Here is a 269,599-nt window from a genome sequence, read left to right as displayed (position 1 = left end):
TGTTGCTATGTGGTTGCTAGGGTACCCGGGGTGGTTGCTAGGCAGTTGCTATGGTAACCTGGTGGTTGTTATGATGTTACTAGGTGGTTGGTAGTTGTCACAGATGGTCACTATGTAGTTATTATAGAGTTCTTAGCCCATTTGAGCACTTAGCTAATCACTATTAGCATGTAGCTAATCACTGCTAGCATGACTAGCATGTTGGAAGTCCAGTGTGCTAGCATGAGTCAAAAAATCCAACCGCCATGTCTGTACGATGTTCTGATGCAGAGATATAGGTCGTAAAACGGTTGCTAGGGTACTCCATTTGGTTGCCTATGGAGTGGCTTGGCAGCTGCCAATGGTGATATTCCAAAAGGCTGCTTGCCAATTAAACCAACCCCCATGTCTGTACAATGTTCTGATGCAGAGATATTGGTATTGAAAAATGGTTGCTAGGGTACTCTGGTTGGTTGCTAGGGAGTTGCCTTGCAGCTGCCAATGATGATACTTCAAAGTCTGCTTGACAATATAAACCAACCCCCATGCTTCTATGTCTTTCAGATGTTAAGATTATCTATCTTTTGGATTTTGGTTGCTAGGTAAATCTTATGGTTGCTAGGGCGTGGGCTATGACGTCTGAAAGCGATACATGATTGGCCGTTTTGCTGCCCGAGTCAAACGAGCCCACCCTCATGTTTCTATGACATTTCTATCCAAAGTTATTCATTTTATCTTTTTCAATGGAAGTCTATGGAGCTTGTTGCTATGGAGCTCTCTATGGTTGGTAGGGCGTGGCGTGATAGATTCACAGTGATCCTGAGAGACTGGTTGGTTGCCTGATTCAAATGAGCCCACCCCCTTGTCTCTATGACACTGTGTATGCAGAGTTATGTTCAATACAATATCCCCCTATGTAATTTCCCCACAGTAGGAAAAACACCAGTGTTTCATGGGCGATCCCTTACCATTGTATGCTATGGGGCAAATTTGGGGGTCTCTAGCCCCCCAGGGGGTACAACTTTTACCCCACTTGGGGTATGTTCTCGCACAGCCTCATAGCCTCTCAAATTGGTTTATTCACATGTTTCTGCAAAATTCTCTCTCGAAGCTACGATCCGTCAAAGTTGGCCGGCAATGCATTTGTCTATGCGATTTTTCGCCCGTTTTTATCGCCCGGTGTACGGAACATCGTACGCCCGATCGCTTATAAAAGTCATAGCACACCATTCCCGACTAGGGCGCACGATTTGACGCCTGTTTCGTTGGTCTGTGACGAAAACTGCGGGACTAGTTACGCGCCGAAATTTGTACGGAAGAATAATAAGAAGAGAATAATAAGTATGTGAATAATAATAGTAGTGCCTTGCCTCCGCAAGCACACTAACTAGAAGGTACATTTCCTGAAGAAAATGTGAGTGGTGCTTGCAGTGGCAAAACTCGCCCCTCTGTTGCTAGGAGGGTTGTGGGGTTGCTAGGGGACCCGGGGGGGGTGTTGCTAGGGTTCCCTAGGCTGATGGTTGCTAGGGCAGTTGCTAGGGTACCCAGGGTGGTTGCTAGGGTAATCGGGGCGGTTGCTAGGGTGTTGCTATGTGGTTGCTAGGGTACCCGGGGTGGTTGCTAGGGCGGTTGCTAGGTCCCCATGATGGTTGCTAGGGCCGTTGCTAGGGTACTCAGGGTGGTTGCTAGGTAATCGAGGCGGTTGCTAGGGTGTTGCTATGTGGTTGCTAGGGTACCCGGGGTGTTGCTAGGGCGGTTGCTAGGGTCCCCATGATGGTTGCTAGGGCCGTTGCTAGGGTACTCAGGTGGTTGCTAGGGTAATCGGGTGGTTGCTAGGGTGTTGCTATGTGGTTGCTAGGGTACACGGGGTGGTTGCTAGGGCGGTTGCTAGGTCCCCATGATGGTTGCTAGGGGCCGTTGCTAGGTACCCAGGGTGGTTGCTAGGGTAATTGGGCGGTTGCTAGGGTGTTGCTATGTGGTTGCTAGGGTACCCGGGGTGGTTGCTAGGCAGTTGCTATGGTAACCAGGTGGTTGTTATAGAGTACTAGGTGGTTGGTAGTTGTCACAGATGGTCACTATGTAGTTATTATAGAGTCTTAGCCCATTTGAGCACTTAGCTTATAACTATTAGCATGTAAGCTAATCCACTGCTAGCATGACTAGCATGTTGGAAGTCCAGTGTGCTAGCATGAGTCAAAAAATCCAACCACCATGTCTGTACGATGTTCTGATGCAGAGATATAGGTCGTGCAAAAACGGTTGCTAGGGTACTCCATTTGGTTGCTAGGGAGTGGCCTGGCAGCTGCCAATGATGATACTCCAATGGTTGCTTGCTAATATAAACCAACCCCCATGCCTTTATGATATTCAGATTTGAAGATATCTCTCTATGCTTTTGGTTGCTAGGGAGCTCCAAATGGTTGCTAGGGCGTTGGCTATGAAGTGTTGAGGGAGTTTCGTGATTGGCCGTTTGCTGCCGAGTCAAACGAGCCCACCCTCATGTTTTCTATGACACTTCTATCCAAAGTTATTCATTTTATATTTTTCAATGGAAGTCTATGGGGTTTGTTGCTATGGTGCTCTTTATGGTTGCTAGGGCGTGGCTTGATAGCTTCATAATGATCCTGAGAGTCTGATTGGTTGCCTGATTCAAATGAGCCCACCCCCTTGTCTCTATGACACTGTGATGCAGAGTTATGTTCAATACAATATCCCTATGTAATTTCCCATTGTAGGAAAAACACAGTGTTTCATGGGCGATCCCGCACCATACTATGTCTATGGGGCAACTTTGGGGTCTCTAGCACCCCAGGGGTACAACTTATACCCCATGTCGGGGTATGATCGCGCACAGCCTGATAGCCTCTCCAAATGTGGTGATTCACATGTTTCTGCGAAATTCTCTCTCGGAGCTACGATCCGTCAAAGTTGGCCGCAATGCATTGTCCTATGGGATTTTTCGCCCGATTTTCGCCCGGTGTACGAACATCGTACGCCCGATCGCTTATAAAGTCATAGCACACCATTCCCGACTAGGCCGCACGATTTGACGCCTCTTTGCGGGTCTGTGACGAAAACTGCCGGGACTAGTTACGCGCCGAAGTTTTGGCGGAGAATAAGAATAAGATATAATAATAAAGTATGTGAGATAATAGTAGTAGTGCTTTGCCTCCGGCAAGCACCACTAACTAGAAGGTACATTTCCTGAAGAAAAATGTGAGTGGTGCTTGCAGTGGCAAAACTCGCCCCTCTGTTGCTAAGGTGTGGTTGCTAGGGTACCCGGGGTGGTTACTAGGGTCCCTATGATGGTTGCTAGGGCCGTTGCTAGGGTACCCAGCATGGTTGCTAGGGTAATCGGGGTGGTTGCTAGGGTGTTGCTATGTGGTTGCTAGGTACCCAGGGTGGTTGCTAGGGGTCCCCATGATGGTTGCTAGGGCCGTTGCTAGGTTACCCAGGGTGGTTGCTAGGGTAATCGGGGTGGTTGCTAGGGTGTTGCTATGCGGTTGCTAGGGTACCCGGGGTGGTTGCTAGGGCGGTTGCTAGGGTCCCCATGATGGTTGCTAGGGCCGTTGCTAAGGTACCCAGGGTGGTTGCTAGGGTAATCGGGGTGGTTGCTAGGGGTGTTGCTATGCGGTTGCTAGGGTACCCGGGGTGGTTGCTAGGGCGGTTGCTAGGGTCCCATGATGGTTGCTAGGGGCCGTTGCTAAGGTACCCAGGGTGGTTGCTAGGGTAATCGGGGCGGTTGCTAGGGTGTTGCTATGTGGTTGCTAGGGTACCCGGGGTGGTTGCTAGGGCGGTTGCTATGGTAACCTGGGTGGTTGCTAGGCAGTTGCTACGGTACTTGGGGGGGTTGCTAAGGTGTTGCTAGGTGGTTGCTAGGGTGTTTTGGCTGGTTGCTAGGCAGTTGCTATGGTCTCCTGGGTGGTTGCTATGATGTTTACTAGGTGGTTGGTAGTTGTCACAGATGGTCACTATGTAGTTATTATAGAGTTCTTAGCCCATTTGAGCACTTAGCTAATCACTATTAGCATGTAGCTAATCACTGCTAGCATGACTAGCATGTTGGAAGTCCAGTGTGCTAGCATGAGCCAAAAAATCCAACCGCCATGTCTGTACGATGTTCTGATGCAGAGATATAGGTCGTGCAAAACGGTTGCTAGGGTACTCCGTTTGGTTGCTATGGAGTGGCTTGGCAGCTGCCAATGGTGATACTCCAAAGGCTGCTCGACAATATAAACCAACCCCCATGCCTCTACGATGTTCTGATGCAGAGATATAGATCTTGCAAAACGGTTGCTAGGGTACTCCATTTGGTTGCTATGGAGTGGCTTGTCACCTGCCAATGATGATACTCCAAAGTCTACTTGTCAATATAAACCAACCCCCATGTCTGTACAATGTTCTGATGCAGAGATATTGGTTTTGAAAAATGGTTGCTAGGGTACTCTGGTTGGTTGCTAGGGTGTGGCCTTTCAGCTGCCAATGATGATACTTCAAAGTCTGCTTGACAATATAAACCAACCCCCATGCTTCTATGTCTTTCAGATGTTAAGATATCTATCTTTGGATTTTGGTTGCTAGGTAGCTCTTAATGGTTGCTAGGGCGTGGCTAGGTTGTCTTGAAGGAGATACATGATTGGCCGTTTGCTGCCCGAGTCAAACGAGCCCACCCTCATGTTTCTATGACACTTCTATCCAAAGTTATTCATTTGATCTTTTTCAATGGAAGTCTATGGGGCTTGTTGCTATGGCGCTCTATATGGTTGCTAGGGCGTGGCTTGATAGATTCACAGTGATCCTGAGAGACTGATTGGTTGCCTGATTCAAATGAGCCCACCCCCTTGTCTCTATGACTATGTGATCCATAGTTATGTTCAATGTAAAATCCCTATGTAATTTCCCACAGTAGGAAAAACACATTGTTTCATGGGCGATCCCTCACCATTGACTTAGTATGGGGCAAATTTGGGGGGCTCTAGCCCCCCAGGGGTACAACTTATACCCCAATGCGGGGTATGTTCTTGCAAAGCCTCATAGCCTCTCCAAATGTGGTGATTCACATGTTTCTGCGAAATTCTCTCTCGGAGCTACGATCCGTCAAAGTTGGACGTAATGCGTTGTCTATGCGATTTTTCGCCCGTTTTTTCGCCCGGTGTACGAACATCGTACGCCCGATCGCTTATAAAAGTCATAGCACACCATTCCCGACTAGGCCGCACGATTTGACGCCTGTTTCGTTGGTCTGTGACGAAAACTGCGGGACTAGTTACGCGCCGAAATTTGTACGGAAGAATAATAAGAAGAAGAATAATAAGTATGTGAGATAATAATAGTAGTGCCTTGCCTCCGGCAAGCACCACTAACTAGAAGGTACATTTCCTGAAGAAAATGTGAGTGGTGCTTGCAGTGGCAAAACTCGCCCTCTGTTGCTATAGGTGTTGTAATGAGGTTGCTAGGGTGGTTGCTAGGGAACCCGGGTTGGTTGCTATGGTACATGGGATGGTTGCTAGGGCGGTTGCTAGGGTCCCCATGATGGTTGCTAGGGCGGTTGCTAGGGTACCCAGGGTGGTTGCTAGGGTAATCGGGGCGGTTGCTAGGGTGTTGCTATGTGGTTGCTAGGGTACCCGGGGTGGTTGCTAGGGCGGTTGCTAGGGTCCCCATGATGGTTGCTAGGGCCGTTGCTAGGGTACTCAGGGTGGTTGCTAGGGTAATCGAGGCGGTTGCTAGGGTGTTGCTATGTGGTTGCTAGGGTACCCGGGGTGGTTGCTAGGGCGGTTGCTAGGGTCCCATGATGGTTGCTAGGGCCGTTGCTAGGGTACTCAGGGTGGTTGCTAGGGTAATCGGGGTGGTTGCTAGGGTGTTGCTATGTGGTTGCTAGGGTACACGGGGTGGTTGCTAGGGCGGTTGCTAGGGTCCCCATGATGGTTGCTAGGGCCGTTGCTAGGGTACCCAGGGTGGTTGCTAGGGTAATTGGGGCGGTTGCTAGGGTGTTGCTATGTGGTTGCTAGGGTACCCGGGGTGGTTGCTAGGCAGTTGCTATGGTAACCAGGGTGGTTGTTATGATGTTACTAGGTGGTTGGTAGTTGTCACAGATGGTCACTATGTAGTTATTATAGAGTTCTTAGCCCATTTGAGCACTTAGCTTATAACTATTAGCATGTAGCTAATCACTGCTAGCATGACTAGCATGTTGGAAGTCCAGTGTGCTAGCATGAGTCAAAAAATCCAACCACCATGTCTGTACGATGTTCTGATGCAGAGATATAGGTCGTGCAAAACGGTTGCTAGGGTACTCCATTTGGTTGCTAGGGAGTGGCCTGGCAGCTGCCAATGATGATACTCCAATGGTTGCTTGCTAATATAAACCAACCCCCATGCCTTTATGATATTCAGATTTGAAGATATCTCTCTATGCTTTTGGTTGCTAGGGAGCTCCAAATGGTTGCTAGGGCGTGGCTATGAAGTGTTGAGGGAGTTTCGTGATTGGCCGTTTGCTGCCCGAGTCAAACGAGCCCACCCTCATGTTTCTATGACACTTCTATCCAAAGTTATTCATTTTATATTTTTCAATGGAAGTCTATGGGGTTTGTTGCTATGGTGCTCTTTATGGTTGCTAGGGCGTGGCTTGATAGCTTCATAATGATCCTGAGAGTCTGATTGGTTGCCTGATTCAAATGAGCCCACCCCCTTGTCTCTATGACACTGTGATGCAGAGTTATGTTCAATACAATATCCCTATGTAATTTCCCATTGTAGGAAAAACACAGTGTTTCATGGGCGATCCCGCACCATACTATGTCTATGGGGCAACTTTGGGGGTCTCTAGCACCCCAGGGGTACAACTTATACCCCATGTCGGGGTATGATCGCGCACAGCCTGATAGCCTCTCCAAATGTGGTGATTCACATGTTTCTGCGAAATTCTCTCTCGGAGCTACGATCCGTCAAAGTTGGCCGCAATGCATTGTCTATGGGATTTTTCGCCCGATTTTTCGCCCGGTGTACGAACATCGTACGCCCGATCGCTTATAAAAGTCATAGCACACCATTCCCGACTAGGCCGCACGATTTGACGCCTCTTTTGCGGGTCTGTGACGAAAACTGCGGGACTAGTTACGCGCCGAAGTTTTGGCGGAAGAATAAGAATAAGATATAATAATAATAAGTATGTGAGATAATAGTAGTAGTGCTTTGCCTCCGGCAAGCACCACTAACTAGAAGGTACATTTCCTGAAGAAAATGTGAGTGGTGCTTGCAGTGGCAAAACTCGCCCCTCTGTTGCTAAGGTGTGGTTGCTAGGGTACCCGGGGTGGTTACTAGGGTCCCTATGATGGTTGCTAGGGCCGTTGCTAGGGTACCCAGCATGGTTGCTAGGGTAATCGGGGTGGTTGCTAGGGTGTTGCTATGTGGTTGCTAGGGTACCCAGGGTGGTTGCTAGGGTCCCCATGATGGTTGCTAGGGCCGTTGCTAGGTTACCCAGGGTGGTTGCTAGGGTAATCGGGGTGGTTGCTAGGGTGTTGCTATGCGGTTGCTAGGGTACCCGGGGTGGTTGCTAGGGCGGTTGCTAGGGTCCCCATGATGGTTGCTAGGGCCGTTGCTAAGGTACCCAGGGTGGTTGCTAGGGTAATCGGGGTGGTTGCTAGGGTGTTGCTATGCGGTTGCTAGGGTACCCGGGGTGGTTGCTAGGGCGGTTGCTAGGGTCCCCATGATGGTTGCTAGGGCCGTTGCTAAGGTACCCAGGGTGGTTGCTAGGGTAATCGGGGCGGTTGCTAGGGTGTTGCTATGTGGTTGCTAGGGTACCCGGGGTGGTTGCTAGGGCGGTTGCTATGGTAACCTGGGTGGTTGCTAGGCAGTTGCTACGGTACTTGGGGGGGTTGCTAAGGTGTTGCTAGGTGGTTGCTAGGGTGTTTTGGCTGGTTGCTAGGCAGTTGCTATGGTCTCCTGGGTGGTTGCTATGATGTTACTAGGTGGTTGGTAGTTGTCACAGATGGTCACTATGTAGTTATTATAGAGTTCTTAGCCCATTTGAGCACTTAGCTAATCACTATTAGCATGTAGCTAATCACTGCTAGCATGACTAGCATGTTGGAAGTCCAGTGTGCTAGCATGAGCCAAAAAATCCAACCGCCATGTCTGTACGATGTTCTGATGCAGAGATATAGGTCGTGCAAAACGGTTGCTAGGGTACTCCGTTTGGTTGCTATGGAGTGGCTTGGCAGCTGCCAATGGTGATACTCCAAAGGCTGCTCGACAATATAAACCAACCCCCATGCCTCTACGATGTTCTGATGCAGAGATATAGATCTTGCAAAACGGTTGCTAGGGTACTCCATTTGGTTGCTATGGAGTGGCTTGTCACCTGCCAATGATGATACTCCAAAGTCTACTTGTCAATATAAACCAACCCCCATGTCTGTACAATGTTCTGATGCAGAGATATTGGTTTTGAAAAATGGTTGCTAGGGTACTCTGGTTGGTTGCTAGGGTGTGGCCTTTCAGCTGCCAATGATGATACTTCAAAGTCTGCTTGACAATATAAACCAACCCCCATGCTTCTATGTCTTTCAGATGTTAAGATATCTATCTTTGGATTTTGGTTGCTAGGTAGCTCTTAATGGTTGCTAGGGCGTGGCTAGGTTGTCTTGAAGGAGATACATGATTGGCCGTTTGCTGCCCGAGTCAAACGAGCCCACCCTCATGTTTCTATGACACTTCTATCCAAAGTTATTCATTTGATCTTTTTCAATGGAAGTCTATGGGGCTTGTTGCTATGGCGCTCTATATGGTTGCTAGGGCGTGGCTTGATAGATTCACAGTGATCCTGAGAGACTGATTGGTTGCCTGATTCAAATGAGCCCACCCCCTTGTCTCTATGACTATGTGATCCATAGTTATGTTCAATGTAAAATCCCTATGTAATTTCCCACAGTAGGAAAAACACATTGTTTCATGGGCGATCCCTCACCATTGACTTAGTATGGGGCAAATTTGGGGGGCTCTAGCCCCCCAGGGGTACAACTTATACCCCAATGCGGGGTATGTTCTTGCAAAGCCTCATAGCCTCTCCAAATGTGGTGATTCACATGTTTCTGCGAAATTCTCTCTCGGAGCTACGATCCGTCAAAGTTGGACGTAATGCGTTGTCTATGCGATTTTTCGGCCGATATTTCGCCCGGTGTACGAACATCGTACGCCCGATCGCTTATAAAAGTCATAGCACACCATTCCCGATTAGGCCGCACGATTTGACGCCTGTTTCGTTGGTCTGTGACGAAAACTGCGGGACTAGTTACGCGCCGAAATTTGTACGGAATCTATAAGAAGAAAAAGAATAATAATAAGTATGTGAGATAGTAATAGTGTTGCCTTGCCTCCGGCAAGCACCACTAATAAGTATGTGAGATAGTAATAGTGATGCCTTGCCTCCGGCAAGCACCACTAACTAGAAGGTACATTTCCTGAAGAAAATGTGAGTGGTGCTTGCAGTGGCAAAACTCGCCCCTCTGTTGCTAAGGTGTGGTTGCTAGGGTACCCGGGGTGGTTGCTAGGGTCCCTATGATGGTTGCTAGGGCCGTTGCTAGGGTACCCAGGGTGGTTGCTAAGGTAATCGGGGTGGTTGCTAGGGTGTTGCTATGTGGTTGCTAGGGTACCCGGGGTGGTTGCTAGGGCGGTTGCTAGGGTCCCCATGATGGTTGCTAGGGCCGTTGCTAGGGTACCCAGGGTGGTTGCTAGGGTAATCGGGGCGGTTGCTAGGGTGTTGCTATGCGGTTGCTAGGGTACCCGGGGTGGTTGCTAGGCAGTTGCTATGGTAACCAGGGTGGTTGTTATGATGTTACTTGGTGGTGGGTAGTTGTCACAGATGGTCACTATGTAGTTATTATAGAGTTCTTAGCCCATTTGAGCACTTAGCTAATCACTATTAGCATGTAGCTAATCACTGCTAGGATGACTAGCATGTTGGAAGTCCAGTGTGCTAGCATGAGTCAAAAAATCCAACCGCCATGTCTATGCGATGTTCTGATGCAGAGATATAGGTCGTGCAAAACGGTTGCTAGGGTACTCCGTTTGGTTGCTATGGAGTGGCTTGGCAGCTGCCAATCGTGATACTCCAAAGGCTGTTCGCCAATATAAACCAACCCCCATGCCTCTACGATGTTCTGATGCAGAGATATAGATCTTGCAAAACGGTTGCTAGGGTACTGTGTTTGGTTGCTAGGGAGTGGCCTTGCAGCTGCCAATGATGATACTCCAATGGTTGCTTGCTAATATAAACCAACCCCCATGCTTCTATGTCTTTCAGATGTTAAGATATCTCTCTATACTTTGGGTTGCTAGGTAGCTCTTAATGGTTGCTAGGGCGTGGCTAGGTTGTCTTGAAGGAGATACATGATTGGCCGATTGCTGTCCGAGTCAAACGAGCCCACCCTCATGTTTCTATGACACTTCTATCCAAAGTTATTCATTTGATCTTTTTCAATGGAAGTCTATGGGGCTTGTTGCTATGGCGCTCTATATGGTTGCTAGGGCGTGGCTTGATAGATTCACAGTGATCCTGAGATGCTGATTGGTTGCCTGATTCAAATGAGCCCACCCCCTTGTCTCTATGACACTGTGATCCAGAGTTATGTTCAATACAAAATCCCTATGTAATTTCCCACAGTAGGAAAAACACATTGTTTCATGGGCGATCCCTCACCATTGGCTTAGTATGGGGCAACTTTGGGGGGCTCTTGCGCCCCAGGGGTACAACTTATACCCCATTGCGGGGTATGATCGCGCACAGCCTGATAGCCTCTCCAAATGTGGTGATTCACATGTTTCTGCGAAATTCTCTCTCGGAGCTACGATCCGTCAAAGTTGGCCGCAATGCATTGTCTATGCGATTTTTCGCCCGTTTTTTCGCCCGGTGTACGAACATCGTACGCCCGATCGCTTATAAAAGTCATAGCACACCATTCCCGACTAGGCCGCACGATTTGACGCCTGTTTCGTTGGTCTGTGACGAAAACTGCGGGACTAGTTACGCGCCGAAATTTGTACGGAAGAATAATAAGAAGAAGAATAATAAGTATGTGAGATAATAGTAGTAGTGCTTTGCCTCCGGCAAGCACCACTAATAATAAGTATGTGAGATAATAATAGTGATGCTTTGCCTACGGCAAGCACCACTAATAAGTATGTGAGATAGTAATAGTGTTGCCTTGCCTCCGGCAAGCACCACTAACTAGAATTAAAAGTTAGTGAACTAACTTTGATGTTGGCTTGGCCATCTTGGCCATGGGGCAAAAGAGCCACAGTACTTCTGTGCCCAACATTCTTGAGTTGTCCCGCTGCAAAAAAAAAAACAACAAAAAAAAAAAAAACCTTAAAAAAATACACCTGCAACAGTGTTTTTCCATGGTCCCTTGCTGTTTTCTTTTTTAATAAAAAGCCTAGGCTATGATAACAGTTACGACAGGGTTGTCTAGCTGAATGCGAAATAAGTCATGCAAAAACCATAATCTCCTAAATACCATTCAATTTAATCTTATTTTAATAGTACTGACAACATATTTTAAGTTATCACACATTACTGAAAAATTAAAGAAGGGACACTATATATGGTATACTTCGGCGAGTCAAGAGCTAAACAAAAAGTCCTGTTTCATTACAAAATACTGTAACTTTTATAAACTTTATACTATCACCACACAATTTTTATTAATATTTATTATAAAATAAATATTTCATAAAACTGAAACTTAAATATATTATTTATATAGGCTATACAAAACAGAAAAGAAAAAAAGACTAAATAATAAGGCTGAATAAGCTGATCTATAGCATGTTAAATGGTGGTTGCTTGTCTATGAATGGTACACCCCTCTAAGCTCACAGAAGTGGTTTGACCCAAGTCCTCAGCAGCCAATGACATTGACCTCTTCAAACTGATTTTTAACGTGTGTATTTCACGTGTATTTAACACATGATTTTTCACGTGTAAAAAACAGGTATTTAACCGTTAAATAATATTGGATATAATATCTGAGTAATATAGTATTTTAAGAAGCTCTTAAAAAAATATATAAATGATTTTACCATGTTGTGCAGCGCCGATAAATAAATAATGTTAAATACGTGTTCTCTACGCATGAAATACACGTATTTAACGTGTATTTGACCCTCTTGGCCTTCCATACACATTAGATATAATGAAGGGAGACTTGAAAAAAGGACATTGCGTTGTTTTGATATGGATTACTTTATCATAGAATATTTGTTCGGGAGCACTTGTTTAGTTTAAAAGTAGACATGCCAAGCTTTCTATAGATATATCTCTCATGTCTCTTCGTTGAGTATTCATGGAGTTACAGTTCATTTTAATGACGTGTTAGTAAATGAAGATCAGCGCAGACAAAGGCTGCAGACAGCGCATCTTGTTTGTTATCTTTTATTTTATAAGTGCCCAAAGTTTTGTTGTTAATATGTTTGTATCCAAAAAAAAAGTAGACCCTTTACAGATTCGATTGATGTATTGCTCTTATCTGTGCGATTAAAACTGAAAGTGTAATTTAAGTAATTTTCGGGGTTATCAGGAGAAAATGACTCAAAACGCGTTAATCGACTCCAGAAGTTAAAAGGCTGTCCTGACTTTTTTTCCTTCCAGTATTGATAAGCTGTATCACGCTGTCAAATTATTTTTCATTTTGCACACATAAACAGCTCAAAAACACATGAATTCTGCTCTTGTTGTGTTCTAATGGGTGGATTAGTGCAATTCGCTGTGATATTATTTTTGGAAGCTCTTAAAAAATGCTGATGAAGCGCTCATTTCTCTCTAGTCTTTCTCTCTGTTCTTTGGCCAGAGACATAATTTATAAATGAGATCTGACCCGGTAATAATAACATATGTTGGTTTAGCTTGTCAGTGTGAATGAAATGTGTAGCCTATTTATTTGTCCGATCTCGCCCGAAACGCGGCTGTCATGTGTACTTCAAGTGTTCAGAGAAATACATCGCGAGCTCGCGGACATTTGGCTCCCGCGAATATATCATGTTATTACTTTAAACAGTTCAGAAACATCTGAATTTAGCTCTTGGTGTGTTCTAACTGGTAGATTGCGTGCAATCGCCGTTTTAAAAGGTCTTAAATAAGAGTGAATTCGCTCGTTGTGAGCTCTGTGCCTGCATGACCAGCAGCTGATTGTTCTCTCGTCTTTCTGACTGCTCTCTGCCCAGAAATCAATTATTAATGAGCCCTGACCCCTGTAATAATCAGATATGTTGGTTTAGCTTGTCAGTTTGAAGGAAATTGTATTATTTACTTGTATTTTTAACCAATGTAAAAGTGAAAGTAAACAAAACGTATTGCAAAAAGTATTGCAACCAGTAGGGGCGCGATTTTTCTCAGACAAAAGAAGTCTATTGGAATTGATTTTTAAAAATTAATAAAAAAAAAAACTTTAAGTCTGATCAGTCTGAAAAGATATAGCACACAGCACCGCTCTATCCCGCAGGTGTCTGCCGAGTTTGGGGCTTGTGGCTTTAAAGCCCTAGGAGGAGTAGCGTTTAGTCTCAGAAAAATAATAAGGAGAAGTTTAAATAGCATAACAGTAATAAGTTTAAATAGGATTTCAGTAAGTTGGCTTTCTCAAGCCAACTTAAATATGTCATACTGTAGGTTCTTCAAAGTAGACACATTTTGCTTTGATTACTGTTTTGCACACTCTTGGCATTCTCTTGATGAGCTTCAAGAGGTAGTCACCTGAAATGGTTTTCACTTCACAGGTGTGCCCTGTCAGGTTTAATAAGTATGATTTCTAGCCTTATAAATAATTCTAGCCTTATTATTTATAACAACGTTTTCAGGATTTCTCAGAGGGCAGGCTTCAAGTATAACTCGTTTGAAGTAATGGTGCTTCATATAACATTATCCAGAGAAACCAATGTTAATGATAAATCCCGTTATGTTTGTACTAAATACTGTATACAGGCCACCAGGGCACCATACAGACTTTATTAAAGAGTTTGGTGATTTTACATCCGAGTTAGTTCTGGCTGCAGATAAAGTTTTAATAGTTGGTGATTTTAATATCCATGTCGATAATGAAAAAGATGCATTGAGATCAGCATTTATAGACATTCTGAACTCTGTTGGTGTTAGACAACATGTTTCAGGACCTACTCATTGTCGAAATCATACTCTAGATTTAATACTGTCACATGGAATTGATGTTGATAGTGTTGAAATTATTCAGCCATTATTTAGTTCTGTGTAAACTTCATATAGCCAAAATTGTAAATTCTACTTCTTGTTACAAGTATCGAAGAACCATCACTTCTACCACAAAAGACTGCTTTTTAAGTTATCTTCCTGATGTATCCAAATTCCTTAGCATATCCAAAACCTCAGAACAACTTGATGATGTAACAGAAACTATGGACTCTCTCTTTTCTAGCACTTTAAATACAGTTGCTCCTTTACACTTAAGGAAGGTTAAGTAAAACAGTTTGACACCATGGTATAATGAGCATACTTGCACCCTAAAGAGAGCAGCCCGAAAAATGGAGCGCAGCTGGAGGAAAGCAAAACTAGAGGTATTTTGTATTGCTTGGCAGGAAAGTAGCATATCCTACAGAAAAGCATTAAAAACTGCTAGATCTAATTACTTTTCTTCTCTTTTAGAAGACAACAAACATAACCCCAGGTATTTATTCAATACAGTGGCTAAATTAATGAAAAATAAAGCCTCAACAAGTGTTGACATTTCCCAACACCACAACAGTAATGACTTTATGAACTACTTTACTTCTAAAATCGATACTATTAGAGATAAAATTGCAACCATTCAGCCGTCAGCTACAGTATCAAATCAGACAGTGCACTATAGACCCCCTGAGGAACAGTTCCACTCATTCTCTACTATAGGAGAGGAAGAATTGTATAAACTTGTTAAATCATCTAAACCAACAACATGTATGTTAGACCCTATACCATCTAAGCTCCTAAAAGAGGTGCTTCCAATAAGTCATTAGGATATGTCCCCAAAACCTTCAAACTGGCTGTTATTAAGCCTCTCATAAAAAAAACACAACTTGACCCCAAAGAACTTGTTAATTATAGACCAATCTCGAATCTCCCTTTTCTGTCCAAGATACTAGAAAAGGTGGTATCCTCACAATTATATTCCTTCTTAGAGAAAAATGGTATATGTGAGGATTTCCAGTCAGGATTTAGACCGTATCATAGTACTGAGACTGCTCTCCTTAGGGTCACAAATGATCTGCTCTTATCATCTGATTGTGGGTGTATCTCTCTATTAGTTTTATTGGATCTTAGTGCTGCGTTTGACACAATTGACCACAGCATTCTTTTGCATAGACTTGAACACTTTGTTGGCATCAGTGGAAGTGCATTAGCATGGTTTAAATCGTACTTATATGACCGCCATCAGTTCGTAGCAGTGAATGAAGATTGTATCATATGGATCACAAGTGCAGTATGGAGTACCTCAAGGCTCAGTACTAGGGCCGCTACTCTTCACGCTTTATATGCTACCCTTGGGAGATATCATCAGGAAACATGGTGTTAGCTTTCACTGTTATGCTGATGATACTCAGCTCTATATTTCCTCGCAGCCCAGTGAAACACACCAATTTAAAAAACTAATGGAATGCATAGTCGATATAAAAAATTGGATGACGAGTAATTTCTTACTTAATTCAGAAAAAACAGAGGTGTTAATTATAGGGCCTAAAAACTCTGCTTGTAATAGTCTAGAACACTGTCTAAGACTTGATGGTTGCTCTGTAAATTCTTCGTCATCAGTTAGGAACCTAGGTGTGCTACTTGATCGCAATCTTTCCTTAGAAAGCCAAGTTTCTAGCATTTGTAAAACTGCATTTTTCCATCTCAAAAATATATCTAAATTACGGCATATGCTCTCAATGTCAAATGCAGAAATGTTAATCCATGCATTTATGACTTCAAGGTTAGACTATTGTAATGACTATTGTGGTTGTTCTGCACGCTTAGTAAACAAACTACAGCTAGTCCAAAATGCAGCAGCAAGAGTTGTTACTAGAACCAGGAAGTATGACCATATTAGCCCGGTCCTGTCCACACTGCACTGGCTCCCTATCAAACATCGTATAGATTTTAAAATATTGCTTATTACTTATAAAGCCCTGAATGGTTTAGCACCTCAGTATTTGAATGAGCTCCTTTTACATTATACTCCTCTATGTCCGCTACGTTCTCAAAACTCAGGCAATTTGATAATACCTAGAATATCAAAATCAACTGCGGGTGGCAGATCCTTTTCCTATTTGGCGCCTAAACTCTGGAATAACCTACCTAACATTGTTCGGGAGGCAGACACACTCTTGCAGTTTAAATCTAGATTAAAGACCCATCTCTTTAACCTGGCATACACATAACATACTAATATGCTTTTAATATCCAAATCCGTTAAAGGATTTTTAAGCTGCATTAATTAGTTGGGGTCACTTCATCTACAGCGATATCATTGACTTGATTGCAAATAAATGCACAGACACTATTTAACTGAACAGAGATGACATCACTGAATTCAATGATGAACTGCCTTAACTATCATTTTGCATTATTGAGACACTGTTTTCCAAATGAATGTTGTTCAGTGCTTTGACGCAATTTATTTTGTTTAAAGCACTATATAAATAAAGGTGATTGATTGATTGCTTGAATCAGCATAGAGATGGTAGAGCAGTACAGATATCTGGGCACTGTGATAGACAATAAACTTAAATTTAACATAAATGCAGAGATGATCTGTAAAAAGGGACAACAACGATTGTACTTCCTAAGGAAGCTTAACTCTTTTAATGTTGATAAGGTTATCCTGTCTTTATTTTATAAATCTTTTATTGAATCTGTCCTTACTTTTGCTTTTATTGCCTGGTATGGGGCATCAGCCTGAGGGAGAAAACTAACCTCAGCTATATTGTAAAGGTGGCTGGTAAGTCAATAGGCTGCCCACAGGTTTCCTTGACAAATATTTATGAGAGGCAGATTATGAGGAAAGCAGATGCCATATTGGACTGTGCAAATCACCCCCTTTATTGTTCTTTTGAGGTCCTCCCCTTTTCAGAGTCCCTCGTTTTAAATCCAATAGGACAAAGAACTCTTTTATACCAAGCGCAATTTGGTTGCTAAACTTGCATAATTCTTGATCTAGATGAGTAGTAGTGTAACAGTGTTTTTAATTAGTAGTTTGCATTGTTATTTGTATGTGTATGTGGTGTTTACCTGTTGTGCAACCTGTGTGTTTACCTGGCTGTAAGACAAGTTTCCCTTAGGGGACAATAAACTGAAACTGAACTGAATCAGTGGACTGAACGGGACAGGCTAGCTTTCCAGAATGTTAGGAATGCTTTAGTGACTAATCCTGTTCTATGTAGTCCTGATTTTTAGAAAATGTTTGTGCTTCAGACAGATGCTTCTGAAGTAGGATTGGGAACGGTTTTGAAACAAGAGCAGGGAGGGGAATTACATCCTGTGGCTTATTTTAGTCGGAAACTGTATCCTCGGGAAACAAGGTACTCCGTTATTGAGAAGGAGTGTTTGGCACTGAAATGGGCCCTTGATTCTATCAAATATTATCTTTTGGGATGAGACTTTTTAGTTGAAACGGATCATCGAGCACTGCAATGGACTGATAAAATGAAAGATACCAATGCTCATGTAACTCGTTGGAGTTTGTCAATGCAACCTTTCCATTTCACTGTTAAACATCGGCCAGGGTCAGAAAATGTGACCGCTGATTTTTCTCTCTCGCTTACCTTGCGAGAGTTTGGGGGAGTGGGAAGATGTGACGATGTCATAAGTCATCTTTAATCTGTTGGCTATGCCCTGTGTTTTTGTTTGGTTTATATTAGTTTGGTTTATATTATTGATATGAATTGTTTGTTTTTGGCTTTATTTTTATTATTTATTATTATTATACTTATTATTTTTCTGGTCTAAGGTGCACATTAGGTCAAGAAAGAGACGCCAAAAAGGGTTAATTTTTTGTAGATATTTATTCAGTTTGTTTGTTTCCTTACCTTTTTTCCTCTTACTGCAGCATGGTTTGGGGATGAGGGTTTAAGAGGAAGTGTGGCCTTCCTGTTTCCTATTTCATACCAAATGGAATTCGGGGTAATGTAGGCATAGTCTACTGGTTAGTCAGAGCAGGGGGGTCATCGTTATTGTGAATGTATGTATATGTAAATGTATTGTTTAGTTTTTGAATGTATTTTTGTAATGTTGATCTTATGTTGTTTTGAACTTTATCTTCAATTGAGTTTATGTGGCTGTTTATGCGTGTGTATATGATTTCCCTTTTTGTGGGTTTCCCTATAATTTGGGATGGTTTGACCCTTGAGTTTAAAAAGGGCATACTTGGCCTCTCAGGGTTTAGTATTGGTTGGGGCCTCCATGAGGAGGGTCAACTTTAATGTCGCCAGTGTCTGATGTGATTCAATAAACCTTTTTTTTTTGACTGCAAGCAAGCATTTCCCCGCCTTTTGTCACAGTGTCTGGGTTGTGTTCCCTGGGTTTCCACTAGGTGTCCTCCTTTCCCACGGTGTCTGTCACTTTATGAACTGTCTGTTCCCTTATTTGGTCACCTTCCTCCTTGTTTGAGTTAATTGATTATTCCCCACTTGTCTCCAGTTCCCTCATTATCTTCTGTGTATTTATACCCGGTCTGTCTGAGTATGTGTCACGGAGTCCTTGTCTAATGTTTTGTCATTCTGTAGTCTTGATCCTGCCTTGTGTTTTGTCTGTTCTTGTTTATTTTTATTCTCTGGTTTTGACCCTGCCTGGACTGTTTACCCTTTTGGATTGCCCCTTAATAAATATCTTACCTGCACTTGGATCTCTCCTTGTTTCCTGTATCACCGAACGTGACAGAAGGACTCCGTCAACACAAGATCCAGCGGTATGTCGAGTGATGTTTCTTCCCCAGCCACCGAGCGGGAGAGAAGCAATCGGTTTGAGGGAACCCGCCTGGTCGTGTTTCGCGGGACCAGGGGAGGTCGCCGAGGAGGGAGTGGGCAAGAGGAGACTCAGCATCGCTCTCCACCATGGTCCACCTTCAACTTGGGGCTCATGTGGGAGGGACCAGAGCCGCCGTCTCACCATGGCGGATGGAAAGACCAGCGCCACGACCCGTGATGGCTGCAGGGCCAGTGCCACTGCACAAGATGGCCGCCAGTGCAGCGCCCACGAGGCAAAATGGAAGCCAGCCCCGCGCCACAGCACAAGATGGCCGCCAACCCAGCGCCGCTGCTGTGGATGGTCACCAACCCCGCACCACGAGGCAAGATGGAAGCCAGCCTCACACCACAGCACAAGATGGCCGCCAACCCAGCGCCACGGGGCAATATGGACGCCAGCACAGGTCCAGAGTCATGGCCCAAGATGGCTGCTTGCCCAACGCCGCTGCACAGGATGACAGTCACAGCTGACCCTCTGGAGTCAGGTCAGGTTCCAGTTGACCCTCCAGAGTCGAGTCAGGTTCCAGTGAACTCTCCAGAGTCGAGTCAGGTTCCAGTGAACCCTCCAGAGTCGAGTCAGGTTCCAGTGGACTCTCCAGAGTCGAGTCAGGATCCTGTTGACCCCCCAGAGTCGAGTCAGGTTCCCGTGAACTCTCCAGAGTCGAGTCAGGTGTTCGTGGACCCTCCAGAGTCAAGGCTAGTCACCGCTGACCCTCCAGAGTCAGGGCTAGTCACCGCTGACCTTCCAGAGTCAGGGCTAGTCACCGCTGACCTTCCAGAGTCAGGGCTTGTCACCGCTGACCTTCCAGAGCCAGGGCTAGTCACCGATGACCTTCCTGAGCCAGGGCTAGTCACCGCTGACCTTCCAGAGTCAGGGCTAGTCACCGATGACCTTCCTGAGCCAGGGCTAGATACTGATGACCTTCCAGAGCCAGGGCTAGGTACCATGGACTTTCCAGAGACAAGGCTGGTCACCGTTGACCTTTCAGAGTCAAGTCAAGTCACCGGTGATCTTCAAGGACTGTGTCAAGTCACTGGTGATTTTCAAGGACAGAGTCAAGTCACGGGTGATTTTCAAGGACAGAGTCAAGTCACGGGTGATCTTCTAGGACTGAGTCAAGTCACTGGTGATCTTCATGAACAAAAGCAAGTCACCATTGATCTCCATGAGCAAATACAAGTCACCAAGTGATCTTCAGGTACAAGTGCAAGTCACCGATGGTCTTCATGAACAAATGCCAGTCACCAATGATGTTCGCGAGCAGAGTCAGGCCAGCACCGATCTTCTAGAGTCCAGTAAAGACACCAAGGGATTACCAGAGTTTCGTCGTCCCATTGGTCCGGCCACACGGAGGTCTGCTCCACCTTGGGGGGCTCTCGTCCTGACCACATAGCTGTGGTGGTCTTCTGCTCCGCCCTGGGGGGCTTCCGCCCTGACCACACGGTTGTGGTGGTCTTCCGCTCACCCTGGAGGACTCTGGCTTTAACCACAAGGACCTGGTGGTCTTCTGCTCCACCCTGGGGGGCTTTCGCCCTGACTACACGGTTGTGGTGGTCTTCCGCTCCGCCCTGGAGGACTCTGGCTTTAACCACAAGGATGTGGTGGTCTTCTGCTCCGCCCTGGGGGGCTTTCGCCCTGACTACATGGTTGTGGTGGTTTTCCGCTCCGCCCTGGAGGACTCTGGCCTTGACCACAAGGATGTGGTGGTCTTCTGCTCTGCCCTGGGGGCTTTATGTTGTTTTTTGCCTTTTGTTTTTGTGTTCACTCCTGTCCCCATTCCTCTCTGTTAGTCTGGCCCTCCGGTCCTCCTCCCTCCTGGTCTCCCTGTTTTGTGTTCACACTTCTGGTGTCTGTTCCCCATGTTTTTCTTTTCTGGCCCTCCGTCCCTCCCCCTGAGTCTCCACCTGTCCGCCTCCCTCCTGGTCTGTTTTGTGTCTGTTGTGGAGCGTCTGGGAGCCGCTCCGTAGAAGGGGGGCTACTGTCACAGTGTCTGGGTTGTGTTCCCTGGGTTTCCACTAGGTGTCCTCCTTTACCACGGTGTCTGTCACTTTATGAACTGTCTGTTCCCTTATTTGGTCACCTTCCTCCCTGTTTGAGTTAATTGATTATTCCCCACTTGTCTCCAGTTCCCTCATTACCTTCTGTGTATTTATACCCGGTCTGTCTGAGTATGTCACGGGGTCCTTGTCTAATGTCTTGTCATTCTGTAGTCTTGATCCTGCCTTGTGTTTTGTCTGTTCTTGTTTATTTGGATTCTCTGGTTTTGACCCTGCCTGGACTGTTTACCCTTTTGGATTGCCCCTTAATAAATATCTTACCTGCACTTGGATCTCTCCTTGTTGCCTGTATCACCAAATGTGACACCTTTGTTCTGGTCCCCACAGCTATAGTTTTACGCTAAACAACTGATACGGTTTAGAATTTTCTTTTCTTAAGGAGTATAGTTTCAGTAAATGTTAACATTTATCACACCAAAATTTTTTATGTCCAGCTGGGGCAACCGGAGTTCAGTCGACTCTAACCTTCGGAAATGATTCTTCTCAAGAGTCCCAGCACTGCTCCATCTTTCCATGCAGAAACACACAATATTTGCTCCCCAGTGATAGATGGAGCTGTTTTCTCTGACATACAGTATGCAGCTTGTGTACATGATAGCTGGGTTTGAGGGACTGAACTATAGCAGTAGATACAGGAAATCAGCAGCCTAATAGTGATGGGAAGTTCGATTATTTTCCGTGAACCGGTTCTTCCGGACGGTTCGATTGAAAAAACCGGTTCATCGGTTCTTTCACACTCGACGTAATGACGTCATTGGTGATGACGTAATGGCGTCACGTCTATCAAACATTCAAATATATAAAGTCAGTAATCATAACTTTAGTCAGTTAAAACCTCATAATCATGAAAAGTTCACATTTGAGTTTTGCAACAACACCTAAATACAGTAACAGCAATAATGTGCATATGAGGATTTAAGTCTTGAAGATATAAAGTAAATAAATTAGGTGTCATCAGCAGAAACCATGATCCACTTACTAAACAATCCATTGCGATGTATTTGTTATTAAATGAACTTACGTTTCGCCAGATTGCCCTTCATCCAAGCCCTTGAAAATACCCGCGCTCATAACATTACTAGTACAGAATCAGAATCAATCACCAAAAGAATCCCTTCGGTTCAGACATGCTGTGAGTCAGTTGGCTTCACACCGAATCACGCATGCGCAGTATCATCAGTTCATCGGTTCTCAATTCGGACGCGTCCGACAGAAACGATTCTCGGTTGAGTGTACTGACGATCCGAAAACCGATGCAACCAGTTCTTGACTCGAGAACGAGAATCGCTCTAACCCGCACGTGCTGCAGTTCGGTGTCATCAGCTGCTCTACTCGTGTTCATGTTCTGTTTACTACAAACTCAATTTGTGAATGTGTCATCATTAACTATAAATACAGTACAGATATCTCATAAATCATCCCTTATTCCTATTAAACATAAGAGTCTTTAGAGTCTTAATTATTGTCCAACTTCCCTGAAAACCCATTTGGCCTATACATTATACAGATTGGAAACATCAATCTAAAAAAAAAATAATAATAAAAAAAATTAAAATAAAATATAGTTATTTTATCACACTTTCAGATGTTTAACAAAATACTTAGAAAATTACACGCATGCGCAATATCATCAGTTCATCAGTTCTCAATTCGGACGCGTCCGACAGAAACGATTCTCGGTTGAGTGTACTGGTGATCCGAAAACTGAAGCAACCGGTTCTTGACTCGAGAACGAGAATCAGCTCATCGGTTCTCAAATCGGACGCGTCCGACAGAAACGATTCTCGGTTAAGTGTACTGGTGATCCGAAAACCGAAGCAACCGGTTCTTGACTCGAGAACGAGAACTGCTCCAGCAGTGGGCGTGTTCGTTCATTATCTGGCTCAGCTCGGTGTTCATCTTCAGTTCGGTCTTCACAGCATTTCATTCAGTGTACTGTTTGAGTAAATGGATTACCCCAGGATATTGGTTTATTCGGACTCAGAGGGAGTGTCAGGCACGTTAAAAAAGTTAACAGCTTAAGTAATTTGTGGATTTATGCTTATTGGAGACGTGAACCGTTTCAAACGATTCAGTTCGATTTGGTGAACTGGTTCAACCGGTTCACTAAGAAGAACCGGTTAAATTGAACGATTCGTTCACGAATCGGCCATCACTACAGCCTAATAAACATGGATCGACAAAGAATGGCACAAAGTATTTTGTATTTGAAATTTTGAATATACAAAAATAATAAACTTAAAAGTAATTAAATACAAATTACTTTAGATTAAAAAAGGGAAATAGTATTTTGTATTTCAAATACATATTTTAAATAAATGTATCTGAAATACTGCCCATACCTGCCTGTGAGATACAGTATTGTTCAAAATAATAGCAGTACAATGTGACTAACCAGAATAATCAAGGTTTTTAGTATATTTTTTATTGCTATGTGGCAAACAAGTTACCAGTAGGTTCAGTAGATTGTCAGAAAACAAACAAGACCCAGCATTCATGATATGCACGCTCTTAAGGCTGTGCAATTGGGCAATTAGTTGAAAGGGGTGTGTTCAAAAAAATAGCAGTGTCTACCTTTGATTGTACAAACTCAAATCTATTTTGTACAAACATTTTTTTTTTTTTTCTGGGATTTAGCAATCCTGTGAATCACTAAACTAATATTTAGTTGTATGACCACAGTTTTTTAAAACTGCTTGACATCTGTGTGGCATGGAGTCAACCAACTTGTGGCACCTCTCAGCTGTTATTCCACTCCATGATTCTTTAACAACATTCCACAATTCATTCACATTTCTTGGTTTTGCTTCAGAAACAGCATTTTTGATATCACCCCACAAGTTCTCAATTGGATTAAGGTCTGGAGATTGGGCTGGCCACTCCATAACATTAATTTTGTTGGTTTGGAACCAAGACTTTGCCCGTTTACTAGTGTGTTTTGGGTCATTGTCTTGTTGAAACAACCATTTCAAGGGCATGTCCTCTTCAGCATAGGGCAACATGACCTCTTCAAGTATTTTAACATATGCAAACTGATCCATGATCCCTGGTATGCGATAAATAGGCCCAACACCATAGTAGGAGAAACATGCCCATATCATGATGCTTGCACCTCCATGCTTCACTGTGTACTGTGGCTTGAATTCAGAGTTTGGGGGTCGTCTCACAAACTGCCTGTGGCCCTTGGACCCAAAAAGAACAATTTTACTCTCATCAGTCCACAAAATGTTCCTCCATTTCTCTTTAGGCCAGTTGATGTGTTCTTTGGCAAATTGTAACCTCTTGTGCACATGCCTTTTTTTTAACAGAGGGACTTTGCGGGGGATTCTTGAAAATAGATTAGCTTCACACAGACGTCTTCTAACTGTCACAGTACTTACAGGTAACTCCAGACTGTCTTTGATCATCCTGGAGGTGATCATTGGCTGAGCCTTTGCCATTCTGGTTATTCTTCTATCCATTTTGATGGTTGTCTTCCGTTTTCTTCCACGTCTCTCTGGTTTTGCTCTCCATTTTAAGGCATTGGAGATCATTTTAGCTGAACAGCCTATCATTTTTTGCACCTCTTTATAGGTTTTCCCCTCTCTAATCAACTTTTTAATCAAAGTACGCTGTTCTTCTGAACAATGTCTTGAACGACCCATTTTCCTCAGCTTTCAAATGCATGTTCAACAAGTGTTGGCTTCATCCTTAAATAGGGGCCACCTGATTCACACCTGTTTCTTCACAAAATTGATGACCTCAGTGATTGAATGCCACACTGCTATTTTTTTGAACACACCCCTTTCAACTAATTCAACTAATTGCCCAATTGCACAGCCTTAAGAGCGTGCATATCATGAATGCTGGGTCTCATTTGTTTTCTGAGAATCTACTGAACCTACTGGTAACTTGTTTGCCACGTAGCAATAAAAAAATATACGAAAAACCTTGATTATTCTGGTTAGTCACATTGTACTGCTATTATTTTAAACAATACTGTAAGATTCAAACCAGTGGAGGTCCTGTGATGCCCAGTGATGAGAGGGCGGACAGAAAGATCTGATAATTTATGTTGACAAAGGCAGCAGATAGATCCAGCAGAATGAGACCCTAATGATTTGGGGTCAGCTTTTGCAATCTACAGGGCTTCAGTGACCAACAGTAATGCAGGGTTTGAGACCCCTGGTCTACAGACATTCACACTAAATTATTGCTGGACAAATGCTGGAGTGATGTCTAAAATACATTCTGTTATCAATTATAAATTGATAACATTTCTCACACACAACAATCTCCTTGACAGCAACCAATCTGGCTTCAGAAGTGGACATTCAACTGAGACGGCCTTGCTCTCAGTTGTTGAAGCTCTAAGACTGGCAAGAGCAGAATCCAAATCTTCAGTATTTATCCTGCTTGATCTGTCCGCTGCTTTTGACACGGTTAATCACCAGATCCTCCTATCAACCCTACTGGCAAATGGCATCTCAGGAACCACACTTCAATGGTTTAAGTCTTACCTATCAGATAGGTCCTTCAAAGTATCTTGGAGAGGTGAGGTGTCCAAGTCTCAACATCTAACTACTGGGGTGCCTCAGGCCTCAGTTCTTGGACCACTTCTCTTCTCTGTCTACATGGCATCATTAGGTTCTGTCATTCAGAAACGTGGATTTTCATACCACTGCTATGCTGATGACACTCAACTCTACCTCTCATTCCATCCTGATGATCCGACGGTAGCTATTCGCATCTCAGCTTGTCTAGCAGACATTTCTTCCTTCACCTTCAACTCAACCTTGCCAAGACAGAACTGCTTGTGATTCCAGCAAACCCATCGTTCCATCACAATTTCACCAAGTTAGGTACATCAACCATAACTCCTTCAAAAACAGCTAGAAGCCTTGAAGTTATGATTGATGATCAGCTGACTTTCTCAGACTACATTGCTAAAACTGTCCGATCCTGCAGATTTGCTTTATTGAACATCAAGAAGATCAAGCCCTTTCTTTCGGAACATGTTGCACAACTCCTTGTTCAAGCTCTTGTTCTGTCCAGGCTGGACTATTGCAATGCCCTCTTGGCAGGTCTTCCAGCAAATTCTATCAAACCTTCACAATTAATTCAGAACGTTGCAGCAAGATTAATTTTTAATGAGCCAAAAAGAATACACTTCATACCTTTGTTTATCAATTTGCACTGGCTTCCAATAGCTGCTCGCATTAAATTCAAGGCATTGATGTTTGCCTACAAAACTACCACTGGCTCTGCACCCATTTACCTAAATTTGTTACTTCAGACTTATGTGCCCTCTAGAAGCTTGCGTTCTGCAAGTGAACGTCGCTTGATTGTGCCATCCCAAAGAAGCACAAAGTCACTTTTATGAACTTTTAAATTAAATGTTCCCTTATGGTGGAATGAACTCCCCAACTCTATCCGAGCAGCTGAGTTAGCCATCTTCAAGAATCAGCTTAAAACCCATCTCTTCCATCTTTATTTGACCCTCTAACTTTAACACTCACTATTCTAATTCTATTCTTTAAAAAATCTAACTACCTTTCTAATCTTTTTGTATTCTATTTTCTTTTCATTTATTATGCAATTGTATATGTATGTGTGTGTGTGTGTGTGTAAAGACCTCTAACTAGCTTGCTCTATTCTTTTATTTTTTATTCTGTTTTCTTTTATTTATTATATTATTTAAAATCCCATGCTACGTGTACTGTGTTAACCTAAATGAGACTTGTTATAGCACTTATATATCATTGCTCTTTTTGTTGTTTTTGATTGCTTCCACTGTCTTCATCTGTAAGTCGCTTTGGATAAAATCGTCTGCTAAATTAATAAATGTAAATAAATATTTCCATTTTGGCCTAATATTTTCCCTTACATTAGAGACTGATTGTTTATATGTAAATTAATTTTGGGCTACACTTTATTTTAAGGTGTCCTTGTTACAGTAAAACTTTGCATTTAAGTACTGAGTAATTTTAATCAACTACATATACTTATTAAAAGGTTAGGGTTAGGATTAGGGTTTGGCTTATAGTTACTTTCATGTTATTATGCATAATTAATTATTATAATAGTAAGTAAATGTAACACATAACAAGGACACCTTAAAACAAAGTGTTACCGAATTGTGTTTATAACAACACCTAATTCATAAAATTAGAGATTCAATATATAGTCATGGCATTAAGTGTTATGACATTGAAAAATGTTTAGTTTGATGTGAAAACCAAAATACATGATTTGACATGACATCATGATTTGTTTGTATTGACACTAGTTAACTTTATAAGCATATTCAAGGTAAGAAACAATTAAAGGCTTCTTAGAAATAAGGTCAAGGAAAATGGAAGTCTCATTAAAAAGTTCTTCAAAGGGAAAAGTGATTGCACATGCTGTCCTATAGAACAAACTTACAGTCCAACAACCTTCCAACATAAACTGGTTAAACCTGATACATCATCAACTTCTGAGAAACAGTATTAAATATGAATATTGATACAAATATTTAATATAAAATGACATTAAATACGATAAAAACAATATTACAGTAATGTAGAGCTATGCAAGTACATCTCAAGCGGTTCACAAATTACATTTCATCTACTTAATTTCAAGGTAATCTACCTAAAGAATAACGTATGCAAGACATAGGAGATCAACATCAATCACAGCTTAATTGGCTAGTGATTACTGCTGACAGCTGGTGGTGTACTGGAAAGATGCCATTTGTACACGCTTCTGTAAGCGTTCCACATCCAAGTCTCTGAAATAATTATTTTCCTCATTGTGAATGATGACATTCTGCAGCTCACCAATCTCTTTCTCCATCTTATTTCTTAACTCTCTTTTCATTTTCTGCAGAGCCTGTTAGAAATGCACACTTTTAAAACTCTTTATTTTGGAGGGGAAAAAATGACAGATTTAAGTAAACATCCAGAAACCAAATATATCAATTATACATATGCTATATTATATTTAGGATCATACAGACAGACACACACTATTATATATAATAGTGCTGGGCAATGATAATTGATTTTTTTATTTATTTTTTGGTCTGGGCACATGCTCCGAACATGGCACATTTTTCCGCATCTTGTGTTTGAATGCTTTAAAATCTTTTGAATGTTTAAATGGGCAAGGCTTAAAAACACGGGCAAATGATAAGATTTCATGATGATGCGCAGCCCGTTAACTGTACTGTGGGGTCCCCCCTCAGCAATATACAAATTGACAATTGTATGGCAGTATATAACAAAAAGCAGTTATGTATGTACAGGTATATTATGTGCAAAATTTAAGTGAACACTTAGTATGCGTGCTACATAAATAAGTGTGTGTATATAAATATAAATAGTGTAGTGTGTTCCACAGTTATTATCAAGGGAAGAAACTGTTCCTGTGTCTGGTCGTTCTGGTGCTCAGTGCTCTGTAGCGTCGATCAGATGGCAACAGTTCAAAGAGGGAGTGTGCTGGATGTGAGGGGTCCAGAGTGATTTTGCCAGCCATTTTGCTCATTCTGGATAAGTACAGTTCTTGAATAGAATCGATGGTTGAACCGATGATTCACTCAGAATTCCAGACTACCCTCTGTAGTCTTCTGAGGTCAGATTTAGAAGCTGAGCTGAACCAGACAGTAACTGAAGTGCAGAGGATGGATTCAATTATGGTGGAGTAGAACTGTTTCAGCAGCTCCTGTGGCAGGTTAAACATCCATAGCTGGCGAATGAAGTACAACCTCTGCTGGGCCTTTTTCACGATGGAGTCAATGTGAATGTCCCACTTCAGGTCCTGAGAGATAGTGGTGCCCAGGAACCTGAATGACTCCACTGCAGTCACGGTGCTGTTCATTATGGTGAGTGGGGGAGAGCATGGGGGTTTCTCCTTAAGTCCATAGTCATCTCCACTGTTTTGAGCGTGTTAAGCTCCAGGTTGTTGAGTGTGTATCAGACAGCCAGCTCTTTAACCTGTACCAGAACGCCCGCGTCCTCAACACCTCTAAACTCGCACGTGTCAGTGTTTACGGTTACGGATTCTTTAGTGAAAGAACTGTTTGTGTCCGTTATGGAATGACTCAGGCTACGAAACTGCGTCTTGGTAGTAAAAAAAAAAATTGCATGGTTTTATTTCACAAACAGAATGAGACGATCCACAAAGAAAAAAGTGGAAGAAAAGCGAAAGATAGTATATTTGAATTCTGACACTCTCTCGTGACAGCTCGTGATGCACTCTTTGACGCACCCGTCAACTGATGGAGGCGGAACTTATAGCGAGCGCCTTTTTCTTTGCTTTATATTTCATCAGTTTTTATATATGTGAGAGTGTGTTTTATGTTGAATGTGAATATATATGCATGATTACCATCTGTTCGAGTGCAAATCAGCTCGCTATTACTGTATAATCACGGCTATCAAAGTGAACGTGTCTAAATGAATAGAGAAGTTGATTATTTACTTTATGGCGCATTTGTGTTATTACCATCTGTATAAGTGGCCATCAGCAAATCAGCACTTATTTGCATTGTAAATGCTGCATTTCTAGCAATCTCAGGATTTTCTGTAATTGGCATACAAAGTAAAACAAAAGTTTTATTTTTATTATTCTTACTCAAATTATTCTTATTGTATTTTTCTAGTGCTCAAATAAATCACTTATAGTCTCATTTCTCATATCTTATTCAGATTTGAAATGGAAACTCATGAGACATGTGACTTTCAACCCATTACTTTTCTAGATTGCTCCAGGACTGATTTCATGTATTTTTATATCAAATAAAAAATATTTAATTGTATTAAAAAAAAAATGTTTAGGGCACTTCAGTGTAAAGTGAAATAACCTTAATATTTTTGAACATTATCAAATCTGTTTGATAAAAAGCCCAAAAGGATCTTCTTTCCAAAGATACCAAAATTATGTTTGTAACACACTGAAGTAAGAAACGTTACAATTTTAAGTTATAGGTAACAGGTTAACCTCCTGTCTGTAAGGTGACTCGTTACCATCCTGAATGAGGCTGATGAGTGTGGTGTTGTCTGCAAACTTCGGGAGCTTGACAAAGGGGTACTAAGACGTGCAATCGTTAGTGTACAGGGAGAAGAGCAGTGGGGAGAGAATGCAGCTCTGGGGAGCTACGGTTCTGACTGTATGGGTGCTGGATGTGTTGAGCTCCCAGCCTCACTAGCTGCTGCCTGTCTGTCAGAGAGCTCGATCCACTGATAGATGGAGGTGGGCACAGAGAGCTGAGATAGTTTGGCCAGGAGGAGGTTTTGTATGATAGTGTTAAAGGCCGAGCTGAAGTCCACAAACAGGATTCTCACATAAGTCCCCAGTCTGTCTAGGTGTTGCAGAACATAACGCAGTCCAATGTTTACTGCATCGTCCACAGACCTGTTTGCTCTGTTGGCAAACTGAAGAGGATCCAGCAAGGGTCCAGTGATGTCTTTCAGGTGGGCCAGCACCAGTTTTTCCATGACTTCATGACCACAGACTTTAAAGCCACAGGCCTGTAGTCATTTAGTCCTGTATTTTTGGATTTCTTTGGGATGTGGATGATGGTGGAGTGTTTGAAGCATGAAGGGACTTCACACAGCTCCAGTGATCTTTTGAAGATTTGTGTGAAGATGGGGGCCAGCTGGTCAGCACAGGATTTCAGACAGGCTGGTGTAACAATCTGGGCCTGGTGCTTTTTTCCTTTTCTGCTTCTGGAAGACCTGGCGCACCGCATCCTCGCTTATCTGTATTGCAGGTGTGGGGGAGAGGGGGGATGCAGGAGGTATGAATAGTGAGAGCGATTGTTTGGAGAGGTGTTTAGGACAGGGCTCTGAACCAGTTCAAGGAAAGAAAACGAAAACCGGAAACTAACAAAATTTTGTCGGGAACAAAACCGTAAACTAAATCAAATTTTATAGTTCCGAACAGAGTCGAAAACTTTAAATGTCCATTAACCGGTTAAAACCGTTATTTTATCGTTCCATTTAATATATAAAATTTGCTGTCAACCAATCAAAAATTCCTGTAGTATGGCATATGCAAATGTGCCGCTGAAGCCAATGAGTGAAATGTCCGCTCACCAGTGAACTCATAATTCGCAATGCACTGCCCTTAGAGTTTATCTGAGGATAGTGTGAGATTAATTCAACAGATCACTTGCACCTGCAGCACTTCTGTAAATGGAGAAAACAGAAAAACTAACCCCTATAGGCTTACATAAAGAGGAATATAGGCATATAAACTAAATATATTTCACTTAAATCATACTGACAGATCAACTAAATGAAAGAAAAAATGTGCAAAATTATGGTTCATTGAGACACATTCCAAAATTTTCGGAAAGGAAAACGAAACAGCAGAGAGTAATTTTCTTTATTTTGCAAAAGCTTTACAGTTTAAATTATTTTTGCAAAAGCTTGACAGCTTTGGATAATGTCTTGCTTCTTTATAACCAACCAGCTTTGGTATGACCATCACGCCGACACAACATAATTTTTCTATATTGAAGCCTGTTCATTATAAAAACAAAATAATAATAGAAACAATTAAATAGTTACACTGCTCCGTTCAGTGTGACCACGCCTCACTGTGCTGATAAAGCAGATGTGAAGGATGATGTTTTATGTCGATGAAAGTACATACACTATATAATAAATCATATTTTAGCATCCAGATACATCAGGAACATGGAAACATTTGGATTTGTGCCGAATGAGAGTTAGGCATCAGCTTCACCATAAATTAATTTGTTTTTGGATTGATGTTTTTATAGCTTTTAGAGGATTTGTTTTGTAGAGAAACTAATAACCGTTTTTATTATGTTTGTAAACATTTTGCTTTGGACTACATGCATTTTAGTGTTCATTATTTTAGAAAGTAGTGGGGCTAATAAAATTTTTTAGTAGACTACATCTGGCCAAAATCGAAAAAACAGGATGCTTTGGCTTTGGACTAACTGCAGCGGGTTATTGACTAGCGTTAGATCTCTATTTTTTCCTTTTCTTTTTGAGTAAAGAAAACGCTGTACTTTATTATTATATTACTATTATTGTAGGGATTGAAATTTAAGGTTAAAATTTATGTTCTATAACTTTAAATAAGATCTTAAGATAATATCGTGAGAACAGAGACCCACAATTAGAATTGCAGACAAGAATATTCTGAGCGCAGTAGTGAGAGGTAGAGAGTGAAATCAGATGTGGTTAATTCCTGATGTTCACCTCTTCATGTTTAATAAATCAAGTGTTAAGTGTCCTCCTTCCAACAAAGCCAAGAACCCACGAGCTAGCGCGCGGTAAGAACTGTAAAGCCTGCATAAAGGAATGATGTGCGTTACATTATTATTAGGCACATTATATGCAAAGAATATATATATATATATATTTTTTAAACGTTATTAACCGGTATTTCTTCCACCCGAACTGGTTTCAGAACAGTAATGATGTAAGAGGAACCTGAAACAGAAACGTTAAAATATAGATTCTGCTCGGAGTGAACCGATTTATTATTATTTTTTTTCGTTTTCAAGCCCTGGTTTAGAATTGGTTGCAAGAGTTATGAATGGTGTGAACGGTTGTGTGTAGACGCATTCAGGGCGGGTTGCAGGAGGTTTTTTGTCTTTAGACTAGATTAGATTCAACTTTATTGTCACTGCATATGTAAGGTACAAGGCAACGAAATGCAGTTAGCACCTACCCAGAAGTGCAATAAGCACTAAGTACAGAATATACAAGGTCTACATTATGTACAATATCTACAATAACTATACAGATAAGTATTATGGACATAATTTACAGATTTTAAATACTATTAGCATGATATACAGATAGGTGTACTATGAATATACTATACAGATGGATTATGTAAAAGTGTATGTACACTATAGGCAGGACTATGAACATATGAACATAATTTACAGTATTGCAATGGACAGTAAAGTGCATAGAAAATATTTCAGTGTGCAAAAGGATAATTCAGTGTTCCTGGATGAACAGACAGTAGTGCAAGTAATAACAAGTTACTGTTTTTTTGCTTGTTGTAAATAAATAAATCAGTCAGATGTAGTGTTGAAGAGGGGGAGGAGTCTGTGTGTGTGGTGTTGTGGTGTGTCAGATGGCAAAATTCAGTAAGGAGACAGCTTTAGGGAAAAGCTGTTCCTGATTCTTATGGTCCTTGTCCGGAGGCTCCTGAAGGGCCTCCTGGAGGACAGGAGGTTAAACAGTCTGTGGTCAAGGTGAGAGGAGTCCTTGAGAATGCTGCGAGCTCGTCGTAGACAGCGTTTCCTATGGATGTCTTCAAGAGCAGGAAGTGGTGTCCCTGTGATGCGTAGGGTAGTTTTCACCACCCTCTGCAATGCTTTGCGGTCAGCCACTGTGCAGTTCCCATACCAGACTGTGATGCAACTGGTCAGGATGCTCTTGATCGCACACCAGTAAAAGTTCACCAGGATGGTTGAAGACAGCTGGTTCTTCTTCAGTGTCCTGGGGAAGAAAAGGCACTGATGAGCCTTCTTGCCCAGGATGGAGGTGTTTGTGGCCCAGGACAGGTCCTCCGCGATGGTGGTTCCCAGGAAATTGAAGCTAGAGACATGTTCAACAACCATCCCATTAACGTGGATGGGGTCATGCGTGCTTCCTTTCTTCTTCCTGAAGTCCACAATGAGCTCCTTAGTCTTATTGGTGTTAAGGAGCAGGTTATTGTCAGCACACCATATGGCCAGGTGCTGTACCTCTTCCCTGTAGGCAGTCTCATTGTTGTCTGTGATGAGGCCAATCACTGTGTCTGCAAACTTAATGGAGTTGGATCGTGAGTGTAAAGGGAGTAAAGGAATGGGCTCAGCACACAGCCCTGTGATACGCCAGGTTAGTGGAGCGGGTGTGGCCTGAGCGAACATGCTGAGGCCTGTTGGTCAGAAAGTCCATAATCATGTTGCAGAGGGAGGTGTTAATGTCAAGGTCTCCAAGTTTCGTGGTCAGCTTGGAGGAAATTACGGTGTTAAATGCTGAACTGAAGTCAACAAACAACATCCTAACATACGTGTTGTTATGGTCCAGGTGTGTGAGTGCAGAGTGCAGCACTGTGCATCCAGCATCCTCTGTGCTACTATTTCTGCAGTAGGCAAATTGGTGTGGGTCTAGGGTGGGTGGGATTTAGTCTTTGAGGTGTGCTAGGACCAGTCGCTCGAAGCACTTCATAATGATGGGAGTGAATGCTACGGGTTGATAGTCATTCAGGCACATTGGGGAGGAGTGTTTTGGTACTGGCACAATGGATGTGGCCTTAAAACATGTAGGCACAGTTGCTTGGGTGAGGGACAGGTTGAAAATGTCTGTGAAGACCCCTGCAAACTGCTCTGCACATGCTCTAAAGCACACGTCACGTTTGATAATACCTAGAATATCAAAATCAACTGCAGGCGGCAGAACCTTTTCCTATTTGGTGCCTAAACTCTGGAATAACCTACCTTACATTGTTTGGGAGGCAGACACACTCTTGCAGTTTAAATCTAGATTAAAGACCCATCTCTTTAACCTGGTTTACACATACTAATATGCTTTTAATATCCAAATCCATTAAAGGATTTTTAGGCTGCATTAATTAGGTAAACCGGAACCGGGAACATTTCACATAACACCCTATGTACTTGCTACATCATTAGAAGAATGGCATCTACGCTAATATTTGTCAGTTTCTCTCTTTTTCCGAGGTCACCGTAGCCACCAGATCCAGTCTGTATCCAGATCAGAGGGTCAACGCAGTCACCCGGATCCAGTACGTATCCAGACCAGATGGTGGATCAGCACCTAGAAAGGACCTCTACTGTCCAGAAAGACAGCGTAGACCAGGACAACTAGAGCCCCTAAAGAAACTAAAGATCCCCTATAAAGACCTTGTCTCAGAGGACCACCAGGACAAGACCACAGGAAACAGATGATTCTTCTGCACAATCTGACTTTGCTGCAGCCTGGAATTGAACTATTGGTTTTGTCTGGTCAGAGGAGAACTGAACCCCCCAACTGAGCCTGGTTTCTCCCAAGGTTTTTTTCTCCATTCTGTCACCGATGGAGTTTCGGTTCCTTGCCACTGTCGCCTCTGGCTTGCTTAGTTGGGGTCACTTCATCTACAGCGATATCGTTTACTTGATTGGAAATAAATGCACAGACACTATTTAACTGAACAGAGACAACATCACTGAATTCAATGATTCAATGATAACTATCATTTTGCATTATTGACACTGTTTTCCTGATGAATGTTGTTCAGTTGCTTTGACGCAATGTATTTTATTTAAAGCGCTATATAAATAAAGGTGACTTGACGTGAAGGAATGCCATTCGGGCCGTGCGTTGATCCGGCTCAATGCAGTGTGGACATCTGTTTAGGTGAGTTTGAGAGGTTGGTGGTCTGTTGAGTAGGTAATTTTGGTGGCCGTCTCCTTGCTGTCGCTGTTGAAGTGACCATTAAAGTCACTTAGCTCGTTAAGGAAGGAGATGTCCGTGACCGTTGGAGTGGAGTTGCTTGACTTGTAGTCACTGACGATCTGGATGGCCTGCCACATGTGTCGGTGGTCAGAGTTGGAAAAGTGTTCCTCTACCTTGTGTTGAGTTGTGAATGGTGTGAACGGTTGTGTGGAGAGGCATTCAGGGCAGGTTGCAGGAGTTGTGAATGGTGTGAACGTTTGTGTGGAGAGGCGTTCAGGATGGTTGCAGGAGTTGTTAATGGTTGTGTGGAGGGGCGTTCAGTGCAGGTGATGGGTGTTCTTTTTTCAAACCTGCAGTAAATCTCGTTAAGATCATCTGACAGTCGTTGATTCTCCACAGTTCTGGGGGATGGTGTCTTGTAGTTGGTGATCTCTTTCAGACTTTTCCACACTGATGCGGAGTAGTCGGAAGTGAATTTAGTCCTTATTTTTCAAGAATAATTCCTCTTTGTCACTCTGATTTCCTTTTCCAGTGTGTATTTAGCCTGTTTATACAAGACATTGCCCCCCTTCCTGTTAGCATCTTCTTTGGCCTGACAAAGCAGTCTGAGTTTTGCAGTGAACCACGGTTTGTCATTGTTGTAAGTTAGATGAGTCCTGGTAGGAATACACAAATCCTCACAGAAACTGATATACGATTTTACAGTCTCTGTGAGTCTGTCCAGATCAGTGGCAGCAGCTTCAAAAACACTCCAATCAGTGAGGTCAAAACAAGATTGTAAATCCTGCTCTGCTTCATTAGTCCATCTTTTTACAGTCCTTAAATACAGGTTAAGCTGATTTTAGCTTCTGCCTGTAGGTTGGTATAAGACGAACCAAACAGTGATCAGAACATCCCAAAGTTACTCGTGGAACAGAGTGATATACGTCCTATATTGTGGTGTAACAGTGATCCATATATTACTGTCTCTGGTGGGACATCAGATCAGTGCAGCTGCTCCATCGACAAGAATGTCCAGCAAATCAGAATAGTTGAAAACCGGTAATATATCGGGAGATGTAGCAATTCGTCCCTGGTGAAACTGATTGCAGGAATATAACTAAAGACAGGACAAACTAACAAAAGCACAAAAACAACTTCAGAGCACGTCACGGAGGCAGCCATCTTACATGCGTTAACTTGCCCAGCCCTAATATATATAATTATTACACAAAGGGGTATTCATGGTACATGAAGTCCACACAAACTCACCTTTTCCTGTGCTTTCTTACAAATGTGTATGTCCTGTCTTTCATGGGCTAAGGTTTCAGCCAATAAAGAAAACTGCAATAGAACAAAAAGTATTTGTTGCATTGTATAAACTACAATAAAGTACCAACATAATTTTAATCAAAGCAAATGATAATATACACCAGTAATCATTGGGGTCCAAGGATCAATGACCCATGTGGATAATTAGTGATCCAATTGAATGTTGAATCCAGTTGTATCTCATGATGTGGTTTTTACGACAAATTTTATCTCGAATCTTCACTGATAGGGTTTGATGAAACAGCAACACACAAGTGTCAAAAAGATAAATTAACTCATAAAAGTCATCACTCCTTTTAGGTTAAGAGAAGCCAAAATGTGATTTAAACTTTAACCTTTTGGAGTCGATTAACGCTTATACGCATTATGAGGCACTTTCTCCTGATAACCCCGTGTAGCAGAAATGAGTCGAATCAGACAAATCAAAGAGTCTATCAGAGCTGTGTGCATTGAAACGAGAGCCGAATTCCTCAGGAAGTCATAAATCAGTTCTAGTGCCACAAGAACCAAGCAAGATAACCAACCAACCAACTTGTTCACACAACAGCTTTCAACATTAACACCAATATAACAATTATTGACAATTTTAATTCGAAGAAGAGATTGTCAAATTTATTGTTCGTGATTGGAATGCAACGCTGGACATCACATGTAAACCCAGGAGATCAAGTTAAATACTTGCATTGACCTCCCCCCCCCCCCCCCAGCCAGTGAAACCAGACTGAAATTCCTAAGGGGGAAGGGCTTTAAACCTTTGTCTTCACAGAAATGTCCCTTTGCCAGAGAATGGCAAAGAAACTGCTTTTTATACATTATATATGGACCAGAATGAACTCAAAAAAGACTTATGAATGAATCATTCCATTGCTTAACTCCATATTCATTTACGTGTAACCCACACATTTGACTGTCATGTATAATCACTTATTGTGTATGTCTTTTGATAACTATAGGATACCTAGTCATGTCTAGTATTCAAATAATCGCATTTTCTTGCTTGATATTGTCCTGACAATCATTTATTTGTAAAATATATCATAATCATGTTATAGGAATCATGTCCAAAATTAGACCCTGTGAGGCAAGAACCACATGCTTGGTAAGATAAACAATGATTTATGATACCCCAGACCCCAGGACCATATCTGATTGGTCAAGGCAACATTTGAGGGGTGGCCAACAAGGAAGTTTAAAAACTTTGGACACGATTAAATCTTGCTTTTAGTTCTAGTCTAGCTGCTGCTATTAGCCATGTCGGCTTTTAGTCTAGCATTGCTTGTGCTATCAGTCATGCCTGCTCTTAGCTTTTAGCTTTGCTACCTAGCTTTAGCTTGTAGCATCTAGCCATGCGGTTAGTCATCATGGTTCTTTGAGCGCGGTTCCAGCGTGCCTGCCTGCTGCTACTTATGCCACAATGAGAAGGAACACAACCTAGTCTCGTCAAACTTTATTTCTTTTCTTTTCCGTTTGAGAGTTTCGTGTTCTGAGTTAAGTTTTGTAACGTCGACCTCGTCTGCGCGTTTGAACTCCAACCAGCCACACAGCTTCAGCCAACGCCCAAGCACGGGCTTCCCAAGACGTCACTTCAGCCAACTGAACTTCCAGCCAATCAGCGACACCGGGAAACCCCTTTCAACTGGAGTCCCTTTCACAGCAAACGAAGGCAACGTATTCCCAGATATTTGTTGTGCTGGTGTATTTAATATAATTTTAACCCCATTGAGGAACTCAATGCGAGCGCTAATTACGTGATTGATGGTTGTTCATGTCTATGCAATTTAACGTATTGCTGTAAACTTGGGATTCCATATTTCCATTCTCTTAAACTCATCTTTCCCTAACTTTCGATCTTCCTGCAACTTGTGTGAATGTGTGTGTGTGCGTGTGTTTATGTGTTAGATTAGTTTATATGTCTTAGATTTATCTAATAAAGCCTTATTCATATTGAAAAGAGAAGTATCTTGTGTTTTGTGCTTACAAGTTAATGTCTTAAACTGCCGATCTTGTTACTGTGCTAATTGATAGTGTTTTCACTATAGTTTGGATATTAGTATCCAGCGCAGATTTTATGTTAAACGGCTCGTTCACTGAACCGCAGGCGCGTCTCCGTGAACAGCCGTGAAACAGTGATTCTGTTCAAATTCCCTTTAAAATCTTAAATGATTCCCTTTGAGCTAAATTGACCTGTTTCCCTTACACCCGAAAATAACTTAAATTACACTTTCAGTTTTGATCGTACAGATAAAAACAATACATCAATCAAATCTGTAAAGGGTCTACTTTTTTTGTATACAGACATAATAACAAAACTTTGTGCATTCATAAAAAAAAGATAAACAAGGTGTGCTGTCTGCAGCCTTTGTCTGTAGTGACCATTTAGACACAGGTCATTAAAAGGAACTGTAACTCAGTGAATAATCAACGAAGAGACATGAGGGAAATATCTATGGAAAGCTTGACATGTTTCCTTTTAAACTAAACAACTGCTACCAAAAACAAATATTCTGTGATAAAGTAATCCATATGAAAACAACGCTATGTCCAGTCTTTCATGTCTCCCTTCATTATATCTAATGCGATCACGTCCACGCGCTGAACGCTCTATTTAAGATTATGATTCACTTGAGCACGCGGCTTGAATACGCCCATACAACAGAAAACAATGCAGCAAGACTCCAAGTTTCGACTTCAAGTTTTTTATTTTACTGTTTCCTTTGCGAAGATTTTTTGCAGATGCAGAGAAAACAGAAGCTGCATCTCAAATGCCATTTAGATGTTTTTACACACCGTTTAATGCAGCTCTGTGGGACATGGAATACTTTAACCTGCAGTTACAAATGAATAAATAATGTCTTGATATTAACCTCTTGTTTATTGAAATGTTGTATAAAATCAATATCACATTTGTATGCTGACTTGAGAAAAACGCCACTCTTCGTGTGATAGCATCTATATGAAATTACATATAAATTATATAGATCTATACATTTTCTGCCCCATATCTTGACAAATATGATAATTCTACATTTCCAGAAAAATAATGCACTATAAATGCTTATGCGAACTAGTCTAGACCCTCACGTGAAGTATGCGTGCACTCTGTGTTTTGTTTTTACTGGGAGGGCGAGGGGCAAGGGCAGCTACTCTGGTGGCGCCAATCTACAATCTTTTTTGTTGGCTGCAGCCACTGCTGCAATTTTCACTGTTTTTTGATCCTGACACAAAATAATTGTTACCAATGGTTACCTAGAAAAAAAAACAAACACATGCAGCCATCATTGCTTTTTATCAAAATGGCCTCAAATGCAAGGAAATTGCTACAAAGAATATTGCACCTGAAAGAACCATTTAACAGATCATTAAGAACTTCAAGGAGAGAGGTTCGACTACAGTGAAAAAGTCTTCAGGACGTCTCAGAATGTCAGGCAAACTCAAGGACCGTCCCCTCCTGAGGAGTCATCTACAGAATCGTGTCACCACCAGTGCAGAGCTTACTCAGGAATGGCAGCAGGTTGGTGTGAGAGCATCTACAAGCACATTGAGGCCAAGAAATTTGGAAAATGGCCAGGTGTCAAGAAGGGCAGCAAAGAAGCCACTTCTCTCCAAGAAAACATCGAAGACAGACTGAAATTATGCAGGAAGTACAAGGATTGGACAGCAGAAGACTGGTGCAAAGTTATTTTCTCTAATGAAGCTCCCTTCCTACTGTTTGGGACATCTGGAAAATTGTTCGGAGAACAAAATGTGAACCCCAACTTGAGTCCTGTGTTGTGCCAACAGTGAAGCATCCATGTGTGGGGTTGCTTTTCAACCAAGGGAGTGGGCTCTCTTCTAATTCTGCTCAAAAACACTAACAGGAATAAAGTATCAAAACGCCCTGCAAAACAGACTTCTTCCAATAATCCATTAGCAATTTGGTGATGATTGACTGTGCATTTTCAAGTATGATGGAGCACCATGTCACGAAGCAAGACTGATGAAGAAGTGGCTCAAAGATCATTACATTTAAATTTTGGATCTGTGGCCAGGCAACTCCCCGGACCTCAATCCCATAGAGAACCTATGATCAGTCCTTAAGCAGAATCCCACAAGTTGTGATCAACTCCGAGAACTAATAATGCAAGAATGGACCACCATCAGTCAGGATTTGGCCCAGAAGCTAATATCCAGCATGCTTGAGCAAATTGCCAGGCCATGAAGAACAAGGCTCAACACTGTAAATATAGACTCAATATATATTTTTGCCAATAAAAGCCTTTAAAACTTCCGATATGCTTATTGTTGTTTTTTAGTATACCACAGAAATGTGGGAAAATAAACTACAAATGTTTTTAGCAGCAAACTCTGCAAAACACAAAATTTATGTCACTGTCAAAACTTTTTGACTGTATATTTGTTTGAAATATTTTAAGATTTGAATACGTTGTGTGGGAGTTCAAAGTAGTTTGAATTCTTAAGCCCTATTCGGACGGGACTAGTTTTACAGGGGGTCGTTAGAGAAATATGTGTTTCACAGACGTACTTGGTGTAATCTGCCACGTCTGTTTTTCTCACACAACCTCTGTGATAATTCCAGAGCAAATTACCTACTGTTTTTCAGCAAACTCAGTGATCCTCTGAGAAAACTAATCCCGTCCGAATGCAAATGTCTGTGATTGCCGGAGATATTTTATTTCACAACGCGTTTCCTTGTGTGTTTTGGCAAACATGAATTACCATAGATGCTCTTACCCCGTGCATGTTTGATATATTTGCTTACTGGCAAAGATATAATAATTAAAAAACTGTCGATACACAGTCGAAAGCTGTGTATTTATTGCATGGACAGAGCAGAAATGTGTCTAAATCATACGCACAGTTCCACTGAATGATAAATGTGTTTAACAATGCTGATGAACTGAATGTACGAAGGAAACTTAAAATAACCACAAGCATTAACAACAACCTTGAAATAAGAGCGCAAGGTTTATCTGGTAATCAGATACATGAAAGTAGCGTTGGTTGCTTGAGAAAACAGACATCTGGCACATTTTCTCAGAATCATCATTCGCTATTGGAGAGGTAAAGTTAAATAGCTACTATAGAAAATGAGATAAAGAAGTTTTCACACTGAAAGATGTGCCAGTCTTTATCTGAAGCTAAACTGAATAAAAAATAAAAAAAAAAATTATGAATGATGCAGTGCTAATTGACAATTACAGTACATAATCTATAAAGTATATTTTCTACCTTATTCTGTGCAGAAAATTGGAGTATATAAAACAATCATAAAATTGCCATTAGGAAAAAAAAAAAAATTGATTACAAATGATTGATTATTGTCAGTGTATTTGATTTCTTACAGCTAATTAAAAGTAATAAAAAAGAAGAGAATTACTTGTAAAAAATAAAAATATAATAATTATGATAATACATATGCGACATACATAAAATGATTGTATTTGACATTTCTGTCACTTCTGAAATGATGGCTATGCCCCTGGTGTGACAAAATGTTAGTTTATACATAATACTTTTAAAGCTCTTTTTTAAAATCTTGGCTTACATTCATTTTTACGTATGCCATGTCATGCCATATCATCATTAAACTAGCATCTAACAATGGACAAAAAGTTTTTTTTTTTTTTCTAACCTATGGCTATAATGGCTGGTGTAATTTGCCCCCTGACTAAGCATTTAAAGAATTTAGGGGAAACATTTAAATAATCCTGTAAATGCACTCAAAGAGTTCAGAATCGAATTGTTATAATCAAATCAAATCAAATTTAATTTTGAATCGAATCATTCTAAAATTTGAAAAATCGTTCTTGAATCGAATCGAAAACCTATGAATCGTGAATCGAATCGAATCACTGCCTACCCAAAGATTCACAGCCCTAATCTCTGTAAATCCTTTTTTTTTTTTTTTTACATAACATAACAAAGCAGTACAATGAAAATGCATTAACTAATTCCATTAATCTACTGTAACAACATAAAAAAAAAAAAAAAAAAAAAAAAAAAAAACAGGTGGATGTTAGAAAAAATATGGAAACATGTAATGCATAGGTGTGGATACTGTATGCCTGTGTGTATGTATGAAGTGATAGTTGCGAGGGCAAAAGGAAAAGTGAAAATAAAGAATACATGAACTTACATAACTAAAGTAGTGAGGTATATATCTGGTAATGTACATTTGGCTTGTAATTATGTTTGTCTGGTATTAAGAAATGTATTAAGAAATGTCAAAAATGGGGACCAGGTGTCTTCAAAGGCTGATGATTGCTTCCTTCTGTGTGCATTGTGTTTTTCTATTGAAATGTATTCTGAGATTAAATTTGTCCAGTGTTTGATGTGACAAGATTTTTTTGATTTCCAGTTTTGGAGAACTACTTTCTTAGCGACAGCTAGAGAGATGAGCAATGGATTCCTGTATTTTTGCGGGATATGGATTTCGGAAGAGTTGCCTATGAGACAAAGTGTTGGTGATGATGGGATTCTGTGGCTCAGGATAGCGGACAGTGTCTCAGTGACTGTAATCTAAAAAGAGTGAACTGGTTGGCAATGCCACATGGTGTGCAATTAGTCGTCTGTGCTACCTAAAGTGCATTGTGAACAGATATCGGTGTTGTGTAGGCCCATTTTGAACATTTTACTTTGGGTGATGTGAGTTCTATGAATGACTTTATATTGCATAAGCTGCAGGTTTGTGTTATCGGTCATGGAAAATGTATTCTTACAAATTTGTTCCCAGTACTCAGGGTTGGAAGAGACGGCCAGATCGGTTTCCCACTTGGTTGTTGGGAGTGTTACTGTCGTGTTTTGGTTGGAAATCAATGTACATAGTTGGGAGGTTCATTTATTAATAAATAAATAAATAAATAAATAAAATAAGTTATTAATATTCAAAATTTCTTCTATAAGCTGGGAAGGTTGTAACATATTGTTGGTAATAGGGGTGTAACGGTTCACAAAATTCACGGTTCGGTTCGATATGATACACTGATGTCACGGTTCGGTTCGGTATGTTTTAGATACAGCAAAATGTAAAAACATCTCAACTTTTCAGAATGCCACAAGCGCACCGCGGGTCATCAATCAACCAATCAAACTTTATTTCTATAGCCCTTTACAGCAGCCACAAGGTGTCCAAAGTGCTTCACATGAGATACAAATAACACACCATTTGAACACAATATTCGAATAGAGTAGAGAAAATACAATGTTACACCGCTACTGCGTATCAAACGCCAATTTAAACAAATAAGTTTTAAGTTTGGTTTTAAAAAGTACAATGTCTGTTTCAGTGCGCATGTCAGGGGGGAGCTTGTTCCAAAGCTTAGGGCCAGCAACAGCAAAGGCCCTATCACCCCACTGTTAATGCTTCGACTTAGGGACCTGTAAAGTGCATTGATCATAAGATCGCAAGCGCCGATTTTGTCCACCCAGGGTTAAAAGCTCAGACAAGTACTCAGGGGCTACCCCATTTAGAGCTTTAAAAACAAACAATAAAATCTTAAAATCAATCCTAAAACGCACTGGAAGCCAGTGGAGAGTAGCTAAAACCGAAGTAATGTGTGCTCTTCTAGGAGTACTGGTTAAAAAGCGAGCAGCAGCATTTTGTACAAGTTGCAAACAGGAAAGAGATGTTTGACTCAGACCGACATAAAGAGCATTGCAATAATCAAGCCTTGAACTAATAAAGGCATGTAAAGCTCTTTTCAAATCGTGCCTTGTAAGAAAAGGCTTTACTTTACTAAGCAGACGAAGTTGGAAGAAGCTCATTTTTACTACATTGCTAATCTGTGTATCAAATTTCATGCTGCAATCAAAAGTCACGCCCAAATTCCTGACAGTTTGTTTGCCACATGGAGTCAAAGCTCCCAAACTTACATTTGAATTTACTGACATGCATCTTGTATTGAAAACAATGCATTCAGTTTTATCTTCGTTTTAAGTAAGGAAATTGCGAGAAAGCCACAGCTTATTTTGATTAATGCAATTTTGCAAGCAGTTTAATGAGACACTGTCATTTGATTTTAAAGGCAGGTAAATCTGCAGATCATCTGCATAACAATGAAATGACAGATTATGCTTGTTTATTATAGCCCCTAGTGGCAACATATATAAAGAAAACAGGGTGGGGCCCAGAATTGAACCTTGGGGCACACCGCAATAGAGGGGGCGGACGATGATGAGCAATCTCCCATTGTAACAGCGAAACTCCTATTTGTTAAATATGACCTGAACCATTTAAGTGCGGAGCCTTGAATGCCTACACAATGCTCAAGATGTGCAAGAAGAATTGAATGGTCCACTGTATCAAATGCTGCCGTTAAATCCAGGAGCACTAATACAGTAGGGTCCCCTGAATCTATGGATAGTGCTATATCGTTTTGAACCTTTAACAGTGCAGATTCAGTGCTATGACGTGATCTATGACGTAACTGATTAAAAACAAGCTTTTCTAACACCTTCGAAATGAAAGACAGATGTGAGACTGGTCTAAAATTCGACAAAACATTAGGATCAAGATTTGGTTTTTTAAGCAGGGGGCTAACCACGGCATGTTTAAGTGCATCCGGGACTGAGCCAGAACTGAGACAAAAATGTAAAAACGTGAGTAAACTCGGCCCAACAGTGCTAAAAACTTCCTTGAGCAACCAGGCAGGAAGGTTTCATATGGTGTACAACCTGAGAGAGCAACGACAAAGAGATAGGTGTAAATTCCCCAAAAACAGCTGAGTGCAAAGGATCATCAGGCACAAATTCACTAAGATCAACACTGGCATTTTGCCTAACTGAAGCTACTTTATCAATGAAGTAACATAAAAACTTTTCACACATACTGGTTGAAGACTCTGTCAAAGCTAACGTACGTGGATTTAAAACAGAGCTTATAGTGTTAAATAAGACCTTAGGTACATGACAGCTGTTAGATATGACAGATGAGAGATAATCCATCTTTGCCACCTTTACTGCCCTCTGATACTCTACAAAACTATCCCTTAACATTCCCAGAGAAACTTGCAATTTGTCCTTCTTCCACTTCCTTTCAGCTTGTCTGCAATGTTGCCTACTGGCTCTTGTGTTGTCATTTAACCAGGGATCCGGTTTAGGTTTAATAGACTTAAGCCGGTAAGGGGCAACTGTGTCTAGAATTTCTACAGTTGTTGAATAGAAAGCAGAGAGAAGGTTATCTGAGGATGATGGAAGAACCATACCATTTTTGGCATAAAACTGAGAGCCCAAGAACATCGAAGCAAACTATCCTGCTGAAGAGGGTGTGAAACAGCGACGCTTAGAAACTGAAAGTACAAGTTTAGGAGGTTGTGGAACAGTGATCTCAAATTTAATGGAAAAGTGATCTGAAAAACCTGATTCTAATATTTCTGTGACTGAAACTGAAAGACCAAGGGAAATAATAAGATCCAAGGTATGGCCTAGATTATGTGTTGACCTGTTTACACATTGGTTAAGCCCAAAAGAGTTTATCACATTTTTAAAATCATTAGCAAAGGCATTTAAGTGGCAACAAACATGAATGTTGAAGTCCCCACAAATCAGGAGCTTATCAAATTTAGGAATGACATCAGCCAAAAACTCAGAAAATTCACAGATAAAATCTTTGTTGGGTTTAGGTGGACGATAAATGACAGCAAATAAAACAGGTAAATTCAGGTCAACCACTAACAATTGGAGCTCAAAACTAGCATAACAGGAAGCAGGTAATAATCTGCATCTATAATCGTCCTTAAAAAGAGAAGCCAAACCGCCACCTCGACCTGAAGCTCGCGGAGTATTAAAAAAAGAGCAACCGGGTGGGAGGAGCTCCGTAAAAGCACCATTTTCCCCTGGTTTCAGCCAGGTCTCAGTCAGCATAAAGAAATCAAGATTATTTATCGTAAAAAAAATCATTAAGGATAAACGTCTTATTTGTGACTGATCTGGTATTGACCAGTGCCATACGAAACAAACACGGTCCAGTTTTTTGTGACGCCCGGCTAAGGGGGCGGAGATTCCCGAGCACGCAGCCACGTTCGGAAAGTCTCACCGTCCGGCAGCGAGAAAGCAGGCGTCCAGAGTCACAAGGATCCACAACAGGCCGCAGCCACCGATAACAACATGCCAACGATCGCCGCCACCCGCAGCCGGCAAACTCCGCTGGAAGCCATCCCCAGGAACGGTCCGGATTGCACATGGAGACTGAATCCAGGTAAGCTCGTAGCCTTACACGAACTCCGCCTCTCTTTCCACGTCTCCTGCGGCGATTTTTATTTTTGCGAGGTAGAAAGCAGGGTTGACGCTGTAAGAAAGCTGGTATAGACTCAAGGAAGGGCGGTGGGATCTTTGACTGTTCGTCAGTACCGTAGATCGAAGAAATATAACCCGATTTGCCTATAGTTAAAAGGGTCAGGCGATCATACACCAGCAGCGGTGACACATTTTGAGTGATTAGTAATAGAAACAGAAAAATCAGCAAAAATCTCAACAGAGACAAGCGGCAAGCCTCACAGAACGGCGCCATCTATAAACTCACTGTTGTATTTATGTGACAAGAACTAACCAATCAGCTTCATCCTTTCCCATAACAACGTTGAAAGCTCAGCCAAGATGAAGGAACAGCTGATCATAGTTGTATATGGATTGCAATTTTGAAATAAATTTAGTAGCAGAGCTACTGCGAGCGATTTTTAGAGCTGCAAATCCATTTATCCTTTGCTGTAATTTCCGCGTCTTCATGGAGAGAGCACGTCATTGTTGCTTAGCAAAGGCAGACGCCTCAGGGGCACTTCTGCCCGAGTGCTTTGGAAAGAAGGAGAAAGACGCGCCTAGCGTTTTCCACGCGTTTTTAGGCGCGATATGTGAACGGCCCCCTAAGGCGCTCGCTCACTCAGCACGCGCTGAAGGCTCGTTGCAAAATGTCTAATGCATTTAACAGACCAGAAATAGAAGATCCTCCAATAACCAACATGTCTGGTGTTTGGGTGCACTTTGGATTCCCTGTAAGCTAATGGTGATGATAGAATGAATGGTAAATAGTAAGGTCTCATATCCGCGGCTATAATGTAAATGTAACGTAAATGTAGCCTACCAATCGCCGCGGTGATGTCTTTTGCCCTGTTTGAGTCAGTTGGAAATGTCTGCATAAATGCTGCGGGGATAGTTTGTTGCGTGTATGTTTCTCCTCTTTTTCGTCTTTTCCCAGATACTGACACACTAAGGTGATGTCGGCGTAAATGAGTTGACATGTTTCAAGTATTCCCGCTGGTGTACCCTAATGTCATGTAGCAGATGCGACATACCATTGTTTTTTTTAATCCACCACTCTCTTTCCATCACCATTATAGCTTACAGGGAATCCAAAGTGCACCCAAACACGAGACCTGTTGGTTATTGGAGGATCTTCTATTTCTGGTCTGTTAAACGCATTGGCTATTTTGCAACGAGCCTTCAGCGCGTACTGAGTGAGCGAGCGCCTGACTGAGTAGCCTAACATAAACATATAAGTTGGTGTTTTTTTTCTTCTTCGGGGGTGTCAGGGGCGTTGCCTGTTACGTTGTTTGGGTTATTGGGCTACCTTGTTGAACGCATATCATTATATTTCACTTTTTTTTTCACATATAATTAGTCCAACGAACCGTTCGGTACATAATGTGTACCGCGTACCGAACCGAAATCCTCGTACCGAACGATTCAATACGAATACACATATCGTTACACCCCTAGTTGGTAAGTGTGGTTATCTCTTTAATTTGAAGTCTAAGTTGTTGAAATTGAAGGAATTGTTCTCTCCCAACCCCATATTTCTGTGTGAGTGTGTTAAATGGCATGAAATGTTGGTTCTCAAATAAGTGGTGAAGATGTGTGATTCCTTTTTGTGCCCATGTGGGGAAATAAAGAGGTTTATTCTGTATCATGAATTCTGGGTTGTGCCAGAGTGGGGTAAACCGGTTTAATTCTATTGATGATATTGTGATTTGGTTCGTTTTCCACCTGGCTGTTAGAGTTGAATGGATGGTAATATGTTGGCAGAGCTTGGATTTCTTGATTGATTGTGAGAGGAAGGGGAGGTCTGCAACTGAGATATTTGTGCATTGGTTTTGTGCCAGTTCTAGCCAAGGGTAATTATGCTTGTGTATATTGATCCATTTAACTATGTACTTTAATTGATTTGCCAGAAAGTAGTGATGGAAGTTTGGTGCCTCAAGCCCCCCATGTGATTTTTTATTTTGTAGTGTTGAGAGTGATATCCTGGGTTTTTTGTTTTTCCAATAAAATTGTGTTCTCTGTAAATCCTAAAGATGCTTTAAAAACAGCACAGTGACTGTGACAGTAATCCATCTGACCCCAGTGGTTGAATCATTGTCTTTGTCACAGTGTCTGGTCTGTGTTTCCCTGGGTGTCCACTAGTAGTCTCACTTCCCCATAGTCACCCCACTGCAGGCACTACATTTCCCACAAGCCTTTGTCCCATTCATCGTTGTTAATTGCCCACTTTTAATTGCAATCAGCTGTCTCCACCTTCATCATCCATCTGTCCATATATACCAGCCTGTCTCTATCTGTTTCATGGAGTCCTTGTTTTCCGTCACCCGGTTTTCTCGTGTTGCCTTGTTTTTTCATGTTTCTTGTTTTTGGACTGCTTTCCCTGTTACTGACCTCTAGTTTTTGGATTTTGATTTTGGATTACCCCATTAAAACACTGCAATTGGATCTCTTGTTTCCTGTGTGCATTCGTTACAGAAGGACTCCATCATGCCCAGATCCAGCAGTGTGGGATTTCGTATCCGTTCCCCAGCCAGCATGGAGGAGCTGAGGGGGAGGTTCTGAAACCTAATCACCCGCCGTCAAGAGGGGAGGTGGGTGGTTTGGCACAATTATTTTGGGCCATGGCGGTAGGAATGGGGTACAAGATGAGGCACTTAAAGACCTTTTTAACGCCTGCCTTGATAACCCTGTGACTGAGTGGGAGATGAAGGAGCTGGAGATCCTGGATTTTTTGGGGTTCACAACTGCACAAGATGGCCGCCTGCCCAGCGCCACTGCACAAGATGGCTGCCGGTCCTGTGCAACTGCACAAGATGGCAGCCACAGGTGAAAGTCAAGAGTTAAGTCAGGTCCCCGCTGACCAGGTCCCCGTGGTCCCTCCAGAGTCGAGTCAGGTCGGGGTGGGCGATATTTTAGGTAGGGGTGGGCGATATCTTGATATTTAAAATATATAGATATATTTTTTAAACACAATATGGATTTTGACATATCGTACATATCGATATATTGTTTATATTTAATTTTGATTCCGCCACTTTGTTTGTTTGTCTTCTCTGTGCTGTGCTCGCCCCCGCTCGCTCTCCTCCCGCCTCATTGCTTTTGTCCCCCCTCCCCTCGCGTGTACAGAATTAGTCTTAAAAAAAAAAAACGGAATGTCATGGAATTTGTCAAATTTTAAATTAATTAATCAAAAGTAGGTCATGCACAGTCTATTTAAATATGAATCCTACATGTTCTGCGTGTCCGTGTTAATGAATGGCGCAGAAGCGCGTCTTCATTCATTAAACACACGGAAGCACGCATGGCGCTCGTGCTGATTTCAGCGTCTTTCCTCTCACTTAATAAAGACTTGAACACATGAACAACATCTCCAGAACTGCACTGAGAGTCACTTCATGAGCATCTGACCGTTTGATTTGAGTAAAACTAACGTAAAAATAAAAGTATTTGCCAGAAATCTATTACTATTGTTCAGCAGAATGTACATAGCCCACTACTACTACTATTAAAATGAAACAAACTATTTTCTAAGGGATAATCACACAACACTTCTTCCATGTTTTATATTTAATTGTAAATCCCCTGTTTACCAAAAAATAAAGTTTGCTTAATTTTAAACAGTTTAAAGATAAATTAAATGAATGTTTTATGCCTTCATTTAATAACCAGAAAATTGTAAATACACAGAATTTCTGAAGGGAAAAAAACATTTCACATAAGGCTATTTTAAGATTTTTTAACTACGTAATTAAGTTGTTTTTATGCATTTAAATAATTACACATGCTAAAACACAGAATTAGGGAACAATAAAACATATGGTGAAGAAAAAAATAAAACGTTTTCATAGGGCCCTAAACGTAATATTTGGCATATTTGTTTTTGCAGTAGCTTTTGGGGGGTTATTTTTCGTGTAAAGATATCAGAATATATATCTATATCGAGATATAGCAAAATATATAGAGATATATTTTTTGTTCCATATTGCCCAGCCCTAATTTTAGGCACACACAGATAACAGGAATTAGCATATGAATCTAAATCTACAACAACGGTGACAAGCAGCATATTCAGATAAACAGATCTACTCTGAACATCACAAAGCTAGATACTAAAAATTCATATAAAACCACAAAAAATAAATGTATTTAAGAATAAAATGTTACAAAGACAATTCAGCTCATAAATTATTCATGCCGCAATGCATGATGGGAGCCATGGATGAGTTTTTATTGGCTACAACATGCTTTTTTGATGGTCACCGTTGTGATGCTCATGCTGATTCTTGATGTTTGTGTGTCTAGACTAATTAATTCTTTCTTTATGTAGAACTAACTTTTAAAAACATGTCATATTATGCCAAAAATGCTTGATCTCTTTTTTTTTTATTTATTTATGTACGCAATAAAGAAACCCCAACTCAGGCATTCAGGTCACTCCATGACAATTAGTTGAAACCACAATCAATACCACATGATTGCCTTTACTATGGTCTGTATGTATGTTATAACCCAGTTACTACAGCCACACAAAATAAAGTTAATAACTGGAGGGTCAAGATCCCAACTAAAGCAAACACTGAACACTATTAATGGTGACACACAAATTGTGATTTTCTTGTTTGTTGATTCTGCTTGTTAACATCAGGTGTCTTCAATAATGGTCAGTCATATCTCAATTAACTTCTTAATTATCTCATTAACTTTTAACACTGCTTCCGAGTTTATACGAGTCCACACTCAGAGTTTTAAATTAACACTGGAGATTTTGCTGTGTAGGCATGAACAATAATTCTTTATACGTGTAAAAACCCTGCCCCCCAAAAATTTACAGAAACTGTAGCGTAGTTACAATTGTAGTTACAATATGCAATTATGGTGTGTACTTACAAAAGTGCACTTACAAATTTAACTACACTACAGTAACTACAGATAAATCAAGCAGGTACTTAAAATGTAAGTACAACGTAAATACATGTAAGTACAGCATAAGTACATTGTATCAAATGCTTAATTTGCCATGTAAGTACACACCGTATTTTTCGGACCTGAGTATAAGTCGCATCAGTCCAAAAATACATCATGACAAGGAAAAAACGTATATAAGTCGCATTTATTTAGATCCAAGAACCAAGAGAAAACATTACCGTATACAGCCGCGAGAGGGCGCTGTATGCTGCTTAGTGTAGACTACAGGACCACTGAGCAGCATAGAGCACCCTCTGGCGGCTGTAGATGGTAATGTTTTCTCTTGGTTAATTTCTCTCGGTTCATGTCAAATTAATTTTTATAAATAAGTCGCACCTGACTAGAAGTCGCAGGACCAGCCAAACTATGAAAAAAAGTGTGACTTATAGTCCGGAAAATACGGTAGTTGTTAAGGCCACTTAATATAAAGTGGGACCGGTCTTTCTACATGGTTATGCCAGATTAAGATTTCTGCAAAAATTACTACTTTGCAACATATACACATCTGTATAATATGTTAACAGACATGAATAAATACTGTTTTTACCTGGTCTCTGTAGTAGTTCTCCATGGCCTCAATCTCATCTTTGAATTTGTGGTAATTCTCCTGACGCAGTTCTTTAGAATATGCCCGCTGCTCTCTCAGACGAGCTTTCTGTAATTCCAATCCTTCTTCAAAGATCTGCTTGAGCTTCTGAATAAACACAAACAACTTTTTTTGTTTCCAATGATTAAATTATTTGCAGGACAAGCTCTTTTCCAAAGCAAAATAATTTGCATATATTGCAAAACCAGACTATAACAAATAAAAACATTGATAAACTGTTCGCTCTCTTTACTTTTCTTCCTAAGCAATACATCTTCTACCAGACCTGTACAGCATACAAACAAAAAGTAATTACACCATGCAAATTGCAGCTTGGAACTTTGAGGTGATATTCTACTTTATTTGACTCTTGATGTAATTTTGTAAGTCTGTCTGTATCAAGGGCTTTCATAATTTCTAATGCCAAGAATTAGCTTTTTAGACTAATTCTTTATAAGACTTAAAATATACTAAATTATGAACGCAAATTGAAGCATTTCAACAGATATCTACTAAATACTTTTAAGAAATGTTTTATAGTCATTTAAGCCTCCCTGAAACACAAACACACACAGATGTAGCAAGTTTTTAGGTAACGTGCAATTGACATGCTGACTGCAGGAATGTGCACCAGAGCTGCTGCCCATGATTTGAATGTTAATTTCTCTACCATAAGCCGTTTCTAAAGGCGTTTCAGAGAATTTGGCAGTACATCAAACCGGCCTCATAACCACAGGCCAAATCAGCAGAGGACCTCCAAATCCAGCATCTTCACCTCCAAGATCGTCGGAGACCAGCCACCCAGACAACTGCTGCAACAATCGGTTTGCATAACCAAAGATTTCTGCACAAACTGTCAGAAACTGTCTCAGGGAAGCTCATTTGCATGGACGTTGTCCTCATCGGGGTCTCGACCTGACTGCAGTTCATAGTCGTAACCAACTTGAGTGGGAAAATGCTCACATTTGATGGCATATTACACTTCGGAGAGGTGTTCTCTTCACAGATGAATTGTATCCAGCCCAGATGGTGGATCAGCAGCTAGACATGACCTCTACAGCCCTGAATGTCAGCGGAGACCAGGACAACTAGATGAGCCCCAGAGACAGATCCACAGTGAAGACCTTGGTTTTTTTTATTTTTTTTTATATATATATAAAGACAAGAAAGGAAGGAAAAGTGGTAGTATTAGTTGGTTAAGTGCTGGCGAAAAAGATGAGTCTTAAGATGTTTCTTGAAAATGAGTAAAGACTCAGCTGTACAAATTGAGATTGGGAGGTCATTCCACCAGCTGGGCACAGTCCAGGAAAAGGTCCATGAGAGTGATTTTGAACTTCTTTGGGATGCAGAGTGCAAACTTCTGGAGGGCACATAAGATTTAACCAGTAAGTTTAGGTATGTTGGTGCCGTGCCAGTGGTCGTCTTGTAGGCAAGCATCAGTACCTTGAATTTGATGTAAGTGGCTACTGGTAGCCAGTGTGGGGATCGGATCAAGTGGACAAGTAGTACGATGATTGGACAGGAGAAGTTTGGAAACATCCATCTCTTAGAGTGGGGAGGAGGAGGAGAAAGAGTGTGTGTCGATCATTGTGAAGTTGTCCTCAGTCTGCGGTGTGGAGAATTGGTTACGGATGGTCTTATTTGTGAAGAAAACTGAAAAGTCGTCCGCTGTAAGAGTCGATGGAATAGGTGGATTAAGAAGAGAAGAGAAAGTTTTGAAGAGTGTCCGAGCGTCACAACAGCTGTTAATTTTGTTGTGGTAGCAGGATGTTTTAGCCGTGAAGACATTTGCAGAGAAGGAAGGAGAGGCTGATACACACTGAGGTCGGTAGAGTTTCTTGATTTCTGCCATTTTCTCTCTGCAGCCCTGAGTTTAGAGCAATGTTCACTGAGAACCTTGGACAGCCACGGGGCAGATGGGGCGGTGCGTGCTGGTCTAGACAACAGTGGGCAAAAGTTGTCCAAGCAAGATGTTAAAGTGGAGCAAAGAGTGTCCGTAGCGCTGTTCGTGTCCAGAGCTGAAAATTGAGAGAGTGCAGGAAGCGAGGATGAAACCACAGAAGATAGGTGAGATGGAGAGAGTCAGCGTAGGTTCTGTCGAAAGGTGACTTGCGTTGGAGTGTGTGCCGCTTCAGGAGTAAGTGCTAGGTTAGCAGTAATGAGGAAGTGGTCTGAGGTGTGCAGTGGAGCAACTGAAGAGTTGTCCACAGAGCAACAACGTGTGTAGATGAGGTCCAGTTGGTTGCCTGATTTGTGAGTCGCTGTAGTAGGCAGAGTTTTGAAGTCAGCAGCCTGGGGTATATCTAGGTGGATGTTGAAGTCACCAAGCAGTACCAGAGGAGTACCATCTTCAGGAAATTTTGATAGCAGCATATCCAACTCCTCCAAGAAGTTTTCCAATTTACCTGGGGGACGATAAATGACCACAAAGTGGATTTTACAGGGTGGGTTACAGTAATGGCATGTGATTCAATTAACCAATACCTGTAGGTGATGGCTGAAGATCAAATTTCCATTCTTTTGATATAAGGAGACCAGTACCTCCACCCCTCCCAGTGGAACGAGCAGTGTGGGAACAAGTGAAATTAGTGGAGAGGGCTGCGGGAGTGGCAGTGTCTTCAGGTTTGATCCAAGTCTGAGTCAGTGCCATAAGGTTGAGACCAGAATGAGTAGCAACAGAAGAAATGAAGTCTGCTTTGTTAACTGCAGACTGGCAGTTCCAGAGACCAAATGGAATAGAGAGCCTAGTAGTAGAGGTCAGAAGGACAGGCTGTAGGTTTGTCAGACAGGCCTCACTATTTAGTAGATCGAAACTTGGAAGTCCCGCTGAGTGGCGCTTTAACTACAAGTTATCAGACAAATGCATCAGAGCACATTTTCGCAAATAGCCATCAGCTTTGCCTCGCCTATGTGTTAACTAAAGCTGCAGTCGGACAAAATTAAAGAAAAACACTGTAGTTAAAATATTTAATATTAACATATGAACATGTTTAATTTTAAGTTATGTGCGTTTCCTATAACGAATTCAAGAAGAAAAATATCAAGCCTATGGGACTGTGCTTATATTTTCTCTAAGCTACATAGTATTACACCATATTTTAGATTTGAAACATTTAACAGATCTTCAGTATTATTTCTATAATATGAATTATGAATTATATTATCCTAAAGAAATGGTGGTTTACTTTTAATCGGAGCATTAAAAGTGGTAGCCTATTTAAGTGAGATTGGCTAGATACATAGATGTATATGCAAAATGTCAATATTCTCAAATATAAGGCCTATTTGTCACAAGTACACTTTTAATTGATATTTTAAGATTCCTTTAATAAAAAAAAGCATGCATTTTTGACACGCACATACATTGTTACCTGTCCTTTATTTTGACAGAAAACTAATTAGGGAAAAGATATCTGTTTGTACATTGATTAATTATTTCCTTTATTTTAGTAAAACTTATTCATTTTGCTTACTGTATAATTTCGCTACCATTATTTAGACCTAGCTAAAACATGAAACAAATAAATTAAACCTGGCCACAATTTAGCTAGATCACTCAAACTGAAGAGAATGGACGGATTAATAAAACATCCTCACATTTAAACTCAAGTTTTCTCATAATCAACAAAGTGCACACGATGTAAGAGTTTAAGTAATTGAAAACTTCAGTGATTTTAAAGGGAGCTGCCTTTACTTGCTTTTATACAGTTTAAGTAAAACCAAAAAAGAAAAGAGTGCATAATTTTCCTTAAAATATCAGTGCAATATTTAATTAACCTGCTTTGTATCTTTAGTAGCCATGCATCAGTTTAATCTGGATCAAGAACAACAAAGATCAACGAATTGGAGCAGCATCTGCGTTAGATAATTTTTAGATCATTGTCAAATTGTCTTGAAATTTACAGGTAATAACTGCATCTGTCTGAGTTTAGACTTTTTAAGATGTATTTTTTTATGCGGATCCCATACAGTAAACTAAAATAAATGTGCTCTATTACAATTCATATTCAAGTGTTTGTGCAGAAAATTATTAATGCACATGCAATGCATAGGTAGTCAGCCTCGATCACGTAACTTTTTTTTCCTGGTAAGGAAATAAATTAAAATTGGGGTACCTCACATACATGAGAAATATATCCACAGAAAGCTTGAAATGTCTTTTAAACTAACCAATTCAAAACAAAAGCAAATACTCACTGATTATGTAGTCTGTGGTTGCATTTCTCTCTAAAGGTGTGGACAGAGTCAGCACCAAATTGCAGCCGACAAAAACATTATTTTATTAATAAATAATTAAAATGTTTTATTTTTCATAATTATTATGCTACTTCTGTCTCTGCTTTGTGGTAAACTTAATGCGTGTGCTTGAGCGTGGAATATATTAACCCTCTGGGGTTCTTAGGTCATTTATGACCCGAAAAAAAAAAAAAAAAAAGAAAATGTTAAAAATCGTAGCTTCATCGGAATGGTCCGAAACTTGGTGACTTTATTGGTACTTGGTATATGAACACCCCCCCCCCCCCCAAAATGGGGACAGGATTTTAAAGGTCTAAGTGGTCGTAAAAAAAATAGTCACACTCAGGGTCTTCGGGTCAAAAATGACCCGCCATAGGAAATGATTGGGAAATTGACAAAAAGATGAAAATACTGAGTTTTTTGTGTGTGTACAAATCAGCCACGATGCAGAAAAAAAGCAAAAGGGGTGAATCTCTAAAATATATATTATATAATATATAGTTTTTATATATATATATATATAGTTTAAGCCTACATTAAAAAAAATTGTGTCAGAAAATGTATTGTTTTTAAGCCTTTTCGCATGTACGATCACGCAGGTGATCACATGATCAACTGCTAAATTCAAATGTTGAATTTAGCCAGAGACAGGCGCGCTCAGAGCTGTCATATATCACAACTTTTCAGTGTTTTCAAACACATACTGTTTATTTTAGGTTTCAAAAATATAAATTCACATAAGTACTAAAAAAACAATACATTTAGAGTTTGTAAAATACACACTGATGTCTATGGAAGAGGTAATAATAATCCTTTACATTATAATTCGACACGTTTTATTCATATCAGATACACATTTTGTAAGTAACTTCAATGTTTACTCTATTCTATTCCCAGTTCACCAGCCACTTACTTTTAAGTATTTCGGGAGAAGTGTATGAATTCACGTGTTGTAAATCCAACAGATCCGATTCTCTGAACTGCGTCTGCGGCACAAACTAACACGGCGGCACCCATCGTGCATACAGCTCAACTAATGCGATTGTTATAAAGGTGTTTAAACAACAATATACTTCCACTTGCATGTATTTGACAATCGGAATATCAGATACACATTTGTGAATATTCTGAATAAAAAAGGAAAAATGACAAAAGCAGATCATCATTCATTCAGCGCTGTTGCTGCTGCGGTGTGTCATGTGACAAGCAATGACGCGTCACCATGGAAACGCTGCCCCCCTCTCACAATATAGTTCCCACGACCCTGGTAGTGTGTGCGCGCTGGCTTTAGCGGTGCATTCAAGGGCACTCTTAAAACTGATGTTGTGACTGCCCGAGTTGTATGCAGGGCAAGTGTGGAGAGGGGAAATCTATATCATCTATATCGTTGCTTTTTTCGATAGTAATATCTTGAAAGTTCATATCTAGATATAGATACGATAACGATATATCGTTCAGCCCTACCCCCCACTCAAAGACATCCTTTCATCCCATCATCCTTTCTTCCAGCCTTCCTTCAGCCACTGTCAGGGCTGCCTCTCGTCTACAGATGCCTTCACAACAGCGCATTATGTGACGGAGCCATGCGAGAAACTCCTGCTCTCATAACCCTACGACACCAGCAGACTGACTTGCAAAGCACCTCCGCACTCCTATCAAGAACCTGACATAGTCGACAGGCCACTAGCAGAAGAGGCTGAATTAAATCAAACTTATCTTCTCTCCACGACACTCTCATTCTTAAGCTCAGACTTAAGCTGTTAACTTTTTTAATGGAGCTGACACTCCCTCTGAGTTCAAACAAACCAATATCCCAGAGTAATTAATGTACTCAAACAGTACACTGACTGTACTGCTGTCAAGAGAGAACTGAAGATGAACACCGAGCCGAGCCAGATAATGAACAACAGAGTGACTCGTTCTCGAGTGAATTTGGTGAATCCGGTGAATTTTCCTGCACTCAAACCTGCCAATCTGAATGAAACGCTGTGTATGGCATTTGAGGTAATTTGTAAATTACCATAGACTTATAGTCTAAATAAAATAATTTGCAACTATTATCGTTATTACACTTGTATACAAAACTTTGTATTATGCTTGTTATAGAGTGCATCATGGGCACGCCCAGTGGCAGTAGACAACCACGGTGGCAACCAACCACCACGGTGACGCGGCTGTCACAGCCCTATCTGGAGGTTTTCATTATGGCTGTCTCTATACTTTACTGCATTAAGCTTTCATTTCACTCGGACGAGTCCCTCAGTCTCAGTTGTTCCAAACTTTTTCCATTAAGGATAATAGAGGCTTCATGCTTCTGTGAACCTTTAATGCAGCAGAAATCTTTCTAAACTCTTTCCCAGATCTGTCTCTTGAAACCATCCTGTCTTGGAGCTCAACAGGCAGTTATTTTGACCTCTGAACTTTTATTTTTTTTCTGATATGCATTTCTATGTTGTTAATCCTTTTATTGAGAGCTGTGTGCCTTTTCAAATCATATCCATTCAATTGAATTTGCCACAGGTTTACTCCAGTTGAAGTGTAGTAACATCTATAAGAGATCTGAATGCTCCTGAGCTCTTTTTTTTTTAATCAATTTCAGTTGTTGTTACAAAGGTTTTTTTTTTTTGTTTTTTTTTCGTGTGTGTGCTTTCATTATGGTGAAAAAGTGTAGATTTGATGTGGAAAAAAAATTGTTTCATTTAATATATGGTGACCTAGAAATGTATATATTCAAGGGTATAGGCTACAATGCTTTATGAAATTATCCATACTCCTTAATGTCTTCATATTTTGTGTTGCTGCATTATATTAAACTAGTTTTTTACCACATCAATCTACACTTTTTCACCACAATGACAGCACACAAAAAATAAAAAAAATAAAACACTTTGTAACAGCAACAACTGAAATGTATAAAAAAAATTGCTCAGGAGCATACTTTTGATACTTTTAGTGAGATGCTGTTGTAGTAAGCAATATATACTGTATAGTCTCATTTAATTATATGCAATGAATCTAGCCATGTTAACAAATTGTAGTTATTAAATATGTTTATTGTGTTTAAGCACTGAATGAGTTCACTTGTTTTGTATTTGTAGCTAGAAGAAGCTCAGAAAAGACATGACATGTTTTCATTATCTACGTGGATGTTAACAATTGACGTTATCTGCAAACAGCATTAATTTGGATATAAAATCAGCAAATTCTTTGATAATGTTTCTGTGATGCTATGGTGACCTATATACAGTCTGCAGGTTAATACTGTCTGCAGGTAACGTAAATTGTTAACATCCACATAGATAATAAAGAGATAAATTAGGACCGGAATTTTTACACACCGTAAACTGCTGGGGTTAGACAACATGCTTAAGGACCCATTCATTGTACTGATAATATTCTAGATTTAATTTTATTGGAATGAAAATTGGTGTTGAATTTCTGCCACTGAGAGACAACATATCAAATAATTACCTAGTCTTTTGTATACTCCAAATATAGAAAACAATGACAATTTTGAAAATATGACATGGCACGATGAATGTCCTCTAGTGTGCAACCCCTTTAATGATATCAACAAGAGGACCTCAAGTGGATTAGTAAATGCATCAGTGTGAGGACAATTCTGCAATTGTATTAGACTTCAGTTACTTGGCCAGCAGGCCATGGGTGTTTAATGCTAAGGGTTATGGTTTTTAAACAATTTAGCAAGCACCTATGATAGTGGTTGTGGATTTGGCACTTACTCGCTCTTCTTGTGTTTTTGCTTGCATCAGTCTGGCACGCAGCTGAACATGATAGACGCTGTAATATTTTTTAGCACGAGCAACCTGTTGCCTCTGTTCTCTAAGCTTATTCTGAGCTGACTTCTGCTGTTGGATCCTCTCCTTGAACTCTCTCTGAAACATATACAGACATACGATTATGAATTGCTAAGCTCAAAGGCTTTTCATTTTGTGTGATTTAGTCTTTGCGTTTTTATTCTGAGTATACTCTTACCAGGCGACGGTTGTGTTCTTTTTCTTTGTGGATTATCTGCACCAGCATGCCATGTCTTTTCTGAGCTTCTTCTAGCTACAAATACAAAACAAGTGAACCCATTCAGTGCTTAAAAACAATAAACTTGTGCACACTGATCAGTAGTGATCAGCAGAGACATAACAGTTAATAACTACAATTTGTTAACACAGCTAGATTTATTGCATATTAAATGAGACTATACAGTATATATTGCTTACAACAAGAGCATGTCACTAAAATTATCAACATACAGGTGCATCTCAATAAATTAGAATGTCATGGAAAAGTTAATTTCAGTAATTCAACTCAAATTGTGAAACTAGTGTATTAAATAAATTCAATGCACACAGACTGAAGTAATTTAAGTCTTCGGTTCTTTTAATTGTGATGATTTTGGCTCACATTTAAAAAACCCACCATTTCACTAAGGAACATAAAAAAATAAATAAAAAAAAAGACTACTTCTGTCTGTATGCATTGATTTTATTTAATACACAAGTTTCATGATTTGAGTTGAATTACTGAAATAAATGAACTTGGCAGGGGCTGAGAGCCGTGGAAATGGAATGAGACCGGTAAAGTAAATGATTATCACTTACTCCACCGGCCTCGCTCCGTTCTCACGGCTCTTGGCCCCTGCCCAACTCATCACAAAACCTTTTTTGCTACCACATTATGCCAATGTTAGGCCCGTAATATATTATCTAGATTTTTTTTTTTCTTAAATTTAGCCATTTTAAATTTTTATTTAATTAATTGTCATGCTGACAGTATGCTGATAATACTACTGTGGATGTAAATGGTTGAATTAAAACAAATGTAAATTTAGCAGCTTATGGGCCATAAAATCGTGTGTGTTTCTGTGTCTGTGTTATATCGCTCACTTGTTTTAAAAGTTTGGATTCTTTCTGTCTGTTCTGGTTTTGGGAGGAGCTGAGTTGGTCAATCTGTTGGAGCTGCTGTTTCCACATACAGGACAAAGTATGAGGAGAGAGCTGCACCCGTTGAAACTCCTCCAGCAGAATGGGAAGAAGATTGTTGTCCTTCAATTTCACTATGTACAATGTGATAAACATATGAAGAAAATTGTTAATATGTATTTATATAATAAAGAACATGAAATCTGATGAGAACAAGGAAGGATTAGTGGATGCTGCTCTGCTGCGTATAAATAATAAATAATATATTTTATTTGCAGGTGACTTTCATGACACTCAAGGTTGCCATACAAGGAAAATAATATAAAAGCAATTAACAATAAACAAGACATCACCACAGAGTACAACATCACACATATGTTACAAGTTCATAAAAAATACAGGCTCAATACAAATCGGGTCACAAAAAGGTATGTTTAAAAAGCTGAGTCTTGAGGCAAGATTTAAAAGTATGAAGACTATTGTATGGAGAGGATGGATCACTATTGCAAATATTAAGGAGGAGGGAGTTACATAAATAAGGGGCAGCATAACTATAAGTTCTAGTTCCCATGGTGGTGAAGAAAATACACGTTAAGCAATGCATCAATCTCTATCGATTTAAAACGCTAAGAATCGAATGAATTACGATTTCTATAGCACTTCATTGCTTTCAAAATATATAAACATTAAATTATTACAAGCATGAATTAATGGAGACTAGGTATGGGCCGGTATGAGATTTTGATGGTATAATAACCTAAAGCAAAAATATCACGGTATTGTTGTTTAGGCTCTGAAATATAATATTTTTAAATAACTAAAAAAAAAAAAATTAAAAAAATGTTTTATATATATATATATATATATATATATATATATATACACACACACACACACACACACACACACACACATACATATATATATGTGTGTGTGTGTGTGTATGTGTATGTGTATATATATATATATATATATATATTATCATTATTATTTATTTTTATTTATTTATTTTTGACTACTAACAATTTATACATGTTGATTTACATATCTGAATGAAAAAAAAAACATGAATTCCTTAACATTGCAATATATGTTTATTGCTCTTAAAATTACAAAATAAAAGACTGACTAAGAATGCATTACTTTGCACTTGTATAGAGATAGCATTCAATAAAACCTTGAAGCCTTGAAAACACATAGCTTACTGAAACAAGCTTACTGAACACATAGGGCCTAGCTTACTGAAAAAAGTTTCTTCATTCAGATGAAAATAACAACAACTTGATGTCTAGCATTCAATAAAAAAGGTCACCCAAAATACTTGTTTAGAGCAATTGAAAGAATACAGTAACCAATGTAAACTTGAGGGCTTTAAGCTAATACAGAGAGTGCTTTTCCAAAAAATAAAAAAAAATATTAACAGTGGGAGCCAGCAGACTGTCATGGAGAAAAAAATAATCTCTGAATGCTCTACGTGAAACTTTGGCATTCCGACCTTTTTCTATTGTGTCTAATTTTGGTTAATATGCACGAAGGAGAGAGAGAGAGAGAGAGAGAGAGAGAGAGAGAGAGAGCAAGACAGCGCTTGTGTAGTTTGAAGACTGTGAGTGCGCGAGCGCGCGTGAAACTTTGGTGTTTCGCCCTTTTTCTATCGTGTTTAATGATTTTGAGTAATATGCACAAGGGAGAGAGAGAGCAAGAAGCGCTCGTGTTGTTTGAAGACTGCGAGTGCAGCCGGATCTCTCTCTCGTACGCGCCCTGTCAGGCGTCACTCACCGATCAAATAAGGCTTTGACAGCCGCCAAAAAAATTTGTCCCGTTTCATTTAATCTATTCATAAACACGGACACGTGCAAGTTGAGGGGCTTTCAGGACGAGGGTGTCGGGGTGTTGGCTAAGAGGTTAAATTATGTATCAAATACAAATTATTATTACTTCCCTATAAGGCCCTAAATGGTTTAGCTAAAGAATAATAATGTGCATTTGATCAGATACAGCTGCAGTCACAAGAATGAAATAAAAATTGGGGAAGTCATGGCCTAATGGTTAGAGAGTCGGACTCCCAATCGAAAGGTTGTGAGTTCGAGTCCCGGGCTGGCAGGAATTGTGGGTGGGGGGAGTGCATGTACAGTTCTCTCTCCACCTTCAATACCATTACTTAGGTACCCTTGAGCAAGGCATCGAACCCCCAACTGCTCAACGGTGCCGCAGCATAAATGGCTGCCCACTGCTCCGGGTGTGTGTGCACTTCAGATAGGTTAAATGCAGAGCACAAATTCTGAGTATGGGTCACCATACTTGGCTGAATGTCACGTCACTTTCACTTTCACTCCTGCGTACCTACCTAGCCTTGTTCCAAACTACAACCCATCCCACTCCCAAAGGTCACAAAATGCTGGACTTTTGGTAATTCCTAGGAAAGCAAGTCCACTAAAGGAGGTAGAGCTTTTTTGCATTTGGCTCCCAAACTCTGGAATACCCTTCCTGTTAATGTTCGGGGTTCAGACACACTCTCTCTATTTAAATCTAGATTAAAAACACATCTCTTTTGCCAAGCATTCGAATAATGCATCTCATAATTTGTCACTGCAGCTGTATCTGATCAAATTAACATTATTATTCTTTAGCTTGGGTTAAACTAATTTTACTTTGTTGGAACAGCAGCCACACTAATGATGTCTCTATTTGTTTTTATAAACACTGCAATTTGGACCTGCAGCCCTTTGACTCCCATTAAAGTCCATTACATGGAGAAAAAATCTGGAACGTTTTCCTCAAAAACCCTGAAGTGAAGTGAACTAATACTTTAAGGTAAGAGGAGTGAGATTATTAAAAGCCTTGAATGTAAGAAACAAATGTATAATCAACACAATGCGTTGTAGCATCTGGACTACTTAGACAACACCACGACACCTCAGCCAGACCATATAACTCTTACGGCCTAAAAGTATGTGGAGAGGATCTTCCTCCTAAGTTCTCTCTGAAACATACTGCTATAAAAATGGACTATTCTCTACTTAATTCATAGAAAACCTTTCTTTGAATGAACACACACATACTTCAGGTCATTGTGTATGTTGTTACTGTTGTATATTGTCTTTTTGTCATGTATGCTGTTTTATGCATGTTTGTGATAGAACTACTCATTCATGTAAATTTACCTATATGTAATCTTACCATCTATGAATTTGTCTTCTTATGATCCAAACAAGAGTGCATATTTTGATACCTATGTAATATATTAGTGTTCTAAGAAGCCTTACTAGTTTGTATATCAACTTCTGATCCAGTTAAATATGCAAATGACCAGGCTTTCATACAAAGGTTTGTAAAACTTTGAAAAAAAAAACTAGTATTTTCAAACTCCCTCTTGGAAATTCATGGCATGAACCATCTTAGACTTTAAAAAGTCAGGACATCATTGGAATTCATCACTCTTCAAAACCGGAAGAACGTGTTCGCGACTCTTACACTACCGAACCTCCAAACCATCAAGACTTTGAATCCAGACGCTCATTCCAGGCCAAGGAAATGCAAGTATCGCACATTTACCTAAACAAAACCGAGGTTTAGTATAAGTTATAGAGCCTGTTATAAAAGGCGCTGATGGTTTTACTCAGGTGGTTAACTGACACTTTTCATAGCTTCATTCTCTGGTTTTCCTGATGGTATCCAGTGTTAATTTCATTGACGAAGACTATGACGAAAAAAATGTTCGTCAACTAACCTTTTTCACGGACGAAAACTAAATAAAAAGTCAGATATGATGACGAAAAACGTGACGAAATATAACTGACACTTTAGTCAACGCTAGCACTCGTTAGCTTGTCATTAGCGTTTTCTTTTCTCCTCTCCTCTCCTACGCTGCAGTTTTTCACAAGTTCATCAAACAACCGCAGTAAGAATATTTCATCAAGCACGGTGAGTAATGGCTTCGCCTACTATCGTTATTTGCACCTCTTGCCACATGTACAGTTTATCTGTCTCTGTCGCTGATGAGGGATTCACATGTGATAAATGCAGGGAAATAGTTAGGCTGACAGAGAAGATTTCAGAATTAGAGACACACATCCAAACTTTAATTGAGGACAGTAAGAATGTTAGGGCTCTAGATGCGGCTTTGGATGCGTCTAGCTCAGGGACTCCTGTACATTGTTCGGTTCCGGAAACAGAACCCCTGCAGCAGGGCAACTGGGTGACGGTGAGGCAGCGTAGTCGTGGGTCAAAACACCGCTCTTCTGTTCCGATCAAAACATTAAACAGGTTCTCCCCACTCAGTGATACACCTACTGAGAAACCTGATGAAAGTGCTCTAGTTATTGGTGATTCTATTGTACGGAATGTGAATATAGAGACACCAGCCACCATAGTCAACTGTTTACCAGGAGCCAGAGCGCCTGACATCTTGGCAAATTTAAAAGTGCTGGCTAATGCTAAACGTAAATACAGTAAGATTGTTATTCATGCCGGCGCTAATGATGTTCGACTTCGCCAGTCACAGATCACTAAAAATAACTTTAAAGAGGTGTGTGAACTTGCAAGCACGATGTCAGACACTGTAATATGCTCTGGTCCCCTCCCTGCTTACCGTGGTGACGAGATGCATAGCAGATTGTCATCACTCAATGGCTGGATGTCTAAGTGGTGCCCACAGAATAACATAGGTTTCATAGACAATTGGACGAGCTTTTGGGACAGACCTGACCTGTTTAAAAGAGATGGTCTTCATCCCTCCTGGGGTGGCGCCACTCTTCTGTCTAGAAATATGGCACATAGTCTTAGTGTTTATACTTGACTAACTGGGGCCCAGGTCAGGAAGCAGAGAGACTGGCTAAACCGACCGCCTGCTAGCTGCCTCCCGTCACAGAGGTCAGTTAATTCTCAGCACATAGAAACTCTTTCACCTAGATATCACACTATAGAGACTGTGTCTGTTCCCCGAACTAGAAAATACAAAAAACGTCCAAACCAAGTTAAGGTTAACAATTTAATTGAGGTAAAACAAATAAAAAACAAATGCAATATGGATAAACAAATGATAAAGATTGGCTTATTGAATATCAGATCCATTTCTACGAAAACACTTTTTGTAAATAATATGATAACTGATCATAATATAGATGTGCTCTGTTTGACAGAAACTTGGCTAAAACCTGATGATTACATTATTTTAAATGAGTCCACCCCCCAAGATTACTGTTATAAACATGAGCCACGTCTAAAAGGCAAAGGGGGAGGAGTTGCTTCAATTTATAACAACGTTTTCAGGATTTCTCAGAGGGCAGGCTTCAAGTATAACTCGTTTGAAGTAATGGTGCTTCATATAACATTATCCAGAGAAACCAATGTTAATGATAAATCCCCTGTTATGTTTGTACTGGCTACTGTATACAGGCCACCAGGGCACCATACAGACTTTATTAAAGAGTTTGGTGATTTTACATCCGAGTTAGTTCTGGCTGCAGATAAAGTTTTAATAGTTGGTGATTTTAATATCCATGTCGATAATGAAAAAGATGCATTGGGATCGGCATTTATAGACATTCTGAACTCTATTGGTGTTAGACAACATGTTTCAGGATCTACTCATTGTCGAAATCATACTCTAGATTTAATACTGTCACATGGAATTGATGTTGATAGTGTTGAAATTATTCAGCCAAGTGATGATATCTCAGATCATTATTTAGTTCTGTGTAAACTTCATATAGCCAAAATTGTAAATTCTACTTCTTGTTAAAAGTATCGAAGAACCATCACTTCTACCACAAAAGACTGCTTTTTAAGTTATCTTCCTGATGTATCCAAATTCCTTAGCATATACAAAACCTCAGAACAACTTGATGATGTAACAGAAACTATGGACTCTCTCTTTTCTAGCACTTTAAATACAGTTGCTCCTTTACGCTTAAGGAAGGTTAAGGAAAACAGTTTGACACCATGGTATAATGAGCATACTCGCACCCTAAAGAGAGCAGCCCGAAAAATGGAGCGCAGCTGGAGGAAAACAAAACTAGAGGTATTTCGTATTAGAGATAAAATTGCAACCATTCAGCCTTCAGCTACAGTATCACATCAGACTATACTATAGCACTATAGACCCCCTGAGGAACAGTTCCACTCATTCTCTACTATAGGAGATGAAGAATTGTATAAACTTGTTAAATCATCTAAACCAACAACATGTATGTTAGACCCTATACCATCTAAGCTCCTAAAAGAGGTGCTTCCAGAAGTCATAGGTCCTCTTCTGACTATTATTAATTCCTCATTGTCATTAGGATATGTCCCCAAAACCTTCAAACTGGCTGTTATTAAGCCTCTCATAAAAAAAAAAAAACACAACTTGACCCCAGAGAACTTGTTAATTATAGACCAATCTCGAATCTCCCTTTTCTGTCCAAGATATTAGAAAAGGTGGTATCCTCACAATTATATTCCTTCTTAGAGAAAAATGGTATATGTGAGGATTTCAAGTCAGGATTTAGACCGTATCATAGTACTGAGACTGCTCTCCTTAGAGTTACAAATGATCTGCTCTTATCATCTGATCGTGGGTGTATCTCTCTATTAGTTTTATTGGATCTTCGTGCTGCGTTTGACACAATTGACCACAACATTCTTTTGCATAGACTTGAACACTTTGTTGGCATCAGTGGAAGTGCATTAGCATGGTTTAAATCATACTTATATGACCGCCATCAGTTCGTAGCAGTGAATGAAGATGTATCATATCGATCACAAGTGCAGTATGGAGTACCTCAAGGCTCAGTACTAGGGCTGCTACTCTTCACGCTTTATATGTTACCCTTGGGAGATATCATCAGGAAACATGGTGTTAGCTTTCACTGTTATGCTGATGATACTCAGCTCTATATTTCCTCGCAGCCCGGTGAAACACACCAATTTAAAAAACTAATGGAATGCATAGTCGATATAAAAAATTGGATGACGAGTAATTTCTTACTGCTAAATTCAGAAAAAACAGAGGTGTTAATAATAGGGCCTAAAAACTCTGCTTGTAATAACCTAGAACACTGTCTAAGACTTGATGGTTGCTCTGTCAATTCTTCGTCATCAGTTAGGAACCTAGGTGTGCTACTTGATCGCAATCTTTCCTTAGAAAGCCACGTTTCTAGCATTTGTAAAACTGCATTTTTCCATCTCAAAAATATATCTAAATTACGGCCTATGCTCACAATGTCAAATGCAGAAATGTTAATCCATGCATTTATGACTTCAAGGTTAGACTATTGTAATGCTTTATTGGGTGGTTGTTCTGCACGCTTGGTAAACAAACTACAGCTAGTCCAAAATGCAGCAGCAAGAGTTCTTACTAGAACCAGGAAGTATGACCATATTAGCCCGGTCCTGTCCACACTGCACTGGCTCCCTATCAAACATCGTATAGATTTTAAAATATTGCTTATTACTTATAAAGCCCTGAATGGTTTAGCACCTCAGTATTTGAATGAGCTCCTTTTACATTATACTCCTCTACGTCCGCTACGTTCTCAAAACTCAGGCAATTTGATAATACCTAGAATATAAAAATCAACTGCGGGCGGCAGATCCTTTTCCTATTTGGCGCCTAAACTCTGGAATAACCTACCTAACATTGTCCGGGAGGCAGACACACTCTTGCAGTTTAAATCTAGATTAAAGACCCATCTCTTTAACCTGGCATACACATAACATACTAATATGCTTTTAATATCCAAATCCGTTAAAGGATTTTTAGGCTGCATTAATTAGGTAAACCGGAACCGAAACACTTCACATAACACCGTACTTTCTACATCATTAGAAGAATGGCATCTACGCTAATATTTGTCTGTTTCTCTCTTGTTCAGAGGTCACCGTGGCCACCAGATCCAGTCTGTATCCAGATCAGAGGGTCACTACAGTCACCCGGATCCAGTACGTATCCAGACCAGATGGTGGATCAGCACCTAGAAAGGACCTCTACAGCCCTGAAAGACAGCGGAGACCAGGACAACTAGAGCCCCAGATACAGATCCCCTGTAAAGACCTTGTCTTAGAGGACCACCAGGACAAGACCACAGGAAACAGATGATTCTTCTGCACAATCTGACTTTTGCTGCAGCCTGGAATTGAACTACTGGTTTCGTCTGTTCAGAGGAGAACTGGCCACCCAACTGAGCCTGGTTTCTCCCAAGGTTTTTTTCTCCATTCTGTCATCGATGGAGTTTCGGTTCCTTGCCGCTGTCGCCTCTGGCTTGCTTAGTTGGGGTCACTTCATCTACAGCGATATCATTGACTTGATTGCAAATAAATGCACAGACACTATTTAAACTGAACAGAGATGACATAACTGAATTCAATGATGAACTGCCTTTAACTATCATTTTGCATTAATGACACACTGTGTTCCAAATGAATGTTGATTAAAAATGAGACGAAAATATATGGGAGGGACGAATGGAGAAGAGATCCAATCAGAGCGAATCTTTGAGGGTAGGTTGATCTATGCAGAAGCAGCCGAGCCATTTTAAAAAGCAGCGGCAAATGCAAGCGCAACAGCTAAACAAACGCAGCAGCAGGTACACAGAAAAGAGAACAAAGATGAGTTTGCAGAAATTCGCACAGTTTCGAGGACGTTTTCACTACACTGCGACCATTTGAAATGCCATTGCGACCCAAATTTTTATGGGGTCGTAAATGTATCACTGATTATTTTTGTACCTACTTATGTGTAATGCTATGTTTTAATATGAGCATTTATTTAAAACAGAAATGTGTATTTTAAGAATACGTTTTATAACGTGCTCCGAGCATTCAAAACATCAAGTTGGCTTCAGCCCCGCGATGCGGGAGAGTTGAACTGAGCAGCTGGTTACTCGCGCAACACTGAACCGAGCTCTCCTTCAGGACGTTTGCGTCCTCCTGCACCTGAACGAACAAATACAAATCGCATTTTAAATAAACATAAGAAAAGAGCGAAAAGTGAAAGAGCTCAATTCAGCAGCGCGGTCTTCTGGTGTTCAGGGAGCAAGCAGAGACGTCTCTCAAAGTCTTCTTGCTTTTGTACCGACAACAAATACGTACTAAATATGTCGAAATACCTGTCTTGGAAAGTGTGTTCGAAAAAGTCTGTAGTTATGTCTTCAGTGAAAGTAAAGAGTTGGAAAGAAATCGGATGTGTATCTTTATGCATTTGCATTTGTCTCTTAAAGTGACCGCGCCTAATTTACTAGCTCTGCTGTCAGTGTCTTTAATGTATGAAAATGAAAGTAAATCACTCACTGCTCTTGATTGAATTACTTTGTAGTTTTAACAAGAATTTATCCAAAGTCAATCCAAAAATCAGATAGAATAGATTATATTGTTTTACTAGTGACTAAAAAATAAAAAATAAATATTAGGGACCTGAGCATGTTTTGCTTAAGTGTTTCTTTCTTTAATTGCTAATGCAACCTTTTCACACCACAGACTGAACCAAATTAAGCATTGCATCAGACATTATCAAGATGAATTTGTTGTTCTGACACAGTTTAACCCTGAGTTATTGTCATATTTTATTACCAATTTCTAAACTACAGCAAATAAACTGTGATATTGTAAGAAACATTGAAGGTGTCTGAATACATTTTGGTTTGTGTATTTTATTTTACAGTGAAGACTATGCAGCCTCTGGATATGACTATGCTATTTTTAATGAACAAAAACAAACTTAAAATTTAAACTTTGTGTAAATATCACAAATAAAGAAATAGAATGAACATACAATACAAATATAATATAGGTGGTTGTCTATTTTTTAATAATACTGTACTTCATCTTGAAAGAATGTCATATGCATTGCATATCATTCAGGACGAATGCATTTCTTTTTCAGAGAGCATGTATATTTTTCATTGAGAGCAGGCCTTATGTTTATTTTATAAATACCATTCCATAACAGACTGATGGAAACATTTAGTCAAGTCAACTAAGTTGGACTTTGTTCTACTAAAAAAAAAACTAGACTAAGACTAAAAGACTTAAGACTAGACTAAGACTAACACTCTTATGATATTTAGTCGACTAAAACTAGACTAAGACTAAAACATTTCAGATGACTAAAATGTGACTAAAACTAATAATATGAAATTGCACAAAAAGATTAGTTGGTGGCAATTTAATTCTGCTACAGTTACTACTGGCAGCTCAAATAAATAATTGTAATTAATCATAATTCTAATTATTTATATACAGTTCCCCATGAGCTTAATTTACTATACGTATACAATAGGGGTGGAACAATAAATGTATTCGTATCGAACTGGCATGGTGTAGACATCTCGGTTTGGTTTAGGACTCTAGAGTGCGACCTAATTTCTCAATGGTGCGAAAAAAAAAAAAAAAAAATTCTGTGGCTCTGAAAGTCCCCCTATGGTTCAACAACCGACACTTGAGCTCTGCATGTTAGCCTGAGCCCTATGGGCCCCAACCTTTTTTTTTTTTTTTTTTTTTACTGCTACTCGAGCTGGGCTTCGAGCCAATTTAAAAAAAAATTCCACGCTTGTGAAAACAACACGACACCGTGATACCGTGACTGTCCAAAGTGACCTGACAATGTTTAGTGGCCCGCAGCAGCAGCACAGCTGAACATTTCTGGGTTCAAATACAAACAATAGGCTTAAGGCTTGCCTCAAAGCACCAGCAAAAGTAAATGACACACCGTAATTCCTCAAATAAAAACCGGTAGTCAAATAAACACTAGGCCTCTTATATTGGCCAGGGGGCTTGGTGAACACGGACAAATAAAGGCTGGTCTTAAATAAAGGCCGGGGGAAAATTTGTGCAGCAGAACCAGAAAACTAACGTACACGCCCACTGCCGGAGCGTTTATCATTCTCGAGTCAAGAACGGTTGCCCTCGGTTTTTGGATCACCAGTACACTGAACCGAGAACCGTTTCTGTCAGACACGTACAATTCGAGAACCGAGGAGCTGATGATACTGCGCATGCGTGATTCCGTGTGACCAGGGGCGTAGCAACCGGGGGGGACACGTCCCCCGCACTTTTAGAAACAGGTGATTCTGACCCCTGCTAATTTTTTTTTTTTTTTTTTAGGATCCAGCGTGAATATTTCCTGTAGTGTTCTCTGATTTGTTACTTAGATTTGAGTGAAGTAACATTCAGCCAATCACAGAGCGAATCATCTCCTGGGCGCGTCTGCTATGAGCTTCAAATCTCTTGTTGCTCTTCTGAATTTTCGTTCGTTCGTTCACTTTGCTATTAGGCCGTCTGGGATAAAATGCACCCCAGAAAAAAGCAAAGGACGATTACATCCTTTTTTCAAACACACACTGTAAGTATGTTACAGTATGTCGCGATGACACGAATCGCGCGATAAAGTTTTCATGTTATGATTTAACCTATTGAACCCGTATGGACCTCGTCACGTCGCGCCGGATTCAGTATGTTAAATGCTCTCCTAATTGTCACTTTGGATAAAAGCGTCTGCTAAATAAGACGTAACAATGTTATTGGTTTCTGCTGTCTTTTGTTTGTCTACGTGCTGCTCGCGGAGTAAAATTATCATTTCACAATAAATCATATTTGTTTTGCAACGAATATCTTAAAATACTTTATCAAATTGTATTCTTTTAATTCATAACTGTTACTTTATGTCCTAACTAGTCTGTAGGAAAGGCAGGCTGTGACGTCACTGGCAGAGAGAGGGGTCAGTTGCTCAACCTCTCCAGAATGTGTACAGGTGAGATTTGTATAAAAAAAAAAGCAGATTGACTATCTTAAATCTGCGGTAGGGAACTTTTGACGCTCTAGCGGTTAATAAACAGAACTGCTTGCGTCTTGCGGAAGAACATCATAGCCGGAACTACTTCTCTCTGTTTATGTCTATGAAGAATCACAAAGGTACTGGGTTACTCCGCCGCGTTACCCCGAAGCAATCTAAAATAGTCCGAATATAAACACTTATTATAGGTGCACCCTAGTGATTCAGGACAAGCCAAAAACACGGTTTGGAAAATGGATTCATGGTGTACTCGCTTATTATATACATTTTTCTTTATTTTGAAAACACACAAAGTTACGGACCGCAGCTCTGATTGGTTGTTTTTTTACCGGGAGTGATGTATTTCTGCAAATGGCAATAGGAGCACTGGGAGGAGCCAGAGGAGCTTGATTTTTTCACAGATCATCGGTCTCATATTTTTCATAAAATGTATGTTTGTATAAAATTACTGTAGATCTAATCTGTATACTCATTTAACACCTGTTTTTGTCCAACTGTTAAAAAAGTTATTGTTCAAATGTAGTGCAACTGAAATATTGTAAATATCATAAAATATCTTTATTTCATAAAAAATAAAAATAAATTATAGATGGTCTCCCATTGGTCTCAAAGTCCTTGCAGTATTTTTAAATTTTGAGTATGAAAATAGGTTCCTGTAAGCTATCATGTCATGTTCCCAAATTTGAAAAAGTAAAATGCCAATTGGTATTCTATTTAGAATTTATTATGAACATCAGCTTTGGGTCAAATCACCATACAGCTGTCCCCCCCACTTTTAAAATGGCTGCTACGCCCCTGCGTGTGACGCAGACTGACAGAGAGCGTCTGAACCGAACTGATTCTTTTGGTGATTGATTCTAAACTGATTCTGTGCTAATGTTATGATCTCTGTCCTTTGGAACACTATCGCTTTTAATTTAAAATGGGTTATTTAAAACAGATGGAATTACAAATAAAGGCCTGCCTCTAATAAAAGCCTGCTTTAAATAAAAGCCTGTTACCTTCTGCAGTTCAGGTAAATAAAGGCCCTGGCTTTTATTTGAGGAATTATGGTAAATGTGACAGGGGGAAATAGTAAGGAGATCTTTGAATTATTTATTAATAAACTAGTTTTTTTCTGAGTCTGTGTCGCAAGGATGAAGTTGCTGATCCTGGCTCGCCATCTCATTAGGCGCGCCTTTGGAAAGAAGTGCATCCTTACAGATTAGAATTACAATGAAAGAGTTTTTGTTTTAGATTTGTGTTTTGTTAAGTAGTCATTTAAAGCTTTCTATAGATAAATTTATGTCTGTGAGGCATGTTTTCACTGAATTTCGGTTCATTTTTGTACTCCTGTTAAAGACAACATGGCAGAAAGCGCAATGTTTTGTTGATATTGTGAATGCACACAAATAAAAGTTGACCCTTTGCAGTTATGAATGATGTATTATTCTTACCTTTATAAACAAAAATGACGGCGTATCCACTGAAAAAAATCCAAGTGATCATGCTGATGTCTTCATGTCCTGGAGCGTCTCCACACAAACTACTGGATATTGCGCATCTTTATCTGGGTCTAAAGTTTAAACATTGTTATATGCTTGAACTGTTTTACATCTATAGATTTTATTTTAGGCAAGTTGTGATGATTTGAGAAGGCTTAATTGATCAAAAATAGGCTCACTCCAAACGGTTTTCTAAATTAATTTAAAACATAATATAATAACTTTGCTATTACATACAAAACTGAACTGAATTTTAATAGCTGTTTAGGGACTGTTTAGCTTTTCAAATTAGACACTAGAGCATCCCTTCATTCAGACACAGTGGAAGATCTGATAAGAATCAGTGTAGATGGGTCAAGTCTAAGGGATTTGGCTGTTAGAGAGAGTGTGGCCAGCTGGTTTAGCCAAGGCCAAATATCAAGAAGGCCAAAGTACAGGAGGTGGCTATCTGAGGGGCATGTGACTGCAATGGAGGATAGACCATAAGACATTGAGCCATTAGATGTTTCTTTTTATTTAATTTATCTTATTTCAGCTCAATGAAACACTTTAAGCACCAACACTTTTTCAGTAAGTTTCTTGTAGAATTCTTGTAGAACCTTTCTTGTAGAATTGGGCTTCAAAAAAAAAAAAAAATAAATAAATAAACATTGTGGACCAGATTGTTAGTTAATCATTTAGGCTACAGGTCAATATTGCCCATATGGACAGCGATGCACTTAATGATGAAAAGGACAATTCTTCCTCACTGTCCAAAATCAGCTGAAGAGCTTCCTCGTCTGAATAGCTTGCCATCTTACAAATACGTAGAAAAGTCAAAGAAACGGTGTAAACTTATTTTTTATGGCATTGCACAGGGGAGGGCGAGGGGAGGGGGGTGTAACAAGGGAGTCGTGACAACAGAGTTGAGGATTCAAATGCAGCTTTAATTTAACAAGAACGTGGTCAAAACAAGGACAAGGTCAAGGTCAAACACCAGTAAACAGGTACAATCCAGGGTGAGACAAAAGGGTAATCCGATAAACAGTCCAAGGTCAAATAGCAAGGCGGCAAGGCAAGGAAACACAGAGACAAGGAACAGGAGACAGGCTAAACAATAATATGTGTATGGATGAGTGCAACCTTTATAGTGTTACTGATGGAAACCTGGTGTAGTGTGATAATGAGTTCCTAGGCAGGGGTTATGGGAAATGGAGTCCAGAGAAAACAAAGAAGAGCACACTATCAAGAAAGGGGGTAGAGTGCATCGTAGGTGAATCACCAACATAGACAGTAAAAGAAATGGACACAGCGACCCCATTGGAACTCAATTGAGACAAATGAAGCCCAGTTTTAGCGTTTTTTAGCACTTCTGTTTCTGACGCGCAGACTCAAACGAAGCTTGACGACGTCAGCAACCTGTCTGACAGATGTAAATCTTCTAGTAGCTGTGCGTGCAAACTGCCATCGTTAATCTTGCAGAGACGGCGAGCTTGAGCGGGGAGTTCTTTGTCGTGAGTGAGCAGGATTAAGTATTCTGATTAATTATTTTGTATAGTATTTTCAAATGTAACGCCAGTACGCCATATTAAGTTAATTGCCTGCGAGCTTCTCCTCCTGTCTGTACGGTAATGCGACAGAGAGTGGAGTGGTTATGACGCAATCGTTAGCCTATTTTTTACAAAAACTGTTTATACGGGGCCATAATGTAACATAGAAGGTAATGGAGCCCTTTATACATTGTCGTGTATCTTTAGAAATAAATAATGGACAAACAGAGTCTTTAAACGCCTCAGATGTAAAGTTATTCGCTGTCGAAGTGACGCCAAAATGAATGGGAGTCAATGGGAATGCTAACGCAAGTGAAGTTCTGCTAAAAGATGGCAGCCCCCACCCGACTTCAACTTCCGGTCGAGTTCCTTGCCCCTTGATCACCAAACTATTTATCCTGTGAATAGCTTGTGGGTGTGTCCCGCACCAACAAATAATGAAATAATGAAGTGACAAAAGTGAAAGTGACGTGACATACAGCCAAGTATGGTGACCCATATTTAGAATTTGCACTCTGCATTTAAAGGGGGGGTGAAATGCTCGTTTTCACTCAATATCCTGTTAATCTTGAGTACCTATAGAGTAGTACTGCATCCTTCTTAACTCCAAAAAGTCTTTAGTTTTATTATATTTATAAGAGAAAGATAGTCTGTATAATTTTTCCCGGAAAAAAACGAGTGGCTGGAGGCGTGACGTGTGGGCGGAGATAAAGAATCACGAGCGCAAGTAGGCTTTTGCGTTGAGAGCATCTGGAAACTGTGACATTACCGTGAGGAAAAAAACATCATCCAAAACACACCATGGCTAACAGTCAGTTTCAGCCATATATTTATGATCCAGAATCAGATCCAGAGGCTGAAATTTAACAAGAGCAGCAGCAGCAACGACTACAGCAGGACGTCTCTATGTGGTATGTATTGAAACTGTATATATTTGCTTAGCGGTTTTGGAAAATGACTAAGTTCCACTATGTCGTCTTTTTTTTCTTCTTCTTTTTTTTTTTTAAGGTGTACATGTGGAAAGTGCAGTTTGATGACAACATCGCATGTTGTTTACTTGATGTGCTTACGCGTCGATAGCCAAGTTAACAACACAGAGATATTTGAAGCAGTTTTACTCACCGCCTGCGGTTCCAACACACGGTCATGACCCTTTTTCGTTGGGACTTTATTATCCTTAAGAAATAAATGATATGCAAATCCGGCATCAAACTGGGCCTTGTTTGTAAAACAAGCATCTTCGAAATGCAGGGAACAAACAAAAACACTTTCACAACTCGTTGATGCTCTGTAAAAATAAACTCCATCCACTGTTCCCTTAATGGTGTTTTTTTTTTTTTTTTTGGTAATCTGTGCAGGGTTGTCTTTCCCTGGCAACCAAAAACACACTTTTTTTGTGACATTTCGGTCTCGCGCTCTGATCAGTGAATGTCTCTGCTCTGCTCTATGGGAGCGAGCGCTCTTCCGGGAGAAGTGCCCTTAGGACCCATATAAGTAAATTCCGCTCCATCTAACGTCACACAGACCCATACTGGAAAAAAACACAAACAAAAAAAGGAGTATCCTTCAAACGTACAACTTAATTTTTGAAACTTTGTCCATGTTTAGCATGGGAATCCAACTCTTTAACAGTGTAAAAAACTCAGTATGCATGAAGTAGCATTTCACCCCCCCCCCCCCCTTTAACCCATCCAAAATGCACGAACACAGCAGTGGACACAAACACACACACTGTGAACACACACACCCGGAGCAGTGGGCAGCCATTTATGCTGCGGCACCCGGGAACAGTTGGGGGTTCAGTGCTTTGCTCAAGGGCACCTCAGTCGTGGTATCGCCGGCCCAAGACTTGAACCCACAACCTTAGGAATAGGAATCAAACTAGGCCATTAGGCCACACCTTTGGGGACAAAGTGTAGAAAAACATGCGCTCTCCCACTGAGCTACATCCCCCTTATCATGATAATCAAATAATGAAGTGGGAAGGAAAAACTTTACCTGTCCTTAGTTATATATTGTTTACATAAACTAAGAATAGGTTTTTTTATTGTTTTGACTTAATTTAAAAGTCGACGTCAAGCTTTCCATAGATATATTTCTCACGTCTGCATGTCAGGTGTTCACAGAGTCTTGGTTGATTTTACTGACATGTTTCAGTGGGATATACGTCGAGACTGGGAATGCTGAAAGCACACCCTGTCTATTTTCTTTATTTAACAAAAACACAATGTTTTGTGGTTATTGTGAGTGTACATAAATAAAAGTAGAGCTTTTACAGATTTGAATGGTGCATTACTCTTATGTGTACAAACAAAAATGCTTATCAGAAAAAAAAATATATGCTAGGGGTGGTGTCATTGGCGTCCCCAGGAGGAAAATCCTGTAAGGAGGACTTCAGTTTTACAACTATTATGTTTAAGTAATTAGTTGAAAGCCAGTCTTTAATTTCAGCTTAACAGACCAACAAAGGTGGAGGGAAGGAACTCAAGGCCATGAGAGTAAGCTGGTTGTCATTAGTGTAGCAATGAAAATGGATACCAGATTTCCTAAAAATATGACAGAGGAAGTAAATATATAATAAATAAAATATAGCCCACAACAGAACCCCGAGGTTAACACCAGTGTTAACTTTAGATAGTTTTGGTAGGAATTGTAAAATTTGGATTAACTGAGTACAACTAAACACCCCATTCCAAAAAAGTTGGGACACTGTACAAATTGTGAATAAAAACAGAATGCAATGATGTGGAAAATTTTATTCAGAATACAACACAGATGACATATCAAATGTTTAAGCTGAGAAAATGTATAATTTTAAGGGAAAAATAAGTTGATTTTAAATTTCAATGATGAACTGCCTTTAATTGTCATTTTGCATTATTGACGCACTGTTCCTAATGAATGTTGTTAAGTTGTTTTGACGCAATGTATTTTGTTTAAAGTGCTATATAAATAAAGGTGACTTGACAGATCTGGAATGCATGCTGGCTATTTCTGTACCTGGATCATCCTTCTCTTACGCAGCCATGATGTTGTAATTAATTCAGTATGTGGTCTGGCATTGTCATGTTGGAAAATACAAGGTTTTCTCTCTAAAGCGACGATGTATGGATGGGAGCATATGTTGTTCTAGAGCTTGGATATAACTTACATCATTGATGGTGCCATTCCAGATGTGTATGCTGCCCGTGCCACACGCACTCATGCAACCCTATACCATCAGAGATGCAAGCTTCTGAACTGAGTGCTGATAACAACTTGGGTCATCTTTAGTTCGAATGACACGGTGTGTCCCAGTTTTCCAAAAAGAACTTCATATTTTGATCCGTCTGATCACAGAACATTTTTCCACTTTGCCACAGTCCATTTTAAATGAGCCTTGGCCCAGAGAAAATGCCTGGGCTTTTGGATCATGTTTAAATATGGCTTCTTTTTTTACCTATAGATTTTAAGCCGGCAAAGGTGAATGGCACGGTGGATTGTGTTCAACGACAATGTTTTCTGGAAGTATTCCTGAGTCCATGTTGTGATTTCCATTACAGTAGCATTCCTGTATGTGATGCAGTGCCGTCTAAGGGTCTGAAGATCACAGGCATCCAGTATGGTTTTCTAGCTTTGACCCTTACGCACAGAGGGTTTCAGATTCTGAATTGTTCCAGATTCTCTGAATCTTTGGATGATATTATGCACTGTAGATGATGATAACTTCAAAATCTTTGCAATTTTTCTCTGAGAAACTCCTTTCTGATATTATTCCACTATTTTTCGCTGCAGCATTGGGGGATTTATGATCCTCTGCCCATCTTGACTTCTGAGAGACACTGCCACTCTGAGAGTATAATTTTATACCCAATCATGTTGCCAATTGACCTAATAAGTTGCAAATTGGTCCTCCAGCTGTTCCTTATATTTACATCAACTTTTCCGACCTCTTACTGCTACCTGTCCCAACTGTTTTGGTTTGCGTAGCTCTCATGAAATCCAAAATGAGCCAATATTTGGCAAAACATTTCAAAATGTCTCACTTTCAACATTTGATATGTTATCTATATTCTATTGTGAATAAAATATAAGTTTGAGATTTGTAAATTATTCCATTCCTTTTTTACTCACAATTTGTACAGTGTCAAGTTTGTAAGTAAAACTATAAAGAGTACAAATTTAAACCAAGACAGTAATGCCAACAAAAGCTAACCTGTCAAGAAATAAAGTCAAGGGGACAAAGTAGTATATTACGTGTAAAATTTTGGTCATTAAAGAGGACAAAGATGGTAAACAGTTTTGACTAAGTGAATTGAAAGAGGGTTGAGCTGACAAGTGATAGATTTGTATTTCCAGATAAGACAAAATATATCTTCAGCAGTCGGTAGACAAAGTAGAAATGAGTGTAAAGGCACAAGAAAAACTGGATAAAGGGAACCGCAGCTTGAGTTATTTAAAGGTAACTGCTCTTTGGATCTTTTCAATATTAGACTCAAAACAGATAATAAAAGTCTGAATGGTGGAATAGGCCTAAATATTTGTTGGCAGAAAGTAAGATGGTCATCAAGGATTTATTACCACTAGCCCCAAATAATTTTGAATAAATGTTAAATTAAACTTTAGACAAGGCATGCTTGTAGCATTGGATGTGGTCAACAAGCATTTATTTGTGAATAGTAAGACTGGATTTGGTATGCAGGCACTCCAGTCGATGGCCTTTAGTTTTAAGTTGCTGCAGTTCAGGAGTAAACTAAGGAGCAGAGTGAGTAAAAGAGAGCCTGTGTTTTAACAGGATAAGACATCCAAAATCTCAAGTCCATTATGACAGTAGGAAACCAGCATATCAACCGTATAAAATTTAGTCAGCAAAAGTAGACGTATCAATGTTCTAAATATTACAAAATTAGATAGAGTGACAGATTTACCTTGAATCCTGCTAGTTTAACATAAGACAGATGACAGGATATGAGCTAATATGGACAAATCAGAGAAACAGTGCAGTTATGCCAAAACAAATGAGTACAAGAATGTGCCATTTAGAAAAATTAGGCACAAACTGCTGCATACCAAAACTTTCAAGACAAGACATACATTCACATGTGCTTGTATCATTTAAATTATCGATGTTAAAGTTAAAATCACACAGGAAAATTACACTGGTAGACACAGAACATGGGAAAATCAGAAACTAAAAATAATTTTCCAAACTTCCTAAAATAACTAAAATAATTTGACAAAATATGCTTTTAACATCTGACCTTTGACATTTTTAGGGTGCCTTCATTTATTACTAACTTTTACCTATTAGGGTAAATATTTTTGTGGCGAGTGGGGCGGGGCCGAGAGCCGTGGGAATGGAGCGAGACCGGTGGAGTGATTGGAAATGAGCGACAACTGCTCGACCCACCGGTCTCGAGTCCCACGGATGAGATGGAAGGTGTTAATGGAGATGATGATTTTGCAATTGTACTGTCTTGATTAATGCTTAATTTGCTATAAAGTTATATTGTGCTATACAGATGTACTGTAACCTAAGTAGTAATAATGCTTTTGCTTAAGTACAAAGATGTAACCCTGTGATTAATGCTATATGGAAAATGTATTGTGTAACTTCACTAACATTAAGAAAACTGCTTACTTGCATGAAATGTATGTAGTGACTGATTTAGAGTAGAAACACTTATGTATTAGAAATAGTTTTTATGATAAATGGACAATATAGTATTTAAGGTGTATTTCACCGACTGTTAAGAGGAAAAAAAAGAGGAAAAGGGCTAAAGCAATGTGAAGTAAACAACTGAAAGCCTCGGCAGAGGAGTTGGCAGCACTCCCGGTGATGACATCAGAAGAACCAGCGTTCGACGTCTGGGTATAAAAGACAGAGAGAGAGACTCGACGGACGGATACTGAACAAGCACAGTATCCCTCGACGCCTGATACCAGCTGATTATACCTTGATTTTGTAACTTTACTATTGTACTTTGATATAACTTTTGTTAATTTTAATAAAACTTGTATTTTATTATTGACAAGTTATGGTCTGCAAGAGTAGTAATTTAAGAGCCGTAAGCAAGAACTGACCACAGGGAAGTCTACTGAGCAAGATGTAAGTATTTTTGAAATGCTTATAGTTTTGTCCAGGGTCGACTTTCCTTACCTACCTGAGAATAATAAAGAAATAGGTAAAAGGTGTATAGATAAAGGAGACACCAAAAAACATGGCGCCCAACGTGCTTTAATTGTCTAATTACTGGCCAGAATTAGACAATTGAGCGCTTGGCTAATAGAGTAAGCATAGTTTACTATTATAAATTACTACATAAAAAGACGACTAAGCGGTGAAAAAGCCCCGAAAGGGTGGAAATAGACGAAACACCCAGAAAGGGTGGACCAGTATTTGCGAATACAGCCCAGAAAGGGTAGAAGCTTACTGCTATGAATACAGCCCAGAAAGGGTAGAAGCTTACTGTTATGAATACAGCCCAGAAAGGGTAAAAGCTTACTGTTATGAATACAGCCCAGAAAGGGTAGAAGCTTACTGTTATGAATACAGCCCAGAAAGGGTAAAAGCTTACTGTTATGAATACAGCCCAGAAAGGGTAAAAGCTTACTGTTATGAATACAGCCCAGAAAGGGTAGAAGCTTACTGTTATGGATACAGCCCAGAAAGGGTAGAAGCTTACTGTTATGAATACAGCCCAGAAAGGGTAAAAGCATACTGTTATGAATACAGCCCAGAAAGGGTAGAAGCTTACTGTTAAATAGCCCAGAAAGGGTAGAAGCTTAATGTTAAATAGCCCAGAGAGGGCAGCCCAGAAAGGGTTAAATGTGCACATAAGAAATAAAGAGTGAAGATAACAGTAACAGGCCTATAACAAGGCGAAAGAAACTGCTAAGTAGAGTCATATTAAAGAGGCTAAGCTATGGCAGCAAAAGCTAAAGAAAAATCCAGCAATATTTTTATTCAAGAATATACATGAGGCGATTCTCATGTATTAGGATGGCAGAAACTAGCCTTACAGGCGGAGACATCCATCCAGGTAACGGACCCAGGAGAATTACTACTTTGGCTTCCCACCAATAGTGTTATTATCATTGCTCATAGAAACACCCTAATACCAGAATGATACGAGCTACAAATAGGCAGAATAAGACTACTTATTAGAGACAGTTTAATCGAAAGAATTGAAGAGGGCGTTGTAATACTAAATGGAAATAAACAAATATTAACTTGCTCTGGAATAGCTGGGTCAATTTTCAATAAATTAGGTAAACAGGCATTCCAGGAGATTGAAAGTATGAGAGCCCAGCTCGGACCGCAACACACAGCGACAGTGAGAATAACCTCTGGGCGTCCGCAGCGGAATTATGTAGCGCATACAGTAATGACTGATTACAGAGACTAATTCTGTAGTGCAGAACGGTCCTGGTTAGAGGCCAGGATATTAACAACAACAGCAGTAATAAAAGAAACACTACACAGACAAGAAATTAAATACATATGACTTTAATGGAAACAGGACAATTTAAACACCCGGTTAATTCAGTATTAGAAGGCATACTATTGGGAATTACAGATATGTCACAGGAAGGTCAATTGACCATAAATTTATTATTGACTAACATAAATCAGGATGAACTTGAAAAAATTATTGAGAAAAGGGAGGACAACAACCAGCCAGGATTCTCTCAGCCGTCGGGAATGGTCCTGCAGGGGACAGAAAAAAACAACAACAACAGCGTCAGGCAGAGTCTGAAAGATGAATCCGAGGTGTCGGAGTTGTATATGACTCAGACAGGTCAGATTCTTCACTATATTTTGAAGATAATTTTGAAGAGAAGTGAAAGTAGAGAAACAGAATATATTTACAAAGAATCTAGACTGCGGAATAAAAGAAGAGGCCAGATGGAATAACAAAGTGACAAACCAATTAATAGAAAAATAGTTAAAGAACTGGAAAAAGCCTAGTTCAATCAGAAATAAAAATCTGGAAAAAGTAATAGAAATATTAAAATGGGCGGCAGTAATAGGACTGAAGGACAGAATTAATTAGGGTAGTGATGGTCAGGTTGCAAAGCAAGGACAAACAGTCAGGATCGGCGAGCAACTCCTGGATTTACAACTTCTTACAGACAATTGAAGTTGTACAGTAACTCCACAAGAAACTGAAGAAAACCAGAATAGTGTACATGCGAAATTGCTGGAATTACAATTAACAGAAGCAGTTAGAAAACAGGTAGGAAATAAGAAGTCGCACGAAGACCAGAGTGCATATAGGCTACAGAACAGATAGCCTAATGAAAGCGGCTGAGAATATGCAGCTGCGCCGAGATGCCGCTACGAGGTTAGTACAGATCAACTCATATCCTCAGAGGGTTTGGATAAGTTGAGGAATTTGACAGGTATAGATGACAAAATTAAAGAATGGACAAAAACCCTCATTAATGCCCAGAAAAGAGCATATAACTTTATTAGAAATTTGGCTTTCTATAGAACAGGAGATCCCTAATGCTGACAAAGTTCCGTTGCTGAGGCATGTAGGCGTAATTTAGTTACCCTGATGAATAATGCGACTAGAGAAAAACAGAAGAAAAACTAGCTGAGTATGATCTTGGTACAAAACATGTTAAAACCATGAGGAAATTTACATCGCAAAATAAACAAGCTTAAGGGTTACAGTTTAAAAATAATTATAATAACAATAAATTCCAAAGGCCAGAAAGATTTAAAAATAAATAATAATAATAATAAAATACATAAATAAATATGAAGCAGGATATTACGGTGAAACAAGGAAGGTTAACCAGTTCACTGGAAATAGACAGACGTCTCAGACAGAAAAAAAAAGGAAACCTGTATGCACAGGGAGGGAGAAAACTTCACAGAAGTGAAAAATGGGAAAATATGACCCCCGCAGAACGAACTAATATAATTGAAGACCTTAAGAATAAAAATCAAAACGGAAAAAAGATTAGGAGGACTAAGGTAAATCAAAAGATGGAAAAACGCTCTAAATTGAATGACGAGGAAACATGTAAAACTAAGAAGGAGCGAGTCAACTCTGATACAGAATGAAGGTTAGCTGGCCAGTTGAAACAGAGACTGTGTGACCCAAAAGTTAAAGAAGAAAATGAAAATGTATATATTAATATTCATGGAACAGAGTACTATTTGATTGACACATGCATGAATGTCAACTGAGCCTTTAGAGATAAATAGTACGATACAGGTACTAACAAATGACGGACAAGTTAGAATGGAAAAAAAAACAGGTGAATGATATGGAATTACTGTGATTAGAAGTTCTGAAAATTTATTAGCAGCAAAAGATCTGAAAAAGGTTTTAAGATTAAAGCCGGTTAATTATGAGCAAGAATTAAGAAGAATCTGAAATGAAATTAAAGGTTCACAATGGGCTAAGGACCAGTTAATGTCAGAGCTATGTAAAACTTCATATGTACGGAGCAAAAATGACTGCGGCAAAGTAAATGATACGTTTGCACATGTTATTGAGAGTGGAATTCATAAACCACAAAGGAGATACCCAATGAATAAAAACGGAATGGCTGAACTAACTTTAACCATAAAAGAGCTTGAAGAACAGGGAGTTATAAAACAAGTTAAAAGAGCTATTACTAACTGGCAAATCCAGTTAGCTGTGAAACCGAACGGGACATATAGATTTCTTACAAACTTTGAGGCTTTGAATCGTTTAACAAGACCGGATAAACGTTATGTAATTAACGCGTAAGATACAGTTAAACAAAATACGAGATGGACGTTTTTATTCGAAAATTGATTTACCGACGTTTGTTGATGGGTTATTAAAACTCGCCTAAAACTTTTCAATTGGTAGGCTAAGGTGTGAAATGCTGAAAGATTTAGACGTTGAACTTTATATAGACAACATAGTAATTGTGTCAAATGGATAACGAGAACACATAAACCTTGGAACAGAATTGTTGAAACGACTTGCGGAGGCAGGTTTGAAAATAAATAGAAAAAAGAAAAAATTAATGACTGATAGCTATAGTTTAATTTTTGGGATTTTGGATTTCAGCATGTAACAGAGTGGTTACTTAGTCAATGAAAGTCAGAGTAAATCAACTTGAGACCCCAAAAACAGTTAGACAGAGCCAGCAAACAATGGGGTTACCGGGTTATGTTATAGAGACTTAATCCCTCGCTTTAGTCAGATGTCTAAACTTATTTATGAGACTATCAAAGGTGGACAATTGAAATGAAAAAAAAAAAAAAAAACTGAAGAATCGTTGATAGAAATTAAAACAGCTATATTAAACTCAGGACAGCTGGAAGGAAGAAATGATGAGAAAAATTTAGAGGCTGACTCGGAAACAGACGAAACAGGTTACCAATTAATAGTAAGAGTAAAGACAAGTAACATACCTGTTAAAATTATGACTGGAAGCTGGGAGATCCAAGAACCACTTAAATTTACTGGTGTGAAGAAGCAGCTGGCAGCACTTAGAAAACGATATTTCCGAGTTGAAAGGCCTGGCAAGGGGCCAAATAATATTTGTTAACATGAAAACAGCAGTATCTAGTAGCTCATCTCTCCAAAACAATGTAAAGGATGACCGTGCGCTTAATAGCTGATGGCAGAGATGGGAAATGCTTCTAGATCCAGATATGAAAATCAGACAAAAAGAACTTAAAAAATGACAGAAAAAGAAATTAGAGCTTTATAAAAATACAGTTGTTTTCACAGATGGCTCAAAAACGGCTGCAGACAAGGAAGCTCACTGGGCTTTTGATTCTGAAACAGAGCAACAAGGTCATAGCTTCAAAAGAGGGAGTAGTGCAAGGCACAGGACAGTACGCAGAGCTCATGGCAGTGTTCCAGGCTTTGAAAACACTGAAAAACTTGGATATTTACAGGCCATAATAGTGACGGATTGCAGTTGCAACAGGAATTATTGACAATTTGCAAATCTGGACTGACAACGGTTACACCAAGTCAAAAGGTAAGCAAATTGAACATGCAACATTTTGGCAAGATATACAAAAAATAATAAGTGATTTTTTATGTTACAGTGATAAATCAGCCAGGATATTCCTAGGTATTATACCATATTTGGAGGTATTATACCAGACAGAGTTAACCAGGAATGATCTTTGGACATCGCTGGACCTTTGATCCCGAGGTCTAAAGATTGTAATAAATATCTATTGATGGTAGTAGATGGCTTTACGAGCCAAATTTTGGGAAAGCCTTTAAAAGAGACAAAAGCAAATGCAATTATTAAAGATGTCAATAAATTACTGGTAGCTTGGGGCCGGCCAGAAAAAAATTAGGGTTGACAATGGCACATATTTTATAGGAGAACAGTTTGAAGACTTTGTAACTAAAAACATATCAGTTCAATTAAAACTATAAGATATTGCCCAGAGTCAAACGCAACAGCTGAGAGATCTATAGGGATTATAAAAAGCTGGAAACGGGCCAGTTGTAATCATGATAGAGGGGATGAATATATGGAAGATTTAATGTTTTATATTAATCTTACAGAGATCAAACGTCAAAAGACCAGCCAGAAGACTTTTGCCGAGTAGGAGATCACGTCTGGATCAGGTTAGACAATAAACATAAAAATAAACCATTTAAAGATTTAATAACTAAGAATGATAAAATAATTAAATAGTTGATAAACAATGTGGAATTAGCAGATAATGGTCTCTGGAGTAAGAGGAATTTGGTCTTGGTTAAAAACCAAGGACAAGAAAATTTAACTCAAGCAGGAAAATTATCAATGAGATTAGGATGATCTTGTTAAATTGGTTGAGATTAATAACCAGAGAGGTGTGATTAGAATTTAAACTAATCTAAGGACGAGATGCGTTGATAATTATATAGCGAAGGATATTGAGCCTGAAAAAGCCAGACAGACAGGTAGATTGCTTAAACCTGTTAAACTGAAATGTTATATAGCATAGGTGTATATGTGCTGTTTGTGGTAGTTTTGAAGAATAACTGTGGTGGGAAGCACTAGCGATAAGCAACCCCAAATCCAGGGAGGAATTAAAAAGCAATAATAATAATAAAAAAATACAAAAAAGATTAGTAAACCTCTAACTATGCCAAAAATACAGAGAGATCAAGATTACAAAACTCCTGGAGAAATTAAAGCAGCTTTGTGAGTTCACTGCCAAAAATGTAGAATTAGTTTCCCTAAAGTTGAAGTAATAATGACACAGCGGCTTGGAGTAAAGTAAACAGTTTGTGATTGTTTGTGGACAGGGAATATGTGATTAAATGCAATGTATGTCTCGATGACATTAAATACCATAAATTGCTGGTACATGGCAGACATAAAGTTTGGTCTTGTGACAAGACCTTTGTTGATTTCTCTAGTAAAGGCAAAATTGAAGGTTCAAGATTGCAAGTTGATAACATGACTTATCAACAACAGCTGGGATCAGGCGTCGATTATCTATGGTCATACCGTATTAAGAGAAATATGGATGACATTCAAAGTAAATGGCTCCCGTTGACCCCAAAGGTCTGGGAATGGAGCTGGAGTGCTTGAAAACTTGCTTTGACATGAAGGTCAAAGCATGCCGGCCAGATAAGGGAACTGGAATTATCTGGTCTGTGGGCACCGTTGCTAAAACACTATTATAAAGTAATATAGGTGAGTGAATAATGGCACCTAGAATTGATTTTTTGAGACGAGGAGAATCTGATGACTCAAATAGCAATGTGCGTTGCCATTTTAACTAATTTCAACTAATAGTGCAAAGAAGCAGAGTTCTGTGTGTCCTATTGCATTATGGAGACAGAACAGCCAGCAAGCTGCTGTATTATCTCCGGGCAAGAAGCCAATTATGGAGGGGTTACAGCAGTCTTGTCTGAATTAAACTAATGTTAAAAGTTGTTTTAAACATGACCACCACTTCTGAACCACAAATTCTAGCATGTGCAGTTGACATTGAATTGGCACACGATTAAGTAGTGAGTAAATTGACAAAAGGTTCAGAAGGGGGGTGGTTTGAATTATTGTGTTATTATTATTCTTATTTTTCTCTCAGGAATGATGAAATTACAAGACTTAGACGAGAGAGAGAAATGGGCCAGGAAAATACAACGCTGGCGACAAGCCTGTATACCACAACCTTGTCTGACGGTATTATTAGTATAACAGGGGTTGTGATTTTAACTGGAATTTGGCCAATAATTGATTTCACTACAAAATTGATTGTGGTTGAGGAGATTACTGTTACAGAAGTTTCCCACTGTACTATAGTGTAATTTTTTTTCAGGGTCATGGGAGCTAAAAACATTGCAAGAATGTAGCCAATGTGAGGAAATAATAATAATAATAAAAAAAAAAAAAAATATATATATATATATATATATATATATATATATATATATATATATATATATACAGTGGGGAAAGATACATTAGTGAAATGTAGAATAAGGTCAAGCCCATGTAACATTTCACGGATAAAGAGAATTTGGATTTGGCACCGCCTGCAGCATATACTCTATATTGGACCTAGAGAGATATTAGGGTGTTACATGAGCAATACTGAGGACAGTGTTAAGCCAAATAAAGAAACCCAGATTACTGCAACTAAATAAAACGATGTGTAATATATGGGTTGTATGATCCTAAAAGTGCATTCCAAAGAAACTGTGAAAAATATTATAATGACAATAAATATACAATGTGTGAAACTACAAAAAATTATGGGATCCATTTGCATGGATAAATTGGTTTATATATTGACATAGGTTAATATTAATATATTATTATACATTAATATTGGTTAGGTGAAACTACAGAATGAATTAGTTTATATTCAAAAGGATTGAGAACTCTTGTGGGAAAATGTTCTTACTGAAAATTAACTGAAAGAGATCAAATCATAATACAGTTCATTTGTATTATTTATTATTTATTTATTTGGTGATACAGGAACTAATATTTTGTAGAGCATTACTGTGGAAAGCATTAAAGCCCAAAAATTTAGATGAAAAACAGAGAATCTCATGATGGGATGAGTATAAAAGATAAAAATAAAAATATTAAATATAAAAATACCGGGCTAAGCACTTACTATCCTTTTCCTGTATTTTGGATGAGATTTCAGGTAAAGGATAGCAGATTATTTTGTTCTATTTCTAAGGAAATCCCAGAATACCATAATGTTATGACTATATCAAAACCTAATTATAAAATGTCAGTTAATATCAGTGGCATTCTAGATGTCAAAGAGGTTTTGACCATTGACAGACGCTTATGGAATGTTTATTACTTTACAGGAAGACAAGGCTTATTTAAATATGCCTTTAGATAGTTATTTTAGTAGATTTGATATTAATTAAGGAATTAATGGTATGTTGGCTTAAGAAGTCTATTTGTATGAGCCCATATATATGGATAATAGAGAGAATTATGCTGAAGAAGATAAAGGGAAATGAATGACTCCGTACCCATTGTATTGGACAGTAGCTAGACGACAATATATTAAATTACATTCAGGATACAGACAATGGATAATTTATACTCTATGTTATTTTACTAGTAGGAGCTTTCATTGGGATTTTGATTTTGTGAGAACTAAAGGGCCTTGGAGGACTGATAAGAAGTTTATTAAAAATCTGTTATTCTACAGTCGATAATATTATCATGCAGGTGGTTGGGCATTAGTAGGAGTAGAGAAGAAGAGGACAAACAAGTGCTCATTGAAAGAGGGATTCATCGAAAGACCTTGACCGGACGTAGCACTCCTCTGGTGCACAAGGTCTGAGACTTTACTTCTGAAATATATGGCATTTCAACAGAGTGCCACGAAGGGTGAACAGTTGAGTGATATACCATGGATAACTTTAAGAATGATTCTACCTGCATTGCTGTTTTGTTAGGAAACGGTGACAACCTTTTGGAAACTCTGGTAAACAATTGTCTTTTTATTACAGTGAATATGATATGATATTATAAAAAATAATAATATAAATTAAAATAAAAAAGGGGGGTTACATACATATGTTTTAAAGTTTTTATTTTCTATATTTATTATTTTTGAACTTCATTTAAGTGGGTTATTGGTTCTGAAAATGTATGCATGATTTATTATGGAAACCTAATATGATAGGTAACTGAGTAAATTAAGAACAAATACAAAAGGACCACAAATTGAAAAAAAAAAAAAAAAAAAAAAAAAACTTCTTTTAATTTCTTTTAATGCTCAAATAGGAATTAAGGAGAGCCCCAAGTGGAGAATTATTGACAAGAAAATTTAATTACTGGATTGTTATTGGGCAAGATAATTGTATGAGATGCCGTCAATTTCTGACTGATGTAAGAGTGAACTTTGTAATGGGGGATTTATGCCAGGAATGTTTCTACAAGAATACATTCATTATGTGGATTAATGACTACAACAATAAAAAAAACAATAAAAATTAACTTACAATCTTTTTAAACGTAAAGACTGGTACAGATTGGAGAGCAGGGGATTAGATTCTTGTGCACTGCTTGCATAATAAATTTACAGCTGAAGTTATAAAAGTGGTCAAACTTGATTAACTGTTTTTTATTATAGGCAGAGAAATTTATGGAATTCCTGGAGGAGGAGGATTTAACTCTGACTCAGCCCGCCTTCACGCCCCAAGGTGCTAAGAATCAAACAAGCGGCTCGCACACCAGAAGGTATGCCTGGAATGCCAGATCCCCTCTCTTGGCTTCTGAAGAGGATTTCAGAGAGAGGGGAAGAGCTGTGCGTTTCTGAGTGAGGACCCCTGGGGGCGTCAGATTGAGGCTTGTGTACATGAAATTACGAACGGACGATTGTTGAGAGCAAGATTTGGACACTATCTTAGCACTGTCAAGCAGAGCACAAAGATTTGGTCACCTGATACTACTGTATCTGGAAATTAGAAAAAAAAGAGTGCAAGGGGAAAGAAAGAATGCTCGAGTTTGGGTTGAAAACTATATGGATGTGTTTCATACCAGCTTACTGTTGCATGATAGCACTGTGTATATGATTCTTTCAAAATATAACAAGTTTAAAAAACATGATGAACAGTACTTTAGCTTGAAGATGTTAGGATGAAATCAGCCAGCAAAATTGCAAAGCAGTGGGTGTTAATGGAGATGATGATTTTGCAATTGTACTGTCTTGATTAATGCTTAATTTGCTATAAAGTTATATTGTGCTATACAGATGTACTGTAACCTAAGTAGTAATAATGCTTTTGCTTAAGTACAAAGATGTAACCCTGTGATTAATGCTATATGGAAAATGTATTGTGTAACTTCACTAACATTAAGAAAACTGCTTACTTGCATGAAATGTATGTAGTGACTGATTTAGAGTAGAAACACTTATGTATTAGAAATAGTTTTTATGATAAATGGACAATATAGTATTTAAGGTGTATTTCACCGACTGTTAAGAGGAAAAAGAAGAGGAAAAGGGCTAAAGCAATGTGAAGTAAACAACTGAAAGCCTCGGCAGAGGAGTTGGCAGCACTCCAGGTGATGACATCAGAAGAACCAGCGTTCGACGTCTGGGTATAAAAGACAGAGAGAGAGACTCGACGGACGGATACTGAACAAGCACAGTATCCCTCGACGCCTGATACCAGCTGATTATACCTTGATTTTGTAACTTTACTATTGTACTTTGATATAACTTTTGTTAATTTTAATAAAACTTGTATTTTATTATTGACAAGTTATGGTCTGCAAGAGTAGTAATTTAAGAGCCGTAAGCAAGAACTGACAACAGGGAAGTCTACTGAGCAAGATGTAAGTATTTTTGAAATGCTTATAGTTTTGTCCAGGGTCGACTTTCCTTACCTATCTGAGAATAATAAAGAAATAGGTAAAAGGTGTATAGATAAAGGAGACACCATAAAACAAAGGATATAAAACAGGAGCAATGAACAGTGAAGGACGAGAGAGGACCAGGCCAGGCAAGTCATCCGTGAGGGGCAGCCGCGCTGTTTTGTCTTTATTTTATAATTAAAGTTTCATTTTGATTGTCCACCGGTTCCCGCCTCCCCCTTCCCATGATTGTGAAGTTTTTACCGTTACATTGGAGCTGAAGCCCGGGTGGAAGGAGGGACGCGCTGCCGAAGATCCCTCATTGCTGGGGTGAACCCGCGGTGCCATCAAGCAGGCGTAGCAGTCGGGCGGTGGGCTGGAGTGAGTTGTCCGTGATGTAGCGGAGGAGTCGCCGCCGTTCACCTGGAGGCCAGAGCCTGCTGACATCCGCCATGATGCGGAGGAGCAGGGAACGGGGGGCTCCTGTCGGCTGCCCAAAGTGTCGTGTCGTCCACCCAGGGCCGTCGAGTGCCACCCCCAGGCAATGCGTAGGAGATCACCCAGGGCCGGGCGGCAGTGCGTCTGGGAACCGGAACTAATATGTGTATTTTTGGAAACACACTCTTTAAGTCAGCATGGTTGAAATCCCCAGCTATGATGAGAAAAGCATCGGGGTGTGCTGTCTGCTGCTCACTGGTGTGCTGTTACAGTTCATTTAGTGCGTCGTTCCTGTTGCAGATGATGTTGATCAGGGGGATGTACACCGAGCAGTATAGCAGTATATTCCCTCGGCAGATAGAACGGGCAGCACTTAATAATCATAAACTACACCAGGGGTGAGCAGTGTTTGCGCAGTGAGCAGTGTTTGCAGATCACAAAAGTATCGCGGCACCACGTGTCATTGACGTAAACACAAAGCCCGCCGCCGTGGGTTTTTCCTCCCGCGACGAGAGCTCTGTCCGCTCGATAGCACGTCAGCTGGTCGAGCTGAATAGCGCTGTCTGGAACACAACAGTCTCTTACAGTCCTCTGAGTTGAGCATAGTTTATTGCTCAACTTTACGAGTGTACGTTAGCCAATACGATGGTGGGGATAGATCGCTTGTGTGGGTTAGCCGTTAGCCTAGCCCGCATACCTCTGCGCTTACCCCTCTTCTGCTTCCTCTCACACCGCTTGTGGCGCCTCTGCTGTGGGCGAGATGCAGTAATGGGGGTCAGTGATGGTGAAGGCCTCCGTAGCAGGCCGAGATCCCGCAGCTGTTCTGCATGCGCAGAGTTTAACTGTAAAAATGCAGTTCTGCCGACACTGAGCCGAAAATCACGACTGTATGTGCGCTTACAGACAGGTAGACGCTATGACGACATACAAAAACACTGCGACACACAAGACATAAAACACGAAAACACTGATCTGTCGGGACAGAGAGAAGCCGCTGCTTGTGGACGCGCCACCATCTTAGTATTAGAGAGCTAGGCATATCAAAACTATTCAGTGTTTTCAACCATATAATGCTTATTTACAGTTTCATATATTTAAATGCACATAAATACCAGCAAAAATAAATAATTGCAAGTAAAACACTTTGTGGCGAGTGGGGCGGGGCCGAGAGGCGTGGGAACGAGGAGTGAGGCCAGGTATAGTGATTGGAGATGAGCTACACCTGCGCCCCACCGCCAGTATCGAGTCCCACATAGGAGATGGAAGGATATAAAACTGGAGCGACTATAGTGAAGGACGAGAGAGGACCAGGCCTGGGACATTATTTTATGTTTTGGCTTTTATTTGTGCGCGTCAGTCGCCGTGAGGGGCTGACGCGCTGTTTTGTTTATTTTTGAATATTAAAATTATGTTTTGATTGTGCGCCGGTTCCCGCCTCCTTCTTCCCGATGAATATGGAGATGTGTATATTGTTACACACTTACTTCCACATATTTCAGAATTGGAATATCAGATATTAGGCTGGAATTGAGCAAAATCAAAAAGCAAAACAGTGAAATAAAAAAGGAAATATAGTGTCTAAAACGAAATCTCTTAATATAGAAGTATCTTAATATACTTGTTTATTTAACTGTTGTATAAAATAAATATCACATTTGTAATCATGCTTGCTTTTGGAGAAACAAAATGGCACTCTTCTTGTGATATTAACTATATGAAATTATATATAATTATTATTATAATTATTTATAAATTATATATAAATATAAATTGTCTGCCCCCTATCTTAAATTATGTGATAATTCTAAAAGCATTTTAATAGATTGCTTAATGCATGTGTAACCCCTCTCTCTCCCATGTCCTCAATGCCACACCTCACTCTCGCTCCAAGTGGGCCTCGAATTCGGGTTTCCGGTATGGGTGGCGGATGCACTAACAAGGATGCTAAATGACTGCAGCCACTAGTGTTACATGCACAGCAACTACTCACTGGCCTCCGTTACACATGCAACGAAAGAACGCACTCTAAATGTGTGAATACACACTAGTCTAATCTACCAGGCTTCATCATGTATGCTTGCACTGTAGGTGTGTTTTGTGTTTGCTTTTCACGATATACTCAAAATATGAAAATCACACATTAAAACTACAATTACAATATTATTGCAGACCATACATACTGCACACCTCTATGTTTAGATTTTTATAATACATATATAATACTCCATATCAACCCACCAGTTCACATGTAAAGCTTTGTGTGTTTGCAGGGTAAAACATGGTTGGATTTTCGCATTGTTCTGAACAAAACAAGTTGTATTGAAATTGCTCATTCATTCTCTGCCAGCAAGTGGAGCGTTTGGTAGAAATATAACTTTCCCCAGTAACAACAGAACACAAAGCAGCGCAGCACTACACTTTGAATGTGCAGTGCTCATGTTTATTCAATGAAATCTTCAATCTTCAATGAAAAAACTTTTGAAGTTCAATCATCATATTCAGCCATATCATAATTCTGGTCTTTCCGTCCAAAATTTAAGACCTCTTGAAATCATAATTTAGACTTTCTTGTACAGTTTAAGACTTTTTAAGGCCTTAAATTTGATACAACTAAATTTAAGACCCCTTTTTAAGACCCCGCGGAACCCCTGTAGTTATATGCTTACAAATTAAGGTTTAAACCGTAAATCTCGGTACCGCACTAATTGTGTTTTCACTGCATTTTGGATATTAATATTTTGCATAGTGGATAGTTTCAGCAATTCAATTGATCAGCTGCAAAAATATTTATATATATATTAGGGGTAAAAAAAAGGCGGAAGGCAAAAAAAAGGAGAAACATAAACGGAACAAACTATCCCCACAGCATTTAGACAGACATTACCAATGGATTTAAACAAGGGAAAAGACATCACCGCTGCGATTGTTACATTTACGTTATAGCCACAGATACGAGACCTTACTCTGTAGTGGAAAACGCAGGTTTTAAGAACATGCTTAATGTAATTGAGCCCCATTACAATATTCCTTCACGAGCCCATTTCAGCCAGACCGTAATTACTGCTTTGTTCCAAAAAACATAAGCCCAAATAGAGAACCAATTGAGTAAAAACACACTCAATATAAAGAGTTATAGAGTTCCATATAAAAAGAGTTCCATCTCTGTATTTGTTCATAACTAATACAACAATATAACATTTTCTTTTTTTTTTAATAAGGAGCTGTTTTTGTTTTATACAGTATGCTGCTAATAAAACACCATAGAAGATGGGTAAAGAATAGCTCCATCATTCTTCAATGTAAAAAAAAAAAAAAAATCATACTTTGTTTGTTTTTAATAAAATATATATATTTTTTTTAAATCAAGGAAATTTGTCTGTCAATTTTTTCTTTTTGCTGTATCTAAAACTAAAATTTCCTATGAATATAATTAGTTCCCCTTGAGCTAAATTTACCTATTTACCTTAGAAGAGTCCATAAAAATGTTGCAATATATGTCAGTTTGTGTGTGTGCGCGCTCTGTCATCTTACCAGAATGTCTCTCTTTTCTGGCTGTGTGTTGGAGCTTAGCTCCGGAGGATCGAGAGCAAGGTGACTTGGTGCAGGAACTGTGAACAGAAGGAGCATTTCGACACACTTCCTGGTGGTATTCAAGCTCCTACACAAAGACATAAAACAGTTACAAAATAAAACAATAATAACTACATTTGAACATCTTTGAGTATTCTTAAGGTTTTCATCTTTTGCTTTGTTTAAATTAATTAGATGCTTTAAATTATGACACTCAGCACTCGCATATCAGATAGATTTATATATAAAAAAAATAAAAATACCCGCACAGTGCCATATTTGTTATGTAGCCACCACTTTCTTAATGAGCTTACTGTGTTTTAAATTATGGCAGGCACTTCTGGTTTAGGTAAGCTGGACTCAAAAAGATGAAAACAAATCAACTTAAATCATAGTTACACTACAAAAAAAAAAGGCAGTTTGACTGTAGAGCTGAAAAATTTCCTCCATGTTCTTTTTTCAGACAAAATAATAACACAAAGCTTGGTCTTATTTAGTTTGCTGCGTTCTTTTCCTCTTGATTATTAGCTTTTGGGGTTCCTTTTTTAAGTTAAGCTCTCAACATTGAGTCGGAGCTGACGTGGTGGGAAAACTCCCTTTCTTCGAAAATGCTGAAGCCTGACTGAATCATGCTATTGAACCTGCAATAGCCAATAGCGCTCACTTAAGCCATGTCCATTTGTCAAAATGTTTTGATTTTTAACCATTCTCAGGATATGAATTATTGATATCAACAATTACATTTTCACTAGTTAAAATGTTTATTCTTGATATCGGGAATTAAGATTTATACTAGTAACAATAGCAATTTTGGATATGAGTAATTGCATTTCCACTAGTAACAATGTTAATTCTTGATATCAACAAAGCCATTATCACTACTAAAAAAATATTATTCTTTATATCAATAATTTATATCCTGGGAATGGCAATAGGTAAGCCATTTTGACTTTTATTCATTCGCAGGATATGAATTCTTTATACAGTATGTGTAAGGAGGAAGTAAAACAGCAATAACATTAAGATACAACATTGTAACATCTTTAAAAAATATTAAAACATTTACAGTGAGTTAATTTCAAAACGTGAAACGTGGTGGGTATAGATACATTTTTTAAATCTAGATTAATCTCACTGTGATCTTGAAATTAATCTAGATTAAAATGGCTTATTCGAATTCTGCCGAAGGCATTCAGAATATGTGTGTTACCGAAATAAAACTGACAAACAGTAAGTCTTTGAGAAGGGGTATATCAAGCTAGGTGGTTCATTAGAAAAGGGGCTCATCTCCTATTTCGAAAATGCATCACAAAGTGCTTGAAAAAACAAACTTATGCCTGTTTCACACCAATTTATAAGTTTTTTTTTTCAAGTTTGTAGGTGTCAAGGTACAGAAACCAAATACTTAAATGTAAAATAGCACTGGATAGTCTTCAATGTAAAAATGAAATATACAATCAAACCTACATTTATTCAGACACCTTCAACATTTCTCACATTATTACAGTTTTGCTATATATATCAAAAATTATATCTGGTGTCTGAATAATTTTTGGTTTGACTGTTAAAACTACAAAGTAATGCAGTCAAGAGCAGTGAGTGATTTTCATTTTAATTTTCTTGGATTAACATTACAGCAGCTGGTAGCTAAATTAGGCGCGGTCGCTTCGAGGAGAACTTTGCAGAAGAGAGCTTGGTTGTGTCGCTGTACGTGATACGCAGCCCTCTCTCTCTCTCCAAACCGAACACAGCGCGAGTAACCAGCTACTCTGTTTAGCTTTTCCGCGTCTTGTGTTTGGATGCTTTAATGTTTAAATCGACAAGCGGACATGCTTAAAAACACGTGAAAAAGATAAGCTTTCGTGACGATGCGCAGCAGTGGCCCGTCAACTGTCCTGTGCATCTTTTTAGATGTCGGTTATATAAAATATCAAGGTGAAAGTCATCATAGCTTGCTTAGTAAAGACCCAGCTCCCAACCCAACTTTTAGAAAATATTAACGGCGATATTTTTTTTTATCACCCGTTAAGATTCTCGCGTTAACGCAGCACATTAACGCCGATAACGGCCCACCACTAGTGTGTATATATATATCAGGGATGGAAATTAACTTTTTCGTCCACCGGCCACTGTGGCTGGTGGATTTCAAAATCTACCAGCCACTTTCTTGTTTTTAACCGACAATGTGTAACTGCATGTGAAAATACAACAAGATCTACAATATTTAAGCAGTTTATTTAATCTCAAATCTCAATAAAATACTGACATTTTCTCTTTCAGTGATGCTCAAGATGCTTCTAGATCAAAGACCCATCTCTTTAACCTGGTTTACACATAACATACTAATATGCTTTTAAAATCCAAATCCGTTAAAGGATTTTTAGGCTGCATTAATTAGATAAACCGGAACCGGGAACACTTCCGATAACACCTGATGTACTTGCTACATCAGTAGAAGAATGGCATCTATGCTAATATTAGTCTGTTTCTCTCTTATTCCGAAGTCACTGTAGCAACCAGATCCAGTCTGTATCCAGATCAGAGGGTCACTGCAGTCAACTGGATCCAGTACGTATCCAGACCAGATGGTGGATCAACACCTAGAAATGACCTCTACATCCCTGAAAGACAGCAGAGACCAGGACAACTAGAACCCCAGATACAGATCCCCTGTAAAGACCTTGTCCCTAGCATTTAGCAGACGCTTTTATCCAGGGATTTCCAGGCATTTTTTTTTTTTTTTTTTTTATATATATCATGGAACTTATGTCAGTATCATTTCAGTGAGGTTTAAACGTGGCGGTAAGGCGAATGTAATGCCTTGGCTTCATGGTTAAAAGTGGCATCATCATCCAACGGAACTACGTTTGTATCTTTAGTCCAAATCTATGCACACTCCACACTCCAGATCAGCAGGTGGCTGTAATGCATCTTTACGCTGGTTTGCCAAACCGCCATAAAACCCTAGTAGAAGACGACGGAACTGCGTCATGACATTGTTTAACAAACTTTTGTCGCAAACCTGCTTTTTAGATGCAACACTTTGGATGCATCCTGCTTTTAGCGTCTTCGCCTGAAAATATATTGGTTAAAGTCGCGCGGTCTGTGCCGCTAGAGGAAGCGGCCTCAAACTGCCACTCTGCCGGAACACCGAGGTGGACAGCTGAGCCGCGGCGGGAAGGGAGAGAGGCTTGCTGCGGTGAGAACTGAGGTTCGGCCCAGGCTGGTTGGATTCCTGCTGCTGCAATCCAGCGCTCGAAGAGAGCTCGGTCTCAGGTGGCACGATCGTTGTGTTGAATGAGGCGAGCTCGGAGCTTGCACTGTCTATTGGCCACGACGTGTGGCTTGGCGAGGAGAGCAGCTGTCGCGATGACGCTTAATGCTGCTCAACGGTCGTGTTTGGCTGGGTAGAAATGATCTCGGGTCCGGCAAAAGCAACAGGTCTTATAAATCCCCGGTGTAGCTGTCTTCATTGGTACAAAAATTAGGTCTGTGATAAGGTGACAGATGAAGCGAACCAGCATGCTGATAAACCGTCAATGGATAGAGGTAAGTCAGCGATATTTATACTATGGGATTGATTACTTGATTATGGTCCACCAGTGTCGATTAGGCTAAGTTTCTGACGCGCTCCTCCTGAATCTTGTTAATAAAAACGTCATTTAAAGCGCTATATAAATAAAGGTGACTTGACTCAAAAATGTTAGGTTTTGAAACAGCCGACTCTTGATGAAGTAGCTCATTCTCTCAACTCAACTAAATAACTTTTTTATTTATTTACAAGTGATTTACAAGCGATTTATTTTTTTATTTACAAGTGAGTGGCTTTAGTAAAAAAGTGAACGGCGAGAAATGTGCATTTTAAGTTGTAAATATAAGTGGAACATGTAAAAGTCATTTATATCTTCCAATCTTCCTGCATGTTGTGTCCTACTGCCAACAGGTGGCGCTAGTTATATTATAACTAAATTCTGGCCTTTACATGTTTTCAGGCTATGACTCTTTCCAAATATCTGAAGTTTGGAGAAGATTGGACATTTTATGCCTAAGTTACAACAAATTCTATTCCCATGGAGAGACATCAAATTTTGTCACAGCGCCATGGACACACCCTTTAACAAAAACTCAAGATCTCCACAATTTAACCTTAAAAAGACATTTAGATTAGACTGACCAAAATAAAATGTTGATGTCATTACATTTCTAGGAGTAGTTTGTTACAAAGTACAACATGTCACTTCCTGTTGCCAGCAGGTGGCGCTATGGCTATAACTGAATATTTGCATTTAGATCTGTTCAGGTCAGGAGTCTTATCCAACATCTGAAGTTTGAGGCAGATTGGACATTCAGATTTTGTACCAAGATACTTTATCGTAGGTATTGGTGTGTTGCATGTGTGTACTGATTTTCGTACATGTACGTGAAACATAGCTCAAGGCGCACTACGTTGAAACTGTGTAGGTGGCGCTGTCGAGCCATTTTGCCACACGCGATGGTGAGCAATATTGGCCTTCAGCTGTGTTCAGGCCAGGACTCTTATCAAACATGTGAAGTTTGGGGAAAATCAGACATTTTATGCCTGAGTTACAAATTATATTCCCATGGCGAGACATCAAACTTTGTCATGGCGCCAAGGACACACCCTTTATCGAAAACTCAAGATATTCACAATTCACTATCGCAAAGGCATTTAGATTAGACTGAACAAGATAAAATGTTGATTTCATTAAATTTCTAGGAGTAGTTCATTGCAGCGTAAAGAATTCACTTCCTGTTGCCAGCAGGTGGTGCTATGACTAACTTAATTTTGGAATGTCAATCTGTTCAGGTCAGGAATCTTATCGAACATTGCTGAGTTAAAGCAACTTCATTTTTCATGGCGAATCATCGAAATTCGCCAGGCTGCCACGGTCACACCCTTAAACGAAAACTCTAGATCTTCGCAATTTAACATCGCAAAGGCCTTTATATTACACTGACAAACTTTGGTGTTGATCTGTATAAATCCCTAGGAGGAGTTTATTAAAGTACAACCCCTGAAAATGGCAAAAACAACAAAATTTTTGCTGAGAAAAATAATAACTGACTTCCTGTCGGGATTCAGATTTTGTACCAAGATACTTTTTTGTAGGTATTGGTGTGTTACATGTGTGTACCGATTTTTGTACATGTACGTGAAACATAGCTTGAGGCGCGCACTGTTGAATGTGTATAGGTGGCGCTATTGAGCCATTTTGCCAGACCCAAGGAATATTGGCCTTCAGATGTGTTCAGGCCAGGACTCTTATCACACATGTTAGCATGGTTTAAATCGTACTTATATGACCGCCATCAGTTCGTAGCAGTGAATGAAGATGTATCATATCGATCACAAGTGCAGTATGGAGTACCTCAAGGCTCAGTACTAGGGCCGCTACTCTTCACGCTTTATATGTTACCCTTGGAAGATATCATCAGAAAACATGGTGTTAGCTTTCACTGTTATGCTGATGATACGCAGCTCTATATTTCCTCGCAGCCCGGTGAAACACACCAATTTGAAAAACTAATGGAATGCATAGTCGATATAAAAAATTGGATGACAAGTAATTTCTTACTGCTAAATTCAGAAAAATACAGAGGTGTTTATCATAGGGCCTAAAAACTCTGCTTGTAATAACCTAGAACACTGTCTAAGACTTGATGGTTGCTCTGTCAATTCTTCATCATCAGTTAGGAACCTAGGTGTGCTACTTGATTGCAATCTTTCCTTAGAAAGTCGCGTTTCTAGCATTTGTAAAACTGCATTTTTCCATCTCAAAAATATATCTAAATTACGGCCTATGCTCTCAATTTCAAATGTAGAAATGTTAATCCATGCATTTATGACTTCAAGGTTAGACTATTGTAATGCTTTATTGGGTGGTTGTTCTGCATGCTTGGTAAACAAACTACAGCTAGTCCAAAATGCAGCAGCAAGAGTTCTTACTAGAACCAGGAAGTATGACCATATTAGCCTGGTCCTGTCCACACTGCACTGGCTCCCTATCAAACATCGTATAGATTTTAAAATATTGCTTATTACTTATAAAGCCCTGAATAGTTTAGCACCTCAGTATTTGAATGAGCTCCTTTTACATTATACTCCTCTACGTCCGCTACGTTCTCAAAACTCAGGCAATTTGATAATACCTAGAATTTCAAAATCAACTGCGGCAGATCCTTTTCCTATTTGGCGCCTAAACTCTGGAATAACCTACCTAACATTGTTCGGGAGGCAGACACACTCTTGCAGTTTAAATCTAGATTAAAGACCCATCTCTTTAACCTGGCATACACATAACATACTAATATGCTTTTAATATCCAAATCCGTTAAAGGATTTTTAGTAAACCGGAACCGGAAACACTTCACATAACACCGTACTTTCTACACCATTAGAAGAATGGCATCTACGCTAATATTTGTCTGTTTCTCTCTTGTTCCGAGGTCACCGTGGCCACCAGATCCAGTCTGTGTCCAGATCAGAGGGTAACTGCAGTCACCCGGATCCAGTACGTATCCAGACCAGATGGTGGATCAGCACCTAGAAAGGACCTCTACTGCCCTTAAAGACAGCGGAGACCAGGACAGCTAGAGCCCCAGATACAGATCCCCTGTAAAGACCTTGTCTCAGAGGTCCACCAGGACAAGACCACAGGAAACAGATGATTCTTCTGCACAATCTGACTTTGCTGCAGCCTGGAATTGAACTACTGGTTTCGTCTGGTCAGAGGAGAACTGGCCCCCCAACTGAGCCTGGTTTCTCCGAAGGTTTTTTTCTCCATTCTGTCACCGATGGAGTTTCGGTTTCTTGCCGCTGTCACCTCTGGCTTGCTTAGTTGGGGTGACTTCATCTACAGCGATATCATTGACTTGATTGCAAATAAAAACAGACACTATTTCAACTGAACAGAGATGACATAACTGAATTCAATGATGAACTGCCTTTAACTATCATTTTGCATTATTGAGACACTGTTTTCCAAATGAATGTTGTTCAGTGCTTTGACGCAATGAATTTTGTTTAAAGCACTATATAAATAAAGGTGATTGATTGACATGTGAAGTTTGGGGAAGATCGGATATTTTATGCCTGAGTTATAACATCTTTTATTCCCATGGCAAGACATCGAACTTCGTCACAGCGCCATGGACACGCCTTTCAACGAAATCTCAAGATCTTCGCAACTTAATATCACACAGGCCTTTAGATTAGACTGACCACAAAAAAGACATTGATGTCAAAATTTCTATGAGTAGTTTGTCGCAGTGTAAAATATGTAACTTCCTGTTGCCAGCAGGTGGCGCTATCATTATAATGAAATATTGGTCTTCAGGTGTCTTCAGGCCAGGACTCTTATCGAACATGTGAAGTTCGGGGAAGATCGAACATTTTATGCCTGAGTTACAACAACTTCTCTTGCTGTGACGAGACATCAAATTTTGTCATGGCACCATAGACACGCCCTTCAACAAAAACTGAAGATCTCCACAATTAAACATCGCACAGGCCTTTAGATTAGACTGACCACAAAAAAAGTCATTGATGTCAAAAAATTCTAGGAGTAGTTTGTCGCAGCGTAAAACATGTCACTTCCTGTTGCCAGCAGGTGGCACTATGACTATAACTGAATATGGGCATGTAGATCTGTTAAAGGCAGAAGTCTTATCTAACATGTGAAGTTTGGGGCAGATTGGACATTGTATGTCTGAGTTACAGCAACTTCATTTTTCATGGCGAAACATCAAAATTTGTCAGGCCGCCATGGACACGCCCTTTAACAAAACCTCAAGATTTTCGCCATTCAACATCGCAAAGGCCTTTAGATTTAACTGACCAAGTTTGGTGTTGATCTGAATCTCTAGGAGGAGTTCGTTAAAGTACAACCCCTGAAAATGGCAAAAACAACGCCAATTTTGCAGAGAAAATTCTAAATAACCGACTTCCTGTTGGGATTCGGATTTCGTACCAAGATACTTTTTTGTAGGTATTGGTGTGTTACATGTGTGTTACAGGATATTACGGAGCCCCGCACATCACCTGTAGGAAAAAAAAAAAAATCCGTCCCCTCAGTTTATAAACCGTACTCACGAATTCATAAACTGTTCCCTCAGTTTAACAAATCATACCCACGGATTAACAAACCGTGCCCAAGAAATCCCAATCTGTGCGTAAACCGTACCCTCGGTTGTAGAATCCGTGCCCACGAATTCATAATCCGTGCGCACGCTTTCGCAATCCGTTCCGTCGGATTTGTAAACTGACGCGCATTTGTAGCTCCGCCCCCACCGGCAGATTCATTTCTGTTTATTAAACATTATTTTTCATAGTATTCAATTAGTCTTTGAGCGTTTATTTTACATTAATCACCAATAGGATAGGACACAACCGCCTGTGTTTTATGGCCAAAAAAATAAATGCTAAAAAGAAGAAGAAAATAAGGGTAAAAAGCAATACAAAACAAGTAATATGCCGGTTATGTTTTTATTCCTTTTCTCTCTAACTGAATGCAGTGTTATTTTTGGCCTCATTATTTAATAATAACATTAACAATGAAACATGCATCTAACTCCGGCAGGTGGGGTGGGGTGGATGGAGCTTAGTATAATAAAATCACAAAAATAAGTCTTCATGCATGTTAAGAAATAATTGTACACAAGCATGCTAAGCTATGGTTTACAAAATCTGAGCGCACGGACTGGAAATTAGTGGGCACGATTTGTTAAACCGAGGGAACAGTTTATGAATTTGTGAGTACGGTTTATAAACTGAGGGGACGGATTGCAAAACCGTCGCCACGGATTTATTTTTTTTCACCTACAGGTAACATACGTGGCCCCGTAGAATATCAACAGAGAAACAAAGAAAATAAAATTTAATGCCAAATGGCTGATGGGTCATGAATGGCTTGTGTTTGATCACAAGAATGTCGTAATGCTTTGTCAGGATTGCCGCATGTAAGTTACGAGAAAGAAAAAAAAAAAAAGCAAGCAATTTCGTGGTGGGAACTAATCATTTTAAATTTGAGTCAGTGTATATTTTGTTGTATGCATTGTACTTTATATGTGTTTTTCATGCCAACAATGTTAATAAAATGATCAAATTCATTCAGTGGCACTCATCATTTGTTATTTTTACCGAAAAAAAAAAATGGCTAGTGGAAATTATGATTGGCTGGTAACTTTAGAAAGGTACCATCCACATTGGCTGGTGATCAAAAAAGTTAATTTAGAACCCTGGTCATGGGTGTTTGTCCGGAACAGAATACCTATCACACGTGTGAAGTTTGGGGAAGATTGGACATTGCTTGCCTGAGTTACAGCAACCTTTTTCACTACATTATTAGCATGCTTTAGGACTTAGCTAAGTGTTGCTAGCATGTATTAGTATGTATCTAGTATGTTGCCAGCCTATTTAACACTTGTTTACACTTTTTAATATGTTCCTAGGAGTCTGTAATAGTGGTAACCATGTCACTTCCTGTTACCAGCAGGTGGCGCTATGACTATAACTGAATTTGGTCATGGGTGTTTGTCCGGAACAGAACACCTATCACACGTGTGAAGTTTGGGGAAAATAGTGAGAGTGATAGATAGTGAAGTGACATTCAGCCAAGTATGGTGACCCATACTCAGAATTTGTGCTCTGCGTTTAACCCATCCGAAATGTATGGTGACCCATACTCAGAATTTGTGCTCTGCGTTTAACCCATCCGAAATGCACACACACAGAGCAGTGAACACAAACACACACACTGTGAGCACACACCCGGAGCAGTGGGCAGCCATTTATGCTGCGGCGCCCGGGGAGCAGTTGGGGGTTCGATGCCTTGCTCAAGGGCACCTAAGTCGTGGCATTGAAGGTGGAGAGAGAGCTGTTCATGCACTCCCCCCACCTACAATTCCGTCCGGCCCGAGACTAGAACTCACAACCCTTCGATTGGGAGTCCAACCCTCTAACCATTAGGCCACGACTTCCCGGACATTGCTTGCCTTTTTTACAGCAACTTCCTTTTTCACTGCCTTAGTGGAATGCTTTAACACTTAGCTAAGTGTTGCCAGCATGTATTAGTATGTATCTCGTACGTTGCCAGCCTATTTAACACTTATTGATGCTTTTTAATATGTTCCTAGGAGTCCATAACAGTGTTAACCTTGTCACTTCCTGTTACCAGCAGGTGGCGCTATGACTATAACTGAATTTGTTCATGGGTGTTTGTTCAGAGCAGAACACCTATCACACATGTGAAGTTTGGGGAAAATCGGACATTGCTTGCCTTTTATACAGCAACTTCCTTTTTCACTGCCTTAGTATAGGTGGCGCTGTCGAGCCATTTTGCATCGAAATTCGCCAGGCCACCACGGACACGCCCTTTAATGAAAACTCAAAATCTTCGCAATTTAACTTCGCAAAGGCCTTTAGATTAGACATACCAAATTTGGTGTTGATCTGAATAAGTCTCTAGGAGGAGTTTGTTAAAATACAACTCATGGAAATGGCAAAAATGACACAAAATTTGCTCATAATATTAAAAATAACCGACTTCCTATTGGGTTTAGAATTTTGCTCCAAGAGTCTTTTTTGTAGGTATTAGAGAGTCACATGTGTGTACCGATTTTCATACATGTACGTGAAACATAGCTCGAGGCGCACACCGTTGAACGTGTATAGGTGGCGCTGTTGAGCCATTTTGCCACACCCAATGGAATATTGGCCACCAAATGTGGGCAGGTCAGTACTCTTTATCAAACATGTGAAGTTTGGGAAAGATCTGATATTTTATGCCTGAGTTATAACATCTTTTATTCCCATGGCGAGACATCAAACTTCGTCACGGCGCCATGGACACGCCTTTTAACCAAAACTCAAGATCTTCACAATTTAACATCGCACAGGCCTTTAGATTAGACTGACCACAAAAAAGACATTGATGTTGTAAAATTTCTAGGAGTAGTTCGTCGCAGTGTAAAATATGTCACTTCCTGTTGCCAATAGGTGGCGCTATGACTATAATTGAATATGGGCATGTCAATATGTTCAGGGTCGGAGTCTCATCAAACATGTGAAGTTTGGGGCAGATTGGACATTGTATGTCTGAGTTATAGCAACTTCCATTTTTCATGGCGAATCATTGAAATTCGCCAGGACGCCACAGATACGCCCTACAACGAAAACTCAAGAACTTCGCAATTTAACATCGCAAAGGCCTTTAGATTAGGCATACCAAATTTGGTGTTGATCTGAATTAATCTCTAGGAAGAGTTCGTTAAAATACAATGCATGGAAATGGCAAAAATGACAAAAAATTTGCTCATAAAATAAAAAATATCTGACTTCCTGTTGGGTTTACAATTTTGCTCCAGGGTCTTTTTTGTAGGTCTTGGTGTTACATGTGTGTACCGACTTTCATGAATGTACGTGAAACACAGCTCGAGGCGCACTCTGTTGTAATTTAACAGGTGGCGCTATCGAGCCATTTTGCCACACCCACTTCTGAAACCTATATCAGATGTACATTTTTGCCAGTCCTGATGCGTGTGCAAAGTTTTGTGAGTTTTTGGAGCATGTTTAGGCCCTCAAAAATGCGACTCATTACGGAGAAGAAGAAGAAATATAGCTGCAAGCAGCGATGGCGGGCTCAAGCCACCAATGCCATCGCCACCCCGGTGGCATCAGGTAAACTGTGCCCAGCGGGCACATGCATTCACAATATCCCTCTGGCAGTGAAGTTTTAAGGGATATGGCAGTTAAAGGGTTAATCCGAATCATCTAGACTTTAAAATCACATTCACATAACTATATATATATATATATATATATATATATATATATATATAAATAACTTTAGTAACACTTTACAATAAGATTTCATTTATAAACATTATGTTAACATGAATAATATTTATATAGCATTCATTCATGTCAGTTAATATTCCAAACTTAAACATTAAAACATTGTTTTATTGTGATTTTTTTCCAAGCACATTTTACCAATTCCAAACCATATCAATCTTAATAACTACCATTATTTTCTATTTAATCATTTAAGAGTGCTATACAATAGTCCAGGAAAGCTGGAAGAGAAAAACACCTTATATTCATGTGTGCAGAATTATTAGGCATGTTTTCTTTTACAGATGAAATGCGCTAAAAAAAGAGTTTTAACTCAAACTGTTTTAACTCAAAGTCGAAAATTATGAAATACCCATGAGAAATATCAAACACAAATGCAATACAGAAATGGATAAATTAAGACTTGACCATTGTACAAAAATGCTGTCAGGGTCATGAGGTCAGAAAAGAAGAAGAAAAAAACAGGTTAAGAAGAACTGACAAAAAGAATTGCAAAATAATTAGGAATTAATGTGAAGATTAATTTTTTGTCAATTTTGCAAGACAGACTTTCAGGAAAGGAGGTGGAATAAAAATGAGCTCCTAAATCTTAATTCCGGATTCAGGAAAATATATTCCTCAAACCATTGGACAAGAGGAGGTGGTGCTGGTCCTTCACGAGTCACTCTAATCTGTTCATAAAGCCTATATATAAAGTCTTAATATATAGTATTTCACAATACTTCATGGTATTCTAATTAAATCATTTTTTGGAATCTTAGATCTCTCAGAACCTGACACATTGTAATTCTGAGACTCCAGGAAAGTGGCAGTTCTGTAAAATGTTGGCACTGGAGACTAAATGCTCCCTGATAGTTTCACACCTAATTCACTTAACACACACACACACACACACACACACACACACACACACATTACCCACAGTGACAGAGGGACAGAGTGACATCAGATGTATGATAGTTTTTTAATTTTCTATCATCCATATAGTGTTGTATAGTCATGAAACTATGCATATTTCCTCAGAATGACTTGTCTTCTATGTGTATATTTTTTGAAGTGTTTAGAAGCTGCACTTAAAAAAAATAAAAGACATTTACTGGTTACTTTTTTACTGTTATTTCAAAAAATCACCATGACAAAACCATTCAAGCTATTCAAAATTAATTCGCACCTGTTCTGTAAGATAAATTCTTTAAACAGTGGTAAAAGAGGATGTGGTGCTGATCCTTCAAGAGTCACTCAAAACGTATCTGTCCATAAAGCCTATAAAGAATTATTCTTAATATACATTTCACAATACTTCAGCTTGTTATTCTAATTATGTGAGGGTTATTTTATCAGTAAAATACATAAAATACATATTATTTTTCTTTGAAAGATTTCTATAAATGATTTAAATCATACTTGTTTCTACAATTTAAAAGTAATCCTATAGCACCATCTGGTGGCCATTATTGGTACTAAGAATTGCAAGCTTGATTTATATGTTATGATAGTTTTAATTTTATGCTGGCTCTTGAAAATGATAAAGCTATGAAACTTACTGTGCTTCCTTCAAATGATGACTTCTACGTATATAAAAAATTATGAAGAGTTGTAATTAAAATTTTTAAAGATATAGTAAAATAACTATTGTATTTTTTTATGTTACTTTAATAAATCGCTATGGCCACACCATTTTAGGTGTCCTAAACCCATTCGCAATTTAACATCTTCAGTATATGGCTTCATGTTAAAACAGTTTGGTGTGAACTACTTGTGTCTTCTTGGAGGAGAATGAATTCATTTACAGGCTGAGTTTATCATAAATCCACAATAACATTTCTGAGTTCTGTATCAATCTGTGTTGTTGTTTGTTTATTTTAATTTTTTTATTTTTCATAGGAAGATAACTGACCCTTTACTGTCCTTTTTAATAAATGTGCTTATAAAACCAAGAACAAGCTATTTATAGCTGTATTTATAAACTGCTTACTAATGACTATTAATATTGGGACAAGGCTTTATAAAGCATGAACTGACTATTTACTAATGAGTGCAGTTATTATAAAGTGTTATTAATGCATTTGCTAATCTTAACAAATTAGACATTATTTTACAGTGTTATCAAATCCTTAAATGTTTTGTAAGTGTTTTGTAATGATTTTATTCACCTACAAGCATTTGTGAAAGTTCTGCTTGCATTACAGCTTAGTCTTGATCTGTGAGCTGAACAGATTTACTGTTACATCCATGAGATTATGTAAATTCAAATAAATATCATGTCACAGGATGTCAGAGGTCAGTATCAAATGAGTTTGAAATTATTATCTGCAGCACAAATAAGGTTTTTTAGGATTTTTTAAAAAAACCTAAAACTGTCAGAAAAGGATAAGGCCTAAGATTTCTATGTGAGTGGCTAAATTTATTTGTTTTTATAACTATAATGCATAAACTATGAAATTATACAAAATGTATAAAAAAGTACAACAGTTATTGTTTTCCAATGTTTTTTATTTAATTTATTTTTTGGGATTTACATAAAAACAAATTAGCCTACTGCAATCATTCTAAACAGCTTGAATAAAACCTGTTAATATTTATTATAGACCACTGTAACTGTGTATAATCTAAGAAACAAGTTTATTATGAAAATAAAAGTGTGTACACCAGATAAATTGGACGATAAAGAAATTGCTAACAATAGTATAATAGAGCATGTTTTAGGTTTTTAGGCGTTTAGATGCAGAAATGGACAAATCAAATGTAAAATAAAATGTAATTGATTTAATTAAATATAGATTAATTCTTGTTAGAGCAAAATAATAAATAAATACGTACACACATTAAAAAAGCCGCCAAGATGAATGAGTTTCCTTTTTTATATGTAGATTAAAATTGAAGACAGAAGCAGCTGGTATATGCGGTCACTTAATATTCAAATCCAGTAGATCCACTTCAGATTTATTTCTCAACAGTTTATGTCTACGTGGCTGTTTTCGTTTATATTCGCCAAGCTCAGTGTTAATTTCGTTGACTAAATATTTTCGTCATTATTTTCGTCACGAATATATTTTTGCTGACGAAAACGAAACGAAAACTAAAATAGAAGGCACTGATGGAGACTAAAACTATGACTTAATTGATTGACATTATCGTCAACGAATAAAGGACGAGACGAAAATAGACTGTGACGAAAATCAAATCAGCAGACGGGAGAGATGCGAGGAATGAGCAAAAGAACCGGCAAAACAGAACAGACTGCATGAGAGAAGAGAACCAATCAGAGCCTGACTTATTGAGACGTGAAGCGAAGGTTTTCAGTTTTTATGAGCTCCCGGGAAGTCGGCATTCGAAGAGGTGATAGGGACTTTAAGCAACAGCCTCTGGTGGAACGGCAACGCCATTCTGGCGTTGTATTGCGCCTGCGCGAATTTAACTGCTACTTTGTGACGTTCTAATTTAACGGTCTACTACGGGAGAACAGCTGATTTGCCAGAGTCGCTACAACGTGAGAGGTTAGGTAAATAAATGTTATGTTTTTAGACTTATTTACATCATACAATATTAAAAACTCCTCTTCTGACAAAAGATTGTCATTTAACGCCAAAAGCAATCCTTCTCTTGCTTTTTTAAATTATATAATGCTGCGTTGCGATGTTCTGTTTTACCGTTGCTTAGTGACTTTTACGTTCTTGGCTACAGCGGTGTGACGGCAAACTTCCGGTCGCTGTAGCCGTTCCATTCGCAGCTGTTGCTTAAAGTCCCTACTGTCTAAAAGAGCGACAAAATGTCCACAGCTCACTTCACGTTTGACGACGAACAAAACAAAACAAAGTGTAAAGCACGCAGAGCGCTCATTCGTGGCAAGAACACAACCAATTTGAAAAGACATTTACAGACGAGCCACCCGGACATTTTCTCAAATGTAATTTTACAACGATGTTCTTTTGTTTATTGAGCTAAGCAAAATTGGAATAGTGCAGTGCGTAGATGTTGTAGCATTAAATATTACGAACTGAAAAGAACTGTAAAATAGCCCCTTCTTCAAATAAGATGCGAGCACAATACTAATACGTAATATCATGATAAATACATTTGATTAATACTAATGTTTAGTATATTTTATAATGTTCTACTTGTTGACAATATCACAAATATTTCTATATTAGTCATGTGAAACATGAATGTTCACATCCTATCATTATACATACAAATCTAGCAATATTGTAGTATTTAAAACATACAATATTGCTAGACAAATGAATACCTTATAAAATCTTGTTACTTTTTTTATCCACCTAGCTGCCAACTTATTAAATATTTACTTTAAATGTATGCACTTATTGTTCAGCTCAGCTGTAAGCTTTAAGGTCCTGGACCTAACTTTATTTTTCTTTTATTGATGGTCAATTGGCAGCTAGTTATTGTTTACATTATCATGACAGTGTTTGTTGCTGCATAAAAGCTTTTGAATCGAAATAAAGACACAGTTGTGTTGAAATAAAGTTGAATTTGTGTTTTATATATTTTGGTTAAGTTTGTTTCCTATACCAGTTGTAAAAAATTGTCTAGTAAATCTGTTATTGATTTTAGTCTTATTTTAGTCGACTAAAATACCAAGCAATTTTAGTCGACTAAAATACCAAGCAATTTTAGTCGACTAAAATAAGACTAAAATTAAAACAAATCAGATGACTAAAACTTGACTAAAACTAAAAAGAATTATAGTCAAAAGACTAAGACTAAAACTAAATTAAAATTTCGTGTCAAAATTAACACTGGCCAAGCTATTATGTATTTCGAAATAATCTTGTCCGTGATGTGTTCGTTCTTACGACGAAAGGCAGAATCCTGCAGCTCGAGAGATACATGTTATTCTGCCAGTCGCGCTTTCAAATAGTCTTGCACACTTAAACGGGTCACAAACACCTGCATTTAGCTCGTGTTGTGTTATAATGGGTGTATTGTGTGCATTTATGACGATATTCTATTTGAAAAAGCTCTTAAACAAGAATAAATTCGTTTGTTTTGAACTTGTGACACTGTGCGCGCTGATCGGAGGCAGTGATTTCAGATAGGCAGCCGCGAATATTTCATTTTCACACAAACAGTTCAAAAACATCTGAATTTAGCTCCAGGTGTGTTCTAATTGGTGAATTGTGTAATATCGCTTTAATATTTTAATTTTAAAAGCTATAAAACAAGAATAAACTCGTTTTCTCTGAGCTCATCATTCCACACGCTCCTGCTCAGAGCGTGATTCATCTCTCGTGTTTCTCATGTATCACTGACCACACATCAATTATTAATGAGCCCTGACCTGGTAATAATCATATATGTTGGTTTAGCTTGTCAGTGTGAATTAAATCCAAGTATTTATTTGTATTTTAACCGATTTAAAAATGAAACTAAAAGAGAGTCTCCTCCCTTTCAGTCGAATTTCCCTTTCAGGAATTGCACCTGTAGGGGCGCATTTTCTCTCAGACAATGTAAGTCTCAGCACATAATACTCAAACAGATGGACAGAGTGAGATGAGATGTCTGACAGTTTTTTAATTTTCTGTTATCCATACAGTGTTGTAAAGTCGTGAAACTATCCATATTTACTCAGAATGACTTTTTTTCTGTATGAAAAAAGGTTTTGAAGTGTTTGGAATTTAAAAATGCAGGACAATTAATAATTCCATTTTTACTGTCATTTAAAAAAATCACCACGACAAAACCGTTCAAGCTATCCAAAATCCTTTGGCAATTTAAGTTGTTTAAAATGTTTTGGCATCATGTAGACAAAGTTTGGTGTGTTTAGTGTTACTCTCCTCTGAGCAGTATGCATTAATTCACAGCTAAATGTAAAAAAAAATCCACATTCAAATCAAAATAGCTGACTTCCTGTTGATCGTAGCTGATGACTGTGAATTAGAAAGTTGTCCGTCTTGATAAGAACAATTTTTGTACCGAGTTTGGTGTCTGTAGCTAAAACTAACCCCCCCACTTTTGACAAAAGGTGGCGCTATAGAGTGCCTCTTCCACGCCCTCTTATGAACTTTTGCCAGTGTCTAGTTATCATAAATACTGATATGTGTTCTGAATTTCATGAAATTCTAAGTATGTTATATGCCTTAAAATCACCTGAGAAGTATTCAAGTTTGACATGTTGCCACGGCAACAATATTTTTAGATATCAATATCCCCCTAGCAGATTAATATAGGCTGTGTTTTAACATTATTCTGATGAAGTTTGAAGCAAATCGAGTAAAAATAAGATGCTGAATACAAAGCATTTTGAAAATGACACACTTCCTGCTGCCAGTTGGTGGCGCTATAACTTTGACTCCTAATAGTCACATATATGCGATCGACATCATACAAAGAATAATCTGATGAAGTTTGATTAAAATCAGGAAATGTATGTGGATGGTATTAGACACTTCCTGTTTCTCATTTCTCGCCATAATTTCAACGCCTCGCCACGAGCAAACCGTTTGAGATATCAAAAATCCCCTGGCAATTTTTCATCCCCAGTGTCTTGAGATCATGTTGACCGAGTTTGGCGGCAATCGAGTAAAAAACCTATGACAAGTATTTCAAATTCCAGAGCATGCACTTTTTACATAACTCTAAATAGCTGACTTCCTGTTGGGCGGAGCCTATGACATGCAATACACAAGTTGTTCGGCACGATGAGATCTATATGTGTACTGAGTTTCATATTAATACGTGCAAGTATGTGTGAGCTATACATCAACATTTATGACTGTGTTCCAGGGGGCGCTGTAGAGCCCCTGGTCCACGCCCGTGTCCCAGCCTCTGCAGGCTCCTAAAGGCCACAGATTCCAAAGTGTGCGCAAACTTTCAAGAGTTTTTGAGTATGTTAAGGACCCCAAAAGCCCCCACAACTTTGACGACAAATATGAATAATAAACCCCAAATAGCCAACTTCCTATTGGGCGGAGCCTATGATATGCAATACGAAAGTTGTTTGTATTGATGAGTTCTATATGTGTACCGAGTTTCGTACGTCTACGTGCATGTATGATATATGGCCCTCCATATTCCAGGGGGCGCTGTAGAGCCCCTGTGCCACGCCCGTGTATCAGTCTCTGCCCGGCCCTAATGGCCGCAGGTTCCAATGTGTGTGCCAATTTTCAAGACTTTTTAAGCATGTTAAGGGCCCCAAAAGCCCCCGAAACCTTGAAGAAAAATAATAATAATAAATAATAATAATAATAATAATAATAATAATAACAAATAATCCTAAGGAAAACAATAGGGCTCAAGCCTGGAGGGCGAGAGCCCTATTGTTTTCCTTAGGATTATTTGTATATTATAAATATAGCTGCAAGCAGCGATGGCGGGCTCAAGCCATCAGTGCAACGCCACCCCTGTGGCATCAGGTAAACTGTTCCAAGCGGGCACATGCATTCACAATAGCCCTCTGGCAGTCAGGTTTTAAGGGATACGGCAGTTAAAGGGTTGATCCGAATCATCTAGACTTTGAAATCACATTAACAGAACAATATATATAACTTTAGTAACACATTTTTCAATCTGAGTTAAACCTCTTTTTTGGGCTTATTTTACCAGTAAAGGAAAAAATGCCTAATAATCCTTCACACCTGAATTTAAGGAGTTTTGTTTTTCTCTTCCAGGCTTCATGGTCAACTACATATATATCACATTCATTGCTTTCTATAGTGCAGCTCAACCAATTCTCATCCCATTTGTCCATATTTGTGATATCACAAAACACGGACAATATTTGTTGTAGTCCAAACAATTTGTTCATTATAGTTTTTAAAAAGTGTTTTTTGTTAAATAAAATATCTCCTTTTGAATTGGACTTTCAGCTTAGTAACTTTGCAGAACTTTTTTTATGCAGAAACAACAACATTACAGTATAACTAAAGTTGAAAAAGTGAAAAATAATAATAGCCCTCCTTTAATAGGCATTATTAAGCAGTTCATATATACAGCTATAAATGTTTTGTTCTTGAGCTATAAAATTCAATCATTGTATTTTCATACTTTAAGTATAACAACGTTATTCTAGTTGTCAGCAGGGGCGTTGCACACGATCCCAGGCCTTATGCATTGGCAGTCCTAATGGTGAGTCCTGTGTGAGCTCATCTAAAGCGAAGACTATTTATACATTTAAAGAATTCACAAATGAGATTTAAAGGGACATTCATCTACCAAACTAAAAAGTCAAACACAACACAGAGGGATACAGAACACAGAAATATTTTTTCAAGATGGATAAAATGAAACCGTACAGCTGTACACTTGATTTTTTTATATATTTTTTTATATATTTTTTTTCCAGCAGTGACTTTATGATTCTGAGATACATCTTTTCACACTGAGGACATTTGAGGGACTCAAACACAACTATTTAAAAAGATTCAAACATTCACTGATGCTCCAGAAGGAAACAAGATGCATTAAGAGCTGACTTCCTGTTGGGTTTACAATTTTGCTCCAGGGTCTTTCCAGGGATTCTGCAAGGGGTGCCCAAACTTTCGATCCCCACTGTATGTATATATATATATATATATATATATACACGTATACATGTGTCTGTGTGTGTATTGGCTTTCCAATGCCGTTGATAGTAGGGGTTAGCAAGTTTAAAACGCGTACAGAGTCCATGCAGACGGATGTAGATGCATAACAAATGTCTTTCTTTACTTGAACTCCATTAAAAATTATCTCAAACTTCTTGTGTCCTCTCCTTGTTCAAATGTACACACAAAGCCATACCTTATGGACTGCATACAACCAGAATCCACCTGGAGAGCAAGTCTGCAGTGCACTCAAAAACTGTGCTTCCCAAATACCAATACACACAAACTTGCTGCTCAGGTGCTCTAATTAAACATAGCCCCAGCACCACCCAGTGGACAAAACCTTTACCATCCCCAAAATAGCTCCTACTATACATACATATATAAAACTGTCCCTTTACTCTCCTTTTTAATATATGTCCTTATAAAACAAGAAAAAGTTATTTATAGCTGTATTTATAAGCTGCTTACTAATGACTATTAAAGTTGGGACAAGGCTTTATAAAGCATGAACTGACTATTTACTAATGAGTATAGTTATTATAAAGTGTTACCAATGCATTTACTAATGTTAGCGAAGACATTATTTTACAGTGTTATCAAATCCTTAAATGATTTATAAGTGTTTTGTCATGATTTTATTGACCTATAAGCATTTGTGAAAGTTCTGCTTGCATTACAGCTTAGTCTTCATCTCTGAGCTGAACAGATTTACTGTTACATCCATGACATTATGTACATTCGAATAAATATCATGTCACAGGATGTCATAGGTCAGAATCAAATGAGTTTGAAATTATTATTTGCAGCACAAATAAGGTTTTTTAGGATTTTTAAAAATCCCTAAAACTGTCAGAAAAGGATAAGGCTTAAGATATTTCTATGTGAGTGGCTAAATTTATTTTTGTTTTTATAAATGTAATACATAAACTATGAAATTATACAAAATGTATAAAAAAGTAAATAAATAAATACGCACACATTAAAAAAAGCAGCCAAGACGAATGAGTTTCCTTTTTTATATGTATAGATTAAAACTGAAGACAGAAGCAGCTGGTAAATGCGTCACTTAATATTCAAACCCAGTAGATCCATTTATTTCTCAACAGTTTATGTTCACGTGGCTGTTGTCGTTTATATTAGCCAGGCTATTATGTATTTTGAAATAATCTTGTCCGTGAGGTGTTTGCTCGTACGACGAAAGGCAGAATCCTGCAGCTCGAGAGATATGTTATTCTGCCAGACACGCTTTGAAATAGTCTTTCACACTTAAATGGGTCACAAACACCTGCATTTAGCTCTTGTTGTGTTATAATGGGTGTATTGTGTGCATTTGTGGTAATATTTTATTTGAAAAAGCTCTTAAACAAGAATAAATTCGTTAGTTTTGAGCTCGACACTGTACGTGCTGATCGGAGGTGGTGATTTCAGATAGGCAGCCGCAAATATTTCATTTTCACACAAACAGTTAAAAAACATCTGAATTTAGCTCTTGGTGTGTTCTAATTGGTGAATTGTGTGATATCGCTGTAATATTTAATTTTTAATAGTTATAAAACAAGAATAAGCTCGTTTTTTTCTGAGCTCGTCATTCCACACACTCATGCTCAGAGCGGTGATTCATCTCTCGTATTTCTCAGGTATCACTGACCACACATCAATTATTGATGAGCCCTGACCCGGTAATAATCATATATGTTGGTTTAGTTAAATCTAAGTATTTATTTTTATTTTAACCAATTTAAAAGTGAAACGAAAAGTCCGGGAATTGCACCTGTAGGGGCGCTATTTCTCTCAGACAATGGAAGTCTTAAGCGCACACACACTCAAACAGAGTGAGATGAGATGTCTGACAGTTATTTTAATTTTCTGTTATCCATACAGTGTTGTAAAGTCATGAAACTATGCATATTTCCTCAGAATGACTTTTTTTTTCTGTATGAAAAAAGGTTTTGAAGTGTTTGGAATTTAAAAATGCAGGAAAATTAATAATTCTATTTTTACTGTCATTTAAAAATATCACCACGACAAAACCGTTCAAGCTATCCAAAATCCATTGGCAATTTAAGTTCCTCAATGTTTTGGCATCATGTAGACAAAGTTTGGTGTGTATAGTGTTACTCTTCTCTGAGAAGTATGCATTAATTCACAGCTAAATGTAAAAAAATCCACATTCAAATCAAAATAGCCGACTTCCTGTTGGTCGTAGCTGATGACTGTGAATTAGAAAGTTGTCCGTCTTGATAAGAAAATTTTTTGTACCTAGTTTGGTGTCTGTAGCTAAAACTAACCCCCCCACTTTTGACAAAAGGTGGCGCTATAGAGTGCCTTTTCCACGCCCTCTTATGAACTTTTGCCAGTGTCTAGTTATCATAAATACTGATACGTGTTCTGAGTTTGATGAAATTCTAAGCATGTTATATGCCTCAAAATCACCTGAGAAGTATTCCAGTTTGACATGTTGCCACGGCAACAATATTTCTAGATATCAATATCCCCCCAGCAGATTTATATCGGCTGTGTTTTAACATTATTCTGATAAAGTTTGAAGCAAATCGAGTAAAAATGAGATGCTGAATTCAAAGTATTTTGAAAATGACACACTTCCTGCTGCCAGTTGGTGGCGCTATAACTTTGACTCCTAATAGTCACATATATGCGATCGACATCATACAATGAATAATCTGATGAAGTTTGATTAAAATCAGGAAATGTATGTGGATGGTATTAGACACTTCCTGTTTCTCAATTCTCTTCATAATTTCAACGCATCGCCACGAGCAAACCATTCGAGATATCAAAAATCCTCTGGCAATTTTTCATCCCCAATGTCTTGAGATCATGTTGACCAAGTTTGGTGGCAATCGAGTAAAAAACCTATGACAAGTATATCAAATTCCAGAGCATGCGCTTTTTACATAACTCTAAATAGCTGACTTCCTGTTGGGCGTAGCCTATGACATGCAATACGCAAGTTGTTTGCCACAATGAGATCTATATGTGTACTGAGTTTCATATTAATTCGTGCAAGTATATGTGAGCTATACATCAACATTTCTGACTGTGTTCCACTGGGTCCCAGCCTCTGCAGGCTCCTTAAGGCCACAGATTCCAAAGTGTGCGCAAATTTTCAAGAGTTTTTGAGTATGTTAAGGACCCCAAAAGGCCCCACAACTTTGACGACAAATATGAATAATAAACCCCAAATAGCTAACTTCCTGTTGGGCGGAGCCTATGATATGCAATACGAAAGTTGTTTGTATTGATGAGTTCTATATGTGTACCGAGTTTTGTACGTCTACGTCCAAGTATGTATGATATATGGCCCTCCATATTCCAGGGGGCGCTGTAGAGCCCCTGTGCCACGCCTGTGTATCAGTCTCTGCCTGGCCCTAATGGCCACAGGTTCCAAGGTGTGTGCCAATTTTCAAGACTTTTTAAGGATGTTAAGGGCCCCAAAAGCCCCTGAATTCTTGAAGAAAAATAATAATAATAAATAATAATAATAATAATAACAAATAATCCTAAGGAAAACAATAGGGCTCTCACACTGCAGTGCTCGGGCCCTAATAATAATTCTAATAATTAAAGCTGCAAGCAGCGATGAACGGGCCCTCGCACCCGGGCTCACCACCACCCGGTGCCCATAGGAGGAACCGTGAACGTTGGTCCATATGCTTATAAAATAGTAAATATTTTTGCCATTTCCTGCTGCCAACAGGTGGCGTTATGATTATAACTGAATATCGCCATGTAAATGTCTTTAGGCCAGGACTCTTACCAAACATGCAAAGTTTCAGGCAGATCAGACATCTCATGTTTAAGTTACTATGAAATAAGTCATTCCTGTTGCCAGCAGGTGGCGCTATACTTATAATTGAATATTGGCCTTTAGTTGTGTTCAGGCCAGGACTCTTATAAAACATGTGAAGTTTGGGTCAGATTGGGAATTGTATGCATGAGTTACAACCACTTCCTGTTTCATAGTATTAATAGCATCCTTTAGCACATAGTAAGTGTTGTTAGAATGTTTGAAAATATTTCTAGCATGATTAGCACACAATGGTAAATTTTATTGTGTTGCAAATAGTGCATACAATTTTTAAACATGACACTTCCTGTTGCCAGCAGGTGGCGCTATGACTATAACCGAATCTGGGCATGTTGATGTATTCAGGACAGGACCCTTGTCAAACGTGTGAAGTTTGGGGCAGATCGGACATTGCTAGCTTGAGTTACAACAACTTCCTTATTCAATGCCATAGTTGCATGCTTTAACACTTAGCTAAGTATTGCTTGCATGTTTTATTATGCTTCTAGCATGTTGCCAGCCTATTTAACACTTTTTGACAGTTTTTAATTTATTTTTAGGAGTTCAGAACAGTGTTAACCTTGTCACTTCCTGTTACCAGCAGGTGACGCTATGACTATAACTGAATTCGGTCATGGGTGTTTGTCCGGAACAGAACACCTATCACACGTGTGAAGTTTGGGGAAGATCGGACATTGCTTGCCTGAGTTACAGCAACTTCCTTTTTCACTAAATTATTAGCATGCTTTAACACTTAGCTAAATGTTGCTAGCATGTATTAGTATGTATCTAGTATGTTGCCAGCCTATTTAACACTTGTTTACACTTTTTAATATGTTCCTAGGAGTCTGTAATAGTGTTAAACATGCCACTTCCTGTTACCAGCAGGTGGCGCTATGACTATAACTGAATACCGGCATGCTGATGTGTTCAGTACGGGACTCTTGTCAAACGTGTGAAGTTTGGGGCAGATCGGACATTGCTAGCATGAGTTACAACAACTTCCTTATTCAATGCCATAGTTGCATGCTTTAGCACTTAGCTAAGTGTTGCTATCATGTATTAGTATGTATCTAGTATGTTGCCAGCCTATTTAACACTTGTTGATGCTTTTTAATATGTTCCTAGGAGTCCATAATGTTAACCTTGTCACTTCCTGTTAACAGCAGGTGGCGCTATGACTATAAGTGAAACAGAACACCTATCACATGTGTGAAGTTTGGGGAAGATCGGACATTGCTTGCCTGAGTTACAGCAACTTCCTTTTTCACTAAATTAGTAGCATGCTTTAACACTTAGCTAAGTGTTTCTAGCATGTATTAAAATGTATCTAGTATGTTGCCAGCCTATTTAACACTTGTTTACACTTTTTAATATGTTCCTAGGAGTCTGTAATAGTGTTAACCATGTCACTTCCTGTTACCAGCAGGTGGCGCTATGACTATAACTGAATTTGGTCATGTTTATTTGTTCAGGACAGAACACCAATCACACGTGTGAAGTTTGGGGAAGATCGGACATTGCTTGCCTTTTTAACAGCAACTTCCTTTTTCACTGCCTTAGTAGAATACTTTAATACTTAGCTAATTGTTGCTAGCATCTTTCTTTATGTTTCTAGCATGCTGCCAGCCTATTTAACACTTTTTGACACTTTTTAATTTGTTCATAGGAGTCCATAACAGTGTTAACCTTGTCACTTCCTGTTACCAGCAGGTGGCGCTATGACTATAACTGAATTTGGTCATGGGTGTTTGTTCAGAACAGAACACCTATCACACGTGTGAAGTTTGGGGAAGCTGGGACATTGCTTGCCTGAGTTACAGAAACTTCTTTTTTCACTGCCTTAGTAGAATGCTTTAACACTTAGCTAAGTGTTGCTAGCATGTTTTATTATGTTTCTAGCATGTTGCCAGCCTATCTAACACTTTTTGACACTTTTTAATTTGTTCCTAGGAGTCCATAACAGTGTTAACCTTGTCACTTCCTGTTACCAGCAGGTGGTGCTATGACTATAACTGAATTTGGTCATGGGTGTTTGTTCAGAACAGAACACCTATCACACGTGTGAAGTTTGGGGAAGATCGGACATTGCTTGCCTGAGTTACAGCAACTTCCTTTTTCACTACATTAGTAGCATGCTTTAGCACTTAGCTAAGTGTTGCTAGCATGTCTTAGTATGTATCTAGTATGTTGCCAGCCTATTCAACACTTGTTGATGCTTTTTAATATGTTTCTAGGAGTCCATAACAGTGTTAACCTTGTCACTTCCTGTTACCAGCAGGTGGCGCTATGACTATAACTGAATTTGGTAATTGGTGTTTGTTCAGGACAGAACACCTATCACATGTGTGAAGTTTGGGGAAGATCGGACATTGCTTGGCTGAGTTACAGCAACTTCCTGTTTCACGGCGAAACATCGAACTTTGTCAGGCCGCCAGGTACACACTCCTTTACGAAAACTCAAAACCTTCGCAATTTAACATCACAAAGGTCTTATGGTGACCCTCACCAAATTTTTTACATTATTAGCATGCTTTAACACTTAGCTAATGTTGCTAGCACGTATTAGTATGTATCTAGTATGTTGCCAGCCTATTTAACACTTGTTTACACTTTTTAATATGTTCCTAGGAGTCTGTAATAGTGTTAACCAGGTCACTTCCTGTTACCACCAGGTGGCGCTATGACTATAACTGTATCTGGTCATGGGTGTTTGTTCGGAACAGAAAACCTATCACACGTGTGCAGTTTGGGGAAGATCGGACATTGCTTGCCTTAGTTACAGCAACTTTCTTTTTCACTACATTATTAGCAATGCGCTAACACTTAGCTAATGTGGCCAGCTGTTTAGACTTTTGTGGCCAGCTGTTTAGACATTAACCCTCTGAGTTCTAGGGGGTTTTAGGGGCCTGGAGAAGTTTTGACATGCCCTGACTTTTGTGCTTTTTTTTCAGTTGCTTCTAAACATATAAATGGCTAAAGTCTGAAAACACTGTATTCAAGTATTCAAGTTCACCAAATGGACTACAATAATATGTAAATAGCATGTATGTACACGATTTTGTTTTTGAGAAAACGTTTATGCGTGGTTAGTGAAAAACTAACATTTTGAAGTCACTGAAATAAGTGCATAAAACAAATACACAACATTTGTTCACAAGACTGTCAAACCTGGAGCTTGTAGCCTAGAATTTTTGCTTCAAAATGATGTGAAAATCATCTTGTTTACTCAATCACAGAAAAAAACAATAGATTCTTTAACATTTTCTAAGACCCTTTTTGTTTGTAAAGGGCATATGCAAGTAGGCATCAACTATCATGAATATTATTTTGATTTACACCTCAGAAGACAAAGGCCCGCATTATGAGCCTTTCAGTCAGGAATTTTTAGCAACAATACTCCAGTCACACATCAGAAATCCTTCTAATATTCAGATTTTCTACTAAAAAAAAAAAAAAAACATTATTATTATTATTAGTAGTAGTAGTAGTAGTAGTAGTAGTAATGTTGTAAAGAGCTGAGAATTTTTTTTTTCTTTTTTTTTTTTTATAAATTGAAAGAACAGCATTGTTTGTAACATTTATCATATTAATCGTTTTATCACGTGTGTGCTAAATAAAAGTTTTAATCTCTATATATACTGACTCCAAGCTTTTGAAGGGTATAGTGTGTATATTGTTCAACTTGTTAAAATTTTGCTTTGATCACAGGAATAATTAAACTGTGAAATATATTCAAACAAAGCAGTTATTTTAAATAGTAAAAATATCAAACAATATTACTGCTTTAGCAATCTGATCTTGACTGGTATTCTGTAAGGTTGAAATATATAAATGAACATCACATAACTAGCATTTCCAAAGAGTATATTGTTTATGAGTTCTAAATGATAAACTAGATTATTAACATCAGTGTGATGGATACTAGTAGTTCAGTAGAACATTTAGATGATGTAAATTAAACTTCATAATGTTTCACGTAATTATACATTTAGAAAGGAATTTTAGTTTGGAAGAAGTCTAACAAGTAAAATGTGTACACGTTATGTGAAACCTTATGGTCTCTGCTAGATTAAGCACTTCATTCTTTTTTTCTGAGGAAATCCAAAACTCAAATCCTGAGGTAATCCTCAGCGTGTATTTTTGAGGTGAATTATTTCTTATTCCTCTCAGCGTGAAGCAAACAGTAAAATAAAAAATAAAAAATAAAAAAAGTCTTGTTGCTTTGTGTTCTGTGTGGACATTTACAAGCCGCAAACTTCACGTGGAAAATTTTATTCTCAATAGCACATGGGCATGGCCGCATTAGATATAATGAAGGGAGACATGAAAGATGGACATCACATTGTTTTCATATAGATTACTTTATCACAGAATATTTGTTTTTGGTAGCACTTGCTTAGTTTAAAATGTAGTCATGTCAAGCTTTCTATAGATTTATCTCGCATGTCTCTTTGTTGACTATTCACTGAGTTAGTTTATTTTAAATCACATTGTCCATCCCTAGTTGTGTCTCACCCTCCAGTCGACGTTGAGCTTTGAGTGGGGGGGACTCATAAGCCTCAGTTGGGAGGCACCCTCAATCAGCTGACACTGGCCTAGGGCCCATGTACTGGGAGGGCAGCTTTTGCCCTTGCACTGAAGTGCAGGACCTGGGCTCCTTTGGAACCAGGGTGGAGGATGCCATGTCATCCGCTGCTTCTGTTCCATGTGCTGGGTCAGAAGCTGAGGATGAGAATGCTTCTCCAGTGACACGAATTAATGAGGAAATTCTGAATATCCTCTTGGATACTGTGGCTGAGATGGGCCTGGAATAGTCAGCCCAAAAAACTGCCTATGAAGAAGTAAATGGATGGCTCCTATCTGCATGTGGGCCACCAATTAGCCATCCCTGGTGCTATTCTTTCTCAAGCTAACTGACGAGCTCACCTTAGCATGCCCCCCCCCCCCCCCCCACTCACCCAGAGACCATGACCAGGAAACTCACCACTTATCTGTGGTCGAATGACATACGGTCACATTAAAAACAAAAATACAATGGCATCCAACAGGACCATAAATAGGGCCGGGACTTTAACGCGTTAATTGAGATTACACAAAAAAATTACGCGTTAATTAAGATGAATTAATTACATTAATTTACAATTAATTTTTTTTTGTTATTTTTAATAACTTATTTTTGCACCGCGGAACGTTTCTCACTGTATGAGTTTCGGCGGATCGATTATACTGGAGCACCAACTAGCGTTCATGACTTCAGACAACAAACCACAGTGAACATGAACGAAGAAGCAGACGAGACCACTTTGGTTGGCCCTTTGGAGGGGAAATTTTGTTATAAAAAACAAACGGATGGAAGCGTCGATAAGAGCATGGTTGTGTGCAAGCTATGCAACAAGGAATTCGCATATCACCGCAGCACATCGAGCCTAATAGTCAGGGTTTCCAATGTTCTGAATGTTCTTGACAGTATTGTGTTTTACTTAAAAAACAGTTTACAGAAGGTTCCAGCATCTATAAGCTAACTGAATTTCTGAAATGTACTATTTCTAAATTGTTTCTAAATATGCTATTGCTACACTTAAATGGCAAAAATCGCACTGGTCTGCTAGACTTGGTTGAATAAAAATAAACAATATTTTGTTGATTAAGCTTATGTATTCAGTCATTATTCAATGGTATACTATAAATCTAAATACTATATATGTGAAAAATAAATACTATAAATGTGAAAAAATAAAAATTTCTCACTGTTCTCAGGTCAAATATTTATATGCAATTAATTAATTACAAAGCCTCTAATTAATTAGATTATTTTTTTTAATCGAGTCCCGGCCCTATTAATAAACCATAATATTAATGATAAAGGACAGTACAAAAAACAAGGAATCTCTGGAAGTGTAAAAAAAAATAAAATAAAAATTCAAAACAATTACTGGAACAAATATTCTCTAATCTTACATCTGAATGTATGAAAGGGCCTTAAAAATTCTGCCTAGTATTGTATTATGAAAAACTGTAGAGAGGAATTAAAATGAGGAAATTTCAATACAGTACAAACACACTACAAAGCACTGTAATGTAATGATGAAGACAAAATACAAAACAACTCTTGCTTGCATCATAAAACAATCCACCAGAAATTAGAGATAAACATCACTGACCGTTTTCTGAACATTGAGTCTCTCAGTGGTGATATCTGTTTGCTCCTGCTGCACTAATTGCTTCAATTCATCTTTACGGATTGATTCCATGAACTACACACACACAAAATCAAAAACAGTCCACATGATCAGTCTGTTTGGATATGAATGTTTAAAAGTGTATGCAGATCAAGAGATTCTAAAAAATAAATCCCTTATGTGTTTGCACACCCTTGGCGAAAATAAAGCAAATTTAGATTTTGGTGTGTAGTTGGGATGTACCTGTGTGTTTCTATGGTGCTGCTGGTTATGACTGGCATTGTATGAGTCTCTGGTCAGAGCATCTTGCTGTATAGTGTGCTGTACATGTGAAGGAAAGGGGGGCAACGAGTGTGCATGAGCTCTGGAATGGCGTGAACCTGGAAAAAAACAAGTCTGTTTAGTTGTCTAGTGTCCAGTCACTTGTTCGTAGTGGTGTGTGAGGACATACTTGACATAACTTTGAAACACTCCATGATGCTGTCGCTATGATGAGACTGTTTATCTTCCTCTCCTGGCTCACACATCTCCCCAATTTCACTCAGAGCACGCTGCAACATCTGCACCACAAAACCATATTTATTGTACAGTATACATGCAGCATAGCAGCACTAGACACTGATATTCATTATCATTTACTCAGTCTCAGTGTTGCTCCAAGCTTGTGTACTGCAAAATGTAATACAAAATTAGACATTTCCACACAACGAGACTAAAAATAACAAAAAATATATAGCTGCAAGCAGCAATTGTCGGGGTTCAATCACTTTAAATCATTTAAGCACATATTACATTTACAACAAGATATTACATTTTATTTAGCAAGCCTGTAACCACCTAAATAAATTATTTTGAAAAGCATTTTTGACAAATCCTGGTAATTTACCATAGAAACAATGATTTTTAACATTTGTCATTTACAGCACCACATATGGTCGGATTGGAGGAGTTCACAAAGGTAGGTATTTAAAATAATGTCAAATATTTAAAAGAACAATTTGACTGACAGCAGTGGACATGCAAGGTTTTTCAGAATGAAGAGCTTGAACGTATGCTGTGAAGACCTGGTGTATGCATGAATTTGAGAAAATTTTCTGCAATTTGATGTTATTTACCATATAAATATGTATTTGAAGCATTTTTAACTATTATAGCGCCACCTATGTTCCAATCTCTATTCAACTTTGCATGATTGTCTAACCTGTTGAATGTGCTCACCTTTGTTTTGTGAAGTTTAAAGTGGGTATATTAGGACACACCCCTTTCCTAAACAACCCCATTATAGCTACCTAAAAGGGTATATATATAACATCATCAAAGTCCCCTCTCACCCCAAACACAACCTTTTTGCACTTCTCCCCTCAGGCAGATGCTACAGATCTCTGGGCACTAGAACATATAGACATAAAAAACATTTTTCCCCCATACCATCTCCAGCTTAAACAGCTAACATATGAATCATTACCTGTTTTCTGTGTTCTGTAATTCATTTCCGTAAATAATTTTACATCTTTAATTATTGCCTTTTTAAAGTATTATGCAAATACACTTTGTACTAGTGTTGTCAAAAGACCTGGTACTTCGGTAACAAGTTGGTAAAAAAAAAAAGAAAATGTCACGGTACCAGGTTTCTTTAAGTACCGGTGGTACCGAGTACCCAGTCAACCCGGTTCTTGATGCACACAGTGCTATGATTTCCACGAAACAGAAAACGCAGACAGAATCTCAAAATCCAGTCATGAAAATTTAACTTACATTTTAATATGGACAGTCACAGAATTTGTCTAAGTTAGCATTAATTAAATTAGCAAATTAAGCTAATCAAATATCCATATGGACCAGTATCTGTAAATGTTAATCCGCACAACATGCAGGATTCATATTTCAACCAACTTTTGCGGATTAACATTTACAGATACTGGTCCATATGGATATTTGATTGAATGCATGAATGGCATGAGACATGTAATTTCAGCATCTGTGGTCTCAATGAGGAGATAAATACATAAACATCATTGCCAGAACTGTTCTGAGTCACTTCACAAGCATTATACCATTTCATTTGAGTAAAACCAGTGTTAATTTAAAGGTATTCACGGTAACCCATCAAAATAAAAGTTCATTTTTACATAAAGGTATTGTGCTGGGAATGTTACTATTATTTAGTAGAATGTATGTGATACTGCTACTACTGTTGAAAAAATTAATAAAACTTTATTTTTTTAAAGAAATCACACTATATCTTCCATGTTTTAATTTTAATAGCAAATCCCCTTTATTTACCAAAAAATAAAATGTTTAAATTTCATTCAAAAGACAAATTAAACTTGGGTGAAATTTGTTTACTGCTTTTCATAATTATATTACTTGTAGAAAAACTTTAAACACAGTTGTAGAGAAGTATAAATAATGGCATTGGTTTTATTTTTAGTGATTTTTTTTTTAAGTGTTTTTTTTTTTTTTTTTTTTTTTATTAGCTTATTTTTGTGTTTTGCTTTGGTACCAAATGGATTTATTACTGGTATTGGTACCGAATACAGAAATTTTGGTACCGTGACACTAATTTGTACAGTTCTGTGTAGAGTAAAAATGCACAAATCTGTACATAAATCAATATATCTGTACTTTTCCAGATTCCTTCACATAAGTTATTGCTAAGTCTTGCTAAATGTATATTTAATTTTTTTTGTTCTCATGTCAGATGTGTATGTGCATCCATGTGCGGGTTAACGGTTTTAACTAACATTTAATAATCTATAAACATTACTAAATGAATGACACTAAGCATGCTTTCTCAAAATGACAACAATCTACAGATGTACTATAAATGCTTATTGTTTTTGTCCCTTTGGTGTTTTGAAAAAAAAAAAAAAAAAACACCATCAAATGGAGAAACAAATTGACACAAATAGAGTTACTGACCAGATCAAGTTCCTCCAAACGGCGAGATAGCTTCTCTGACATATCATGCAGTTCTTGCTCTGCCTCCTTATTTCTCTGGGTACCCAAATACAAAGAACCATCTCTATCTCTGAGCCTGAGGGATAAGAGAGAAAAAGGCCATAAAATACTAAAACACATTCTAACCGATGAGGGTCGCTTTAACCACAAGTTATCATACAAAAGTATCAAAGCACATTTTCGCAAATAGCCATCAACTTTTCCTCACTGGTGTGTTACATTTGACAACCGCAGTAGGCGGAAAATGAAAGTAAAACACTGTAGTTAAAATATTTAATATTCACAGATGGAATTTCATGACCTACCTATGAAGTTATGTTTGTTTCTTAGAATACTGTCTTCTTTTAAATCAACCAATTCAAAATGAAAGCAAATACTCCCTGATTATGTGAATCCTGTAGAGATAACAGTTTATTAATACATAATTAAAATGTCTCCTTTTTCACAATTATTAGGCTACTTATGCCTGTGCTTTGTGGAAAACTCCATGTATGTGCTTGAGCATGGAATATATTAAGGCTCATTTTTGGATTAGAATGTGTTAATTTAATATAAATGTGCAATTAGTTGAATAATGGCAAATTAATGACTTGTAGTAACTAGAGAAATCTCACGTCGGGACCATACCTATTAAATACACTTCAGACATCTCTGTGAAGTTTTTTTAAAGCATTTTATATACTACACGATGTCTCGGGACAGTTTCTCATTATTGCAATATATTTTTACATTTGTATTGGCGTTGTCATGTAAAATTAAAACTGAAAATTGTACAAAGCAGCATAGGCTACACATTAAAGAGCCACACAGATGGGAAATCAAAAATTACCTGTATTACAGTGTATGATGTAGCTGTCCATGAGTGTAAACAATGTGCAAAGTAATTAAACCAAAAAAGTACACGATTTATAAAGTTATTGGCTTCTAAAGTAAGGAGTCAACTCTGAATCGCTGAAACGAGTTGTATAGATTTCAAATCGTTTGCCCATCTCTATGTACGTCACTAGGAACACTTTGCATAATAATCTCCGCCTACCGTCATGGGAGAAACGGAACTCTGACCTGTTTTAAAACACACATCAGACACTGGAAGAGCGCAAGAGCTTCACAGCTTTATTTTTCAACCCCCACAATCTACCCCCAAACCCCAACCTCCTCCAGCTGGACTGAATTCAGTCGCTACTGGTTGCTTAAGAGTAAAATGGACACGCTAAATCTAAAATAAAAAAATAAAAAATGGTGTAACAAACCAGCGAACTGCAGAATACACACTTGTATAAATATTTTATATATATATTCCATCAGGTGCGTGATTTAACAGAGCAGCTGTTACTACACAGAGCCGTTGTTAACTGACTAGCTGCGCAAATAAACGCTGATTATGAACATGTATTTGTGCAGCTAGTCAGTTAACAATGGCTCTGTGTAATAACAGCTTCTCTATGTGAAATCATGCACCTGATGGAATTTACAGCTGATTAGAGAACCGGCTTTACTAATGAGATGTGCATTAATGATCGGTCGATCTTTATCGGTGCACCCCTGATATATATATATATATATATATATATATATATATATATATATATATATATATATATATATATATATATATATATATATATATATATATATATATATATATATATAGATCAACCTGGGATTTGAACCAGTGTTGCTAAAATCACCTACCAACTTGATAAACGAAACGTCCCTTTTCCAGAAACGTTCTTCATTAATCTCACTTTGCAATAATAAAAATAACTTTGTCGTCAAGCAGATAATTCTTGTTCATTTATTCTAGTGTTTAAATGCTGATCTTATCTAATATATATATATATATATATATATATATATATATATATATATATATATATATATATATATATATATATGTATATATATATATATATATATATATATATATACTGTAAACATATACACAGTGCCCTCCATAAGTATTGGAACAGTAAAGACAAAATTGTTCTGTTTGCTGTGGAGTCAAGAAATCTGTAAATATGATTTAAAAACTATAGAATGTCACATTTTATTATTGGGTGATTCAACACAAAGATGTTTTACCAGCTTAGAAGAACAGCACTTTTAGAGTTTCATCTCCCTATCTAATGTGAAGTATTGGAACAGTTGCCTCTCAGTTCTTTCTAAGTGTTCAGCTCTGTCCTGTTGCATTAACTCTTCAGATATTAAAGCAGTAAATTAGTCTTATCAGTTATATTCATTGCTTCTGAATTCTTAGTCTTGAATTCAATGATGATACACACAAACCAGGATGAAGACGAGGAAGCCGACTCTGAGAGAAAAGCAAGCAATTTGGTTTCCTAAAAGAAAAGGGGATGTCAATTAGAATTATAGGGAAAAACAAAGGCCATGGAGAAATCAAGAGTTTGGAAACTACCGGCGACATCAGCAACCAACGACGACTTGATCGGTTAAGAAAAACAAACACTAGTTGATGACAGACACATCATAAAAGCTGTGAAAATTAACCTTACAATACATGTCTGTAAAGTCAAGTCAAGTCACCTTTATTTATATAGCGCTTTAAACAAAGTACATTGCGTCAAAGCAACTGAACAACATTCATTAGGAAAACAGTGTCAATAATGCAAAATGATAGTGAAAGGCAGTTCATCATTGAATTCAGCGATGTCATCTCTGTTCAGTTAAATAGTGTCTGTGCATTTATTTGCAATCAAGTCAACAATATCGCTGTAGACGAAGTGACCCCAACTAAGCAAGCCAGAGGCGACAGCGGAAAGGAAACTAAACTCCATTGGTGACAGAATGGAGAAAAAAACCTTGGGAGAAACCAGGCTCAGTTGGGGGGCCAGTTCTCCTCTGACCAGACGAAACCAGTAGTTCAATTCCAGGCTGCAGCAAAGTCAGATTGTGCAGAAGAATCATCTGTTTCCTTTTGTCTTGTCCTGGTGATCCTCTGGGACAAGGTCTTTACAGGGGACCTGTATCTGGGGCTCGAGCTGACCTGGTCTCTGCTGTCTTTCAGGGCAGTAGAGGTCCTTTCTAGGTGCTGATCCACCATCTGGTCTGGATACGTACTGGATCCGGGTGACTGCAGTGATCCTCTGATCTAGATACAGACTGGATCTGGTGGCTATGGTGACCTCGGAATAAGAGATAAACAGACTAATATTAGCATAGATGCCATTCTTCTAATGATGTAGCAAGTACGTCGGGTGTTATGGGAAGTGTTCCCGGTTCCGGTTTACCTAGTTAATGCAGCCTAAAATTCCTTTAACGGATTTGGATATTAAAAGCATATTAGTATGTTATGTGTAAGCCAGGTTAAAGAGATGGGTCTTTAATCTAGATTTAAACTGCGAGAGTGTGTCTGCCTCCTGAAAAATGTTAGGTAGGTTATTCCAGAGTTTAGGCGCCAAATAGGAAAAGGATCTGCCACCCGCAGTTGATTTTGATATTCTAGGTATTATCAAATTGCCTGAGTTTTGAGAACGTAGTGAACGTAGAGGAGTATAATGTAAAAGGAGCTCATTCAAATACTGAGGCGCTAAACCATTCAGAGCTTTATAAGTAATAAGCAATATTTAAAAATCTATATGATGTTTGATAGGGAGCCAGTGCAGTGTTGACAGGACCGGGCTAATATGGTCATTCTTCCTGGTTCTAGTAAGAACTCTTGCTGCTGCATTTTGGACTAGCTGTAGTTTGTTTACTAAGCGTGCAGAACCCAATAAAGCATTTCAATAATCTAACCTTGAGGTCATAAATGCATGGATTAACATTTCTGCATGTGACATTGAGAGCATAGGCCGTAATTTAGATATATTTTTGAGATGGAAAAATGCAGTTCTACAAATGCTAGAAACGTGGCTTTCTAAGGAAAGATTGCGATCAAATAGCATACCTAGGTTCCTAACAGATGACGAAGAATTGACAGAGCAACCATCAAGTCTTAGACAGTGTTCTAGGTTATTACAAGCAGAGTTTTTAGGTCCTATAATTAACACCTGTTTTTTTTTTCAGAATTTAGCAGTAAGAAATTACTCGTCATCAAGTTTTTTTATATCGACTATGCATTCCATTAGTTTTTCAAATTGGTGTGTTTCACCGGGCCGCGAAGAAATATAGAACTGAGTATCATCAGTATAATAATGAAAGCTAACCCCATGTTTCCTGATGATATCTCCCAAGGTTAAAGGGGGGGGTGAAATGCTATTTCATGCATACTGAGTTTTTTACACTGTTAAAGAGTTGGATGCCCATGCTAAACATGGACAAAGTTTCAAAAATTAAGTTGTATGTTTGAAGGAGTATTTTTGTTCCCAAAATACTCCTTTCGGTTTGTCACAAGTTTCGGAAAGTTTTTTTTTTTTTTTCGAGTATGGCTCTGTGTGACGTTAGATGGAGCGGAATTTCCTTATATGGGTCCTAAGGACACTTCTGCCGGAAGAGCGCGCGAAAAAGAGTCACGATCGTGTGTTGGAACCGCAGGTGGTGAGTAAAACTGCTTAAAATATCTCTGCCTCCTTGTTAGTGCGTCCCCTCCCATGCCGGAGACCCGGGTTCGAGCCCCGCTCGGAGCGAGTCGTTGCTGCTGCTGCTCTCGTTCAGTTTCAGCCTCGGGATCTGATTCTGGATCATAAATAAACGGCTGAATCTGACTGTAAGCCATGGTTTGTTTTGGATGATGGTTTTTCCCTCACAGTAATGTCTCAGCTTCCACATGCTCTCAACGCAAAAGCCTACTGGCGCTCGTGATTCTTTAGCTCCGCCCACACGTCACGCCTCCAGTCGGTCGTGTTTTTCCGGGAAAAATCGGTACAGACTATCTTTCTCTTATGAATATAATAAAACTAAAGACTTTTTGGAGTTATGAAGGATGCAGGACTACTCTATAGGTATATTAACAGGATATTGAGTGAAAACAAGCATTTCACCCCCCCTTTAACATATAAAGCGTGAAGAGTAGCGGCCTTAGTACTGAGCCTTGAGGTACTCCATACTGCACTTGTTATCGATATGATATATCTTCATTCACTGCTACGAACTGATGGCGGTCATGTAAGTACGATTTAAACCATGCTAATGCACTTCCATTAATGCCAACAAAGTGTTCAAGTCTATGCAAAAGAATGTTGTGGTCAATTGTGTCAAACGCAGCACTAAGATCCAATAAAACTAATAGAGAGATACACCCACGATCAGATGATAAGAGGAGATCATTTGTAACTAAGGAGAGCAGTCTCAGTACTATGATACGGTCTAAATCCTGACTGGAAATCCTCACATATACCATTTTTCTCTAAGAAGGAATATAATTGTGAGGATACCACCTTTTCTAGTATCTTGGACAGAAAAGGGAGATTCGAGATTGGTCTATAATTAACAAGTTCTTTGGGGTCAAGTTGTGTTTTTTTGATGAGAGGCTTAATAACAGCCAGTTTGAAGGTTTTGGGGACATATCCTAATGACAATGAGGAATTAATAATAGTCAGAAGAGGACCTATGACTTCTGGAAGCACCTCTTTTAGGAGCTTAGATGGTATAGGGTCTAACATACATGTTGTTGGTTTAGATGATTTAACAAGTTTATACAATTCTTCCTGTCCTATAGTAGAGAATGAGTGGAACTGTTCCTCGGGGGGTCTATAGTGCACTGTCTGATGCGATACTGTAGCTGACGGCTGAATGGTTGCAATTTTATCTCTAATAGTATCGATTTTAGAAGTAGTTCATAAAGTCATTACTGCTGTGATGTTGGGATATGTCAACACTTGTTCAGGCTTTATTTTTCGTTAATTTAGCCACTGTATTGAATAAATACCTGGGGTTATGTTTGTTTTCTTCTAAAATAGAAGAAAAGTAATCGGATCTTGCAGTTTTTATTGCTTTTCTGTAGGATAGGTTACTTTCCTAGACACAGTCTCTATAGTGTGATATCTAGGTGAAAGTGTCTCTATGTGCTGAGAATTCGCTGACCTCTGTGACGTGAGGCAACTAGCAGACGGTCGGTTTAGCCAGTCTGTCTGGCTTCCTGACCTGGGCCGCAGTTAGTCAAGTATAAACACTAAGACTATTTGCCATATTTCTAGAGAGAAGAGTGGCATCCCCCTAGGAGGGATGAAGACCATCTCTTTTCAACAGGTCAGATCTGCCCCAAAAGCTCGTCCAATTGTCTATGAAACCCATGTTAATTCTGTGGGCACCAATTAGACATCCAGTCATTGAGTGTAAGCGGGGAGGGGACCAGAGCATATCACAGTGTCTGACATCGTGCTTGCAAGTTCTCACACCCCTTTAATGTTATTTTTAGTGATCTCCGACTGGCGAAGTCGAACATCATTAGTGCCGGCATGAATAACCATCTTACTGTATTTAAGTTTAACATTAGCCAGCACTTTTAAATTTGCCAATATGTCAGGCGCTCTGGCTCCCCGTAAACATTTGACTATGGTGGCTGGTGTCTCTATATTCACGTTCCGTACAATAGAATCACCAATAACTAGAGCACTTTCATCAGGTTTCTCAGTGGGTGCATCACTGAGTGGGGAGAACTTGTTTAATGTTTTGATCAGAACAGAAGAGCTGTGTTTTGACCCACGACTACGCTGCCTCACTGTCACCCAGTTGCCCTGCTGCAGGAGCTCTGTTGCCGGAACCGAACAATGTACAGGAATACCTGCGCTAGACGCATCCAAAGCCATATCTAGAGCCTTAACATTCTTACTGTCCTCAATTAAAGTTTGGATGCGTGTCTCTAATTCTGAAATCTTCTCTGTCAGCCTAACTATTTCCCTACATTTATCACATGTGAATCCCTCATCTGCGACAGAGATAGATAAACTGTACATGTGACAAGAGGTGCAAATAACAATAGCAGGAGAAGCCATTACTCACCATGCTTGATGAAATATTCTTACTGCGGTTGTTTGATGAACTTGTGAAAAACTGGAGCGAGAGAGAGGAGAGGAGAAAAGAAAACAGCGATAGGTTTGAATGAAAACGCTAATGACAAGCTAACGAGTGCTAACGCTTTGCAGGTGTACTGCACTCACGGATATAAAATAAAAGTGAAAGATCAAAATTACTCTGATAAGATTGATCGATAATATCAGAAATACGGTGTGAATTCAGTTATATTTATCAGAGTGATAGTGAGAAAGATTCTAGAGAAAAATAAAACACTGTCCAACAGTGACAACGCAGTCAGGGAGTCATAAAATCACCAACAACCTACAGAAAGCTGGGGTTATGCTCTGTCATTCTACAGTCCGCAGGATAATTTGAGACAGACTTACAGAAGATACACAGCAAGATGCAAACCTCTGATCAGCACCAAAAATAGAAAGGCAAGATTCTTCACAAATGTGACCCAGTAGAGTTTTGTAACAGAGTTGATGGACCAATGAGGCAAAGATTAACCTTTATCCAAGTTATTGGAAAGCAAAAGTGTGGAGAGAAAAAAGGAACTGCAAATGATCCTAAGCATACAACCTCATCTGTAAAGCTTGGTGGAGGTGGTTTCATGGCATGGGCATGCATGGCTGTCTCTAGAACAGGACCTCTTAATTTTAATGATGACAATGTATGATGGCAGTAGCAGAATGAATTTGGAAGGGTACAAAATCATCTTGGCTACTAATATTCAAGAAAATGCCACCAAACTCATTAGAAAGCACTTCATATTGGATCAGGACAATGACCCAAAATTCCATGCCAATTCAGTCAATGACATCATCAGGTCAAAAGAAATGTAAAGTCTTAGATTGCCTAAATCATTCTCCAGATATAAATTATTGAACATTAATTTCACCAGCTGAAGAGGAGACTAAAGAAAAAAAACAAGCAACGGTTGGAATTGGCTGCATTAAATGCAGAAGAAAAGCATTTTAAAACATAATACAAAGAGTCTGGTGATGTCTACGGGTTTCAGGCAGACTGCTCTGATTACATGCAAGAGATCTGCAACTAAATATTAGCCTTTAATCTTTTACATCTGCCTTAAATTCAACTGTTCCAATACTTATGCTCACATCAAACAGTGGGATGAACGCTAATATTTGGTGAAACATGTTTGTCAAAATACCTAATAAAATGTGACATTCTGTAATTCTGTTGCATATTTAGCTTTTAATCATATTTGCAAATGTCTTGACTCCACAGCAGAGAAAGCAATTTTTTCTTTGCTGTTCCAATACTTATGGAGGGCACTGTATATATATCATCAGGCCCAGATTGACTAATCAGGAGCACCGGAAGGATTCCCGGTGGGCCGGTCTGTTGTTTTTTTTTTTTTTTTTTGCACGAGAGCCGGTGTGTTGTCATGCTACTGGACTGAAATATGCTGCCTGCACTACAGCAGCCCTACTCCTTCTATTTATAATTTTTTCGCAGCCCATATTATTTTTTTCAGCAGACCATAAGAATAAACAATTCTCAATTGATAATTAATCATTCTTTTTGTCAAAATCATTGTTATTTGTGAAGGCATTTGAGGAAGGCTTTAAGATGAAGCGGAATCCTCTGCCAGCTGCTCCCGCTTCACAGCAAGCATGACTCGCATTAACTGCATTCAGTCTACCTTAAGGAAGACGTACTTCATTGCAAGGTAATGCTGTGAAATAGAGAGAGAGAAAAATACATTAAGAAAAAGTGTAGGCTATTCTTAAACCTGGACCTCATTATACTAAAGTACAAATCCAAACACCAGAAATAACCTACAATCTCTAAGTGTTCTTTCATTGAAAAGTATGCATTCATTCACAGGCTATATGGTTGAAATTAAATTAGTTCAAACTTTAAAATCTTGTTAAAGACAATAAGATCGTATCAAACAAATTAATAGCAATATCATAAATACAACTAAAAAAATTCAGGTACAGAAACTGTTATTAAAAAAGTTTAAAAACACTGCATAGTTTTCTTTTTATAAATAAAATAAAGATTAATAAATGAAATTTCAGTGAATCAGTGAATGGTTTTCTTTTCTTCTTTGATTAACATTAATGACAGGCAGCGCATTTATAAGGCTGTTGTCTCTTTAAGCAAAAATACTTTAAATGTGTGTTTCTTTCTCATCTGTTTACATTTACGTAAGACAAAAACGGGTGTGTTTATGATAATATACTGATGTAGTTTTCTGTATATTGGTCGACAAATATGAAAGAAGTCAGTTTCGACTCGGAACAACCTTTTCTACAGTGGAAATACACAGAACAGTCTGAGAACGGACAAAAACCAGGAACCAGCAGCGCGACCGTCGACCGCTTCTCTCTGTGCACGCGCCTGCTCTTCATGTGCGCTGCACACAAACAGGGCGCAAATTCTTTCCGTTCCTGCACTTAATCGTTTTTAATCAAATTGAAATGCGAACGCAGGAATCGTTAAGCAGAACTGAAATGCACACGTCTCACCGAATACCCGGTTCTTGGAAATTTGGAACCAGTTCTAAAATGGAACCGGTTTTCGATACCCATCCCTAATTATAATGTTGTTGTTGTTGTTTTAATTCATTTAAACTCCATTCACAAACAAAAATTTTACAATAACAGTCAATTTGCAACCTGTTCATTTGTGCCACCTGGCAGTAGTTTCACAAAACTCTTTAATACGCGACTGACTTCCAGTTAACACTGAGGCTCTGCGGTGGTACACATGGGGGAAATAGGCATTTTGGTTGTCCACCTAATGTATTCACCTTATTTCGACCCGCCCACTTCTAATACTTTGCTTTTCCGTATTGTCATCAGACTTCCTGCTAAACTGATATGGCACATCTGGTAACTAGTTCAGTAGTTGTAAGATTGTTTATAGCTAGCTATAAATCTGGCGAAATGAAAAAGAACATTAATGTCGTAAATGCATTAAATTGGGAGCACTGAGAAAACTTCTTACGATGATCAGATGCTCTCAAAAAAGTGGCCAGAGGTAACCTATGGGGACATTTTTAACACTTGTCCTGTCCGAAGGAGTTAGTGGAGCAGCTATGAAAAACAGTGGGAAAGTTGCTCGTGTACTGTTATACAGTGAAGGTGATTTAGTCTTTTTAAAAGCAAATTTGCACCCCAGCCAATCAAGCAAAACCACTCAGCATAGGTGCTGGTTAGTGAGCAGGGACCGGTGGAGACTACTGGATGTTTGTGTATCGCTGGTTTGGGAAGGATGTGTAGCCACTCAGCCTCAATATTATGGAAGGTAAGACTATCACAGACATCATTATTTATTATTTGTGATAATAACTTGCAGCGATTGTGTTGTTAACATAAACCTAAGTATATTAACGTGTTTGTGACATACACAGAAGCTGACCTGATGACCAACTGCAGGCTAAGTATATTGTCTAATCTCTTAATTGTTCAGTGGAGTAAGGTAAGTGAAAATGTATAAATTACATATTAGAAACATTGTAAAGGTTTATAAAAATAACTATTACAGCAGGTAACTTCAGGTAACACTGTAAAGGGGAAGTCGTGGCCTAATGGTTAGAGGGTTGGACTCCCAATCGAAGGGTTGTGAGTTCTAGTCTTGGGCCGAACGGAATTGTGGGTGGGGGTAGTGCATGAACAGTTCTCTCTCCACCTTCAATACCACGACTTAGGTGCCCTTGAGCAAGGCATCGAACCCCCAACTGCTCCCCGGGCGCCGCAGCATAAATGGCTGCCCACTGCTCCGGGTGTGTGCTCACAGTGTGTGTGTGTGTTCACTGCTCTGTGTGTGTGCATTTCGGATGGGTTAAATGCAGAGCACAAATTCTGAGTATGGGTCACCATACTTGGCTGAATGTCACTTCACTAAAGGTTTATAAAAATAACTATTACAGCAGGTGACATCTGGTGACATTGTAAAGGTTTATAAAAATAACTACTTACACTGATTATAAAAAAAAAATTAAAAAAAGATTGACAGTTGTGGAACACCCCTAAAGTGGCATGCAAAGTTTGGGAACCCCTTGCAGAATCTGTGAAAATGTGAATAATTTTAACAAAATAAGATCATACTAATCTCTCTTATCTCTCTCTTAGATCATACTAAATGCATGTTGGTTGTTTTTTTTTTTTTTTTTTACTGTCCCGAGTAAGATATTGTACATAAAAGATGTTTACATTTAGTCCATAACACAAAAACAAACAAAAAAAATTGCTGAAATTATTAAAATAACCCCATTCAAAGTTTGGAAACCCTTGGTTCTTAATACGGTGTGTGGTTACCTGGATGATCCATGACGATGTTCTTCAGAAAAATCCTTCAGGTCCTGCAGATTCTTCAGTTTTCCAGCTTCTTTCGCAAAATTATACGGTCACTGTTGGAAAGGGTTCAAATATGCAAAGATGCTGGAATACTGAAGAATCTGCAGGACCTGAAAGATTTTTCTGAAGAACAGTTCTCAGTTTAACTGTTCAGAACAAACAAAGGGACTCATGCACAACAATCACAAAACAGAAAGACAGCTGTGGATCATCCAGGTAACAGCCCAAAGTATTAAGAACTAAGGGTTTCCAAAATTTTGAATGGGGTTATTTTAATAATTTCAGAAATAGTTTTGTCTTGTGGACTATATGCAAACATCTTATGTAAAATATCTTACTCCGGACAGTACTAAATAACATGCATTTAGTACGATCTCTCAATCCACGTGGTACAAAAGAGACCAGTTATTTGATGGTGTTTTTTAAAATTGTTCACAATTTCACAGATTCTGCAAGGGGTTCCTAAACTTCCGCATGCCACTGTACAAATTGACACATATTCCTTCGCTACATCAGAAATTTTGTCACTGCAAAGTTACACAGGGCTGCACAAATTCTCAAAATTTTATCAATTTTAGGGGTGAGGATAATTTAAACTTTTTCAGTCGGCATATGAATGCTCAACACAGCACATTAGTCAAGTACATTAGCAATGTACCTAGTGTTGGTGGTGTCTTCTTCAGAGAGTTGCATGCCTCTCTTGGTGAATGCTGGAATGACAAGTTTCACCTTCCTTTCATACAGGAGATCAGTAATGGTGAAGCCTCTGTCTACCATTACTTCATCGCCTGGATGAAGATATTCCAGGAACCCTGAATTTGCAGTTATGAATTTGTCACTGCACCTTCCTCCATACACTGGTGAGATGAACATGATCAGTCCACATGGTGCAATAGAGACCAGTTATTTGATGGTGTTCTGAACGTAGTAATGGTGGTAGGACTCGAGTCAAGGTTGCATGGCTTTTGAAGGGGTGTCCCTGAACAGTCAATCATACATGTTGTATTTGGGAATTGTTGAATTGAAACCACCTTGCTTGCAATGGACTGAGAAACACCAAACCTTTCAGCAAGATCACCCAAGAATAAATTAAGATGCAGCTTCGTCAGAGTCATCAGGATCTGATCTAAGGTGTGTTGCTGGAAGCTGTTGGTGTATGAACTGGTCCTGGTAAGGTGCTCGATAACTAAATTAAATACATCCAATGTCAACCCTGTGTAGAGGTGACAAAGGTTGTTTCTCAGCAGAGTTATGTACAATGGCACCGGCTCAGTGAATTGTGTTCCCATATCAGATGTAGATGGCTTCAGGTTGATTTGTGATTTTGAACTGTAGTTGTGGTCAAAGACAGATGGATCCTCCCATTCCGTTTCTGTATCACAGTTCAGGGGCATGTGTGATCACCTTCACAGTATATACAAAGCCTCTAATTAATTAGATTAATTTTTTTTAATCGAGGCCCGCCTCAATTAAAAAAATTAATCTTATTAATTAGAGGCTTTGTAATTAATTAATCGAAATTAATCGCATTTTAATCGCATATAAATATTTGACCTGAGAACAGTGAGAAGTAATTTTTTTTCACATGGATTTATAGTATACCATTGAATAATGACTGAATACATAAGCTTAAGCAACAAAATATTGTTTAATTTTGTTCAACCAAGTCTAGCACACCAGTGCAATTTTTGCCATTAAGTGTAGCAATAGCATATTTAGAAACAATTTAGAAATAGTACATTTCAGAACTTCAGGAAGCTTATAGGTGATGGAACCTTCTGTAAAGTGTTTTTTTAAGTAAAACACAATACTGTCAATTACATTCAGAACATTGGAAACACTGACTATTAGAAAACATCTCTCTGTTGCTTCAGAGGCCATAACATACTAAGTCCAACTCTCAATAACCTTGGCCAAAACAATAAAGAGTTCAACATAACCAACAAAATAATACATAGTTCAACATAAAGTGTAAAGTCCACGCTAGCTGCTATATGTTTTGCGTTGAGGTGATACTTGAGGCTCGATGTGCTGCTGCGGTGATATGCGAACGCTAGTTGGTGCTCCAGTATAATCGGTCCGCCGAAACGCATCCAGTGAGAAACCATTCTGCGGTGCAAAAATAAGTTATTAAAAATGCGGGAATTTTTTTCTGTAATTAATAAATCTTAGTTAACGCGTTATTTTTTTGTGTAATTATTTAATCTCAATTAACGCGTTAAAGTCCCGGCCCTAATATATATATTTCTCTCGTCAGAGAGAGCCAGCAGTGTGAATTTAGACATTTTTAATTATTTAAAAAAATTAGACATTTTTAATTATTTATTAATAAACAAATTTTTTCTTGTCGGCTGCAGAATGAAATTCACAGTGCTGGCTCTCTCTGACGAGAGAAATATATATATTTCTATATTTTATATTTATATATTATATTATATATATATATATATATATATATATATATATATATATATATATATATATATATATATATATATATATATATATATATACACATATTTCTCTCGTCAGAGAGAGCCAGCACTGTGAATTTCATTCTGCAGCCGACAAGAAAAAATTTGTTTATTAATAAATAATTAAAAATGTCTAATTTTCTACAATTATTAGGCTACTTCTGCATGTGCTTTGTTGCAAACTTAATGCATGTGTTTAAGCGCGTAATATATTAAGATTTGATTATGTAAATTTAATATAAACCTCTGATTAGTTGAATATAACAAACGAACGACTAGAACTAGAAAAATCTTACGTGGGGGCAGACCATTTTTTAGTCTATTACCAAAACAACGGTCCTATATAAACCAGTTCAGTAAGTGAAAGCCTCATAAGACACTGTCCATATGAAAAAGCAATTCACACCTTTATCTCGACCACCACAAGCCATGCATAACTACCCAAAACCCAACCCCCTCCAGCTGAACTGAACTCGGTCTGTGTTTTGGCTCTGAAGAACGGTGTGTTACTGGGCTGAAACATGCCTGTAATCAGCAGCACTACTCTTTGTATTCATAATTTTCTCACAGCCCATATTATTATTTTCACAAGACCATAATGATAGTAACAAATCATCAATTAATAATCAATCATTATTTTACGAAAATCATTGTTATTTGTGATCGAGGGTGTTTTTCGGAAGGCTTTAAGACCAAGCGGAATCCTCTGTTCCTGCCTCACAGAGCACGGGACTCGCGCTCAGTGAAGCAGCTTCACTGTCTGCGGTTTGATTTTACTGAATCAGATTGAGGCGAATACAACTTATTGATCCCGAGCCCAACATTTAGCAAGGCAGGAAAACATTCATTCTAATGGAAGGAAGACATATTTCATCGAGCTAATGCTGATAAAGAGAGAGAGAGAGAGAGAGAGAGAGAGAGAGAGAGAGAGAGAGAGAGAGAGAGAAACTAGTCTAGGGCTATTCTTAAACTTGGAGCTCATTATATTGAAGTACAAATCCAAACACCAGAAACGTTATGCATTTTATGAATAATGAAATGTTATGTAAAGTATGCATTTTATTTATTCACATGCTGTATGGTTGAAATAATATTTTAGTTCACAACTTTAAATTTCGTTGTTTAAAAAAAAATGCTTTATTGGCTAATGTTTCATAAACCTTCAGTTGTTATGCTCTAAAATCCATGCCATTAGTAATTTCACAGTATTTTCACCTCCTAAATCACTAACCTTTAAAGTCACAATTCTATAATGGTCAAAATTACTCAGGCCAATGGTATTTTTAATGACATTATTATTATTTTTTTTTTTATTAATTTTTTGAATAATTGTAGCCTACATAAATAGGTAAAGAAAAACAAATATTCATATCGTCCCTTATTTTTTCCCTTATTTTCTTAAAGAATAAACACATTTTTTACAAGAATAAACATGATAACATTATTAATTAATAAAAATAATTTAAGCAATTTAAACCTTTTTTTTTTTTTTACTTGAATTTAAATACTATCAAACTAACTTTAAATTCTCAAGGAGTTTATAAGTTAAAAAAAAAGTTCTAAATGAACTTGTGTTAACAATATAATTAGAACTAACAATATAATTCAATTTTTTTTAATTAACAATTCCTGTATAAAATGGGACCGCAACTTTTATATCAGTGGTTCTCAACCTTTTTGTCCAGCGGGCCGCACTATGGTCCAAGTGCAAGTCTCGCGGGGCGCACACATATAATTTACATATGTCACCAATACAAACCAACCTGATTTATAAGATTATAGCCTAAATATTAGGGCTGGGACAACGCGCCGAGGTCATCGATGACGTCGACGCAAAATATGCGAATCGATTCGTCTACCTGTTTCTATTTCTCTAAAAAACGTTTGCGAAACGTTTACCTTATGTGCACTGAATATACGCGATGGCCAGATCAACATTCTTTCACACGTTATATAACCAATCCAGGGGTTTTTCTGCATTGATCTTTTTTTTGGCGGCTGTCAAAGCCTTATTTGATCGGTGAGTGATGTAGAATAGAATGACAGGGCACGTACGAGAGAGAGCCCCATCTGCGCGCGCACTCACAGTCTTCAAACAACACGAGCGCCTCTTGCTCTCTCTCTCCCTTGTGGATATTAAACAAAATCATTAAACACGATAGAAAAAGGGCGAAACACCAAAGTTTCACGCGTGCTCGCACACTCACAGTCTTCAAACTACACGAGCGCTGTCTTGCTCTCTCTCTCTCTCTCTCTCCCTCGTGCATATTGACCAAAATCATCAGACACGATAGAAAAAGGGCGGAACGCCAAAGTTTCACGTGTAGCAATCAGAGATTTTTTTTTTCTCCATGACAGGATGCTGGCTCCCACTGTTAATATTTTTTTTTTTTTTTTTTTGGGAAAAGCACTCTCCGTATTCGCTTAAAGCCCTCAAGTTTACATTGGTTACTGTATTCTTTCAATTGCTCTAAACAAGTATTTTGGGTGACCTTTTTTATTGAATGCTAGACATCAAGTTGTTATTTTTATCTGAAATAACTTTTTTTCAGTATGCTAGGCCCTATGTGTTCAGTAAGCTTGTTTCAGTAAGCTATGTGTTTTCAAGGCTTCAAGGTTTTATTGAATGCTATCTCTATACAAGTGCAAAGTAATACATTCTTAGTCAGTCTTTTATTTTGTAATTTTAAGAGCAATAAACATATTGCAATGTTAAAGAATTCATGTTTTTTTCATTCAGATATGTAAATCAACATGTATAAATTGTTAGTAGTCAATTAATGCGGAGATAATCGAAATCGAATCAGTCAGAAAAAATTAATCGTTAGATTAATCGATGCATCGAAAAAATAATTGCTAAATTAATCGTTTAAAAAATAATTGTTTATCCCAGCCATACTAAATATTATGATATTTAATCTATTACATTTATTGAAATAAATAATTCTACTCCCCATAAATAAAACACCTGATGCTGTCGGGAGCTGACCAAATTTTGTGAGATTCAGCTTGAAAGGAGTAACAGCACAAAGAAGTTGCGATTGTAACGCCTGTTATATACTTTCCGCATGAGCAATCCAGACTCGCGGACGCGGAATGTTTGACAGAGGCTTTAAGATTCATGCTTTAAGATGCAGTCTGTAAGACGCACACGGGAGCATGACCTGACGCGCAACATTTCAGAAAATGTGCATTCACAAATGTAGCCTATTTTGATCCAAATATGGAAAGCACTTTTGAATTTAATAATATGAGGTTCTCTCCAGAGATGTTTTGCCACATTTCTTCAATTAATTGATGACAATTTGAATTGAATTCTGCCCAAGTGCATGCTTGTATGTGTTCGTTAAATGCAAAGTTATGCGAGTAGGTCTGCTCATGTCTGAAAATAATATATGAAGAAAAAAAATTCACAAAAACATTAGGATATAGCTTATATTTCATTAGTAGCATATATTTTTTTAATTGATGTAAAAAATAAAATTGTACAAACTGATAAAATTTTTTTTTTTTTTTTTTTTTTTTTAGCATGTGGTGCGGGCCGCATTTGAATTCTTGACGGGCCGGGAATCAAACATTTTTAGATCGTCCACAGCTGAGCATCATGGGAGGCTGATCTGCGCCAGAGCACGAGAAATGAATGTAATGAACGAAGTCATTTTCAGATGCAATGAAAAAAAAAACAAAAAACAAAAAAACCTGGATAGCCTATATTAGTCCCAGGCTCTGTTCTGAATTATAAAACAATTATAATGACTGTTAACCCAGAGTAATACATTTTAACGGATTAATCGCCTATTTTCATTTGCTGAAGGTTTTTTTTTTATTTTTATTTTTTTTAAACACGCTAAAAAATTAATTTCTCATTCAGGAGAAATCCAAACATTTCCATATTCGTGATGTTGCCCATTTGAAGCTTAACTATTATTCATGAGATAAAAAAAATCATAATTAACATAATTAAAAAAAAATCATAATTATGTCAAAGTGCTCACGCCAAGTGTCTGGTGACTGCTGTTTCCAGTGAATATGTGCGCGAGGCACCAGCGTGATCAAACAGCTGAAACAAATATTACTTTTATTTTTTGGTCACACAAGGCATAATTCAAAAAGTTTTGGTAGTTTGAAAAATCAAGAATAATAACAGAGTTAATACTAATTATTGCTAAATGTTGGACTGTTCCCATTTCGCTCTGCATATGGAACCTGAAGTTTTTATTTATTTATTTATTTTTTAAACCAAGAATGAACCGAAATGAAAATGGAATTAAAACATTTAACACACATATACACATATATACATATACACACACACACACACACACAGGCTTTATATTTATTTACTGTTTAATAAAAATAGCATGCATGATCCTTTGTGTAAAGGTCTTTTAATTTTTGTTTAGTAGACTGTAGCCTAAGACTATCCTACATTTAAAAAATTTACAAATTGTACAATTTGTAATGTTTTTTTTTTTTTTTAATTGTCACAATGTTATATCATAATGTTATTGTTGTTTTACTTCCTTCTTTTATCTCAATTTACAAGTACATTAATTTCGCAATATATCGGGAGACATGGTTTTTACCACTTAATGAAGTTTTGTAAATCGTCAGACATGATATTTACCACTTCATAAAATTTTGCTTTGTAGAAAACCTTTCTTAAAAACGAATTTCGTTTTGTACAAATTTTGTCTTAATTTTAATAAATGTTTCATCAACCAATTGCGTGTATTTTAATAAATAAAAGCAAATATAGCAGACAATGATAACCGACATGGAAGCACCAGCGCGCCGCGTTCACTTGCACTGCACTGCACTAGAGCGCATCTCATCGCAAATGAAACTCAGCGTAGGCCTATGCCTCATACATTAGCATTAAATATCTTTGCTGCATCCTTTCTAGAACAGACAATGGCATTTTTTTTGCGACTCGCATCAGCAAAGCATTGCATGGCCATAGACCGCAAAACAATCAGCGGATGGCAGGCGGGTGCAGCTTTGAAATTTGCTCAAAAAACGTTGGCTCGGATGATGAGTTTTGTGACCGATCTCCTTAATAAATGGAGGTCTGAAATCTCTGCCCCTTTACCGATCAGAGCGCGCGCTGACACGGAGTTAAACCCCCCCCACCCCCCCCCAACGGTTATGTTATGAACAGTCACATTTGACTCACGTCATAACCGTCATCACCAATTCTGAAACCGGCACACCCCTAAATGAACTCAAATTATTTTTCAAACTTGATGTGCTGCTGTGGTAGGACAGGTTCTTGCAAACTGCCTTTGTCTTGTCCTCACTCAATTTAAAGAGCTCCCACACCCCTGAGGTCTTTGGCATTTTTGTCTTCTCTGACATTCACACATGGCCAATTCATAAGTATCTTTTCTACTACCAGACCGAATGGTTCTTTTTGCTTAACTGTTCAATTACGTACTGATCCAGACCAATCAGCAAGGATTTGGTTTCATTTAACACTGTGGTGCTTATAATGGAGCTCTTTGGAATGCAATACAAATTTGTCAGTCATTGCCTTGGTAACACAAGTGTAATATAAACAGCGATATGGACAATTATCAGATATTTCTGTATTTGAGACTCCTTTTTTATCTGATATTTACTTGTTCAATAACAGAAAAAAAGACAACTCTCTACGTGAAAAATAAAATAAACAGAAGTCGACAATGGGTATAATATCGATAAGCGCAAATGTTTTCTCTAACAGACCAAACTGTCTCAAGATTTTTTTCCTTTTTTATATTGAACGTAGCGTTTCTGTTTCCTTGGCTGTTTGGAGAAACTGGTAGCCAGGCAACAGAGTGGCGATGTCAAGCACACGCAGCACAGCTAAGCACAGCTGTCTAACTGTGCCTCGAATTCTGAGCTGAGAAAGGTTTGTAACCATGCTGCGCCATACCAGGCTCACATGGAAATACAACTGTAACTGTACCTGACAATCCTTAGAACCATTCGGCACGATAGTAAAAAAAAAAAATGGCTATATTCAAGCACGAATGAAGACCATTAACGTGGAGGATTGCCAGGTGCTTAAAAAAAAAAAATTTTTTAAAAATCAAATGCCAACCCACCGAACAAATACTCAAATTATTTAATTATTTAATATTCTGGTCCAGCCCTAATACATACTGCCGTTAACTGATTCCATTCAGCAACAAACACATGACAAATCAAATTGTTATCCTGAATGTGTGTAAACAAAGTGAAAGTACAGAAATGTTTGCATCAATATAGTGTGCATGCTTACTGTATGACTCTTGTCACTTCATCATCTTTACCTTGATTGCAAACCTCAGCCTTTAATCTCATTGTGTATGTGTGTGGTTGTGTGAGAGAGAGTGAGCAACTCTGCTAGGTAGTCCAGGCCTGCCAACCTTGGATTAAAAAATAAAATAAAAATTTGAGTACCATCAGCATGGTGCTGGGGAGGGGGTCATTTTGAGTAAAGTTTATCATAACGGTGTAGTTATTTTTTGCTATTTAGTTGTTTTTCTGCTATTCAAAAAATAAATAAATAAAAAAAAAACCTACAGTACACTTTAATTATAACTCCAGTAAACTTGGCTGGGTGATAGGAGCAAAAATTCATATCTCACTATTTTTGGCTGATTTTGTGGTATACAGTAGCCTTATACATCTCTGTATTTTGTAGTTGAATTAAGCAAATAAAGTGAATGTAAACATGTAGGCATATATTATGTGCAAAAACAAGTTAAAATCAAACTAATTAATTAATATTGCAATCTAAAAATAAAAAAACATTTTTAAAGAAGTTACTAAACTAAAAATGTCAAAAGGCTATATTGATTACCCCATTAAACTTTACAGTTAGTGCTATCATACAAATACACTTGCTTATAGGTTTAAAATTCTACATGTAACATTTATTGTCCAACTACAAATATTTCACCAAAATGTATACTTTGGTCAGAGTTATTCTGCTCCTTTATCATTGAGCTCTGTCTGTTGGGTGCGTATGCACCCTGTGACGCTCGTTCTAAATTAAGTCTGCTGGAGTTTAGCAGAGAATCGCTAAGCAAAAGTCCATGCACTTCTGGCAGCAAAATTGAAATATTTTCATTGGTTTTTAATATTTACAGATGGAGAATATACCTGTGAAATGTAAATTATGCATTAAGGAAAACAGCACCTTTCAAACACATTAAACAGTGCATCTTCTATCAGAGCTTTTAACGGGGCGAGCGCAATTTGTTTTGAACTGAAACTATAAACTATAGGCTTCTAGGAGAGAAATAAAACACAGAAATAATAATTTAATTGCAAACCAAACAAAAAGACACTATGATTAGTTTAACTCTTCATCTTTTTCTGTTGCTTATTTTGAATACTATGTGTGGACAGAGGCGTATCACTAGATATTTGTGTATTTTAGAGTGACAAATTGTACCATCGTACCACTGAGGTCAAAATGTGTAGCTGGTACGTAAAATGCACACAGGTTGGCAGGTCTGGAAAAGCAGTAAATGCAACTGTGAGAAAGTGAATCCCTCAATTATCTGGGTAAACCACTTACTGAATGGTTAAGGGCTGACACTGCATCTTGCCCGTGTCCTGATTTTGAGACTGATAAGCTGCATTGGTCTTTCCATTGAACCCTAAATGTGTGCATAAAGACAATTGGACTTTAGTTGGCAAAATAATGCATCGGCAGCATCTTATAAATTACAAACACCTAGTAATCTCAGTGGTTTTGTTCCGGTGATGAGCACTGACAAAGAAAAAACTGTTAGTGAGATATAAATCACCTTTAAGTTGAGGCTCCTCGTCACTCTGCTGATCTATGAGGTAGTCCAGCAGACCATCAAAAATCTCCAACAAGTTTCTGACAGATTCTTTTTCTCCTCTAACTATATTCTCACCTACAGATAGAATGCATGTTATACACGAAGCTACACAAAACAAAAGACAGGAAATGCCATGTGCACTGACTGCTCTCAACAGGCATATTTAAAATTATTATAGTTAAGTAGAAACTTTTTTGATAACATGGCATCCTCCAATAACAAGTGATTACAGCCCATGTGAAGAGAGATCGACACAATGAAACATGCCTAACCTGTGATGTGAGATAAACTAATCTGAAGGTAGTCTAAGGCCAACGAGTCAATTACAGATTGCATATTGTGGATGTCATCTTCCTGGCGCTCTGCAGCTACATAATCTGTGGAAGAAAAAGCCCAACAAATGAGATTCACAAATATAAACTGTTTATAGTCTCTCTCTTCAATTGTAATAACCAATCTAAGTCCACTGATTCTGACTGTGCAGCAGACCCAGTTTGGTAGATAACACACAATGGTTTTGTTCATATATTTTTATGCATGTTTTAAATTAAAATATTTTCCCAATTCCAAAAAAAAAAAAATACAAACCAAGAAAACGATGTATTGTTTATAATAATAGTAATTATTATTATTATTATTATTATTATTATTATTATTATTATTATCATAACATAATTTGTTTTAGTTTTATTACTATTAAAAAGTATATATAAAAAAAATGTCAGCATTCCAAACAATGCAACCAAGTAATTAATGTAAGATTTATTTTAATATTATATTAATGGTTTATTATGCAGTTTCCAATGCTTGCAATAACAGTATTAACATTATATAATATTTACACACCCTGTCATGACAGTTGTTGTTTTTTTTTCACATTTAATGTAATATTGAAACAATACTTCGTTGAAATAATACTTGGTTGAAACGCCTTTAGTTTTTAATGCAGCAGCCAAAGTATAGTAGCTTAGCAATCTTGATGTGTCAATTTTTTTCCCACTCTTCCTTGCAAAACAAATGGGAGGTAGGTCTCCTGTTTGGGATCAATTTTAAGTATAACGGTCAGATCAAAAAAAAAATAAAACTAGTGTGAAACAAAAAATAAAAACATCTTTAAATAAATACTAAAAAAAAGTTTTAGCCAGTGTTTTTTTTTTTTTTTTTTTTTGGTGCTCTGAGAAATTTCTGCTCATTTTCAGTTTCTCTGACAGCTTTTATTTGCATTTTTTATTTTTTGCGCCATATTTTTTTATGTAATGGCTTCCATCTGGCAACTTTACCCCATAGTACAGATATTATAGTGAAGAATAAACTATATTGTTGTAACATGCAGCAAGTGAGCAATACTTGGCAGACATGCCTAAAGCTTCTTTATTGTTGCCGTAAATCTATTGGCAAAGTGGCAAACATTTGTTTTTTTTGGTGCCCTATTGTCTCTATTTGTTGATGATGATCTTAACGGTATACCATGGAACATCTAATGATTTGCAGAAACTATTGTAATCTTCTTCATCTGATTGGTACCCCTTTACAAATGGAACCCAGCACATTTTTCGTAAGCTCTTTGCAACCTAGAAGTTTGTGTAGAAGTTGCTGTTTCATATAGAGCAGGACTTAGTAAGCAGGAAATGGCATGATATTTTAATAAATTTAAAGTTAATAGCAATATAATAATAGTGGCAAAGATCCATACGAGCCGGTTCCTTTGGCTCCTAGAATAATAATAAATTTTGTACCCATGTTACGACCAGCTTGTATCAAGCAGCAACAGTATCAAGCCGCAACACAAAAGAAGTTTCAAACAGAAACGTTTGAATCAAAAACAGGTTTTATTGAATTAAACATATCACAACCAATAATTATAAACATAAGTCTAGGGATAAGGGAAAACAAAATCTTCATGCTGCATGTGTAAAAAAAACATAAGGAGCCACTCATGAGGAGAGCTTCCCCAGAAAGTGCCGGTCCCAAATAAAGCACACCACTCTTATATACTCTAGCTAATTATCAATTAGCATGAGGAAAACCAATCAGGAGCTCTCACGACCTAGGCTGCTTGCACTTGAAAATCATTGTAGATCTACGGGTGCTCTGGTAATCGTAAAGCCCTAAATGAATCATAGAAGACAGATTTATGCAATCACCTGCAGGACAGTTAGCAGATTACACCTTTAACTTGATTCAAGTGCCATGTGATTATAATAAGGATTTGATTGTGCTTTATTGTACACTTTATGACTCGTTTTCTTTATTATTTATTATTATTTATAAATGAAATAATTAAAAAGGGCAGAATGTAGGAAATACTTCAAAGACTGGGGGAAAAATTAAGCCAATGATTTGCTGAAGTTAGGGGTGTGCACGGATAGTTGAACATTCGGATATTCGTTCTGCTCTAATTATTCGATACATAAAACTGATATTCAAATTTCGAAAAAAAAAAAAAAAAAAACAAGTTCACAATAAAACCTAATTGGTCACTTTCTGTGATTCTCCACGGCATTTTTGAAGATGTATGCAAGCAAAAAATAATTAATGAATGAATAAGGGGCTGTTCACATATCGCACCTAAAAACGCATGGTAAACGCTAGACGCACCGATTTCTCCTTCGTTTCAAAAATGCTCGGGCAGAAGCGCTCCTGCGGCGTCTGCCAATGACGCGCTCTCTCCATGAAGATGCAGAAATTTCAGCAAAGGATAAATGGATTTACAGCACAAAAAAGTAGCTCTGCTACTAAATTTATTTCAAAATGGCAATCCATATACAGCTATGATCAGCTGTTCCTTCATCTTGGCTGAGCTTTCAACGTTGTTACGGGAAAGGATGAAGCTGAATGTTTAGTTCTTGTCACATGACCTGCTGTGCGCTTGCGGCATTCAGAAAAGATTAGATGTTTTTAACTCTATACAGTGCGGACCGCGAGCGCATCACAACCGAGTTGCTTCCATTATGAGCACGCATACCGTGCACCTACCTTGGAAATAACGAAATTGAGTGCGCAAAAGACATGATATATCAATGGCCCCTAAGAACTGCGGTCTCTGACTGCATCTCTCAAGTGTAGCAGAAATGAGTCGAATCAGACAAATCAAAGAGTCTATCAGAGCTGTGTGCATTGAAACGAGAGCCGAACTCCTCAGGAAGTCATAAATCAGTTCTAGTGCCACAAGAACCAAGCAAGATAACCAACCAACCAACCAACTTGTTCACACAACAGCTTTCAACATTAACACCAATATAACAATTATTGACAATTTTAATTCGAAGAAGAGATTGTCAAATTTATTGTTCGTGATTGGAATGCAACGCTGGACATCACATGTGTACCCAGGAGATCAAGTTAAATACTTGCATTGACTTCCCCCCCCAGCCAGTGAAACCAGACTGAAATTCCTAAGGGGGAAGGGCTTTAAACCTTTGTCTTCACAGAAAAGTCCCTTTGCCAGAGAATGGCAAAGAAACTGCTTTTTATACATTATGTATGGACCAGAATGAACTCAAAAAGACTTGTAAATGAATCGTTCCATTGCTTAACTCCATATTCATTTATGTGTAATCCACACATTTGACTATCATGTATAATCACTTATTGTGTATGTCTTTTTATAACTATAGGATACATAGTCATGTCTAGTATTGACATAATCGAATTTTCTTGCTTGATATTGTCCTGACAATCATTTATTTGTAAAATATATCATAATCATGTTATAGGAATCATGTCCAAAATTAGACCCTGTGAGGCAAGAACCACATGCTTGGTAAGATAAACAAATGATTTATGATACCCAAGACTCAAGACCATATCTGATTGGTCAAGGCAACATTTGAGGGGTGGCCAACAAGGAAGTTTTAAATACTTTGGACCCCATGAAATTTTGCTTTTAGTTCTAGTCTAGCTGCTGCTATTAGCCATGTCGGCTTTTAGTCTGCTTTTAGTTCTAGCATTGCTTGTGCTATCAGTCATGCCTTGCTTTTAGTCTTCTTTTAGTCCCTAGCTGCTGCTATTAGCCATGTCGGCTTTTAGTCTGCTTTTAGTTCCAGCCTTGCTCGTGCTATCAGTCATGCCTGCTCTTAGCTTGTAGCTTTGCTACCTAGCTTTAGCTTGTAGCATCTAGCCATGCGGTTAGTCATCATGGTTCTTTGAGCGCGGTTCCAGCGTGCCTGCCTGCTGCTACTTATGCCACAATGAGAAGGAACACAACCTAGTCTCGTCAAACTTTATTTCTTTTCTTTTCCGTTTGAGAGTTTCGTGTTCTGAGTTAAGTTTTGTAACGTCGACCTCGTCTGCGCGTTTGAACTCCGACCAGCCACACAACTCCAGCTTCAGCCAACTCCCAAGCACGGGCTCCCCAAGACGTCACTTCAGCCAACTGAACTTCCAGCCAATCAGCGACACCGGGATACCCCTTTCAACTGGAGTCCCTTTCACAGCAAACGAAGGCAACGTATTCCCAGATATTTGTTGTGCTGGTGTATCTAATATAATTTTAACCCCATTGAGGAACTCAATGCGAGCGCTAACTACGTGATTGATGGTTGTTCATGTCTATGCAATTTAACGTATTGCTGTTAACTTGGGATTCCATATTTCCATTCTCTTAAACTCATCTTTCCCTAACTTTCGACCTTCCTGCAACTTGTGTGCATGTGTGTGTGCGTGCGTTTATATGTTAGATTAGTTTATATGTCTTAGATTTATCTAATAAAGCCTTATTCATATTGAAAAGAGAAGTATCTTGTGTTTTGTGCTTACAAGTTAATGTCTTAAACTGCCGATCTTGTTACTGCGCTAATTGATAGTGTTTTCACTATAGTTTGGATATTAGTATCCAGCGCAGATTTGATGTTAAACGGCTCGTTCACTGAACCGCAGGCGCGTCTCCGTGAACAGCCGTGAAACAGTGATTCTGTTCAAATTCCCTTTAAAATCTTAAATGATTCCCTTTGAGCTAAATTGACCTGTTTCCCTTACATTTATAATGGTGGAGAAAATGCGGGCAGTTTAATCTAAATTGTGAGCATAAACCAAGTTATTTAATCTTTGATTTTGCTAAAGGAATGAAAGCTGAGAAGCTTGCGAGACCGGAGTATGTGTGTGTGTGTTTGTGTGACGCGTGACGAAAGCAGCGCGCGCCCTCCCGCTTGAATGAAAGGAGCTAGAGGAGACTTTAACTCGAGTCCGTCTCCCCTTTGTTAACAGCAGTAAGTGAACTTAAAAGTAAACATCTGAGATCATACAATAAGGTAGAAATTGAGCGTGTTCCTCATTTGTGTAATGCCTTGTTTTATAGCTGATTTGATTTCACTGCGTGTTCCAGTGTCTCAAACGCTATCTCAGTCACCGTTTGCTGAACGGTATATATCGGTATATATACCGGATATAAATCGGTGAATAAAGAATAGTTTTGAGCGCGTTCCTCAATCTATTTATCAAAGCCCCCGTATTCATATTTCATATAGTTTGATTGCCAGTGCGTGTTCCACTGCCGAATCAAATTTGATATTCGACTCCCCTACGTTAACGTTAAACTTTAGAGAACAATGTTTGCCCATTTGTATCCGTTCACAAAGTGAACGCAATCTCGCGTAACACTGCGTGTGCCCGATAGTAATTTTAATGGGAGTGTTTTAAAAGCTTGATCAAGTAAATTTTAACTGTGTACCAACAGCGAAGGAAAACTTTTATGTTTGTGTCCAGAAAAACTGGCACGGAGAATCAAATTGCTGAGATTGATATAATAACTACAGCAGGAAGCTGCTATTTGAATTAAGATAAATTTAACTCTATACAAACTGAGAGTTTAAGTGCCACATCGCAAAACCAACTGAAAGGCGGTGTTGTTATTTGTACAGTGTTGAAATGAGCCGATATTTCATGTAACATGCTTAACTGTATTTGCAACAATGCAACGATTCATGTGCTAATCCACTAGAATGTGTTTTGGTTGCCATAGTGACGACCGTGACCCGGAAGCCTAACGTACTTCCGGAGCAACTCTGAACTGTGCACGCGCAGCGCACAAACTCTGCGGTGTCGCTAAGCTAACGAAACCATTGCATTTACATTGAAGTCTATACTAAAGCCACTAGCCTCAAAGGTTAGCCGTTAGCATTACCATCCAGTGGTAGAATAATGTGTGTTTGGGCAACGCTGACGTGATTTAACCATTATAAACATCTTAACTAACACTTGTTAGTCTCTTTCTTTTTATCGCTCTCTTTTCTCACTTGACCACTTATTTTCATTTTACTAGAAAGGGAAATACTGACTCACAATTATTAATTGTCAAATTGAAATTTAATTGAAACATTAAATTTATTTTGAATCATTTAAAATTTCCCTCTCAGATCATTTCATATGATCTTTTATTTCTAGTATTCTCTTTTGGGTCTAATTATTTTAGGAATGAATAAGCCTTGAACTTTGGAAGTTAAAGTAAACTTATTCTTCCTAATTTATTTATTACCCATCTGAATATATGCTATTCAGACCTTTACTTATTTGAATGCGTTTTACCCCTCTTCCTGTTTTGGTTATACACTTAACCACTATTGTTTTACGTATTGATTTCCTCTTTTTAATTTCATTTTTGCATATTTTGCCCATTTATTAATTTTTTTTTAATTTTCCTATTTCTTACCATTTCTTTTGTGTATCCTAGCCTGGGAACGACAAACCTGAGCCCTAAAAGGAGACATTGTTATCCCTCACTACGAGTTCAAATAAATTAGAAAGACAACTCTCTTTCACTTAAAGTTTATTTTGTTTGATTAGTTGTGCAGCAACTAACACAACGCTCTCCTTGTAGTTGAGGTAACCGCTACTGAGACTTACCATCTCCGTCCTCTCTCTCCTTTACTTTCCTCTTCTCTTTTTACATTTGTAGGACATGTAAGAACCATCAATCAATTCTAAGTGAAGTAAATACACAATCGTGCCAAAGACGACGAATCATCCTTATGAATTTGATTGTAATCATCCTCTCATTTGTTCTTCCTAAACTCCCTACATTTGGAAACGCAATCCAAGTTTTAGCATCTCATCCAACGTTGAGATCAATTTAATAGAGATACGTGTTGAACAACTGTCGCCTTCGCAGCCTCCCTGGTGAGCGATCCAACTGAAAGGTGTACGGTGTCAATCCTGTCAGACTAAGAAAAGAGATATCAGAATTATTATTGTATTCTTTTCTCCAAAGAAAGAAATATAATAATATTGTTTACGTTTTGATAACATTTAATTGGAAAAAATCATTTTCCTCATTTGAAAAACAGAAATTTTGCTTGTCATTTGAATTTGTTTTTCACCTCTGTCTCTCTTTTCCTCTTCCTCATTAGAGTGACAAAGTCTTCGCATCTCTAGTCTACTTAGACACCATGAGACCAACACAGTCATCACCACATTTCACTAGTGGTTCACAATCACTGATACAACACTTCGTTGTCCCACCACACATAGGCTTTTACTCCACACAGATCTGTGTCAGTCTCTCTTCTCCCCAGCGTGCCAACATGCCGCAGACTGCAGACCCCATTTCCCATGGGGAAGATGTGAACATTTGGCTGAGAGGCATAACAGACAGCCTCACTCCAAAGACATTTGAACTGTTATTATTTTTAATAATAATCCTAATCCTGAGAAGATTCCTGACACAAGATTCAAGCCAGAACAACAACCACGAGGAGCTAGTCAAGATCATGAGCTCACTAAGCTATGCCTTCACAACCCAGCTGAAACTGAGCGACAAGCACATCACCCACCTTCAAGAGGAGCTGACAGGTGCTCAACGTCGCATAGACAAGCTGGAAGTGAAAGTTCAAAATCAACTCAAAGCACCCAGCGAGAGGGAGCAGGATACAACAGAACAAGTTATGAAGCTCCTAGCAGCCCTGGCAGCAGCTCAGCTCGACCAGCAACATACAACAGCTGCTCAGAAAGACCTGGTAAACAGACTCCAGTATGCCGAACAGCTACTAGAGAAAGCCAAGCTAGACATCAGAAACAAGAACTCTGAAATCAGTGCTTTGAAAGACCACCTTGAAAGGTACAGAACTGAAATGGACAATCTGACCCAACAACTAGATGATACCAACGATGAGCTCTACATGGTCAGAAAAGAACTCCAAAATGCTTACAAGCACAAACAAGAGCCAAGGAAAGAGAAAACTCTCTTAGCCTCATCACTGCTGAGCAGAGCAGAGTCCCACGTCCAAGAACTGGCATATGACGAAAGGAGCGAAGGGCCACAACCCAAAACCTCACCTGCCTTCGCCACACAACCCTTTCCTGCCAACGAAAGAAAACCTCCCGTCCAAGGCCTTGAAGCTGCACACGGGATGACCATCAAAGACCTCAACAAGCTGTCTAAAAACATCAGCAGGTTCAACCCGAACTCCACAGAGAGCCCCGACATCCAAGCTTACCTGCGAGATATCGAATTCCATCTGGAAGTGAGACCTCATGTGACTGACAGAGACTGGTTATACCTCCTTAGAGCCACGTCCAGTTCCGAGGTACGAAACTTTCTAGATCGACAGCCCATTCAAACAAAGTCATACTACCAGCGACTTCGTGAGGTCCTGATTAAAGAGTTTACAGACCCAGAGTCTGAACAGGGACTGTTAACTGCCTTGGAAACCAAACAAGGTCGTCAAGAGACTCCACAAGCTTATTACAACCGACTCCGACAAGCCTACTTCGGTGCACACAACAGCCCTGACCTTGAAGAGGATGTGAACTTCAAAACCCTCTTCCTAAAGAATCTGCACCCTGGAGTCAGTCACCATCTAGGTGTCATGGCCTGTCCGAACTCCATGACCATCCAACAGTTGCGTGACCTAACACAGAAGGCCTATAACAAGCAGAAGTTGGCCTCAAAGAAAGGTAACAAAACATCCACACTCTTGAACTCTGTCAACAAAGACTCAAGCCTTGCACTGGACGACACCCAGTGGCATCACAACACCAGAGTCTTCCATCAAGAGCATAGAGAACGTGACGCCCATATCCACGACCGCTTTCAGCCCAACTGCTGGAAAAATTCATGGGACCAGCCACGCTTCTCAAGAAACCAAAAGGATAAGAACATCTGGAAACCTAACCAGATATCCAAAGGTAATCAGCTGACTCATCCAAGAGCAACTTGTGTGGGTAAGCGACAACAAAACCCACCTCAGCACCACTCAGACATGCACAGTGCTGAGTATGCACAAGAACATGACCGCTTACCATTAGAAGACACGGAACAAGTCATGGAACAACTAAGAGAGTTCCTTCAAGACAATTTACATGCATATGACCACAAAGTTGAGTCGTGCTCGCTGTGACCAGCGACAGAACGGAAGGCCGGTGATCATCTGGTCCACCACATCAGAGATGACAAGCACCTGTTCAACAACAACCCAGAACGAACAAGTCTTTCACGGCCAACTGTTGATGAAAAATCTGAGGTACTAAAGGACATCACCTCAGTCACTAACAAACTGTCAAATTAACTCCAAGTACCACATTCCCTGTCTGTGCAACAGCAACCACCAGAGAACAGAAGGTCAGAAAGTCTGCTACAGCCAGAAGGCATCACAAGAAGAATGCAACACAGGAGACAAGTTTTGCAACTCAGCTTCACACAGCCATGCCAAACTGCCTCCGACTGTCTGCCAAAGAACTTCCTGCCTTGCTGGACTGACCCCTCATTAGACCATGGACACGCCCTCATCCAAGCCACGGATGCAGAGAGCCAGTCTTCAGTGACATGCTAGAAAAAGGGGGAGACAACACAGACTTGAACAGATCTGACCACACATGCACTACACCAGTAACACACAACATTACCTACACCCAGAGGTAAACACATCTACTGATAACACAGTCAACAAACATATTCTTCCCACAGGTAGAATATCCAACTTTTAGCGTAACAAAGTTACACATACCCACCATGAAGAAACGTGCAGCCATCCTCACAATAGGTAGAACACCTGACACTAAGTTAAGGTTCACGACACACTAGCTGCACCTGACATCCTAGCTCAATAGTAGTTGTAACACATGCTAGGAAAACCCACAGCAGCCTTGTTTTGTTTTGTTCTTCTTTTACCTATCCTTCTCCTTCCCCTCTTTCCTGAGTAGGTGAAATGCCTAGACACCCTGCGAGGGTCGAAGGTCTGATATTAGGATTGACTCGCAACACCTAATATCCGCCAGCCACTCTAAACTGAATGGAAGCCAGAGAGCTCCATGCATGATGGGTCAATTCATTGAATTGAAAATGAAATTACTAGAAAACTAATGGTAAACATGTAAAGTAAGACAACCTAGAAGAACCAAACAAAGTTAACCACAAATTTGATTGATGAATCAAAACAAAAACAATTTCCAAGATGATCTAAACTATCCTCAATGTGCTAAACTACATTGACTAATTGAACTTAACCACGTGTACCTAAATAACCTGATGCCTGCACCAGTACAGTAACTGTCATGGAGGTGTTGTCTTGCTGTTTGCTGTGTTTGTCTGCTTCTTCTGCCTTTGTTTCTCCAGCGATCGACGATGTCTTCACCTAAACACCTCGCCGATCGAAAGGGGGATATATGTAGCAGAAATGAGTCGAATCAGACAAATCAAAGAGTCTATCAGAGCTGTGTGCATTGAAACGAGAGCCGAACTCCTCAGGAAGTCATAAATCAGTTCTAGTGCCACAAGAACCAAGCAAGATAACCAACCAACCAACTTGTTCACACAACAGCTTTCAACATTAACACCAATATAACAATTATTGACAATTTTAATTCGAAGAAGAGATTGTCAAATTTATTGTTCGTGATTGGAATGCAACGCTGGACATCACATGTGTACCCAGGAGATCAAGTTAAATACTTGCATTGACTTCCCCCCCCCCAGCCAGTGAAACCAGACTGAAATTCCTAAGGGGGAAGGGCTTTAAACCTTTGTCTTCACAGAAAAGTCCCTTTGCCAGAGAATGGCAAAGAAACTGCTTTTTATACATTATGTATGGACCAGAATGAACTCAAAAAGACTTGTAAATGAATCGTTCCATTGCTTAACTCCATATTCATTTATGTGTAACCCACACATTTGACTATCATGTATAATCACTTATTGTGTATGTCTTTTTATAACTATAGGATACATAGTCATGTCTAGTATTGACATAATCGAATTTTCTTGCTTGATATTGTCCTGACAATCATTTATTTGTAAAATATATCATAATCATGTTATAGGAATCATGTCCAAAATTAGACCCTGTGAGGCAAGAACCACATGCTTGGTAAGATAAACAAATGATTTATGATACCCAAGACTCAAGACCATATCTGATTGGTCAAGGCAACATTTGAGGGGTGGCCAACAAGGAAGTTTTAAATACTTTGGACCCCATGAAATTTTGCTTTTAGTTCTAGTCTAGCTGCTGCTATTAGCCATGTCGGCTTTTAGTCTGCTTTTAGTTCTAGCATTACTTGTGCTATCAGTCATGCCTTGCTTTTAGTCTGCTTTTAGTCCCTAGCTGCTGCTATTAGCCATGTCGGCTTTTAGTCTGCTTTTAGTTCCAGCCTTGCTCGTGCTATCAGTCATGCCTGCTCTTAGCTTGTAGCTTTGCTACCTAGCTTTAGCTTGTAGCATCTAGCCATGCGGTTAGTCATCATGGTTCTTTGAGCGCGGTTCCAGCGTGCCTGCCTGCTGCTACTTATGCCACAATGAGAAGGAACACAACCTAGTCTCGTCAAACTTTATTTCTTTTCTTTTCCGTTTGAGAGTTTCGTGTTCTGAGTTAAGTTTTGTAACGTCGACCTCGTCTGCGCGTTTGAACTCCGACCAGCCACACAACTCCAGCTTCAGCCAACGCCCAAGCATGGGCTCCCCAAGACGTCACTTCAGCCAACTGAACTTCCAGCCAATCAGCGACACCGGGATACCCCTTTCAACTGGAGTCCCTTTCACAGCAAACGAAGGCAACGTATTCCCAGATATTTGTTGTGCTGGTGTATCTAATATAATTTTAACCCCATTGAGGAACTCAATGCGAGCGCTAATTACGTGATTGATGGTTGTTCATGTCTATGCAATTTAACGTATTGCTGTTAACTTGGGATTCCATATTTCCATTCTCTTAAACTCATCTTTCCCTAACTTTCGACCTTCCTGCAACTTGTGTGCATGTGTGTGTGCGTGCGTTTATATGTTAGATTAGTTTATATGTCTTAGATTTATCTAATAAAGCCTTATTCATATTGAAAAGAGAAGTATCTTGTGTTTTGAGCGCAGATTTGATGTTAAACGGCTCGTTCACTGAACCGCAGGCGCGCCTCCGTGAACAGCCGTGAAACAGTGATTCTGTTCAAATTCCCTTTAAAATCTTAAATGATTCCCTTTGAGCTAAATTGACCTGTTTCCCTTACACAAGCAACGAATAAACACCGCTAACTTGAAGAATGCAATGAAAACTCCTCTTCCCGTGTCCGCACTAGACCCTCGGCACAAACATCTCAGGTTCCTCTATAAAAACATGAGAAAAAAAGTAAGAAAAAAAACTTTGAACATTATCAGAACATTTTCCTTGATGCGAGTGGTGCGGATGCACCTGCCGTCACCAACGATGAAGAGGATGCAATGCCCACTCGTCGGAAAAAGCTGAGCCAGTTCTTCAACGATGATTACAGAGAGTCCAGCCGAGACGAGTGGGAACAGTTCTTGCTGAAGCCATGTATTCCACCAGATGAAGATCCCATTCAGTGGTGAAACGAAAACACGAAGAGCTTCACCAAACTTATTCGCTTAGCACACAGTTAATTTTGAGTCCCGCCAACGTCTGTGCCGTCAGAGCTCGTTTTCTCCGCAGCTGGCCTTATTGTTAACAGACTAAGGAGCAGATTTTCCCCCGATCATGTTATATGCCCGTATTTCTTAACAAGAACATGTAAAACAATAGGGAAAAAAAGCAAAAAAAAGATTTGCTGACAGTTTAAGAGTTTAAAAGTTAAGTGTAGGCTACGTTCTACAATAGAATAATTGCTGAAGGTTGCTTTACGTTTTTTCTTTGTTCACTTTTTTTTTTTTTTTTGCTTTTAATCCGTTTTTGTTTGTTTGCATGCATTGTTAAAGGTTTTCAGCTACAAAACACGATGTGTAATGTTCAAGCTTGTTCAAAATGACGGAAACAATAAATGTTGCTGAAAAATAACGTCGGTCTCAAACTTAATTTAAATAAACAAATATTCGAATATTAATTTTTTTGTGAGCTCAAATATTTGAATGTGATATTTGCAGAAAACGCCCATCCCTAGCTGAAGTACACGAAAACCAGCTCTATTGGACTCGGAAATAACGTCTCTCTCTCTCTCTCTATAATGTATATAAATAAATACATTTAAATAAAAGTATGCATTTAACATGCAACATTTTCTACCTAACATAATATATAAATATATAAAGTATATTATATATTATTATGTAGACTATAATATTATACACTTTAATATAATATAATATCGTATTGTATTATAGTTATTATATCCAAGTTGTCTGTCCGGAACGCAGCATTAAGTTAACGTTAGGAATGGGCGTTTTCCGCAAATATCACATTTGAATATTTGAGCTCACAAAAAACTATTATTTGAATATTTGTTTATTTGAATTAAGTTTAATGAGACAGACGTTATTTTTCAGCAACATTTATTGGTTCCGTCATTTTTGTACAAGCTTACACACAATAAGCTTGAACATTACACATCGTGTTTTGTAGCTGAAAACCTATAACAATGCGTGCAAACAAACAAAAGTACAGATTTGAAGCAAAAAAAAAAAAGTGAACAAAGAAAAAACTTAAATCAGCCTTTAGCAATTAGGCTATTGTACAGAATGTAGCTTAATCTTAACTTTGAAACTTTGAAAAATCGTTTTTGCTTTTTTTTAAAAATGTTTTCCATGTTCTTGTTAAGAAACAAGGGCATGTAAACATGATCGGTGGAAAGTCGGCTCCTTAGTCTGTTAACAATAAGGCGCTCTGATGGGACAGACGTTCTCACCTACAGAGGAAAATGAGGGTCTAGAGTGGATGCGAGAAGAGGAGTTTTCACTGCATTCTCCAAGTTAGTGGTATTTATTCGTTGATTGAGAGATGCGGCAACAAAGTTCTTCAATTCGGGTAACTTTCTGTGATTCTCCATGGTATATTTGAAGTACTGCAGAAGGCCACAGTTCTTATTCATTCATTAATTATTTTTTGCTTGCATACATCTTCAAATATGCCGTGGAGAATCACAGAAAGTGACCAAATTAGGTTTTATTGTGGACTTTTTTTCTCTTTTTTTAAATGGCAAGCAAAAATATTGCGAAATTCGAATATCATTTTTATTTATCTAATAATTAGAGCAGAACGAATATTCGAATGTTCGACTATCCGTGCACACCCCTAGTTAACGCCAATAAGTGATTGACGAGTGTACTACAATTACGAGACATTCTATAAGGTGACATTTCATCACTTAAAAAAAGGGAAAGCGACTCCTTAAAGCACAGCTACGTGCGACTGCTTTACATGCATTGTTGCAAAACGCATGTGATACAATAACGAACGATCGTAAAATTATTTGTAGAAAACGCTCTTAAGCGCTAAGATCAATCATTATCAGGAAACCCGGCCCTGGACCAATAGAATCAGGAGACTCAGGGAAGTCACAGCCCATAACAAAATAGCCAGTTGTGGCTTAATGGTTAAAGAGTCGGACTTGTAACGAAAGTTGCATGTTCAAGTCTCGGTACCAGCATGAGTTGTTGGTAGGGCTGGGTGATATGAGGGTATATATCATTACTGCAGAATAGAGATTTTGCTCTATTGTGCATCCCGTGGTATGCAAATGAAGAGTTTTGTTTCAAAACATGATTAACACCATTTTGAAAAAAAAACAACAACTTGAGTTTCCATCAAAATCCGTTTTGTATCTGGTCGGTCAAGTTTTATTTTCACGCAAAATGTGATATTCGCCAAGTTATTAGGTCATGTTTTCTCCCTTTTTTTCCCCAAACCACGACCAACGCCACTCCCCTCAACCAATCACAGGGCAACATTCCACGCACTCTAGACAGTAAAGATGGCGCTCTGAATATGCCCTGCATCCTACAGTTGTTTTCCTAATCTACTTTGTGATCAACAAACAAGGCCTGCATATTTAATTGCATGTGATTGTCACACGCATCTCGTAAAACTGGTTCTGTGATTAATAGTACCAGTAAGTCACCATCATGTGCTTTCAGATGGAAATTATTAGGGGTGGTTAATTCATCTGATTTCCCGATTCGATTACGATTATTGAAGTCCCGATTAGATTATAGTCGATTTTCGATTATTAACGATTCTCGATTAGCGATTTTTGATTTTCCATTTCACAACAGTAAACGAAAATACACTACAAAGTGATTGCAGTTTTTAAAAAAAGTCAGCTACTGAATTACTTAACTCTTTTATTGAGTAACAACTCAAAGCACTTTCTGTGTCACGTAGTTTTAACTTCAGAATTTTTTTTTTATGTAGCTTATGTTCTGTAGAACACAGAAATGAATACATCACTATTCCACCTTGTTGGAGTATCTGTCTTAAGTTTGTGTTTAAACAGTTCTGGTAAAATTAAAAAAGAAGAAGAAAAGCTAATTACTAGTAGCCTATATAAGAAATTATATTTTTAAATAGCCTACTGGTAATTTAGAAACTAATAAAAAGCTTGCTATGAATGCAACCGTTAAAACAGATTCACTTCTATTACAAAGGTAAATATTTTATTTTTTAAATTAATTTTAAGCCTTTTGCTTACCGAGTAGGGCCTGCTTTTGTTACAGCACATGACTGGCTGTGGTGCTGCGGTGGAAGAAGGCGGTGATCCATCTTACTTGACCCAACAGTCAGGCTACAGCGGGCAACTTCAGCGCTCGTTGGCAGGCGAGGTTTAGGGTGTGAACGTAACAACGAACATGTAGAAAGTTGCCAAGCTCTGCAGCCACGTTCATATTTGAAGCGTTGTCGGTGACTAGAACCAGGTCGTGTGTCTCTATCCCCCCACTCGTCCGCCACAGCTTTGAGAAACTCGCAAATATTAGCGCCCATGTGGCTATCATCCATAGCTCTCGTCTGAAGCACGTATGAAATTAGCTTCCACTTCCCACTGATTTTCTTAGCTTTCTTGAGCCCGGGGGCAATTTTGTCGTATCGGAGAGTGCGCTGATTTGGTGGGATGACGGGCTTCAGGCGGTCGTCTTTAACCCACCCTGCCTCTTCTGGATGAAAACGGGAAATGTGGGCCCTCAAGTTGCTCGTTTGGCAGCAGTACTTAACGTTTAGTGTGCCAATATCGACAGACGGCATGCGTTTTATCAACAAGAATCCACACGCTTGCTTTGAGCCCAGATGGAGCTGGGTGGATTGGTTGGTTGCTCGTTCCTGGTTTTTCCATTTTACACACCTGCTCTGGATGCCGTTACACGCGCTTGCTAACTGGAACTGGGTGCGTTCGTGACGTTCAACTCTCGGTATAACATTTTTTACAAAATAAAATGATGCAAAAAAAAAAGTTTTTATAAAGATTCATACTCGTCCATAACATACTCGCGATTAATCAATAATCTATTTTTTTCCACCACCCCTAGAAATTATTCAGATGCATTTAATAGAGCTGTACTGATCACTGACAAGCTACACTATATTGCATACATTAGATGAATAACATTACAATATGAAATATGAATGCAATATTACATAGCTTGTCAGTGTTAGTGTTTTTATAAATGTAATTTATGTTTTTGTTAATGCAGCATATAGCACTAGTCAACTAAATGAATGTAACATGGCAAAGATGAATGCACTGTTTGGAAGTTGAATGTAAGGGAAATATCATTTTGGAATTTCTGTGGTCTAATGTGAATGTGGTCTAAAGTTATCAAACAAGCGCATCAAAACACATTTTCGCAAATAGACATCAGTTTTGCCTCGCTGATGTGTTACATTTGACTGCTTCAGTCACGGAAAATGAAAGAAAAACACTATAGTTTAAATATTTCATATATTTAATATTTAATACTCACAGAAGAAATTTTGGTATTTATGAAGTCATGTGCATTTCTTAGAACGAGAAAGAGAAAGAGTCTGTGCTTATATTTTCTCTAATCTACATGGTAAACCATATTTTAGATTGGACACATTTAAAAGGTGTGCAGTATTATTTATATTATATTAATTAGGCTATGCGTTATATTATTCGAAATAAATTGTGGTTTACTTTGCATCCGAGCATTAAAAGTGGTAGCCTATTTTAGGGGGGTAGGCTACATGGATTAATATGCAAAATGTCAATATTTTAATATATTATGGCTATATTTTAATTTATATTTTATATATAAATATATTTTTTCCTTTAATAAACCAACATGTATTTTTGTTATTCGTTACCTGCCCTTTGACATAACCTATTGGGGAAAAGACATTTGTCTGTAAACGGATTAATAAATTGTTGCATGTTTAAATGTGAAGCAGTGTATAATTTCGTTCCCATTATTTAGGCCTAATTTGCATAAAACAAGAAACGAATAAAATTAAACCGGCACGATTAAATCTTTGAAACTCTAAAGAATTAATAAAACGTCCTCACAATTAAACGTTCTCATTATAATCAACAACATTCACACGATGTAAAAAAAAGCTTTAGTAATTGATAACTAAAGTAATTTTAAAGGGAACCTTCTTTACTTGCTTTTAAAGTAGGGTAATATCATATAGCCTAAAAAAAATATGATTTATGATTTAAACCGATTTTTAAATCAATATTCAAATGACGAAGGAATTTTACAAAACAAGTTTTAATATAGTTCTTTATCATTCATATAGCAGTCAAATTTATAACTGCAACAAGATGATTAATTTAATACTAGCCCATCATGCATTTAACCATCCACTCAGCTTTAAGAGCTGTTCAGATTAAAACTGGCAGCTCAGCAGTGAGTCAGTGTCATGGACTGAGGACCTGTTAATATTTTTTCTAGTTTATATTTCCATCTCGTTATACCGCTGGTTTCGATTTTTTTTTTTCTTATAGAACTTATTTGTAAATAGAGCAGTCACTGTCTGTGTCTACACCGGATGCCAGAGTTGTCATCTGTGTCCCACAGCAAAAAGTGTCTCTAAACTTGATGACATCACACTATAGTGTCAAATCATCTTAACGCAGTGTCAGAACATTTCATCATAAACAGAACGAGCATCAGTTCACTGATGGGGATTGTGTCCAGTGTATCTTTGTTCTGTTGTATTTTGTTCGATCGTTCCACTCCAGTGTAGACCTGGCATGCGTTTTTTATTGTTTTTTTTTTTTTTTTTTTTTTTTTTTTTTTACAGCCCTGCTTGTTTTAACGTTTTTATTAAATATCTGTATTGACTGCATGGTCATATTATCGAATTATTTACTGCCATGCGACCTACAAAAGTAAAGCTTGGCGAGTCGATGAACGAGCATTGCTGCAGGTTGATTTTTGGCGGATGTTCGTTTCGTCAGGTTAAACATCTCTCTCACTCGCAGCAGAGTCTGTGAGCAGCAACAACTTCCCCTCAGCGCGAACTGATACCAGAAACACGATCCGCCTTCACCCAGTGAATAAAGTATTTCAGTTTGAAATGTTATGTTCATAACAAAGCATATAAAATAATAATAATAATCTAAAAAAAATAACAGGAGAGTTTCAAAGTGGCTTAAGCTATGTTTAAACTTTTTCCCTATATCACATGCCAAACTAATAACATTGTAAGCATTACCTACATCTTTAATTGCTGCTTACTGCTGTGAAAATTTTGTTTGTGATGAAAATAACATCTTTGTCAGTTATTTTATCTAAACAGATCGATTAACTTCTTCAAGATTTCAAAATCAGATAGCATGCTGATAATGTAGCACTGTAAGCAGTGTTGTGCCTGAATGCGTTCATTGAAGGATAGTTCATGAACTCGTTCATATTTTGGGCGAACGTGAACGGAACGTGCTGTATTAATGCCTGATGAACGTTACTGTCAACTCGTTCATTCTGGTGTCTGTGAACGACATGCTCTCTCAGGTTAACTTCGTTCAATAGGGTGACAGATTTCTATAGAGCCTTCCAGGCGAAAAAACGGCTAAAACACACCGTAAACGGGTCTTAATATGTAGCGGAAAAACACCCAATCTGGCAACACCAGCCACCAGTGTCGCACCACCGTCCGCCGCATGCGTGACGCATCATCAAAAAAAAAAAAAGGCATCGAGGCGACAGCAGCATGTAGCAAGAAGGCGTATGATCATTTAAAAGAATTTTATGATGTTTATGACAAGGTCGGTGAGAATAGGAGACAAAGCATTAAAGCAACAAGGGGGAAATGCTGTCCCCTCAATGCTAATGTAAACCCTGGTTGGATAAGGATTCAAAATTGGATATGAAGATGAAATCTGACGCATAGCTTCATTGTTAAAACTGATAAAATAATTGCTGTCTGTGATTCTATATGGGCTGTTGAAATAATTTTGAAAAATAATAGCTCGCAGCAACATATGGAATAAAAGAACTATGAACTAGTTCATTTTTGGAACTGTGTGAACTTAGTTCAAAATTTTGTAGTTTGAACTATGAACTGAACTAGTTCATTTTAAAATTTGTGAATTGAACTTTGAACTAGTTCATGTAGAAAGTGAACTTTCCCAACACTGACTGTAAGATTACATTTGTTTGAACGCATTATTGCGAAAGCAATTGAGTGTGAATCTGTTTAAATCATGCTTTAACCCGAAAATAATCAGTAAAAGAAACAGACTAACTCTTAACATCCCGCTCGACTCTTGCAGTCAACCTTCTGATCAAGCTAAATATGTTGGCTGTTGGCATGAATTTTACTCGTGATAAGAAGCTCATATTCAAGTGTTTGTGCAAAAATTATTAATGTGCATTAATGACCGGGAGGCGCCGTCTCATCACTTTAATTTTTCATGATAATGAATGTATAATTTTCTAATTAACATAATATCGTGGTGTCTCACATAGGTAGGCTACTTTAAAAATATATCTACAGAAAGCTTGAAATGTTTTTAAATGAAAAGGAATAGTGTAATGTGTGAATGTTGCATTTCTCTCGTCGGAGAGAGCCAGCACTGTGAATATAACCAAAACAACAGTCCTATATAAACCGGTTCAGCAAGTGAAAGCCTCATAAGACACTTGTCCATATGAAAGAGCTATTCACACCTTTATCTCGACCCCACAAGCCATGAATAACTATACAAAACCCAACCCCCTCCAGTTGAACAGAATTCGGTCTGTGTTTTGGCTCTGAGGAACGGTGTGTTACTGGGCTGAAACATGCCTGTACTACACTTCATAATTTTCTTGCAGCCCATATTATTATTTTCACAAGACCATAATGATAATAACAAATCATCAATTAATAATTATTCATTATTTCACGAAAATCATTGTTATTTGTGATCTTGGATGTTTGCGGGAGGCTTTAAGACCAAGCGGAGTCCTCTGTTCCCGCCTCACAGCGTGCCGGTCTCCGAGGCTTCACTGTCTGTGGTTTGACTTTACTGAATCAGATTGAGGCGAACTTATTGATCATGAGCCCAACATTTAGCAAGGCAGGAGAAGTCTAACGGAAGGAAGACGTATATCATTGAGCTAATGCTGTTAAAGAGAGAGAGAAGTCTAGGACTATTCTTAAACTTGGAGCTCATTATATTGAAGTATATATCCAAACACCAGAAACGTTAGGCATTTAATAATGAAATGTTATGAAAATTATGCATTTTATTTATTCACATGCTGTATGGTTGAAATAATATTTTAGTTCACAACTTTAAGTTCCGTTGTTTAAAAAAATGCTTTATTGGCTAATGTTTCATAAACCTTCAGTTGTTATGCTCTAAAATCCATGCCATTATTAATTTCACAGTACTTTTACCACCTAAATGACTAATCTTTAAAGTCACAATTCTATAATGGTCAAAATTACTCAGGCCAATGGTATATTTTAAATGACATTATTTTATTATTATTATTATTTGAATAATTGTAGCTTACATAAATAGGTAAAGCAAAACAAATATTCGGATTGTCCCTTATTTTTTCCCGTTTTCCTAAAGAATAAACACGTATTTTTTTACAAGAATAAACATGATAACATATTAATAAATAAAAATAATTTAAGCAATTAAAACCTTTTTTTAAGCTTGAGTTTAAATACTATTAAACTAACTTTAAATTGTCAAGGAGTTTATAAGTAAACTTGTGTTAACAATAGAATTAGAACAATATAATTTGATTTTTTTAAATGAACAATTCCTGTATAAAATGGGACAGCAACCTTTATATCAGTGGTTCTCAACCTTTTTTCACACATACACACACACATACATATATATACACACATTTACATATACATATATATACATACATATATATACATATATATATACATACATATATTTATTAGTGGTGGGCCGTTATCGCCGTTAACGTGCTGCGTTAACGCGAGACTCTTATTGTGCGATAAAAAAAATATCGCCGTTAATCTATTCTCAAAGTTGGGTTGGGAGCTGGGTCTATACTAAGCGAGCTATGATGACTTTCACCTTGATATTTTATATAACTGACTGGCTGAGGCCAGCCTAAAAAGATGCTCAGGACAGTTGACGGGCCACTGCTGCGCATCGTCACGAAAGCTTATCTTTCTCACGTGTTGTTAAGCCATACCGCTTGTCGATTTAAACATTAAAGCATCCAAAAACTAGACGCGGAAAAGCTGAACAGAGTAGCGCGTGCCGTTAGGTGCGCACGAGAGAGAGAGAGCCGCGTATCACGGACAGCGACACTGAACCGAGCTCTCTTCTGCGAAGTTCACCTCGAAGTTCCTCCTGCACCCGAACGAACAAATGCAAATTGGAGTTTGAAAAAACAAAAAGATGTGAAAGAGTCCAATTCAACACCACGGTGTTCTGGTGTTCAGGGCTCGCGCAGAGAAAGGCGTCTCAAAACACTTGAACATCGAATTTGCTTATTTTTGCTCTTGTGCCGACAAATACATACAAAATATGTCAAAATATCCACCTTGGAAATTATGCTCGAAAAACTGTCAGTTATTTCTTAAGTGAAAGTAAACAGTTGAGGAAAAAAATGGGATGTGTATTATATTGGATGCGTTCATGGTCTCAAAGTGACCGCGCCTAATTTAGCTACTGGCTGCTGTAATGTTAATCCAAGAAAATGAAAATGAAAATCACTCACTGCTCTTGACTGAATTTCTTTGTAGTTTTAACAGTCGAACTATAAATTATTCAGAAACCAGATATCATTTTTGATATATATATAGCAAAACTGCAATAATGTGAGAAATGTTGAGGTGTCTGAATAAATGTAGGTTTGATTGTATATTTCATTTTTACACTGAAGACTATCCAGTGCTATTATTGGTTTCTGTACCTTGACACATACAAACTTGAAAAAAAAACAACAAAAAAAAAACGTAAGGTTGTTTGCACCTTGTGCCATGTGGAATTAGTTTACAGCTTTTTCAAGCACTTTGTGATACATTTTGGAAACAGGAGATGAGCCCCTTTTCTAATGCACCACCTAGCTTGATAAACCCCTTCTCAAAGACTTACTGTTTGTCAATTTTATTTGGGTAACACACATATTCTGAATGCCTTCGGCAGAATTCGAATGAGCCATTTTAATCTAGATTAATTTCAAGATCACAGTGAGATTAATCTAGATTAAAAAAAAATAATCTATGCCCACCTCTACTATATATATATATATTATTTTTTTTATTTTTATTTTTTTCAGTTTAATTGATTTTTATTTCAAAAATTTAGTTATTTAAGTTTAAATAACAGTGGATAAGATGCATGCCATTGGTCGGAGAGACCTGGGTTCGAATCCACTGGTTGACACCAATGTGTCCCTGAGCAAGACACTTAACCTCTAGTTGCTCCAGAGGTGTGCGACCTCTGACATATTTAGCAATTGTAAGTTGCTTTGGATAAAGGCGTCAGCTAAATGAATAAATGTAAATGTAAATGTAATGTAAATCCACTTATTATTAGTGTGACATTTTAGCATGCAAAAGAAGGGGAAAACTTCAAGATGTTGACCCTAAATATCGGCAGCACATATTGGCCATCGGCCATCAGCTATAGAAAACCCCATATTGGTCGATCTCTAGCTCTGACAGTCACTTCATGAGCATTTGACCATTTGATTCGAGTAAAACTAGCGTCACATCACATACACAGAACTGTAAAGGTACGTCAACCCGTCAAAATAAAAGTCTTGTTTATTTTAAAAACAAGTGTTTGCCAGATATGTATCACTATTGTTCAGCAGAATGTACATAGCCTACTACAAAAAAAAAAAAAAAAAATTTAAGGTTTAATCACACAACATTTCTTCCATGTTTTATTTTTAATAGTAAATCCCCTTTGTTTACCAAAAAGTTAAGTTTGCTTAATTTTCAGTAATTAAAAGATATATTAAATAAATGTTTTGTGTTTAATGTTTAATGTGCATCTCAGGAAAATGCTTTATTTAAAACCCCAACTGAATGGCACTTAAATGCACTTAATTCATCTGTCAACTTTTTCATTGTTCACAGTACAAGTACAAACAGAGAAACAATGGATAATAATTAAATGTTTATTTTTGTTGTATGCATTGCATTCTATGCATTAAAAGAAATATTTTTTTTTTTTTCTAAAAAAGGAAACTTAGTTGTTCATTTTAAGAGACCCAGGAGTCTTATTTTCTCTTGCATAATTAGTATTGCACTTAAATTAAGCAAAAATGCATTTTATCCAATTACTCGATTAATCGATGGAATTTTTGGTAGAATACTCGATTACTAAAATATTCGATAGCTACAGCCCTAATAGCAATATTAACGACAAGCCAAAAATCTATTAATTTAGGCTAAAACAAAACTAAAACCAATATTGGGTCTCTCATTCGATACAAAATCAAATGTTTCCGTATTCCCAATGCATGAATGCCAAATTATTATGACGTAGGCTAATAATTTAAATGTTATGTTTTGCATAGGCCTAACATCACGGCTGTATGGTGATAACACTTAATGGAACAGATTTAAATATTTAAACTGAGCAGTGTGTGTGTGTGTGTTTTCTTCATGTCTGACTCCACTGTATTTTATTATGATAGGCTGCAATAGGCTGCAATATCAACTGTGAGAGTGCATGCTGCACCACTGCAATCACTTGATTTTTTTCTTTTAGTCAAAGATAATCCGAATTATAAAAGGTTTGCCTTTATTTGTGTACATTCACAATAAAAACAAAATCTCTCTGCTCTTGTAAAATAAGCCTAAAGAAAATAGGATGCCACTTTCTGCTGCCTGGGTTCATTTTTTTATTTTATTTTTTTTTTCAATTCTAATTTAAAATAATCTTGTTGGTTAACGGTTAATAATCAGTCAGTTATGAAAAATAAATAACAAAATTAACATCCCTAGTTACATCAGTAATGTCATGGTGCACAAAATATAGAATAATAGTTACTGTATAATAAGTAACGCTGTTTATGCGTCCGAAAGTAGGACTCCAAATTTCATAAGAATTATTTTGAGGTAAATATAGCAAAGAAAAACTGTTTAGCTTCCGGAAAATTCTCGTCCGTTTTCATCTGGGCCTATTTCAGGAATGGGCCTAATGCTGCTGCATCAATAGCACCCACCTTAATCCGGCCCTGCTCATAATCAATACAACTCCATTCACTTTACTTAAGTTTTCACCATAATTATTCTGCTTAAATATTTTAAATATAGGCTATAGCTTACTTTGGAATTATGAACTGAATTCACAAATTCCGTAGATGACAATCTGTATACATTCTGTATAACCATAAACAGGAGTATGATGAGTGGGGCGGGGCTGAGAGATGTGGGAACAGGAGCAAGGCCGGTGGAGTGATTGGAAATGAGAGACACCTCAAGTCCCACGGAGGAGATGGAAGGATATAAAACCAGAGCGACGACAGTGACGGACGAGAGAGCACCAGGCCTGGATTTTAGTTTGTGTTTGGTTTTTATTTGTGCGAGTCAGTCGTCCGTGAGGGGCTGATGCGCTGTTTTGTCTTTATTTTGTAATTAAAGTCTATATTTGATTGTCCGCCGGTTCCCGTCTCCTCCTTCCCATGATCATGGAGATTTAATTGGTTACAGGGAGTATTAAAATATAGTTTAATCATACAATTACTATTGTTTTGCATTAAGTGCAGTTACTAACAATACATGTTAATTTCTTGTTTATTTATTTTTTTCATTTTTTATTTATACAGATTTGACATCAAAGCACTAAGCTTGAGTTAAGATGGATACAAAATGTACTTTTATTAACAAGTTCAATATATTTTGAATATAATCGTACAAAATGCAGTGGGCTAAAGAAAACATTGTCGGAACATACCGTCTAAAACTAAATCCTAATGCAAAGATGATATTTGACGAGAAAATAAAGGGAATCAAAGGACAGTTCAGAATCGATCACCAAAAGAACCAGTTCGGTTTAGACACTCGGTGTGTCATTCTGCTTCACACTTAATCACACAACATGCGCAGTATCATCAGCTCCTCAGTTCTCCAATCGGATGCGTCTGACAGAAACGGTTCTTGACTTGAGAATAAGTCAGTCTTTTGTTCATTATCTGGCTCAGCTCGATGTTCATCTTCAGTACTCTCTTCACAGCAGTTCAGTCACTTTACGGTTTTAGTACATTAATTACTCCGGAATATTGGTTTGTTTTAACTCAGAGGGAGTGTCAGCCACATTAAAAAAAGTGAACGATTTAGTGAACTGGTTCAAAAAGATCCGGTTACATCGAATGATTTGTTCGTGAACAGGATATCACAAACTGCTTTGTTTTGAACTCTCTCACAAGAGACACGGAAGAGAAGACCATGCTGAATAAAGTTTTTGCTATTTTCCTACCAAAATGTATTTTCAATGCTTCAAAAAATCCTAACTGACCCTCTGATATCACATGGACTACTTTAATTATGTTTTTCTTACCTTTCTGGACAATGGACAGTATAGACTGTTTCATCGGGCGCACACGCCTGGCCCTAAGTTAACTTCCAGCCTGTGTTGTGTATCAGTCTGGCTGCCTTCTACGAACACAGTTAAAGTTAAGGTGATGAGTAAACTAAAGTTGGGCTCAGGTGGTTGTGATGTGGGATGTGTTTCCCATAAATTTATTTATTTGTGGAGACTCGTCACAATTTTACAGGTGCCACAGGTGCATCCACAGGACATTTTGTCTGAAGAGTAGTCCTGGGACATATTCAGTATGGCAATGCAGCACAGCATCTCGTTCCGCTTTCTCAGGGAACAAGATTACAGTTAAGTAACCGGGAACATTCCCTTTTGAAAGCATCGGGAACGAGAATACCCATGCCGCCGTGCTTGAAAATGTGTGGATCCCTAAGGTTGTGCAGGTGTGCTATCAAACCACAAGAAGGCCTCAGACATTAGCTTATGTTGACTCAAGGACATGAGAGCCCGGAGTAGCATGGACATCCAAACTCTAAAATCTTATGAATGTGTGCGGAGAGGACCAACCTGCCGCATTACAAACCTGTTGTAAGGGGGCACCCCTTGCTAAAGCACTAGAGGAAGCGATCCCCTTATGGAGTGAGCTCTAAGACCTATAGGCGAAGCTTGACCGCGCACCTCATAAGCCAAAGCAATAGCCTCCCTGACCCAGTGAGACATGGTCTGCCTGGTGGCAGCTGCTCTTCTGTTACCACCACCATAACAGACCAACAGCTGCTCCGACTTACACCACTGGCTAGTGCAGTGGACGTAAGCCTGAAGAGCACAGACTGGACTCAGTCTATAGGATTTCTCCTGCTCAGACGTTGTGAACGGCAGAGGGCAGAAGGCCTCTAGAATGACCAGGTGTACAGCCGAAGATGGAACCTTAGGCAGGTAATCAGGATGAGGATGCAAAATCACTTTTACCATGTCTTGGGCAAAGTCTAAGTCCTGCACATCCCCAATTCTCTTCAAAGAAGTTATTGCCATGAGAAAAATGTTTTTTTTTAAAGTCAGATGTCTATCAGAAACTGACTCTAAAGGTTCAAGGGGGGGGGGGTTAAGGCATCTCTTTTTTCACTGCAGGCCTCGAAGGAAGCGAGAGAACAGAGGGTGTCTCCCGAGTGGCATCCCGTCAATCAAGGCGTGGCAAGCCCGAAATAACACCCACATAAACCTTAAGAATAGCAGGGCATGTGCCCGTTTACAATTTCTCTTGCATGAAGTCCAGAACTGAAGCAATGCGGCAGTTGACTGGATCAACATTGTGTACTACACACACCACCTGTCAAATACACCCCATTTACTGGAATAACTCCATGGAGGAAGCCCTAGCACTAAGAATGGTATCAATAACCTCAGGCGAAAACCCTGTGTTCCTCAGTTGGTACCCTTCAGGGGCCAAACATGAAGATTCCACAGGTCGGGCCTGGGATGGAATATCGTGCCCTCTGCCTGAGGCAAAAGGTCCCTCCTCTCCGGGATGGCCCACGGCGAGCAGTCGAGGAAAGATATTATCTCCCTTGAGCACTTTGACTGTATAGTTTAAGCCTCAAAGATCCAAGATTGGCCACACTCCCCCAACCCTTCTTGGGAACCAGGAAGTATCTGCTGATATAGCCCGACTCTCTCCTTGGATGAGGAACATGTTCTATGGCCTCTTTGTCCAGAAGAGTCTGTAACTCTCGAGACAGTACCTGTGTCAGCTCCGGTTTCACGGAAGTAGACCATGCCGTTGAAACATGAAGGATGACGAATAAATTGGATCCTTTATCCTATCCGTACTGTGCTCAATATCCACGCAGAAAAGCCTGGCAGAAGTTCCACGCTGCCAGACTCTCGGAGAGTTGTACCAATTTTAACACTTCCTTTAAAGAGGATGTTAGATGTTCCGTGCCCTGAACGATGTCAGGAAACACTGGAACATCTAACTGGAAACCACCGCCCTCCGAAGCACAAGAAGTGGAGGGGATGGAGGGGCTTTGTGAGGGTAATGGGAAGGGGCGAACGCTCCCTTGTGCGTCTAGAGCAACTAGCTCAGTGCCCTGAATCAGCGGACCGGCAGGGGACGACCATACTAGCTGCTCTAGAGACCTCCATAGAGGTAGCAAGCCTCTTAGCACTGCTAGTTTCCAGGCGGTAACCGAGAGAAGTGCTCGCTGAAGATCGCCTTTTCAATGCCCATCAAATTAAGCCACAGATGCTTACCCGTAGCTGTTACATAGAATGGCCGAAGGCCATTTGCTTAGTCGCACAGGGAGGCAAATCTGTGGGTCGACGTAGCTTAGTGCGCCTAGAGCCAATAGTTGGCAGACCGATCTCCTGAGGGCACTGAGGAGAGACGGGCACCGTGTAATGCGGTGTACAACGCTCTTCCCCGGAGATTGCCTTCAACAGATCAGCCTGGTATGCCTGTAACACTGCCACAGTGTGCAGCACAGCATTAGCCTGACCTGCAGCTTGGTATTTGTGGGGAGAGTAGGTTTCCTAACCGAGAATGCAGATTCGGGTGAGAGATAGCTTGCAAGCGTCTCTTCAACCCGAGGCATCTCCGAATACCCCCACGACTTTGCATCCACGATAGTTGAAAAAGTCAATGTCGAGTGCCCAAAGATGCGGGAAGTATATGTTTGCTCCATGACTTTGACAGTTCATCATGGAGGTCAGAAACCTATCCTCCAGCTAACTACGTTTGCGTGTCTCTTGTTCACGTGGCTAATCAAGCTGCAACCTGTCCACTGCGCGAGTAACCTCTCACGAGAGGAACGCTCATAGGCGGGCTGCTCATGGCCCGAAAACCCAAGAGATATATAATATATAATTCTCCTCGTGAACCGAAGAAACACCAGAGCGTGCTTCAAGATCATGAGAGAGGATGCGTGGATCCGGAGGTACTGCAAGCAAAAGGGACGAGTCCGTCACTCGCTCGTCACACAGATCCGCACAAGAGCCCTTTGATGAAAAGGTGGGTGCAGTCTGAAAATAGCTCAGACGAGCATGAAGCATCTTCACTGAGAGCAGTTCCCAATGCTCGCACTCGCCCGTCTCTAAAGCTGCGTGCTCTTCCCCCAAACAAACAAAACCGTAATCATGTTAGGGATGCTCCGATCATGATCGGCCGATCGTTAATGCGCATCTCGTCAGTAAAGCCGGTTATCTAATCAGCGGTTAATTCCATCACTTGCGTGATTTCACATAGAGCAGCTGTTACTACACAGAGCCGTTGTTAACTGAGAATATGCGCCAAAAAACGCTGAAAATGAAGTGGATTTGCGCATCTTCTCTATTAGCAATGGCTCTGTGTAGTAACAGCTGCTCTATGTGAAATCACGCAACCACGTCGCTTCCATTATGAACGCGCATACCGTGCCTACATTTGAAATAACGAACGAACATCTTAATATGATCTCACATTAGAAATGTTTGGTGAAATAAAATGAGCACGATAACATTATTAAAGGGGGGATGAAATGCTATTTCATGCATACTGAGTTTTTTACACTGTTAAAGAGTTGGAATCCCATGCTAAACATGGACAAAGTTTCAAAAATTAAGTTGTACGTTTGAAGGAGTATTTCTGTTCCAAAAATACTCCTTCCAGTTTGTCACAAGTTTCGGAACGTTTTTTTTTTTTCGAGTATGGTTCTGTGTGACGTTAGATGGAGCGGAATTTCCTTATATGGGTCCTAAGGGCACTTCCCGTATAGCAGAGCACTGAGAGCACAACAGACATTCACTGATCAGAGCGAGAGCGTCGCGAAATGTCACAAAAGAAGTGTGTTTTTGGTTGCCAGGGCAAGACAACCCTGCACAGATTACCAAAAAAAAAACAGCATTAAGGGACCAGTGGATGGAGTTTATTTTTACAGAGCATCAACGGAGTTGTGCAAGTGTTTGGGTTTGTTCCCTGCATTTCGAAGATGTTTTACAAACAAGGCCCAGTTTGACGGCGGATTTGCACATCGTTTATTTCTTAAGGATAATGCAGTCCCAACGAAAAAGGGTCACGATCGTGTGTTGGAGAGACGTCGCTGCTGATGCTGCTCTTGATAAATTTCAGCCTCTGGATCTGATTCTGGATCATAAATATACGGCTGAATCTGACTGTTAGCCATGGTTTGTTTTGGCTGATGGTTTTTTCCTCACGGTAATGTCACAACTTCCAAACACTCTCAACGCAAAAGCCTACTGGCGCTCGTGATTCTTTAGCTCCGCCCACACGTCACGCCTCCAGCCGGTCGTGTTTTTCCGGGAAAAATCGGTCTCTTATGAATATAATAAAACTAAAGACTTTTTGTAGTTATGAAGGATGCAGTACTACTCTATAGGTACTTAAGATTAACAGGATACTGAGTGAAAACTAACATTTCACCCCCCCCCCCCCCCTTAAGCAAAAATACATAGTACATTAATTTTTTTCCCTCCAGTGCCGAAAGCAGAACTGATGGAGTCAGATCTTACTGATACTACGGTCTTTTATAATTTAGCCCCGGGGCCAATTTAATACCGGGTTTCGGGAACCCATCCCTAGTCATCAACCAAGGCAGAGACTGTTTTTAAGAGACATGTCACTTCCTCAATCCTCAATACAACTATATAAGGAAAACCCGTAACGGCAAAGATGGGGGTTGCATGCACATGTCCCACCCCTCTCGCTGAAAAGCCAATCATCTGCTTTTAACAGTCAAGCCGGGAAACATTTAAGCCTATCGTCTGGTTCCACTGACGTATGCGCACAGTTGAGGAACCCTTCGCATGCGTAGTAAAGGTATACCTGTGGGGAAAAAGGCGTTTTAAACCATATTTTGGGGCAAAGTCATAAATTTTCAGCGATTTTTATCATATTTCACTGCTGTTTCTATACATGCAGTTTTTATGTCCCGGTGACAAGTGAAAGTGCAGTTCTGACTTTCTGCCCATTCATTTAGATAGGAGCTGGTCTTGTTATTCTGAAATAGCTGCCCGGAGGCGTTGCCAAGATGGCGGCCGAGTGGCACTACTTGCCTGAAAGGACTTTGACCAAGGCTATATTACCAACGGGTTAATTCTACTGATGTGTTACGCACATTATTCACAGCTGGTCACGAATAAGACGTTACCCAATGAGCTGAGCAGCGCAGCATCGACTGAAGCTTTCAAAGGGGAACCTCTATTTCTTGCGCTTTAAAGCATCGCTTGCTGGAAAAGAATGAATTTGCATTTTCATCAAGTCGACCTGATTTACACAGCAAAAATATTTTGTTTGTTATAGAAAAAAAATCTACTCTAGAGTGACTAGTGGAAGTCTACTGGAAAGTTAGGGACGTACAGTAACGTTTGTTTATGTTGTTGCCATTGAAAGAGTCTATACCAAACACACAGTTTCAATGGAGGGACTGAGAGCTCAGACTAAATATAAAATATCTTAAACTGTGTTCCGAAGATAAATGGTCTCACGGGTTTCGAACGACATGAGGGTGAGTTATTAATGACATAATTTTCTTTTTTATATCTCAAAGCTTTTTATACACTCACTGGAACAATGGAAGGGAGAAAGAACAGACGAGTACATCATGAATGTACATAACATTACATAATGCACCACTAGCACCTGAAATCTGTTCATCCTTATTGTTGCAGTGCAAAAACACAAAACCTGTCAAATATATATTTGGATAGGCCTGAAGCAATGTGAATACCTGGTACTTTCTCTCCTATGATTGCCTCATACAAAGCCACAAACACATTTGCATCACACTCCGAGATCCTTTCCAGCCTCAGGTTAATGTGACATTTCAACAAAACATTGTTTGCCATGTCCAGCCAATCTACACAAAAACAGCACACAAAAACAGACAATTCAAACACAGATTTTTATCAATAAAAAATATCATCTCACGCCTACTACAGGAACGCTAAACATGGTGTAAAACCAAACGTACAGCTTGATATAATGTACTTAAGGTTCAAGATTATTTGGAAATTCTGGTCAGAAACAAGAGTTTGGCTGCAGCAAAACAAATACATGAACACACATATGGTCAAGCCAGCCACACTTCAGAAAAACACTGTCAAGTTAGCCATGAGTGAAATTTAGATGTGCGTGTATTATGGTAATTACGGTAATAGCAGGAACAACAGAGAGGGAACGCGCTTTGAGAGTGCTTTTCATCTATACGTTCAGATTTGATATATGATGACCTTTTTTGCCTAATCTGCTCTAATATTCGTGTAACTTACTGTTTTCCTTGACTGTTCTGTATTACTATAATTTTCAACCTTTCAAAGCATTACAATATTAGTAGAAAACGTGATATGGGACATTCTTTGATTTAGAAGACACTTTTTTTATGATAAGAAAAAACAATTAGCAAAAAAACAAAACAAAAAACAAAAAGCGCTTGGGCAGAAGCACTTCAAGGCGTCTGCCGTTGCTAAGCAACAATGACGCGCTCTCTCCATGAAGACGCGGAAAGGATAAATGGATTTGCAACACAAAAAAAAAAAAAAAAAAAAAAAAAAGTCACTTTCAGTAGCTCTAAATTTATTTCAAAGTGGCAATCCATATACACCTATGATCAGCTGTTCCTTCATCTTGGCTGAGATTTTAACGTTGTTACGGGAAAGGAAAAGCTGAATGTTTAGTTCTTGTCACATGACCCGCGGTTCGCTTTCGGCTCTCTGAAAATTTGAGATGATTTTAACTCGATGCCTGGAAAAAAACAGGCGCGTCACCGCGAGAGCGTCGCTTCCATTATGAGCGCGCCTACATTGGAAATAACGAACTTGAGCACGCAAAGGACACGATATGTGAACGGCCCTAAGAACTGCGGTCTTCTGCAGTACTTGTACTTGTACAGTACAAATATGCCGTGGAGAATCACAGAAAGTGACCGAATTCAAGAACATTGTTGCGGCATCTCTCAAGCAACGAATAAACACCGCTAACTTGGAGAATGCAGTGAAAACTCCTCTTCTTGCGTCCGCCCTAGACCCTCGGCACAACATCTCAGGTTTCTTGATGAAAACACGAGAGAAGAAAAAAAATCTTTTTTGAACATTATCAGAACATTTTCCTTGATGCGAGTGGTGCGTCACCAACGATGAAGAGGATGCAATGCCGTCGGAAAAGGCTGAGTTACAGAGAGTCCAACCGAGACGAGTGGGAACAATTCTTGCTGGAGCCATGTATTCCACCAGATGAGGATCCCATTCAGTGGTGAAACGAAAACACGAAGCGCTTCACAAAGCTTATTCGCTTAGCACACCGTTATTTGTGAGTCCCGACGTCTGTGCCGTCAGAGCGCGTTTTCTCCGCGGCCGGCCTTATTGTTAACAGACTAAGGAGCAGACTTTCCCCCGATCATATTTACATGTCCGTATTTCTTAACCAGAACATGTAAAACAATAGAAAAAAAGTAAAAAAGATTTGCTGACAGTTTCAAAGTTTCAAAGTTAAGTGTAGGTTATGTTCTACAATAGCCTAATTGCTGCAGGCTGCTTTACGTTTTTTCTTTCACTTTTATTTTTTACTTTTATTTGTTTGCACGCATTGTTAAAGGTTTTCAGCTACAAAACACGATGTGTAATGTTCAAGCTTATTGTGTGTAAGCTTGTTCAAAATGACGGAAACAATAAATGTTGCTGAAAAATAATGTCCGTCTCATTAAACTTAATTTAAATAAACGAATATTCAAATATTAGTTTTTTGTGAGCTCAAATATTCGAATGTGATATTTGCGGAAAACCCCCATCCCTATCCCATTTCTAACAAAGTATGAAAAAAAACAATGGTCAGTTCTAATAAGGGACATCGCATACTATAAGCAAACTTCATATCAAACCATTCTACTAAAGCATTTTGGAGATATTGGACATTATTACACTTTAAAGGGCTATAAAAGATCCAATGCCTAATAAGTAGAAAAAACAATTGTTGGTTCTTATAAGGGACGTCCCATACCATATGCACACCTCATATCAAACCATTGTACGACAGCATTTTTGAGATATGGGACATTATTACACTTTAAAGGGTTATAAAGACCACATTTCTGATAAGTAGAAAAAAACAATGGTCAGTTCTTATAAAAGGACATATCATACTATATGCACACCTCATATCAAACCATTTTACTGCAGCATTTTTGAGATATGGGTCCATATGACAATTTAGAGGGCTATAAAGACCCCATTTCTAATAAGTAGAAAAAAAACAATTGTCCGTTCCTATAAGGGACATCCCATTCAATATGCTGACCTCATATCAAACCATTTTACTGCAGCTTTTATTTTTTAGATATGGGAATATATGGTGCTATAAGGGGTTATAAAGACCCCATTTCTAATAAGTAGCAAAAAACAATGGTCAGTTCCTGTAAGGGACGTCCCATACAATATGCACACCTCATATCAAACCATTTTACTGCAGCATTTTTGAGATATGGGTCCATATGGCGATTTAGAGGGCTATAAAGACCCCATTTCTAATCAGTAGAAAAAACAATGGTCAGTTCTTATCAGGGACGTCCCATACTATATGCACACTTCATATGAAACCATTTTACTGCAGCATTTTTGAGATATGGGACCATACAATAATTTAAAGGGCTATAAAGATCCCATTTCTAATAAGTAGAAAAAAACAATGGTCAATTCTTATAAAGGACATCCCATACTATATGCACACCTCATATCAAACCATTTTGCTGCAGCATTTTTGAGATGGAGGTCCAAATGGTGATTTAGAGGGCTATAAAGACACCATTTCTAATAAGTAGAGAAAAAAACACTGAACGAGTCAGTCTATTGTTCGTTATCTGGCTCTGCTCGGTGTTCATCTTCAGTTCTCTCTTCACAACAGTTCAGTCAATGTTCTGTATGAGTGCAAGCATTACTCCGGGATATTGGTTTGAACTCAGAGGGAGTGTCAGCCACATTAAAACAAGTGAACAGCTTAAGTCATTTGTGGATTAATGCGTATTAGAGATGCAAATCGTTTAAAACCATTCAGTTCGATTTGGTAAACTTAATGATTCGTTCGCGAACCGAACCAGACTGCTTTGATTTGAACTCTCTCTCACAACAGACACGGAAGAGAAAACAATGCTGAATAAAGTCATTGTTTTTGCCATTTTTGGACCAAAATGTATTTTCGATGCTTCAAAATATTCCAACAAATATTCTGATGTCACATGGACTACTTTGATGATGTTTTTCTTACCTTTCTGGACATGGACAGTATACCGTACACAGTTTCAATGGAGGGACTGAGAGCTCTCGGACAAAACTAAAATATCTTAAACTGTGTTCCGAAGATAAAAGGAGGTCTTACATGTTTGGAACAGCATAAGGATGAGTTATTAATGACATAATTTTCATTTTTGGGTGAACTAACCCTTTAATAAATTTTCTAGGTTATATTTCCATCTCGTTATGCCGCTGGTTTAGATTTTTTTTTTTTAGAACTTATTTGTAAATGGAGCAGAAACTTTCTGTGTGTCTAGCAGAGATGGGGACTCGAGTTTGAGACTCGGACTCGAGTGCAACTTAAGTCGCACAAACAGTGACTTCAGACTCGACTTGAGACTCGTCCTCGAAAGACTTCAGACTCGACTCGGACTCGAGCTCCGGGACTCGTGAACAATGTTAATTTTTAGTAAACGTCAGATGAGCTCGCTGTTAGAGTTGTGACGTTCGGGAACGAACCGATTCTTTTGAACGGCTCATAAACATGAACGATGGGAGCCGAGTCACGGCTGGAGGCTCTTCTTCTATTTTTCCTATGCGTGTTTCAGAGCGCGTGTTTCACACAGATGCACACAAATGAGCTCCTCCGCGAGACAGAACAGTTATAGGGGGAGGGGCGCACCCAGCGCAGGCCAACCCTTTATAGCGTGATGATATTAGTTATTAGTTGTGCGCGCATCCTTCACGTGAGTACTCCAGTGGAAAAAAACCTGCGTGCCTCTGTCATTGGGTAGGAGCGGAGCCATGACGTTTTGCACAGATATTCATTGCAGCCCACTTTGTTATTGTTCATTGACTTGAAGGGGCTGATGTCCTATTTGCAAAGTTTACAGTAGTAATAGTATGTAGACATTTCCATTTTATTTATTCTAATTTTATCTACTTTAAATATTTTTGGTTCTCTATCAAAATGTTCTTGTGTGATAACAATGTTCTTGTGTGGAAGAGTTAGTAGTAAAAGCTGTTTTGCACAGAAATTCATTGCAGCCGGCTTTGTTTTTGATGTTTATTTGTGAGTAGGTATTGTATGAATAACATAAGTCAGCGTAGCTTTGTTCATTCTTAAGCCAGACAAGAGGTGTGCAGCTATACAGCCAGGACAGACAGAAGGCCATTACTGAATCCATAAATGCAAAATACAGATATTAACTTAAAAGTAAAGCATTCTTGGTGTTTTTGTCATGTTGCAATAGCCTGTTTACACTGATTATATACCAAAATCAAAGTTGATATTGTACGCTAATAGATAGAGTTGTCATAATAACATATTACATGCTTTGAATTCCTTATATATAGCTATGCAGTGTTCTAAGCAGCTTGGATGGGTCGCTCTACGTGATGCAACATTTATTATAACCAGAGACTTAATATAATAAAGAGACTTGAGACTTGAGTTGGACTCTAGCTCAGAGACTTGAGACTTGACTTGGACTCTAGCTCAGAGACTTGAGACTTGACTTGGACTCTAGCTCAGAGACTTGTGAGCATCTCTGGTGTCTAGTACTATCTACACTGGACGCGAGAGTTGTCATCTGTGCCCCACAGCGAAAAGTGTGTCTAAACTTGAAGACATTACACTATGGTGTCAAATCATCTGAACACAGTGTCAGATAATTTTGTCATAAAAAGAACGAGCATTAGTTCACTGATGGGGATCGTGTCCAGTGTATCCATCCCTGTGTTTCGTTGTCTTTTGTTGGATCGATCGCTCCAATTGTGTCCGGTGTAGACCTGGCGGGCGTTTTTTATTGTTTTATTTTACAGCCCTGCTTGTTTTAATGTTTTTTCATTAAATATCTGTATTGACTGCGTGGTCATATTCTCGAATTATTTACTGCCATGCGACTCACAAAAGTAAAGCGATTTTTGGCGGATGTGCTGTGCTTGTGCTTCCGTGGTCGTCTTCATTTCGTCAGGTGAAACATCTCTCTCACTTGCAGCAGTCTGTGAGCAGCAACAACTTCCTCAGCCTTCACTCCGTGAATAAAGTATTTCAGTATGTTTGAAATGTTATGTTCATAACATAGCATATAAAATAATAATAATAATAATAATAAATAACAGGAGAGTTTCAAAGCGGCTTAAGCTATTTTGTGTAAACTTTTTTCCCTATATCACATGCCAAACTAATAACATTGTAAGCATTACATCTTTAATAGCTGCTTTCTGCTGTGAAAATTGTTTGTGATGAAAATAACAGTACATCTTTGTCAGTTATTTTATCTAAACAGATCGATTAACTTCAAGAATTCAAAATAAGATAGCATGCTGATAATGTAGTAACCGAGCACTGTAAGATTACATTTGTTTGAACGCATTATTGCAAAAGCGATTGAGTGTGAATCTGTTTAAATCATGCTTTAACCCGAAAATAACCAGTAAAAGAAACAGACAAACTCTTAACATCCCACTCGACTCTTGCAGTCATTGTAACCTTCTGATCAAGCTAAATATGTTTAACATTAATTCTTGATGAAAATGCAGTTATATTATGGGCTGTTGACATTAGAGGTCGACCGATATATCGCTCGGCCGATATATGGGGCCGATATTTGTCATTTTTTAATATATCGGCATCGGCCGATATCCGTGTTTAGTAGCGCCGATTTAAAGTCAGGCACGTCGGCGGGCAGCCCCGTGTTATTGGCGCTGTGGAAAGTGCTGCTGCTGCCACTGCATGTGAAGCACCCCAAGCCAAAACTTTTGGAAGATTCAACAACAGACCTGGGAGATAAAGGTAGTCAGGGAATTTCACTCTGTAAATGGGGTGGAGAAGTTGGCAGCTCTTACAAACACTGCAGCGTGATTGAGGGCTCCGTTACTCCGCCCCGCTCACAGACAGCAGCGTGCTCGGAGAGACAGCTGTCCTGGAGCTGCCCAGAATGGTGAATAACATTTGTTCGGAAGCATGGTTTGATGCAGACAAAAACCAGTTTTCCATCCAACTAATTTGTATTTAGGGATGTCAACATTTATTAATTTCCATGATCGATCGTCGTTTAAATTAACGATCAAGTGATAACCTTAATTCTGCAAAATGCGTCTGCAGCGGTATTATTATTATGTGCAAAAGCCACTTGGAAAAAAAGCCTTCTCACACGAATTAAAGGGGTTTTAGTGTGAATAAAATGCTATTAGCAGGACTGTAAAATGAATAAATGTGATTATGATCATTTGATAAAATGAAGAGAGCGCGCCGTACATTGGAGATCATGTTACTTTGTTGACCGTTTCCCGTCAAGGAGACCGCTGAATGCGCCTCTTTAAACGGTTTTGTGGTGCCCCTTGTTGTATTTTAAAATGCAGTGTTTTCAAATTACACTATAGTAGTGGTGCAACGGATCATCATTGATATCTTCGGTTCGTCACACATGTGACCCGCGGATTGAATTATGAAAAAAAAAAAAAAAAAAAAAAAAAAAAAAAAGTTGCGCATGTTCAGTCCACACTCAGTGGTAATGCGGAGCGGAGGAGCTTGAACGCCCCGCACATTTTGGCTTCCCTGTCAGATATAATGATGAAGGAAAGAGGTCAGAGTGAAAAGATTGTGCCAGATCTTTATGAAAAGGATGAACTATCCCGAGCATCCCCTGTTGCGCTCAGGGGATTGAGAGCTATGTGACGATAACTGCTCACTTCATCACAGCAGACTGAGAGATGAGAAGTTGGGGTATTATGTTAAAAAGAAGATATTATGCCATGTGCATTAAGTTGATTTCATATATTTTAATTTAATAATTTAATGTTAATAAAAAAAAAGACAAAACGTATGTTTATTTGTCTTGGCCATTTTTTCTTTTTTGCTGATCTGAAAAATTATCTGATCCATACGAGGACGAGTGAGCGCGGGTTTGACGAGACGTATTTGGAGGTTATTGCTCACGCCTCGTTCTGCACATATCCAAAATGTTTCCATATTCGCAATGTATCTGAATGTTAAACTATTATATATATATATATATATATATATATATATATATATATATATATATATATATATATATATATATATATATATATATATATGTAAACTAGACGGAACAAATCATCCTCTTCACATGAGCAAAAACGTCCTTGGCATAACAGCAGAGAGGACGGTATACGGTGTATTCAAACTGACCAGTGTAACCTTTTAAATGTTTGGTTGACTGGACTTTATTTTAATAATGAACAGACTGCGATGTAAGTTTGAAATTAGAATGAACTTTATATGTTCTGTGTCATTTATACCAAACACAAATGTTGCTAGTTGCTAGTGTGTTTGCAGCACTACTGTTAGCCTATTTATTTTTTATATTTTTATATTTTTCAGTTTATAGTTTATTATTCATTGTATTTATTTAAATGTATATTTAAGTTTACATTTATGTTCCAACAAACTTTCTAAAAAAAATTCTACTTGATAAATGTAAATGCTCCAAAACTTTTATGTAAATGATTGACTTATATATATATATATATATATTACCTGTTTTATATATTACCTGTTTCATATATTTAATACTTGGTCAGTTTATTGATTTGTTTGGTTAACTTTGGATACATTTTTTTTTATTTTAATAACGTGCAGTGCACTAAATTAAGATTCGAGAGATGGTTCAAGTCAGTGCTCAATAAATGATGATAAGTTTAGAAAGGTTGTGCATCCACTTATTATAAGTGTGACATTTTAGCATGCAAATCAAGAGGAAAACTCCAAGATATCGGCCCTAAAAATCGGCAGCACATATCGGCCATCGGCTGACCCTGACCTCTAAACATCGGCATCGGCATCGGCTATAGAAAAACCCATTTCGGTCGATCTCTAGTTGACATGAATTGTATTAGTGATGGAGCGTTCTTGTAGCGGGTGAAAACCACGAAGCTCATATTCAAGTGTTTGTGCAAAAATTATTAATGTGCATTAATGACAGGGAGGCACCGTCTCATCACTTACATTTTTTCCTGATAATGAATTTATAATTTAACATAATATCATGGTGTCTCACATACATTAAAAATATATCTACAGAAAGCTTGAAATGTTTTTTAACCGAAAACGAATTGTGTAATCTGTGAATGTTGCATTTCTCTCGTCGGAGAGAGCCAGCACTGTGAATATAACCAAAACAACAGTCCTATATAAACCAGTTCAGTAAGTGAAAGCCTCATAAGACACTGTCCATATGAAAGAGCAATTCACAGCTTTATCTCGACCCCACAAGCCATGCATAACTACCCAAAACCCAACCCCCTCCAGCTGAACAGAATTCGGTCTGTTTTTTGGCTTTGAGGAACGGTGTGTTACTGGGCTGAAACATGCCTGCACTCAGCAGCACTACTCTTTGTATTGAGAATTTTCTCGCAGCCCATATTATTATTTTCACAAGACCATAATAATAATAACAAATCATCAATTAATAATTAATCATTATTTTAGGAAAATCATTGTTATTTGTGATCGTGGGTGTTTGTGGAAGGCTTTAAGACCAAGCGGAACCCTCTATTCCCACCTCACCGCGCGCGGGACTCGCGCTCAGTGAAGCAGCTTCACTGTCTACGGTTTGACTTTACTAAATCAGATTGAGGCCAATACAACTTATTGATCATGAGCCCAACATTTAGCAAGCAGGAAAACATTAATTCTAACAGAAGGAAGACGTATTTCATAGAGAGAGAGAGAGAGAGAGAGAGAAACCAGTCTAGGGCTATTCTTAAACTTGGAGCTCATTATACTGAAGTACAAATCCAAACACCAGAAACGTTATGCATTTTATTTATTCACATGCTGTATGGTTGAAATAATATTTTAGTTCACAACTTTAAGTTCCGTTGTTTAAAAAAAAAAATGCTTTATTGGCTAATGTTTCATAAACCTTCAGTTGTTATGCTCTAAAATCCATGCCATTATTAATTTCACAGTATTTTTACCACCTAAATGACTAATCTTTAAAGTCACAATTCTATAATGATCAAAATCACTCAGGCCAATGGTATTTTTTAATGACATTATTTTATTATTTTTAATAATTGTAGCCTACATAAATAGGTAAAGCAAAGTAATTCGGATTGTCCCTTATTTTTTCCTTCGTTTTCTTAAAGAATAAACACATATTTTTTACAAGAATAAACATGATAACATTATTAAGAAAAATAATTTAAGCAATTAAAACCTTTTTTAAAAAAAACTTGAATTTAAATACTATTAAATTAACTTGAAATTCTCAAGAAGTTTATAAGTAAAATAAGTTCTAAATGAACTTGTGTTAACAATATAATTAGAACTAACAATATAATTAGATTTTTTTTAAATGAACAATTCCTGTATAAAACTTTATATCAGTGGTTCTCAACCTTTTTTTTCCAGCGGGCAGCACTATGGTCTAAGTGCAAGTCTCGCGGGCCGCACGCATATAATTTACATATTACGTCACCAATACAAACCAACCTGATTTATAATATTATAGCCTAACTATTATGATATATAATCTATTACATTTATTGAAATAAATAATTCTACTCCCCATAAATAAAACACCTGAGCTAACCAATTTTGTGAGATTCAGCTTGAAAGGAGTAACAGCACAAAGAAGTTGCGATTGTAACGCCTGTGTTATACTTTCTGCATGAGCAATCCAGATGCGTACACGGCCAGCGCAGACGCAGACTTCTTCAATTTATACTTCTAAATGTGCAGGCTGATGGTCTGCTCTGCAATTGCACAGAATTATTGCACATCTGTCTTTATATTCTTTTATTGACAGATTGCACAGGTTCGAGTAGCTATGAGCTTCTTCACACTGCCTGCACATGTGCAATTTTGCTTTTGAAGTCTACTGACCTCGGCACACACTCTCCAATGATGATTTTTACGTCATGCCTACCTAGCGGTCCATAGAGGACTTGCGGACGCAGAAAGTTTGACAGAGGCTTTAAGATGCAGGCATGACCTGACGCGCGACATTTCAGAAAATGTGCTTTCACAAATGTAGCCTATTTTGATCCAAATATGTAAAGCACTTTTGAATTTAATAATATGAGGTTCTCTCCGGAGATGTTTTGCCACATTTCTTCAATTAAGGATTGCTATGTAGTGTATGGTGTTTCTATTTGCCTGAACTTCTTCAAGTGAGTTGCAGGGCAAAAAAAAAAAAAATCCAGCACTTCTCCTTCAATACTGATACTGCGACTATTCACAGTTTGTAGCTACATGTTCATTCGCTGGCATTTTTAGAATTTCTTTTTTTTTCTCCCTTAAAAATACAAATTTGTCCATTCTGATGCGAAATTTTACCTTAAAGGCAATTTACCTAATGGCTGTGGATGAATATTTGAATTGAATTCTGCCAAAGTGCGCACTTGAATGTGTTTGTTAAATGTTTATGCCAGTAGGTCTGCTCATGTCTGTAAATTATATATGAAGAAAAAACAATTCAGAAAAACATTAGGATATAGCTTATATTTCATTAGTAGCATAATTTTTTAATTGATGTAAAAAAAAGTAACATTTTACAAACTGTTAAACTGCAAACAGATCGCGTGAAGTGAAATGAACGAAGTAATTTTCAGATGCAATGAAGAAAAAAAAAAAGAAAAAAAAAAACCCTGGATAGGGTTATGAAGTGTAAAATAAGTATAATTACTGTTAACCAAGAGTAACACATTTTAACGGATTAATCGCCTTTTTTTAATACGCTGAATATTTTCTTTATTTTTTTATTTTTTTAACACGCTAAAAAATAAAATACAAATCGCTAAAAGTTTGTCAGAGGAAAAAAATATATGAGTCGGTATAGGTTTCATTTTAATGGATTAATCACCTATTTTCATTTGCTGTAATAAAAATAAATCAGAGTTTGTGAGAGGAAAAAATATTAAGTCAGGTATAAGTTGCATTATATTACATTTAGAAATAATAACGGCTGACCTAATAATTTTATAATGTACCAACAGGGTATTTTTACAACAAATCATTTAAATTTAACAAATTTATCAGAACAAAACAATAATGGATAAATATAATTGCAGTATATAATAATATAGGCTTAGTAATAATAATAAAAAAATAATAATAATCATTTAAAGCTAAGCATAAGGTAAGGTTGGGCTTTCTCAATCAGGAGAATTCGAAACATTTCCATATTCGTGATGTTGCCCATCTGAAGCTTAACTATTATTCATGAGGTAAATAGGCTGTGTGCGTTTCGGTATCGATGGAACAAAAATCATAATTAACAATATGTCAAAGTGCTAAGGCTGTTTCCAGTGAATATGTGCGCGAGGCAGCAGCGCGATCAAACAGCTGAATCAAATAATACTTAATTTTTGGTCACATGTAAGGCATAATTAAAAAATGCAAAGTGTTGGTAGTTTGAAAAATCAAGAATAATAACAGAGTTAATACTAATTATTGCTAAATGCTTGACCGTTCCCATTTCGCTCTGCATATGGAACCTGAAGTTTTTTTTAAACCAAGAATGAACCAAAATGAAAATGAAATTAAAACATTTAGCTTATATATATACACTCCTGAACAAAATCTTAAGACCATGGGATGCATCGCAAGTTTTACACATTTTGCACTAGTGGATCATAACCAGGTTGTAAGTGCTGCTTCAAAATGCCAAAAGAAAAAACAGGATCAAGAGACAAAAAATAGAGAGTAGGCAATTTATTGAAAACTGCATTTAAAGTCAAACAGGCTGTTCATCAGCTGATCAAAAATTTAAGACCATTGCCCAAAAATAAACTCACAACAAAACTAAAAGTGTCAAAAAAGGACTCAGTAGTGAGTAGCCCCACCGTTCTTGTTGATCACTTCAAACACTCGTTTCGGCATGCTTGATGTGACTGTTTCCAGGAGGCTGGTGGGAACGTTGGTCCATGTGGTGAAGATGGCTTCATGAAGGGCATCCACGGTCTGGAACTGACGTCCGTTTTTGTAAACTTCCCTTGCCATCCATCCCCAAATGTTCTCAATGGGATTTAGATCAGGGGAACACGCAGGATGGTCCAAAAGAGCAACGTTATTCTCCTGGAAGAAGTCCTTTGTCAGGCGGGCGTTGTGAATTGCAGCGTTGTCCTGTTGAAAGACCCAGTCATTACCACACAGACGGGGCCCCTCGGTCAAGAGGGATGCCCGCTGCAACAGATCCACATAGCCAGTCGCCGTTTGACGCCCCTGCACAACCTGAAGCTCCATTTTTCCATTGAAGGAAAAAGCACCCCAGATCATGACGGAGCCTCCTCCACTGTGCCGCGTAGAAAACATCTCAGGTGGGATCTCCTTGTCATGCCAGTAACGTTGGAAACCATCAGGACCATCCAGGTTAAATTTTTTCTCGTCAGAGAATAAAACTTTCTTCCACCTTTCAATGTCCCATGTTTGGTGCTCCCTTGCAAATTCCAAACGGGCAAGTTTGTGTCGTGGGAGGAGACGTGGCCTTTGAAGACGTTTTTTGTTCTTGAAGCCCTTCTCTAGCAGATGACGTCTTATGGTTATTGGGCTGCAGTCAGCATCAGTAAGGGCCTTAATTTGGGTCGAGGATCGACCTGTGTCTTCACGGACAACCCGTCGGATCCTGCGGCTCAGTGCAGGTGAAATCTTTTTGGGTCTACCACTTGACTTTTTTTGTCCCATAACTCTCAGGATTTTTTAAGAAATGTAAAATGACTGTCTTACTGCGTCCAACCTCGGCAGCGATGGCGCGTTGTGTGAGACCTTGCTTGTGCAGCTCAACAATCCTGCCACGTTAAAAAAGAGAAAGCCTTTTTGCCTTTGCCATCAGGAGATCTTGACAGTATGACTGCTTGAAAAACAATGACATGAAAGCCATATTTTTGTGCAGATTTGACCTTTTTATGGCTATGGTCTTAAACTTTTGATCAGCTGATGAACAGCCTGTTTGACCTTAAATGCAGTTTTCAATAAATTGCCTACTCTCTATTTTTTATCTCTTGCTCCTGTTTCTTCTTTTGGCATTTTGAAGCAGCACTTACAACCCGGTTATGATCCACTAGTGCGAAATGTGTAAAATTTGCAAGCATCCCCTGGTCTTAAGATTTTGTTCAGGAGTGTATATATATGTATATATATATATATATATATATATATATATATATATATATATATATATATATATATATATATATATGTATATATATATATATACACATACTTATATATATATATATATATTCATTCATATCTTTAAAATGCTGCAGTAGAATGGTTTGATATGAGGTGTGCATATAGTATGGCATGTCCCTTTTAAGAACTGACCTTTTTTTTCTACTTATTAGAAATGGGATCTTAATAGACTTGTAAAATGTAATATTATCCTATATCTTGAAAAGGCTCCAGTAAAATGGTTTTATGTGAGGTATAGATATAGTATGGGATGTCTTTTTTTAAGAACTGACCTTTAATTGTTTTTTCTCATCATAAAAAAAAATGTCTTTTAAATCAATGTCCCATATCTCGTTTTTCTACTAATATTGTAATGCTTTGAAAGGCTGAAAATTATAGTAATACAGAACAGTCAAAGCAAACAATAATTTACACGAATAATAGAGCAGATGGGCAAAAAAAAGGTAATCGTATATAAAATCTGAACCTGTAGATGAAAAGCGCTCTGGAAGCGTGTACCCGCTATGTTGGTCCTGCTATTACCGTAAATATAGTAATACACGCGCATAAATTTCACTCGCTGCTGGCTTGACGATGTTTTTCTGAAGTGCGGCTAGCTTGACCGCAGTATTCGCTTGTTAAGTCTGACGTCACGTAGCAGCGCTTCCGTGTCCAAACGCTCTAACAGTTACCACGAGAAAACAACAAAAGGTGCTAATATAAACTCACAATGTGATAGAATACTAGCGAAAAAGTTATAATCTTAACCTTTAACTCCATACCGAAGTCCCAGATAGGCAGACAATGAAAATATAAATATAAAAAATATATATAAAAATTATTTGTGTTTGGGACGCTGTGAGCACGGAAACTGTAAGTTTGAAAGCGTTTAGCTTAAATTATTAATATGAATAAACAGTGCTCATAAACGGCTGCTGAGGCCGTATTCTCAAGTGAAGCGAGTTGATGCTTGGACCCGGAAGCAGCGCTTCTTACGTCATCACTTAACAACCGAATATTATGAAGATTTTATTTGGCGCTCTACAGCGCGCCATTCAGCCTCTAAAACAAAGAGAGCAAGTTAACTTTATCTTTACCAGCTCAACTTTCAAGAAAAGAAGTCAAGTGTAAAGTTTGCATGTTTCACATCTTTGATGAGACCTTTCGACACTAATTATTTGATTTAGCATCATTTAATCGATTATGTTTTTACAAGTAACGTTATAAAGTTCCAAACTCTGTCCAGTAGATGGACGGGATATAAATTACTTCTAAACCTGTGTTTTATACTAAATTACAGTTTGCATACTGTATTTTAACTAAGCGTAGTTTTGAATGTGATTTACACGCTAACGTTATCTCTTCAAACTAACTAGCTTGCGGCTAACACAAATATCACCCTCAGCAACACAAACTCACCCCTCTCTTCGGGTCCCATCGAGCAGATTTTAGGATTAAAGACCACAAGACTTTAATTCAGTTTTCTAACTTAACTCCTTCAGCTGAGGAAGATAAACTGACAGAGAAATTTTTGAAGAACTTCCTCTTCCTCCTCCTCGTCTTCTTCTTCTTCTTCCGTTTTTTCCAATAGTGTGTTCCTGCACAACCGGAGGCTGCAGATTCAGGAACGCAGATCTGGGCCGCAGTTCTAGGACCCTAGTTTTTCCTGACAGCGCCACCTACCGTACTGGCCAATATAGCGATGGCTGCAGTTTCAGGACCGCAGTTCTAGTATCCTGTTGGTTTAGTTTGCAGTCACGTTACTTTGTATATAGCATCAATATATTAATCTCAGTAGTATTTGTTTTAAAATGTGATTTTTGATTCAAAATGCAGCAGAGGTTAATTACTAAGTGTGCTTTGAGTCACAATTTTAAATTTAAACATGAATTTACACAAAATATAAATGAAATATCAATTTTGTAAAATTGATGTATATCAATTTTAAAACAATTGTAAAAAATTAAGAACCTTAATTTTGACTGAAGAACCTTCAGTCAGAAGTCTTAGTCTCTTGAATTATACAGTATATTGATTCACTTCCTTAAGGAGAATTAGCTCATTATCAGGTAAGTTAAAGTTGGAATCCGCGTATGGAGTCACTAAATTACTGCCAATATTTTAAAAGTTGTTGAGAGGCAAGACAAGACACAAGAATGATTCAAGAATGTTTATTCATATACATATGTGTATATATATATATATATATATATATAAAGTACAGACCAAAAGTTTGGACACGCCTCCTCGTTCAAAGAGTTTTCTTTATTTTCATGACTATGGAAATTGTAGAGTCACACTGAAGGCATCAAGGGCTATTTGAGCAAGAAGGAGAGTGATGGGGTGCTGCTCCAGATGACCTGGCCTCCACAGTCACCGGACCTGAACCCAATCGAGATGGTTTAGGGGTGAGCTGGACCGCAGACAGAAGGCAAAAGGGCCAACAAGTGCTAAGCATCTCTCGGGGAACTCCTTCAAGACTGTTGGAAGACCATTTCAGGTGACTACCTCTTGAAGCTCATCAAGAGAATGCCAAGAGTGTGCAAAGCAGTGATCAAAACAAAAATGTGGCTACTTTGAATAACCTACAATATGACATATTTTCAGTTGTTTCACACTTTTTTGTTATGTATATAATTCCATATATAATTTTACATGTGTTAATATGTAATGTGTAATATGTAATATGTTTTGATGCCTTCAGTGTGAATCTACAATTTTCATAGTCATGAAAATAAAGAAAACTCTTTGAATAAGAAGGTGTGTCCAAACTTTTGGTCTGTACTGTATATCTATATATATATATGTAATTTTTGCGACAACATCACAACAGCACCAAAGTGAACCTCCATCAGTTGCTGCATGGATAGAATGGCTGTAGGGTTCAACTCTAGAGAAAGAGAGAGCGAGAGACAGAGAGAGATAAACAAGAAACATTTGTTTAACATATTCAACTGGATTATATATATATATATATATATATATATATATATATATATGAAAAGAGAAAGTCCTTGCAGCATATGGTGCATCTCTTCAATTCGGGCAGGGATCTCCCTTTTTGGATTGTTATATGTATCTTGGAAAAGAGAGAGTGTACTTGTTAGAATATTTTGAGACCATGAAAATATCCCTAATGCCTTTTTTATAGGGCCGGGACTCGATTAAAAAAAATAATCTAATTAATTAGAGGCTTTGTAATTAATTAATAGAAATTAATCACATTTTAATCGCATATAAATATTTGACCTGAGAACAATGAGAAGTAATTTTTTTCACATGGATTTATAGTATACCATTGAATAATGACTGAATACATAAGCTTAAGCAACAAAATATTGTTTATTTTTGTTCAACCAAGTCTAGCAGACCAGTGCAATTTTTGCCATTAAGTGTAGCAATAGCATATTTAGAAACAATTTAGAAATAGTACATTTCAGAAATTCAGGAAGCTTATATGTGCTGGAACCTTCTGTAAAGTGTTTTTTAAGTAAAACACAATACTGTCAATTACATTCAGAACATTGGAAACACTGACTATTAGAAAACATCTCTCTGTTGCTTCAGAGGCCATAACATACTAACCCTAACTCTCAATAACCTTGGCCAAAACAATAAAGAGTTCAACATAAACTGTTGCACCAACAAAATAATACATAGTTCAACATAAAGTGTAAAGTTCACGCTAGCTGCTATATGTTTTGCGTTGAGGTGATACTTGAGGTTCGATCATGCGCTGCGGTGATATGCGAACCATAGACAGTAAAAGAAATGGACACAGCGACCCCATTGGAACTCAATTGAGCTAAATGAAGCCCAGTTTTAGCGTTTTTTAGCACTTCCGTTTCTGACGCGCAGACTCAAACGAAGCTTGACGACGTCAGCAACCTGTCTGCCAGATGTAAATCTTCTAAGTGGCTGTGCGTGAAAACTGCCATCGTTAATCTTGCAGAGACGTCGAGCTTAAGCGGGGAGTTCTTTGTCGTGAGTGAGCAGGAGTAAGTATTCTGATTAATTATTTTGTATAGTATTTTAAAATGTAACGCCAGTACGCCATATTTAGTTAATTGCCTGCGAGCTTCTCCACCTGTCTGTACGGTAATGCGACAGAGAGCCGAGTGGTTATGACGCAATCGTTAGCCTATTTTTTACAAAAACTGTTTATACGGGGCCATAATGTAACATAGAAGGTAATGGAGCCCTTTATACATTGTCGTGTATCTTTAGAAATAAATAATGGACAAACAGAGTCTTTAAACGCCTCAGATGTAAAGTTATTCGCTGTCAAAGTGACGCCAAAATGAATGGGAGTCAATGGGAATGCTAACGCAAGTGAAGTTCTGCTAAAAGATGGCAGCCCCCACCCGACTTCAACTTCCGGTCGAGTTCCTTGCCCCTTGATGCGAACGCTAGTTGGTGTGCTCCAGTATAATCGGTCCGCCGAAACTCATCCAGTGAGAAACGTTCCGCGGTGCAAAAATACGTTATTAAAAATGCGGGAATTTTTTTTCTGTAATTAATTAATCTTAGTTAACACGTTATTTTTTGTGTAATTAATTAATCTCAATTAACGCGTTAAAGTCCCGGCCCTACTTTTTTAATCATCTGTCCTACAATGAGCCTAATCGAATCCATAAAATCACTTCATATTGGCCATGCAGAACATGACAGAAACTAACACATGATAGCAATGTATAACTGTTTGTGGAGTAGACCTGCAGATTAGGCCAAATTGTAACAAACTATTAAAATTGCCAAATGCCTCATTTATCATTGCAACACAATGCAAAAACAACAGGCTAACACATACTGCAACTAGGCAGTCAGTGCAGTTTAATTATGAAATATTTTATATACACAAATATGGTAAAACAACGACTATTAAGCCAGTATTCACACTAATACATTAAGCTGCAGGTAAATCTTACAAACCTTACGTCAACCATGCTCTTGTCATCTGATAAGTTTAATTAATGTGCATGCTAGATTCACTTACAATACTTCGTCAGTAAAACACAACAAGGATTTATGAAATCATGGCCACGAATTAACGTCCTAGTAATTAATAAAACTAGCTCACAAATTCTTAATTTGGTGGGAATTAATTATTAATTCATATGTAGCAGTTCTCACTATGTAAACTTTGCACCGTTTGAACGTTATAAAATAAAACTTAATTAAATATCGGTACTCACCGTCTGATTGCTGTCCACGTCGTCCATCTTTAATTAGTGTTGATCCAGTAAGGTAGGTGGCGCTGTAACAAAAAAACTAGGGTCCTAAAGCTGCGGTCACAGAATTGCGGTCCTCCGGTTGTGCAGGAATACCCTTCTCGTTTTTTCGGCGCATTGCATTCTCAGTGCATACCGCCACCCAGAGCCATATAGACATATATACGTATATTATGTCTATGCCGCCACCTACCTTTGCTGCTCTATGGCTGCTTCCTTTTTCTTCTTCTTCTTCTTAGATTTTTTATGGAGGTTGGCAAACCAGCTTTAGGTGCATTTACCGCCACCTACTAGGATGGAGTGTGGAGCATTGACGGTAATGAAAACTGACCAGAAAAAAAAGGTAACTAACCTATGTGGTAATTCTTTAAATCCTATTAATGACCTCTGTATCTTTGAGATACTTAATTATTCTGTGAAACATGTCTATATCCACATCTTTATTTAAAATGTTCTGAAGTGAGATCTGATTTGTTTCTATATTAATTGATTCTATAAATTGTAATCTTTCCTTATCATATCCTTTACATTTTATTAAAATATGTTCAACTGTTTCAGGAAGATCACATTTTACACAAAGTCCAGACTCATGTTTACCTATTATAAACAAAGATTGGTTAAGTGCAGTGTGTCCAATTCTAAGGCGAGATATTATCGGTCTTCCTTTCTATTCCCACAAATTCTCCTCTCATTTCCAACTGTTCTTTGAATATTGTATAAATGCCACCCTTTATTCTCACGATCCCATTTAATTTGCCACATATCTTTTAATGCTTTTTTAATTAGCCCTTTTATTTCTAATTTACTCATTGGACTATTCAGTTCTATGTCTGGATGTTTTAATGCATTTTTCGCTATCTGGTCCACCACTTCATTACCTTCTATACCTATATGTGCAGGTATCCATACAAAATAAGTAATTATTTTTGATTGTATTCTGAATAAACTTTGTAAAATGTCTGACAAAATGTCTTGTCTAGTTGAGGATTTTCCACTCTTTAAACTTGACAGTGCTGAAAACGAGTCTGAACATATTACTACTTCCGGTATATTAATGTCTTCAACCCACTGAAGAGCCAAAAATGGCAATCATTTCTGTGATATAAACTGACAGATGATTAGATGTTCTTTTTGATATTTTATATCTGAACTTTGGAACATATATTGCTGCTGCTGTGTGTCCTATTTCAGGATCTTTAGATCCATCTGTATATATACGAGTTTCTGACATATATTTCTGATCTAAATATTTCTGTACTATTGAACTTTTAGATTCTTGTCTATTTTTATCATTTATACTCACTAAAACCTGAAAGTCAACTACAGGCATTGGGAATAACCATGGAGGCGTTACTGGCAACACAACAGTATTGCAAACATCACAATTACTTATTCCAATTTCATGTGCCTCATTACTTGCTTTCCATCCAAAACTATTTATATTTACATATTCATGTTCCCAACAGTCTTATAATACTTTTTTGACTGGATGTATTTCCGAATGCCCTTTTACAGTAGTCCAGTATACTAGTTTCAGCTTCAACCTGCGAAGCTCCAGTGGCATCTCATTCATTTCAACCTGTAAAGCTGGTGCAGGAGAAGTTTTAAATGCTCCACAGCATAATCGCAATGTCTGGTTTTGTATTATATTTACCTTATTTTACAAGGATGCTGAGGCTGTTCCATAAATCATACTCCCATAATCTAATGTAGATCTTATAAGTGCACAGTATATTCTTTTTAGAGACTTTCTATCAGCCCCCCCATCTACTCCCGCTAAACACCTCTTTTACATTTATCTACAATCTGTTGAATGTATTTTGAAAATGTTATCCTTGAATCCAACCAAATACCTAAAAATCTAAATTCAGATACTTGTTCTAGCTTTTGTTCATACAATTTTAACTTAACAACTGTTGTTTTCTTCTTTTTTGAAAAACATATTATTTTAGTCTTTTCCACTTATATTCAAAATCCCCAGTTCCTTGCCCACATTTCAACTTCTTTAAAAGCATTCTGCATGCTTTTTTCTACGTACAACAAATTTCTACCTCTTTTCCATAAAGCCCTGTAGTCTGCATATAAAGACTTTCCAATCCCTGGTCCAATGGTATTAAAAATATCATTTACCATTATGTTGAACAACATAGGGCTGCACACACTACCTTGTGGTGTACCATTTTCAATTGCATATTTCTTTGAATACGAAGACCCTATCCTTACTTGAATGGCCCTATCAATTAAGAAATCCTTTATCCAATTATACATTCTACCATCAATATTAATTTTATTCAATTTAATTAAAAGTCCTTCCTTCCACATCATATCGTATGCTTTCTCTATGTCTAAAAACACACCAACTAATACTTCTTTATTAATCTGCGATTTTCTTATACCTGATTCTAGACTTAAAACTGCATCTGTTGTGCTTATACCCTTTCTGAAACCACTCTGATGGGGACATAAAATATTTTTTGATTGCAGAACATAATTCAGTCTAGCCACTAACATACGTTCCATTAGTTTACAGAGGTTAGAAGTTAATGCAATCGGTCTGTAACTTGTGTCTGGTCTTTTCCTGGCTTTATAATTGGAATAATTCTGCCATGTTTCCAAGAGGAAGGGAGTTTTCCTAATTTACACACTCTGTTAAAAAGATATAATAAAATATTCTTTGCCTTATCTGATAGATACCTAATCATTTCATTACATATTTTGTCTTTACCTGGAGAAGTATTTCTAACTCCTACAAGTGCCTGATTTAATTCATACATGGTAAAAACTTCATCTATTGAGCTTTCATTCACATCTTTTTGGTCTAAAATATTTGGATTTTCCCTCATTTTATCTTCTCTATATAATTTCATTTCGTCTGATATATTTCTGTTACTATGAACATTAACAAAATGTTCAGCCAATACTTCTACTTTCCCAGAGTTATATATGACTTGTTTTCCTTCACTAATTAAAACTGGAATTTCTCTGTTAAGATGAATCCCTCCCATCTTTTCTTATCATTCCCCACATTTCATTGATGTCAGTCTCTTTTCCAATTTCATCACATAATTTCCTACAGTAATTCTTTTTTGCCATCCGAATTGTTTTCCTGACAATTGCTTGTGTTGTCTTATACTCAATAAAATCATTAAATGAATATGATTTTTTAAACTTTCTTAAATACTCTGTTCCTTTGTTTTATAATTTCACTGCACTCTTCTGTCCACCATGGCACAACCTTCTTTCTCCTTTTCCCTGTGCTTTTCCCAATTACATCAGTTGCTGTTGTGTAAATAACCTCACTTATATATTTATTTAACTCATCAACATCTTCTATTGCTATATCAACTGCCAACAAATGTTTTCCAGTCAGCAGATTTAAGTTTCCATCTAGGATTTTCTTCCCTTTCAACTTTCAACTAATTCTATTCTGATTTTACAACTTATAGGGAAATGGTCACTAGCTACTGTACTTTCTTCCATAACACTCCATACACACTTCTTTGCCAGACATTGAGATGCTATAGTCAAATCAATTGCTGAACTTCTTCCCTGTGCAATATCTACCCTTGTATTCATACCATCATTTAAGCATATTAACTCTTTCCATTCCAGCATCTCTTCTACTACATTTTCATTATGATCAGCATGTACACTTCCCCAGAGTCTATTGTGAGCATTAAAATCCCCACACCATATCATTTCATTATTTCCTAATCTCCCAATACTTTCTAATTTTTCTCTAGTTAATCTATCACATGGGTTATAAAAATGTATCACCCAGATCATGGGCGTAGGTTTAGGGGGGACGAAAGGTACTAGTCCCTATCAATATTTTGAGATGACAAATTTGTCCCCACCAATATTTAGCAAGCTCCTTTGAACTGCTATTTGGATCTTTGCACTGCTATTTGGATCGATTGTAACGGCCAGGACGACGACAGTACAAGAAACGCCGTAATTTGATTGGCGGCGGGGTATCTGACAGGCTACACGCGCGGGCCGGGACTGCTTTTGTGCTTCCACTAGCAGCCAGCGGGTGGTTTGTGTGCGCGCACATGTTGACGACGCCGACTGTAAGTTACAAGCGCTTTGTCTCTCTGCCACATACAAAGGCCAGAGTAAAAGCATTTTAATATTCCATTTTTTTTTGTGCCCCTTTTTGTACTTTGTAGATGCCACCCAAAAAGAAGAAAGGGGACATAAGAAGCTTTTTCATGAAGCAGAGTCAGAGTGTAAGTAGGCAAAATAACTAGCTAGCCACAAAAAAACTAGCAGTAGTGACTGACCAGGCTTTCAAATGCATATTCTGTGGAAAATAGTATTAACTGATGATAGTATTACCCAGATAGAATGCTACGTTAGCAAGTAACTGAATGTCAATTAGCCTGTAAGTTACCTTAACTTAGAATCTTGCAGTCAACATAAACGTGAGTGTACTGGAGGGTAAATAGTGTTTATAATAGAAAAAGGTTATTATATTTATTTATTTAGATTTGTTTCCTTGTGGCAGAGTATTTTTTGTTAGTGTAAATACTAATGTACATAATAATTTATCTTAATAAAATGTTTGGTTGTTCAGCATTACACAGTCTCAGATTTATATTTTTAAGAGTGCATTTTAGAGATTATACAGTTATACTAAATCACCATTAAATCACTGGTATCTTACAACAAAATAATTCCGGGGGTGTCCCCACCAAAGCTGAGACCAAACCTATGCCCATGACCCAGATACTTTGTGATTCCGCCCAAACTTCAGCCACCAATGACTCATATTCCATATTTACATGCACTGTTCTAAATCCTATTCCTTGTTGTACAAAGGTAGCAACTCCACCTCCATTTCCAACACCCCTATCTCTTCTTACTGCTACATATCCTTGTAAAATAAAGTTTAAATGCGTTTTCAGCCATAGTTCCTGTATACATATAATGTGCGACCTGCTTTCTAAACTATCAACAATTTTTTTAAATTCCTGTCCATTAGCAATCAGACTTCTTGCATTCCACTGTAAAATAGTAAAAACCATTACAATCCACCACATGTTGCTTGAGGGTTTGTATTTTGCATCTTGATTCTCTCATTTATTTGCTCCACAGTTACTTCTTCTGTTTTCAGATGTTTTCCTGCTGCTATAATTATGATTCTTTCCGTTTGTGCAGAGCAGTTTGTTACTTCAGCCACAAAGGCAATAAATGATACTTTGTCTACTAGCATAGTATTATCATTTACCTTGCTAAAACTATGGGTTTCTTTTATTCTAGTTGTAACCTTTTCCATACTTTCTTTTGGTTCTACCACCTTAACCCCTTTTATTGCTTCAGCATATGTTAACCCTTCTGAAACCTTCACATTTTGAATTTTCATTACTTCTTTTCTTACTTGACATCCACCATAGCCTGCACTGTGATCACCTCCACAATTGAAACATTTAGGTTTTACACCCTGTCCACATTTTCCATATTCATGTTCTCCTCTACACCTCGTACAATGCTGTTTTCCCTTACAAACAGCTGCTACCTGCCCATACTTTTGACATTTGTAGCACCTAAGAGGAGGAGGAACAAATTGTCTAACAGCATAGCTTATAAACCCAAAGAATACTCTTTCTGGTAATCTTTCTTCGTCAAAGTGCACCATTACAGATAGGCTATCCATCTTTTCTTTTTCTCTAACATATTTCAAACGTTTGACCCCAATCACTTTTGCTCCTGATAAACTTCTCTTGATTGCGTTTTCCGATAGATCCGTTGGGACCCCTGTTATTACTCCTTTCAACCATTTCTTCTCTTCCAACAGTTCTTCCTCTAATTCCTTAAATTCTTCCTCTTTCCTGTTTCCTCTTTCCTCTTTACTTTTCTCCTGTTGTCTTTCCCTTTCACTTTCCGACCCGGAAAGTTGATGCCATTTTTTTTTCCTTTTCCGATTTTCTACTACGTTCCACTTTTCCATTTTTACCTCCTCTCTCCCTGCCACTACATTCATCCTCTATGTCCACCTCACTTTCTGATCCTACGTCACTTCCTTCCATCTCTGCCCCACACGTCCTCCTCCTAATACGATTGACTGTTTCCTATGACGAACATACGGGAAACTCCTGCAGGGGGCACGCGCTGGCCCACCACCTACATTTGCTGTTATGCAGTCATGATTTCTAATGATCAGTTCCCCCTCCCCGCCCTTTTTTTTTCCATTCTCAATTGCCTCTTCCTCACATATCAATCCTTATATATAAACATTTGATGCTTCATCTCATTTAATCTCCAATATCCGATCTCACGCTGCTTGTTCATCTCCTCCAGACCGGCCTAAGACATCTGTAATAGACCAAAGCATCCTTATTCTATATTAATCCTTTCACTTAATCCTGTAGTATATATATATATATATATATATATATATATATATATATATATATATATATATATATATATACAGGTGTGTGTGTGTGTGTGTGTGTATATTTTTTTTTATATTAACATTCTGTAACCTACTCTATTAAAATCATAACCTAACACATACACCAAATCCTTTTTGACCTTCCCTCTTCCATTTAAGTATGATATCAACTCCTTCCTTTCCTCATCATACCTTTTACAATGGTATATCACATGTCCTACTATTTCTTTCTCCCCACAATTCTCACATAAACCAGTCTCATGAATTCCAATTATAAAGAGCGATGCATTCAGTCTTGAGTGACCAAGTTTATAGAGCCCCAGATACAAATCCCCTGTAATCCTTGTCTAAGACGACCACTGGAACAAGACCACAAAAAACAGATGATTCTTCTGCACAATCTGACTTTGCTGGAGCCTGGAACTGAATTGCTGGTTTCGTCTGGTCAGAGGAGAATGGCCCCCCAACTGAGCCTGGTTTCTCCCAAGGTTTATTTCTCCATTCTGTCACCGATGGAGTTTTGGTTCCTTGCCGCTGTCGCCTCTGGCTTGCTTAGTTGGGGTCACTTCATCTACAGTGATATCATTGACTTGATTGCAAATGAATGCACAGACACTATTTAAACTAAACAGAGGTGACATCATTAAATTCAATGATGAACTGCCTTTATCTGTCATTTTGCATTATTGACACACTGTTTTCCTAATGATTGTTGTTCAGTTGCTTTGACGCAATGTATTTTGTTTAAAGCGCTATATAAATAAAGGTGACTTTACTTGACTTGACCAAGTCTCATCTTAGTCATTATAACCTCTTCTTTCCTATTTCTACCATTTATACATTTCTTACCTACCTTTTTTTTTTTCAAATTATATAAATGCCGCCCATTTTTATCTGTATTCCAGGATTCCTGCCACTTTTTATTTTTCCTTAATAATAGATTTGATTTCGCATTTACTTAATGGGACATTAAAATCTATTTCTTCCTTTTTTTGAAGCATTTTTTGTTAATTCATCAGCAGATTCCTTACCAGCTACTCCTGCATGAGCTGGCCAGCAGAATCGAACTTCTACTCCTACCCTTTGTATTCACCATAATAATGAAAATATTTTGCACATCAAATCTTCTCTAGTAGTACAATGAGTAAACAGTGATGTTAAGACAGAAGCAGAGTAAGAGCATATGACTACTCTCTCCAGTTTTTCCTCCTCTACCCATGTTAATCCTATTATAATAGTGACAATTTCAACAGTATAAATTGACAATTTAGATGTTAATCATTTAGTTATTGATATTTTCAACTCTGGAATATACACTCCTATTCCTTTAATCCCTGATTTTGATTATTTTGATCCATCAGTATAAATGTGCATATTTGCATAGAATCTTTCCTGTATGTATTTATTAACTTGGTACTTAATTATACCCATTTCCTCCCATTCCCGTTTCTTAACTAATATTCCTAAATCAATTTTAACATCAGAAATAATCCATTTCAGAACCTCTCCCGATACAGGTGACTGTCACGGTTGGTAAACCGTGATCTTGGGGTGTTTGCACTTTGTGGTGAAATCTGTGTGTTTCGCGTCTGCACTGATTAACTTGTGGGCGTCTCCGTTCATTGTCATCAGCATCAGCTGCCACTCATTACTCATCCACTATATATTGGCTTGTCTCACTTCTTGTGTTTGTGAGATCGTTGTCATTTGTTTAATGTGGTTTCCCTGTTCGTCTGGCTTTAGTGTTGTATGCGTTTGGATGTCGGTGTTTACCCTTGAACCTCATCCACTCTTCGCACGTTCACTCAGCCCCAGACACTTACCTACGGCTCTATTCCCCGCAGTTCCTGTGCCATCCTCTCCTGCTGCCTACACGCCGTCATCATCCGGATTACTCACCTCCTCACCACCACCACAGAGTGTCGTCATCTCAGCATCATTGCTTGTTTGTGTATTCATACTCATCTCTTCTCATTAAAACTGTTAACTCGCATCTGCTTCCAGACTTTCCTTAATCCACCATCACATAACGATCTCACCACCATGGAAGCAGCGAGCACCAATACCCTCACCGATTTCATGCACCACAGCATCAAGAGAATGGATCAGCAGCAGGAGAGCATCTTGAACACCGGACGCGCTGTCCAAGCGCTGATGGCACAGGTGTCCGAGCTCACCCAGCAGATCCATCAACTCACGTCTCCCACTGCGCCCATCGCACCGCCTGTACCGTCTGTCCCCCGGGAGATTCCCCAGGACCACTTCTGGCCAGAACCGCGACTTCCGACGCCGAAGAACTATTACGGTTTTGTAGAAATTTCCTAACCAAGTGTTCAATGCGTTTCGCCCTACAGCCCCTCACCTTCGCTACTGAAGAGTCTAAAGTAGCGTTTACGCTCACATTACTGTCTGGCAAGGCCTTATGGGGGACGGCGGTGTGGGATGTAACAGAAATGAGTCGAACCAGACAAATTAAAGAGTCTATCAAAGCGATGCATTGAAACACGAGCTGAATTCCTCAGGAAGTCATAAATCAGTTCTAGTGCCACAAGAACCAAGCAAGATGACCAACCAACTTGTTCACACAACAGCTTTGAACATTAACACCACTAGAACAATTATTTACAATTTCTATTCGAAGAAGAGAAATTTGGTGTCAAAAATGTGTTGTTCGTAATGGAAATGCAACGCTGGACATCACGTGTAAACCCAGGAGATCAAGTTAAACACTTCATTGATGTCCTCCACCCAGCAGAACCAGACTGAAATTCCTAAGGGGGGGAAGGGCTTTATAAACCTCTGTCTCTACAGAACATCCCTATGTCATGAGAATGGCAAAGAAACTGCTTTTTTTTTTTTTTATGTGTTGAACAACTGTCGCCTTCGCAGCCTCCCTGGTGAGCGGTCCAACTGAAAGGTGTATGGTGTCAATCCCGTCAGACTAAGAAAAGAGATATCAGAATTATTATTGTATTCTTTTGTCCAAAACAAGAAATATAATAATATTGTTTACCTTTTCGATAACATTTAGAGCACAGAGAGCGTGATGCCCATATCCACGACCGTTTTCAGCCCAACTGCTGGAAAAATCCATGGGACCAGCCACGCTTCTCAAGAAACCAAAAGGATAAGAACATCTGGAAACCTAACCAGATATCCAAAGGTCATCACCTGACTCATCCAAGAGCAACTCGTGTGGGTAAGCGACAACAAAACCCACCTCAGCACCACTCAGACATGCACAGTGCTGAGTATGCACAAGAACATGACCGCTTACCATTAGAAGACACGGAACAAGTCATGGAACAACTAAGAGAGTTCCTTCAAGACAATTTACATGCAGGTGACCACAAAGTTGAGTCATGCTCGCTGTGACCAGCGACAGAACGGAAGGCCGGTGATCACTTGGTGCACCACATCAGAGATGACAAGCACCTGTTCAACAATGACCCAGAACGAACAAGTCTTTCACGGCCAACTGTTGATGAAAAATCTGATGTACTAAAGGACATCACCTCAGTCACTAACAAACTGTCAAATGAACTCCAACTCCAAGAACCACATTCCCTGTCTGTGCAACAGCAACCACCAGAGCACAGAAGGTCAGGAAGTCTGCTACAGCCATTAGGCATCACAAGAAGAATGCAACATAGGAGACAAAGTTTTGCCATCCAGCTTCACACAGCCATGGCAAACTGCCTCCGACTGTGTGCTAAAGAACTTCCTGCCTTGCTGGACTGACCCTCATTAGACTATGGACACGCCCTCATCCAAGCCAAGAATGCAGAGAGCCAGTCTTCAGTGACATGCTAGAAAAAGGGGGAGACAACACAGACTTGAACAGATCTGACCACACATGCACTACACCATTAACACACACAACATTACCTACACCCAGAGGTAAACACATCTACTGATAAAACATTCAACAAACATATTCTTCCCACAGGTAGAATATAGAATATACACCTAATATCCGCCAGCCACTCTAAACTGAATGGAAGCCAGAGAGCTCCATGCATGATAGGTCAATTCATTGAATTGAAAATGAAATTACTAGAAAACTAATGGTAAATGTGTAAAGTAAGACAACCTAGAAGAACCAAACAAAGTTAACCACAAATTTGATTGATGAATCAAAAATAAAACAACAATTTCCAAAACGATCTAAACTATCCTCAATGTGCTAAACTACATTGACTAATTGAACTTAACCACGTGTACCTAAATAACCTGATGCCTGCACCAGTACAGTAACTGTCATGGAGGTGTTGTCTTGCTGTTTGCTGTGTTTGTCTGCTTCTTCTGCCTGTGTTTCTCCAGCGATCTACGATGTCTTCACCTAAACACCTCGCCGATCGAAAGGGGGATATATGTAACAGAAATGAGTCGAACCAGACAAATTAAAGAGTCTATCAAAGCGATGCATTGAAACACGAGCCGAATTCCTCAGGAAGTCATAAATCAGTTCTAGTGCCACAAGAACCAAGCAAGATGACCAACCAACTTGTTCACACAACAGCTTTGAATATTGAGTTCAAAAAATGCAACGCTGGACATCACATGTAAACCCAGGAGATCAAGTTAAACACTTCATTGACTTCCCCCACCCAGCAGAACCAGACTGAAATTCCTAAGGGGGGGGAAGGGCTTTAAACCTCTGTCTCTACAGAGCATCCCTATGTCATGAGAATGGCAAAGAAACTGCTTTTTGTACATATATATGGACCAGAATGAACTCAAAAAGACTTGGATGAATCAGTCCATCGCTTCACTCCATATTCATTTGTGTGTAACCCACACATTTGACTATCATGTTATAATCACTTATTGTGTATGTTTTTTTTTTATAACTATGGCATAGCTTAATGATTTGTAATTATGTTTGGTATGTCTGTGATTGAATTTTCGTGCTTGATATTGTCCTGACAATCATTTATTCGTAAAATATATCATATTCGTGTTATAGGAATCATGTCCAAAATTAGACCCTGCCAGAGCAGGAAAACTCGGACCACATGCTTGGTAAGATAAACAAATGATTTATGATACCCCCGAACCAAGACAATATCTGATTGGTCAAGACAACATTTGAGGTGTGGCCAACAGACCACTTTAAATACTTTGGACACCATGAAATCTTGCTTTTAGTTCTAGCCTTGCTCGTGCTATCAGTCATGCTTTTAGTGTCTGCTTTTAGTCTGCTTTTAGTCTGTTTTTAGTCTTCAGCTATGCTGCTGCTATTAGCCATGTCTGTTTCTAGTCTCTAGCTATGCTTCTGCTAGCTTGTAGCTTCTAGCCATGCTGTGTAGTCATCACTGTTCTTTGAGCGCGGTTCCAGCGTGCCTGCCTGCTGCTACTATGCCACGATGAGAAGGAACACAACCTATTCTCGTCAAACTTTATTTCTTTTCTTTTCCGTTTGAGAGTTTCGTGTTCTGAGTTAAGTTTTGTAACATCGACCTCGTCTGCGCTTTTCAACTCCAACCAGCCACACAACTCCAGCTTCAGCCAACGCCCAAGCACGGGCTCCCCAAGACGTCACTTCAGCGACTGAACTTCCAGCCAATCAAGGACCTCGGGATAGCCCTTTCACCTGGACTCTTTCACAGGAGACGCAAGTAACTTTACCTCCAGTCTGTGACCTTTGCTGGTGTATCTAATATAATTTTAACCTCACTGAGGAACTCAATGAGAGGGCTAATTACGTGATTGATGGTTGTTCATGGTTTGTTCATTAAACTGCCGATCTTGTTACTGTGCTAATTGATAGTGTTTTCACTATAGTTTGGATATTAGTATCCAGCGCAGATTTGATGTTAAACGGCTCGTTCAGTGAATCGCAGTGATCAGCCGTGAAACAGTGATTCTGTTCAAATTCCCTTTAAATTATTAAATGATTCCCTTTGAACTAAATTGACCTGTTTCCCTTACAGGGAGAACCAACACCCATGTTGTGCCTTGTTCCACGCCCTCTCCGAGGAAATGAGGAGAGTCTTCAACCGGGCCGCGACCGGCAGGGAAGCCACTCATCAACTCTCGGAACTCCGTCAAGGTTCTTCCTCCGTCACAGACTACTCCATCGAGTTCCGCACCCTGGCGGCCGCGTGCCAGTGGAACGAGGCGGCGCAGTGGGATAGATTCCTGCATGGGTTATCCGACCGTGTTCAGCAGGAGATCTACCTCCTCGAGCTGCCCCCCACTCTCAACAGACTCATCAAACTGGCTTTACGAGTTGACGCACGCATTAATCACCTGGGCCGCCAACCCAGTCCTTCAAGATCTATCATCTCTCCTGTTAGGGGGCGCTTGAGTCGAGAGAACACGGTCGGTTCTGACGAGCCCATGCAGGTGGGTAGAGCTCGGCTGTCCCAGAGGGAGAGGGAACGCCGGAGGTTCCAAGGACTGTGTTTGTACTGTGGAGGCCCTGCTCATAACACCAACTCATGCCTGGTAAAAGAGCCAGCCCGATAGTAAATTTGAGGCTTACTATATGGGATATCTGCTGAGAATTCCTCACCTACATCATCGACCCTCCTTCCGGTGAAACTGTGGTGGAAGGATCAACATCACGAGTGTTAGGCCCTTCTGGGAACTCCAGGAGGAGTTCTTAGAGGGGGGGGGGGTACTGTCAAGGTTGGTAAACCGTGATCTCGGGGTGTTTGCACTTTGTGGTGAAATCTGTGTGTTTCGCGTCTGCACTGATTAGCTTGTGGGCGTCTCCGTTAATTGTCATCAGCATCAGCTGCCACTCATTACTCATCCACTATATATTGGCTTGTCTCACGTCTTGTGTTTGTGAGATCATTGTCATTTGTTTAATGTGGTTTCCCTGTTCATCTGGCTTTAGTGTTGTATGCGTTTGGATGTCTGTGTTTACCCTTGAACCTCATCCACTCTCCGCACGTTCACTCAGCCATGGACACTTAACTTCAGCTCTATTCCCCGCAGTTCCTGTGCCATCCTCTCCTGCTGCCTACACGCCGTCATCATCCGGATTACTCACCTTCTCTCCGCCACCATCAGGATTCCTCACCTCCTCACCACCACCACGGAGTGTTGTCGTCTCAGCATCATTGTTTGTTTGTGTATTCATACTCATCTCTTCTCATTAAAACTGTTAACTCGCATCTGCTTCCAGACTTTCCTTAATCCACCGTTACAGTGACACACTACATTCCATATTAGCGATCTGATATTTTTCTACTAACTGATTAATCTTCCATCCATATCCTCTCTCTTTACTTAAGTATTCCCAACAATTATTTAAAACATATTTAGATATACCTTCTCCAGTGTAACTCTTTAAAGATGTCCAAAATACCAAAATAGTATTTCAATGGCATTTCATTCGCTTCAACTAATAATGCATTGACTGATCTTGTTTTAAGTGCTCCCAAATTGAATTATATCTAGCTCCTTTAACAATGATTCTGATGCTGACCCATAAATCATGCATTCATAATAAATTTTTTATCTTATCAAGGCTTGATAAATTGTTATCATTGATTCTCTTTTAGCTCCCCATTCTTTCCCAGCTATTGCCCTCTTTACATTTAAGATCCTCCTACATTTTTTATCTATTTCCTCAATATGTTTTTTCCAGGTATATCTCCCATCTAACCCCATTCTTAAATATTTAAAACTTTTAACTTGTTCTGAAGGTCTTTCATATAATAATAATAATTCAATATCCTTAAAATCTCCCTTTTTTCTACTGAATATCATATAACTTGATTTGCCATCTCTTCCAACAACATATTTATTAGATCCAGTACCCAATAAATTACTGAAAGTTTTGTTACCTGTAGCCGAAGAACCACTTCTCAATATCATTAACTCATTGTTATCTTTAGGTCAGGTGCCAAAATCATTGAAGCTGGTGGTTATTAAGCCTCTTATTAAGAAACTAGATCCTAGTGAACTGGCAAATTATAGGCCTATTTCAATTTTTCCATTTATGTCTAAAATTTTAGAAAAAAGTTGTGTCTGCTCAATTGAGCACATTCCTGCACAAAAATGATCTGTATGAAGAATTTCAGATTTCAGGCCCCACCATAGCACAGAAACTGCACTTGTTAAAATTACAAATGACCTGCTTTTTGCGTCAGATCAAGGCTGCATCTCATTTCTAGTTTTACTTGATCTTAGTGCTGCGTTCGACACCATAGATCATGACATACTCATAGATCGATTAAAAAACTATACAGGTATTCAAGGGCAGGCTCTAAGATGGTTTAGATCCTACCTATGTGATCGCTACCATTTTGTTTATTTAAATGGGGAGTCATCTCATATATCACCAGTCAAATATGGAGTGCCACAAGGATCCATACTAGGTACCCTTCTATTTTCAATATACATGTTGCCCCTTGGTAATATTATTAGAAAATACGGAATTAGCTTCCACTGTGATGCTGATGATACTCAGCTATATATCTCAACGAGACCAAATTCAACTTCTAAATGATCTAAGCTAACAGAGTGTGTTAAAAATGTAAAAGATTGAATGACCAATGATTTTCTCCAATTAAATTTGGATAAGACAGAGATATTAATTATTGAACCAAAAACAGTTGTTACTGTCAGACACAGACGAGGACACAGAGGATTCAGTGAAACAGTATTTAATGTGAATCAGAGGTTTCAGACACAGGTGAATCTTGACACGTGGAGGACACAGAAACAACACAACTTTCCTTCAGGTGAGTGGTGGTGCAGACGGTGACTCAGACGAAGACGATGGTAGTAGAAGTTCCGATGAGGATGAAGAGGGGAAGGCAGATCAGGTAGGTAGATTAATGTCGTTCAGGTAAGTGAGGAGATCGGTGCAAGACCAGACACTGAGTGATGGTGACTGGTGGCTTTATATGTGGTGCTGGTGATGATGCACAGGTGTTTAGAATTCAGGTGATTGGGGACGAGTGGGTATGGCGTAAGTGTCCGATCCTGGGAGTGTAGCAGGTGTGGTTGTGACAGTACCCCCTCCTCCATGGGCGGCTCCTGACGGCTGGGATCTTGTACGACGACGGGGTCTACCTCGGCCACGGGGAGCGGGGCGGTCTGGATGGTCTCGGTGAAAGTCAGTGAGAAGGCTGGGGTCCAGGATGTCGTTGTCTTCTTCGATGGCTGGAGGAGGAGGTACGGCATCATCACCAGGCTCTGTGGATGGAGGAGACAAGGGTTCAGTGAAGGGTTTGAGGAGTGAGACATGGAATGAGGGTGAGATGCGGTACTGTGCAGGTAGCTGGAGTCGATAGGTCACTTCATTCAGTTGCCGTTCAATGGTGAATGGTCCGATGTATCGGGGACTCAGCTTACGGCAGGGCAGCCGGAGGCGGATATCCCTCATCGAGAGCCAGACTCGCTGTCCAGGTTGGTATTGCGGTGTAGGTCTTCGACGAGCGTCCGCTTGCTCCTTATGCCTCCGCACTGCCCGCTGGAGATGCACGTGAGCCGAGTCCCAGACCCTCTCGCTCTGTCGGAACCAGTGATCTACCGCTGGGACCTCCGAGGGCTCACCTGACCATGGGAAGAGCGGAGGCTGGTATCCGAGGACGCATTGGAAGGGGGTGAGCCCGGTGGTGGATTGCTGGAGGGAGTTCTGAGCGTATTCGGCCCAGGGTAGGTACTGGCTCCAACAGTCCTGGTTACGGTGGCAGTATATCCTCAGGAACCTCCCAAGCTCCTGTATCTTACGCTCCGTCTGGCCGTTGGTCTGTGGGTGGTATCCGGAAGAGAGGCTGACGGACACCCCTAGAAGACGGAAGAAAGCGGACCAGACTCTGGAGATGAACTGGGGACCCCGGTCGGAGACGATGTCCTCAGGAATGCCAAAGTGGCGGAATACATTGTGGAACAGTGCCTCTGCCGCTTCAAATGCAGTGGGGAGCCCTTTGAGAGGGATGAGTTTACATGACTTTGAGAACATGTCAACCACTACCAGCACACAGGTGTAGCCTTGAGAAAGAGGGAGGTCAGTCATGAAATCTATACCTATATGGGTCCAGGGACGTTCAGGAATGGGCAGAGGCACCAGTTTACCCTCCGGGAGTCTTCTAGGGGTGTCTGCTATGGCGCAGACGGAGCATCCCTTGAGGTAGCGGACGGTATCCAGAGCCATCGATGGCCACCAGTAACGTTGTTGAAGGAGCGAGAGGGTCCGCCTCCTGCCTGGATGTCCAGATCCCGGAGAGGTATGAGCTAAGTCCATGTTGAGGGGGGACGAAGAGTTTCCCTCCTGGACCTCCCAGCGGAGCTGGGTGTTGAAGGTTTTCTTGTTCAATCAGATGATCAATGTTCCATTGGATGGGACTTACAATCATGGCTGGAGGGAGGATTGGTTCCGGAGATTCGGGTTCAGGATCTGCTTGATGAAGACGGGAGAGGGCATCGGCTCTATTGTTCTGAGAGCCAGGACGGTAAGTGACCTTGAAGTTGAATCTTGTGAAGAACAGGGCCCATCTGGCTTGGTGATGATTCAGTCTCTTAGCTTCACGGAGGTATTCCAGGTTCCGGTGGTCTGTTACTACCTCGAAAGGGAACTGGGCTCCCTCCAGCCAATGACGCCATTCTTCCAGAGCCAGCTTGATGGCCAGTAGTTCACGGTTACCGATGTCATAATTTTGCTCCACCGGGGATAGCTTCTTCGAGAAGAAGGCGCATGGATGGAGTCTTGGAGGATCCCCCTGCCGCTGGGATAGGACTGCTCTGACTCCGGTTGATGAGGCGTCCACTTCCACAATGAACTGTTGCTTAGGGTCAGGGTGGACCAGGATCGGAGCAGTCTTGAAGGCCCGCTTGAGTCGGTGGAAGGCTTCTGTGGATTCGGTGTTCCAGGACAGAGACTTGGGCCGGTTCCGGAGGAGAGAAGTTAGAGGGGAGCTGAGTAAACTGTAATCTTGGATGAATTTTCTATAGAAGTTGGCAAAGCCCAGGAAGCGTTGGAGGTCTTTAATGGAACCAGGTTGAGGCCAGTGTGTAATGACGTCCACCTTCCCCTGGTCCATCTTCACACCTTGTGGGTCGATGATGTATCCCAGGAACTGGACTGAGGGCGTGTGGAACTCACATTTTTCCAATTTGAGGTAGAGGTGGTGTTCCCGGAGTTTTCGGAGTACGAGCGTGACATGTCGGATGTGTTCCTCCTTGGAAGTGGAGTAGATGAGGATGTCGTCGATGTAGACAATTACGAACTGGTTAAGGTATTCTCTGAAGACTTCATTCATGTAATTTTGGAAGACGGATGGACTGTTGGATAACCCATACGGCATGACCTGGTATTCGTAGTGTCCGGAAGGGGTAATGAAAGCAGTCTTCCACTCGTCCCCCTTCCGGATGCGGATTAAGTTGTAGGCGCTCCTCAAGTCCAGTTTTGTGAAGATCTTGGCTCCGCGTAGTTGTTCTAATGCTGCTGGGACCAGGGGAAGAGGATAGCTGAATTTGATGGTTTGAGAGTTGAGGTGGCGATAGTCGATACACGGCCTCAAGCCTCCGTCCTTCTTGGCCACGAAGAAAAAGCTGGAAGCGGCAGGGGAAGTAGATGGTCGGATGAACTCCTGAGTGAGTGCTTCCTGTATGTACTCCTCCATGGCCTTCTGCTCCGGGATGGACAGTGGATAGACTCGTCCTTTAGGAAGGGTTGCTCCAGGCAGGAGGTCGATGGCGCAGTCCCATGGCCTATGAGGTGGAAGTTTCGTTGCCAACCGCTTACTGAACACATCCTGGAACGCCCGATATTCCGGAGGGATGACATGATCAGCCTCAGAGTCGGGGCTTTCCACTGATGTGGACTGGACCGGTAGGGATGACTTCTTCCCGGGAGGAATGACCTTGGGAATTTTAGTTGGGGGAGTGATACAGGTAGGATGACAGGATTGTCCCCATTTCAGGATCTCACCAGTGGGCCAATGGATGTGAGGTTGGTGTTGATTTAGCCAGGGGCGTCCCAGGATGATGTCTGCGGTGGATTCCTCCAGCACCATAAACGTAATGTTTTCCTCGTGCAGGAGTCCCACGCGGAGGATGATTGTGGGGGAGAAATAGTGGACATGACCCTTGCCCAGCGGTTTTCCCTGTATTGTTGTTATTTTGAGTTCGACGGGGCTTCGATGACGTTTGGCACTTAGACGAGTTAATGTTTGCCGGTTGATGAAGTTCCCCGCCGAACCGGAGTCGATGAGGGCTTGTACTGAAACGGAAGAATGGAGATGTCTTAGAGTAACCCAGGTTTTAGTCAAAGGAGCAGTTAGAGGTGGAATATGGATGGTACTCACCGCTGGGCGTGGAGGTCGTACTGGACAGGATGGTAAGAGGTGTCCATCTCCCCCACAGTAGAGGCACAGCCCGGTGTTAATCCTCCGCTGACGTTCCGATGTGGATAGATGGTTAGAATCCACTTGCATGGGTTCTGGTGCTGGAGGAGCGACAGATGGTATAGCGGGCGGAGGAAGTACAGCGGGAGTGAGCGGGTGACAGGCAGTGAGTCTCTGGGCAACTCTAATGGATTTTTGGATTAGACACTCAAGTCCCAGTGAGTCTTCATATACCACAAGAGCTTTACCTGAGAGCAGGTTGATGATGAATGCGACTCGACTGCGTTCAGTGGTGAATAAATGAGCGTTGGATTCCAGGTAGAGGGAACACTGTAGTAGGAACCCGCTGCAATCCTCCGCCGAGCCGCTGTATGTCGCAGGTTTGGCCATGGGACTCGCAGGGGCAACTGAAGAAGTGGCCGGCGGTGTAGCGGTGATAGTCGGAGCAGAAAGTTGAGTTTGTTGTAGTAGTGATGACCGTACAGCGTGAACCAGTTCGGTGAAGGGATCCGCGGTGCGGTCCTCGCCTGTATCTGGAGAGCTCTGCATTAGGTCTGGTCTTCTGTCAGACACAGACGAGGACACAGAGGATTCAGTGAAACAGTATTTAATGTGAATCAGAGGTTTCAGACACAGGTGAATCTTGACACGTGGAGGACACAGAAACAACACAACTTTCCTTCAGGTGAGTGGTGGTGCAGACGGTGACTCAGACGAAGACGATGGTAGTAGAAGTTCCGATGAGGATGAAGAGGGGAAGGCAGATCAGGTAGGTAGATTAATGTCGTTCAGGTAAGTGAGGAGATCGGTGCAAGACCAGACACTGAGTGATGGTGACTGGTGGCTTTATATGTGGTGCTGGTGATGATGCACAGGTGTTTAGAATTCAGGTGATTGGGGACGAGTGGGTATGGCGTAAGTGTCCGATCCTGGGAGTGTAGCAGGTGTGGTTGTGACAGTTACGTTCATGGATTTCTGTTCCCTTATTTGCTTGTCTTCCTTTTCTTGTTTTCTTAATTCATTGATCCCCACCTATCTCCAGTTCCCTCATTACCTTCTGTGTGCTTAAATACCCTGTCTGTTTAGTTCTTCTTCATCCGTGATTATTATAATGCTTATAATTTTCTGTAAAGTTGCTTTGTAACGATTTGTATTGTAAAAAGCGCTATACAAATAAACTTGAATTGAAATTAATTTAATTGAACTACTTGACATTTTAAAACTCAATGCTATACTCCATTCTTCCACCTTTTTAATAGTCGTTTAATCACTTGCTTTGTATTTCGCCTTCTCTTCCAAATAGACCCATCATCAGCATATAATGCACATCCCACACCAAATCCTACATTGTCAAATATATCATTAATCATAATATTAAAAAGAATTGGACTTATAACACTCCCTTGAGGAATAAAAATTTTTGCCTTATAAATTAATGACTGATACATTCCCACTTGAACTACAAATGTTCTTTCAAACAAAAATTGATAATCAATTATAAATATTTCCATTTATTTATATCCTTGATGCTTTAATTATTAGCCCTTCTCTCCATACCGTGTCATACGCTTTTTCCATATCAAAATACACTACTGCCATGATTTCTTTCATAGCTATTGTCTTCTCTACTTCATCCTGGCTTTACAATAGGGATTACTATAACTTTCTGCCATATTTTTGGTATAATTCCTTCCATCCATATTTTATTATATAACTCAAGTATATTTAACAATATACTATCTTACAAATGTTTTGTAATGACGTGGAGGCGACGTTAGAATCCATGTGCAGTATTTTAATAACATCCATAGCAGACAAATTCAAAACAGTAGGCAGAGAATCATAAACATAGAAGGCAGAGGTTCATACACAGACAGTCCAATCCAAACAACAAGACAGTGGGCAAATCCAAAAGGCAGAAACAGGAAACCAGGCAAAGATCAAACACAATAAGGCAAACTATGTCAATGGGAAGAACGCTCGGTAAGGCAGACAGGCTCAAAATACTTCGCAAAGTGCTTGTGGCTCCGGCCACACTTAAATGTCTACCAAACAGGAAGTTACAGGTGAAGCAGAGGGAGTGGAACACAGTCAGTACCCGGGCGAGGGCTCCCTCTGCTGGCATGGCATTACAGAATCCCCCACCCCCCACGAGCGCCTCCTGGTGCTCTACAAGGACGTCCCTGTGGTCGTGGTGCTGGATGATCGGGTCTGGCTTGATGAAATTCCTCAGTTAACGAAGGATCTAGTATATCATGGGTGGCCACCCATGATCTCTCCTCTGGTCCGTATCCCTCCCAGTCCACCAAGTATTGAAGCTGACCCCCTCTCCGTCTGGAGTACAACAAATCCTTTGCCTCATAAGCCGGGGTTCCATCAATGTCCAGCGGTGGAGGTGGCTCCTGGTTCTCGACGTTGGGGTCAGTATTCGGGTGGAACGGTTTCAGGAGGGAAACATGGAAGGAGGGAGAGATACGGTAATTAACGGGCAGCTCCAGTTCATAAGTGACCACATTAATCTGTTTTAGGATTTTAAATGGGCCTACGTACCGTGGGCTGAGTTTCTTGCTGGGCAGCCGCAACTTGAGGTCTCGAGTGGAGAGCCAGACCCTTTGTCCAGGTTGGTAGGGGGGATGTGGACGACGTTGTCGATTAGCTTGAGTTTCTTGACTCCTGATGGACTCCTGATGAGCACTGTCACATACCCTCTCACTACGACGAATCCAGTCGTCGACTGCAGGTACTAGTGACGGTCCTCCAGACCACGGGAACATGGGGGGTTGGTATCCTAGCACACATTGGAATGGTGTAAGTCCTGTGGATGAATGCCTCAATGAATTTTGTGCGTACTCTGCGCATGGATGGAACTCTGACCACCGATGCTGCTCACGTCCACAGCATGACCTGAGGTATCTGCCAATCTCCTGATTCAGTCTCTCCACTTGTCCATTCGATTGAGGGTGGTAACCTGAAGTTAAACTGACATTAATATCCAATTGTTTGCAAAATGCTCTCCATACCAGGGACATGAATTGTGTTCCTCGGTCAGAGACAATGTCTTTGGGGATACCGTACATCCTGAAGATGTTGTGGAACATCGCTTGAGCTGTATCCATAGCTGTGGGAAAACTTTTCAGAGGTATGAGTTGTAAGGGAAACAGGTCAATTTAGCTCAAAGGGAATCATTTAAGATTTTAAAGGGAATTTGAACAGAATCACTGTTTCACGGCTGGTCACGGAGACGCCCTGCGGTTCAGTGAACGAGCCGTTTAACATCAAATCTGCGCTGGATACTAATATCCAAACTATAGTGAAACACTATCAATTAGCACAGTAACAAGATCGGCAGTTTAAGACATTAACTTGTAAGCACAAAACACAAGATACTTCTCTTTTCAATATGAATAAGGCTTTATTAGATAAATCTAAGACATATAAACTAATCTAAGTGAAAGTGAAAGTGAAGTGAAAGTGAAAGTGAAGTGACATTCAGCCAAGTATGGTGACCCATACTCAGAATTTGTGCTCTGCATTTAACCCATCCGAAATGCACACACACAGAGCAGTGAACACACACACACTGTGAGCACACACCCGGAGCAGTGGGCAGCCATTTATGCTGCGGCGCCCGGGGAAAAATTATCTAACACATAAATGCACGCACTCACACATTCACACAAGTTGCAGGACGATCGAAAGTTAGGGAAAGATGAGTTTAAGAGAATGGAAATATGGAATCCCAAGTTTACAGCAATAAGTTAAATTGCATAGACATGAACAACCATCAATCACATAATTAGCCCTCGCATTGAGTTCCTCAATGTGACTAAAATTATATTAGATACACCAGCACAACAAATATCTGGGGATATGTTGGCTTCGTTTCCTGTGAAAGGGACTCCCGTTGAAAGGGGTATCCCGGTGTCGCTGATTGGCTGGAAGTTCAGTAGTGGCTGAAGTGACGTCTTGGGAAGCCCATGGTTGTTGGGCGTTGGATGAAAGTGCAGAGTCCTGTGGGCTGGTTGAAGTTGAACGGGCACCCGAGGTCAGGCATCGGAGACTCGACGTTACAAAACTTAACTCAGAACACGAAACTCTCAAACGGAAAAGAAAATAAATAAAGTTTACGAGACTAGGTTGTGTTCCTTCTCATCGTGGCATAGTAGCAGCAGGGGATCAGGCTGAAGTACGCAGAACCGCGCTCAAAGAACAATGATGATTAAACATGGCTAGAATCTAAAAGCTAGGTAGCAAAGCTACAAGCTAAAAGCTAAGAGCAGGCATGACTAATAGCAGAGACTAAAAAGCAGACTAAAAGCATGACTGATAGCACGAGCAAGGCTAGAACTAAAAGCCTGACTGATAGCACGAGCAAGGCTAGAACTAAAAGCAAGATTTCATGGTGTCCAAAGTATTTAAAGTGGCCTGTTGGCCACACCTCAAATGTTGTCTTGACCAATCAGATATTGTCTTGGCTCGGGGGTATCATAAATCATTTGTTTATCTTACCAAGCATGTGGTCTGCATTTTCCTGCCTTGCAGGGTCTAATTTTGGACATGATTCCTATTACCAGGTTATGATATATTTGACAAATAAATGATTGTCAGGACAATATCAAGCAAGAAAATTCAATCACAGACATACCAAACATAATTACAAATCGTTAAGCTATGCCATAGTTATAAAAAAAAACATACACAATAAGTGATTATAACATGATAGTCAAATGTGTGGGTTACACATAAATGAATATGGAGTGAAGCGATGGACTGATTCATTTATAAGTCTTTTTGAGTTCATTCTATTCCATATATCTGTACAAAAGAAGTTTCTTTGCCATTCTCTGACAAAGGGATGATCTGTGAAGACAGAGGTTTAAAGCCCTTCCCCCCCTTAGGAATTTCAGTCTGGTTCTGCTGGGTGGGGGAAGTCAATGGAAGTGTTTAACTTGATCTCCTGGGTTTACATGTGATGTCCAGCGTTGCATTTCCATTATGAACAACACATTTGGCACCAAATTTCTCTTCTTTGAATTGAAACTGTAAATAATTGTTCCAGTGTTGTTAATGTTGAAAGCTGTTGTGTGAACAAGTTGGTTGGTCATCTTGCTTGGTTCTTGTGGCACTAGAACTGATTTATGACTTCCTGAGGAATTCGGCTCTCGTGTTTCAAACATCGCTTTGATAGACTCTTTAATTTGTCTGGTTCGACTCATTTCTGTTACAGAGTCTACATGCCTTGGTTACAAGGATTGTGGTGAAACTATCAGATGGGGGTAGATTGGTAAGTCCATGGATAGGTGTGACCAAGGTCTCTGCGGTATGGGTAATGGTTGTAGCAGACCTGATGGGAGCTCTTTGGGTTTTTTTTGACTGTGCACACACAGGACATGATTTGACGTAATTTGGTACATCTTTGACCATAGCAGGCAACCAGAAGGAATTCTGCGTGAGGTGTAGTGTGCGAGAGATACCTGGATGCCCTGAACACAGTGAAGTATGGACCCACTGTAAGACTCCTGGTCGAATCCTGGAAGGAACATAGTGTCTATTAGCAGGACAACCTTGAGGTGTGGGTTCGTTGTGTTGTTCCTTTTGAATCGCATCCATTATGTCCCACGTGACTGGTGCTATGATGATGGACGGTGGCAGGATACATTCAGGTTGGTGATCGGTCAATGGGTGGTCATGTCTTCTGGAAAGAGCGTCTGCCTTGCTATTTTTTACTGCCAGGGCGGTAAGTCACTGCAAATTGGAACCTGGTCAAAAACAAGGACCAGCGAGCCTGGCGAGGATTTAATCTCTTAGCACTTTTTATATATTCAAGGTTCTTATGATCAGTGATTACCTGGAAGGGGAGAGCGGAATCCTCCAACCAGTGCCTCCATTCCTCAATAGCCACCTTCATAGCCAGTAGCTCCTTGTTTCTGACATCATAATTACACTCAGCATCGAGTTTCCTTGAAAAATAATCCATTTCAACTTGGATGGCTTACCCTTTAATAATGACGTCAAAGGTGCTGCTGTGATGCTGTAGTTCCTTATGAAACGTTGATAGAAATTTGAAAATCCCAGAAAGCGTTGAAGCTCTTTCACTATGGTGGGTCGTGGCCATTCAGTGACTGCCTTGTTCTTGGATTGGTCCACTTCCACACCTTGATGGTTGACGTTGTAGCCTAGAAAAGATGTTCGTTGTACATGGAATTCACATTTCTCTGCCTTGACATAGAGTTGATTCTCTAACAGCCTGGTAAGTACTGTTCTGACATTACCCTTGTGTTCCTCTTCAGACTTGGAATAGATCAAGATATCATCAATGTAAACTATCACAAATTAGTTCAAGAGGTCCTTGAAAATCTCATTCATAAATGACTGGAATACCGCAGGTGCATTGGCCAGGCGATATGGCATAACCTGGTACTCATAGTGCCCCCTAGTGGTCAGAAATGCAGTCTTCCATTTATCACCTGCCCTGATCCTAATGAGGTTATTGGCAATTCTCAAATCTAATTTAGTGTAAATCTTGGCTTCTCTAAGTTGTTCAAGTGCTGCAGGGACTAGTGGCAGTGGATAACGGAACTTGACAGTAACATTGTTCAAACCTTTATAATCGATGCAGAGGCGTAGTCCTCCATCCTTTTTCTCCACGAAGAAGAATCCTGCTGCAGCTGGGGAAGTGGATGGATGGATAAATCCATAGCTGAGAGCTTCCTCAATATATGCGTCCATAGCCTGACTTTCCGAATGTGACAGTGGATAGATCTTACTTTTGGGTGGCATAGTGTTGGATAATAGTTCTATGGTGCAATCCCAAGGACGATGAGGTGGTAGTTGAGTGGCCTTGGTTTTGCTGAAGACCTCTTGAAGATCCTGATAATGGGATGGTGTGGTGACAGGCTTGCACTCTGGACTTTCAACACTGGTAGTGAGAGGCTTAGAAAGGACGTTATTCAGACATGTGGAAAAACAGAATTGTGACCAATGTTTGATCTCACCACTCTGCCAGGAGATGGCTGGGTCATGAACAGATAACCAAGGGATATCCAAGGATGATTTCATGGCATGGAGAGTCAATGACATAGAATGTGATAGTTTCTTGGTGAAATAGGCCTATCTGCATCTTCATGGGTTGTGCTACTTGAGCTTTTGCCAGTTGGTCACGGTACTCCTTGAGAACATCGTTCTGATAAGCCAACGCGGCCTGTAGTTTCGTTACTTCTGCTGGATTCTTCTGTAGCGAAGTATTATGTAATGACGCACGCGGAGGCGGCGTTAGAATCCATGTTCAGTATTTTAAGAACATCCACAGCAGACAAATCCAAAACAGTAGGCAGAGAATCATAAACGTACAAGGCAGAGGTTCATACACAGATAGGCAGTCCAATCCAAACAACAAGACAGTGGGCAAATCCAAAAGTCAGAAACAGGGAAATCAGGCAAAGATCATAAACAATAAAGCAAACTATGGCAATGGAAAGAAAGCTCGGTAAGGCAGACAGGCTGGCAATACTTCGCAAAGTGCTTGTGGCTCCGGCCACGCTTAAATGTCTACCAAACAGGAAGTTACAGGTGAAGCAGAGGGAGTGGAACACAGTCAGTACTCGGGCGAGGGCTCCCTCTGCTGGCGTGGCATTACATGTTTTATCATTTTATAACTTACCCTATCAACCCCAGGAGCAGTATTGGCACATTTTTGTAATGCAACTTTCAGCTCTGTAAACGTAAACTCTATATCCATATAGCTACTATTGCTATTTCTTTTCTTCATCTTATCTATATTTTTGTCTAATATTTCCTTTTTCCTTAGCTCATATTCTCCTCCCAATTCTATTCTATGTGTTCTTTCTAAAACCTTACCTAACATGTTTGCTTTATCTATATCTATTACTGCAACTTTTAATTTCAATTAAAATTGGTATTAGAGTCGACTTCTCTCCTTTCCCACTCATATTCCTTAACATATTCCATATTTTATCCATAGAAGTATCTTTTCCTGTCATAGAACAAAGTTTTACATTTATTTTACAAATAATTGGAAAATGATCACTCCCAACTGTGTTCTCGCTATTTACTTTCCATTCACATAAATCAACCAAACAATTTGATATTAATTTTAAATCTATACTTGATACCGTATTCTCCGTTAAGTCAAGTCAAGTCACCTTTATTTATACAGCGCTTTAAACAAAATCCATTGCGTCAAAGCAAATGAACAACATTCATTAGGAAAACAGTGTGTCAATAATGCAGAATGATAGTTAAAGGCAGGGCTTTATAAGTAATAAGCAATATTTTAAAATCTATACAATGTTTGATAGGAAGCCAGTGCAGTGTTGACAGGACCGGGCTAATATGGTCATACTTCCTGGTTCTAGTAAGATCTCTTGCTGCTGCATTTTGGACTAGCTGTAGTTTGTTTACTAAGCGTGCAGAACAAACACCCAATAAAGCATTACAATAATCTAACCTTGAGGTCATAAATGCATGGATTAACATTTCTGCATTTGACATTGAGAGCATAAGCCTTAATTTAGATATTTTTGAGATGGAAAAATGCAGTTTTACAAATGCTAGAAACGTGGCTGTCTAAGGAAAGATTGCGATCAAATATCACACCTATGTTCCTAACTGATGACGAAGAATTGACAGAGCAACCATCAAGTCTTAGACAGTGTTCTAGGTTATTACAAGTTTTTAGGTCCTATAATTAACACCTCTGTTTTATCAGTAAGTTTAGCAGTAAGAAATTACTCGTCATCCAGTTTTTTCTATCGACTATGCATTCCATTAGTTTTTCAAGTTGGTGTGTTTCACTGGGCCGCGAAGAAATATAGAGCTGAGTATCATCAGCATAACAGTGAAAGCTAACACCATGCTTCCTGATGATATCTCCCAAGGGTAACATATAAAGCGTGAAGAGTGGCTGCCCTAGTACTTAGCCTTGAGGTACTCCATACTGCACTTGTGATCGATATGATACATCTTAATTCACTGCTAAGAACTGATGACGGTCATATAAGTACGATTTAAACCATGCTAATGCACTTCCACTGATGCCAACAAAGTTTTCAAGTCTATGCAAAAGAATGTTGTGGTCAATTGTGTCAAACGCAGCACTAATAAGATCCAATAAAACTAATAGAGAAATACACCCACGATCAGATGATAAGAGCAGATCATTTGTAACTCTAAGGAGAGCAGTCTCAGTTACTATGATAAGGTCTAAATCCTGACTGGAAATCCTCACATATACCATTTTTCTCTAAGAAGGAATATAATTGTGAGGATACCACCTTTTCTAGTATCTTGGACAGAAAAGGGAGATTCGAGGTTGGTCTATAATTAACTAGTTCTTTGGGGTCAAGTTATGTTTTTTTGATGAGAGGCTTAATAACAGCCAGTTTGAAGGTTTTGGGGACATATCCTAATGACAATGAGGAATTAATAATAGTCAGAAGAGGATCTATGACTTCTGGAAGCACCTATTTTAGGAGCTTAGATGGTATAGGGTCTAACATATAGTACATATTGTTGGTTTAGATGATTTAACAAGTTTATACAATTCTTCCTCTCCTAGAATGAGTGGAACTGTTCCTCAGGGGGTCTGTAGTGCAGTCTGATGCGATACTTCATAAACTATTAAAAACAGTATTAGCTAGAGCTGTTACACATACAGTTAGCCCACACATGTGCTGAAGTTCAGTAGCAAAAATGTCAACAGAGATCTCACAAAAGCTAAAGAGAATAAATATTGTATTACTTTAGAAAGACTAAGGCTATATGAAGATTTCCAAGACATTAAAAGTGCCTAGAAACACAGCTCTCAGCCTTATTCCCTAAGTTTAAAGTGTGTTTTACCAGAAAACCTTTGAGGGTGGAAGAAAAAGCACAATATCATAAAACGTTTAATCAGAGCAACTGAGAAAAACCTGCAATGTACAGCCAAAGACTTGCAAGATGACCCGATGAAAGGAGGAAGACCATTTCAATGCAGCGTGTAAGAAGAACACTAGACAAGTATGGCCTTCTTGTTGAGACATCTTGCAGAATACCACTCTTGATCAAGAAGAACAAAAGGCAGACTTGAACTTGATAAAATTAATTTGTGTAGACCTGTGGAGCTCTGGAGGAATGTTTTATAGGGTGATGTGACCAAACTGCAACTTTTCTGACTCATGGATCAGCGGTATGTCTGCTGCAAAACAGGCAAAGCTCATAAGCAGAAGAACACCATCTCCATCATCAAACTTGGAGGTGGATCAGTCTTGTTATGGGGTTTCTACGGTGGCCGAGAAGGGTCACAACACGTACAAACGCCACAACAACTACATTTTCAGAAAACACCTCCAAATTCAGAAAACACATGCAAACGCCGCCACAACAACTACATATTCAGAAAACACCTCCAAATTCAGAAAACACATACAAATGCCACAACAACTACATATTCAGAAAACACATACAAACGCCACAACAACTACATATTCAGAAAACAACTTCGTCGATGTCACATCACGTACGCTGCAAATATTCACAGCACGAGTAAATAGGGAAACGAACTGCAAACTGCGAAGACACAACGGAAATGTTTCCAGGGGGGGCCATAATCAGTGACGGACCCGCATCCATCCGGTTGTCTTCGCGCTTCTGAATGTGCGCTTTTGTTGCTTATGGCTACAAGACGTAAGTGTTTCTCTTTTATTATGACAGACTTGCCGATGTGATCTGATACCGTGTTTTCAACATATTATCGCTAGCTCGCTTCTGGTCACTAAATAGATGCATTACTGGCGTTTGTACATTGTTGTCCTGATATCTGAACTATTTATTTTTCAGATTGAAATGTTCTGTCCGTTTTGTGCTGTGCAACTGGGGGATGCTCCCAAGTTTTGCCCGTCGTGTGGTATGAACGTGGGGTTCCTTACGGAGCGTCCATCCACGTCATCAAGCGTAGGCCATGGGCCTACAGGTAACATCCCCTTGTTGTGCTCCTATTCCACTGTGCTGCATTGAATTGTCGTCCCGTGGTTTTAGCTGTCAGAAAGGCGACAATTCATCAACCAATCTCAAATCATAGCTATAATGAATCTGTGTGTGTTAGTGAATGAGACAAGTATCCAAGGAAGAGCAGCTCAATTCATGAGGTTCAGGGAAGTTAAAGAGGCTGAGAGGAGGACCTTTTCAAAGGCTAAAAAGAAACCAAACATTACGGTCAAGGTAAGCAAATATGGAGGTTTAAGGTCACAATGTGACTATTACACACAGTCTTAAACATGTTTTTTTCCTCCTTCTTTTTTCTTATTTATGTAGATATCGATTGGCATAATGACCAGAACAAAATATGGGTTAAAACCTAAGGGGGAAAACCTTGCCATTAAATGTTGAACCCCTGTGGTCATCAAAACAAATTTTGCCAGCTGCTATAAAAAAACAGCGAGATTTTAATCAAGACACAATGTACGATGGAGAATATGTCCTGGTCTATCCTGATGGCTCTCAGGTACAAAATATACCAGGCACAGACAGACCCTTTGTCCTTGAACATTATAAAGAGGCCATTGGAAAGACTTACCAGAGGATCGTACTGTACATCTGCCCCCTTCAGGATTTGAGTAAGTATCGAAGTACATGTATGTAAAATAATAATAATAATTGCTAATGGTTGGTTATTGAGTGAGTTCTTAATTTAATTTGAGCTGGTTGAAAAATTGCTATATATTTTGCGTATACCTAGCCTAATAACGATGCATCATTTTCTCTTTTCCAAGGTCATGGAGATGACTCATTTTCAGAATCTGATGATGAAGCATTTGCTAGGCTTCCACTGAAAATGTAAGTTTCTCCCGCCATTTTGAGACCTGTGCTAGCGATTTTTGAATATCCAGATATTTCACAGCATTCTTTTTTTATTATTATTGCTAAAAGGAATGGATCGAGCATGTTGTGCTCTTTAAATCATATTAACAATTACTTATATTATGATTTAAATAAAATGATTCAAATTATTTGTTTTTTTTAGTTTACCAAAACAATGTCCACCAACAATGTCCAGGCCATCTGATGGGCAAGTATCTATTATTCTGTAATGTTATTAAGTTTATGTTAATGATGTGGTGATGTAATTATTGTTCATTTGTTTGGTGTTATCTCTACTTTCATCAACAGGCCAACGGAGCAGGAGCAGAACCAAAAAACAACACATCATGTGACTCCTACAAGTAAGTCACAATGGATTAAAATTTTTCTCTTCATTGCAGTAATACTTTTGGCTCTATCGACTGCTGAATGTAATGGATTACAGTACCAAGTAAAACACCTTTTTTACTGTAATTTCACAACCATCTTGTTTTAGTATTTCATTGTTCCTTTAATCCACAGCACATATACCAAGATCTATGCCCCAGTTGTCATTGACAGCAGTTGCTCTGATGTTGAGGACGTAGAGAACTTTCAGAAGGAAGACAGGTACTTTGATAGAAATAATGCTGTCAACCTTTTTTCTTCTTTCTCTCTAATGACATATTAAATAGTTCAAGCTACATTGGGCATTTATTTACCTTGTTTCTGTTGCCATACAATTATTAAAGTAAATATTTAGAAATTATAGAAAGCTTGCAATGTGTGCTTCATGCTTATGCCCATCACATTTAATCACACTCTCATGGTGTTCTCACTGTAATGGGTCAATAAAAGATTTATATTTTAATTATCCACATAAAAGGCAGTGTTAATGTTTTTCTTTCTTGTGTTGCAGAGACACCGATATTGGACTGACGGCTGCAGACATTCTGTCAAATCTGTCATTCAACATTAACACAATGAGCTGTAGCAGGTTTAATATAAACCGTGCTAATGTCTGGGACCAATGTCTGGTGCTCTGATTCAAACGTTCCTCATTTGACCCCACCTGAAGCCTTTTGGTCAAATTCACCGATGACATCGGGCAAACAGAGGAGGCTGTGGACACAGGAGGGCCTACGCGGGAATTTCTTACACTCTTGATGGACGCCATTAAAACCAGTAGATTTTTTGAAGGCAAAGATGATGGCAAATACCTGTCATTTGATAGCAAAGGTAATTTGCTTTTTGTCACATTTTTTTGACAGTATTATAAATCAATTTGAACTAACCGTGGAACATTGCCATTGTTAGCTGCAGAAGGTGATGAGTATTTCCAGGTTGGAAGAATGGTTGCGGTCTCTATTGTACATGGTGGTCCAGGGCCTCGATGCTTTTCCCCAAGCTTCTACCAGTACCTGGTTGGTAAAGTGAAGACCATTGAGGCCCCAATTGAGGATATACCTGATACTGAAGTCAGGAATGTTCTCCTTGAGGTAATTATGTGTTTCTAAGCATATTCAAGAAAAAAAAAAAAAAAATTTATTTTGATGAACAATCAACAGTATGGACACCCCAGTAGCTTGAAAAGCCAGTGTGATACTGGAATAAAGCCAGTGACTTCCATGCTTTGTCACTAATATGTACAGTTTAAATTCCAAACAATAAAGACTCCTGTCAAAGAGAAATTTAAAATATTCTATAGTCTCATCCTTTGTGACATGTATAATGTAATTTTGTCTATCCAATGTTTTTATTTTACTCTAGATTAAGAATGCTAGAACATTGGAGGAACTCGTAGAACTCGCAGATAAGCACTCCAGCATGCTTCAGACAGCAGGATGCTATCGATGCCTGAGGACACTGGGGGATAAGGAAAAAGTTGTGGATGGTTACATCCAGTGGTAATTCACCTACCGCAACCATGTTTCCTTCCAGAGGTAGGTCACATTGACTACTTTGTATTCAAACGAGAATTTGAATGAAACTTAAATGAGTGTCTAACAAATAGTTAAGTCAAAAGTGAGTCCTACTGGCAATAGCACTAATAACCCAACCCGGTTATAGGTTCAAGGATGGCCTGGCTACCCTCAACTTTTTCAACGAGAGTTGAGTCACTGTTCCGTCCACAATTGAGCCCAACTGGTAGCTCAAATCGGCATGAGGAGGAGAGAGTGCTTGGCTACTGGCTGGACTACTTAATCGCTGTAAAAGGTATTCTTTACGTTGTTTAAAGTGAAGTCCTCAAATGGATGATAAATCTTAATGTTTCATTACTCCCAACCCCCACAGAGGACGGGTCAGGGATGTCTCTGCAGGACATTCTAATGTTTGCAACAGGCCTGAAAGAAATCCCAGCAGCAAAATTAATACCACAGCCTCAACTCACATTCCAGAAACACGCAAGGTTTCCTGAGGCTAATGTCTGCGCTAACACAATAAAACTCCCGATCTTACCCTCATATGAAATCTTTGAGGAAGCCATGAATTATGGAATCAAGAACGCCCCTGGATTTGGGCTTCATTGAGGTGTCAATCAGAAATTAACATTCGTGGCAAATTTGCATTACTGTTGTTACTGTTTGCATTGCACTTTACATTGTTTACAGAAATCCAATTATTTTTTTATAAGAAAAGTTGCACGTTTCTCTATTTGGAAACTTTTTGTGGCAGATTTGCATTGCTCTGACTGTTCGCACTTTACTGTTTGTCAGTACTGTCACAGTTTAAAGAAATAAAATCATTTATATAAGAAAATGCAAGTTTGTCTATTCTGAAACATTTTGCAAGGGCCGTCAGAATGAAGTTTATTTGTTGTTGCATAAATTGGTCATGAAATGTTACCGATCTAACATGAAAGTCACCTTTAGCTTCAGCATACCATATTAATCAACACTAGGTTAACCCCAAAAACATACATTGTGATGGCTTAAAAAGTAAGGGAAAGTCATTGCAATCGATTAATATCTTTGCTTTTAATTTAACCATGTGTCAAACATTAAAGGTGTCCATATCAGTACACCACACTGGAGGCAATGCTGTCTGAAAGAAAATAAACTGGCTATACGTCCGTCTCTCTCACTCTCAAAGACCAGCCATTTCCTTTAGTCTAATGTAGTTGTCAACAGCAGCTGGCCAGTTGATGGGTGGAGCGAGCTTGCTCTGTCTCTCCAAGTTGGCAAAATATGCTTGGAGATTAGCATCTCCACACAAACTGTTTGTGGGTGGCAGAAGGTCTTTGAACTCCTGTAACACTTGGGGATCCACTGGGGATCCACAATCCCTTCCACCAAACCTAAGGCCGCACAAAAAACACAACAGTGAACTCATTATGAATAATATTTAAATCTCAAATTGAAAACAACCAAACATTTATTGAATGACAATACAGGTGCTACAAACAAACCTGTGAGGCAGGTCTCCGGTTTCCCAGATGGACAGAGAGACTGACGGACAGGCCTGATTGTATGATTATTCCAAAGCTCTCGGTGCTCATCAAGCTCTTTCTGAAAGATGCCCAGGAACACATACCGTACAAGGCACTTGTGTTCATGGGTGCCGTTGAAGTAGTGTCTCTCTCTCAGGTCACTGAATAAATCCATCCAGAACTGTGTCCTAATAATGAAGTTAAAGTATACACTGTGATTTCAGTTTTGTATAAATGTTTCTAACACAAATACTTTAAAAATTATGTGACCGTCTTGGAAAACAACATTCTGCAGTGCATTCACCAGCAGAATGTTGGACTAGCAACACTTGTTTCTCGTTATAACAAATTTGAAACAACCACGCACACTAATCCTTTTACTTGTCATAACTATTGCAAAATCGACAGTACACAGCCTAATCCATGAATCATGCTCATAAGAATAAACCTACATTTTCAAAGTCATCATTGTATGGTGCCAACCCAGCATAATAGAATTATGAAATTCTAGCATTATGAAAAGATTACAGAAATATCAAACAGTATTGAAAAATATGCATGTGTGTGTATATGTGTGTAAGTCTTCTATTTCACACCCTCTATAACATCTAAAAACATACCTCTGTTTCCTGAAAAAAGACCACCAGCTTTCAGTCCTTTGATTGGCAGTTGAAGTGCCATACATGTGGCTGACAGAACCCGCAAATTCATCGGTGTGGTCCTCTCTTAAAGAACAGTGGATGGCAGCCATGTCTCCGTTTTCTGTCCCACAGTCTGTCCGAAGACGAGCCGGAAGGCCATAGCTCGAAACACACTGTAGGTAATGGTGAGCGATTACTGCAGGGTCGTTGTTGGTGCTACCACTACTTAGCCACATAACCCGCCTTGAATACCCATCGATGCAGCCACTGATGGCAATCCCAAAGGGCTTGAGCTTGTCATAGCCATCCACGTGCCACACCTGATTGGGTCCTGCGGCGCAATAGGATCGCCTAACAAATCTGCGCCTATGACGGAGAGATACTCCTGTTGGATTTAATAATCTGAGGGCTTGCATGACATTGTCTCGTTTTACTGTCAGTGAATGCTTCTGTTGCAGGGTCTGCCACATAGCCCTGTAGCCCAACAGCTGTCCTGAGCCATTCAATTCAGTAGTGATGGCAGCATTCACAGTCTCCAGTGGAGTGTAATTTGCTCTCCGACTTAGGTTTAACCGTTTCAGCCTTCTTTTTAGAGTTTTCAGGCTCATTACAATCCCATGCTTTGACTCCAAAAAATCTCTAATAATCTCGTTGGAGTGGTCCTTTCTGAAGTAGGCACGTATTAGGTCATCCTCTGAGGGTTCATGGTTATGGACACACACACACACACACACACACACAGAGAGATAGATTCATTATAATAACTAATATGCTCTGATGGGTGTTGATAATAGGAGAACAACAAGGGGATGTTACCTGTAGGCCCATGGCCTACGCTTGATGACGTGGATGGACGCTCCGTAAGGAACACCACGTTTATACCACACGACGGGCAAAACTTGGGAGCGTCCCCCAGTTGCACAGCACAAAACGGACATAACATTTCAATCTGAAAAATAAATAGTTCAGATATCAGGACAACAATGTACAAACGCCAGTAATGCATCTATTTAGTGACCAGAAGCGAGCTAGCGAGCTAGTTTCCAGCTAACAGCGTTGGCAATGGACTAATACGTTATGGGGATAATATGTTGAAAACACGGTATCAGATCACATTGACAAATCTGTCATAATAAAAGAGAAACACTTACGTCTTGTAGCCATAAGCAACAAAAGCGCACATTCAGAAGCGCGAAGACAACCGGATGGATGCGGGTCCGTCACTGATTATGGCCCCCCCTGGAAACATTTCCGTTGTGTCTTCGCAGTTTGCAGTTTGTTTCCCTATTTCCTCGTGCTGTGAATATTTGCAGTGTACGTGATGTGAAATCGACGAAGTTGTTTTCTGAATATGTAGTTGTTGTGGCATTTGTATGTGTTTTCTGAATATGTAGTTGTTATGGCATTTGTATGTGTTTTCTGAATATGTAGTTGTTGTAGCGGCGTTTGCATGTGTTTTCTGAATTTGGAGGTGTTTTCTGAAAATGTAGTTGTTGTGGCGTTTGTACATGTTGTGACCCTTCTCGGCCACCGTAGGTTTCTTTACTGTAGCAGGAAGTGGAAATCACGACTGTATGAAGGAAATCATAGATTCTTTGAAGTATCAGGCCATTTTGACAAGAATTGTGATGCCTTTGTTGCAAAGACTGAAGCTGATGATCAATGGACTTTCCTGCAGGACAGTCATCCCAAAGTACACATCCAAATCTACTTCTGCTTGGTTCAGAGATCAGTCATAGAATGTACTTGAGTGACCTGTTCAGTCTCCAGGCTTAATTCTCATTGCAAATATCTGGTTGAATTTGAAGAAAGCAGTGGCAATGTGAAAACCAAAGATTATCAGTGATCTGGAATCTTTTTAATGCGAGGAATGGGTCAAGACTGTAGTAAAGAGGTAACAGAAGCTTCTAATCACTTACAGACAGTGTTTATTGGTGATTTTAAAGAATAAAATATTCTGCACAAAGGGGGTTGAATAATTTTGAACATGAATGTTTAGAGCCAGTTTGAATTTTATCATGATTCATCAATGTTCCATTGTCAGAATCACTCAAAAGTGTATTAACAAACTTTATTTAATACTTTACAGATACATTTGTTGAATTGATTTCATAAAATGTTGTTCACCGCAGCAAAATGTCTTGCAGGTCAAGGGCGTTGAATAATTTTGATCGCAACTGTAAATCCTGTTAATTAAATGAGTATCTTTTAAGAAATTAAGTACTTTATATATTTTAAATTGCTTTGGGCCATTACTTGATAATGCTTGGATAGAAAAAAACTTCCATTTGCATTTCCCTTAATGCTTGAAATAATTTATATCTTCCTCTTGTATAAGCCTCACATTTTAATAATACAGGTGCTGGTCATATAATTAGAATGCCATTAAAAAGTTGATTTATTTAGCTAATTCCATTCAAAAAGTGAAACATGTATATTATATTCATTCATTACACACAGACTGATATATTTCAAATTTTTATTTCTTTTAATTTTGATGATTATAACTGACAACTAAGGAAAATCCCAAATTCAGTATCACAGAAAATAAGAATATTACTTAAGACCAATACAAAGAAAGGATTTTTTGAAATCTTGGCCAACTGAACATGAACATGAAAAATATGTACAGCACTCAAAACTTAGTTGGGGATCCTTTTGCTTGAATTACTGCAGCAATGCTGTGTGGCATGGAGTCGATCAGTCTGTGGCACTGCTAAGGTGTTATGAGATCCCTGGTTGGTCTAATAGTGGCATTCTTGGGTCTGGCATATCGCATCTTCCTCTTCACCTTCCTCTATACCCCATATATTTTCTATGCGGTTAAGGTCAGGCAAGTTTGCTGGCCAATTAAGAACAGGGATACCATGGTCCTTAAACCAGGTACTGGTAGCTTTGACACTGTGTGCAAGTGCCAAGTCTTGTTGGAAAATGAAATCTGCATCTCCATTGCATCAAGTTGGTCAGCAGCAGTAAGCATGAAGTGCTCCAAAACTTCCTGGTATATGGCTGCATTTACCTTGGACCTCAGAAAACACAGTGGACCAACACCAGCAGATGACATGGCACCCCAAACCATCACTGACTGTGGTAACTTTACTCTGGACCTCAAGCAATGTGGAATGTGTGCCTCTCCTCTCTTCCTCCAGACTCTGGGATCCTGATTTCCACAGTAAATTCTAAATGTACTCTCATCATAGAACATAACTTTGGACCACTCAGCAGCAGTCCAGTCCTTTTTGAAGCGAGACGCTTCGGACGCTGTCTGTTGTTCAAGAGTGACTTGACACAAGGAATGCGACAGCTGAAACCCATGTCTTGCATACGTCTGTGCGTAGTGGTTCTTGAAGCACTGACTCTGACTGATTCTCTGTTAATGTGCTTGGACACTCTGTGAACAGCCACCCTCTTTTGCAATGACCTTTTGTGTCTTGCCCTCCTTGTGCAAGGTGTCCATGGTCGTCTTTTTGTCAAGTCAGCAGTCTTCCCCATGATTGTGTAGCCTACAGAACTAGACTGATAGTCCATTTAAAGGCCTTTGCAGGTGTTTTGAGCTAATTAGCTGATTAGAGTGTGGCACAGGTGTCTTTTTTTTTAATTGAACCTTTTCACAATATTCTAATTTTCTGAGATACTGAATTTTTGATTTTCCTTGTTAGTTATAATCATCAAAATTAAAAGAAATAAACATTTGAAATACATCAGTCTATGTGTAATAAATGAATATAATATACAAGTTTCACTTTTGAATGGAATAAGTGAAATAAATCAACTTTTTGATGATATTCTAACTATATGACCATCACCTGTACATGTTCTACTGTTTCCATATTTTCCGAACTACATTTGACACAATACCCAGTCAAGTGTTTCCCAATCGTGACCATACTTTCATTTAGTAAACAAAGGCCAATGCACATTCTTGAAATTAAAACATCTTTCCTCCTATTTCCAATGTTTCTTCTTTCAAAAACAAACAAACAAGGCAAACAAACAAAACCGATGTCCTCTAGGGGTCGCTATGGGGAACAGTATACCCATGCCGCCATACTGACGGGAGTGCAGGCTAGAATCATGGCGAACACTAAGTACCAACTCAGAGTAGCGCATTCATAGGCGACCCTTCTTGGAACCTTCTCTGCTAAACTACCACGAGAATCGCCCAAATAGCCCCTCATGTTGAGGGAAGCATTATTGTAAAGGGTTTTAATTACTCTGCAAAATATATCCCCAAAACCAATGAATGGCCTTATATTTTTACAACTTTAAATAGATTTGAATTTGGGGCCAAATTCATTCAATGCTTCAGTCCTTACAAACTTGACACTGTCAGCGTTGTTCTCACTATACAGAGGAACACGTCAAGGCTGTCCTCTTTCCCCGTATCTATTTGCACTAGCAATGGAATCCTTGGCAGAGAGTGTCAGGCGGAATAGTTCACATCTCAATATGGTGCTGATTCAGATTAGTATGACCAGGCAGGGGCGAAAACACATCTGCAAACTCTGATTGTAAACGTGTGATGTCAGTGAGCTGCGAGGGCGAGAGGTGATCCCCCCAAGGGGGAAATTCGTTCTTGCTATATGAGCGTCAATCCTCCTAAGTTTCTTTAAGGATGTCTAACACCCCGCGGGGCAGGCGCCCATAAAGATGCTCAAAGGGGAAAACCCCGTGGAGGCTTGAGGGACCTCACGTACTGCCAATAAGAGGGGTTCCAGCCACTTGTCCCAATTTTTCGCATCTCCTTTTATGAATTTACGAATCATTGCTTTCAATGTGCGATTGAACCATTCGACCAGGCTGTCCATTTGTGGGTGTATAATTCTTACAATTCATTTAACGTGCGTGACATAAACGCGGTGCCCTGATCCGCGAGAATCTCTTTCAGGATTCCCATGCAGGAGATTAAATGAAACAGGGCATCTGCCACATTCTTAGCTGATATGTTGCGGCGCGCCACTGCCTTGGGATATCGTGTTGCATAGTCTATGATAACTAACACAAAGCCATGTCCCGTGCTGACCGTTCTAATGGCCCGATGAGGTCCATGCCAATTTGTTCGAAGGGGAACTGCAATAGAGGTAGAGAGTGCAACGGCACTTTTGGGGCGGCCGGTGGGTTCGCCAACTGACATTCACGGCACGACACGCACCATCTGTGCACGTTCCCGTGAATGCCCGGCCAAAAGAATTGGGTCATCGCTGCCATCCCCTAGATGCCCCGCCGTTGGATTACAAGTGGTACTAACAATTAGGTTGTATCTTCCTTTGTCTGAGCGTCTTGGGTCACTTGATACAACCTGTCTTTGATAATGGCAAAATAAGGATAGGAAAGTGCGCGGTTAGGTTGGAGGATCTGCCTGTCGATAGAACGGACCTGTTCAAAAGCATTTTTGAGCGTCTCGTCTTGGGACTGTTCCAGGGGAACATTATCAAGACTGGAGAGGTACAGCTTAACCAAGCTGCTCGTTTCCTCCGAAACTGTCCCCTGGGGTCCCAGCACAGTCTCTCCAAGTGCTCACCCTAAATTGGATATGATTGGATATAGCCTTTACAGGGTATTCTGCTATATCCCCGTGCACACACCTCACTTTAACCATGCGGCCCGCGTCCAATGGATTGTATCAGGCTTTGATAGATGGAAATCTGGGTAAGTACCCCCCCTTAATACTCACAGGTATCTGGTATAACCCAGCTTGATCGGGGGCGGCCTGTGGGTTGTCCGGGATCTAGACCAACGTCCCCACCTCCATTACCGTGCATTGATCCACAGAATGGCCCAGATCCCTGCAACACCAACAGGCCAGCCCAGGCCTCCCCACCGCCCTAGTGGCAGGAAGTGGTTCAAGGATTTGGTTCCCATCCTCCAGCGGAGGGCGACCCTCGGTGGCCCAGCAAAACGGGTCCTGGGAGCTGGAACTGGTCTAGCAGAAGAGGAAGAAAGAGGGATAGGGGCGACAGAGAGAGAGAGAGTCAGATTGAAGGGGTTTGCCGACCCCGGAGCACGCCGCCAGCTGGTCCTCCGCCAGTTGGATGGCCAGATCCAGAGACGCCGGTTGGTGGCAATGGACCCACTGGGCTGTCTTTCTCGGCAGCCAGGAAATTAACTGCTCCAGTACCACCTTGTCTAGGATGGATTCGGTGATGCTTCTTCCGGCCAACAGCCATTTGCGGCATGAGTCCCAGAGCTGCTGTGCTAAGACAAAGGGTCATCCTGCTTCCTTCAGTTCCAAGGATAGGAAGCGTTGCTGGTGCAGTTCTGGACTGAGGCCAACACTCTGGAGGATGGCTCATCTTAAGTCTGCGTACACCAGGAGGTTCTGGACGGGCAGGTGTTGAGCAGCCTTCTGGGCTTCTCCCGACAGCAGTGAAATCAACCACACCGGCCAGCTGGTTGACGGCCACTCACATGCCTCAGCTGTCTTTTCAAGAAGATTTAAGAACACCTCTGGGTCATCCACAGGCCCCATCTTGGTAAGGGACATGTAAGCGGCGGGGATGGAACTGGGGGAAGCCGACCTCGTCCGAACCTCCTGGTCCAGCAAGCTCCGGAACAGCTTGCGGTCCTCCTGCTGGGCCTGCATCATGGCCTGCAGGTCCAGCAGGGCTTGGTGGTTATTTTGATGTAGACCTGCAAGCGATGTAATGATTTCCGCAAATGGCGAACCCGATGGTCCTGATGGAGTTTTGGCAGTGTCATTCTCCTTCCAATCCTGGGTTTTGGCACCAGCGTAGAAATTTCCCTTGTTCGGGTGTGTGTGAGAAGGAAGGAGATCGGGGTCGGCTGTCTGAGGCTTGTGAGTATTTATTGACTTTAAATCAAAACAAACACTTAATCACTCTCCGAATGTTCTGACTCCGGGTTCCGTGCCTCTCGAGTCCTCAGCTCTCTCTATCCTTGCTGGAAAAAAAATGAATCAGCTAAAAGATAATATTAAATTTTGGAGGACTTTGCCTCTATGGCAGGAAAGGTCAACGTGATCAAAATGGTGACTCACCGTCGATTTTTATATTTTCTTCCATTCCAGTTCTGACACCCGTCAACATATTTGCAAAATTAGAGTCTATTATTATTTTATTTATATGGAATTATAAAGCTGTCAGAATATCTAAAAAACATATGTGTACGCCAAAAGCAAAAGGAGAATTTAGTCTTCCCTATTTCAGATATAACTATTAGGCCACTAATTTATAGTCCCTTTCCTGGTGGAGAAAAACTCCAGAGAATAATGGGGAGATACCGGAATGGGTCTGGTTAGAAAGAACCTCGAGTAGTAACATCTTTAGAAGCTTTGATGAATAGTCCAATAAAAATTTTATCAAGGTCTTATAATGAGAATATAATAGTAAATAATTCTCTTAAAATATAGAAGCGGATTAAATAATTTTTGGATCTCCCACATATATATTTGGACAGCCCAATTTGTAAAAACCATGCCTTTACTCCAGGATAACATGACAAGGTTTTTTCCCAATGGAAGCAAAAGGGTTTAATTTCCATAAGGGACTTATACATTGATAATAAATTTGGTTCATTTACTCAAATTAAAATATGATCTTTTATCTACAGATTTTTTTTCCGGTATTTACAAATTAGAGACTTTACAAGGTAACATTTCACAGGCTTTGAAAACATATCAATACAACAAACTCTCGAAACTCCAAGTAATCGGAATCCAGTGGATAAAGGTGCTGTTTTTTTATGCTCTATTACTAGATAATGTGAACACAAACACAAGCATTCATATAAAGCATGAGTGGGAGAAGGAACTTGCTATAGAATTGTCTAGTGATTCATGGTAAGGTTTTCTTAATAAAAAGATAGAATAGAATGTTCTATTAATGCTAGACATGCTGTGATCTGTTTTAAAATTATAATACAGGCTTCATTGAGAGTTGTGAGTGCACAGAACACAGGTTGAGTGAGAGGAGACACGCTGTAAGGCAGCATATATATATATATATATATATATATATATATATATATATATATATATATATATATATATATATATACACACAGTCTATGGTCCGAGCACGCGCATCTGGTTTTGTTAACAGAGCAAAGGAAATCTGTGTGCGAGTTGATCCAAAATGAGCGGGTGCCTGCTGTCGCCTGCTGTTGCCCGCGGTTAGTCAATCAAAAATATTTTTAATTATATTCGGCTCGCGGTCGGTCGGGTCCTTTTAAATAAAAATGCCAATTAAACCTTTGTCATTTATATAGTACTAGACACATTTTTGAAATACATAGTCCTACACTTTATTGGCTGAATAACTGGTGCGAAGATGACGCACAAGCTCAGTCTGGACGTAGACATGGAAGTGGCAAAGAAGACTGCAGAGCAACGTCGCTATTTTTGGGAAAACAAGATTTTGATGACTTCATTAAGTTTTGTTTTATAGAAAACTCTTTTTAAAAGATTTTCGTTTTGTATAAATTATATCTTAATTTTGATCAATGTTTGATCAATCAGTTGCCCGTATTTAATAAATAAGAAGCAAATATATAGCCTAGCAGACAATGTAATAAGGCGCCGGCACTAAACTCAGCTTGTGCCTCACATATTTGAGAAATATAGGCTATATATTACAAAAAGCTTGAAAGTCTTCTTTTAAACGAAAATATTAAAACCAAAATAAATGGGCTACTCTCTGATGATGTAATCCATATGAAATGTTCATTGTTCAAATAAACTCTGTTGGAGTCAAACAAAATGTCACCGGACCAACTCATCGTTTTAATCATACACTAGATTTAATTATATCTCATGGAATCGATCTTACTACTATAGATATTGTACCTCAAAGTGAGAATATTACAGACCATTTCCTTGTTTCGTGCATGCTGCGTATAACTGATATTAACTATATGTCTCAGCGTTACCGTCTGGGCAATTCAACCCTTCAAATCAACCCTATTGTTCCAGCCACCAAAGAAAGATTCGCAAATAACCTGCTTGATATATCTCAACTGATATTTGTACCCCAAAAAAAGTGAAAAAAGTGAAGTGACATTCAGCCAAGTATGGTGACCCATACTCAGAATTTGTGCTCTGCATTTAACCCATCCGAAATGCACACACACAGAGCAGTGAACACACACACACACACTGTGAGCACACACCCGGAGCAGTGGGCAGCCATTTATGCTGCGGCGCCCGGGGAGCAGTTGGGGGTTCGATGCCTTGCTCAAGGGCACCTAAGTCGTGGTATTGAAGGTGGAGAGAGAGCTGTTCATGCACTCCCCCCACCCACAATTCTGTCCAGCCCGAGACTAGAACTCACAACCCTTCGATTGGGAGTCCAACCCTCTAACCATTAGGCCACGACTTCCCATACACATGAATTAGACAAAATGACTGACAACATGGGCACTATTTTCTCTAATACATTAGAAACTGTTGCCCCCATCAGATTGAAAAAGGTTAGAGAAAAACATACTGTGCCATGGTATAACAGTAATACTCACTCTCTCAAGAAAGAAACTCGTAGTCTTGAACGCAAATGGAAGTTTTTAGACTAAAAGGGCAGAGCATATACACAAACTCATAGAAAATAACCAAAACAATCCAAGGTTTTTATTTAGCACTGTGGCTAAATTAACAAATTACCAGGCGCCACCTGATTTAAATATCCCACCAACGTTAAATAGTAATGACTTTATGAATTTCTTCACTGATAAAATAGATAACATTAGAAATACAATAGCAAATGTAGATTCTACAGCGCCTAACACTTCAGTTTCATCCATCGCACCCAAAGATAAACTGCAGTGCTTTACAACTATAGGGCAGGAAGAGCTAAATAAACTTATCACTGTATCTAAACCAACAACATGTTTATTAGATCCCGTACCCACTAAATTACTCAAAGAGTTGTTACCTGTAGCCGAAGAACCGCTTCTCAATATCATTAACTCGTCGTTATCTTTAGTTCACGTGCCAAAAACATTCAAGCTGGCGGTTATCAAGCCTCTTATTGAGAAACCAAAACTAGATCATGGTGTACTGGCAAATTATAAGCCTATTTCAAATTTTCCATTTATGTCTAAAATTTTAGAAAAACTTATGTCTGCTCAATTGAGCACCTTCCTGCATAAAAATGATCTGTATGAAGAATTTCAGTCAGGTTTCAGGTCCCACCATAGCACAGAAACTGCACTTGTTAAAATTACAAATGGCCTGCTCCTTGCATCAGATCAAGGCTGCATCTCATTTCTAGTCTTATTTGATCTTAGTGCTGCATTCAACACCATAGATCATGACATACTCATAGATCGATTACAAAACTATACAGGTATTCAAGGGCAGGCTCTAAGATGTTTAGATCCTACCTGTCCGATCGCTACAATTTTGTTTACTTAAATGGTGTGTCTTCTCATTTATCATCAGTAAAATATGGAGTGCCACAATGATCCGTCCTAGGTCCCCTTCTATTTTCAATATACATGTTGCCCCTTGGTAATATTATTAGAAAACGGAATTAGCTTCCACTGTTATGCTGATGATACTGAGCTATATATCTCAACGAGACCAGATGAAACTTCTCAATTATCTAAGCTAACAGAGTGCTAAAAATGTAAAAGATTGGATGACAAAAAATTTCCTTCAATTAAATTCGGATAAGACAGAGATATTAATTATTGGACCAAAAAACACTACATAGAATCTTGTAGATTACAATCTGCAACTAGACTACAGTCAGAAATCTGGGTGTTATATTAGATAGCAATTTGTCTTTTGATATTTCCAATGTTACAAAAACTGCATTCTTCCATCTTAGAAAAATTGCCAAGCTACGAAACATGTTATCTGTTTCTAATGCAGAAAGGCTAATTCATGCATTTATGACCTCTAGACAGGACTATTGTAATGCACTTCTAGGTGGTTGTCCTGCTTCGTCAAAATGCAGCAGCTAGAGTCCTAACCAGGTCAAGAAAATATGATCATATTACCCCAATTTTACAGTCTCTGCACTGGCTACCTATTAAGTTCCGTATCAGTTACAAATTATCATTACTTACCTATAAGGCCCTAAATGGTTTAGCTCCTGCGTACCTAACTAGCCTTCTACCACGCTACAACCAATCACGCACCCTAAGGTCACAAAACGCTGGACTTTTGGTAGTTCCTAGGATAGCAAAGTCCACTAAAGGAGGTAGAGCTTTCTCACATTTGGCTCCCAAACTCTGGAATAGCCTTCCTGATAATGTTCGGGGTTCAGACACACTCTCTCTGTTTAAATATAGATTAAAAACACATCTCTTTCGCCAAGCATACGAATAATGTATCTTTTGAATTGTGAGTTTAGTTACATCTGATCAAATGTGCATTTTTATTCATTAGCTTGGGTTAAACTAATTTTACTTTGTTGGATCAGCAGCTATGCTAATGATGTCTCTATTTTGTTTCTATGTTTTGCCACGGGATTTACATCCCGTGGTAACTAGGATTTACACAAGCTCCAGTCTGGATCCAGAACACCAGAGAAGAGATGATGCTGACCCTCAGAGGACCCCAGATGATGCTAACCTTGAATCAACAAACAGAACTAACAAATATTGCTACATGTGTGACTGCATCATATAATAACTATTAATTAATAATATTGATAGTTCATCGTCTAGCTGACTACGTCTTGTATTATTATTATTTTTTTTAATTTTTTCTAAAATCCTGTCAAACGTGCACAAACTACTAGCTACTACTAAATATTGTAGAAACATATTTTTCTGTAAAGTTGCTTTGTAACGATTTGTATTGTAAAAAGCGCTATACAAATAAACTTGAATTGAATTGAATTGAATAATACATTGACCCACGCATCATTGGTGCGATTGGATAGAGTCGCGCTCCCGCATTATTTTAATGTGCTTTTGCATTACAATAATGCGCTCTCGAAAAGAAAACAGAATCATCCATAGCAAAAGATTTTTCCCATTTTCTGCAAGTATTGTTTACTGCGAACAGCTTCATGAAGGTTTGGTTTTAGGAAATCCAACCTGGTGCGAACATGTCTCTTCAGGAACAGGTCAGAGGGTGACTGCCCTGTGGTACAATTTGGGGTGAAGATATTTTATCATCAATGCACATTTGTTCATTCTTCAGTTTTTCATGCTCACCTTAAATGTTGGACCTTAAATGTTGGACGCAAACTTCATATAGCCAAAATTTTTAATTCTACTTCTTTTTACAAGTATGGAAGAACCATCACTTCTACCACAAAAGATTGCTTTTTAAGTTATCTTCCTGATGTATCCAAATTCCTTAGCATATCCAAAACCTCAGAACAACTTGATGATGTAACTGAAACTATGGACTCTCTCTTTTCTAGCACTTTAAATAAAGTTGCTCCTTTACGCTTAAGGAAGGTTAGGGAAAACAGTTTGACACCATGGTATAATGAGCATACTCGCACCCTAAAGAGAGCAGCCCGAAAAATGGAGCGCAGCTGGAGGAAAACAACTAGAGATATTTCGTATTGCTTGGCGGGAAAGTAACCTATCCTACAGAAAAGCATTAAAAACTGCTAGATCTCTTTTAGAAGAAAACAAACATAACCCCAGGTATTTATTCAATACAGTGGCTAAATTAACGAAAAATAAATTAGAAAGAGCTTTATTGCCAAGTATGCTTACACATGCAAGGAATTTGTTTTAGTGACATAAGCTTCCAGTACACAGAGACAACAACACACAGACAAAAAAAAAAAGAAGAGAGATTTACAAATTGATTTTCTGAGCCCTTTTCCTCACTCTGGATGTATACAGTTCTTGAAGGGTGGGCAGGGGAGCACCAATAATCCTTTCAGCAGTCCGAACAGTTCTCTGTAGTTTTCTGATGTCTGATTTTGTTGCTGAACCAAACCAGACAGTTATTACATAGTACAGAGGACAGACTCAATGACGGCTGAGTAGAACTGTTTCAGCAGCTCCTGTGGCAAGTTAAACTTCCTCAGCTGGCGAAGGAAATACAACCTTTGCTGGGCCTTTTTAACAATGGAGTCAATGAGATTCAGGTCCTGAGAGATGGTGGTTCCCAGGAATCTGAATGACTCCACTGCAGTCACACTGCTGTTCATGATGGTGAGTGGGGAAAGTGCAGGTGGGTTTCTCCTAAAGTCCACGATCATCTCCACTGTTTTGAGCGTGTTCAGCTCCAGGTTGTTAAGACTGCACCAGACAGCCAGCTGCTCAACCTCTTGTCTGTAAGCAGACTCATCACCATCCTGGATGAGGCCGATGACTGTAGTGTCGTCTGCAAACTTTAGGAGCTTGACAGAGGGGTCTTTAGAGGTGCAGTCATTGGTCTATAGGGAGAAAAGCAGAGGGGAGAGAACACATCCCTGAGGGGCACCAGTGTTGGTGGAGCAGCTGTTTGATGTGAATTTCCCCAGTCTCACTAACTGTTGCCTATCTGTCAGAAAGCTGGTGATCCACTATGACAGATAGAGCTAGGAACAGAGAGCTGGGTCAGTTTTGTCTGAAGGGCTCTTCAGATATTCCTCTTTGGCCTGACGAAGATGTCTGAGTTTTACTGTAAACCATGGCTTATCATAGTCGAATGTTAAATAAGTCCTGGTAGGAATCCATATATCTTCACAGAAACTAATATAGGATGTTACGGTCTCTGTGAGTTCGTCCAGATCGGTGGTAGCAGCTTCAAAAACACTCCAATCAGTGAGGTCAAAACAAGATTGTAAATCCTGCTCTGTTTCGCTGGTCCATCTCTTCACAGTCCTTACTACAGGTTTAGCAGATTTAAGTTTTTGCTTGTAGGACGATATAAGATGAACCAGACAGTGATCAGAACGTCCCAAAGCTGCTTGTGGAACAGAGTGATATGCATCCTTTATTGTGGTGTAACAGTGATCCAATATATTACTGTCTCTGGTGGGACATGTAACATGCTGTCTGTATTTTGGCAGTTCACAGGAGAGACTGGCTTTGTTAAAGTCCCCAAGAATGATTAAAGCAGAGTCCTGGTGTTGTTGTTCTGTGTCTGTGATCTGATCAGCGAGTTTCTGTAAAGCTGAGCTCACATGCGCTTGCGGAGGGATGTAAACACTGACCAGAATGGACGAATGAAACTCCCGCGGCGAATAGAACGGCTTGCAGTTGACAAACTGCATTTCTAGATCAGAACAGCACATCTTCTTTAACACAGTTACATCTGTACACCACCGTTCATTGATGTAAAAGCATGTCCCGCCGCCGTGCGATTTACCCGTTGATTCTGTTTCGCGATCCGCTCTGAACAGCTGAAAGCCCGGCAGATAGAGCGCGCTGTCCGGTATGGCGTCATTCAGCCAGGTTTCCGTGAAACACAGAGCAGCAGAGTGAGAGAAATCCTTATTTGTCTGAGAGAGCAGAAGGAGTTCATCTGTTTTGTTGGGTAGAGAGCGGAGATTTGCGAGATGGATGCTATGCAACGTTGTTCGAAATCCGCACTTTCTCAGTCTGACGAGCGCTCCCGCTCGCTTCCCCCATCTGCGCGTCCTGAAGCGCTTGATCAGCGCCGCCGCTCCTCCGATAACAACGTTCAGTAAAAGTCTGAATAATTTAAATCTGGTAAAAGATCTTGTGGTGTGTTCTGCCGAATGTTCAGCAGTTCATCCCTGGTGATCGTGTTTGTTAAACAAAAAACAGGAAAAATGAACAAAAACAGCACAAACACTGGAGAGCCAAGCACTGAAGCAGCCATGTGCGGCACCATCAATGACAATTGGTTGCCTCAAAAAGTATTGACATTTCCCAACACCACAGCAATAATGACTTTATGAACTACTTTACTTCTAAAATCGATACTATTAGAGATAAAATTGCAACCATTCAGCCATCAGCTACGGTATCACATCAGACAGTGCACTATAGACTCCCTGAGGAACAGTTCCACTCATTCTCTACTATAGGGGAGGAAGAACTGTATAAAGTTGTTAAATCATCTAAACCAACAACATGTATGTTAGACCCTATACCATCTAAGCTCCTAAAAGAGGTTCTTCCAGAAGTCATAGATCCTCTTCTGACTATTATTAATTCCTCATTGTCATTAGGATATGTCCCCAAAACCTTCAAACTGGCTGTTATTAAGCCTCTCACCAAAAAACCACAACTTGACCCCAAAGAACTAGTTAATTATAGACTGAATATCTCGAACCTCCCTTTTCTGTCCAAGATACTAGAAAAGGTGGTATCCTCACAATTATATTCCTTCTTAGAGAAAAATGGTATATGTGAGGATTTCCAGTCAGGATTTAGACCGTATCATAGTACTGAGACTACTCTCCTTAGAGTTACAAATTATCTGCTCTTATCATCTGATCGTGGGTATATCTCTCTATTAGTTTTATTGGATCTTAGTGCTGTCTAAGACTTGATGGTTGCTCTGTCAATTCTTCGTCATCAGTTAGGAACCTAGGTGTGCTATTTGATCGCAATCTTTCCTTAGAAAGCCACGTTTCTAGCATTTGTAAAACTGCATTTTCCATCTCAAAAATATATCTAAATTACGCCTATGCTCTCAATGTCAAATGCAGAAATGTTAATCCATGCATTTATGACCTCAAGGTTAGATTATTGTAATGCTTTATTGGGTGGTTGTTCTGCACGCTTAGTAAACAAACTACAGCTAGTCCAAAATGCAGCAGCAAGAGTTCTTACTAGAACCAGGAAGTATGACCATATTAGCCCCGTCCTGTCAACGCTGCACTGGCTCCCTATCAAACATCGTATAGATTTTAAAATATTGCTTATTACTTATAAAGCCCTGAATGGTTTAGCACCTCAGTATTTGAATGAGCTCCTTTTACATTATAATCCTCTACGTCCGCTCCATTCTCAAAACTCAGGTAATTTGATAATACTTAGAATATCAAAATCAACTGCTGGCGGCAGATCCTTTTACTATTTGGCGCCTAAACTCGGGAATAACCTACCTAACATTGTTCGGGAGGCAGACACACTCTTGCAGTTTAAATTTAGATTGGTGATGATGCCAAGTTCTCATTGTAAAAAAATTTAAAAGGGGAAAAAAAATAATTGTCATCAATTGCACTTCTGTGCTCCGAAAGTTGTTTTACCAAAACTCTACTAGTTACCAAAAAACTTTTCATAATTTTTTTAAAGGGGGGGTGAAATGCTATTTCATGCATACTGAGTTTTTACACTGTTAAAGAGTTGGATTCCCATGCTAAACATGGACAAAGTTTCAAAAATTAAGTTGTACGTTTGAAGGAGTATTTTTGTTCCAAAAATACCTCTTCCGGTTTGTCACAAGTTTCGGGAAGTTTTTTTTCAAGTATGGGTCTGTGTGACGTTAGATGGAGCGGAATTTCCTTATATGGGTCCTAAGGGCACTTCTCCCAGAAAAGCGCGCTCCGCAACGAAAAAAGGTGTCACGATCGTGTGTTGGAACCGCAGGCGGTGAGTAAAACTGCTTCAAATATCTCTGTGTTGTTAACATAGCTATCGGCGCGTAAGCATATCAAGTAGGGCTGTCAAAAATAGCGCGTTAACAGCGTTAATTAGTTGTTTGTTGTTAATTCCGTCAATTTTTTTTACGCATTTTACGCATGCGCAGTGTGACAAATTATTCAGGTCGGGAAAGTCTCGTCGATCTCTGAATTCTCAAGATAGTAAAAAACAGCGGCGAGCGCCGCGACGAAAACACAGAAGAAGCTTAAGGTTTTACCCCATTTACTCTCAAATACATTCATGCCAAGCTCGATAAACAGAGACGACTTTGGTAGTTGATATGCTGGAGCTTCTTCCTGTTATAGCGTCCTGTGTTTCACACTGCGCATGCGCAGAACGCATACATGCAATGCAGCGAAAATTACAGCTGTTTGGGAAAGCATATGCATTTTTACTTGGTTTTACTGGCACTTGAAGCCTTCAGAACGTGAAAATATCAATCCTAAAGTATTGTGGCAGAGCAAATGAACACCTCCCAAAAACAAGAGTGCCCAGAGTGCAGAGGGTGCATGTTTGTGTTTCTGAGTTCATGCTTTCGAGTTTCTCTATGCATAATTTCATAGATATGTGGCTATATTTAACCACTGGTTCACCTAAAACTCTTACATCTTTAATCCACTGAAAATTCTCATTAATTTGATTAAAAGTTGTAATCATTTGACAGCCCTAATATCAAGTAAACAACATGTGATGTTGTCATCAAACTGCACTTTCCACATGTACACCTTAAAAAAAAAAAAAAAAAATCATTTTCCAAAACCGCTAAGCAAATATATACAGTTTCAATACATACTACATAGAGATGTCCTGCTGTAGTCGTTGCTGCTGCTGCTCTTGTTAAATTTCAGCCTCTGGATCTGATTCTGGATCATAAATATAAGGCTGAATCTGACTGTTAGCCATGGTTTGTTTTGGATGATGTTTTTTTCCTCACGGTAATGTCACAGCTTCCAAACGCTCTCAACGCAAAAGCCTACTCGCGCTCGTGATTCTTTAGCTCCGCCCACACGTCACGCCTCCAGGCGCTCGTGCTTTTCCGGGAAAAACCAGTACAGACTATCTTTCTCTTATAAATATAATAAAACTAAAGACTTTTTGGAGTTATGAAGGATGCAGTACTACTCTATAGGTACTCAAGATTAACAGGATATTGAGTGAAAACGAGCATTTCACCCCCCCCCCCGCCCCCCTTTAAATATTAAAATACAGCATTTCTTTAAAAAATTAATTGAACTACCTTATTCCGAACTTTTGACCGGTAGTGTATTTGCTGCCCTTTTATTTTCTGACAACACTTAAGATTAATCTTGATTACATCCTATGAGTGCAGTAAAAGGACAAAGGCTCAAAAATGTGGCAATTCAGAGTAAGCTAGAAGGGTAATCAGAGAAAATAAATCAGGAAAACTTTACCTTTATTTTCATAGCATTTATCTTATGTCTGGTAACAATTGTGAACAGTAGTAGAACACAGTGGGTCTTGGTCTATGGTGTTAATGCATTTACAAAATGACAAACCTCCAGCAATTAGTTTTAAGACTGTGTTAAATAGAAGGACAACATAGCATTCATATGCAGCATTACAGCACAAATGATCAAATAAAATGATGACAAAAGGACAAATTATAGGAAAATGCAAGGTAATTATTATCAACTTTATAATTAACTTAACAATATAGATAGATAGATAGATAGATAGATAGATAGATAGATAGATAGATATGATGTAAAACTATGGATTTTCACGTTTCCCTCTAGTAATATTTTTATTGTTTGGTTTTATTCAGGCATGTGATGTTGATGGGCTGGCCACAAGTGTCCGTTGGGGTGCTGACTGTTATTGATGAAGAAGAACCTCTCATTCCAAATAAACTGTACCTTGGGACAGAACAAACTGCCACTGAACACTGTTATGACAGTGGAATTAGATTAGTTGTGCTTTTTGCACTTGTCAACTTGTTGGTTCTATCAAGTTTGGTCTCTGAAATGTTGTTGATTTAAAGTTTTTAAGATTCAAGGTATGTCCCATTTACTTATATAGATTTTATGTACATTTATTTACATTTTCGTACTGTAAAATATTTTTGTTTTAAGCATTTTAAAAACCTGACTATTTGAATTTTTTTTTACCCCAGTGCAAACTTGTGTGTACCATCCTTGTGTCAGTTGTTAAGAAAAATAAACATATTTACCTTTGAATTGTATCATTGCCTTTAATTTATATGTCCAGTTGCAAATTTTATCTTTGAAAAATTGTGAACCTATTCTCTGTGATTTATAATAGATGATTGTTAGCACTTAAGTTATATGAGTAACGCTTGCTTGGTTTTTTTAAGGCAATCGGTTTGCATGGTTTTAACGACTAAACTGGATTGCCTTTGAAGTAAAGTAAACTCGGTAATTCCAAGTTGTATGCAGAAAACATCACCTTAGTACAACTTGCAGAAATAAGTTAGGAATACTCACAAAGTGAATATTACTTGAAATTATTTAGTTGTTTAAAATAGTAATTCTGAGTAGTCTATACTAAGACAAGTACATCTAAAATAAATTATTAAGTATACCATACACATTTGTTTAAGTTACAGCAACTCTCTTGTAAGTGTAAAATACTAGACAGGCACTTGTTAGTTCTACATACTATTCCTATTTCACCTTACTTGTTTTTTTCAAGGCAATCGGTTTAACAATTTACTGGTTTTAAACATAAAAATAATATACACCTTCTTTCATAATTCTTTAACAGGTATGCAAATAATGTCATAATTTCTCACTTTTTTCTCCTCAAAAGGTAATGTTACAATCAAACACAACTGTTAAGTATCCACAGAAGTATTCAGCTAATCAACAAACAATGCTCAAAATATCAAAATCAATTGCACTGGCAATAAACCCATAAATACACTGCTTAACAATGGCAATTTGTCCCCCCTCCTCATCAATTCCCTGCCTTCTTCATCACAGTTATGTTATACATTGCATGCCACATAACTTTACATAACCGAATTTAGCTATTAGGTGTTAGTTTAATACCGAAAACATCTACATGTCAACAAAACAATAACAGAACATCTTCCCAAACACATATCAAGCTTATTTAAAAACCTCAAAAACATAAACACTCATTCAAAGTATCTGGAAAAGGGATATGTAAATAACCATAACCATAAGTTCTGACCGATACCACCAAGAGAGGTGCGACTTAAGGCAGAACAGCCAATCATCATCTGGTCACACTCAAAGCCGGTGTCATGTTTGAAAGGAGGGAGGGGGAGAGGAAGCAGCCGCAGCTAGCACAGACACAGAGCGGCCAGAGAAACGGAAGAATGACTGTAGTAAAGCAGTTGCAGAAAAAAGCAGCAGAAAAAAGTGCAGGTGTTGAACCCTCTCCCCGGGAAAAGTGTGGATGTTTTCCCCAAGGGTGTGACCCCCCTGCCACTGGGAAACAGTCCAGTTCTTCTTCTCCTTAGCCCAGGTAAGATGCCTCTGACGTTGTATGTGTTTCAGGAGTACCTTAAAAAGAGGAATAAGACAACTGTAGCCAAATTCCTTGACATGTTTGTATGCCTTGACCCCAGACTCCATTCCTTGTGAAGTTCACTCAAATTCTTGAATCGATTTTGCTGGACAATGCTCATAAGGCTGTGGTTCTTTTGGTTGGTTGTGCATCTTTTTCTTCCACACTATTCCCTTCCACTCAACTTTCTGTTAACATGCTTGGATACAGCACTTTATGAACAGCCAGCTTATTTGGCAATGAATATTTGTGGCTTAACCTCCTTGTGAAGAGTGTCAATTATTGTCTTTTGGACAACTGTCAGATCAGCAGTCTTCCCCCTGATTGTGTAGCCTAGTGAACCAAACTGATGGACCATTTCGAAGGGTCAAGAAACCTTTGCAGGTTTTTTTGAGTTTTTTGGTGGGTTTTTGTTAAATGTGAGCCAAAATCATCACAATTAAAAAAACCAAAGACTTTAAACTACTTCAGCCTGCGTGCATTGAATTTTTCCACAACATCCTAATTTACTGAGATGCACCTGTAATAGGAAATAGGAGGGTTTGTTCATTCTTTTTACACTCCATCACAGTAGGTGGCAGTATGCACCTTTGTGTCACGCTGTCTAGTTTCTGTTTCCCTGGGTGTCCACTAGTGGGCTCACTTTCCCTTAGGCACTTCACCGTAGGCACTAGAATTCCACTAGTCTTGTCTTTTCATCACAGTAATTGCACTCCTGCTACTTGCACCAGGTGCCTTCACTTAATTGTCATTAGCCTCCCTATATTTACCAGTCTTTTCCTGTTGTCTGGATGGAGTCCTTACCCTTCGTGATCCCAGTCTTCTCGTCCTCTGAGATTCCTCCTCTTCCTGTTCCCTTCCTGTTTGTTTTATTTTGGATTGTTTCTCTGGTTTTGACCCTGGCTTGTTTGACTTTGTTTTGGATTATCCCAAATCATACCTGCAATTGAATCTCCCTCACGGGTGTCTTACTGGAACACGATCGTCACAGGAGGACTCCATCCAGACAGATCCAGCGGTATGTCTTTTCATGTTTCCTCCCCAGCCAGTATGGTGGAGCGGAGGGGTAAATATTTAAAGTTAACCTCCCTCCGCCAGGAGGGTAATGATGTGGGTGCCATTGCACAGGTGCTCCGGTCCCTGGCTGAGGGCATGGGTTATAATGATGCAGCCCTAAAGGACTATTTTAGTAGCGGGCTGGATGACCCGGTTCCTCAAAAGAAACTGGCTCAGCTGGACACATATGGGTTCTGGGAATTCGTATGTTACAGCGGCGGCTTCCGTGGGATGCCCCAGCCACTCCTGTCCCTTCCAGTGGGATGGCCGCCAGCCCAGCGTCACAGCACAAGATGGCCGTCAGCCCAGCGCCACAGCACAAGGTGGTCACCAACCTAGCGCCACCATGCAAGATGGCCGCCAGCCCAGTGCCACAGCACAAGATGGCCGCCAGCCCAGAGTCATGGGACAAGATGGCTGCTTGTCCAGCGCCTCTGTACACGTTGACATTCACAATTGACCCTCCAGAGTCGAGTCAGGTTCCTGATGACCTTCCAGAGTTGAGTCAGGTTCCCGTTGACCTTCCAGAGTTGAGTCAGGTTCCCGTTGACCTTCCAGAGTTGAGTCAGGTTCCCGTTGACCTTCCAGAGTCGAGTCAGGTTCCCGTTGACCCTCCAGAGTCAAGTCAGGTTCCCGTGGACCCTCCAGAGTCGAGTCAGGTGCTCGTGGACCCACCAGAGTCAGGGTTAGTCACCGTTGACCTTCCAAAGCCAGAATTAGTCACCGTCGACTTTCCAGAGTCAGGGTTAGTCACCGTCGACCTTCCAGAGTCAGGGTTAGTCACCGTTGACCTTCCAGAGTCAGGGCTAGTCAGCATTGACCTTCCAGAGTCAGGGCTACTCACCGTTGACCTTCCAGAGTCAGGGCTAGTCACTGTTGACCTTCCAGAGTCAGGGCTAGTTACCGTAGACCCTCCAGAGTCAGGACAGGTTACCGTTGACCCTCCATAGGCAAGTCAAGTCACTGGTGATCTTCAAGGACAGAGTCAAGTCACTGGTGATCTTCAAGGACAGAGTCAAGTCGGGGTTCTTCATGGGAGAATTCAAGTCACCATTGATCTTCCTGTGCAAAGGCAAGTCACCAATGATCTTCATGAACAAATTCAAGTCACCATTGATCTTCATGTGCAAAGGCAAGTCACCAATGATCTTCATGAACAAAGGCAAGTCACCATTGATCTTCATGAAAAAAAGCAAGTCACCATTGATCTTCATGAACAAATACAAGTCACCAATGATCTTCATGAACAGAAACAAGTCACCAATAATCTTCATGAGCAGAGTCCAGTTAGCATTGATTTTCTGGAATCCAGTATAAAAACCATGGGATTACCAGAGTCTCGTCACTTCTCTGTGGAACTATCAGAGCCTCCCCACGTCTCTGCTGAACTATCAATTCAATTCAATTCAATTCAATTCAATTCAAGTTTATTTGTATAGCGCTTTTTACAATACAAATCGTTACAAAGCAACTTTACAGAAAAATATGTTTCTACAATATTTAGTAGTAGCTAGTAGTTTGTGCACGTTTGACAGGATTTTAGAAAAAAAAAAAAATAATAATAATACAAGACGTAGTCAGCTAGACGATGAACTATCAATATTATTAATTAATAGTTATTATATGATGCAGTCACACATGTAGCAATATTTGTTAGTTCTGTTTGTTGATTCAAGGTTAGCATCATCTGGGGTCCTCTGAGGGTCAGCATCATCTCTTCTCTGGTGTTCTGGATCCAGACTGGAGCTTGTGTAAATCCTAGTTACCACGGGATGTAAATAGTAAACATAGAAACAAAATAGAGACATCATTAGCATAGCTGCTGATCCAACAAAGTAAAATTAGTTTAACCCAAGCTAATGAATAAAAATGCACATTTGATCAGATGTAACTAAACTCACAATTTAAAAGATACATTATTCGTATGCTTGGCGAAAGAGATGTGTTTTTAATCTAGATTTAAACAGAGAGAGTGTGTCTGAACCCCGAACATTATCAGGAAGGCTATTCCAGAGTTTGGGAGCCAAATGTGAGAAAGCTCTACCTCCTTTAGTGGACTTTGCTATCCTAGGAACTACCAAAAGTCCAGCGTTTTGTGACCTTAGGGTGCGTGATGGGTTGTAGTGTGGTACAAGGCTAGTTAGGTATGCAGGAGCTAAACCATTTAGGGCCTTATAGGTAAGTAATGATAATTTGTAACTGATACGGAACTTTATAGGTAGCCAGTGCAGAGACTGTGAAATTGGGGTAATATGATCATATTTTCTTGACCTCGTAAGGACTCTAGCTGCTGCATTTTGGACTACCTGTAGCTTGTTTATTGAAGAAGCAGGACAACCACCTAGAAGTGCATTACAATAGTCCAGTCTAGAGGTCATAAATGCATGAACTAGCTTTTCTGCATCAGAAACAGATAACACGTTTCGTAGCTTGGCAATGTTTCTAAGATGGAAGAATGCAGTTTTTGTAACATTGGAAATATGATTTTCAAAAGACAAATTGCTGTCTAATATAACACCCAGATTTCTGACTGTAGAGGAAGTAACATTATATCCGTCTAGTTGCAGATTGTAATCTACAAGATTCTGTGTAGTGTTTTTTGGTCCAATAATTAATATCTCTGTCTTATCCGAATTTAATTGGAGAAAATTATTTGTCATCCAATCTTTTACATTTTTAACACACTCTGTTAGCTTAGATAATTGGGAAGTTTCATCTGGTCTCGTTGAAATATATAGCTGAGTATCATCAGCATAACAGTGGAAGCTAATTCCGTATTTTTTTATAATATTACCAAGGGGCAACATGTATATTGAAAATCGAAGTGGACCTAGGACGGATCCTTGTGGCACTCCATATTTTACTGATGATAAATGAGAAGACACCCCATTTAAGTAAACAAAATGGTAGCGATCGGACAGGTAGGATCTAAACCATCTTAGAGCCTGCCCTTGAATACCTGTATAGTTTTGTAATCGATCTATGAGTATGTCATGATCTATGGTGTCGAACGCAGCACTAAGATCAAGTAAGACTAGAAATGAGATGCAGCCTTGATCTGACGCAAGGAGCAGGTCATTGGTAATTTTAACAAGTGCAGTTTCTGTGCTATGAAATTCTTCATACATATCATTTTTATGCAGGAAGGTGCTCAACTGAGCAGACACAACTTTTTCTAAAATTTTAGACATAAATGGAAGATTTGAAATAGGCCTATAATTTGCCAGTACACTAAGCTCTAGTTTTGGTTTCTTAATAAGAGGCTTGATAACCGCCAGCTTGAATGGTTTTGGGACGTGACCTAAAGATAACGACGAGTTAATGATATCGAGAAGCGGTTCTTCGGCTACAGGTAACAGCTCTTTCAGTAATTTAGTGGGTACAGGATCTAATAAACATGTTGTTGGTTTAGATACAGTGATAAGTTTATTTAGCTCTTCCTGTCCTATATTTGTAAAGCACTGCAGTTTATCTTTGGGTGCGATGGATGAAACTGAAGTGTTAGACGCTGTAGAATCTACATTCGCTATTGTATTTCTAATGTTATCTATTTTATCAGTGAAGAAATTCATAAAGTCATTACTATTTAATGTTGATGGAATATTTGAATCAGGTGGCGTCTGGTAATTTGTTAACTAAGCCACTGTGCCAAATAAAAACCTTGGATTATTTTGGTTATTTTCAATCAGTGTATATGCTCTGCCCTAGCAGTTTTTAGAACCTGTCTATAGCTGGACATACTGTTTTTCCATGCAATTCTAAAAACTTCTAAGTTAGTTTTTCTCCATTCGCGTTCAAGACTACGAGTTACTTTCTTGAGACAGTGAGTATTACTGTTATACCATGGTACAGTACGTTTTTCTCTAACCTTTTTCAATTTGATGGGGGGCAACAGCTTCTAATGTATTAGAGAAAATAGTGTCCATGTTGTCAGTAATTTCGTCTAATTCATGTGTATTTTTGGGTACAAATAGCAGTTGAGATAGATCAGGCAGGTTATTTGCGAATCTTTCTTTGGTGGCTGGAACAATAGTTCTGCCCAGACGGTATCGCTGAGACATATAGTTAATATCAGTTATACGCAGCATGCACGATACAAGGAAATGGTCTGTAATATCATCACTTTGAGGTACAATATCTATAGCAGTAAGATCGATTCCATGCGATATAATTAAAACTAGTGTATGATTAAAATGATGAGTGGGCCCGGTGACATTTTGCTTGACTCCAAAGGAGTTTATTAGGTCAGTAAACGCAAGTCCTAATGCATCATTTGCATTATCAATGTGAATATTAAAATCTCCCATGATTAGCGCCTTATCAACTGTAACTAGAAGGTCTGAGAGGAAATCACACAGTAGCCAGAGCAAGAGATACATTAGATTTATTTTGCATGTCTGACAGTGTAACATTTAGCAAAAGTATTTCAAAAGAGTTAAACCTGTATCCTGTTTTCTGGGTAACATTGAGAATATCACTATATATTGTTGCAACACCTCCGCAACGACCAGTCTGACGGGGTTCATGCTTATAACAGTAGTTTGGTGGAGTCGACTCATTTAGACCAAAATAATCATTTGGTTTTAGCCAGGTTTTCAGTCAAAAGTACATCAAAACTATTATCTGTGATAATTTCATTTACAATAACTGCTTTTGGTGTGAGTGATGTAATATTTATGAGCCCAAACTTTAAAAATTGCTTTTGTTCATTTACTTTACATTTTTCTGGTTTAATTACGATAAGATTTTTTCTAGATCCTACATTATATTTTGACCTCACTATTCGGGGAACTGACACAGTCTTAATAGTTTTTACAGCGCAAGTACTTTTATAATTTAAGCGGGTGGAACAAAACTCATCATAATAGTTATCTTAGAATTGTCTTACTAGTCACAAGGAGCGAAGTGTCCTGGAGATGTTGTCAGAGAGCAGCTCCGCTCCGATTCTGCTGGGGTGTAATCCATTATCGCGAAACAGCCTAGGACGCTCCCAGAAAAGATTCCAGTTATTAACAAATAGCAGTTTCTGTTCTTTACACCATGACAACAACCATTCATTTAAAGCAAAACGTCTACTGAACCTTTCTGTCCTCGTCGATACGTGAGCAGTGGTCCTGACACGACGATCGTCGCCGCGGGGGTCGTGCTGCGAACCGTCTCGGTCAGGCTACTGAAGTCCCTCTTCAGTGTCTCCGTCTGCCACAGCGTGGTGTCGTTAATCCCCGACGTGAAGCACGACCGCTCTGGGGCTCTCGTCTGCCTTCAGGATCGCGGGTATCTGCGCAGAAACATCGAGAACACGAGCACCAGGCAAACAATGAGTGTGCACTTTACCTTCGGCTAACGTAGCACTTAAGTGTCGGACGATGGAGTCTCCGATGATCACAGCGTCGCGTCCTGTCTCGCGGAGGGGAGCGAAGCGGTTCCGGATAGAGATCTCGAAGACAGGAGGGGGAGAAGTCGTCGCCCGGGACCCGCCTCGCGTCCTCTACTGTGGATGCACTCAGGGTCCGTGGTGTCCCGGCGTCGCAGTGAAGGACATCTGGGAAGATGTGCAGAGAAACACACGGAGTAGACGTGGTGGGACTGTTAACAGCACGCTGTATACTTACCCCGGACTTGTGAGCGTCAGCCCGGGATGATTCCAGCGTGGCTCTCCGCTCTCTCAGCTTGGCCTGCCTTACCTCCAGGTCGTGAATCTGCTTCCCCACGGCCTCGAGCTCGGGCTGCACAGAGTGGAGACATTCATCCGCCATTAAAGCAAGTAACAGTGAGTACAGCAGTGGTAATGTGTGTGAATAAAGTATTTGCAATGTAAGCGCAGTTAGCAGCAACCACGCTTGCTGATACTAACGGGCTAAAAGCTAATAGCGGACCCGGGAGATCAAAACAAAACTAGTGATAGCGAGGCGCTCTGATTGTTTTTGTTGTAGAATACAATAGAGGATATATTCACACGTTATATAAATGGAAACGATGATGTATAAAATTTATTTTTAAGTTAAAAATAGTCAATGAAAAGAATATAGTGACAGAGCTCAAATGCAGTACAGCAACAAACAGGAATATCAAAAAGAGTTATAAAGAGAATGGTTTGAAGGTCTCAAGGGAACCTTTGAAATAAAAGAAACCCCTTAGAGAAGACCAGCTGAGGAAAGCACTGAACCCAGATCGCTCAGGATCTGGGGCCTCTCCACGTCTCTGCTGAACTATCAGAGCCTCTCCACGTCTCTGATGAACTACCAGAGCCTCTCCACGTCTCTGATGAACTAGCCTCTCCACGTCTCTGCTGAACTACCAGAGCCGTTCCACGTCTCTGCTGAACTACCAGAGTCTCTCCTCGGCTCGGCTGATCTACCAAAGTCTCTCCTCGCCTCTGCGGAACTTTCAGAGTCTCGTCACATCTCAGTCGAACTCTCTGAGCACCCGATTGATCCTGTTGTGGCCACGGAGGCTACCCTTAACTTGTTCATGTTCTCTGTTTCAGACTTGCCCAACCAGACTTGCCCTCCTGTTTATTCGACCACACGGATGTGGTGGACTTCTGCTCTGCCCTAGGGGGCGTCTGTTTCGACCGCACGGATGTGGTGGTCTTCTGCTCTGCCCTGGTGGGCGTCACGTTATGTCCTTCCTGGACTTGTGTTTTTGTGGTTGTTTTGTTTTTGTTCTTCTGTCTGTTTTCCATCTATGGACCTGGCCCTCCGTCCCTCCCCCTCATCCTCCGCCATTCCACCTCCCTCCTGGACTCCTTGTTTTGTGTTGCACTTCTCTTGTCTCTGTTTTCCCCATTTTACCTGGTCCTCTTGTCTCTGTTTCCCCATTTTACCTGGTCCTCTTGTCTCTGTTTTCCCCATTTTACTTGGCCCTCCATCGCTCCCTGGCAGCTGGCAGCTGCTCCGTGGAGGAGGTGGTAATGTCACGCTGTCTAGTCTCTGTTTCCCTGGGTGTCCACTAATGGGCTCACTTCCCCTTAGGCACTTCACCATAGGCACTAGAATTCCACTAGTTTTGTCCTTTCACAGTAATTGCACTCCTGCTAATTGCACCAGGTGCCTTCACTTAATTGTTATTAGCCTCCCTATATTTACCAGTCTTTTCCTGTTGTCTGGATGGAGTCCTTACCCTTCATGTTCCCAGTCTTCTCGTCCTCCGAGATTCCTCGTCTTCCTGTTCCCTTCCTGTCCCTTTCCTGTTTGTTTTATTTTGGATTGTTTCTCTGGTTTTGACCCTGGCTTGTTTGACTTCGTTTTGGATTATCCCGTTAAAATCATACCTGCAATTGGATCTCTCCCTCTCCTGTGTCTTACTGGAACACAATCGTCACACTTTGAAGTTGGTTTGCAACCCGCAATTAAATCAAAAGAAGAAGAAGAAGCGGCATTTAAGCAGCCATTTTTACCACATATTTTGCACATATATGCCTGACAGCTATGCCAATAAAGTTTTGACTTTATGATTGTAAATACGCCCATGTGTAATGATAAATGGGCGAAAGAGTTCTTTTGTATATTAAAATGGTCAGCAATCATGAAGGGTGCATGGCAAGCATACCTGGTGAAATACATGCAGGACAATATCACACAACTATTTTTTTCCTGATTTTAGTCCAATCACAATGGTCAAGAGAAAGAAATTTAGCCCAATCCTGAAGAAGATGACAGGTCTGTATCTGCAGCCTTTTCTCATGCATCCAATGGCAATTAAATTATGGCACAACTGTGAGCAGATGATGTTTGACTCTCCTCAGAAAGCAGAGGATTTTATCAGCTTACTGCCACAGAAGACGACATTATGCTGCAGCTCTGCAGAGCACCGGGAAGGCAAAGGATACCATCTCCATCTCCTCTGCCCAGCGAGGGGAACTTAACGAGTGTGGTGGTGGTGATCTTAAACCCTTTAACTGTCACCCCGTCCCGAATACGGGACGCCTACATTTACTTCACTATATTACAATTAAATCTAATCTAGTCTTGATGTCATGGTCCTGTCTCCCTCTGTTGGTCGCTCTTTCTCCCTTTTCCCCATCACCCTCCGTTTCATTACTGACAGCTATATATGGTGCCGTCATATAGACTTCCTGTTTGTTGTTGGCTCACAAGTCCGGGGTAAGTATACAGCGTGCTGTTAACAGTCCCACCACGTCTACTCCGTGTGTTTCTCTGCACAAGCCCAGTGCTCCCAGGACGCAATCTTCCCAGATGTCCTTCACTCCGGTGCTAGGACACCACGAACCCTGGTTGCATCCACAGCGGAGTACGCGAGCCAGGCCCCGGGCAACAACTTCTCCCCCTCCGCAGTCAGGGACTGACAGTGTTTTCTCTTCTTCCTGTTGGCCTGCTGGCCATGCTGTAGCTCTGTGTAGCTTTTTTTTTCTCTAGAATCTTTGTCTTACTATCACTCTCTGTTTTTTAAAGTGATAAAATATAACTTAATTCACACCATATTTCTGATATTATCGATCAATCTTATCAGATTAATTTTGATCGTTCACTTTTATTTTATATCCGTGAGTGCAGTACACCTGAACTGCGTTAGCACTCGTTAGCTTATCATTAGCGTTTTCATTCGAACCTATGGCTGTTTTCTTTTCTCCTCTCCTCTCTCTCACTCCAGTTTTTCACAAGTTCATCAAACAACTGTGGTAAGAATATTTCATCAAGCACGGTGAGTAATGGCTTTTCCTGCCTTTGTTATTTGCACCTCTTGTCACATGTACAGTTTATCTATCTCTGTCACGTGTGATAAATGCAGGGAAATAGTTAGGCTGACAGAGAAGATTTCAGAATTAGGGACACGCATCCAAACATTAATTGAGGACAGTAAGAATGTTAGGGCATTAGATACGGCTTTGTATGTGTCTAGCTCAGGGATTACAGTACATCGGTCAGTTCTGGCAACAGAGCCCCTGCAGCAGAGCAACTGGGTGACAGTGAGGCAGTGTGGTTGTGGGTCAAAACACCACTCTTCTGTTCCGATCAAAACATTAAACAGGTTCTCCCCACTCAGTGAGGCACCCACTGAGAAACCTGATGAAAGTGCTCTAGTTATTGGTGATTCTATTGTACGGAACATGAATATAGAGACACCAGCCACCATAGTCAAATGTTTACCATCAGCTAAAGCGCCTGACATCTTGGCAAATTTAAAAGTGCTGGCTAATGCTAAACGTAAATACAGTAAGATTGTTATTCATCCCGGCACTAATGATGTTCGACTTCGCCAGTTAAAAATAACATTATAGAGGTGTGTGAACTTGCAAGCATGATGTCAGACACTATAATATGCTCTGGTCCCCTCCCTGTTACCGTGGTGACGAGATGCATAGCAGATTGTCATCACTAAATGTCTGGATGTCTAAGTGGTGCCCACAGAATAACATAGGTTTCATAGACAATTAGACAAGCTTTCGGGGCAGACCTGACCTGTTGAAAAGAGATGGTCTTCATCCCTCCTGGGGTGGCGCCACTCTTCTCTCTAGAAATATGTGAAAGTGAAAGTGAAGTGAAAGTGAAGTGACATTCAGCCAAGTATGGTGACCCATACTCAGAATTTGTGCTCTGCATTTAACCCATCCGAAATGCACACACACAGAGCAGTGAACACACACACACACACTGTGAGCACACACCCGGAGCAGTGGGTAGCCATTTATGCTGCGGCGCCCGGGGAGCAGTTGGGGGTTCGATGCCTTGCTCAAGGGCACCTAAGTCGTGGTATTGAAGGTGGAGAGAGAACTTTACATGCACTCCCCCCACCCACAATTCCGTCCGGCCCGAGACTAGAACTCACAACCCTTCGATTGGGAGTCCAACCCTCTAACCATTAGGCCACGACTTCCCGAAATATGTCAAATAGTCTAAGTGTTTATACTTGACTAACAGGTCAGGAAGCAGACACACTGGCTAGCTGCCTCAGGTCACAGAGGTCAGCTAATTCTCAGCACATAGAGACTCTTTCACCTAGATATCACACTATAGAGACCGTGTCTGTTCCCCGAACTAGAAAATACAAAAAACATCCAAACCAAGTTAAGATTAACAATTTATTTGAGGTTCAACAAATAAAAAACAGATGCAATATGGATAAACAAATGATAAAGCTTGGCTCATAGAATATCTATGATAATCTAGATGTGCTATGTTTGACAGAAAACTGGCTAAAACCTGATGATTACATTATTTTAAATGAGTCCACCCCCCAAGATTACTGTTATAAACATGAGCTGTGTCTAAAAGTCAAAGGGGGAGGTGTTGCTTCAATTTATAACAATGTTTTCAGGATATCTCAGAGGGCAGGCTTCAAGTATAACTCATTTGAAGTAATGGTGCTTCATATAACATTATCCAGTGAAACAAATGTTAATGATAAATCCCCTGTTATGTTTGTACTGGCTACTGTATACAGGCCACCAGGGCACCATACAGACTTTATTAAAGAGTTTGGTTTTTTACATCCAAGTTAGTTCTGGCTGCAGATAAAGTTTTAATAGTTGGTGATTTTAATATCCATGTCGATAATGAAAAAGATGCATTGGGATCAGCATTTATAGACATTCTGAACTTTACTGGGGTTAGACAACACGTTTCAGGACCTACTCATTGTCGAAATCATACTCTAGATTTAATACTGTCATATGGAATTGATGTTTATAGTGTTGAAATTATGTAGCCAAGTGATGATATTCACATACACATACATATATTAATATGCACTTGAGAAAAAACAAAGAACAAAGAGATAATCATGCATGTGAACTGGTCCCCAAAGAAGCTATCTAAAGCTTATACTAGGGGGCCATGACAAGCCAGGAAAAAACAAAAATGAAAATGAAAAAAGTGTGTGGCCTACATATAAAACATTTCATACATCACATTCATACAACAAACAGTAGGAAATCCCATTTAACAGATACAATTTTGTATAACAGTTTACCTTGAGGTTGAAAAATTCATACTGACATACATGCAGAGTGAGAAATAGTACGTACATCAGGAAGATTTATACAAGTTTAGTAAT

The 269,599-nt window shown here is 39.2% G+C and overlaps 3 protein-coding genes and 2 long non-coding RNA genes across 9 annotated transcripts; 3 read left to right on the top strand and 2 right to left on the bottom strand.

Annotated features, from left to right (window-relative positions):
- Window positions 1-26,794: 26,794 nt before the first annotated feature.
- Window positions 26,795-199,288, bottom strand: LOC113096483 (centrosomal protein of 95 kDa). Of its 4 annotated transcripts, none has more exons than XM_026261883.1 (16): window positions 199,104-199,288; window positions 184,027-184,155; window positions 152,491-152,595; window positions 152,180-152,293; window positions 151,948-152,029; window positions 130,637-130,751; window positions 128,166-128,274; window positions 127,958-128,094; window positions 127,697-127,789; window positions 97,262-97,388; window positions 61,692-61,861; window positions 60,787-60,861; window positions 60,534-60,686; window positions 52,516-52,662; window positions 36,693-36,764; window positions 26,796-27,894 (listed from the first exon to the last, which is right to left on the bottom strand). In XM_026261883.1, exons 1-16 carry the CDS (start codon window positions 199,120-199,122, stop codon window positions 27,718-27,720), a joined length of 1,824 nt encoding a protein of 607 aa, XP_026117668.1. In that variant the 5' UTR covers window positions 199,123-199,288; the 3' UTR covers window positions 26,796-27,717. The 4 variants fall into 4 exon arrangements, with proteins under 4 accessions (XP_026117669.1, XP_026117670.1, XP_026117668.1 ...); XM_026261886.1 differs by having other exon boundaries at window positions 27,883-27,921; window positions 199,104-199,287; XM_026261884.1 differs by lacking the exon at window positions 36,693-36,764 and having other exon boundaries at window positions 26,795-27,894.
- On the top strand, window positions 89,911-92,403 carry LOC113096484 (uncharacterized). Its single transcript, XR_003288521.1, has 2 exons — window positions 89,911-91,415; window positions 92,067-92,403. It is a non-coding gene; the product is annotated as an uncharacterized LOC113096484 (long non-coding RNA).
- A 32,922-nt stretch (window positions 199,289-232,210) lies between the features above and the next one.
- On the top strand, window positions 232,211-233,698 carry LOC113096487 (uncharacterized). Its single transcript, XR_003288523.1, has 6 exons — window positions 232,211-232,312; window positions 232,466-232,598; window positions 232,731-232,846; window positions 232,940-233,241; window positions 233,398-233,461; window positions 233,649-233,698. It is a non-coding gene; the product is annotated as an uncharacterized LOC113096487 (long non-coding RNA).
- Window positions 233,699-233,919: 221 nt separating this feature from the next.
- On the top strand, window positions 233,920-235,407 carry LOC113096485 (G2/M phase-specific E3 ubiquitin-protein ligase-like). The gene is made up of 6 exons (XM_026261887.1): window positions 233,920-233,936; window positions 234,008-234,094; window positions 234,384-234,461; window positions 234,543-234,703; window positions 234,782-234,963; window positions 235,235-235,407. Exons 1-6 carry the CDS (start codon window positions 233,920-233,922, stop codon window positions 235,373-235,375), a joined length of 666 nt encoding a protein of 221 aa, XP_026117672.1. The 3' UTR covers window positions 235,376-235,407.
- An 852-nt stretch (window positions 235,408-236,259) lies between these two features.
- Window positions 236,260-239,258, bottom strand: LOC113096486 (uncharacterized). Of its 2 annotated transcripts, XM_026261889.1 has the most exons (5): window positions 238,687-239,258; window positions 238,352-238,484; window positions 237,515-238,229; window positions 236,874-237,082; window positions 236,260-236,762 (listed from the first exon to the last, which is right to left on the bottom strand). In XM_026261889.1, exons 2-5 carry the CDS (start codon window positions 238,476-238,478, stop codon window positions 236,572-236,574), a joined length of 1,242 nt encoding a protein of 413 aa, XP_026117674.1. In that variant the 5' UTR covers window positions 238,479-238,484; window positions 238,687-239,258; the 3' UTR covers window positions 236,260-236,571. The 2 variants fall into 2 exon arrangements, with proteins under 2 accessions (XP_026117674.1, XP_026117673.1); XM_026261888.1 differs by having other exon boundaries at window positions 238,352-239,258.
- Window positions 239,259-269,599: the final 30,341 nt, after the last annotated feature.

Source organism: Carassius auratus, unplaced genomic scaffold (genome assembly GCF_003368295.1).
Source record: "Carassius auratus strain Wakin unplaced genomic scaffold, ASM336829v1 scaf_tig00215944, whole genome shotgun sequence".
NCBI lineage: Eukaryota > Metazoa > Chordata > Actinopteri > Cypriniformes > Cyprinidae > Carassius > Carassius auratus.
This window is presented reverse-complemented; position numbering and strand designations above follow the sequence as displayed.

Excerpts from the sequence above, each read along its gene's own strand:
- LOC113096486 (XM_026261888.1), bottom strand. The coding sequence starts at position 238,541 with ATGCATTACTGGCGTTTGTACATTGTTGTCCTGATATCTGAACTATTT. Across the intron at positions 238,230-238,351 it reads CGTAGGCCATGGGCCTACAG|AGGATGACCTAATACGTGCC; the intron begins GTAACATCCCCT and ends ATGAACCCTCAG. Across the intron at positions 237,083-237,514 it reads TCTTTTTTCAGGAAACAGAG|GACACAGTTCTGGATGGATT; the intron begins GTATGTTTTTAG and ends CTTCATTATTAG.
- LOC113096483 (XM_026261883.1), bottom strand. Across the intron at positions 152,294-152,490 it reads TAGTTTATCTCACATCACAG|GTGAGAATATAGTTAGAGGA; the intron begins GTTAGGCATGTT and ends TTCTATCTGTAG. Across the intron at positions 97,389-127,696 it reads GACTCAATGTTCAGAAAACG|GAGCTTGAATACCACCAGGA; the intron begins GTCAGTGATGTT and ends GTCTTTGTGTAG.
- LOC113096485 (XM_026261887.1), top strand. Across the intron at positions 234,095-234,383 it reads AACTTTCAGAAGGAAGACAG|AGACACCGATATTGGACTGA; the intron begins GTACTTTGATAG and ends CTTGTGTTGCAG. Across the intron at positions 234,462-234,542 it reads AACACAATGAGCTGTAGCAG|CCTTTTGGTCAAATTCACCG; the intron begins GTTTAATATAAA and ends CCCCACCTGAAG.